The sequence below is a fragment of the Simochromis diagramma genome, unplaced genomic scaffold (genome assembly GCF_900408965.1).
Source record: "Simochromis diagramma unplaced genomic scaffold, fSimDia1.1 OVJJ01000284.1, whole genome shotgun sequence".
Taxonomy (NCBI): domain Eukaryota; kingdom Metazoa; phylum Chordata; class Actinopteri; order Cichliformes; family Cichlidae; genus Simochromis; species Simochromis diagramma.
In genome coordinates, this window is record NW_024386871.1 from 2869860 (window position 1) to 3130694 (window position 260835).

Here is a 260835-nt window from a genome sequence, read left to right on the forward strand (position 1 = left end):
ACAAAAATAATCTGCTTTTTTTAACAGGAGGTTGCAGGCATCCATGCCTCTGTCAGGCAAAACCACTTTCTAAGGAAGTATGTGGACATAATTTTGACAAAGGTAAGAAATGAAACCAAATTCCACAAACAATTTTTTCCTCATGCATATATTGTGCATTTTCAGCTTGTACACTGGGCTCATTTGAGTGTCATTTCACTTCAGTGTCCCACAAAGTACCAAGAAGAGATGGGAATAAATGTGGAAATCTCTCGCGTGGACCAGAATGCCCCTCCCACCAAAAGAGTCTTAGTTAAACTTCATGAAAAAGTAATTAATTCTTTTTAAAATTGCACTGTGAATTAAAAAAAATAAAGCAAAAAAATATGATTACACATTAAAATGCCTGTAAAAAGTGTTTGCCCATCTTTCCTGTATGTTTTGTATTTGCGTGTGTGTTTTCAGGTGGTCAGCGCAGTGCAAAGACACAATCAGACTCAGGTTCAGTGGTCTATCCTGTTAGAGCAGGCCTTTCATCTGGAAGATGTAGCAAAAAGCCGGAACAGCTCGCTCCGACACTTCACCCACAGCTTCCCTTTAGCACACCGTGGCTGGATCCGTAGGTTCATCTACACTCCAACTGTAGGTGAGTTCTTAGATTCCCACATGGAGTATTAAAAGTAAAACTTATTATGGCATTGATGATATATCTAATACAGCCTTAAAATGTTCTTGAATATCTGCCATAATAGAAAGTTGTGGTTTGTTTTCAGTTAGCAACAAGAATATTTCTCTTTTTTTGAACTGTTTGTCGTCTGGCAAACAACATGCAACTTTTAGGGACACTCGGTCTAATAATAAATTCTTCGCGGCAGTCATGTGCCTTTTTTTGTATAACATAAATGTGAGTTTGCACTTACACGCATATTTGTTTGTTTGTGTGTGTGTGTGTGTGTGTGTGTGTTTAGAGTGGTTTTGGGAGTGTGTGCTCAGACAGGGCCTCTGCAGGCTGCTGGCCGTCCTCCTGTGCTTACTCTCCGCTGCAGTAATCTGGTCTGAGTGCACCTTCTTCAGCACACACCCCGTCCTTTCTCTGTTTGCGGTCTTTATTCAGTTGGCTGAAAAATGGTACAACTATCATTGCATTGAGGTGAGTATGTATTAGTGCTGTCAGCGTTAATCCCGTTAGAATGACGTTACTACAAGGAGTAACATAGTATTTTGATTTATTTAAAAAAAAATTTTCTTTTTGCCAGAAAATTGGTGAAAGAAACAAAAGTTTGCCTTTCAAACACTTGGACTCCCACATTATTATTTTATTTAAAACCAACAGAAATCTGCTGTGAACATAAACATGTTGGTTATTTTGTTCTCTTCAGTTCAAGCCTAACCTTCAAACGTGTTTCCTTTTTCTCTCCAACAGATGGTGTGCTTTGTGGGTATCCTGTTCATGTGCGTGTGCGTCTACTCCACAGTTTTCAGGATACGATTTTTCAACTACTATTACCTGGTGCCACATCACCAGACTGATGCTTACAGCCTGCTGTTCAGTGGCATGTATGTGCAGCATATTTACACTATAAGGGATGAAGTGAGTTGAAATGGAAAGTTAGTTAGTCAAACACATCTTTGCATTTTGGTTTCAAATCAATGGAACGATAGGTTACAGGTCAGACTTTCCAAACAGGAAGCACAATTCAGTCTGGTATGCTTAATTTGTGTTGTCCTAATTTTAATATTCTCTCTCTTTTTCCCTGTATGACTCAGGTTATTTTGTCGTCTCACTCCACCTTTATGCCTCAACTTTCTGGGAATGATTCACATGGACTCTGCCATCTCACACAAGAACAGAGTACAGACATCTTACACCTCTGTGGGTTCCACAAATTCACGTATCAACACACACACACAGACATTTGTACCTGTAAATTAAATGTGTGTTTTTCTTTTCTTTATGTTTTTTTAACAGATTATGGGCTCTATGCAGCTGCTGTCATTTATATCAGATGGGTTCTACATCTATTATCCCATGCTGGTGTTGCTGCTGTGCTTTGCTACATATTACAAGTAAACCAACAATCTCTAACAACTTTTGCACATTCTTGTGTATTTTTCCCACCTAAAAATAGTCCAATGGCTGATTTAAGATGTATAAGTACAGCTATAAATATGAGAACTTAGAAGACTATATATTTAAAGAAAGCTATGGAACAAATAACAAGTTCTAATAATATTGTTAGAGTAAGTCACATTGTTACAGTTTATCTCATAATAGAGTAAAAATCTGTCTTGTCTATAATCCATGAAGCGTTGATGGTTTTGTGACTCATGATGTGAAATATTGTATAAGTGTAAAACACTTGTTATTTAAATTATGCTTAAAAATAGCAATTTAATTTTTTGTTGGACTCATTGTTTGAAGTAGAGTTGATAGGACTTTAGCTTTTCTACTGAATTCTGCTTTTGTCCAGAATCTGTAGTGCAAACACATTTCCAAACACATTATCACGCCCTTTATTTTATACTACTTGCCAATTTAATCCAGTGTGGTTAAAATCATCCCAGCTATACACTACCCACCTGTTTATCACAAATTGCATGGTAGAAATGTATTAGTTTTATACTTTTTATTACTCTGATACACTTAAGATGAAGGTTAATTATGAGCAATAAAATGGCCATTTTGCAGAAGGAATCTGCTCTGAAAAACCCATCACGTTTTTGTCTTGAGTATAAGAACTTATGTGTTACAGTATGTATGTCAATCATTTTGTTTTGTAGTCTGGGGCCTCGCTGTTTGAACCTCTTGGGCTTCCATCAGTACATCACTGATGATGATTTGATCTCTGACCTGGTGGATGAAGGCAGGGAACTCATCAAAAGAGGTAATTTGATCACAAGTTCAATTGCTTACTCTTTCTGAAGTTTCTGTGCATCAGAGCAGTTTTGGCGGCTAAACATATCCAGGTTTTTATAGTTAATGTTTTCATGCATTATTATAGTAACCTATGAAAAATGTTTTTTTGTATGTTTGCTATGTTTGTACTGTATGTTTTATAATTTGTTCTTCTGTAGAAAGAAGGAAAAGACAAAGAGCTGAAGATGGAGAGAATCGAAGATGGGTAGATATTTTCTTTCTTTAGTCGCTCAAGACAAGAAGATCTATCCAGCCTATTGGCTTGCCGGTTCTACTGGTTTGTGTGTATAGTGTGCCTACTTTGTTTTGTGCTTCAGGCGTGGAGGGAGCGGTATGGTGTCGATGGGGCCACTGGGCGGAACAGAGCTGGTTACACTGAGTTAAAGGATAACCAGAAGGAGCCTGTAACAAAGATCAAGAAAAGTGGTAGGGCTCTTTCTCATATCACTACATCTATCTAATATTTTCTTCACACTTTTTTTTTTAATCGGTATTTGTCCACCTAACTTGCTGCTCATACAAGAAACTAAAAATCTATAATTTTAGACCTAGGGCACCTCACCCACATGAGATACATATCCATACAGGCTTTACAGCTTGCCTGGTTGGGTTTCTTTGGAAGAAGCACCACCCCTGTGTTCCCACAGGAAGTTATTCTTAGGTTTCTATGAACATGACACAAGTAAAAAGAACTTATCATACAGGAATCTATGCAAAAGACTGAACAAGTATGGCTTGTTTGGAAGTGCTGCCACAAGAAGGCCTCTTTTCTCTAAAAAGAACATGGCAGCATGGCTTTGGTTTATATTTTATTATCCAAACACAGCAGGAAAACACCTCATACAAGTTATCAAGCATGGTGTGCAGGTGTAATGATTTGGGCCTCAGGACCTGGGCACCTGTTGACCACAAACTGCTCTGTACAAAAAGTATTCTAGAGTTAAATGTAGGGATGGGTACCGGTGTCCGGTGCCATGATGGCACCGGTTCTGACATAAACGGTAGTAACCAGACCGAAAAGCAGCGCACATTTCGGTGCTTTATTTCGGTGCTTTTTTTTTCCTGAGCTGTGATACACTTCTAGCCAATCATTTTACGTTTCCGAGGATAGTAGGCGGGGCCAGGTACGTACGTTCTGTTAGAGCAGAGCTACAGATTAAAAATGTCCAAGGCGAAGCGGTCAAAAGTCTGGCTGTACTTCACAGCAAAATATGCAAACTCAGCAGCCTGCAACAAGTGCTTTAAGCTGATACTGTGATACTGTCAAAGGAGGTAACACCTCAAATCCGATTAAACAGCTGACGACGCATAGCGTTTTTTTTTAAAAGCCGAGAAATGCGCCGTATTTGATAGCTTGCTGCGAGACCTCACACCGTGCACGTCGGGTGGGTTGCCAGTTATCGGACCCGGAGCAACATCCCCCAAAAACCCGAAGAATAGAGTCCTGGCCCCTAGCCCTGCCAGTGTAGCAGAAATGATGAGGATGATGATGCAGCAGCAGCCGTTCTTCTCTGCGTGAGTAGCTTAATGTTCGTGTGTAATTTACGTTGAGTAGGCTAAACACGTTATTACATTAATGCAGGTAAGGTGAACTAGCAAACATCATCATAGCTACATGCGGCTGTCTTCTTGTTTGATGGCAGATACTCCCTTCACCCTGGCCAAAAAGGCTAAAATGACCAAAGAAAAAGTGGGAAACAGTTAAACATGAGAGGTTTTTGGACAAAGTTTGTGTTTTTTCCATTGTTTAAGCACTGCTTCCAGCCAAGAGTGATACCATATATGCCCCATAGCTGCAGAAAAGGCTAACATTGTTATCTTTTTACAAAAACCAGCTGAACATGAGAGGTTTATGGACCAATTTTGTGTTCTCCATTCTTTAAGCACCGGTTCGAGCACCGTTTAAGCACCGGCACCGTTTCAAAAGTACCTATTTGGCACCGGTATCGGATAAAACCTAAACGATACCCATCCCTAGTTAAATGTGAGGCCATCTGTCTGACAGCTAAAGCCTTGTTGTAGCTTGGTAATGCAACAAGATAATGATTCTGAGCAGCAGCAACAAGTTGGAATCAAAGTGTTGTAAAATTACAGTCAAATTCAAGATCTCAATCTGATTCAAATTATATGGCAAGAACCTAATATGCTGCACATGAACAACTGCCTGCTTTACATCTATATATATTTCTACATATATAAATATCTAGCAGATGGTAGATGACGGTCATTTCTTTGCTGCAGATGATTATTACGAAGAACATTTCTAGAGTTTTTAACATGTCACCACCTTTCCCCTTTGTTTTGAATTACACCAAACATGGATTTTTGATGGATTATCATGATTTATATGGTAAATAAACTGGTTTTTATATTGTGCTTTTCTACTCTACTTAAGCACTCATTATACAACTTGTGTCATTCACCCAGTCATACAGGTACGGTTTTTCTGTGAATGCATACATCGAACTACTAACCTTCCAATTAGTAGATGACCTCTATCTCTGGAGCTATAGCCACCCCTTGTAGAAGAAGTCAACCTGCTTACTAGTGTTGTGCATCTTTTCTTCTCTGTATTCACAGTTGTCACATTTACCAGAAGAAACGAAAAGACCGACGAGCAGCAGACGGGCTTACTGCAGGAAGACTCCAGTGATGACGAGTCGTCCAACAGAAGGTATGATGTCATTCAGTACCAAGAATATAGTTGGTTAGTGTTAAAATAAATCTGAATAATATTGTGTTTTAAAAGAATGCTAACAGTCCCTCTCTGTCACACTATATCACTGTGTTTAATGCTGTAGATCCACAGCAGGAAGTTACCTCACTCTGTCACCTCCAGTGAAGGGCGTGTTTGACGACGTGTGACGCACGAAGGACCTGGAGGGAAATCAAAAAGCTAATATGTGCTGCAAATAGAATAAATGATTCAAATGGTACATTTTCTTCAAAGGGAAGTCTGAATGCAGATAATTCACTCTTAAGAAAAAAAAAAGTAAAGATGTTTAATAGATGTAAAATATAACTTTAATAAAGGGTTTTATATCACAAGCATTTTTGGTGGTATTCATAGCAATTGGTAACTGTAAGAACTTAACACATGTGTGTAAATGCATGCTTGATATTGTTATGTTTTATAATAAAATTAGCGGATAACAGAGCTCATAGTATGTGCATAGATTTTATATTTATTTAATTTGAAATTCAATTTCTGTGCCTAAAGCAAAGTGTCAAAGAGAATATATCAAAAACATAAACACGTTTAAAGTTGTGTTTTCAACTGTATCTGCTAAATAGCATCATTTTCATGTGGTGCAGTCTCCAGGCATCTATTTATACAATTTTGAACTGTTCAATTGTTATTGTATAAATAAAACATAATGTTTTTGCTTGTACTTTATCTGCTGTTGGATTTTGAGTGGCTTAAAATATATAAAACAGCATCCCAAGATGTCCTTTATAGCACTTTTTTCAAATGTCACAATGTTTATTTTATTTTATGACCTGAGGGTTGTTGTTTTTTTTCTTTTAAATAGATAATTATTGCAAGACAATTGTTTGCAAATATATGGAGAGGTTTATACTGTAACTCCATGAGTGTACAGAGTTTTAGTTTTGTTTTGTTTTTTTACATGTATTTTTTGCAGCCCTCTGCATGTCCTAATGACATAATTTGTCCAATATATCCACTATCCCTTTCAAAAAGATTGCCTCTCTAACTTTTTCTCCACACCACTCAACCTGAGCTGTTCCTCTCATCTACTCTTTTCTCATCCTGGTCCCTCCCAGTTTGAGGATCTTCAGCTCTGCCATGTCCACCTTGGGCCCCTGACTTTTGCTAGTGCAATGCATACCACCACCTCTCCAGGCATTCTTCCACCTGCTCTAACAATAGAGCACAATGTTGTCTGCAAACATAAGTCCTTCTCATCATCATTAAAAACAAGAAAGGGCTCAGAGCTGAATCTGTGAGTCAGGCCCACCCTTAGTTTGAGCCCATCTGTCACTTCTACCACACAACTCACCACTGTCTCGCTGTCTTCATACATGTCCTGCACCACATTCATATACTTTAACACTCTTGACTTCCTCATGGAGTACCAAAATTTATCTCTTGAAACCTTATCGTAAGTGCTGAGAGGGTGCAACTTCTTATCACGCTCTCTATACATCTCCATCAACACTCTTAAGGCAAACATAGCACATGAAGCACTCTGGCTTCATGCTATGGCTTTTTACCATTATTCTTCTGTAGTTAATACAGCTCTTTACATTATCCTTGTTCTTGAAGTACCGTGCAGTTCTCCATTCTTCAGGCATCCTCTGAAATTGTATTAAACAATCAAGTTAAAGTCCATTGCCCTCTCTCTCTGACTTCTCCATACCTCCACAGGTATGTCATCTGGACCTTTCCTGTTTCCATTCTCTTGATAGCTCCTCTCACTTCCTCCTTATTATTTCTCTGCACTTCCTGATCCACTAACTTAACTCCATCTGTCCCCCGTTTCATTTTTTCTTCATCAGTTTCTCAAAATACTTCTCAACACACCATCTTACATCTCTTGTTGAAATATATGCGTTGACAACATATTTATGTTATAATTAGCCATAATCATAAAGTTTGTCAACTTGAAAAATCAATTAATGCAATCTAAATAAGACAAATGTTGTTTCATTTTAAAATATTACATGTATCATTAAAAAAAAGATTCAAAAGAAGTCGAAAGACAAATGGGATAAAGAATAATTATTAGTTTGTTTCTTTTTTGTCATGAACATCTTCATTAAGTTTCAAAACCATTAAACCATAAAAAAGAAAGACAATTCACAAGAAAAAACAAAATTATACTAAAATGTAACTCAAAATAGATAGAGAAAGGTTGCAGCACTCTTCCTTGCATGACCAAAAAACAACACCAGTTCTATGAGGTTAGAATGATGCCACCTTAAAATAAAACTGGAAAAAATATTGAAAGTGAAAAATTTTACAGTTTCAATTAATCTTTTATTACTATCGTTTTTTTCCTTCACTTTCAATACAAAATGTTTCAGTACATTTATTTCATTTACAATATTTTTTTTCAGTTTCAATATTTTTTTCTGTTTTATTTTAAGGTGGCATCGTTCTAACCCCATACAATTCCCACTTAAATGATAAAACTCATACTTCAGATCAGGCCCAAGAAAGAAAGAAAGGCTGGGTAGAGAAATCCCTATCCTGCTTACATTAGTTTATCTATAAATAATATAATATTTTATTGTTTAATTTGTAATTATTTTTTATATGTATTAGTATTTTTAATATACCTACATTTATTATTTAAATTTTATTTAACATGATATGACACGTTAATCTTTCGTTAATCAACCTCTAATTCATAGGTGTCAAACTCTGGCCCGCGGGCCAAATTTGGCCCGCAGCCTAATTACATTTGGCCCGCAAAGCCATACCAAATTACTATTAGAGCTGGCCTACTGGTATTATACAGCTAATATATATATTGTTTAGTATTAAGCTTTGCTTGTTCCATATTCAGTTTTTCAGCAAAACGTGTTTGAGTCCATAAGAAAAGATTCATTCTTATATCTGGAGGAATAAATATATTTCAATAAATATTAACGTTAGCCCGCGACTTTGTTCCAGTTTTGAATTTTGGCCCACTGTGTATTTGAGTTTGACACCCCTGCTCTAATTGATAGACCGTTACCGGTGATGCCTTCCTAGGCACTTCGTAAAACACAAATTCTTAGATCTTAAAGTAGCCTAGACTACCAGTCTGTCAGTATTTATTACTTGACAGCAGTCAAAAGTAATAATTTGTGTGTTTTTAAGTTGATATTAGAAAATACTTTAAATTGGGGCTTTAGGGGGATTTGTTGTCTATTAATTTATTTATGTGAAACTAAATATGATTTGTTTTTACAGCAGTCAGGGGAGGTACTTGAACGTTTCAATCCTAGGCAGCAGGCAGAGCACACAGACTGAGCTGTCTGTGTGGCAATGATGGATACAAGCTAATCGTCCAACGTTACAAAACGTCTACAAAAGCTGTTGGAATATATTACGAGGTGTCACTCCATATATCGCCTCACAAATTTGGCTCTGATTTCTGACAGGCAGACATATCCGGTAAGTAGGTTCGGCTGCTAGTTTTAGGTAAGCGACCTAAAAACGGTAACAGCAACTGTGAAGGAGCAGCGCTGCTAACAATGTTAGCGTTAGCTTGCAACGTTGAGTTCCTTCGCTTCTTCTTTTAGCATTGGCCCGAATTTAAAAACAGATAAATGTGGCCATTTCTTTACACGTTTATGTAGCTTTGTCACACATTTAATAAACAATATACATAAAAAATTCGAAGTTAGTATTCCTGCTTTCTGTTGACCTGAATTTGTCTAATCAATTATACGAAGGACCCCTTTTTCTCGAGTTCCGTATGATCGCAACCGTCACGATACGGGTGGCTATGATTTATACTGCCAAACACAGCACAGGTATACCCTGGCTCCAGGCCTGTGCTTTGATTTAGTAGTAGCCGTCAGATTTTTCTAACGTGATGTTAAATTGAAGGTTTGCTGGTCGTTAGTTTTGTTACATGTTAAACAGTTCTTTGCGCCTTTGCAATCCTTGGGTCATTTGTTTGACGAAGGAGAAACACGGAAAGCAGGAATCCGCATATTATTTACGTCGACAGTATGTATTACAAACTAGACAATACGGCACTTCGTCGGTGATGTGTAATGCTGCTCTTTAGTGTGTAGTTGTTGCATTTTAGCTCCCGTTGGTCCTTGGGAATGTCCTTCTAGCTTGTTTTTTCCCCCCTCCCAATTAAAAACATTTTAACTGAGTCACCACTTTTGAGGACATCTTTTTGCTGTTTGTGGTGCTGGGTATGTTTCAGTGTGACACCGTACAGGTGTGTAATATTTGTAAACGTAACACCAAAGCTGTGTATGTGTTGTTTCCAATAGAATCACTAAACATACTGTTGTCTGTATGTATGTGCAAATAACATTTCCTGTGTAAGCTTTTTGTGTTTTTGCTGACAAAAAAGCTGCAACAAGCGACAGCGAGCTTTTTTTTTTTTTTTTTTTACATGTCTGCAACCAACTTGCAAAACCACCACCGTTTTGCCAGAAATGCACAGAAAATATGTATTTAAAAGATGCAGTTAGAAAATAAAGTGTGGGGAAGTGTGCTAACCGTGGCTGTGCTTTGTGTGTTTTCAGTTGGTAGACAGCAATGGGTGGGCTGGGGAACGGGCGTCGTGGAGTAAGGTCACCGCCTCTTATGATTGCCGCTCTGATCGCCTGTATCTTGGTTCTGGGCTTTAACTACTGGGTGTCCAGCTCCCGCAACCTGGAGCTTGAGGTGGGTTTAAAAAGTATTCAAACTCTTCCTCATTTCTTATTTCTTTTGCGCGCTTACATGTTTGTTTGTTTTTACATCTTTCTTTAATAGTCCTTACTTTGATGTTGTGTTACATGTGTTTTATTTTACCAATATAAATGTGCCAAGAACTGTTCTCGCTTACCGACTTAAAAGAAAATATAAATACTATCATAATTTGGAGGCCTTTGTGACCTTGTAATGATTGCACCAATTATAAATTAATTCTTTTTTCTTTCACAATCACTATTCACACATAACTTTGAACTTTGAGTGTCTCCTTTCTTGTAAAATACCTAGAAGTTAGGCAAGGTTTATACTACCTTGCCCTACCGCACCCCAAAAACGACAGATGGGGAAATATTGTTTGCTTGTTTGCGTTTCCACACAATTACCAGGAAGCTATGCAACACATGCAATTTATACAGTATATATACATTTCTTGCTGTATTTCCTTTTCGGTAAAATACCCATAATTTATGCAGTGCTTAAATTTACTTAACCTCCTAAGACCCGAACTCTTCCACAGTATGCATTTCTAATTTCTCTTTGATATTTGAGCATATCGGTCCTAGGAGGTTAAAATGTAATTATTTCGTCTTCCCTGTAAAATACCTGAAGTTAGGCAATACTAATAACTTCACTCCTGCATTATCTAAAATTACTTACAAATTGCTTAAAATTACTTACATAGTACTTAAATGTAATTAAAGTGTAATTATTTTTGTTTCCTTTGAAAACCTGACTTGTTACCCCATTATTCTAGTGTTCTTAGCTTTAAGTACTTACATACTTAAAGGTAAGTACACTAAAATAACAGGGTAACAGGTCAGGTTTGATTTAACAGGGTATTGACACCCTTAGTCACAGGTCATATTATAAAGTATTCCAGAATATTTTCCTGAAAGTCATCAAGTTGTTCTTTTGGCAAATGTAAGAAGAGCCTTTGAGTGATTTTTTTTTTTTTTTTTTTTTTTTTTCTCTTCTCACCATGTCACTCAACCATGGGTGCCATTTTTGCTCACTCTCTTTCTTACTATTGAATTATGAACTCTTAACTGAAGCAAGTGAGACCTGCAGTTCTTTAGATGTTGTTCTGGGTTCCTTTATGACCTCCTGGATGAACTTTAAGGTGCTCTTGGAGTAATGTTTACCATTTTAATGTTGGTAGGCTGGCCACTCCTGGGAAGGTTCACCGCTGTTCCAAATTTTCTTCAATTGTGGATAATGGCTCTCACTGTGTTTCACTTAGACGTGGCTTTGTAACACTTTTCAGATTGATAGATGTCAGTGACTTTGTATTTCATCCGTTAAGAGTTTTTGAGTTTTCTTTAGATTGCGACATGATGTGTTGCTTCTTGAGATATTTTAGCCTACTTCGCTTTGTCAGATAGGTTCTATTTAACTGATTTCTTAATTCAACAAGTCTGACAGTGAATAGTGAATAGTAACATCGAATCAGTTGAATCAGTATTCCAAAAAATGTGGTTAATCTCAGTTAATTGATCATTTTAAAACTGCATCTTTATCAAATTTTAATATTTGATGATCTGAAGTATGTAAGGGTGACAAATAATTAGGGTTTTTTTTTTCAGTCCAGTTTTTATTGTTGTTTAATATATTGCATTAAATGGCAAGACATTTCTGTCAAATAAGGTAAGAAAGACTCCTTTTTTAGCTTAATTGACACAGGAAATAAGGTAAAACATGCATGTATAACTATATATATCTATATGCATAGTTAACCCTTAAAGACTCATTCTGAACCAGGACGTTTCTGTCATTTTGTTCTCTTCATATGGATGTTATCATGACCCATGACAAATTCTAAATAAGTGGTCTATATAAAAAGCAGTAACGTGATACTGATCTTGCTGCATGTGACACAGACTAAACTGTATGAGCTGGAGGGCCAGGTGCGACGTGGAGCAGACGAGATGAAGAAGAAGAAGGAGTTCGAACAGGTGATCGAGAAACAAAAGGATCAGATCAGCAACATACAAAGTCTCTATAAGAGCAAGCTGGAGGGAGCTGAGATCTCCTGCAGCCAACACAAGGTGCACACAAACAAAACTGGTGACAATAAAACCTTTATGTGCACAAACGCCACCCCAGAGGCGCTGTCTATCAGCTCTTGTCACAAGGGAATCCTTGGGCCAATGAACACACTTTTCTGATTTACTCACTGTTGCGATTTACACCACATCAACATTTTATCAGGGAAAAATTTCATATGAACAATAAATAAGTGTGATAAGTGAGTATTGACATGCGTTGTGTGTTTGTGTTTAGGCCACACTGCAGCAGAACATTTCCTCCAGCGCAAAAACCATACAGGAACTCAAAGGTAACATAATGTTTAGCTTCTGCCCCTTTATTTGATTAAAGTGTTGCGTTGACTTAACAACCATCACATGGCCGCTACAAAACTGTGAAGTTAATTTCATGTATGTGTATGTGTGTCTTTGTGTGTACTGTAGGTCAGCTGAATTGGCTGAATGATGCTCTGGGGAAACTTGAGAAAGAGCTGCAGAGTTGCCAAGGCAACATCAACACACTTAATAACAAACTTATGTATGACATGTAAGAAATTGATTCATTATTATTATTATTATTATTATTATTATTTTTTTAGTACACACTTATATTTGTATGCATCTGTTTGTAAAGAAAGTATGATCACTGCACATGCCACTATAATATGCTACTGTTTACCGTCTGTGTGTTGTGTATGTAGGACCCAGTGTAACGCCCAGGTGCTGTCCCAGAAAGAGCTGTGCAATGAGAGAGTGGCTGCCGCTAAACTTGAAGCTGAGAAGAAAATGCAGAAGCTCATCCATACACCTGTCTCCTCACAGGTGGGTTTGGCTTTCCTGTTAAGCAGCGAAGCATGTGAAAGGATGCAAAGTCACTAGTCTTTCGACATGATTGAGACTTGGGCAGAGGGGTGGACCTGATTCTTTTCTCTCTTTTTATTTATTTATTTATTTATTTTTTATTTAAAGCACCATTTTTTATTATTTTTTTTGTCACCAACCCCGTTATGTTAATCAGGACAAGGTAAAATCTTAATGTCTTAAAACACTTTCCTACCATACGTGATTATCGTCACTACTGTTTTTACATGCAAATGGGGAAATTTGAGTTCCTTTTGCTCGTGTTTGTTTGCGCATCCAGGCAAAAAAATAAAAAAAACCTCTAATTCTGCATGGCAAGAGCTATGGAGCTGTGACACAGAATTTTATATTAATTTCTTAGCAGGAAAATGTTGGAGCAGTGGAAATCAACAAGTCAGTCAAGGCCCTGTCTGATGGAATTCCAGCAACTGCTTCAAGCCAAACACCAAGTCTCTCTGAACCCAAAGGCAATAAAGTCCATGAACTACTGACAAATGAAATAATGGTGGATATAAGTAAGACAAAAAACATAAATGGTCTGCTTAACTGAAATATACACTTGTACATATTGTGTGTCTAAGCATAGTTGGTGGACAACCTCACATTGCACTTGCTTTTTGTTATTTTCTTTCTAGTTCCCAGCGCTCCAGTGGAGCAGCCTACATCAAAGGATCTCTCCAAAGCAGAGTCCGTTCCCGCAACTGCTGCATTGAAACAGGAAGACAAACAGCCACAAGAAGGAGCTGACAATGCAGATGAGGTGGAAGGAGAGACTGGTAAACTTTTGGAGAATAATCTGATTGAAGACAAAGAGAATGAGGCGATGGATGCTCATGAAGAAGATCCTCAGACAGAAGGTAAATAATTTGGATAGTCACACAGATTTAATGTATTAGCAGCTGTGTTTTGCTGCCTGGCAATCACACGTCCTGTTGTTTAGTGGAAAGACTTTACCACAGGGCCCAAACCAGTACTAACTGAGCACTTCCTCTTACTATTTTTAAAATTTGAGAAAACTCTTCAGTTTAGTGAACAGAACCTCTTCGTTAAGTAAGAGCGTTTTTATTAGAGGTAATTTTCTTTAAAACTTCTTCCTACAGTGTCACAATATTGGTGCTGATCGCTCCACAAAAGCTGCTGTACATGTGCACATGTATGAAAGCAAGTGTTATATTATAGTTTTTCATTTTCTAATTATGGTTTTATTATTTCATTTTGAATTTTAATTTTAGTTAGCATCCAGAGTTGATTTTCTTATTTCAGTTTAGTTTTTAACTGTTTGAAAATGCTTAGTTTCTGTGTTAGCTTTAATCTTTTATTTATTAGTCTTTGGAGGGAATATGTTAGAGACAAGATTCAGGAAAATCAGTTCATTTAAATGTTTTTCAAACATGTGTTTTTTGTTTTTTTGTTATTTGAGTTAACTATAATGTTTTTTCACATCTAGTTTTCGTTTTTAAGATTAGTTTTAGTTAACGATAATAATTTCTTTTGCTAATATATTTATAACTTGGAGTGTGTGTGAGAAAACTCGCCAGCATGTTTTACCAACAACCTCATTGACTGAGTAGCAAGAGATTATCTATCTATAGATTTTAGGCTATTCTTATAGACTTTTCAGCAAAAACAATGCACTTGTTTTATATGGTTATATTTTGACATCTTTTATACCTTTTTTAATGTATTTCATTCTATCTGTGATTTGTTCTTTCAGAAGCAGACCCTGGAATGGAAGGGATGCTGATTGGTCGAGGAAAGGCTGATGAAACTCAAGCTGGTCAGAAACTTCAGGAACCAGAAGAGTACGATGCAGATGAACAAGTCGTGGGTGGAGAAGATTTAGAAAAACCACAGGAGAACAAACAGGATGAAAATATAGGTATGTGTTTTAAATAAGCATTTAGAGAGTGAGCGCATTCTGGTCTCGACAGGCTTTATGTCAGTAGGAAGGATGATTCTGAATGCCAGAGAATAACCACTGTCCTTCAATCAAACTTTATCGTATAGCCCTTGGCAGTCCTAGTATAAATTTTTATGCAAAGTAAAATGTCATATCGCAATATAATCACTATAGCTATATTTATGTTCTCTAGCGAGCACAACAACAGAACAAGCACAGGCAATAGCTGCAGGGTTCGTACGGGTGCTTGAAATCCTTGAAAATGCTTGAATTTTAATGTTGTCTTTTCAAGGTTTGAAAAGTGCTTGAATTTCAGATGTGGTGCTTAAAAGTGCTTGAAAGTGTAGCTGTATTTCATTCACCACAAACAACTATCTGATTGAATAGTTTTCCTATCAGATAGAGAAATAAAATGAGTCGCAAAATGTCAAAGCAAAATTTCCCCGCCTGGCTGCCTTGTGTCTGTTTCAACGTGTGACCCCGCCCCTCCCTCGGCCAGTCGGGGATGAGTGCGCTAACATACCTGTAGGTTGCTGTTGTAATGAGTGTTGTCGGAAAACGACAATGGCGGAGTTTGCGCTCTCCAGTTGCATGATAGGTGAGTGCTAGTAAATAATTTTCCAGTACGCGTACGTTACACACGCTGTTTTTTTTAAATTATGATTATTATTTTGCTATCAAACTCGCTGGAGAAATGATTGAAATGCACTGAGTGTGATGCAGTATGGCAGCGCTATTATGGAATATGCTGTGAACTTAGCTAACATTACTTAGCAGTGATATGAGTTAAATTACTCAAGTGAAAGGTTTAAACATTAGCCTGATACATAACTAGCCAACTTAGGCTTTCTGATTAACCCTCTGGGGTCGACGGACCCAGAGTCTCCATTTCAACTTGGGTTGAACGTGCGGATTTCAAACTGTATACCAGTTGTTAAATTGTGTTGATAGGCCACGTAAAACCAGTGTTTGTTTTTTTTCTGAATAAAACAGTGGCGTTTACTCCGGGAAGAAACGGTAAAAACTATTTTCTAAGGAGAGCGCTAGCAAACACGCTTTGCCTGTGAGTGAAAAAAGAAAAAACACTCCATCCCTATTGGTGGAAAAATGTACCATGTCGACCAATCAAAAAATTATATGGCAACATGTGGCATCTGGTTGTTTGGGAAGAGGGGGAAGTTTTAGGAGTGACCGGCGAGAGAGAGCGAGTGAGCGAAAGAGAGAGAGAGTTTTGACGTTTGCCGTGTTTGGAGTCTCAAGTTAGTGTGTTGTCTTGTGTAGTTAGCAGTGTTGGTCAAGTTACTTGAAAAAAGTAATCAGTAACTAATTACTGATTACTTCCCCGAAAAAGTAATCCTTTTACTTTACTGATTACTTATTTTCAAAAGTAATTAATTACTTAGTTACTTAGTTACTTTTTAAAAACACGATTTACAACCTGAATAGGTGATAAAGTGATAGATCTTTCAGCCCAATTCTACTTTTTCTGCATAATCCATCATACAAAATGTAATCAAATGGAAAAGTCTCTTTTTAAAACTTGTTTTATTAGTTTTAATCTTTTAACTTTATGCATCAAGCAAAATTTTTATTATATGCAACATTCTCTGACTGGAAGAAATTTGTTTAATATTTAAACCTATTTTCTGCACATTCCAGCACATAAAATAATTTTTTTTTGTGTTTACACTCAGTCTTTCAAATAGATGCAAGTAAAACACAGCAGAAAATAAATAAAATCAAAGACTCAGCGGTCCTTTGGCTCTATTTTCACCTGTAAAGCAGGAGTGGGGCAGGCGGAGGTTTACCCTGGTGCAGGTGTGCCACAACGGTCAGTGGAAGAATCCTCGAGTTTCTCTGTGAATTTCCCATTATGTCGTTGCGCACTCGGTGCTTGCTTGGAAGTTTAGGGGTTTTTTCGCTGTAAAAAGAAGTTTTCTTCCCACGCACAATGGATGGTTATGTTTTTGTCACTTTTTATAGAATCAAACTCAAAGTAAGGTCAGTACTTCCACGCTTTAAACGCTGCACGCTCATACTCTCTTCCGCACTGATATATGATCCATTGTTGATCTGCACACAGCTGTTGTCACGAACGTCGCACTCGCTTACGTCACTGTCATGAGACATTCTCGCAAAAAAATCATGGTTTTAGTAACGCAGCGTTCCTACGGGAAAGTAACGGTAATCTAATTACCGTTTTTGCGATAGTAATCCCTTACTTTACTCGTTACTTGAAAAAAGTAATCGGATTACAGTAACGCGTTACTGCCCATCTCTGGTAGTTAGTGTGTAGTCTAGTCGTGTTTTGTTTTGTGTGTCAGTTCTACTAGTGAATGTCACAGTTGCTGCAAAAAAGCCACCAAAGACATATTGCAGTGTAAACGCTGAGTGACACACCTGCTGTCAGACCTGCAGGGTTATCCCTGTGCTGTTCTCATCTGTGTTATAGTGGACACAAACTATTTTTTGGAGTTGCATAAATCATTTTTGTGCCTTCTTATCTTATGCAGAACAGCTGATTCTTCTGTAAAGTAGTTTTAAGTAGTTATATAAAAAACTGAGCCTTGGCTGCATTTTTAGGTAAATGGTACCATATAACTTTGTTGTTTGCAAAACTGACAATTTATTTAAAAATGTACAATTTCTATTTGCATTTGAATTTCTGAAAATTATTCGTTAAACATGTTTGTGGTTTTTATAGTCAAAAATATCGCTTTCTACTCGTATTTTAAATTTTGTCTGAATTTAGATAAATTGTGCTGATACAGTATGTTGAAATGAGAAAATAACAGATTAAAAACTCTTTATCTTGCCAAAGGTGAAATATAGTCAAAAACGGCCAATTATTCCCTGGACCCCAGAGGGTTAAAGGCTAAAAGCAAAGTTGTCACCAAGTATTGTTTATATTTGTGTGTATTGCTGCAGCTTTTTTGAGTATTAACTTGGTGCCTTTGGGTGAAATAATGGTAATATGAGGGACTGATCCATATGGTCACAAAGACTAGCCACTTGTTTCTGTGCTACCAAAGTTCCCCGGCTTTCATTCAAAATGTGTTTCTGGTCAGCACCTGCACATTAAACTACTTAAACATTATGAATGGCTTCAAGCTCACACTGAGGCCTGTGGGGCACTATCAGCCACTGAGAACAGTACACACCCATTGAATGTGTATTTGTATATGAATATTTCATACTTTAAGGCTGCCTGTTTATTTAAGGGAGATGAACAAAATTACATTGGAATTGTACGTGATAATATGACGGATGATAAATTCAATAGATTTTATGTAGATACTTGTAAATTTTCTTAAAGTCTTATATGTTGAATTGAACTATGTGATCTATTCAAAGCCTCTCCCAGTCAGTACTGTTCTCCATGCCTGTCTGACTGTACATGATGTTATTAGCACAAACACTTTAAAGGTGATCATTTAGCACTTCAGCAATAATACAGACAGCAATGTAGTTAGCAATAAAACAGTTTCCATTGGGAATTAACTTAAAAAACAAACAAACAACAAACAAACATCTCTTATTTCTTGTCACACAGGAAAGAAGCATCAATGTGCTGGAAAAGCTTGAAAAAGGACCTTGAAAGTGCTTAAGAAGTGCTTGAATTTGACCCTGAAAAAGGCGTATGAACCCTGATTTATGAGGTTTCAAGAAGAAAATAAAAGACAGATCTGAATGTTTGAAAATGTTTTGGAAAAATTCCCGCAAGATGAGATGAAAAATACTCAAAGGATAAATTCAATGGGTTTATTATTTAGATAAGTTGAAAAAAAGTTAAACAAGCAAGTAAATAAACAAACAAGGTAAAACGAAGTAATAATGAAAGAGGTTAAACAAGTAAATGAAGAAAAAAGGCAGAGGAGAGAAAACCCCAACAATCCCCTCTGAGCAAGCACTTGGCAACAGTGGGGAGGAAAAACTGCCTTTAAACGGGCAGAAACCTCCGGCAGAACCAGGCTCAGGAGGGGACAGTCAACTGCCTGGACTGGTTTGGGGGGGGTTAACAGAGGTGGAGCAAGACGAGGCTACATCAGGTGAGGAAGCAGTAGCGTCTCTCCTCCGGAACAAGTGGAACCATTTTCTTTTTTTTCATGCCCTTTTCCACGAGCGCTTTTTTTCTCCAGGGGTAATAAATAACAAAATATAATTTTATTTGTATATTGCAAAATCACAATCTTCCAATTTAGAACTAAAAGTTAAAAAAAAGAACTAACATAAATAAAATACACTTCAGCTAAATACTAATTTATTTTCCCAAACCACGCGGAGCCACACTATAAGGACTAAAGAGCCGCATGCGGCTCCGGAGCCGCAGGTTGCCGACCCCTGATCTAAAGGGTATAACAAAAAGGGGGAGCTTCCTGCTCGAAAATGAAATGTCCCCATGTCCCCACTGGGCGATCGTGGCTCAAGAGCTAGGAGTTTGTCTTGTAATCGGAAGGTTGCCGATTCGAGCCCCGGCTTGGACAGTCTCAGTTGTTGTGTCCTTGGGCAAGACACTTCACCCGTTGCCTACTGGTGGTGGTCAGAGGGCCCGGTGGCGCCAGTATCCGGCAGCCTCGCCTCTGTCAGTGCGCCCCAGGGTGGCTGTAGCTACAATGTAGCTTGCCATCACCAGTGTGTGAATGTGTGTGTGAATGGGTGGATGACTGAACGTGTAAAGCGCTTTGGGGTTCTTAGGGACTAGTAAAGCGCTATACAAAAACAGGCCATTTACCATTTTTCTGGGCGTGGGTGCTTAACTAGTTAAAAAGAACAAAAAAACAAACAAACATCTGTCTTCTATTTTTTTATGTCACACAGGAAAGAAGCTTCAATATCTGATGAGAAGACATTAATTTGTTGGTGTTTGTGGTGTTTTGTGCAGTTTTCTTGTTTTCTGGGTTGTAGTTTATTTACAGTGGAGATGAATATCTCTAACAAGTTGATTTGTTCACATTTGCACATCTTAATTTTTAAGAGGAATGTGTTTTTTGAGTTTGTACACTACAGTATATGCATGTAAGGCAACCGTTTCCTTTTTCGCTATTTTTGTGTGCTGCATTTTTCTCTTTTAACAAAAGGGGAACAAAAGACATTTAAGTCGACCTAAGATGATTTGTTAAAATTTTTACAAGGTCTTACTGAGGTGATGCAAAGTGAAACATGCTTTCTTCTTTTTTGGTAATGTGCTGGAAAAGCTTGAAAATTGACCTTGAATGTGCTTAAAAAGTGCTTGAATTTGACCCTGAAAAATGTGTATGAACCCTGTAGCTGATTGTCAGCCTTCCCTGGTGATTTAATAACTAATAAGGAAGCTACTTCAGCAACTAAAGCACACTACGTTGCCAAATATGTAAAAAAAAAAAAAAAAAAAAAAAACTGGAAACACTACACACTGTTTCTTCATTTGAGGCAAAATGCACTTTTGAGTACTACCAAGAAGGAGAAGTAGCAGCTGGTGATGTGGAAGAGCAAAGACTGGATGTGCTCATACACAGGGAAAGAAGGCCTGTAAGCAACTTGCTAAAAAAGCCTGAGTAAAGATACAACATTCCAGTTAGAAAATATTTTCCTTTTTTATACAATACTGCGCTGCTACTGAAGAGTTAAAACGCTTTAGCTATTCTCAGACAGAAGTATTATGCAGTTATTTTTTACTTTAAATTTCTGGAGAAAATACGACTTCTGAAGTGTCACTGGATATAACGCTCCATACCAAGCTGCAGGCATCAAAGCGTTGTTCAGTATTTTTATTTTATTCGTGTATTTATTTTGTCATTAGACATTTTTTTTCAATATCATGATCTAACTTTGAGGCCATATTGGCCGGTAATAGTGATCATTACAAAAATAAATGTACGTTGTCATTTTAGAAAGTTCTTGTTTCTTTTTAATAACCATGTTGTACTTGTTGGTAGACAAGGTCATGGAGGATGAACTGGCTGACTACAATGGAGATGATGAGAATGAAGGGGAGCCTGAAGCAGACAAACAAGCTGAGCTAGCTCAAATCTAAGGTATACACTCAGACTCACACACTGTTGTCTTGCTCCGTGGCATTCACATACTCTATTATTCTTCAGGTCGTGATGAAAAAAACACTGACTCAACATGATATGCAGTGTAATTGCTGAAATAATGTCCTATCAAGCACACGTTTTTGTTCAGAGAGCAATCTGAATGTGATTTTCTTCATGTTTACTTAATTTTATGAGTTTAACGACTATTTAGCATCCACCCATTCTGCATTACTCCACTGCAAATTACAAAGATGAGACATCTGGAGTTATTGATCTGGCCTTCCTTAAGGGTTTTAACTTAATGATGGACTCCTTCACTTGCTTCAGCATCTGTATGAATCTCGTATTTAGAGTTAAAGTTGAACAGTTACCATATCCAAGTTCAACACTTAGAATAAACTCATATTTGCTTAATTATTTGTGGAATAACAAGGAAACTGGCGTCACCAGGCCCTGAAGCTGTTGATCAGCCAATCATCCAGTTGCTTTTCAGCCTTTAAAAATGGGAGATGATGTATAAAAATGACTGTATGTTCTGAACAGTTCACAGTACTTTTGTTAAACTCCTTGAATTAAAGCTAAAGGTCTGCATATTAACTTCTTGGCAAAACTGTACATGTCAAAAAGTTCAGCAAGTGAGAGACTAATAATTATTTTGAAAGACAACCCCCTGCATCCCGACTGAGCTCAGCAGAATCAGGAAAGCAGCCAGCAACAAAGAAGAGAAAATATGATACAGTTCTATGTAAATATCCTGTGGTGATGAGTGTGGGAGATGGCCAGGCTGGAGCCAGGCCCAGTCATTTTACTGCAGAAACAAAACCATGAATAAACAAAAAGGAAAAGCTACACTTGGGAACTAAAGTCTGATACAGCAGCATGTAGTAATAAATCAGTAAATAAGTACCAAGATGAAAATGAAAAGCTCAGTACATCATGCATACTGAAGTACAGACAGTTAAGGAAACAGTTGGCACATTCGTTCACTGATGCATCTTTTTCTGAATGTATTTTTGTTGCAGGGCACAGCTTGAGAAGGATGCCGGATATCAGATTGGAGAAACAGGATCTGCTTTACATCCACAATGCTGTAAAGGTTCAAGCAGCTCGGGGGGAAAATAAACATCAAATAGAATTCACTGTATGAAAAACTGGTTAAAAGTAGCTTCCTGGATGACTTTCTTTAATCTTTTAATTTGATATTTTCTTATCATATACTATTTAACTCAAGTCTCAAGACTGTCGACTTGGAAAAACTGAATACCTGGAATTCAAACATTGTAATGATGTGTTGACTTTCACTGTTTGTCTAGTTTTCAGTGGTTTTAAGGTTTGAAAAGCTGCAACAAGTTTAAAGATCTGAGTAATTTCTGTCACAGAATTGCTCCATCTGGCCGCCGCTCTACAAGATTCAACAGCACGTTGAACAAAGCCTTAACTCACTCATAGAAATGATTTTGACTTTCGGGTCAGAGGTCAAGATATGCTAATAATTATGTTAGTTCTAAAGCGCCATTATCAAACTGTTCAGAGCTGCATTTTCAATCACAGCGTGTCAAACGTGTGAGTTTTAAATTATAATGAAATGGAATTGCTGGAAAATGCTGACCCGTAGTACGTTCTTTACCTGATCATAGGTTAACATTTTGTCTTTGGTCTGCGGGGCTAAATGGACTGTGCATTATGTCTGTAAGTGGAAGGGGGGGTCTGACAATTGCTGTTACATTATGAAGGGCATTTCCATGGAGCGGGGATGGCGCCTCAAGCTTTATTTCTCCTGCACTAATTTGGAAGCAGTTAGGCAAATGTCAAGTAATATTAGCTAGATGTCAGGTGTAATTATATCCAGATTATTTTCTGCCTTTTGTTGTATGCAGGTTTGTCTGCGCTCTGCTCTCTATAGAAAAATTGACTAAAGAGCTGCAATTATAGGCAGTGTTAGAAGTGTAATCACTGTAATTTTCATAACACCGTGGTTATCATTGCAAGTATCCCGATGCGTGCAGTGCAAATTTCTCTTCCTAGGCTACTTTTCATTTGCCAATTTGAATTTTTTTCTTTCTTTGGGTGGTTAAAGTACAATAGGTTTCTAACACAGTGACATTCATCTGCCTGGTGTGACGATGGGTTTGACTGCTGGTGTTATTCAGCCCACAGAAACTTCTATTTTCAATTCAAGCACCTAAAATATCCTGTACCATTGTTTTGTTCTGTTGATTTTAAAGCACACGATCTGCCTTTTGGTAGAAAGTGTGCAGCCGCCAAATTAATGTGGTCTTCACTTTACACGTAAATGCATTAGCTTCAGTGCAGAAGCACAGACAGAATATATGTGGAGGAATGTATGAGCTGTAGTTGTTTCTCAAGCTCTGAAGCACACACAGGTAAACTAAAAGCTTCTCGGATACAACATTGTTCAGGTATCATAGATGGAGTTTGTCTACTGTATAATTTTCCGTCTAAAATCAGTTACATCATTTCTTGAAATGACTGAAATATTAAAAAAAAAAAAAAGTGTCATTATGAAATTCTTGACCTAATCAGAGGTTGCAGAGCTTGGGAAGCAACTGTTCATTTCAAATTCTAGATCAAATAGCTTTGATCCTTTTAGCAACATGGACTAAGAGATGATAGTCCATAGGCAGCAGCACTATCTCATGCTTGAACATAAGTCAACATCACTCCTGCAGCAGCACTCCTCAAAACTAATCAATGCAATTTTGCTGCCTTGTTGTCTCCCTTTTGGCCCATCTGCAGGGAACTTACGTTACAGATTTTTTTTTTTTTTTTTTGATTGTGTTATTTTATTTATGTTTTTTATTGTTTGTTTCAGCGTCTAACTTTGCAATCCTTGATAACTACTGCATTGTTTTCAGGAAGTTTTGTTTACTGAACTCAAAAGTATGTGTAGCCTGAGAGAATGTTTTATGATTTTTATTAATTAGATTAACTTTTATTAAAATTTGATTTGTTGGAATTTGCATTTTATTTTATTCTGAACTGCTGAACAAATTTGTGAAAGATTTTAAAAAAATCATTGCCTTTATTGACAATAAAAATGTTTTTATTTCCTCTATCGATACATTTTCATGAGGGAGTAATTTGTCACAAAGCTCAAATCATATGAAAGTTTACAGGTGTAAATCCTTCAGTAAAAATGATCAGCTCTTTACAGGCTTCCATTTCCCCTGTTTCAGTCAAAAGTGCTCTAATCACACCACTGCTCAACAAAAAAGAACTAATTATAAACCTATTTCTAATCTTTCTTTCCTCAGCAAAATATTTGAAAAAATGTTCATAAAAAATTGAATGAATATCTTTAGATAAGTACCAGTCAGGTTTCAGAACTAATCACAGCTCTTATTTAAAGCTTGAAGATCGAGAATGACTCACTTTTAGTTACTTTTAGTTGTAACTCTTCTCAGCTTCACTGCTGCCTTTAACATTGCTCATCAAAATATTTTAAGTCAAAGGCATCATGATTGAGTTTAACAAGCCAGGTTCTCAAATTGTAAGACTGACGTTTATGTGCTTCAATTAGTAGTTTTAGACTTGCAGAAATAAAATTTTAGGCAGGGGTACCTCAAGCTGCTGTCCTCGGTCCACTGCTCTTTAGCCTTTACATAACATTTACAAAGGTTGGTGTATACATTTAGAGAAACAGCTTGCAGCACAAAAGACGAATTTGAATGCAACAAACAACCTAGCTGGAGTTGACCTCATCTTGCAGTGTGGCAAACTTGAAGAATGTGTCCCAGCTTGTGTCTCCATCAGGACAGTTGTGTCTGCAGATCTGGGTGAAGCTGCAGAAGGGCTTTGGAAAAAACTTCACTGTAAACATGCATACACATTTAGTTACAGGTTTAAGCTAGTGGAAAAAAAACACATGCAATAAGCTTATTTAAGATGAAAGTGCACACAATCAGCTACTGATTAGAAAAGTATTGATTTTGGTGCTGGTTTAGCTCAGTCGAATGAGCGGGCGACCATATGCCACATGGCTGAAAGCAGCCACAGTCTTCTTTTCTTTTTAGGTGCCAGTCTGTCATTGGTGGGTCGGAGGTGGTTACGCTGTACTGTAAAAGTGTAAGTTGAGGATAACTGGATGACGCGCTTTGAATTTGTATGGTGTATCCACAAATTTAATTATCATGCATATACCGTAATATGGTATATTTTCATTCTTGGTGGTTGGACTTTTTCTTTTAACTTAATTTGTAAACTTTTGCTGTACCTGTAGCTGAGGGCATGTACGGTTACATGAAACCCAACTGTGGGTGTGTTACGCCCTCTAGTGGTGTAATTGTGCATTGGAATGCCGTGCTGAATGCTTATAACAGGTAAGCTCTCTGACCCACGAGGTTGTGTTCTGTTAACATTTAAAGAAAGCACTCACTAAAGTCTTTTCCCATTTACTATAAACAAACAAACCAAAAAGAATTCTCAACGTCTCACAGAATTTCAACTCCTATCTTTTTCAGCTGATCTCTTTAGAGATCACCACAAGGGAATTATCTGTCTCCAGCTCATCCTATTCCTAACATCTTCTTCCTTTGCACCAATCTTCTGCATGTCCTTCTTGACTGCATCCATGAATTTTCTCTGTGGTCTTCCGTTTTTCCAAGTGCCTAGCAGCTCCATCATTAACATGATTCATCCACTATCCCTCCTCCACACATGTCCAAACCTTGCCTCTCTAACTTTGTCTCTAAAACATTTGACCCGAGCTGTTCCTCTGATGTACTTAATTAACAGAACAACATGTTAGTAATTAGGGTTGATAAACTATTATTAGCCTAAATAAATTACAGAAATAAATAATCTGATACTTTTGTCTTTGTACGTGTGACAGAGTAGGCTGTATGAGCTGACCAGTTGAGTAGTAGTAGAGTAAATGAAATATAGGAGTTTCAGCTGGAGCCTCATAGAAGGTCCCTACAAGAGACAGCTGAGGTGAGCTGAGCACACCTGCAGCCAACACAAGGTGCACACAAACACAGTGAGTGAGAAAAAACAGGTGAACAAAAACTGTGTCAGCTGCAGCCACAAGGACGATTGGAGGCACAGGACATGTCTGACTTCCTCGCTCTATTGGTTCACATTAAACAACCACATGATCAGATCAAATTTCAACATAAAGTGTAAAGTAAGTGTGAATCTTGATATTGGGTGTGTCTCTGTATCTTGGGCAGCACTGCAGCACAACGCTTTCTGTAGTTCAAACATTACACAGAACTCAACAGAAACTGTTAATGTTTAACCTCTTCATTTGTTTGAAATATTGCAGTAGTTTAACAGCTATCAGAGCTGTGTTTGTGTGTGTGTGTGTGTGTGTGTGTGTGTGTGTGTGTGTGTGTGTGTGTTCAAGTGACTCTTTCAGTCATTGATCAATGGTCTTTGATCAGTGGTTATTGATAAATGGCCATGACAATTTGCATGTCAATGATCAAGAAACTGACCTCACAGCCCATTGTTTGTCAGTGGTGCTAATTTCAGTCATTATGCAAATGTACTCTAAACCTGCAACCCTGAATAAAACAATTATATCAAAATATATGGGATGTATGGATGTTTTTAACTGTGAAGCATCAAAGTTATTCCGGTGGTCTTAAATTAAAAAGATGAAATTTGATGTGATAGCAGGTGCCCTTTAAGAAGTTTTCCAAAATTATAACTCTCCAAAATGGTCACAGGTGCAGCTGGTATGCAAAACCCCGCTACCCTGTATTTTAGTACACTCCTTCCCATTTCTCCTATCTTCTTAACTCCCACCTAACAGTACATGTAACTGCCATATTAGGCATCTCACACCACTTGGTTCATGCTATAAAAAAGACGCGGGATCAGACTTTTGGTCACCTGAAGTGATCCACATCCAGAGGGACCAGGATGATGCTTTCCTTTGTCTTTGTTTTTGTGCTCGCTGGTGGGTTGTTTTCCTTCATATTCTTGTCTACGTTCACGTTTTTAAAAGGAAGAAACTATTTAGCACGAGTGCACTTTTCACCCTTCTCTCCCTCCTCGTGTCAGGTTGTGCATCAGGAGACATTGAGAAGAGGATTGTTGGGGGAGTATCCTGTAAGGAGGACAGGCAGTATCATGTCCAGATAGACTCTGTTCAGGGGGGCATGACCTGCGGAGGCGCTCTGATTAACACCCGCTGGGTCATCACGGCTTCTCATTGTGCCGAACGGTAAGAAACTGCAGCTTTTGTTGAGTCACTTCACCAATGAGAGGGAATGGTGTTTAAAGCTAGTGTGTCATCAGGAGCACAAAGTGAAGGTGAAGTGAAAATCAAAGATAAAACAGAGTGACTAAATTTTTAAGCTGCTCAGTAATATTGTTGTTATTATATTATGTGCTCAAATAAGCTTATCTCTCCTTTTTCTATTCTTTTCTTTTTTTTTTGCAGGATGGTCAAAGTGAAGATTGGCTCAAATAACCAAGTACCATTTTGGAAACAAGTTAAAGTTTTTTTAAAACAGTTTTTTAGGATCCCCCCAAAATCTTGAACGGGACATTGATCCTAAACAACAGTTTACCTTCAAAGAAGGTGATCAACCCCATGATATTATGCTGATAAAACTGAATAGGGTTTGTGAGCACAACTCCAGATTTTAGTATGCTCTAGAATAGCCCCAACATACAAGATGATTGAGACTATGCTGTAGAATTTGGGTTTAACTGTCATTTCTTTCTGTTTTCCATAAAAAAAAGTTTCACATTTCAGCCACACTCCCACTTCATAGAGCACATAGTGTGATATCAAGCTGACCCATTGTTAAATGAGCACTGACAAATCTGTAGAACAAGGCACCTTCATTTATGTGAACTAAGTAAAACTCAAGATCATAGTATGTGCTAGAATTCTGTTTTGTCGGATCACGTTCAGTTTTGATGATACACTTGCAGATTTACACTGATTTTTCTCCCAGTTGTGTATCTCGATAGTGAGTCTGTGTGTTTTCACACAAAGCACATCCCAAGATTCTCAGTGAGGTTAACGCCTGGGTCATGTGCTACCTTAACTGCTCATTTACAATTCAGTTAAGGGCAGTCAAACACTTCACTGTTTTGTCTTCACTGCTATCATCATCTGTGTCCAGTCTTAAATAATTCTTACTATGAGCCTAAATAAAAGTGGTAAATAATCCAATACTTATGTCTTTGTACATGTCACAGAGTAGGCTGTATGAGCCGACCAGCTGCAGAGTAAAAGAGATAAAATAGTTTCAGCTGCAGCCACAAGGAAGATTGGGGGCACAGGATGTGTCTGACTTCCTAGTGTCTTACATCATAGAACCACATTATCAGGTCAAAATTTAATATAACTGTGAGGGTTAATATTGGCTGTGTTTTTTGTATCTGCAGAAAACTGACTAGATTACTGTTAACAATGTGACACTGTCAAAAGTGTTCATTAAAAACTGTTTACTACATACTCAAGTAAAGTACAGATACCTGAATGGTCTACTTAAGTACTGTAACAAAATATTTTTACTTCATTACTTCCCACCTCTTGCTGTAAAGCAAGTAAATCTGGTGATGATTTGTCGGCTAAAACACTTCAGCCATTCTAAATCTTTCTGAAAGTGACGAGGGCACAGGTGACGTGAGAGGAGGTGGAGAAGGAAAGTTAATGCTGCCACCTCTGACACACTGAGCCACAGATTCACACACTTCTCACACTCAGTCACACATCCATTAATTTTCTCATGTAGGCTGAAACAACAAACAAATTCATCACTCATAACAAAGTTATTGAGAACATCAGGGGGGCAGAGAGAAATAATTACAGCTCTGCGATGGTGTAAACATAAAGTCACACAGCTGCTCAGAGCCGACCTCATGATGCCCAGTAAAAGATCTGAGGTTATTATGTCCGTGCGATATCAAACTTTAATCTAGTAAAAGATGTGCAGTGCATATTACTGTTGTAACATTAACAATAGGTGAATTCATCATTCCATTGACAATAATGTGAGGACTGTGCTGCTAATGTTATTTCATAAATATGAACCCATCTCTTGAGTGCATTTTCTGTAATTTCTCTGGTTACAATTTGTTGCTCTTGTGCCACAATAAGAGGAAAATGGTAGAGGTTCATGTATTATGTTGTGTTTCATGTTCAATGAAATCTAGTTTACATTTGAAAACGCTACACAGAATAGTTTGTAGGAAAGAGTAAGTCAGTGTCGATGAATACAGTGAAATCCCAAAAATGGTGTAAAAGAAAAGTAATTATTAAAATACTCAAAAAACAAAGTACTGCAGAATGAAAACAGAAATTAAAAAAATAATAAATAACTTATTTTTATAAAAAGGTGCTGTTAACACTTTAAATACAAAAAAATTCAGACATCCAAGCAACGTCCCTGATATATGGTATGTACATTTATATATGAATTCCTCACTTGCCCTTTTGGTGGTCTTTATCCTTCAAGCTCGGGTCCTCAACCAGAGGCCTGGGAGTTAAAAGATCCTACACAGTATTTCAGCTGTTCCTAGGCCTGCTATTACCAGTTTTCTTTTACCTTGAATAGTGGTTCTGATGCTCACAGTCCTCAGCCTCCTTCCTTCTGCTTAGCTTACAGTCTCAGGATGCTGGATTTGGGGTGAAACCCTCCATGCAAAGTAAGGAGCTTTCTTGTCTTGATGTCAGTGGCTTCTGTCTGCTCCCAGATATTTGACAATCTTCACATCATAGGTGTTAATAAACTTAATCAACCTGTTCGTCCCTTTCAGCTGACTCCTCCGGACTTGCCTTACTCAATTCAATTCAATTCTTTATTTATTTGTCACATGTAGTTATAGCTAGTACAACATACAGTGAAATGTTTTTCCTGGCTAAAAAATACTCCCCCCGACTGTGAGAAACATACTAGAAAAACTTTTACCTAAACTAAGAGAAAGAAAAAACTATAAAAATCTGTTGCACATCTACTCACATCTACTCTCATCTGGAGGCGCACCTGCAGGTAGTTGACAAGGAGCAGAGGACTGTAGTTGCGATAGATATGGCGCTTCCAGTAGGCAGCTGGAAGCTGTGGTCCCAGTGGTAATGGGAGCATTAGGAGCGGTAACCAAATTGGAAGAGTGGCTCCAGCAGATTCCAGTTTGAACATCAGGTCCCTGTCCAGAAGAATGCAAACCTAGGAACAGCCAAGATACTGACAGGACCCCCAGGCTCTGTTAGAGCTCTAGTATCACACACATACTACTCCCCACCGGGTGAAAATAAGATATATATAAATATAATAATAAAATAATTTTGTTTATCAAATGACCATAGATAAACAGAAAGTACATAACAGTCAGTATCTTAACAGTGGTACTGGGATGTAGGGATTTCCCAGTATTATGAACCTTTATATGTTGTGTTGCACATCTATTCCTGGGTTTAAGGTTTATGCTTATTTCACATTAAGGTTTTTAATGAAGGCGAGAGCCATCAGTTGTTTCACGGTGTGGTGGCATGCAGAGAGGATAGGTTGACACCTTATCTTCCCCTTCTGTTTGTGTGTGCATGTTAAATGCTTTGCTTCGTGCTCGGGTTGTTTAAACTGATTACTGAACTATGCAATTAAATGAAATGAAATTTTCGCTCTTCATGTGCAATGACTAAAGCACCGAGTGGAGGGACTATTTGACCTGTCCACTGGGGGCGCTGTCTGCCCTTGTAATATCTATGTTGTCTGAGCAATGACGTATGATTTCTAGCGTTAACGATGGATTCAGAAATAACTGATTGGTGGAGAAATGCATACTGACTGTTTTGTTGGCTGTGTCTGCTGCAAACGCTGCTACTGAACTGCTTAATTTCCACAAAGGAAGTTTGAATGAAATAAATGTGACAATGAAAACAGAAACTAAGAATGATGAAGCTGCGGTTGCAACATGAGGCTTTAGAAAAAGAAAGTGGAAGGTTGTAAAAGGAGCTTAAAATGCAAATGAATGCAATCAAATATCTGATACCTGCAATGCTTATGCAACAAAGTGAAAAAAGTCAGTAGTTGAAAACTGTCATCCAGCTGTCTGATACTGCCTTAATAATTTTGCTGTGCAGATTCAGTCTCTGCTTTAGCGGCTCTGGAGTGTATTGTTTACATATTCACCCAGCAAGTGAAAGATCTTTTAAATGGAAAGCTTAAATGAAAATTACTTTGATAAAAGTCAACTAACAGAATAAGTAATAATATTATGGTGAATGATGAAACGTTTCTCCATCCAGATGAACAGAATCAACCTTTTGGGAATATTATGAATCGTTTGTGGCCTTTTGTTTTGTGCAGATGTTCTGCTCTGTGTAGAAACTTACTATATAACTATATTATCTCATGATGTTAGATGTGTTATCACTGTAATTTTCATAATGCTACAGTCACCATTCCAAGTATTTCTGAAACACCATGGCCTTCAGCTTCTGTGCTCCTGGCTGGTTCAAAGGTTCAGGAGTGGATTAAAGAACTGAAACATAAAACCTGGAAACTGTCATTTATTATGTATATATATATATATATATATATATATATATATATATATATATATATATATATATATATATATAATAATTCCCCACTCGCCCCTGTGGGCGGTCTATCCTTCAAGCTCGGGTCCTCGGGACCTGTTCAGTATCTTAGCTGTATACTGTATATTCAAAAGGCTACTGAGTAGTCTTCACTTTATCATCAAACGTTAAGTTCACAAGTTTTCTCGTTACAACAATTACTGTTTTTGAATAGACTGGGTTTTAAAAACATGTTTTACACATTTTAACTATAACTTTTGCACGTAGTTCAACAGAAAGTCCAATAAGAAGCAATATACAATAAAACGGAAAACTATCAGCTTGATTGCATTTGGTTACAAAGGATTTGGTTAAGCATTTGTATAAGTATCTCTTCATGATTCTGAATATGCAAAATACTATGGATATGTTGATATGGGTTCCAAAGCAACTAAAGGAATATTGTATATACATTCTCATACATTGGGCTATTAAGCTGTTTAAGCAGCTCCATTTAACTTTGACCTAAAATACAATATAAAACTATAGCAGGCAACTCCAATATAAAATAAAAGGTAAGCCTATAATTTGGGCTTACCTCTACTAAAGTAATTATACATGTGGAGGATACTATGACACATATAGTAAAATAATTGAACTAACACTAATAGAAATGAATAAATAAACAGCTAAAAGAAATACATACATGAGCAAAAGCAGTCTATAGAACATTTATAGAGCTCATGTTGGAAAACCCGAGTGTGTTTGGCACAACACTACATTCAGATCAGAATTTTGACTGTAAAAGCTGCCAGACAGTACAGCATTAAAAAATTAATTAACAAATAAATACATTTGGAGGATGACTTCAGTAGCATGTTGTCATATATACCATAATTCTAAGTGTTTTATTTTTATATAAGTGGATAGTGTTTAATTGACCCAGATCTCTAGCAGGATTTTCCAGGGAGACAGTGGGAAAATAAGTTTCTCCACCCAATGTGATATAAAGAACTAACTTTTAATTTAAGCCCAAATCAAATCATCATTCATCATATATTGCAGTAAATATACTCTAAGTTACATGGAAAAAGCACAAGGCTGCTAAACTATTTTATTTTGAAGTGTAGAGTTTAAGGTGATATAAATTTAAAAAGGCCTGTCTTAAAAGTTTGAAAAATTCTTTAAAAAATGAAACGAATCCCACAAGTTTAGTTTGAGGTAAAAAGGGGCTCCAAACTGGTTCTTCTAGTTCAGGAGGTCACAGGTGCAGCTGGTATGCAAAAACCTGTTCAGTATTTTAAATACACTCCTTCCCATTTCTCCAATCCTCTGCATGTCCCACCCTAACAGTACATGTAACTGCCATATTAGGCATCTCACACCACTTGGTTCATGCTATAAAAAAGACGCAGGATCAGACTTTTGGTCACCTGAAGTGATCCACATCCAGAGGGACCAGGATGATGCTTTCCTTTGTCTTTGTTTTTGTGCTCGCTGGTGAGTTGTTTTCCTTCATATTCTTGTCTACGTTCACGTTTTTAAAAGGAAGAAATTATTTAGCACGAGTGCACTTTTCACCCTTCTCTCCCTCCTCATGTCAGGTTGTGCATCAGGAGACATTGAGAAGAGGATTGTTGGGGGAGTATCCTGTAAGGAGGACAGGCAGTATCATGTCCAGATAGACTCTGTTCAGGGGGGCATGACCTGCGGAGGCGCTCTGATTAACACCCGCTGGGTCATCACGGCTTCTCATTGTGCCGAACGGTAAGAAACTGCAGCTTTTGTTGAGTCACTTCACCAATGAGAGGGAATGGTGTTTAAAGCTAGTGTGTCATCAGGAGCACAAAGTGAAGGTGAAGTGAAAATCAAAGATAAAACAGAGTGACTCAATTTTTAAGCTGTTCAGTAATATTGTTGTTATTATATTATGTACTGAAATAAACAAATCAATTTCTTTTTTTTTTGCAGGATGGTCAAAGTGAAGATTGGCTTAAACAACAAAGTATCATTATTGAAAAAAATGAAAGGTTTTTTTAAGAAGCTTTTTAAAGGATCCCCCCAAAATCTTGAGCAGAACATTGATCCTAAACAACAGTTTACCTTCAAAGACGGTGATCAACCCCATGATATTATGCTGATAAAACTGAATGAGGATGTGAATCCTAAACTTCCCACTATCAGGCTTCCTCCTGCTGAAGGGTGTCAAAAACCAAATATGAATGATCCTGTTCAGGTTGGAGGATGGGGTTTCAAGACAGCTGATGTGAAAAGTAAGGAAACCCTCAGACACTAGATCCAGTTTTTGGAAATAGAAATAAGTTTAATAATGCTTTATCTTATTTCCGCAGAGGCCAGCAACCCCAAGAATTTAAAGTGCGCTATGACTGAGATAGCTCAGTGTGGAGAGAATGATAAACCTGATAGTAAATACTTTAGTGATGAGTCTACCACCATGTGTGCTCATAAACCTGGCGTGGAGTCCTGTTTTGTAAGCAAACTGTTTGATATATTAACCCCGAGTTGGTTTTAATATTAAACTTTAAACACTGACATTTAAAACGATCTAACCTCTGAACTCTGTCTGAATGTCTTCCAGGGTGATGCTGGTACAGCTGTGGAGTACAACAGCATTTTACATGGAATAATTGTCAGTAACCCTGTTGATAAGTGTGCAAATCCTGTTGTAATGTTGAATATTTGTCACTACAGACAGTGGATTGCTGACACCATGCTGAACAATCCATGAGTAAACCACAGAGGAAATACGTTTCCCTTAAAAATGTCATTTCTCATTTTTCCTAATTTATTCTGAGAGTTTAAAATAAACTGGAAAAGATCAGAGACCTGAGAAGCTGAAGCCAAGTATGGTTGCAATATAAACAGCTTGGCACTGTTTTCATCTATGAATAAAAATGATGTGGTTACCTGAAGTTCATGTCTTATCTGATGTCTGTTTGAGGCATTTGAATATCAGATGTTTGTTTTCCATAAAAATGTGATCACTTTCAAATTTCATGCACCCTTTTACTTCATATGAGACGTTCTGTAATGTCAGGCTGACCCACGGTTGATTGAGTGCCGGCAGAATAAATCATCTCCTTCATTTATGTTAAATGAGCACAACTCCAGATTATAGTATGTGCCAGAATACCCCCAACATACAAGATGATTGAGACTATGCTGTAGAATTTGGGTTTAACTGTAGTTTCTATTAAAAATACACTTTCTCATTTTAGAATATAAAGTACCTGAAGTGTAACACAATAAAAATATTTCTGCACAAAACCGAACATTACAATAAAGCCTGATTCTCCGTTTGAATAAGATTTATCAATTTAAATTCAATCAATTTATTTATAAGCACATTTAAAAACACAGGTTGACCAAAGTGCTGTACACAGTAAAAAAATGTAAAAAAGTAGAACAAACACAGACAGAGAATAAAACACGAACTCAGTCGCAATTAAAAGCTAAAAAGTAAAAATGTGTTTTCAGATGTGTTTTAAAAATGTCGAGGGTCGGAGAGATCCTAATATGAAGGGGCAGACTGTTCCAAAGTTTGGCCCAACAATCACAAAGGCCCGGTCTCCTCTGTTTTTTAGCCTAGAAGCAACATCAGCTGACCTGAGGGTTTTATTTGGAGTATTTTTAGTTAAAAGGTCAGAGAGGTATGACGGAGCTAATCCATTCAGAGACTTAAACACAAGCAATAACATCTTAAAATCAATTCTACAACGTTCTGGAAGCCAGTGCCACTTAGTGGCCATCTGTCTTTGAGACATGTTTTATTTTTTCAAGGACTGGATATGCAGTCAGCTCACTCTGGATACTGATTACAAAGCTTGAGAGGAAATCATCTGTCAACAAGCTTCCTCAATTTACTGAGGATGAAACCTGAGACGGTACAATGATCATTTTTTATTTATTTTCCAAAAAATAATTAAATTACAGACAGACTGAAAGTCCATGCTGCTTAAAAATTTACAGTTCAAGGTGAACCCCACAAAGGTTCGTCTCACATCTGCTAAAAAAACATCACGATGATCCCTGAGACTTCTGGGAAACTATTCTGCGGACTGAAGAAGAAAGCTTAACTTTTTGGAAGGTTTGAGCCCTGTTAGTTAGTGTAAAACTGGCACTGCATAAAAATGAGATCATATTAACAGTCAAACGCGGTGGTGGTAGTGTGATAGTCTGGGTCTGCTTTGCTGCTTCAGGATGACCTGCTGTGATTGATGGCACCATGAATGTTGATCTCTACCAGAAAATCCTGAAGGAGAATGTCCGGCCATCAGTTTGTCCCTTGAAGCTCAAGCACTCTTAGGTTACGCAGCAAGTCCACCTCTGAATGGCTTAAAAAATAAATAAAATGAAGGTTTCAGAGTGGCCTAATCAAAGTCCGGAGTTAAATCAGATTTAGATGCTTTGGCATGATTTTAAAAGGGCCGCTCATGGTTGAAAACCCTCCAGTGTGGCTGAGGCAATTTTCCAAAGAAGAGCGGGCCACAATTCCTCCCTCTCGCCCAGAGACGAGAAAGACTCATAGTCAGTTAAACCAAATGCTTGATTGCTTTACTCAGGCAATCTTTGTCTTGTCCTGAAATTTCTTTGATGATCTAAAACATATGAGTATGACAAATATGCAAAAAAATAAAAAATAAAAATCAATCAATCGTGAAGCAGGTAAATACTTTGTTGCAGCACTGTATTAATATATTTTTGTCTTCTTGTGATGTGTGATGATGGCTGTGGTGTTCTCGTGTTAAATAAAAGGGGTAGGCCTTGATGGTTCCTGGCCTGTAAAATAGGAGTACCATTACTTTTCAAACAGAGGGATAGATCTTCAAAATATTTAAGCTTGAGAAAATTAAATTTTCTCTATATTTAGTGGCATTCAAACTATCACTTTATTACCACAGGTCTTCACTCTGCACGCATGACTCTTTGGGCTTAAATTGTAAGAAATATACGTTTAAAATGACGGAAAGCTCTGGTATCTCATTGCCCAGATTTTTCTGAAAATAGAAAAATGAAGAAAAAAAAATTAACTGACAGAATGTCTTTTGTTTTCTGTGAAAACACTGTAAAGCAAATTTAAAGGGGAGATTTGGTGGAATGTTCATTGCAGGGTGTTTAGCCAATGTAAAAATGTAGTTTGATCTCTTGGTTTGTGAGTCTTTTCCCACAGCATGTCTTCTATCCTGTCTTCCTTCTCTCACCCCAACCGGTTGCAGCAGATGGCCCCGCCCCTCCCTGAGCCTGGTTCTGCTGGAGGTTTCTTCCTGTTAAAAGGGAGTTTTTCCTTCCCACTGTTGCCAAAGTGCTTGCTCATAGGGAGTCATATGATTGTTGGGTTTTTTCTCTGTATATATTATTGTATGGTCTACCTTACAATATAGAGCGCCTTGAGGCGACTGTTGTTGTGATTTGGCGCTGGATAAATAAAATTGAACTGAATTGAGCTTCAGTTGTTTTGTGTGTGTATTGTATGAGTGTAGATGAGTGTTCATAGATAAACATTCATATTTTGGGATTATATGTTGAACTCTGAACACTGATTTACAAGTTATGGAATCTGAAATAAGGGAGTAGGAACAAGTCAGTGTAAACTTCATCCTACTCCTTTTCGAGCATAAACATTGTGTAGAGAGATACTGTGACAACTTGATGTCTATACTTTTGTCTGTTCTTTTTTCTCTTCTTTTAATTATCTTGACATCCTCAAAATAAAACTATTCTATTCGAAAAAAAAAACCCCAAAACATAAATTAAATAGTAGAGAGTAAAAAAACCCAGCAACTTTCTGTCATTAAATTGTTTATTAAATTGATATTTACGTTGGTGCAGTATGCATGGCTGTGGGGAAGATCCTTCCCAAAACTGCAAAACTTATGAAAATACAGCTAAAACACCCCAATTATTTTTTTCTTCCAGATTGTCAGATCTTGGGCCTTATGCTTCACACCTCTGTTTTACAGAGACTGCACATTGTATTGTCAAGTTTTCAATCTGACTTAGTCCAGTAATCACATAAAGTCAGGGACAATAAGCTTTAACAGGACATCATTTATAGATTCAACGCTGTTCCTCAGATAAACATGCAGACACATACAAAAAAGTTTCATATGATTTAATGATATGAACCTATTATCATTACAGCACTCTTTATAAGCATTTGCAAGACTTGTTCTTCAGGCAGCATCCATCTGCCAGGTCTTTGCACAAAAGCACATCGGCTCTTCTGTAACACACACACAGAAATACAAATGTGCATACTGTCACTCATTGAGGTCCAGTGGTGAGTTCTCTGGTTTCATCTCTCAGAAAGGTGAGAAAAGAGTCAGGTGCAGACACTCCTGTGCATGGCGTTACAGTTAAATGTGTCACACAAACTGTTGGACGAGGTCTGGGTCAGGGCCGCTGCACACCCGTTCAGGTGAGGAACGCTGTCACCCTGTGGCTCGGGGCGGGATCAAATAATCTTCACTATGGGGAAGTACTTATGAGCTGAGAAGTCAAACTCTGGGAGCACCTGAGGATAAAGAAATGTATAGCTGCATTAAGAGAAGCACAATGCAACCAATATGTACACAGTTAGTACTTTTTTAAATATCAACTACTCCTATTTAAATTATCAAATGCATTTGTTTGATTCTTTTGGTTTGTAGCTTAAAAGATCTACGTTGTATTAACTGTAAATGCAGACACAAACACAAACAATAATACAAGTAATGTGAGTAATGTGTTACCTTGGTTTCCTTCTTATGACCTCCAGCCAGTAGTTTCATAACTACAATATTAGGTTTGGCCACCTTCAGTATACGGTTCACCTGTTATCAAAGAGTGATGAGTGGTTATAGAACAAGAAAAGAAAAAGTGCAGATAAGATATCATTGTATAAAATTGAAAACCACCCCAAGATAATTACATACACCATTGCTTTTATGCATCGCAGCCACATTATAGAGCAGTGTGTTCAATCCAAGGGACAGTCACTGGAGCTAATGATGCTAACGTGTCGCTGTTCGGACACAGGCAGCTGGAGCAGATCAGTATCTTTGAGGCCTCACCGTCACTACTTTGAATCTATAAACTGGCCTTCTGCACTGTGTGTGTGCTGCTGGTGCCTTTTGGAGCATCTGTGATGAATTATGTGACTAAAATTATGGCTTACTGGGTGATAAAATCCATCTAGGAAGTTTGTGTTTCAGTTTTGTTGATTGACAGGGCAGTATTTTATCAATTTACTCATTTGTTCATATAGGCATCTATCTAGCTAGTAATAGCTAAACGTAGGGCTTCATGCATGCATCCAAATAAGGTTTGGCTCGAATGCAAGATTAGTGCTACACATCTGGGCTCAGCACTCTCTTGTAAAAGAGAGTCTTAATCTCAAGAGTTTTACTTCCTAACTAAACAAATGCTAATGAACGTAAACCGCTGTATTTATTTCACAGTATTTTGACTTTCTGACCTCCGGATCGGGACTGGGCACATTTTCAAGGATGAGCTTCGCCTGCTGAAAGTGTTTGCTAGCTGCCAGATAGAGGTCTGCAGAGCCTGGTGGAGGATTGTATTTCTTCAGATCAGACATCTCCTGAAATAGGCAAGAAGAGGAGAAACATTTTAAAAAGAAAGTGGAATATTTTAAAAAAGAAAAGATGAATTAGGCCCATAAAAAGACACAGTACCTTGAACTGGATGTAGTGCACAGGTGGAGGGGTGACCACACTGTTGAAGGGGGCGAAGCGATGCTCATAGCGAACCTGCTCGCTGTCCAGTTCAAACTGAGGCTTACGCACCTTCCCATCCATATCCAGAGCTACCATCGTCTGAAGAGAAAGGCCGGGAAGGGGCATGTTACACTTTGTTGTGCCAAAAGTGGCCTAATAAAGGCCATTATTTTTATGCCTACCTTGTACATGCCAGCACACATGTTCTGGTATGCTTGACTCATGGTAATCTCCTTGCTGAGAGGGCGAACTGAAGAAAATCAGAAACAATAACTTCAGTGCTCTTTGGAGAAATATCGACAGGATGATGCCACTTCTACAATGAAGTGGTCATTTCTGATCAGACTTCAGTTTGTATGTTGTGGTTATCCGCTTCACATAAAAGCAACACAACAAAATGTACCTTTCTTCTTCTTCTTGGTCTTTTTGCTGCTGCGCCCTTTCAGCTGCTCCTCTAGAATCCGCTCTTCTGCCATCTGAGAGGAGTCAGCTCTGCTTAGAGTGGACATCAGCCACGCATAAAGGAACTCTGACAGGTACCTACAACCAAAACAAACACATGCTCATTTACAGCAAACCTGCACCCAGGTTATGTGGGAGAGAGAGAGTTCAGCTTCTGCCAGTAATTCACAGAGGCATGCAATCTTACCAGTAAATGTAATAGTATTCATGCATGCTGTAAAGCTCCAGCTCAAAGCCACTCAGCAGGTACTGAATCATGATCCTCAGGTTATGATAGAGGATCCAGGTCCCAAGACAGGCTAGATGCTGTCGTTGAGGCTCCAGTTTCATCAGTAAGCTATGCAGAGCTGCATCCACCTTCTCAGCCTGTAGAGCACAAACAAAGAGTTCTGAGGTTGCTTGATAAATTTAGAGAAACTGCCTGTAGCGCGAACTGCAAAGACAGCTAATTTGGATGAACGTAGCTGCAGCTCACTTCATCTTGCAGTGTGGCAAACTCTTCAAGAATGTGTCCCAGCTTGTCTCTCTGTCGAGCACGGTTGTGTCCGTGGATCTGGATGAGGCTGCAGAAAGGCTATGGGGAAAACACTCAGTTCAGTTCATATTACGCCAGTTCAGTCAAAAACAGTCGCCTCAAAGCCCTTCATATTGTAAAGACTCGATAATATTAGAAAGAAACCCTAACAATCAGACGACTCGTTATGAGCAACCACTTGGCAACAGTGGGAAGGAAAAACTTCCTTTTAACAGGAAGAAACCTCCAGCAGAACCATGCTCAGGGAGAGGGCAGCCATCTCCTGCAGCAGGTTGGGGGTGAGTGGCAAGAGAAAATGAATACATGCAACAATCATAAACATAATCCATTATAGGGATGAACGTTTGTGATGTTTATATTTTATTACACATAAGTCTATGTCTACTTTCATACGATTTACCTCTAAGTCAGCTATAATAAAAGATGACTTAGATATAGAGACTTTGAGCCACAGCAATAACATACCCTGGAGCAGTGTGTAACAAAAGAGTCAATGTAGTCCTTCGCTTGGTGATTGTTGAAGAGACAACACCTGGAGAGACAGAGGCACATCAACACATGTGACAAGGTCAATCTGAGCCAAACAAAGGGACATTTGTTCTGTAGCTTAGCTCCTGAATTGTCTATTTGAGGTTTACAACCAGAACTCACACACTGCAGTGCGTTCAGAGTAAGTGTATCCAGTAGCTTAACTGCAGGCCAAGGGGTTTTAAAATTATCACTGTTGATATCTAATCACTTGTTATCATTTATTATACAATATCAGTGTGTTCAATGTTTCCACTGATGATCAGATGTTAAATACGTGGTTACGATATTTGACTAGTTTATAACGGATATTGTTATTAAGTGTTTTAAATCCGATCATATCTCATTTCTCACTGTGTTTCATTTCAGTCTACAGTAATGTCATTATTGTGTCATATATATCCTGATATTTTTCTGTTGCACCAACTATCCTCTGACAGTAGAAAGGTTAAAGTAATCAATACAGGTAAAAGCATGTTGTAAACCTCAAATCACAGCTAAGCTAGTGACAAAACAACAGACCGACTAATCTCATTTAGTATTTAAAATAAACACAACTTACTTGTATGAGAGGACTGGTGGGCTGACAAAGTACCTCAGAGCATCTTTAATCATGTCTTGCATCAGGTGGGTGCCAAACACTTTTTTATTATCTATCAGGAATGTAGTCTGGATTGATGGGAAAAAAATGAAATGTAGTTTCATTTACTTTTTTATTAAATACTCCATAGTATCTATGGAGTATTTATATCTATGCATGTATTTTTCATATTTGCAGAGGTCGTATCTACACGGATCACCAAAATAAAACCACAGGTACATTTGAAAGATTTAGGAAAGCAAGTACTCATCTACCTGAAGAAGAGATCTGGAGAGCACACAGGGAGACTGCTCACTGAATTCACAGAAGAAGTCCTGGTAAAAACATCAGCAACAACAAAACACAATCTTTAAGTTATCATAGGAGAAACTTTATAATTAGAGTACGAAACGTGCGAAGGCTGTTTGTTATTATTATTTTGTCCAATGAATTGCCTTTTTGAAAGTCTTAACATAGTCATAAATTCATGAAATTTGGCGCACGGTGAAAAATAAGATATTTTATTGGTTTGGAACAGCTGTAGACATGAAACTTGGTACACACGTGTAACATACAAAGACGGACAAAAATGTCCAGGGGCCCATCACCCCAAACCCAACAGGAAGGGGTGATGTCGTGGCGACACGCCACATTTCGATCATTCGCCACGAAACTGCTGTAACTCAAAAACGGATTGAACAAACTCTACCAGACTTGACAGGCATGATGATAGTTTGGCTCTGAACAGATTGATATACCATTTGTCAGCGATAGTTTGAGCGCTGCCTAGTTGGAACAGAAAATGCGCAGTAGCTTATAATCATTATCAAATCTAGATTAAATTTTAATAGGTGGTTCCAGTGTGACATACTGTTAACTGGGATACTTCGTCGCCACCTAGTGGGCACAGGAGGTGTTGGGCATGGCTCGATGGTGCCAGAGTGCGCGGGCTCTCTCAGTGCTGCTTGCAGCTTTAATTTCAATTCATATTTCCAACTGGACACACAAATCCCCTTTGGGGTTGTCTCAGGGTGGGCACCTGGTGCATAACTGAAACAGTCTAGTTTTTAGAAGAAACTTTCTAATGTCCTGAAAAGCTTGTTTATAATAAAACTTAATAAAAAACGAATGCATCAAGACAAACCTCAGGAAATGTATTTACCAGTATGCCATGTAGGTTGGTAGTGTTGATCACGTCACAAACAGTCTTAATGCGCTCTATAAGCTTGCTGAAATACGCCACCATGTCCTCCCTCTTAATGATTTTGGCGTAGCGAGGAAAGGTGGGTGGCAGCAATCTCTGGTTGACTAAAGGCTCAAATCCCATCATGATGGGGTGGTCTGCAGCAATCACAGGGAACAAAACTAATCACAACATAAATTAGAGACATGAACGCAGGTCACATTTGAAAAAAAAATGTAACTGAATCATCTTTAAGGACTTGCCAAACCAAAGTAAATGAAAAGAAGTTGATTTTTTCAGTTCTGTGTGAGGAAAACTGTTAGTGTAGACAAGTTACATCCAGTGTGGACTTTAGGTTGCCATTACGATGACTTAACTGGACAACTGGAGCCTCAGAATGATTATTTTATGCTCAAATTCTTTAATTACCCATTTTTAAACATATCTTTTGCAGCTGTAGCTGAGCTGTTGGCTTGCAAATTGCAAAAAAAGGCTTAACTTGTACTCCTCCACTTAACAGATTAAACGTGAATGTGCGTGCTACCTCCTTTAGTGGTGTCATTTTGTGACTGGATGCCATGCTGGATGCTGGAATGAATGGGGGATAACAGGTCAGCTGCCTGTGCCACGAGCTTCTGGGCCTCGCTCACTGAGCTGGTCTGATAAAGACACAAAACAAAACACTTACTAACAAGCCCCCTTATCAACAAAAGTATATATAGTTTGTAAATATCACAGTTATATATATAAACATCAGGGTTTTTCTAACACATCAAAATTTCATCCTCAGAAGAAAATCATCAGGATTGTTAAAAAACAAACTTCCTCCATTATTCTTTGTTTTGTTTTTAAGATATTTTGCTTCATTTACTCATATTTTTGTTCAGAAATAAAGGAAAAATGTTAGATAAGGTAACTCATTACTTCAGCTACATGTGGACTACTTGTCTTTACATGTGTAGTCACAAGAAAAACTCTGTTTACATGTAACGCATGCAGTAAACAGAATCAGTCTCTATCTGCTGCTGGGCTTTTGTCCATATGTGCATTACCTCTTTCTTGGTAAAGGCGATCAGTGCAGTCAGTAGAAGGCGTGTGAACTTTATTCTATTGAATAGTGCCAGACACTGTTGATGCTGAAAAAAACAAAGCATGGGAGAACATTGCAGAGCTATTAATACACCTGTTTTTTTTTAAAGACTGCTCAGAAAAGTCCATTTTTGGTTCTCCTTGTTTTTTTCCCTTCCTTTCTTTATATAACTATATAACTGAAAGAGCTGGAAATTCCAGAGCTGAGTCTTTAAGAGGTCATGTGAGTCCCACACTCTTTATTGACAGAGAGATATAGCCAGTAGTGAGATATGACTCAAAAGGTATAAATTACAAAGAAACAGCTAAACAGAGATAATTTGTTCCTGGAGTTAAAGAAAATGCCTCTAGAAAAAAAAACTGTTGCAAAAACTCAACACAAATGCGTGAATGATCTCACTTACCTCCAGCTCAACCTCCGGGTTTCGCTGCTCACCTTGTCGACTGCGCGTACTCTGACGGAGCACAAAATAACCCAGAAACATCGCATGTCAGAAAAGCTTTTGCATTATCAGTGCTTCATTGAAATGGCAATGGCCTTTACTTAAAGCAACAAGAATAATTACCTTAACTTTCCTCTGTAATTCATCTTCTACATCTTTCAGCATACCTGAAGGGATTAATACGTCATGAGAGATGAATGATTACAGTGTCTGCCTGTAATTGCTTTAGCTGTCTACACTGTAGTTGATGCTGCAGACTAAAGCCCAATCCCAATGTGTACACACTGCTTCATAAACTTGGATGTGTGTTTATGCTAAAACCACGAGGGGCCTACTGTCAAAGTATCAAGTGTTCTTTGGCAGAGATTTTTAAATCTTGTCGCACGTCTACATTTCTGCAGATGCTGCCTGAGGGCATTACCCACAAAAAGTCCCAAACACACAATCCTAGGCCTCAAACTGACTTACTCAACGTGTGTGCTCCTGTGCACTCGAATGGTATCATTTAGGTTGTTAAGAGTTTCATTTTTATGCTTTAGGTTGGAGATTGATATTGAGCCTTACTCAGTTATGACTGGAAGTCTTCATACCTGTCACCCGCAGATCTGTGACATTATTAGCCATCTTAAAGCCATAGGTCATGGCCTGGAAATCCTCCTGCATAAAGAAATATAAGATAAAAATCACCATTCAGACATATGACAGTTTTATAAATGGGCTACTACGAGAACAACTTTTCAAACAAATAGATTTAAACAACACACATTTGCAATCAAACTAAAGCTCTTTGGGTCCTGAAATGCTACACTGAGCTCCATCTTTCAGATATCTCAATTTTTACACACAACTTACTCACAGCTTTTTCTTTCCCACCTGGGTTTTTTTTTGTGTTGGTCCATGATTTTAACCTGCTATCTGTTCTGACTTTATGTCCACATTGAAACGTGCAGTACCACAGTAACCAAACATTTACTGACTGACAGCAGAAAACTGCTCACCTCTTCAAACACAGCAGCCTTGTTGACCTTTTCCCGGGAAATGTCACACACCTTCAGCAAGCCCAGGGCAAAAGCTTTGAGGGCTGGCTCCTCAATCAGGTCAGGGTTGTGAACATAGAGGCAGGTAAACACAGTCTGGGCCAGTGAGTGGCCCTCCAGCCATGTTATCTATATATACACACATATTAGAAAACACAAACATGCATACATAAATATATCTTGATCAGTGAGTCTGCAGTTTGAGTCATCGCTGGCTCGACCTGTATCAGTAATCTCGCCAAAGCTTATTGTGTTTCTCAAATTTTACAATCTACTAAAGACAAAAATGGCATAAAAACGTTAAAACAGCTACAAATACAGAATATAGATTAAGCTAATACTACTGCAGCAAACATTTTCCAATCCAGTCACATTTCAGAAAATCTGCAGTACAAAGGAATTACAGGGAGCAGCACATTACTTGAACATAACTTTCAAAATTTTGCCTTATAATAAGCAAAAGCTAATTCACCAAACAGCAGAAACAGGTGTCGATGATCCCGATGAGTTCAGGAAGACTGAGGTCTTTGACCTTGATGGCACCCTCCTGGAACAAAGAAAGAGCAAAATAAGGTGGTTAAATGTGTTTTATATACACAAACAAATGAAACTAAGCTCTGAAAAATTACATCTAGGATTACATTACATCTCTGTCTGTATACTGTTTTCATTCCATGAAAAAGAGATCAGTACCTTAATAGCTTGCTCAAAATTGAGCACTTTCCTGTTGACCTGGTTTCCGATCATTCCCGCGTCCATCTTAGGATCCATCATCTCTATAGCTGACATGGCTTCAAACAAGCCAAACCTGCAGCAGAAGTAAAACATTTTTGACCTCTGTAACATTTTTTCTGTGTTCACTACATAAAAACATAAAAACACTGACAATATTTATGGACCGATCCAAAAATGAATGCAAATATCAACCCAATTAAATTCAAAGTCACTTGTGGCAAAAACATTAGAAGCTTTCATTATAATTACTCCGCGCAGTCAATGTTTTGAACTATGACTTTGGGACATGAAAACTTTTTTAATTGAGGATCTGTGAAGCAGTAAGATGAAAAGGTCATTTCTAATTTGAGGGACTCAAAAAAGCACTTTGGTGTACTCACAGCTTGTCATGAAGCAACTCTCCAAGGTTCAAATCTGCATGAATAAAGGATGACAACAAGGAAGGAGAAACACGTCAGTCCCTTTTTTTTAACTGCACACACACACACACACACACACACACAGTCCTTACCTTTGCAGGCGCTTTTGAATTCATGTGTAATATCAACCCAGTTGGCGTTGTTCTTCATCTTTTCTGGGATACCCAGCCCCCAGCCAGTGTCATCATCATCAACTGCTGATTTCATCACCATGGTGACAGCTTAAGACACATAGATAAACATTACATTAAATTAACCATTACATGCCAATGTAAAGCATTTTGCTAAGTCATCCATCCAACTGCCTAGCCAACTTAAAAGTTCAGGGAGGCAGTGAGGGGGCCAGCAGCCTCTGTGTTTCTGTGTTAGCATCACAGCGCTAACACAGAGATGCAAACAACCATGAACTCTACTTGCACAACTACACTTAATGCCAATTTAGAATCGGCAATTAACATACAGTTTGTGGGAGGACACCAGAGCACCCACAGGAACCCCACAAAGACACATGGAGGATATGAAAAAAACAAACAAACACACACACATAAAGCTCCAAATCTGCAATGTCTCCACACTTTCCTTTACTGAAAAGAAAGATTTATTTTCCTATATAAAAACATTTTTTCTCATTTTTGTATTTATTTATTGTTTTAATAACAGATATAGCCATGCTTGTACCTGATGAATTCTAGCTCAAAGTTAGTACTAGGTCCTTGTTATAATTAGCTCAGCTAATGGCATAAGAGTTACACTTGATTAAGAGGTTTCTTATCTTATTAGGTTTTCCTTGCTGAAGTGAAATCATATTTTCCTCAGGCCATAGGCTAACAAAATTCTAATTCTTGAGACAATGTAACTTCAATATCCCTAGGATTAGTGGGGTTAGGTTAGCTGGTGTTTGGTGTTTAGTGTGATTGTGAGTGTGAATGGCTGTCCATCTCTCTGTGATAACCCTGCAACAGACTGGTGAGCTGTCCAGGGTGTACTCTGCCTCTTACCCTATGGTAGCTGGGATGGGTTCCAGCCCCCCACAACCATGATAAGGAGGGGAAGCAAATGGATGGATGGATCGTCAGGACGTATTTCCACTAACTACATGAGCAAACTCATCCACGTAAAGGATTCAGGTTCATGAGACACAGCCTGAGGCATGTCATTAATATAGATGGAAAAAAGTAATGAACCTAAAATAGATCCTGTTATACCATAAATAACATTTCCAAGGGGTGACCTTTAAGAATCATTATTTAATTCTACATAATATTTTCTTTCCAATAAAAGTCTTGAACCACCTCAGATATTTACATAGATTTCCTGTGTGGATTAGAGAAAATCCGAAGTAAATTAAAAATTGTTTTAAAGTCATTAAATATGTACACTGTACAATCATTCCACAGTGGAAAAAGAAGAGTTCAAAGAAGTCATCAAAAGCCCAAAATTACCATGACATTCATGCCCATAACGAATGTATGTAAACTTCTGACCAAAACTATATTGGCTCTATATTGCTTGTAGAGTAGAATAATCTACAGTTTCAAAAGACTTCTGAAGGTAGTGTATATTATACTGTATATTGAATATAATTTTATTACTGAGCTATGAAAGGTTAGTATGAGTAAAGTACCTTGGCCTAATAGTAAAAAACATAAACATTTAAAACGTCATCATGCAGTGTAACAGTTGTAACACAGCTCAAAGTTAACGTACAGTAAGAAAGTGAATGTGATCCAACGTAATAATATAATTCATTGATCAGTCATAAAGCTTGTTTTTTGCTTCTCAGCATTAAAACCGCAATGCATTATTATTTTTCAACTGGAAATGTGTCAATTTATGTATGTTCTTAAAAGCTTTCACGCATTTTTGTTTACATTAGATCTTGACTCACTGAAGTTTGACGAGGCTGATCTAAGCTAACAACAGAGGATTAACATGCGAGCTAACTTGAGAAGCTTGTTATGGCCTAAAATGGTGTAAACTGCACTCCAGAGTGCCCTGGAAAGTCTCAGCCGTCAACACTAATGAACTGATGTGGGTCAGGGAGAGTTGAAACCATTTTTAAATGATTGGTTCATTCACCTGTAACATATATAACGTTTAGAGGACATATAAGAGGCAACACTGGTAATCACTTGTATAGATGCCTGAATAAAAAGCCTATCAGAAATCGATATTACCCGATTAAATGATCAATGAGATAAGTAGTAACTGTTTGTCTCCTAACATATACCTTTTTGAAACTAATAACATGGATGTCAAAAGGTCACCTAAGTTTACACAGTCCTCAAAAGCGTACTAAAACTCTTAGGCAAGATACATAATTTTAAAAGACACGAGATGGTGTGAGTTAGCTATCACCAATCGTCACATTAGCTAGCTTTACCGTGTGCAAACAAGCTAATGTTGCCGACACTGGGTGTTCTCTGTGAACAAAAGCTGCTTATGGATGTTTTAACAGGTTAATCCATTCCACTCAGGCATATAAAACACGAAGACTGTTACTTAGAAATTATACTTTCGCTGTAAATCAGCACGTACCTTACTATATTGTATTAACCATGTAGCTAATCAAAGATCCCCCCGAAGACTGTAAAAATTGGCGCACGTGAATGACGTCATCAGCAGCAGCGATTGGAAATGTAGTCCTGTGAACGCCAAGCCTAACGGAACGCTTATGGCTTAAAACCAGACCAGTGATGATATAAAACGATTTTTGAGTTTTAAGGATTCAGTGAGCTAATTTACGATGTTCATATCGTAGCATTAAATGCCGCTTACATCACGCGCAAAGACGTAACCACTCTCGCGGTGCTCACTAGTTGTGTCTGTTCTCATCTCATCATCATCAGGGCGTTTCAACGCTCAGGAGCACAGTAGCTGTCGCCTCTTATCTCGCAACTAGTCCTCCACCCTAAACGGGACAACAGCTCCTTTTTCATACAGGTTTGTACAGCTTCTCTTTTGTGTTGCTATTCTAAAGAACCACTGCTTCAGCTAACATCTACTGTGTGCTGTTTTTGTTAGCATATTCTTCAGTTAGCTAGCCTGCTGGCGCAGACAGCCAGTCGTTAATGAGTGACTAGCCCAGCAGGTGCAGCTGCCACCAGCTTCAGCTAGGTTGTCTGACTTAGCATCTTGTAAACATGTACCGTACAGAGGCTTGCCTATCTGTTTGCCTTTTCACCAATAACCCGCTAACATGACAACCCCCCATGAGCTGGTGCAATGAGAGCAATGACCCTGGTTTCTTAAAGGATTTTGGATCGGGGATTGTGAAGTAGCTCTATAGGGTTATTTCGACTTGTTTACAGCAGTCTTGTGTAAGCTGACCTCTATAACATGTCAGATTTCATAACTGCTTGAGCAAATTTTAAACGTGTATATGGTCTGACCTCCAGTTTCATCTTTGCTCTTCTTTAGCCGGTTTGTAACAAAGGCGTGACCATAGATTGTGCTGTCACTCTTAGATAAGGCTCTATCCTTTTGGTAAAACGGGTGATGGGCATGTAAGCTTTGCAAAAGTCTCGTTAAGGAGTAAAGGTGTTTTTTACTTATTTACCTTCAATTCTAAAGTAATGAAGTGTTTTAGTGTGGACATTTCTAGCACATTATAACGTTATTACAAAACTCCCTTGTGTTTAAAAACAATGGAGTAAATGGCATTAGGCACCAGTGATGACCACGCTCTAACACATGTTTGTGACCCATCTTATCTCAGCCCATAAATGCTTCTGTTTTGAAAGTGCAGCACACTAACTCGTCCAGTCTTCTTGGATTCACCTGCTCATCCGTTTCGGTTAATGATACCGCACTAAGTTGACTTGTTTAACGTGCTTTCAAATCCTTGTGCTCACATTACCTTGACTGCGACTGTTTTGTGTGGATATCTGAGATGAGTTGAACAGCTCCTTTTGTTTTGTGTGAAATCAGTTGAGAGGTAATGTGTCCCCCAGGTGGTCCCAGCATGCACTGCTGGGCAGATACACAGAGGACAGGTTTTTAGTCTGCTGCGGAGCAGCTGCATATTTGCAGACTAATGGCTTCTCTGCTCAGTGTGTCCCCTAAGTTGACAGCTTCTTGTCTGTGGGGTGACTTCACGAGGCATGCGTACACTGTAGCCAGGGACACTTAACTTTTCTGTGAAATGGTTTGGCATAGTAGCAAGCCTGGCTGCAACAGAGGGAGTCCAGTGGGGTAAAGGTTGACATGCTTGTTTCTAGAATGGTGTTGAAAACCTCTTCCTCTTCATATCTAATCTACATGTTCTTTCACTTGCAGATGACTTGAAATGTTGATGTAGTAAAAATGAACAAGCCCAAAATGGCCACAGAGAAGGGGTGAGTTGATTTGCATTCAGAAAGCAAATAAAAATGTCATTACAGATGTGAACACAAACAGGCATGGGGTTTGTGATGTTTGTGCATGTATTTCTGATTGAAAGCTGCTCTGTCACTGCCATCTGTTCACACTCACACTCTCGTGCCCTCTCTCTCTGTCTCAGTGAGACTTTAGTGTTATGATGCACTTCCACTTTTGTTCTGTTTTACCTTGTTAAGACTCTTCGCAGAAGGGTTTGACCCTGCTTTTCTTCTTGTGCAACAGAGCAGTGACTGGTAGATAATTAGCGGACCTTGCTTGAAACAGCCATTCGATATGTCAAGACTGAAAATAACAGCTGTCCTTAATGCTGAGGCAATATACTTTGAAAAACCTTCGGTGTATTTTGGCTTTCCAAAATCTTTTTTTGTGTGTGTGTCTGTGTTCGTCATAGTGATTAATGTAGTATGTTAATTTAGGCTTTCTATTTTTTGTTCTGTGTTTTCCTTTTTCTGTTTATACACTATTCTTCCCTCACTCCTGACATTTTTTGCTATTCTGTATTTAGCATACACTTTCTGTCTCTCTCCTTTCTTCTCTCTCTGTCTTTATAAGGACATATAAGACATTTTTGCTCCCCTGGGTAGAATCAGGGTCTTGATTCTCTGTCCAGTATTTGCCGTTGCTGTACCAACAACGGACCTCTAACCTCGAGTTTCCAGCTGAGTGCTACTGCGCTAAGATTATAAGAGGAGGACGGATCAGTGCTCCAGAAATGAAGTGAAACACAAAGAGACAGCTTTGTTGAAAAGCTTTAATAAATGAATTTTAGAGTCATATAGTCATAGATTGCCAGTTTGTAATCACCGGCACTGCTAAAAGTAACATGGAAAAGGCTGTTTTTATTGGATGCTTTCTAAAAGTGGCCAAAGACACACTTGACTCAGTGTGAGTATATGAGGTCACTGCACATATTAGATCATGCTTTACATTTGTTTTCCGGTGCCAACTGCACCTTGTGATTAATAACATTAGCCTTTTCCCATAATTGAGGGCACAGTTGATCATCCTGTGTGTGTGTTTTTTGTTGTTTTTTTGTTGTTGTTGTTGTTGTATGTTTAAAAAAAATCAACATACGACTGAATTATCCTGTTGGATGCATTGTTCTAAAAGTAAAAACTGATTTTATTTGTTACAAGGGTTCCCAGTAACTCCAGGATAGTGATGCTCCTGGGCCAACTGGAAAGGATGAATGGTGAGGCCATGGTCAGGGATGTCGAAACAGCAAGACAGGTCACTACAAAGATCCTTCATCTCATACAGACACAGGGTAAGAATGTGTGTAAACATGCACAGTGATACATGTAATCTCCTGAACTCCGGTATAGTTTTGTTATCTTGAGCCAAGTGCGATCTCAGTGAGCAGTCCTGGCCTTGAATTGCATTGCTGGCAGTGGAAACAGCTGCAAAATATTCAGGCACTGTAACAAGTTATAAAACAGCATTTCCTTGCAATTTGCGAAGTGATTCGTTTGGATTGTGTAAGCAAGTATTCGACGTTATTGATCAGAGGTTTTTGATCACCTCCATATTTTTGCTACAAATGTTCCCTTGGACTCGCGATAAGATGCTTAGAATTAGGAGGTCAAAGGTTCCTGTGAAATCACTTTTTTTAAAACTCCCAGTAATTATCTGGAAGATCTTCAGTATATCTGTTGGACATGTATGAACATGTACAGACAAGTACATGTCTGTAAACTGCATCTTTAGTTGTTGGAATAGTGACGCAACCACAAAGTAGTATATTTAGTTCCAGGATGCAAGTCTTGCTAATGGGCAGTTGTTTGTGCAACTGTTTTAAAGCTCGTGTTTAAAATGAATGAGGATACAACCCTAACCTTTATTTTAATGGTCATGTATGTATAGACGCACCAGTCATAACTGATACAATCATTTCTTTCAATTCTAGAAAAAGTTTGGCCTCAAATATGAAGTTTAAACAGCATTTAAGATGTATTTAAATGTATTTATAATGTGCATGCACCCACATTTATAAGATTAACAGCTTAATTGAAGGTGCTAACACAATAAGTGTCTCTGGCTGATCCCACAAAATGAGCCCAATGCCAGAGCACAATATGACTACAGTTAGCTGAGAAATCTTTATTACAATAACCATGGATGGGAATGATAATGAGTAGATATGCCTAATGTGTCAGAGGGCACAGTTTTAGAGTGTGTTCAAACACATCTGGTCTTTGTACAGATGGAGGGTTTGCAGCAAAATGATTAAGTTATCAGCAGAAGCTGTTGGAACTGTTTGGATTTAATCTTAAGACTTAATTGGTTTCTGTTGGTTCTTGCTGTAAATCAATCAGTTTCTGAACATTTAATTTCTATTAAATGTACATCATTTTTAAGTTTGTACCATTCGAAGTCTTTTCAGTGGAACTATAATGACCAAGTGGAAGAGTTGGTTGTTATTGTTTTAAGACTTAAAGGCAAAGATCTGTGTGAAAGCTTTAAAGAACTCTTATTTGTATTTCAGTCAAATGCAGCAGAATCAGAGTTATTGTCCATTTATTAAGTACATTTCTTCCTCTCAAACCCATCTGTACATTTCACAAATGCCTTGATGCCTAGCTTCAGGTTGTGGGGAAAATTCCCAAATTCGTAGAAAACTTAAAGTGTGGTTGTTGTGTAAATTGAGATGCAGTAGTTTGTTGACAGTCAAGATGTGACCCCCATTCTCTGATTACTCCTTGAAAGGAAAACGGAGACGAAGATCTCATAACGGAAGAAGGTGGCACACCAGGTGTCGGACACACTGATACATGAGTGCGTCTCTGTTAGCAAGGAGCTAATTAAAAAAACAAAAAGCAAACAGCATTGTTCTGCTGCTGTAACAATTAAAAATTAAAGGACTTGCTTAATTAACAAACTCACAGAGGCTTTTGATCCTGTGTTTACAACATTTAGTATTTGAAAATCGTACCTCTAACCTTTACAAAGGTAAAGTTATAAACCTTTAAAAAAAACCCACAATCTTCAAATAAATGCTATCTTGCAAAAAAATCAACTTTTGCAAGATTTGTTTGTTTTTACTTATAATAACATAATAATAATAATAATAATAACAATATTAGTAGTAGTATAATTATATAATACTACTACTACTACTAATAATAATTATAATAAACTAATGTTGTCCTGTAGCACAGTTTTAAGTTACTGGTTTTCAGTGCTTGTCAGTCCCCTCCTCCTTTGAGAAATTCTGCTGAATCATGACATGATGTGATTTCCAACTACTTCTTCTCTCTTACTTTTCTTAAATTTCACCTTTTGTCTTTCCGTAACTTGTTGCTTCCTCCTTCAAAGCAAAGTCCTCGCTAATCTATCATGAATGATGGGCACAGTGGAAAGGCTTGTCTGTGACTCTATCAGTCATGCAATATCAGCTGTTCCTCTGTCACCTGTTGCTTGGCTGTCCGTGACACCATGCCTGCAGTCTCAACTTGAAATGTGTATGAGTGTGACGTCGGTTTGAGGGAAGCGCCGAGGTCTGTAACCCTGCATGCAGTAACTATACACCCCAGGATGGACTTTGCTGTACTCTTGTCTCAAGTTCAGGGTCTCAGGAGCTTAAGAGGCAGTCAAGAAATACCATGAGAAAGAACAAGGGAATGTCAGGTGCTGTAAGGGCAGACAAAATGTCATCTCTTGAAATAATTTTAAAAGGGAAAAGGAAGATAATTACTCCACATACTGTACCTTTGGACATTTGGTTTACTGCAAAATGAATGAAATTTTGAATTTTCTCCATATTGCATGGATCCTGTGGGAATTGTAGTGTCTGTTTTCATTTGGTGGTAATGTATCATCCACCCCCTCTGCATAAACAGAGTTGTCTTATGCTGATGTCTATAGGAGCTGTCTGTGGATTAGTTTCAGGTATCAAGGCAGAAGAGGGGCTGATTACCAGCTTCAGAGAGCTCTGACTCAGAGGGCAGAGTTAGAGGTACGGTTGAAAAGTAGGAGGCTTGGACTGACTAATTGAGGAGTTAGTGAAAAGCCTTGATTTTCAATCTTTGACAACACATGATTTGAGGTGTCAAAGAGTTAAGCTTTTTGAATCAGTTTTAGTACTCCTGTGGAAGCCTCAATGGGATCTTTTGGAAAATAGACACTGTTTCATGTAAAGCTTCTTAACTTTTTATCCTCAAATGGAGTACCGCTACACCAGGAGACACCATCAATCTGTGGTTTCCTTGGACACACCAGGTACAGTTCAGAACACCTTGAGTAAAATTTAAAGTATATATATATATATATATATATATATATACACACACACACACACACACACATACGTATGTATATTACTTTGAGTGGGTAGAGTGAGAGTTGCGGTATATTGCATTTCAGTTCATGTGTGATAATTTTTCACTGTCAGCTGTTACAGACTAAAAATTACAGTTGAAATGAATGGTGATTGTTCAGTCTCGAAGTTCAGTTTATTTTATAGGATTCTTATATAAACAAACTAATCATCATTATTCAAACAATACAGTTGCCCTTGTGTGACCCTTCATTACTCTTTAGTGGGGTTGGTGTTGAAGTGCTTTAAAAGGTCTGGCATAGCAGAAACAAGAGGTTACTGCTTTACTTTCCAGAGCACTTGTATATGTGAATGGGTCCTCAGATATGCAAAGTATTTGGCATGTATGTATCACATTTTGAGATACAATTTCAAGACATTTATTTCTATATTTGTAATCATCTACAATTTCTGCTGTTGGTTTACAGAGAGCATTTTGCAAAGGCGAATACTTGTACTTGATTATCCTTTTGTATTCAGGACAGGACCAATACTGTCCTTTTTAGAGGTCAGGAATCTGTCAGCTCCTAAATAACAGGACAAACATAGGGTGTGGATTTAAAGAGGTGGGAAGATGAAGAAAGAGTAGGGGTTGTTGCAAGACCTTGTCACCCCTTTCAGCTGTTCTTGAGCAGGTCAGTATATAAACAAAGACTGGTTGAGGACATGGTTGTAAAATGTGCCTTAAAGATGGAGTTTGTACTCACTGAGAGTTGCAGGAGTTTTCTAACTGAGTAAACTAGATGTTTTTACATACTCCAGTATAAATTACATTGTGATTTCCAAAAAAAATCAAAAATTGCAGTGCAAATCTGTTAGCCTTCACTTTTGTGTTCATGTTGACTTTGCTGTGCATTACAGAGAAGAGTGGAAAAGAGGTCATGTCCAAAGGCTCCAGCGGCATGGAAGTCATCCTGGCTTCACTGGAGGTCAGTTCACAAACAACACTTGAGTTCTTATGCATTTCAATTGTTACTGACTTGTTGAAGAGAGCTTTTTGTCAATCTAAGTGATCAATAATGTTTAAGAAAGTTATTCTAAAATCATTTAAAAAGATATTACTGTCATACAGTCATGTATATAATATAGTTCTAAGGATTTACATATCAGAACACATCATTAAAAAAGTTGCTTTGTTATTTTGCAAAAACAAAAAATCATAATGCAGAAGCACTGTGTGAAAAACTAAGTAAACCCCATGATTCAGGAGCTTATAGAACCACATTTAGCAGCAATAACTAAGTAATTGTTTTCTGTATGACTTTATCTGTCTCTCACGTTGTTGTGGAGGAATTTTGGTTCACTCTTCTTCACAACATTGGTTTGGGTCATTGAGGTTTGTTTGCATTCGTTTATGTCCTGCCACAGCAGTTCAGTCAAATTGAGGTCTCAACTTTGGACCATTACAGCACTTTGACTCTTTTCTTTTTCAGCTATTCTGTTGTAGATTTGCTGTTATGCTTGGGATTAATGTCCTGTTGCATGATCCAGTTTGGGCCAGCTTTAGCTGTCAGAGAGATGGCCTTACATTTGACTCTAGAATCCTTCGTACTGGTACAGAGGAGTTCATGTTCCACTGAATGATTGCAAGGTGCTTCGGTCCTGTGGTTGCAAAACAAGTCCAAATCATCACCCCCTTCATCACCATGTTTAACAGCTGGTATGACCTGTTTGTGCTCATATGCTGTGTTTAGTTTTCACCAAACATGGTGCTGCACATTACTGCCAAACATCTCTGCTTACGCCTCATCTGTCCAAAGGACGTTGTTCCAAAAGTCTTGTGGTTTGTTCAGATGCGACTTTGCTAACCTAAGAATGTTACTGTGTCCTTTTTTTAAGAGAAGCGGTTTTTCTCCTGGAAACCCTTCCAAACACGTTGCACTTGTTCAGTCTGTTTTCTAGCTGAACTGTTATGAACTTTAACATTTAACGTGCTAACGGAGGCCTGCAGAGACAGTTCAGATCACATTCAGATCAACTCAGATCATTTGAGCATTAGATGGTCTGACCTTGAGGTGAATCTCCTTGGACGTCCACTCCTGGGAAAAATGGCAGCTGCTTTGAATGCTTTTCATTTGTGAAAAATCTTTCTCACTGACGAATGAAGGACTTTAAATGACTTTTAATTATCTGGAAATGGCCACGTAACCCTTCCCAGAGTGATGGACAGCAACAATGTCGTTTCTAAGATGATTGCTGACATCTTTTTTAAACACACAGCTGGATACTCCAGACCAGCAAACTGCCAAAAATGTCTGTTTTTATAGAGATTCTGTGACCAAGCACCTGGCTGCTACTTATCCTCTTAATTCCTATAGATGCAGTAAGGGTGTGTGTAGTTTTTCACAACCTGACTTGCATTATGACTCAATTTTCTAGCACCTTGTTCCCTGAATTCAATTTGGAATTAGATTTCACACTTATGTAGAGTAACATCAAGGTAATTACACAAATTTCTCAGATTTACCGTGCAAATAATTTTTAACTAATGTATTATTTGTGACTGTTACAGAACAGCAGAGACGTTCAGACCACCCTGAACATCTTGTATATTCTTAGTGAGCTGCTGACTGTGGGTGAGTGGAGTTTTTTTTCTTCTTTTTTTTGTTCACCGAGTTTGTTCATGCTCTAACAACACAATCAATTGCTAAACATGTGAACTTTTTGATTTTTGTTACCAATAAATTGTTACGTGGTGTTAAATTACACTTTTTGATTGGATTAATAATTACAGTATCTAGTTCATGTGGTTCTCATGCTCTCAATCCTTTTCTGTCTCAGGCAGGGGTCGCAGGATGGGAGTGTTTGTGTCCAAAGGAGGAACAGGAATATTATTCCAGATCCTGACCTCTGCCAGCAAAGAGTTGCCTCCCAGTGAGGAGCTCATGCTACAGCTTCACTCGCTCTTAGCCAAGGTTGGCCCAAAAGGTAATGTCGCAGTCCAACACACGCACAGACTGGATGAGCCAGTGATTGTATTTTTGTCTTATTTTTGTTTTGCTTTGGGCATCATGCTTGTAAATGAAGAGTGTTATATTTAAATTATGAAAAGTTTTTGCTGACACCACATGTGTAATGTTTATTTAAAAAGTATGTTGAAGTTGTACACCGATGATGTCCTTGTGAGTGTTCTGTTTTCACTGCCTTTGCTATCAGTGTTCAGTGGATAAATGAAAAAACTTTAAGCCATTTGCAGAAAAACAACAACAAGCAAAACTGATAACAAGTCCTCTGTTCAGAAACAAAAATAGAGGAAAGGTACTGAAAAATCAAGTTTCTATTGTTTATTTACTGAGCTGGGACATTGGACCCTGTGTGTGTCCAGACAGAAAGTTTGGTGTGAAGGCCCGATTGAGTGGAGCTCTGAACGTCACCATCAGCCTGATCAAACAGAATCTACAGAATGCCAAACTCCTTCTGCCCTGCCTGCAGGTTCTCAGGGTTTATTCGGCCAACTGTAAGTCCCCGTAAACTCTCACAGTATATATTATAATCTCTAATGAAGTTCCAGCAAAGTAGTCCCAAAAAATACTACAGAATCCCAGACAGCAGCTGATAAAAAATAATTAAACTGAACTGGCTGTGTTTACTTCTAAGTTGTGCTTGATTTTGATTTCTACTGTAATAGCGGTGAATGCAATTTCTTTGGGCAAGAATGGAGTAGTGGAACTGATGTTCAAGATTATAGCACCATACAGCAAGAAGAACACCAGCCTGCTCAAGTGAGTGTCTAACTGTCAATGCTGGCTCCTTTGCAGCCCTGAAACAGCCACATTCATATGCCTCTGGCCATAGTTGTGTCATATTTGTTGGACACACTGCTTACCCCATCTTTTCTGTTTTTAAATCAACAGGGTAGCTCTGGATGCACTTGGAGCACTTCTCAAATCCCGTGAGTAATTTAAGTTTGTAGCATTAAACAGCTCAGTGGTCCTTAATTAGTGTTGTTTAATCCTTTGCCTGTACTTCACTTATTGTCTTTTCTGCTCTGGAGCACAAAGTGTAATAGATCATTCCACATAGACTTAAATTTTAGTGTCACGTGACTTTCTCCTATATACTGTATGCTTATTACTGCTTTTATTTTCTTCTTCTGTCCCGCCACACATTTGATATGTAGTGATATGTAGCAGTGGTTTCGCTTCTTGTTTCACTTCCCTTTTCAGAAACTAACGCTCGTCGTGCAGTGGACGGCAGTCATGTGCCCGCCTTGCTGGCTCTGTACCTGGATTGGCATCGCAATGACGCACGTCATCGTCACATGCTGATTCGCAAAGGGCTGCTGGTCTGCCTCAGGAATATTACCAACATCAAACTTGGGAGAAAGGCATTCATAGAGGCCGATGGCATGAGGATCCTCTACAACACATCTACCGTGAGTAAGAAAATTGCATGTGAATGACAAGAAGTTAAAGCATGCAAAACAGAACTACTTCACACATACACAGGTTTCGGTCTGAGCTGCTCTCTGATTTTTCTGTGGCTTTGTTTCTAGGAGTGTCTGCCGGTGCGAACTCTGGATCCACTGATCAACACTTCGAGTCTCATCATGAGGAAGTGTTTTCCTAAAAACCGTCTGCCTGTTCCTACCATTAAATCAGCTTTCCACTACCAGCTGCCTCATGTACTTCCAGTTGGACCTGTGGCACAGCTGTACAGCCAGCCTCCTGGGGGTGAGAGTTCAGGACACACACACACACACACACACACACACACACACACACACACACACACACACACACACACACACACACACACACACACACGCACAGAGTTCACAAGCGTGTGGCCCAGCTTGTCACTGTGTATGTGCACGCCTTCCATCTATGATTATACAGTACGGGCACTTTTTTAAAATTGCTGTCCTAACTGCTAGATTCAACACATTATACCATACAGACGGATAGATAATACTAAATGGCTAATGACAACATTCATGACACTGCTGCACACAATGTGCCTTACAGGAACAACAAGTCACCAGCTCAGCAACAAGCCCTTAAAGAAGGGTAAGACGTACGTAACCCTCAGATTATACAGATTCACTATTTCTTTCTCATTCAGCTCACGTCATACTTGACTAAACTAACACATGACATGTGTTGGTAATAAAGAGCACATTGCATAGTCTTGCTTTCCCACTAGTAGACATACTGTATGTTCTTGCATTTAACACAGCTAATTTGCTTCCTACATCATGTCCACAGGCTGCGCGATGAAACATTTGAGCTTCTTTTCTTTTCTCATAAGGCCCTGTCTCACAGACACGTAAAATTGTGTAAATGTTTTATGCGTTAGAAATATATTTTTTGGACCTTTTCTTAAAGCAGCCATTCAAACGGACCAAATAATTTTACTCGACGGAGTTGAAACACTTATTTCTTTGAACCAATCTCAATTTTTCCTGATGTTTCGGATCCAAATAATCAGATCTCTGGTCATTGGCAACAAGTGCATTCATAGCTCAAATCCAAAGCTGTACTGTATTCTGATGCTGATTCTGATTCTGAATATGCAACGACATTGAAATAATTTAAAAAAAATATGATTTTACCTCAGACACACAGCCGAACAGTACTCCGACTAACGTGGCTCTCTGAAATGATTTCTGTACTTCCTCATATGTGATTCCAACTCTGCTAACAAGACTTCAAACTGCCCCACTGACAAACAAACGCGGCTGTGATACCGCTTCCACTCCTGGACCAAACCATAATACTCTCCCTGCTGCTGTGTTCTCGTGAGAATCGGATGAACCAGAATCTTCCTTCTCTTCATTTGGAAGATCAGGGCCAGCTCATCATCAGCTCAACTTTTCTTTTTTTTTTCTTTTCTTGACAGTCCTTTTTTTGAGGATGAATTTTTTTTGTAAAAATGCAACACCTTCTGTGTTTATATATTTTACACATCAAATTCAGATTCATAAAATGTTGAATTTTCTTTTGTTTTTACACAACACGTTCGGTGTGTAAGGGCCTTTAGTCTCAACTAAAATTTTAAATAAAAAAAGCTCTATTACATTCTTTTTTTTTTTTCCAAGTAGCACTGTTCGTATTTGTATTTTTTAAAAAGAAGGTTACCAAATACTACCTCCGTTTTTGGTTTATTGCAGAGTGCAGAATCAAACAGGAACACTGTAAAACAGTGATATACATTAGTTATTACAGCATCGATTGGTGCTGACTCGTTTATATTCCTGAAAACATGTCGGTGAGCTCTTGAATTTGTATTTGAAGAAACGTGCTCAGAATCTCTTCTTTCTCTTGATCACCCATCTCTTGACCATGGCTGCTCACATCTTTTTGTTAACATTTCCTCTGTTCTGGGCATAGCATTACAACTCATTGACCAGAATCCTCTGGGGGGGACTGCTGTTCTGGTCATGTGCTGGCCTCTTTCACATTTTCAGAAATAATAAGCCCCCCTCCTCTCTCTCCCCCAGCGTGGGCAAAAGACAAACAGAAATGTCAGGGGAATAATTTCTGCGTATGTTTGTTGTACCCAGTGGATGATGTGGTGGATGACAGTGACGATAATGAGGAGACGGAGGCAGAAACTGATACTGACAATGAAGAGGACGAGAAAGCTCATCGCACTTTGGTAATACCAAATACTTGCATGCATATGGGACATTTCACATGACAACAGTACACTAACATGTGGTACACTTGTTCACTATGGCAAGCATATTGCCTCTATGTGATATTAGATTCACAATTAAACTTTGATAGCACTGGAAATTATAATATCATTGTTAGTTTTGTGAAACACAAAATCGTACATTTTCATGAGTCATACCTAGTCATTGATATCGGAACTTTCCTAAATTTCCAGTAGAGGGCAGTCATAATTTACCAGCCATTTTTGAATGCTGAAATCACTTTGTCACCCATATCTGGTGAACCTCATAAGAACTAGATTGGAGCTGTCTTGACAGAGCAAATACAAATGTATAACAGGCAATTTGAAGTTTTTCTTCCTTTGTTTCCTGTCAATCAGAACGATGACATAGAGACTGACCTGAACAAGCTGCATCCCACAAAGAGCCCTGGTCGTCCATTCGAGGAATTGAGGGTATATGAGAGATTCTTTCTGGAACTATCTGAAGACTTTCAGGTCAGTATTTTCTACACGCCTCCATGGTCCTCATAGTTCTTTAAGACCTTGACTCTGTGCTTGCATGGTGTTGATATTGCATGATGGGTAGGTGCCTAAAAGTTTGCATATGTGTCCGTGTGTCAGTCTGTTTATCACATTTCAAGAGTTCAACAAAATTGTGTTATTTATTATATTTGTGGTGTCGACTGAACATGTAATATTTACTAAAAATCCTACTCGCTGACAGGCAGCAGTCTGGTCTAGACATTCTTCAATGCATGAGCTGTTAACTACAATATATTGTTCCTGCAGGGGTATAACTTTGAAGGCTCAAAAGGTGCCTCTTCTACTCCTTCATCAGGACCCCTTTCTTCATCATCATCCTCAGCTCGATCCACTCGTCCAATCATAGTGCCCACAGCTCAAGCCCTGTCCCCAAAGCACATGGCGACACCAGCCTCTCAGGAGATCTGGAACTCTATCAAAGGACAACACACACAGCCACCTGCCTCTGCCACCTCTCGAACCCCCGCTGCTTCTCTAGCATCTCTAGAACTGGACACGATCCACCTCACCAAGGACCATGACAAAAAAGAGGAGACTCACATTCCTACCCCAGATGGGCATACAACCTTATCCTCCTCCATGCATTCTCCTCAAGGCCAGATGATAGAACAGGGACTACCGCATGCACTGGATTGTGTCTCTCTAGAAGACAAAGGGGCTCTGAATGTAGAGGACGGTTTAAAGGGAGTGAAACAAGAGGGATCCCCAGTCAGTGCTACAAGACACATACAGTCACCTCTGCTGTTGGGGGATATCGCTACACGTCGCGTGGGAGGAGGAGGTTCAGATTGTGGATCAGAGGGTGCTGAGGATGAGGGAGGGGAAGGAGCGGTTCTGGAGGTTCCTGACACAGCCCTCCTCCTCCCGCTGCATGACCCTGACCTATATGTGGAGATGGTGAAGGGGACACGTTCTGTCCCACAGTATGCTGAAGTGGCTTACCCAGACTACTTTGGCCATGTAGCCCCAACTTTTAAGGAGCCCCTTCTGGAAAGAGTTTATGGTGTACAGAGGTGAGAGGTCATCCTTATTAATAAGCAATTGAAGAATATTTATCCTTTTAGTCTGTTAACAGTTTCTTTTTGGGTGTTGCGCTGCAGATCTAAGATATTCCAGGACATTGAGAGGTTGATTCACCCGAATGATATCCTGGATAAAGTGGTTTATGACTTGGACATTCCCAGGTAAGCCTTAAATCTTTTTTATCAATTAGGGTTAAACTCATGTAAAATTATGAATTTTGTTTCCATTATTGAGCATTTGCAGTTAAGTGGTACTAACAAAAGCTACTTTTCTCCTTATAATTAGAGATGTGCCGTTTACTGTATATTAATTTTTATGTTTCAGTTGCCCTGTTATTGAAGACAGTGGTGAATCACTGAAGTTTAACTCTCAGTTTGAGTCTGGTAACCTCAGAAAGGCAGTTCAAGTTAGAAAGTAAGTACTTAATACTCAATGGAGTATACAGTGTTACAGACACCACTCTGTGGTAAGCCGTGTGTGACTTCACTAATGTTAAATGCCTAAAATGGTCTAGATGAGTTTTTTTTATGGTTGATGATGTTCGGGCTCATATTTAGAGTTTATTCTGTGGTATCTTTTCAGGTATGAATATGACCTTGTGCTGAATTCAGACATCAACAGTAATCACTACCACCAGTGGTTTTACTTAGAAGTGAGTGGGATGCGTGTTGGGACCACCTACCGTTTCAACATCATTAACTGTGAGAAGTCAAACAGCCAGTTCAACTACGGTGAGAAGAATAACAGTCCAAAGATTTTTATACAGCAGAAATGGAATTAGACTGTATTAAAGGCACAGCAACAAAATTTGACTGTAATTTGCTTGAGAATTTGCACAGCACAGTTTGACTTATTTTGTGTTTGGGCTTTCTCCCTGTTTGTGCGTCTTTGTTTGTGTAGGCATGCAGGTGCTGATGTACTCTGTGCAGGAGGCAATCAGTGGCAGACCTCGCTGGGTTAGAACGGGAACAGACATCTGTTACTACAAGTAGGTGCAATCATATTGTAGTGAAATGGGCAAAATTGAGCAGAAAATCAAATGCTCTAAAGCAAGAGTAGACTTGCTGCTTTTATTAGATGCACTTTTTCTTGTTATTACAGTCACATAGCACACTGCAGATTGGTGGAGTTAGGCATGTAGACGACCAAACTGAGCATCAGAATCAGGATGAAAAGTGACTCTGAACATGGCATAGTTGTTGGTACAAGACAGGCTGGTCTGAGTAGTTAAGAAACTGCTGATCTACTAGGATTTTCACACACAGCTGTCTCTAACCCAAAAAAGATGGATAGATGGATAGATAGATAGATATCTATCTATCTATCCATCTATCCATCCATCCATCCAGTGAGCAGCATTTTTCTGGGTGTAAATGCCGTGATACCACAGGTCAAAGGGCAGTGGCCACACTGCTTCAGTGTGATGGGAAGGTAAAATTACCTCAAATAGCCATTTGTTACAACCACGGTGTGCAGAAGAGTATCTGTGAAAGCACAACATGTTGAACCTTGACGCAGGTGGGCCACAGCAAGATAAGACCACATGTGGAGCCACTTGCTAAGAACAGGAAACAGAGGCTCAAATTTGTATGGTCTCGCCAAAATTAGACAATGTTAGATTGGAAAAACTTTGCCTGATCTGTTTCAGTTTCTGCTGCGACATTCGGAGGGTAGGCTCAGAATTTGGCATAACCAACATAAAAGCATGAATCTGTCTGGGCTTATATCAACTGCTCAGGCTTGTGGTTTGTGGTGTAAAGGTGTAGGAGTTGAGGATTTCTTAGGCACACTTTGGGCCCTTTGGAGAATAATTAAAGTATTGTTGTTTGTCCATAGCTTTATGATCATCTTCTGATGGCTACCTTTGAAAGGATAACGCACATAAAGCTTTAATAGTCTATAACAAGTGAACATGACAATGAGTTCACTGCCCTCAAATGACCTCAACAGTCACAGGATTTCAGTCCAATAGAGCACCTTTGAGATGTGGTGGAATAACTGATTGACGTCATGGATGTACAGCACCCGTGTGACACCATCATGTCAATATAAACCAAAATCTCCATCATGAAGAAGTAAGGGTGGTCCAACCTGATTCTCACAAGATGTACCTAATATGGTAGCCACTGAGTGCATTTGATCATATATTTTATAGCTACAGCGACAAAAGTTATAAGGTATATTTTCAGAGAAAACTAGGATTTACAGTGTAGTCATCGCCTCACCCCAGAGGAGAGACCTTGCTTTGACAGTTCTAATAAATTAACAGCAGGAGCAAACCTGTTTATGACCTTTTGTCTCATCTTAACTGTAAATTTTAGGAAAAGGGTGAAAGAAACTTAAAAGAAACTCAGGTAAATGAGAGACTAGTGTCATTCAAGAGGTGTTGGGCTAATCAAAATGAATTTAGCAGAAACTAAATGTGGACATATATCCAAGCACCAGGTGACATCCAAAGGCTTTTCTATCTCTAACAGTGTTCACAGGCCCCTGCAATGTCTTATATCCATACCATTGAATTGAAATATATGCTGAATATTCCAATATATATATTAATCCATTCTTTAAATCAAGTGAAGCATAAATAATATTTCACAGCAGGTGTCTTCACTTCATGCAACATCTGAAATAATAAAGCTATAACTTTCTCTTTTGGTTAGTTTTCCACAGCTCACATTAGGCCAGGCATATTTATTATAAAAATAACTGCAGTGCCATCCAGTGGATTCAGGTAGTCATTCCATACTACAACTTCTAGTATAGCTTCCAGTACTTGCTCAAGTGTTTTTTGACTGTGATTCCACGTTTACTAGTTTCCTATATTAGCACACAAATCAACATAACTTATGAAAAATGTAATGTATTGTCCTGCAAAGATTATGCAGAGATCTCTAATGAAGAACTAGAGTGTGTGTGTTGTTGGCGTTCAACAGATACTCACGAAGTGTTCTTGCTTCTCGTAGGAATCACTTTGCAAGGAGTTCCATCGCAGCCGGTGGTCAGAAAGGAAAATCGTATTTCACTCTGACCTTCAGCACAACCTTCAGCCATAAAGATGACGTCTGCTACTTTGCCTATCATTACCCTTATACATACTCTACGCTCAAGGTATTATTGTAGCACTAGAAGACATGTGTAACCTCAAGAATACTGAAATGAGTCTTAGCATGCGCTCGTACAGTAATTATCACTCTTCCTTTGTTGCTACATCACAAACCTGTAATCTGAACCCTGATGCAGACCACTATTAGCTCTCAGTCTACGCTCAGTCACTTATCAAGAGAATAGGTACATTACATTTTTTTTGCATATGTCTAGAGCTGCCTCACGGAATTACTTCAGCAGTTAAACCCAATCTAAATCACTTAATTGTGATCAGCTCATTAAATAGCCAGTAGAATAATACAACCATAACATGTAAAAATAGAAACATCCAAAAGCTCTGAGGGTTCAAATGGAAGCTGTGGATGGGAGTGGGTTTAAAAGCTGCAATTTGTCATTTTGCGCAGATGCACCTGGCCAAACTGGAGGCACTGAGGACCCCTCATATCTACCTGAGACAGGACGTGCTGTGCGAAACCCTAGGGGGGAACACCTGCCCCCTTCTTACCATCACTGCCATGCCCGAGTCCAACTCAAATGATCACATCTGTCAATTTAGTGAGTAAATAAATGTAGATCTATATGGAGATTTAGTTAAAGTTATTTGGTTAAAGCTATATAGCTCTCTCTAGAGTTGGCAATAAATGTCAAGGAAGCAGTGCTGTGTGGTTTTAAATGTCAGAAAAATCTGGAGTCGATAGATTTTGCAAACGGCTGGATTCATTATTTTGTTTGCACTCAGGAACTTGTGGAAAGTATTGATGTTGAAGGTTTATTCTGGTGAAACAAAGTTAGTTCAAACTTATTTGGGCTGTAGAAAGTTGAAATCATTGAGTTATCCAATTAAAATTGTCAAATGCGCAACAAAATCACAATAATGGGAATCATGTGTATGTAAAAGAAGTCCAAAGTGTTTCATTGCCAGACACTCTGATTAAAATGGTTATAAGGAAGAATTCTAGTTCGACTCACCATCGCCTAAAACAGTCTTTCAGATACACCTAATTTGTCATCCTTAGAATGAAGATTATTCCTGACTGCTGGGAGCAGTCTGTCTAACAAAGTAAACTGAGCCTGAAAGTCCAACTTACTTGCTTTTATGAATCTCCTTGAGTATCTTGTAGCCTATTTAAGCAGATAAAACTATTTCAGGGTCTGTTAATAGGTAGATTTTTGATCCACGTGAGGTTATTTTATCACAAGTAATCTGTCATTAGTTGGCGATAATTTCTTTGGGTCCTTTAATTGAAAAACCTCCCCAGTAACTGATAGAAATGACTAGTACTACAGTAAAACAGCCTTGAGGTATCAGGGCATACTCTTATTTTCCAAATAGCTTTGCACTGCACTGATCTTGTTTTTCTGTGATGAAAAAACTTTAAATTGAAGATTTTTCCTTCTCATTCCATCTCCCTGTGCTCATGTTTGTGTTGCACTTTTTTTTCTTTCTCGCTCTTCAGGGAACCGTCCATTGATCTTCCTGTCTGCCAGAGTGCACCCCGGAGAGACCAATGCCAGCTGGGTAATGAAGGGCACGCTGGAATTCTTAATGGGCACGAGCCCACTGGCAGCCAGCCTGAGGGAGGCCTACATCTTCAAGATAGTGCCCATGCTCAACCCTGATGGAGTTATAAATGGGAAGTGAGTAAAAAGAAATGGAACTAAATTAACGCACGCTCATAACTCTCAAGTATACACACCAACGACACACACTCTGCCGGGCCGGCGCCTGCACGGTGGCCACAGCTTTACGTTAACACACATCAAATGTTGTCTTGAAGGATTCTCTAGCTGTTGCTCTGTTGTGCTCCACTCTGTATCCTTCCCCTCTTCTGCCATCTCCTTTCTGCTGTAGTCATCGTTGTTCTCTGAGTGGGGAGGATTTGAATCGCCAGTGGCAGAATCCCAATCCTGAGCTCCACCCCACCATCTACCACACTAAGAGCCTGCTGCAGTACCTTGCACACATACAGAGGGCACCACTGGTATGACCTCTAATTAACTGGAATTACTCTAGGGGCGTTTTCCACTTTGCGACACAATTTTTTTTTTCTCCATCCAGCTGCACATTCTGTTTGGCTGCTTTTTCACTAGATTTCACTGAACTTAACATCTGTAAATAACTGCATTAGTTTTATTACACATATAGTTATCATAAACTAAACCCTGTGCTGGCCTCTCTGCTACATATAATTTTATTTACCGGTATATTGCAATGGGTGGCAAGTTAAAGGCACAAAGAGGGGTGAGGCTGTTATTCTTTGCAAACTGACCAGAGAAAGTCGTTATTTTATAACTCGAGTCTCAGTGTCATGGTTAAAAAAAACGATTCAATGTACTTCTTTTCCGTGTATGTGTGTGCATGTGTGTGAATGCACAGGTGTTTTGCGACTACCACGGTCATTCCAGGAAGAAGAATGTGTTCATGTACGGCTGCAGCGTAAAGGAGACAGTTTGGCAGTCCAATATCAGTGCTACATCGAGCGACTTGCACGAGGACCTTGGATACAGGGTGAATGCCAGCAGTACACACAAACTTCTCTCATACTTGCCCAGTTTCTGAAAGTACAGTTAACATATCAGTGGATATTAATTGGGCTGAATTTGAATCACCATTATTAAGTTGTGCTCGTATTACTCCAGAAAAGACATGCCATCAGTCGACTTATAATTACACCAACACATAGACAACACATTTAAGATATTGATTTTAGTAAGTACATCTTTGTAATGTTACCTGTTCTGTTTGTTGACTTTCTTTAACACTGTCACCATGTCTTAATAAACATATTCAAATGGGTTTAAACTCATTTTGCAAAGACAAAATAAGTTTTTTTTTTTTGTTTTTCCACATTTTGTGTTCAAACTGGTAACATCAAAATGTTTTTGTCTGCATTTGGGAATGAAAACCCCAAATTTGGGGGTTTGCATAACTAGCTTTTATCGATTCCTGTTTTTCTTTATTTAATCATCTGCACCCCTAACACACACACACACGCCTACACACACACGCCTACACAAAGACGTTCAGACTTCTAAAACACTTTTTATATGTTCTTCAGACCCTTCCCAAGATCCTGTCCCAAATCGCTCCAGCCTTCAGCATGGCTAGCTGCAGTTTTGTTGTGGAGCGCTCCAAAGAGGCAACCGCCCGCGTGGTTGTCTGGCGAGAGATCGGAGTGCAACGCAGCTATACAATGGAGAGCACGCTCTGCGGCTGTGATCAGGGCAAATATAAGGTCTGGGTATATTTGTTTATTCAGTATGGATTGCTACCGAACACTTGTATTAAATTGGTACCAATACTAGACAAAGAGTGCTACTGTACAGTCAGTCTTTATCTAGCATAATAACAATTTAGACTTCATTTTAACAGAGCTGTAAGAGCTCTGCTCTCATGACAACACTTCTGTGCTGTCCTGTCATGTAGATGGGACAGGCTGTTCAAAACTAACTTTTGCTACATTTAATGAAAATTCACTGATTGTGAAGAAATAGTTTCATTTGAGCAGGTGCCGCCCACCTCTGGAACGAATTTCGAACACAGTGTTCTTATAATAAGCAGAGCAGTGAGTTGCACCCATGCAGAAAAATACAGTTGTTTCCACTTCAAATTAAATCACTACTTTTAATGTTCCTATTTAATGAAAAGCTCCAGCCAACAGTTAATTTAGTGATAATTAAATAATCGCTCATAGTTATTCAAACATTTGCCTGTAGGGAGATTACTGCAGCTGTTGGCACCTGAGGCACAGTACCAAACAGCCCCACCTGCTTACTCTGGTGAGGTTGGCAATGTGTAAAACTTATGATTATATTTTACATTAACACATGTGCAATCCAGCAATAAGAGTGCAGGTAAGATCTTAACAGTACCCATCCATTGTATGGACAAATAAAAGACTTGGGCATTTTATTGTAGCTTAGAGTAATGACCCTGAAATGAAAATGTTCTTTTGAACAAGCTTGTCATTTTCTCAGAGGGAGGTGCCCCTCTGCTCCTCTGCATGCCCACCAGGTGGAGCTGCGGTGCTGTTTGTCTTTGCTTCTTCTCAGTCCTTTCTCTTTCTTCCCTTTTTGACTGTGCTGCCTCCCTTTCTTCTTTCTAACTCCATGGTGTTCCATCCCAGCTGACTTCCTTCCTATTGATCCCTGCCAATGTCAACATCTAACACTGAGTCCCACAATGCCATTTTGGCTCTGATTAAGACCCCTACTGGTTTTCATGAAAGTTTTTGTCCAGATGTGCAGGAACTAATGTCTCCTGATTTGTGGCTGCATATGTCTGTGGCCAAGTTTAGATGTTCCTCCTTCTGTTCTGCTCTGGGGGGAGGGAAAGAACATGAAGGGTTTTTTGGAGGGGTCGGGATTCAGGGTGAGGTGAAGGTTAGTGTGTCCCTGTGTGAGTTTGCATTTGCTTGTACGAATGAACTGTGCAAACTTTGTGTGGGTGTAGGAAGGGGTGCATATGCGTTTGAATGTGTGTCCCTGAAAATGAAATAAATGATCATGTCTCCACATGAAAAGTTTTCTTACCAAGTGCTTGGCCGCAGCGAGAGTTGGAGCGTTTGAAGCTGGACAATGACTCTATCCCCAGGCTCCAGAGCAGCTTTAGAAAACCCACAGCAGTCATTTTAAACTAGATTTCACTCTGACCTTTGCAGTTATTTTTGAATATGTCAGTATATTGAAAGTACTTGCGAGTATGTGTGTGAGTTTTTAGTTTGTTTTCTGGTGAACATATCGAGTTTAAAATCTTGGGCTCAGGAGGTACAGTGGGCTGTCCAGTCATCTCACGGTTGGTGCTTCAATCCCAACCCTCTCCACTTGCAAAAGTTCCCTGGTGTTAGACACCAAACCCCAAGTCGCCCGCTATCACAGCCGAGCACCTTGCACTGTAGCACTGCCGTCATTGGAGTGTGTTTGAGAATGGATAATTGAGAAACACATTTTAAAGCACTTTGTAGAACCACTAAGAACTGCGCTGTGTAAGTGCAGACCATTTACCATTTAGCGTTTTCTCCAGGGTCTTCAGATCGGCACCAGAGAGCTGGAGGAGATGGGAGCTCAGTTCTGCGTGGCACTGCTGAGGCTGAAGAGGCTGACCGGGCTCCGGAACCACCAACACCTACTGGATTTGGAGAGCGATATTATTGGGACACAGTCCAAAGTGGTCAGGTTAGTATTGTGAAAAAAAGCCATGACTCTGTGCAGTCATCTGAACAAGCCACACACAGCTGTGGAATTTGGTCTTATTGAAACAATACAGCAAACAAAAACTACTCTCCTCATTAACCTTTTTCTCCTTTTTGTTTTAAGTTTTTCAGCTTTTTGTTTCTTAGCTGTTGAGTTCTTGTCCTCTTGCAACCTTCTCAAGGTATCTGAGATATTGATAATGTTTTCCGTGACCATAAATCTACCTGGAAATGATTACAGACTGCCTTCTTTTTTTATCTGCACAAATATCCTCATTATTGCTAGACACGTTCCCCCTCGGCGCTGATTCTCAACGGTGTGACTGTCACTCTGGCTCTGAAGCACTACTCAAGAAACAAATGAAGGCCTGAATTTATGCAGGGCTGCTGTGAGCATCATTGAAATTCTACCAATGATCATGTGCGAGGAATATAATGAAAACTTTGGTCTGAGAGGGAAGTGGTCATGAATAATTGTCAGTAGCATCATTATTTCTTAAAACAGCCAGAAGATCTCTTTTGATAAAACCATTTACACCTACACAGTAGAGTTGTTAAGGGGCGCGTGAAGTAGTTGATGGTGCAGGGTAGTACATGTGCGTGGAACGTGGAGATTAGCCTCCCTCCATAGCTGGAATACATTTGCAACAAAGTGGGAAAGCAGTTTATTAAAGTCAGTATCACAGCGTGTCCTCATACAGCCTAAGTGTCAAAGGATGGTAAAGCTGAATGTCTTTATAGTTCAGCTGTTAAGATGAACTCTAATCTTATCGGCCTTTTTATTCTATAGTTATATTCTTTATAGTTCTTGTGTCAACGTGTTCAGTTTGTTGCAGTAGTGTACAGTAACTTCATTTCTTATGCTCTCATTCCCCAGTGCAGTAAAGGAAAGGATACAACTGCAGTATCAGGCATAGGATTAAAAGAAAACTTACCACGTTTGGTATTTGTTTTGATGTTTTCATATAGAGATAGATAGATGGTTCATGTATAGATTTGCTGCTGCTCTCTATTTTACTCTGTCGTAGACTATATGAGGTGCAGTCCTTGTCTTCTCGTGCACCTCCGGACCAGTTTTCAGCGCGGCTGCTATTTTAAGATTGCTCCTTGAAAGTCTCGTTCTGTCCCTCGCGCTTGTGCGTCGCCGATGCGCGCTGGATCCTCTCCAGTGTGTCAAAATGGGAGCTGTTCAATTTGATTTTTATCTCGGGCAAACTGACAGAGTCACAGGGAGCCAAGTCTGGTGAGTGGGAAGGGTGGTGAGCGATGATTATGTTGTGGTGGCAAAAAACTTGTGCCTCTTCAGTGCGGCGTACGCCGTCACACAGTTCCACGTATTACTGTTCGGATCACCGAGTGCACCTGCTCAGGCGTCTCAGGACCTTGCAGGAAAACTCAGCCTTCAGTCTCACTGTGTGGGGTGACCTTAAACTGACGTACCATCTTTAGGTTTGGAAACTGCTCGGGCATAACCGGAGACCCAGCTGTCATCACACTCCGCAATCTTTGTCGTCTCTGCACAAGTTTGAGCTCTGTGGTGAAATTCCAGATATGGAAGTATGGAAATAGAACTAGACTCCAAGCAGCAGTATTAAAAATGAAAGCCTCTCTGAAAGCGTCCCAGAGATGCGTGACAAGTTACCACATTTAAATCCTTTTCTAAAGAAAAATTATTTTTAACCTTTTAATCGGACCTCATGTTGAGCTGTCGGACTTTTCTCACCGAACCCAGCGGACCTGCTATAATTAGGAAATTATGACGTATCCGTCTGACAAACCAACATTAACTAAAGTTTAGAAAAAATCTAATCTACATCAGAGTTTTATGGGTTAGAAGAAAAATGCAGTTTTAACTCTAAATTTAGTGTCCACATCTAAATACAGACTCATTCAAAAACCATGGTTGCACTCAAGTTTTGGGCATCTTCATCCATATTTTAGCAAGTGACAGTGAGTCAGCACTGCTCTTCACCCTAAAAGAAGAAAAAAGAAATCACCCAGTAGCTTCATGCATTATCTAATCACCTCGATTGAAATGACCAGTTCAGAAATATGAGGTCGCCACAGATTAGATTGTACTTAGTTCAACACAGCCAATAAATTATTAAGCTTGGCCAAAGCCAAGCCGTGACCACCAAGGTTATCTTCATTTCTTATTTTAATACATTAGCTTCTGCTTTGTTAAAGAAGTCGAATCCAAGTGATGGCTCTATATTCCAAACCACTTAATGCTTACATCTCTTTCTCCCTGCATCTCCTTGTCTCTCTGTTACTAACCTACTCTACTCTCATATTGATATATTCATTCATCATTTATGTGTCTGATCATTAAGGGACTCCAAAAGTGTTTGTGTGGCTGTGTGTGTGTGTGTGTGTGGGCATTAGTACCCTCTGGGATTGGTCGCTCTCATCCTGGATTTATGGCTTTATTCGTGGGGCTTGGTATAGTACCACTTACCATTTAAGAGTTCATCACAACGATGATATTGTGGCCACTGGGATGTGTCTTCAAATAACTGGAGTGCTTAAATGGGTGGATACGAGCAATGGGGTCTGTTTTTTTTGTGCGCATAAGAAAGGACCAGAACGATTTAGAAGGTTCTGCAGATGTGGAGGTTTATCCTTGTGTGACTGAGGGTAATTTGGGTTTTAATGAACATATATGGATTTGTGTATTCAGACAGACGGTATATGGAGATGACTGCAATTTGGTGGATACACAAAATGTGTGTGTGTGTGTGTGTGTGTGTGTGTGTGTGTGAATTGGTTTGATATTTCTGTAATGGCCTGAAATGGTTGACACATTGCTTTCATTATCTGCTTGGACAACATGCATTACACACGCACACATTACCTCATACACATACACGTTTGCTGTACATATACTGATGCGTAATTTCTCTGTCTCTGTCTCTCTCATCCACTCATACTCTGGCGAGCTTGGTGGGAGATCATTGTCTGAGCCCCCCTGATCGACTGTCTCCCCGGGATCACATTTCAGACCATTAACACCATTAAAAACCCACTAAAGCCACTAAAACCTCAAAGAACCAGCAAGCATTTAACCATTAAGACCGACAGAAAAAACCCAACTGCCTCATTGGTCAAAGCAGACATTTAATGTGTGTTAGCGGTCTTTACGTTTTTATGATTTATAAATGTTATATTAATATGTATAATTGTTTTGCAGAGTTTGCGTTTGCTTCTTGTTCTGTGTTTAAGCAGTTACTCTTACCGGCAGGATCTGATTATTTATGTGGCATTTAACAGTAGAAATGTGAGGAAAGAGAGCATTTCCTCATATTTAAGGTCACAAACTGCAGCAGTTTTATGAATATATCGGTCTTTTAAGTCATATATCAAGCAAAAATGTTAAATCTAGATTCTCAGATCTTTTTTTGCTGCCTTTTCATTTAGAAAATATTGTTTTAATCAAACTTTGAAGAAAAAAATAAATTTGTCTTTGACTAAATTTAATAGTGAGTCCAAGATAATCACTAACTCCATCAGCAATAAAAATAATGACCTGTCTTACTGGTATATTATTTAAATTAAAAATTAAATCATGCCTCTGACTAAAAACATCACAAAATAAACATTTTATTTATTTATTTATTTTTAAATGAAAGCTCCTGTTATGTTTTGATTGTGCTTTCACAATTTGAACATTGCCATTCTTCCAGTTTAACCATCATCCATGACACGCGTGGCAGTGACTCTTTATTTTGTTACCCAGCAGCCCAACTACCTATGTGATGGAGGAGGACGAGCCGTCCTTTCTGGAGGCTATAGACTACAGCGCAGAAAGTGACAATGAAGACGCGGAGCCCGAAAACGAGCACGGCAACAACGTCCACGAGAATCCCGACCACCTCGATCAACTGTCCGACTCGTACTAATCGCAGGGATCAGCGCTGCGGGGTTAATCTCATCTGTACCTGGCAGTTTGAGCTTACAAACAGCCGGTGCCTGGGCTTTTAGATGATCTAAATTTAAAGATTTCACAGGTGACATAGCAACACTTCTCACTTTGACTGCTGGATAAATAGCATAGATTTAAACCTGACCCTGTTGTAAATACAAATCCAAATGGTACATAAGCACCACACAGGTGTTCGTCGACCTGATAGATTTACTCTTGTCTATGCGGCTGACGTGCTGCTCCTAACGGTACTCCACCTGCCTTTCACTTCAGATAGACTGATATAAGCCACAGTAATACAAAAAATTAAGCTTCTAATGAATGTTTTCACCTTTCACTACCAGAATTTAATCATCATGAACTGTAAGCCTTGACCTCAGACACCATATAGCCTCTGAGATTCACATATAGCTGCACAGGGCTGCAACCAGCAGGCACTTTTGACATTTAACTTGAACCCCGGTCCACTCGCTGCTCCTTTTTTATCACCTCCAAACTCACGCTGAAGCTTTCTGCCAAGGTTGTAGTTGTATAATAGAGCCAGTGGCTTCTGTAGGCTTTGAAAGCCCTCTCATCTGTGACGCTGTGTTTGATAGAAACACTTCTGCAGGTGATTTAGGGAAACTGGATCTCCTCCACTGGCCAGCACCGAGATCCAATCTGCCTGCCTTCTTATTTCCTCTTTCTAGCTTTCTTCATTGTTGCCCTGCACTTTAACTTTGTATTCATTTAGTTTGTTCAGGCCTTCTTTGCTTGTCTCTTTCTTTTCTTTGAGAAGCCAAGGTATCACTGTTGAAATGGGATGCACAGATGATCAAACAGCTCTCATATCTTAACATCATTTGAACAAGAACCAGCTCAGATGTAACCAGACTTGAGCCGTGACCTTACTTCCTTCCCTCTTCAGCAACGCGACACGTGGGCCGATCACCCATGTGCTCTCTGCCTTGCTTTATCCAAAACCGAAGCTATTCATATCACACACAAGCAGAATGTTCACGTCTTTATAAAGACAAACCTTGTACAGTATTTAAAACGTGGATGTAAACACTGCAAACTAACATCAGTGACACATTTAGGTGGAATGTATAGCATCCACATGTCGGTGTTTTCATTGTTTTTTATGAACCGTGTTAGTATAACAAAGTAGTGATGAACAAGAAAGCATGAGCTGCACAGAGAGCAGAAAACCCTTGTGCACTTTGGACAAACACAAATCACACAGAACAAAGACAAAGTGAATGCGAGTAGTGTGGAAACCTCATCTTTAGTCACCTCGTTTGTTTGAGCCCAGCCCAAAGCTCGACGGTAACACTTCTCTTTTGTCTATACTGGAATGTTTTTCCCGTCGTTGTTCTTTCCTCTTGTGTGTATATTTTGTAGAGTTGTGTAGGACAGACCCATGCGTAAAAACAGATGGTGCTGAGTATCAAATTGTTTTTTTTCCTGCTCATAGAGATGTGTTTCTGTTGTACAGGTTGATTTGTTTGTTTGTTTTTTGCTTGCTGTTTTTAAATTATTAAGTATTTTTTGTGTGATGCTTCCTGTACGTACATTTTTCTCATTTTTCTGTGTGGGTGCAGACTGCGTGTGCACATTTGCAGGAGTTTAAGTTATTCCATTATTCTGCTCAGCTAATGCTCTTAAAGTGTGTTTCTGCTTTCAATTTGATTATCCACTCTAACTCGGCTTCACTCCCCCAATAATTTTTTCGCTCCTCTCTTTCCTTCTAAACCCATTTCACTCCTCTGTTTTCTGTCCTTTGCTTCCTTTTAAGTTTTGTTTGGGACATCTTAGAAACACAGCATTATTGTCGTGCGTGTGCATGTGTGTGTGTGTGTTTGAGGGATATCCACGTGTAATTTCAGTATAATATGCGATATGTGTCTGTCATATTTATGTCTCTTGCAGCTTATGTGCAATGCTGGGCTGCGTTTGTTGGGATAGTTATTCGTTTTAAGTTGATTGTACTGCAGAAAATAAAAGCTAAGACTGAATACATGGGAAATAAAATGTGAATATGGTAAACTGCTGCATTTTATTTATTTCATATTTAGTTTTTTGTTCCTGAACTGTACACTTTTCACTGTGATACTGACGTGTGTTTTGTGAAACTTGAGTGAGCATGAAATTCACATAAAATCTGTCCTCATGGAAACATTTCTCTTTGAATTTAATAAAACAACTGTAATTGATCCTAAAGATATGAGAAGCAAAACACATTAAAAGAGCTTCTTTTCTTTCTTTCTTTTTTTTTTTTTTTTTTTAAAAAAAAAAGGAAAAAACGTTTTCAGGCTGTGTTGACTTTCAAGCTTGTAAACTCTGGTTTTGGTTTCAATAAATCACTGCACCCGTTTCCTGTTTTGCTAGCAAAATATAAAGAAATGAGGGGTGTCAAGTCATTTTCACGGTCCTGTATCTGACAAATGATGTGGCTTGCAGTGTGGTTAACTGTCCCAGCAGATATTCCAAGAAGTTGAAGTTGCATTATTTACTTTTTTTTTTTTTTTTAAATTGACTGTGCAGGGCATCGACAGATGCTATAGATCAGCGCTGCTAACTGAGATTACTAGGCATAGTTATAGATCAGCACCCAGCCCCATGTAAATATGTTCATTTCAGGCTTCAAAAGAGGCCAAGACTTCAGAATGTCAGTCCATTAAACTGTGGTTAAGATCCTAGTTAAGCTTTTATATACAGCGGTTTTTCACTTGATGTCTTTGACAGACACTCTTCTAAATCTCAGCATTAGAGTGATTGTATATAAACAGCCCGTCCAGCTTTGGCGCCATGCACACAAATCATTTCAGTCAGGGGGGGGAAGTTAGCTTGTTAATAATGGATTACTGGAGAGAGTTCTGGTAATATGTTTCAACTTCTGATTCAACTCCGACACAGAAGAGATGATGCTACCATGGTGTCAGCCACTGGTTTGTGAACACCTATTTTGAAGCCTCAGGTTGAGTTTTGAAGCCAGATGTGATGATCGAGGGATGGATCTTACTGTGAAACTTAATAAATCAGGAGCTGAGTTGGGACGCATTGGCTTAATCCTTTATACTGGCTGTGACTGTACTCTGGTCCCATTGGGAGTCATTGTGGGCTGACTTTGGAGATAGCCTTAAGTAGCTGCTAGAGGAAGTGCAGTCCTCGGCACTTTAGCGTTGACTCCGCTTTTCATTCCTTTTCATTTGAAATGTAAAAGAAAAGAGAGAGTTAGGAAATGATTGATGATTGAATGAGTACAGAGAGATTCTTCTCTAATATAAGAGTACAAGCCAAAACTAAAATCACACAGAGCAAATAGTCCAGCAGTGCGTTGTGTCCATGGCGACATGCATCTTAAAACAAAGGCTCTAGATACCATTGTAGCAGTATGGCAGGCATACACTTGATCATTCATCAGTAGGATTTCAGTGTAAATTGCCTGTTACATGTCCAACGCTGGCTCCAAAGAAACAGCTCTATGGGGTTCCCAGTGATGTCTGTTTTGCTCCCGTCCCTGCTCTGCTGGGTCTCTGATGCCTGCTGCGGCCGCTCTGCTGTGGCTCGCCTGCTGTGCTGACGCCCAATCCTGGCCTGGTCTCACTTTTATTTATTTATTTTAGGTCAGATGTGCCTCATTGCCTTAATTGGGAGACGTGGGTAGGAAGTATCACTAGCAACAATTTTCAAAATAAAAGCATATAAGCCAAATACAAACATGCAAAGTATAAAACCAAGTTTAGTTATAGCTACACCATAAAAAAAAAGATGGTTAAAATCTTTAAAGTACTTTACCACTGCATTACAGTAGTACTCCAGCAGAAGCTTCTGCCTGACTACTGGGTAGAGGCAGACACACCAACACCCCAGCCTGCATTTACCCTGTTCCCTGCATGCTCACGACTTTGCTATGTGTGCAGAAAATAATTTTAAAGTTCAGCCAATGTTAATATGAGGCCTTTGTAGTCTGACTTGGACAAATTAACTAGGTCGCCTTAGGAATGAAATTCCCTGCTTGTGTTGCTGCCTCTTCACTTTTTTTTTTTTTTTTTCTTTTTTTTTTTGTGTCCCGTTTGGATCTATAGCCATCAGAATTGTTGTCTTAAGGCCAAGAAAGATGCCAAGCGGATTTATTTTACCAAGTGGATCGTCATGGCCTTGCCATATTGGTCCATTTGATTGACCTTTATTATAATTATGAATTTATTTTATTTTCAGTTGCTACAAACGGGACAGACATGACTGGAGGATAGGACAGGGAGAAAGAATGAAAGAAAGAGAGGGAGAGAAAGAAAACCAAATGGGAGAAGAGACGGTGAGAAGGGGGGGAAGAAAGAAAAAAAAAAAAAAAAAAAAAAAAAGAACAAAACTCCTGGGTCACCTGTATGGAGAAAAAAAACAGAAGAGAAAGCAAACAACAAAGAGCAACATAATAAATAAAAAAAACGGCACCATCACAATAAACTAGCTAGCAGTAGATATCAGTAGATACTAAATAATAAACGATATTGTGCAGCACGCAAGATAGACAGCGCACAATGTGCTTTGAGGCAGCAGCCAAGAAAGCTGTAGTCCGCGTCTGTGAATACCCGTGTGTACACCTGTGTGCATACCTGTGTGGATCAGCATGCTTGCATTCCAAAGGTTTCTCCAGGTAACGATCTGCTAGGGAGTGTGGGGGGGCCACAGCCCCGTCCTCCAGGGCATGAAGCAGGTATGGAGGAGATCAAGACTCCAGACATCCAGAGGCCCCCAGAACACAAGAGACCAATGAAGACCAACAGAGGGGCAGCCGCGCCACTGTCCCAGTAAGAGCTGAGGAGAGTCCCAGATGAGGGCTCACTCAGCAGCCGCGGAGCAGAAGCCAGGGGGAGTTGCAGTGACGCGCCCGTGAGCTCCGCCGGCAGCCAGCTGTGCCTGAGTGACCGAGCCCCAGGCCCAGAGGCCGGGGGCACCCCACCTCCGGAGTGGCCCGAGCGAGCCCCAGGCTCCAGGCCCCGATAAGCGGCCGCCAAGGAGTGAGCCGGTGTGTACCCGGACACCCACCCCCAGACACAAAGAACCACCAACGCACCGACACCTGAGGGAGTCCGCCACTGGCAGGGGAAGTGGTGGTGGGTGGAGATAGGCCTCCAAACCTTGGAGGGCCTGAGATGTCCCCAGAGAGGTGAGCTGGCAGACACCATCTTCACATATGCTTTTAGCACCACATGGAGAGACATAAAGAGACTTAACACGTCCCGACGTATATTGAGCTAGCAGAAAATACGAATATTGAGTACAAAAAACATAAACTTTGGAAGATATCCACTTTAGTTTTTCTAACTCATGGAAATGAGCTTGTGCTGAAGGCTAGAATCCTTTTGTCCCACAGTAATTTCTTTAAAAAGAGCTTTATTCACAAACGAGGACAGGAAGAACAATGACAAGGATCTGCACTTTTAGTACTCCTGTTATCCTCAAAAAAGCAAGTTTTGTTTAATTATATGTGCTATAAGTTCATCCTTTATGCAGTCATTTATTTGTCAGAAGACTATTTTTCTTTATTCTTAGCGCCGTCATCTGTGCATTGCTCACCTCTCTGTAACGCACTGAGAAGTTTTCACATCCACAAATCCAAACAGATCAGAAAAAGGTCAGCGACTTGCTAATTCTTTAAACATCCCCTACAGGCATGCTGGAAGATATACAGCACAAAATGCTTGGTAGTGGAAAACGAACCCTGTACGCATGTCATGTTTTCCCCTAAATATAATAATAATATCATATTTATATCTGGAAAGGAAAAAAGCAGAGGACCTTGTTCCTCTTTAGGCAGATGTGCTTATGAGGATAATAAAAAAAGAGAATGTTTCTGTTCCCACACAAATTCGCCAGTCACAGTTTGGAAAGAGGAGGTTTTGAAAATCTGATGATGTAATCCTTTCTGCTCACTCAGCCTCCTGAAGCACGGCAGCCCTCAAGTCACTGCTGAGGACTAGAAAATGATCGGCAGACCCTTACAGTGGTATGTATTTGTATAGTTTCCATCAAAGCTTCAATAAAAATAAAAAAGTTTTGCAAATGAACCTGTGAAACATAGATGACAGATGTCAGGTCACAAGATCGCCATCAGGTCAAGTCAGCAAATCTCCGTCTGGGTTTGGTTCGGTGTGATTTATTTCTGTGCTAATAGAGCATAAGTAGATAATCAATCACTTCTTGTGAGATTTTTTTTTTAATCTCTTGCTTCTGAGGAGATGAACACAGGGAGAATTTGGGGGAGGGGGGCAACAAGAGCCAGTGCATGTGTTCTGAAAATCAGTAGTGTATGATACTGAATGTAAATTGGTATAACTGGACAGAAAGATGCAGGAGGGAGCAAAGTCAGAGCAAAGGGAGGGAGAGAGCGAAAAGCAGAAAGGAGGATGAGAGGAATTTGGAGAGTTGGAGGGGAATGTTAATCTGAGGAAGGCAGCATGGAGAGAAAAGCTCTTTTCCTCTCTAAGCCCCACGCCCTCACTTCCTGTCCCTGCTGTCAATCAGAGCAACTGAAGTGCATCAGACAAAAGACCCCCCTATTCCCTCCATCCAACACCAGAAAGCATCAGCACCATCCAACCAATTAATTAACTGCCCTGACCAACGGGCGCAAAGGTGTGTGTGTGTGAGCCTTACAGGGTGGAGGGTTTTGAACTGTTTCTGTAGGTTTCTCATGTACATCACAGACCCCTAATTAGTAATCTCTCTCCCCCTCTGTCTCTCTCCTCGTCTCATGCATTCATGCAGGCACCGTGCCCAACCTCCATCCTCACACTGACGAGCTTATTTCTGTAGTCTAAGTGTGGCTCTGTGAGCCTCTAATAGTGGAGCCAATTAGTGCCAGAGTCCGACTTGGCAGCATCTCTAACTCACTGGTGGTCCCACTGAGGGACAGAATGGCTCCCCTGAAAAGGTACAAGTCCACAAAGGACGTCCTGACAAAGACGTGTGTGTATAGGCTGCATGTCACAGGAGGATAACTCTGCGTGCATGTGTTTGTGTGTGCGTTTGATCTCGTTGTGATTCAGTTTTAGAATTTCACAGCAAAGAGTTAAACTGTATAAGCTGTTACAGGGATGATAGGAAGAAGTGCTTTTGAAGATGCTTGAATGGTTAAAAATGGTCCCACTCAGCAACGAAGGTATCACATTCAGGCACGTGTTCAGTGTTTTTAGCCTGACACCAACCCATCTGTACAGTAATTTAAAAAAAGAGAAGTTTAACAGATTAACAGACTGGTTCATGAACAGATGTACTCCATACTCGATAACACCACTAACACAAGTTTGGACTGAATGCTTGCATACTAATTTGTACATTACTTGCTCAACCCTATCATTGATAGAAACTGGGCTGTGGTCACTAACTCAGCAAGGATCAGGGATGTTTTATTTCTTTAAGATGAGGTCATGTTTCTAAAGTCTCTTAAAGAAACACAAAACCTCCTGTAGCTAAGTAAAGCATGATTAATTACATAGGATTTTCATCTGCTTCATTCTTTTGCTTTTGTAAGCACCTGTGGGGTTCTAATCTATGCCTATTGAGATTTCTGATGTTGGTGTTTTATAAGTGATTGTTCTTGAAAAAGTAGGGAAACAGATGGACTCGAAACGACCCCAAACAGATTGCATACTTTACCCCGCATTGGGTGAAAGGACACCAAAATATAAAATGTATACCTCAAGAAGACTGGATGGATTGTGTCTCTCACTGGGGGGGAACCGCTCGTGATGGTGTTCTTGAATTGAGCCCAGTGTGCAGCTTTTTGTTAGCAGTCGACCAACAGAACAGTACAAACACGGCGGGTTTTGTTCGCTTTTGTGTGTCTGTGTGTGTGAGTTTGTGACTGTTGATAGACTGACAGAAGACAGCTTGACACAGATCACAGATGCAAACACGTTACATTAAAATCAAATGGCCTGCAAACATTTTCACAGACCCTTGTGTGGATATGCCTTCTCTTTTGCATATCAATAGTGCTAGATAGTAGACACACACACACACACACTCACACACGTACACACTCACACAGACATAATTGGTTACGTAGGGAGCAGTGCCAACTTGCACCTCTCGTTGCCGTGGTAACCAGAGAGACTGAGTTTTCTAGAAGCACTTACTCACATCCCGTCTGTTATTCACTTGTTTGTTCATTCATTCCTCTTTTTAGTCTCCTTTATGCCGCGCTCTCTTGCCCTTTCTCTCTCTCTCTCCGGGTGCTTTTCAGCCCGTTTCCATTCCCACTTCTCCTCCAATAAGATGCCCTCTTGGCATGCATATGCAAATGAGGCAGACTTGAAACCAATTAAAAGAATTGAATAACGAACAGCGTCGTGTCCTCAGAGGTTGGACACGGAGATAGTGGCTCGGTTAGACCCGCATGACACGACGTGTAAGCGCCAATGTCTGTGTAATTTGCTTTTGATAGAGGAGCAAAGGACCTGGAAATTAGTCTGTTTCTTTTCACATGCTGGTAGATCAAGTCAGAAGGAGCCTGGTGTGTTTGTGGGGGGAAAAAGAAGAAAGAATGTAGTGAATGTTTTCATCTTTATAGGTGGACACTTTACTTAAAACCTCAAAACACCCCTACTGCCCCGTCTTATTTAACTTCTCATCCTTTGGCTCGTCTGCTCTCCCATCGCCGCCCCCGCAAAAGCTCTCAGGGGTGTATCAAGTTATCATTGGCCGACAAAGCAGGAAGCAGGAAGTATATACTGCCTCATAGGCAGAACTCTGGAGATATTAGGTGAACAAATATATGCACACTCAAGGATACCACACACACACACACACACACACACACAAATAAAGCCTGCTGTGTTATGGCTAGATGTTGTCTCTGCAAAGAGGAAAAATATGTTGTAGCTCCAGTGTTGCATATCAATTATGTACAAACTTGGAGGAAAAGAAAAAGGGGATGGGCTTTAATAAAATTCAATGCTTGTGTGAGGTTTACAACTGGGTAATTAGAGTTACATGAAAACAAACAAACAAACAAACAAACAAACAAACAAACAAACAAAACAAAACACAACACCAGCTTTCATGCATCCTTCAATAAACTAGAAAGCTGTATTTCTAAAGAGCAGCACTCACACTGCAGACCATCCTTCTAGTATTTCTGTGCCAACCTGCACATGCAGTATTTTAACCCAGAGGGATTTTTTTTGTCTGGCATTAAACAACCAAATGTATCCGATTTTTACTAAATTGATTCCAGAGCTGGCAAATGATAGTGTGGAAACAGAAATGTAACAATACAATATTAGAAATCATGGGGAAAGAAAAAATGTAGATATTTGGATGCAGCTCAACAGCAGAAAGAAAAGATGCTGAGAAAGAGCAAAGACAGGAAGGGACAGCCCTACACTCTTGTGTCAGCTTTCTGTCACAGAGCAAGAGAGAGTGTGTGCAAAAGGAAAGAAAGACAAAGTGACAGCAGACTCTTAGAGTCCTGTGTCAGCGTCCAGTCAGACCCCGGACCGAGGCGACTCGGGGAAGTCGATGGATGGACGCCAGCAAGGTCAACAGCCATAACCTTGAGCTTGGCACAAGGAACAACACTGCATACACTGTGCATATGCACACTTAAAACACACACAAAAAGCATGTTAAGTTCATGGCACGCCCGGGTGGAGACAGCTCAGTGTGCATGGTGGGAAGAGTGAATGGTGATGATAGCTCCAGAGAGAAAAACATACAGACAGACCGGCACAAAGTCTCTCAGGAGTGTCTTTAATGTGTAAGTTAGTATAGCAGCCTCCCTGCATATCTTTATACCAGTAACCAAAGGTCGCTGTGCTGCTGGTAAATATAATAATACAAGGAGACATAACAGAAAGCAATTAAGAAAACATATGACTCACAAAGCACACTGCAAATATTGAAAACACAACAATAAAGCAAATCACTGCAGATTTAAATACTGAGCAGACAAAACAATGAAGTCCTGACTTAGACAAGGTTCAGTAAAAAAAGCTAAGACTTAGCTAAGGGATTATGCTGTGCTCTCATTAACACACTGAAATGCTAAATATACATTAAAAAAAACAACCACGTAGTCTTCCTTTTTAAAGTCCTTTATGTGATTTAACTGTGGATACTTTTTAAGGAGCTCGCTTGAATTTTTTTTTATGTTTTCCTTCCCAGCAGCCATAAGGGGCAACACTGAGCTCATTTCACACTCAAAAATAAGCATTTTACCCAGAAAAGTGCCCGTAGAGCTTTTCTTTGGCAATGTGTAGCCTGTGCACCATCGTTAAATATTTAAAGTCAGTTATTCAGCAGAAATCAAGAATTTATTTGAATTTTTCAGAATGTTAAAACTGAGAAAAAGACTAAAACATACCATTAGCTAATTTTCCAGTAACTGACAGGTAATTAGTGTGTACGATACTAGTGCTGGTCTCGGTTTCTGCATATTCCTGCAGCTGGTTCTTGAGCAGGGAGATGATGAGAGAATCTTAAATATATATTTTAGCAGCACAAAGTCTAAATATTAACACAACTCACTGATAATGAGGTAAAAAAAAAAAATTGTTTAATTTCTGCCATTGCACAGGATAGCTGTCACTCAGAACATCTCTAAGCTATGAAAGGTTAAAAGATTTACCCTCCTGCGTGACCCCAGGATTATGTAACTTTGAGCCACTCCTTAATGTTATAAGCAGCTTTCAAACCCATCGGCGAAGAAGTTGTGTGACAGTCCTCCAAGATTAACTAGGTAATTTAAGGACTAAAGCAGATGGAGCACGCTGCTGCAATTGACAGAAGAGTTGCTATCAATACAAAAAAAACCAGAGGTAGGATAAAGGTTGAATTCCTGACTCAATAAAAGAGCTTGAAAGCGCTCTGGAATGTTAAGAGCAAAGACTCAGTGGAGCCAAAACATGCCATTAAACATAAAACAACCACAATACCACAATAGGATATTGTGGCTGAATCATACTGATTTAAACCAGACTACAAGAAAAAAAGTAGAAAAAGAATGAAAGGAAAAAAGAAAATCATGAATAATAATTTTCAAAATGATGTGGACAAACTATAGTTAACATACTATAGTTTAACTATCAGTTCCAGCTTTATAATGGCTATCCATATACTGTTTATATAGCTATATCCATATGTTGTTTTTTTGCTTGTTGCTGCAGTTGCTGGTTTGTTTTTAAGCCACTTAACACTGACTTATGAATTATTCAAGCTTAGCAAAAAAATAAAATTTTTAAATCGTTCCGTTTTTTAAATTCTTACACTTTAAATAGCAGCCTGTAAAAAAACAAATCTATGGAAAATGCCAAAGATAACACAGTTTGAGAGATGAATCCCAAAGTTATTTTGTGAAAACTTGGGCTATCTGAGCACAGCGTTCAGTGTGTCCTTAAAAAAATACAAATCTGAGGAAAGTAGACAAACAGGGAAGAAAAGGCCTAAAACCTTGTTTTGTTGCCATATCAAATTACAAGTTAACAAGTTTTATTCAAATCATCATCTCTATGTAGGGAGGTCAGGTGGGATGTTGAACGGTGAGTTTCTACTGTCATCTGTGAAACAAGAGGAGGCACCGTCGTGGTTAGGTGCTCCATTTCAGCCAGTGGTGTTGGAGATCATGTCACAAGTGATGGAAATATGAATGCTGAAAAATATCAACAGATCTTGATCCATCATGCAAAACCATCTAGATCTAGAAGTGTCTGTTCAACAGCCTGAAAGCAAGAAAGGTTTCCGAAGAGGCTTCAGACTGCGTCGAAGAATAAAGTCAGTCATACAAAATAAAGTGACTTTCAAAACTCTGTTTTTCCATTTATGTGGATAACATGAAACAACTAGGGAGCACTCAAGACTTTTGTACTGTACTGAATGTACACAATATCGGTTTATTATAGATTTACTATGCATTATCTAATAACTAATTACAAATTTTTATAAATGTAATGAGCAAATTTATGAAACCTTCCAGAAAATGTTCATAAATTATTTAGAATCCGACTATTAAACAAGTAAACACCATCATTCGATTACTTGTAAATAACTACCGGTACTAAACCAAATCGTCTATTAACTTAACACGTGTTCGTGATACTTAATGACAACATGTACTGAATTCTCTTTCTGAATTTTGAAAGGCTTTCGCTTTTAATGGAACAGGATCTGGAAAATGTAGTTTCCCTGGACTAATGGGGCTAGCACATTGTTTTGAAAGTAGGTCACTCTTCCGTCTGCACACTGACAGGTTAAAAGAGAACAATCTTTTTTTATAGGTTGAGATTTGAAAGGAGAGGGAAGGAAGATGCTTGCACGGGGACAGGCTGAGTGAAGCGTGCATCTGCTAAATCAAAGCTTCATCATTTAAAGGTATATGAATCAACAGTTTCCATAAAGTGGCAGAATCCTAGTGAAGTCTTGTGATGTAGCATGCAATGTGTTTGTTTACCCTTTTGCACCTGTGGCTTAGTCATTCTAATTACATGCATTGACTGCTCTCTTTTCCTGCTTCTCTAGAAATGAGAGTTAAGGGTTTAATTAGTCCGGCATGACCCTCATCAGAGCCAGCCTACCTCAATAACGCTCATCTCAATCAAAAGGAACAATAAGCACATCCAGGTGCACACAAATGCAAATGGATGTGCCTTTCCAAAGGGGCGTACGCATGCGCATTCGCTCACAAGCACACACAAAAAGTACGCGCTGGGGCAAGAGGTACCCTCGGGATTAGTCAATTATTAAGCAGTCTATCCTCCTATGAAAGAGTGTTATTGATTATTACTGCAGGTTTAATAATTTAGTTGTTTTAATAGCAGAGATATGGAAACAGAGGAGAAAATGATCAGCCAGGAAAAGGGGTGGAGCCAGAGGAGAAGTGGGAAAGGGGGGGGAAAGGAGAAGACGTCATGTAGAAGGAAGAAAAATAGTGTCCGAAAGACAGCGCCTGGTTATTGAAAGACATACTTGACAAAAACCCTTTATGTTGAGATGTTGGGTTTATGAGCTCTTCTTTATCAAGCTCTGCTGATGTTCTTTTTAACACCACAAAGTATTTCATCCTGCTCTCTCCGTCTCTCTCTCCATCAAAAAAAAGTGTGATTGTTTCTCAATTAAAAGAATCTGTGTGAATTTCTGCCCCAGCAGAAATAAATTACCAAAGACATCACTAAAGACTACATTTAAAAACAAAACTTGACTGTTTGGTGAATTTGCCATAGATGATCTATAAAATCCAGTTTATTACATATTTTGAGACAGTTTCTTTTTTGTGTTTGGTGCATTAAAAAAAATGAATTAAAGGTGCCAGGAGTCTCTTTCATCATAAAACCTAAAAATACTTATAAGCACATACTTACAAAAGCATTGCTTAATAGACAAATCACTGATTTGGACTGTTGTAAGTTAATTTCCACTCCGGACTCTAATCAGTTCAATAGTTGCAGCTTTGCATGCATCCGCTGGTGTTGCTGTGCACACTTTGAATACAAATTTAGGTCTGCTTGATTAGCGATTCAAAAAAAAAAAAAAAAAATTGAATCAAGTTGTTTAGTAATTAGAGCTATGCTTCCTAATCACACTGTCATCATGATATCATCTGCACGCAATTAGCTTCACCTACAATCAGCACCCCAGAAATTAATGTCAGCCTGGCTTACAGTTCAAGTCTGGGGAATGATGGAAATCATTGCAAACAGAGGATGTTTAAGTGTAGTTTTAACAGACCAATATGTTCTCCAATACTAATTTTGTTTATCTTTTTGTGTTACCAATGGAAAGAGGTTGCTGTGTGTAGTCACTTTCTCCCTCTCTGTGTTTGTTTCCTCTGTGCGTTTCCTCATGCTCCTCATTTTAGCTTTTCTCACGTTTAATTGCTGGGTTGTGAGTAAGGCTTCAAAAAGTATTGTGTGAATTGTAAAAAAAAAAAAAAACCAGTAAGACACTAGGTGAGCTACTCTCATGCGTGCGCTTTCAATTTGCGCTGTTTTGTCCGATTTGTTTTCTCGTGTTAAAAATGCATGAACTCACTGTACAGGAGAGGCTTTCTGGCTCAGAGAAGCATCGCTTCTCTAAAAAATTAAAGGCTTTTCATACCCCACTGTTTAGTGGAAATTGAGAGTTTGAGGAAGAGAAGATCGACGGCTGGCGTCGTTAACCTTCTCCAAAGACATGACCCAATTTGCCCTGAACAAAAACAGGCTGATACTTAAGTGTCCACACGTAACACACAGAGGCATGTAAAACCTCACATAGCCAGCCAATCAAAGGTTTTAGCCTGAAAGCCTGCAGGGGAGACTGGGCTAAGCTGACCCTATACCTGCAAAAACCTGAGAAAACATTCAGTTTTAGTCAGTTGACTGTGAATGTAGTTAGCTTTTTCATTTTGCTGTGACCCTTAGAGATAAAACAGGTTTTTCATATACACACACACCCTGCCAACGCTTTTCTTGGTAACATAGAGTTTCATCAGCTTTACTTTAAAAGCTATTTATTTAAGATTTAAAGGTACATCACATGTTGGTGAAGTGCCAGTGTTAAAAAATGTGATTACATTAGCACAAGGATAACTCTGATTTGCTAGCTTAAGTACTTTTTCCAAAATGTTCCAAAAAAAAAAAAATGCATAATTATTGTTGTTACTGCTGTTTTTAAATGTAGCATAAGAGCTGTTATTCCACATAATGACATAAAAGGAGACGGGCTCTGCCCCCCTATTATTATTTATTATTATTATTATAGCATTTGAAGCTTTTTATTACATATTGTTTCTGCTTATTAGCTAAAAAGTTAGCAAGTTTCCAAACATGTGTCAAATATGTGCAATGTATCTCTGGATGTGTCTCTGATGTCCAAAGAATAAAGGTTTCATTTAGTTTTAGTCTTCAGTCTCAATGTCTTAAAAGCCTTGGCAATGCAAAGTTATCTTTCATATTTGTAGACAAATTAGTTGTACATTTATTTCATGATTTCATCAGTAAAACAAGAACTACTCAAAATTGCTATTAGCATTATACTTTCATGCTAAATGTTTATAGTAGTTTTTTTAACCTATGTAATGATAAAAAGTCTAAACGAGTTAAGCACCTAAGATAAGATTTCAGTTCTGAAAGTTCTACTGTATCCATTAGTTCTACTCTTGTCTCCTATTCCTCAGCTTAAGTCGACTTACGTAAAATTGCTTATCTTACTCCACCCTTGTCTTCTCCTTTTCTTTTTCTTTGGATTTGGGACTTATACCTTTGTGTGTCCTGGAGGTTTTAGATGTGTCCATGATCCATCACAGCTGGTTTAAAGGGCTAAATGACTCCTCAGCATTTCTTGAAGTTCTCCAGAGGCCTGGTAATGAACTAATCATTTGATTCAGGTGTGTTAACCCAGGGTGCGATCTAAAACCTGCAGGACACTGGCACTTGAGGCCTGGAGTTGCCTACCCCTGGACAAGTTTACTGATCATAGCAAACCAAAGCACCCGTCAGCCCACAGTTCTACTGTTACCCCAAAAATACCCAAGTATAGATGTCTGTGACCTCAGAGCTGGCAACAGGCATGGGATTATCGATACTACTATTTTTGCTGTAGCAAGAGTGCTTCAACAAGGTTTCAATTGGAGAGAATTTCCAAATACATCAGAATCAGCATCCAAATAGTGAAGCTAGTAAGGTAAGCTCAAAGCACTAATCATGGCATTAGCAAAGAACAGTAATGGAGCAAAGCTAGTTATAATTCTGAATCTGTGTCTTTCACCAGGTACAATGTTAAGTCTTTTTTTTCCTTTGCTTTGGACCTGGCTGTTCAGCTAGCTGCTACTGAGGAGGCCTATGTTCCTGAAAACAGCAAAAATCATCAAAAGTCATTCTCCGTTGTGCTTAACTGAGTTTTATCGGCAAATAAATTTGTATAAATAAGGCACTAAAATAAAAATACTATCACAGCCTAGATGTGACCAAGAAAAAAAAACACCCAAAAACTGGTGGTTGACATGATTGCATTTATTTATTTTCCCCCCGCTATCTTTCATTGCTACCAACTATTAGTAAGGCAATTCCTGGTGGGAAGCAACCTGTCTCAGTCTGACCTGGACTGACTGCAGTCACTCTCAAACAGATGGGAGAAGGTTTGCAATTAATCAGCATCTAATTCATAAACTCTGACAAACTGCCAACACGTTGTAATCAGTCAGTCTGCACCAGTGATGGCAACTCATCAGCTCCAAATAATGAAACACAAACCTGAAGTACTACGTTTAGTAGCAGCAACTTACTGGAAATTGTGCTAAATTTAACACCGTAGATTCCTAAAAAATAGTCTGCTTTCAGGAAAGATTTTTTTCCCGCTATCCTGCAGAGCATCATTTAAAGCCCATCCCCATTTTTATCCCCAGATCTCCACACAGAAAAGGATTCACTTTGTTCCATTTTGGCAGTTGACTGCAAGTGGACTCATACCTGGTCCCCATGTATGAAGTGATCATTTCAAAGACAAGGGGATATCGAGTTGATTGCACATAGTTGGAATAATTTTGATCACTCTACAGTCTCCTACCACTGTTTTCCCATGTGTGCTAAAAAGGCATTTTCAGTGTTTCTGTGTATTTTAATGTCTAATAATTTTTGCATATATAAGCTGTAGAGAACAAGGTTTACAAAGAGGTTATATGTAACATAAATGATCTTTACAACTCTGCATTATTGTCTTTTTTAGCCACTTACAGAACTGTTATATTTGTTCCCATTCCTGATGGCTTGTTGGCTGGATGTCTAATGCCAATGACACTTTCTACCTGGATTAATAAAGGAAATCTAAAACCCCCATTGCACCTCCTAAGAAGAATATTTTTACTGCTCAAAATTACTTGATATCATTCATAAGAGATATGTTTTAAGAGCTAACAGCTTATAGGCCAACAAGTTATTTAATTTTTTTGGCTAATACCCGAAATTTCTGCCCTGTTCAGAGCCTTCAGTAATATTGCCACCACATGGGAATGTTTTGGCGAGTGCTATAATGTCCAGGATGACCAAACCTATACTCAAAGATACAAATTGTAATAACTTTTGTAGTATTTATAGCCCATAACACAGCCCTCATTTAAACTGTTGGTGGTTTAGCCACGGAGATGTGAACCAAATCAAATAACTGCTCCACTGAGGCTGCCGAGGTTCAAACCCCAAATATACCACCGCTGTGCTCCGACTGACCACAAGTCCCAGCTGCTCTAACACCACTCACTCAAATGAGATACATGCCCGAGTACTACAGTTCATGAAGCAGGTAACTGACTGGCCCTTAAATCTCACCACACTCGCACACGCGTCCATATAGAGGCACAAGCAAGCAAACACACAGCAGCACATCCTTCCTCCCTTGATAGCGCAGGAGAGTCACTAGTGTGATTGTGTTATTGATTGCCCTGGATATGTTTTTTTTTCTTCCTTCTTAAAAGCATTTAGCAATCTGGCAATTAGTTAGAGCTTAATGTAGGCTGTCAAAACAGTGCTATTGATCCAGCGGGGCAAGGAGGAAAGATTGATCAGTCAACTCATTACGTTGCTGGCGCTGTCTCGTCATAAACACTCCAGATGAGATTCCATCAAAAGCCCATCCCTCGTTCACTGGCTCGTTTTTGCTGCTTGCTCTACTGCTCTCCATGTATCAGGCTCCCCAGTGTTTTCTGTTGCTGGCTCCTGATGCTTGATTGCACTGTCTGCACCTGTTTTCAATGCTGTCTTGGTTTATTGCTCTCATGTTATTTGCTTTGATTCAATTGTTTTGACTTTTCTATGCTCTCGCTTCCTCCTTCTGTCGCTCTCCTTCCTTCCTCTCTTCGTCGTCACTGGATTTATTGTAGCCTATTAGAAAACAATTTATATACAGCTTTCCCTCACATTTCAACTTCACCCATGCTCACATCATTTTCGCTTTTACGGCCCACTCGACAATTCTTAACTCCACCGTGGCAGTATAGAAATTATACGGGACAAATAAGTTGATTCAGTTTACGGCATCACTTGAATCAATTCATCGGCCAATCATTTGGAAATCAGGAAATTGCAGATACCCTTGATTCAATTTGCCCAAACACAAGACTCGGCAGTCATTTCGTAGAGGGTCGTATTGTTCAATGGACAGATGCTACAGCCTAATAAAGGTGGCGCAGGCTGTGGGAGCTGACATTTATCAAGTATTTACAGTTTTCATTTTGTTTTTATCACACGATCCCTGCAGATGCGTTCGATTGGGGCTTAAAATGAGTAGATCAAGATAAAACAATAACAAACCTTTACAGTGAAGTGAGCTTACAAAGGAGATAGTGTGTTCGGTGAACAGCAAGCAAACAATTTTTAGAAGACTTGTTGAGCTAAAACAGCTCAAAGAATTGTTTTTTTATTTTCCTTATATTTGTGTGTAAATTGGGATATTTTTCTTCGTAAGTTTGTCATTTTTATAGCCAATGTCCACACGAATTAGGCTAAATGTCTCACTTTCATGCAATAAAAAATCTCATTCAGTTTTCCTCAGGAGTTTCAAATCATTTACAGCCTTGCTGATAAAAAGCACAGCTTTACTACAATGACTCTAACTGGTTGGATTTACAAGACTTAACAATAATTAGTGTAGTTTGAGTTTTCTGGCCATCCCAGCCATTTCCCCCAAATCTCACGTCTTCCTTTTCTGACTCACTGCACACGTGCATCATGGTAATGTCTCATTAGTCCAGCTTCACGTTCTTGTTGTTTGCTATCACCAGTGAACAGTCGAAACTATGTGAAACAGCTGGTAATGTGAGTTAAGATCATTCAAACTGTCCACCACCGTTTATGATTTTCATTCTTATACTACTTCCTTGAGCTGGTGAACTCTGCCATTGCTCCCTTTCCTATTCACGCAAACTTTTCACCACTGGTGACGCTTTGTTGGACTGCACACAAGTGCATCTCTGTAGCCTATTTGTGCACCGAGTTCCTGTAATCCTTCTCTCTGCATAACCAAAAAACCACAGAAATCAGGACAAATGCAGAAGCGTCAATCCAGCTTCAACCAAAAGACTCGTGACCCATAGACTAGACTATAGTCCTGGGGAGGTTTGAGACACTGCATTAAAGCTCTACATTAAAACGTTGTACTGAAGAAATTTTACTGATCTCCTACTGGGAAAATGATGCTGGGAAAGATTTTCACTGGGAGTGACCAGGATGGACAGGATTAGAAATATCACAGGGACAGCTCAGGTTGAGCAATTTGGAGTCAAAAGGCTGAGATTGATTGGACATTTAGAGAGGAGGGATTGTGAGTATATTGGCCAAAGGATATTGAAGATGGAGCTGCGAGGCAGGAGGAAAAGAGTAAGACCACCAAAGAAGGAGGGCTGGCGTGACAGAAAAGGATGCCACGGATAGGGTGAGATGGAGGAAGATGATCCACTGTGGCGACCCCTAAATGATAGATTGCTAGCCCAGGGACATTATTCATGGGCTGCCTTTACCCCCATTCTTCCTGCTTTTAGGCCTGCTGACATAACCCCGCGAGTACCCAGCACTTTGGGTTAACTCCTGTTGTTTTTTTAAATGCTCTATATAAATAAAAGTGACTTGACTCGACACAGCGCTGGCGGGATTTGTGTGCTCTTTGTGCTGGTGCTTTCTTTCTTCTTCAGCATGTTTTTGTTCTTTTTCTGATGGGGAAAAAAGAGATCTTGAGTGAGAAAATTAAGTGCACGAACAGACGTTGTCGTGTAATATAACAGATATGGCTGATGGACTTTCAGATTCACCTCATGTTCCATTTGTCTCCAGTCCATTCAGCCCTTTATCACTGCTGCACTTACGCTTGTTTTGAGAGTGTTTCACTTGATAACAGCTTTCAAATGGGATGTCAGCACATTTAGAGAGGAAAACAGCGGCATCATAAAAGATAGAACTGAAGTTGGGTTTCTGAATCAAGTCTAGACATCTGTTCTTACCAAAAGCCTTCTATCTGTGTTTGTCTTTCTTTCGTCATCGCTGTTGTTTTTCCTCTCACTCCGTATCGTCTTTCTCTTTTCCCCCCCTCATATTTTCAAACCACTGCCATCTCTTCCCCTCTCTCCACCTGCTCCCTCTCCTCTCCAATCTCCCCTTGTGCCCCAACAACTGTCTTATATTTCCAATGATGATTTGGCCCATAAATCTTGATAAAGCCACTGGCTGTTCTCTTTCGGTGGAACAGGAAACTCGTACAGGAACTGGAAGAGACAGAAGATGAGGAATGACTCCTGCTCATAAGTTTGTCCCGTTTTTCGATGTTTTATGTCCGCTGGGAGGGAGAATTCTTGTGGATTGAGAGCGCCTTTTTCATCGGGATTCACTTGAGTGATCTGCAGAGGTGTTGTTTGTAATCATAGACCTTTCTGCATTTGGGTAGCAATCCTCATAGTCCTATTTGTATCTGTATCTAATCCTTTTTGCTTTTGTTTAAAGTGATCCAGCTCTGCTCGTTGTTTTCCAGGCACCTCATTTACCATAATTAAACCATTCAGCAAGAAACCTGCGAAAAATAAAATTGCTTTTTATTATTGCCTCAGCAAAACGGCACAGGAAGAGAAATCATCAGCCTTCTTACATTTACATGTATTTACTGCTGTTGTGTTTTGCAGAAAATGGTCCTGTTTGGCTACAGCACCTTTAACTTGAGTAAATGTCTTTGTTCTGCTGTGGTTATCAGGATGGAGCATCCCTGGAGATGTTTCCAGCCGAGTCCTGTGTGTAGTTTCTTGGCAACAAAAGCAGCATTGCACAGTTTTCTTCTTGTATCATCTTGTATACTGGATGTCATCTCACTGACTTTTATTAAACAAAGGCGGGGGCCCTATAAAAGAAGTAATAGGGTCATTCTCCTGCAAATTTACAGGTTACTATTACTCATTTCCAGCTAGCTCATTTTCAGTTAACTGGTGCCCTACTCACGAAGGCAACACCTCCCTAGAGACTGGTCAGCGACCCCTGGGAAACCTTCAGTCGCTAGGGAAACATCTGTGACCTCAAGTAAAAGAAGCCCCAAATAAACAGATCATAAAGACAGTACGACATCACAAATCTTGCAGTTGCGCTGTTTGCTAGCAGTCGCTCATAGGGCCGCAGCAAACTTCAAGTGATGAGGTTTTGGGCACAGGATTGTGTACCTCTTTATGAACAATTTAATAACAGAGACTGTCACCAACCTCCAGCAACCACACGCTAACCGGGTATGGGATACACACTTTTTTTTTTCCTCACTTGGTCACTAGGACTTCATGGATGTGGTGTTAGCAGTTGACTCCACTGGAACTCTAACTGCTAAATGGTTCGTGTAAAAGGCTGTATGACTGAGAAATGCGAGCTCTTTAAATTCGGCCTCAGTCTCAGTAAGTAGAGATTCCATGTATTTTCTTTTGTCTAATGGCAATGAAGACCACTCCTTTTAATAAGCAGTCTTCAATAGGGGAAATAAATCAAAGCTTAACAGCAGCCTACTAATGGTTAGCTGGAAATGTCATGTCCTTAGCTGAATTGCTAATGACAATAGCTTTAACCTCCTGAGACTGGAGTTCTTGTTTGGGATGCATTTTTAATTTGTCCTAGCTGTTTGAAGCTAAATGTATAAGAGAGGCAGAAAAGCCTATGAGAATGTAGAGTATCGTGTTCAAAACAATTATTAGTGTCACCTCAGAGTTGCAGACGATCCCATTTTTGGCATGTGGCGTGGGGTTTTACCTTCATTCTCATGCTGAAAGAATCGCTTTATGAAGAAATGGCTGGGTCCTATCTTAATGTCACCTTTTTTCACCAACACCATAATGTAAGAAGTTAGTGAAATAGCCTAATCCTGGTTCGATAAAAAAGGCCAACAGGAATCAAGTTTGTTTGTTGCTTCCAGCCGTTTGATTCCTTCAGCTTCACACGATCTGTAGTGTCCAGCACCAAAGCAGAGAGTCGCACTTTAAACATGAGACAGCAGCAGGCACCACATTATTTATTCAATCATTCGTTCCCAACACAGCAAGACTCTGCACTGCTGTTGGACATTTTAGTAAGTCTGATGTGTTTACTGTTTTTGGATGTGTGCATTCTCAAATTCAAAGTCAGTATTTGCAGTGGTGATTACTGTTTCAATATTTGAGCATAACAACCTCTCTAATCATTAATTTTGGTGGTCTGTACTGGCAGGAAAATTAATGATAAACGTGCCATTAAGATTGTAATATATATAAATTATACGCTGTATTCCCAGTTTTGTAGCCTGTTAATGAAAATACATTTAGCTGTGTCATAAGTTAGATAAATTAATATTACACATGAGCAGGTTTTTCAGTGTTTAGGATAAACTAACAATGATATTTATGAGCAATGCACACATCATATTTGGACTGCCTTGGCTGTGCCTGCTGCATGTTTTCTGCTGTTTGTCCTTCTGTGTTACCTTGCAGGTTTCTGGTAGGCAGGGGTAGTGAGAGTAACAGGGAGCACCTGGCCAGTGTTCCTAGAGCATTTAAACTGTCTTAAGCTGTCCCTGGAGTGCTGGCTCTCTCAAGCTTTGCTGTATCTCCATCCACCCAGCACCATGCTATTTGTCTGGTTGGCTTCAGCCTTGTTATTTTAGGTTTTATGCTCTGCAGACACACCTGTTTTATGGCTTCTTGTGGTTATTAACCTGATAAATTTTGGGACTCTCCCTGTTTTTTTCATGGCTCGTGAGCTGGACATGATTTGCTGGTACTCTTATTTAACACACAGTGTGACCACTAAATTAAACCTCTGTTGCAAAGTGTTACATGTAAGTATGTACTGTGTTGTGTCTTGATGCACGCACAATCATCTAGGTAAGGAAATCCCAAAAAGTTGATTCTGTTGATCTGGACGGAGCATTTTCAGTGAGACTTAGCGTCTTAGGGAACGAAATGTAAGTAATGTAGCTGTGTAAGATATTTAGCTGTTCATGTCATGTATGCTCAAACCCTCTTTAAGCATTAAATTAGTGTTTTCTGAATTCAAAAAAAGATGATCAGTGACAACATTGTTATTTTCAACTTTACATATCTGTACACACAGATGACACTTTTTGCAATCATATATTATATACATAAACTATACTATTAGACCATAATTATTGATCAGCTGATGTGTATATCACTTGAATGTTGCAGCTGTTGATGATTTTAATTACTTATATATTGCTGGGTATCTTGATCTTATATAAATATTATTCATATAGTGCCAATTCACAACAACAGTCCCCAGAATGCAACTAAGTAACTAAATAAGAATAATAAGTAACTAAAACTTTTAAATAAATGCTATGGAGTACAAAGTAAAGTAATTATTCACAACCAAGCAAATACATTCAACCCGTGTTTCAGTAAAGTACTTGAGTAAATGTACTCAGTTACCTTGGGCACTGCAAAATTGACAAATCTGTATTTCTGTGGCACTGATGGAGGGGGCCGTCATCGTTCACTCCATCTAAGTGCTGAATCTTAACCTGTCCGTATTCAAGTGTTTTCTTAAACTTAACAATAAAGAGCGTGACTCATGCTTCAATTTCTATGAATGAATAATTTCAGGAAAACACACGAGACCACATACTGGTCAACATTCTGCACAAATCTTTTTTTTTTTGAAGTTTCTTCATGATCCCACATAGCAGACGAGTCTGACCCAGGTATGGTGTCAAACCGGCACTGCTGGCTGACTTCTGACATGGTAAATGGTATGTCATCCAGATGTGGGTCAGGCCTGGCATACAGGGAGTGCAGAATTATTAGGCAAATGAGTATTTTGTCCACATCATCCTCTTCATGCATGTTGTCTTACTCCAAGCTGTATAGGCTCGAAAGCCTACTACCAATTAAGCATATTAGGTGATGTGCATCTCTGTAATGAGAAGGGGTGTGGTCTAATGACATCAACACCCTATATCAGGTGTGCATAATTATTAGGCAACGTCCTTTCCTTTGGCAAAATGGGTCAAAAGAAGGACTTGACAGGCTCAGAAAAGTCAAAAATAGTGAGATATCTTGCAGAGGGATGCAGCAGTCTCAAAATTGCAAAGCTTCTGAAGCGTGATCATCGAACAATCAAGCGTTTCATTCAAAATAGTCAACAGGGTCGCAAGAAGCGTGTGGAAAAACCAAGGCGCAAAATAACTGCCCATGAACTGAGAAAAGTCAAGCGTGCAGCTGCCAAGATGCCACTTGCCACCAGTTTGGCCATATTTCAGAGCTGCAACATCACTGGAGTGCCCAAAAGCACAAGGTGTGCAATACTCAGAGACATGGCCAAGGTAAGAAAGGCTGAAAGACGACCACCACTGAACAAGACACACAAGCTGAAACGTCAAGACTGGGCCAAGAAATATCTCAAGACTGATTTTTCTAAGGTTTTATGGACTGATGAAGTGAGAGTGAGTCTTGATGGGCCAGATGGATGGGCCCGTGGCTGGATTGGTAAAGGGCAGAGAGCTCCAGTCCGACTCAGACGCCAGCAAGGTGGAGGTGGAGTACTGGTTTGGGCTGGTATCATCAAAGATGAGCTTGTGGGGCCTTTTCGGGTCGAGGATGGAGTCAAGCTCAACTCCCAGTCCTACTGCCAGTTTCTGGAAGACACCTTCTTCAAGCAGTGGTACAGGAAGAAGTCTGCATCCTTCAAGAAAAACATGATTTTCATGCAGGACAATGCTCCATCACACGCGTCCAAGTACTCCACAGCGTGGCTGGCAAGAAAGGGTATAAAAGAAGAAAAACTAATGACATGGCCTCCTTGTTCACCTGATCTGAACCCCATTGAGAACCTGTGGTCCATCATCAAATGTGAGATTTACAAGGAGGGAAAACAGTACACCTCTCTGAACAGTGTCTGGGAGGCTGTGGTTGCTGCTGCACGCAATGTTGATGGTGAACAGATCAAAACACTGACAGAATCCATGGATGGCAGGCTTTTGAGTGTCCTTGCAAAGAAAGGTGGCTATATTGGTCGCTGATTTGTTTTTGTTTTGTTTTTGAATGTCAGAAATGTATATTTGTGAATGTGGAGATGTTATATTGGTTTCACTGGTAAAAATAAATAATTGAAATGGGTATATATTTGTTTTTTTGTTAAGTTGCCTAATAATTATGCACAGTAATAGTCACCTGCACACAGATATCCCCCTAAAATAGCTAAAACTAAAAACAAACTAAAAACTACTTCCAAAAACATTCAGCTTTGATATTAATGAGTTTTTTGGGTTCATTGAGAACATGGTTGTTGTTCAATAATAAAATTATTCCTCAAAAATACAACTTGCCTAATAATTCTGCACTCTCTGTAGATCGTGTGATGGCATGCCACATCTGGCCCAATTGTAGTTTGGTTTATGTGGCCCAGGCCCATAGAAAACAGGTTCGACCCAGATCTGGCATCAAGCTGGCACTTCTGAATGGTGTTATGGCAGGGTATATGTCAACCAGATGTGAGCCAGGTCTGGCATAGATGGCACTGTTCATGTGATGGCATGCCACATCTGGCCTGATTGTGGTTTAGCTTATGCGTCCCAGCCTCTGTCTGCGGCCATCGAAAGGTCACTTGTAACTTTGAGGAGAGCTGTTTCTGTGGAGTCTAACTTTCTAAAACTTGATTGAAAGTTATCAAAAATAGTATGCTCCTCCAGTGCCTTCTTTACTTGTGACCAAATTACTTTTTCTAATATTTTAGAAATGAAAGGAAGTTTTGAGATGGGCTTGACTGAAGTACAAGATCCAGGTTAGGCTTTTTCAGCAGAGGTTGTTTAAAGCACAGAGACAGAGCCAGTTTATCAACATGACCACAGAGGGGCCAATGGTATAAAAAAATTTACAAAATAAAGTAGGACATCAGCTGGACTCGTTGAGGGTTTCATTTGGGTCAGTAAAGAAAACAGTAAAGAAACTGGATGAAAGAATTCCATAATTACAGAGTGTGGAAGATCATAGTTAAAGGGGTTATCTAAGGGAGTTATGTTACCTCTTAGGCCACTGATCTTATCTTGAAAAAAATCTTAAAAAGTCACTGCAATCCTCATGCTGACTGAGTTAGATTCCCCGTGTAACGCAGATGAGGCTACAGTGCATCGGGTAAAATGCTAGAGCAAGCAACCCCTGATTAGTGAGGAAAAATGATTTCTGCAGTGGGAAAAGTAACAGCCTGTAATTGGGATTTGGTTCAGGAGGAGCAGAACGGAATCACCAAGAATACCGGAGGTTGTTTCAGCAGGAATTATAATACTTCCGAATGTCTTGGTGAATGTCGTGAATGTTACCGTTGCTAGCTGATGTAACGAGCATTGTACCCACTACCCAACTCTATCAGTGTGTGGGTGTGTCGGGTAGGCGCTGATGAAGTTTTCAAAACAGTGTTTTGGAGTATTCAGTTCTTACTACTATTATAAGAATATGTTTCATGTTCAAGTTAACTGTGTGACAGTCCTGCCTGAGCCAGTGCTCTTTATTCAATTTTCTTTTCTCCCACTTACTTGCTTGATCACCCCGTGAAGGTTACTGCTGCTGCAGGCAAAGTGTAAAATGTGATTGGAGTCCCGGAGCTGGATGAAGATCAAATCGTTACCATTGTTTCCAAAGGCTGATTTAAAGGAGATGAGAAGATGGTTTTGTACAGGGAAAAATTATTTCAATGTTAAATGCTCATTAAATCTTATTGTAAGGTGAGTTCAAGTTGTTTCAGAAAAACTTGATAACTTTCTGGTTAAAGATGATCAGACTTCATAAACAGTGGTTAAAACTTAACCAATTCTTTTTTTTGGGAAGAGAAAGCTCTGCTGTTATGTTTCCCCCCCCAGTGCAGACTTGTACTGTTTTATTAGTTCAATGGTGTGTTAGCATTTTGTATAAGGATAGAAATATAGCCATATTCATATGTCAAACATACTTATTTACTGTTATACAGATGCAAGGAACCATTCTTTTTATATCCAGTTGATTCCAGAGAGTTGGGAATATTCAAAGTTTCTAACCTGTCCAAGGATGTGAAGTACTTTCAGATGGAGTAAAGTGTACAAAAGTACATCAGATTGCCATTCTATGATGACTTTGTTGTTGTGCCCCTGATACATTCAAATGAATGTCTGTACAGGAATAACTGAGTCAATTTCTGAGTTGATGAACCCCCACCTTTTCAGTTTGAATGGCACTGTGATTTTGTGAGAGTGAAGTAGCACTTTTGGCACCAAATACACCAAGTACAGTCTTCTCATATTGCTCTCATATTGTGTTCTGCAGTTCTTTTTAAATAGTAAATTATAGTAAGAAGAAAATGAACAAAATTCTTTACATTTACATTATAGGCCATTCATCACATTGTTATTTCTGAGAAAACAAATGAAGTGGAAGTGGTACCATCGGAGAACAGTGTTTGTGGCCACCAAACAAAGTGGATGTTGTTAAAGCAACAAAGAGCCAGGAAAAACCTGGAGCAGGCTGGAAAACATATTTGTTCCAAGTTATATTCACATCACGTAAGTACAATTGTGAGACTAGTCTTTGGTAAGGATGGGTACCGGTACATAAACGGTAGTAACCAGACCGAAAAGCAGCGCACATTTCGGTGCTTTATTTCGGTGCTTTTTTTTTTCCTGAGCTGTGATACACTTTAGATTCTAGCCAATCGTTTTACTTTTCCGAGGATAGTAGGCGGGTCCAGGTACGTACGTTCTTTTAGAGCAGAGCTACAGATTAAAAATGCCCAAGGCCAAGCGGTCAAAAGTCTGGCTGTACTTCACAGCAAAATATGCAAACTCAGCAGCCTGCAACAAGTGCTTTAAGCTGATACTGTGATACTGTCAAAGGAGGTAACACCTCAAATCTGATGAAACACCTGGCGACACATAGCGTTTTTTTTTAAAAGCCGAGAAATGCGCCGTATTTGATAGCTTGCTGCGAGACCTCACACCGAGCGCATCTACTGCGGGTGTGGTGCCTGTTATCGGACCCGGAGTTAGCAACATCCCCCAAAAACATGAAGAGGAGAGTCCTGGCCCCTAGCCCTGCCAGTGTAGCAGAAATGATGACGGATGATGATGCAGCAGCAGCCGTTCTTCTCTGCGTGAGTAGCTTAATGTTGTTCGTGTGTAATTTAGGTTGAGTAGGCTAACCACGTTATTACATTAATGCATGTAAGGTGAACTAGCAAACACCATCGTAGTTACATGCGGCTGTCTTCTTGTTTGATGGCAGATACTCCCTTCACCCTGGCCAAAAAGGCCAAAATGACCAAAGAAAAAGTGGAAAACAGTTAAACATGAGAGGTTTTTGGACAAAGTTTGTGTTTTTTCCATTGATTAAGCACTGCTTCCAGCGTAGAGTGATACCATAAATCCCCTATAGCTGCAGAAAAGGCTAACATTGTTATCTTTTTACAAAAAAATACAGCTGAACATGAGAGGTTTTTGGACCAATTTTGTGTTCTCCATTCTTTAAGCACCGGTTTGAGCACCGTTTAAGCACCGGCACCGTTTCAAAAGTACCGGTTTGGCACCGGTATCGGATAAAACCTAATCGATACCCATCCCTTGTCTTTGGTAACTGTGCATATAGGCAAAAGTAAACACAAACAAATGCAAATACAGTATTCCTGTGGCAAGAAAGTATCAGTCAAATTATTTAAATATAACCAGTTGTATTTTGTGTGTGTGAATATCACAAAATTAACCATTAAGTACTTGTTATTTTGTAGATGATTATAATGAGGTGAGGCTAAAGCTTCCAGAAGCTGTTGAACACACTGACCTTGGGACAGATGGGGATGATTCTCCAATTAAACCCAAAAGGAGAAGAATGTAAGTTGTTATGTTATACATATATTTTACATGCCTGAAATTATGTGCATTTTCAATTTTAATAACATCAAGTATGTAATTAGACCTAAGAGCATCCTCTTCCCTGACGAAGATGAAGATGAGATGGCACATGTCTTTCCAAAACCTAAGCCATGGAAGAAGTAAGACGTTTGAATTGTTTATTTGGGTTTAATCTTCTGCTACTGGTCTGTAAAATGTTAATCCAGTATTTGTTATATCATTGCAGACTAGCCGAACTGCGTAGTGCTCCAAATATTCTTTATTCATTTGGCCCCGACCCCCAAGCAAATGATACAAGGGAGAAAGCCGTCTTAACAGCAAAACCACGGTAACCCCTACTGTTAATTTGAATTTGATTATCTATTCATTTATCGGAATTTATTTTTGTGGCGTGGGCGTGGTCTCTGTCCCGCTGCAGAGGAGGGGCGGCACAGTGAGCTCCCCGCGCGGCGCGGAGGCGGTGTGAACAGGTGTGCTGGGGACGCCTGATTGATTGTAACTCTTTTTATGTTGCAGTGACAGTTGAGGAGGGCTGGTGAGCGGACGTGACAGCCGAGCGGGAGTGCCCGTGTCCCGAGCGTGTGGCGAAACCACAGTGAACTATTATAATAAAAATAAACGTGCTGTCACCAAACCATGTGCGCCGGGGTCCACCTTCACATTTTTGAATTGCATCGATCTGTTTCTTTGCATACAAGATGGACTGTCCACTTTAAGTTTTTATCCATTTCTTATTCCTTAAGAACTTATTACATTTGGAAAAACACCAACAAAAGAATCCAATACAAGTACACAATACAAAAGTACAAAATAAATAATATCTAATGCTAATCATGGTACTTGCAGAGTGCACCATACTCCTGAGCTGGACCAGACTGACCATACAACCCCCAGCCAGAGAGACCGTGCGTCTCTCAGCCACTGCCAGAGAATGAGAAGGAAGGATCTGTGAAAGTGAAACTGTTGTGATTTGTGTTCCAGTGGGTTTTATGTGTGTGTGTATTCAATTTGATAAAAGTTTTTTTTTAACAATATTTTAATGTTTGAACAATGTTGCTTTCCAAAATGTTTACTTTTGCACAATTTATGTTCCAGCAGCAGTATTATTTGATATATTGTTAACTATAAATTATATGAATTATTCCATTTAAAAATAAATATTTGTATAACTGAATCATCTTCGTTGAGACATTTTTAATCTGTGCTAAATATGTCACATGTTGTTATTATATGGCTTGATTAAGGTACACATTGGGCTGACATCTGGGGCAAGAGCTGAAACTGTTCTGGGCCAGCACAGGACCACCGGTGTATCTGCAACTGGCCTCGTGCTGGCCCATGTGTGGGTCACCTCTGGCAAACCAGATCTGGGCCACCAAAGGGCCGTCATTCTTTGCAGTATGTGGGCCATATGTAAGCACATTGTGTGGGCCAGATCCGGGTGATACCAATTTTGCTATGTGGGATGTTAGTAAAAATATGAGCACTCAGGGGATCGGCTCCTTTTTTCCCTCGAGCAGAAAAAAAGAAAAGAAATTTTCACTTGAAAGCAAAATAACATTTTAACATAACAATGCTTAATTAAAAAAGTTGCTCACTCTGCTTTGCAATGCTATTTACAGCAGAGAACACTTATAAATCAGTCACACAGAAACAGACGTTTGAGTGGGACCGCATGAACACTCCTCCCTGCTGTGGTGATGATGTCACCATGCAGGTGCAGCAGCGAGGGATTAACCACTAATGAGAGCTTGTCATTGCTTTAAAAATATCTAATTGGTCCACGTCATTACAAAGCAGTGTTGGCATGTCTCGTCTTTGTCGCCACTGCACTATTGTTCTGTGTGTTTTCTCTCAAAGCCCACATTTCTGCAATAATGATAGATTTCCTCCAAGCAACAGTTGCTCTTTTGTTCTGGGATGAGGCCGCTGTTAATGGCATAGTATTAAGGTACATCCTGTCTATAGTTAGTAACAGCATTACTGAGGCTTTGATGTACAGCATAAGACTAAGCCCTAGCTTGGCTAGCGTTTTATCTTTAGCTTCAAAACTGAGAAAAGAGGAAGAAGATGTTGTGTTTGTGTGGTTTCAGTCACTCAGCTCTAGTGACACATCACGTTTACATGTGTCATCACTCATTTGACACATTATGTCAGACTTTGAACTCAATGCAGATGTTTTTGGGAACAATTTTCAAGTCGTTTGTTTATGTCTTGTTTTCCCAAATTTCCTTCCCTGGGGCCTTACCGTCAAGAAGCTGTTTAACTGTCTCAGTGACCTCGCCCCCAGAGATGTGCGAGTCATCCACCTCATCCCCAGACTCTGCTTCCTGTGCAGAACACGTGTTAGTAGAATTAAGGAGATCCTCAAAGTATTCCTTCCATCACCTGGCTATATCCTCAGCTGGAGTCAGCAGCAACACACCTGTACTATACACCATGTGAGAAGAGCACCACTTTCTTCCTGCTGAGTCACCTGATGGTTAGACAGAATCACTTTGAGGCAGATCAAAAGTCTTTTTTCATGGCCTCACTGATCTCCGTCCATGCCTGAGTTTTTGCTTCAGCTACTGTCCAAGCTGCACTCTGCTTGGCCTGCTAGTGCTCATCAGTTGCCTCCGAAGTCCCACAGGCTAACCAAGCTCGATAGGACCTCTTCAGCTTGACTGCTCCCTTAACCTTCGGTATCCACCTTCTGGTTAGGGTGTTACCAACCTGGCAGGCACCAACCACCTTGCAGATGCAGGTCCATGCAGCAGCCTCAGCAATGGATGTGCAGGACATATTCCATTTGGAGTCAATCTCCCCTGTTTTATAGCAAATTTCATTATTTCTGCCATTACTGGATAAATAAATTCATGAGATTTAGACACAAACTCTGCTTTAATGTTTCCCAGTTTATCATTTTCTAATCTAATCTGATATCAGTCTTTACTGAGAAATAATGGCTCGTTTACAGCCCAGCAGAGAATTTTTAACTGAGTTACAGTTAATAGCCAAAATTCAGTAATAGTAACTGTATTGCCATAATAAGCCTTTGGTCCATAATGTTTGTTTTCCCAGAGTGCTTCAAAGCCACAGCTGTGATTCTGGAGCCTCTTGCTGCTCCTGACTGAACCACCTGCGAGCCATCAGCCTGCAGCCTAATCAACCACTGTCCAAAAGGACCAGCATCAGATTAGCTTACTCAGTATGGCAAGCAGACCAGTTTGCTTATGCTTTCTCATGCTAATCATTCTGTGTGTATTCCTGATAAGTTAATCCTTGCTCATGCATTTCTCCTGACCATAGCTTGGATATGTAGTCTTTAATTAAACATTGAAATAAAACCTATGTTTAATATGTTGAAGGGATGAAACCATGTCTCATCCCTTCAACATAGTTTTGAAGGGATGAGACATTTTAAATAAGGAATACAGGTTGCCACTATGAATAGAAACAAATTGGATCCTGATGGGATGAGCTGGGAAATGACTGGAGCTGACCTAAAGTAATTAAAGTAATTTTCAGTGGAAAACATGTCGAGGTTCAGACTTTGAATTTTCCGACAACTGTAGCTATCATTTTGATATTTGATATAACTGAATATCAATTTGAGCCCATTTCAAAATTAAATGTTTCGAACACAATTGTCTGCAGATGCATTTAAAAAGTTACTTTAAAATTCAGGGTTTTTCCTTCAGGCTCCACTGACTCTTTTAAAAACAGCTGCAGACATTTTCATACAGAAAAAAGCTTTTAATTCGTTTGTTGTTTTATGTATTATTCTGTTGCTTTACCTTGTTTTATATTATGATATTATTTCTTATTTTACTGTTAAGCACTGTAATTTTAATCTGTAGAAAGTGCTTCATGAATACATTTTACTTACTTACTGAATGATAATATCAGTATCACTGCCCCATCATTAAAACAAGAGCAGACCAGAGACTATAATTGCTATAATTGTAACCCTCGTGGCATTAAAAGTTGGGAGAGGTAAAAAAAGAAATTTAAAACATTATAAAATCGGATAACTTGCAAATCCTATAAGGTCAAAAGCCACAAAGGGGACAGAGATAAATGGCTCTGTTCACTTAGATCTATATCTCTAATATGGATGCTTGTCAGGGAAAGTTAGAGGTCTCAAAAAACTCTTCGATTCTACCTTCTTGCTGTCTGTGCACCAACTTTCATGGTGACCTCTTGGACTGGTGTTGCCACTTTTCACAGCACTAATTGGTGGTGCTTATTTTACTAGTACTGATCTGCTGTGTCGAACAAAGTTTCTGCGTTGCTCTTCATTCAGTTGACACTGTAACTGCACTTACTGTTTTGTTTATGTTTCTCATTTATTTGTTATCAATATTTATTCTTTGTTCACACATCATGTCAAGTATGTCTTGACATGCTGAAAGTGGGATCTCTGCCAGTGCAGCCTTGGCAAGATGTCTGTTCTATAATGAGATTTTGTAGGAGTACATCGGCTTTTCTAATAAGATGTGTTGCTTTTACACACAGAAGTTTTGAGTGCTTTACACTGATAAATACTACTTTACATCCAATCAAATGTAATTATGATTATGATAATGACGTCTGCTTCTTCTTTTGATTGATCCCTTTGAGGGTTGCCGTGTTCCCAGCATCCTCTGCTCAAAAATATGTGTTCATCACTCTCTTAAATTTTTCACAGTGCAGAACACGTTTATTACTGGAAAGTGAATTCTTCTGTCGAAGGTCTGAGCTTTGTCTGTAATGCTGTCATAAAGCTGTGAGGAACAAGGTACCGTAGAGGTTCATGTGAGAAATGGTTATAATTATCAATTTTCTAGTGGTGGTTAATACACATTTGTACAATAAAGACAGACATCACACAGCAGTTCTTTTGAGTTTCCCCATAATGTACCAAGATGTACAACTGTACCGCATTTTTACTTTTTTTTGTAAAACAAACTTTTAATCAAACTTTTTTCACTTGATCACTTGATCAATAAACAATAAATGCTACATATGCTATGTCCACATAAAAAAGAAAGAATAAAATATATGTAAAATATTAATTTTCAGAATTATGTCAAGTATATTGACAGGACCAATAACAAAGATCTGGTCTTTGCATTTTTTTAATTTAATTTTTATGGCACAAAGTATGTTATAAGATAAGACAAGACTTTATTGATCCCACAACGGGGAGATTTTTGCGTCACCTCAGCTCAGGTACAGATATCAGAAGGAAATACAAAAATACAAATAAGTACAATCAATGAAAAAAGTAAGATAATACACTATATACAATGGTAGCATACACAGTATGTGATTATGGATATGGTTGGAAATATGGAAGACATAAACTATATAGCTTGATATAGCTATTGTACCACTACTATTCCTATTTATAGACATGTACACACACGTGTAAAAACAAACAAATGAAGAAAACAGCATGAATACATATAAATTAAAACACTATCTCCCCTAGAAGTGATTTCAGATTTACATCTAAACCTATTTGGCTAATTAAATATCTCTGATTTAACCTGTGGAAAGGCCAGGTGAACTGGATTAGGAAAAATTAGCGATCCCAAAGGGAAAAAAAAAGTGAAGAAAAATGATGATTTGACAGGCAGTTAGCATTAGTTCAGTCCCAGCGAATGTGTCCTTGCGCTTTTGCCCCTTGTTATCTTAGCAATTTTGGAAAGTACAGTAGTAGCTGCACTGTGGTGCTCCGAGTGTCTGCCTAAGCTATTTATTTGAAATCCAAGCCATAAGATATCAACTAAATTAAAAATCTCTTAAAGCCAGACCCTTAAAGCTGTGAATCAGAGAGCTTAAAGTATCCTGGCTCTAGAGCGATCCAGCCAACAGTGGCTGCTGCTCCTGTTGCCTTGTTTGCTGATTCTGATTGTGAGGTGGTGGAGAGAGGGATTTGGCGTCTGTAGTGCTACAGGGTCATTTTAAAAATTCAGATGCATTGCAGTACTTGGATACCTTGTAACAACATTTAGATGTGAGAAAATATGAGGTGCTGGCTATTTGGAGCCATCCCGCTCTGCTAGCTGGTATCAACCCACTTACAGCAGGACGTGGATGTCGAAGGTGCTGACCCCATCAAACAGATATTTTATTCTGAGGAAAAGAAAAGGCAGTTGGAAGCTGAAGCTCGGTACATATTTAATAATGGTGCACACTGAGATGGCCCTGAACTTGTCTTTGTGTTATAAAGGTTTGAAAAGTTTGCTCAGAATCGTAGGCTGACTCGTGTTGGTTTCTTTCAATGGAAGATCGTATTGATCAGGTTAGCATGTGGGTAAATTTGATCTTTTGAAAGGTTACTGGCAAGTGCCACTCACAAAAAGGGCATAGGGGATTTGGGCATTTGGCAACACTCTCCAGTCTGTACTCATATGTAGTCAAGCCATTTGGGTTGTGGAGTGTTTGTGCCTTTTTTCCCCCCCAGTGGCTAATAATCTGGGTGGTTTCCTGTCTGGTTGATTGTTTGGCATCATGAGCTCTCACCCTTCCATTGTGAGAGGTTACCAAGACTGCAGTAACATGCTTGGGAAAGTGTTGGATCCACCGCTCCTGGTTTTGGTTTATTTATTTTTCCCTGGACGACACTAGCATACACTTCTTGTGGTTCCCAGTTTCAAAATGAAAAGTGCAAGGCAGAATGACAGATACCCTTTCTCATGTAAGATCCTGTGGTTTTCTTGCTACAGGCTCAAGCTGCTGGGGGACTTGATGATGCAGTGAAGTTTTTGTTTTCCTTTCCCCCCCCCTTCCAATGCATTAATTTGACACTAATGCATGGCCTTAACCTTTGTCCTCTCTTCTTTATTTTGCATCCTTTTTGGGGTTGTGGTCTCTTTACGCGCCCCACTTCTCTTTCATCTCCAAACCAATCAGTCGCTGACCCTCCCCACGCCTGGTTCTGCCAGAGGTCTCTTCCTGTTAAAAAGGATGCTTTTCCTCTCCACTGTCACAAAGTTCTGCCTATAGGGGATTTCCTGATGACTGGGGTTCTCTCTCTAATATTGCAGGCTATTTACTTTGAATTGAACTCAACTTATCAATTAACTGCCAATACTAATGGTTTAATTCTTCAAAAAGCACACGTATTACAGGATGAAGTTCTCATCTCGCCTACTTTTCATTGGCTATGAGCCGGCCTGTGACATCAAGAAGTAAATGTGATTCTTTTATTTTACCAAAATATTCCTCAAAACAGTGTTTTTTAATCCCAAACATCACCTTTTACTGGCATGGAGACCAGCCTATTGAACTTATGAATTGGTAGTACTTGATTTGTTTTCCCTTTTAGTGTAATTAGTTACTCAAGAAAACTACTAACCTACTGATGTGGAATCCGCTCTTGTTATCTTTGTTAAGACCATAATTATTAAGGTTATGTGTGGCAGTTGATGTAATTAGAGCTCATTAAATGCCTTTTTAAAATTTTCAATCCCCTTTCTGTGTGTTTTCAGTGTGTGTGTAGACGAGCATGTGCACTCAACTCAAAGTATTTTCCAAAATGGGCACGGGGAGCCAGCCTAACAGACGCACAGCACACACACCGCTTGTTGTTTTCTATATTTCATTGCTTCAGTTAGTCGACACTAAAGAATCAGACATCCAGCCCTCGATGCCTCATCGTTTCACACCAGAGCACAATGCAGCCAACATCAAGCGCAACACACACACGCGTTACATAAGCGTGCGTTGTCCACGATCATACAGAAGATGTCTTAAAGTCATCCTTACAACTCGACCTATGTGTGCTTTATGAGTCCATTAATTAACAGTGTTACTTATGATGTTCGGTTGCTGAACACAGAAAATCTCAACTACAAGCTGCTTTCTTTATACTCACACAAACCTACAGTGGTCCATCTCAACACCTTGATTCTTTTCTTTTTCACCCGTTAGGTTGTAGATTTGTGTTGGATTTACAGTGTCCTGCTAAACGACCTGATTAGGGGAAGTTTTATCTGCTGTCACACAAATTATTCTAGAGTCAAATGTGTTCACTCAATGACTGCAGGTCGCACAAGTCCTATGGCCCTAAATCAAGCCCAAATCATCACCTCTCCATCATCGTGCTTGACAGTTACTATGAGGTGTTTGTGTGCGCTTTTCGCCAAATATGGTGCTGTGCATTATGACCAAACATGTCCAGCTTGGTCTGAGCTGTCCAAAGAGCTGTTTTTTTTTTTTGTTTTGTTTAGATGCAATTGTGCAAACCTTAAGCATGCAAAGTTGCCATGTTCTTCTTAGAAAGAAGATGGTTTTTCCTATAATCCTTCCAAACAAGTCTTTTTTTTGTAGCATCATGAACTTTAACATTTAACATGCTAGCAGGGGCATGTATAGTCTAAGATGTAGCTTTTGGGCTTTTCTGTCGTTTCATAGTGTGGCTTTACAGCGACTGTGTTGGGAATGCCACTCCTGGGAAGATTGTTACATTGAGTACCTGAATGCTCCCGACTAGAAAAGCAGAAATACCTCTGCCTTTATAGACGTGCTCACACCTGCTGCTGATTAGTTAATCAACCTCATTTGATCAGCAGCACCTGGCTGTTGCTTACCCAGGCAGTATGCTAAGTCTAAGTATCTCCCACACACACAGTTCACACACACACTTACACTAAGGTGAATTTTTGCATTTCTTATTTCCTTCCCAACGACATTTTTATTAAGAGATAAATTGTAGACAGAGCTCTGTGTAAAAAGGAGATATTAATTCAGCTGTTGCCTAATTGCATCAGGGATTTAGGCACATGCTCCTGTCCAATTTGCTCGCACAATTCCCCGCAAAAGCCTTCGGCTTGCTTCTAATCTGCAAACCAAGCAAGTTTTTTTTTCTCCCTTAAAAGATGCTGGATTTATGTTGGGATTAACAGAACGAGAGAGATGAAGCATCACTCGGACACTCGAGCTCTATCACTCAATTCAATTGGGCATATTTTTCTGCTTTTCTTACACCGCCTTGAGCATGCCTGAGTACTTCTGAATTCATCTCTCTCGCTCTCACACACACACATATATGTATAACATGTCCGTATAATCACTTGCAGGAACTTTGATGTGACATAACACTTTTTATTAATTACACTATATCACAACAGACTGGTCCACCTTCAGAGAGAAGTCATATTATCACCATCATCACCATCATGAGTCACTATGACCATTTTCACCACGCAACTGTATGACTGTACAAGTTCCCTCTGGTATGTGTTTCTATGTGTGTTTGTGTGTGTGTATGTGTGTGTGTGTGTGTGTGTGTGTGTGTGTGTTTGAACCAGCAGGGCACAGATGTGGACATCCAGACGTTTTCTTTCCAGTACCAATAAAAAAAACCCAAAACACTGCTTGCAAAGATAAACGTTCGTGCTCTCGATCAGACAGAACATTTCCAGCTTTAATAACATTGTGTGCTTTGCAATACACGTTTCTTACATTTTGAAGAGCATCTGTAGGCAAACAAGTAACATTTTAACACATCTTCCATACACATTTTGTCCACCATCCCATTTAAAAATTCTGACAATCCAAAAAACATCCTCTCTTTCTTCCACTCCTGCCACAATAGCAGTGGTTAAACCTTCCTGAACACAAGAAACAAACGGCACAGAATCCCAAAAATTATACCAAAAAAATAAAAAATAAAAAAAAATACTGCATATAGCAAATCACAGTTTTCTTCCTCAATGCTATTTTTTTTCTATGCAGCAAAGCAGTTTTTGTGGTATTATGTTTTTCAGGGCGTACAGGCTCCAGAAGCATCCAAGCACAAAAGTAATCTCAGAGATGACCTTTAAGATGTTTTAGCTCTATTAGCTTAGACTGTGATGCTGGGGTTGTGTGAGAGAGAAGGGATTAAATGTGATACGGATCAAAGCATACTCAAAATTGCGATGTGTATCTACTGTATGAGATATATGCTTTGGTCCACTGAGTCACGTGGTTTAGCCCAAACTCAGCGCAAACTATGTAAAAGTGAGGAGAACCAATAAAGGAAAATATCAGTTACTATTGCTGATATACCTGTGTGAAAACCAGGCTTTAGTAAGTTGCGTAGAGAAGAAGGCTGATTTTGGAGTCATAAATAAAGCAATTGACTGATTCCATAAATCTTAGCTGCCATAATACACACCACAGTCCTACACGACTGGGGAAAGCCATTTATCATGAATTGGTGAACAGCGACAACAAATCAATCGGTGATTCTCGTCTTGAGTCTCATTGCATTTGAACTTGAGTCTAAAACCCAGCCTCCAGATCCCTCCTGACTCACTCTGGCATCAATCAGCCTTCTTCACACACACACAGACACAAACACACACACACAGACACGCACGCAAACACCCCCCGAGAGAATGTGCAAGCATTACTCTGAATCCCGGGGGCTGCTGTATGTCATCTTGTGTATTTGTGAGTCCAGTGCAGCTTCCCATTTCTCTGCCCTCTACTTCAAAAACAAAGGAAGAAAATAGTACAATCTAGATACCGACACAGTCTGGGACACAGTAGTTAGCGATGCTTATTTCTTTCAGCAGCTTATTCACATTTGTACATTTGTATTTTTGTTCATTCCTCTTGCTGTTATTTCATTTTACAAAAAAAAAGAAAGAAAGAACGAAAGAAAGAAAGAAAGAAAAAAAGGAAAAGTAGCACTTCTAAAGACCAAAGTTTAAGACTATCACATACAGTATAGGCAGCATAGAAGAGGAAAGTTGGTTGAATAGTCTATTTTACAGTAGGTCACTTGAATAAGAGAGAGAAAGAAGTCTGTGATTGTCAGTCCCTCCTCGTCTGAGGTGTCTGGTCATACAGCAGTTGTTGTTTTTCCCTTTATTTTTTTATCGTCTCCCCTTTGCTGAAATCTCTGTGATGTGAGGCATCAACGCGAAGACACAGAGTCGATCTTTGCTGACCAGTCTTCGTCTTAGCAAACACCTCTCTCACAGCCTCTTCCTCTCACAGCAACTATCAAAACATCACCGCTGTCCAACTTGACACAGTTCATTACTTTGTTAAAAAAAGAAAGAAAAGGAAACACAGCGGGTACGTGCACACACGGTGCAGCCAGCTGAACTTGTTTCTTCAACATACGCTACTCTTTTGACACCAGAGGCGTTCTCATACGCGCTGCATTGGTTTCTCACAGTTAGGTTTTTTTCTTATTTCCAGCTCACACACAGGCCCTCACACACCATGCCCTCTGTTATTGCACAGAGTTATTGTGTGGCAAGTTTTTGAACGTGTTTGCGAGTGTGCTCACTCAGTGCAAACTCTACTTGACTGTACAGCAGGGATGGATTCTGAGAGCCTTGTTAGTGCGTACTGTCGATGCTTCTTCCATTAAGCCTCACACTTAGCGCTGACAGGTGACAATAATTTCGCAATATGTCGAGCTAAATCTAGAAAAGTGACGGACTGACGAAACATCCATCCCTGTTGTGCAGCGGGCTGCACGAAGAGGACAGGCATAGTAACTGTTTAGAGGGAGCCTGACATAAAAAATACATATACACTCAAGATTATCTTGCTAAAATGTAATCAACTAAACCAGTGTTCAACTTCAGTCAAGTTGTAGTTGCAAAAGGCAACTTCAGTTATAGAAAGAAATGTACAAAATGCTTCTTAATTTATAAATAATAATACTAGAAATCAATAAAATCAACATTTTCAAAATCCACAAACACCAATACCATCAAGTGCTGTTGTTAATAAACAAGAAGACATCGAATTAAAAATGGCTGTAAGTGAAACCGCAGTGATTATGACTGTTTTTTTTTAGTTTTTTTTTAGTTTTTTTGTACCTCATATATCTGTAAAGGATAAATATGCCCCAGTAAAATGCAAAAAAACAAACGCAGAATGTGTCTCCTTGCATGCACGAGATGCTGTATATACAGTGCGTCTGTAAGCTTTCAGATATCTGAGCTGTACTGTAAGTGAGTGAAGTGGTTCTCAATAATTGGGATGTGTGGTACATTATTGAGTTTATTTTCGGTTTAAGCTGTTGGTGGACTGCCAGTAAAATGTGTGTGGGGAAGTTTGCATGTGTGTAAAATGTGGTTGAGGGCAGCTGTAGGAATGTGAGGAGCGCGTGAAGTTAAAGTTGTGGCTTACAGAACATCTGCAGGCTACAGTAATGAGGGATGTTCGCGCTCACCTTCTCCCCGGGGACATTTACACCTCTCTTTCCGCCACTCTCTCCCTCCGCCTTTCCGCTCAACTGTCTCCTCTTCCTCCTTCATCTTTCTCCACATGACCCATCCGTACCGTCACACTCCCATCGTCTTCTCCTTTCTACCCCATTGCTTCCGATCTGAACTCTCTCCCTTCCTCTCCATTTCTTCCCACCATGCGTTATTACCTCTCCTCCCATTTCTCCCCTCTGCTGCTCCTCATTCCGGGCCCCTTACTTTTGTTTTCTTCTCCTTCACCTCTTCTATCCTCTCCATCCTTCCACCCTTGCTTCTCGTCCATAAAACAATAAGTCTTGAATGTCTGTGAGGAGACTGTGCTAATGGAGCCCATTAGGCTGTAATGAAATATACATTACACCATTACAGAGCACGGGGCCTGGCTAAAGCACTGCACCGCTCAAATAATAAAACATGCACAATTCAATTTCCTTCTTGGACAGTTTTGAGTGACTTTCAGTGTGTCTGTGTGTGTGTGTGTGAGGATGTAGAGATGGAAGGATGACAGGATAAAGTATACACTGTGTGTGTGTTCTCGTGTGCATCCCCTGTAGCGCAGATGTGGTTTTCAAGGATGTCTAAGTGCTGAGAGCTTTGATGATTTAATATGGGTTGACCAAATGAACCACACCTTCTACAATGCCGCCACCCACACATCTGACCGTCATCTGACCACTCAAACCCCGAGCCTCCCCAGGCAACCTTTACACCTCCCTCCCCGACGCTATGATCTCGCGATTGTTGGACAGCTGTGGACAAATGAATCAATTGACCTCTGACATGAGCGCTTGACATCACAAGGTGAAGCATCTGTCACTTTAGGGGGTTGGGGGAGTAGTCCTCATGTTACCCTGTGCTGTATGACAGTGCAGTACAGGCCTGAGTAAAACAACAGAACAAGAGCGGATAATGAGCAGCTAATGTAGATCAGACACTTTTTTTTTACATTTGTATTACTCACGATTAAATATCGCACAATTCCTCCGCCATACTCCTGAATTATTCCGTCACCACAGCATTTCAGATCAGCCTCAGCTGCCGCTGTTTTGGGTGTTTTTTGCATCAGCAAAATTGGCCGACCAGAAATGATCTTTTCATCACATCTCCTAATTTTGTGTGACAGGAAAGCAGATTCTGTTTACTGTTTTTTTTCTCCAGTCATTATTTGGTCACACGCAATTTACTGTATGTGTACCAACGTGTTAATCATTGCCTGTGTAGTCTTGTTGGATGGACGCAGACATTAATACTGATATGCATTTGTGAGAGACAGACAAAAAGACAGACAAACCGACAGGGTGGGCGGGGAAAACACAGTGTCTTTATGGCTCGACATCTCTCAGAGCCATTTCCTTCGCCAGTCTCATATTTACACGCAAAAGATCGAAGCTTCCGGAAATCCTCCCCTCGCCACGTCTCCTCGAAATTTGCGGATGTTCAAACGAGTCCTGTTGTCCAACAGGCAGCAGGGAATGAGTCATTTAAAAGTCCTTTAAATTAGGTTTCATCAGTTTAGCCCCAGTCAGTTTAAAGCATTTGAAAATAAGTGAGATGCTGTTGTTTTTTTTGGGTTTTTTTGTTTTTCTTTTTACTCCAAAGTTAAATTACTCTTAAATGTCTCTTCGGTAAGGAAGGGGGATGGAAATGCATAAAGGAGAGGACATCGGCAGGGAAGAAAGAGGCGATCGGGGATCAGTTGAGGAATTTTTTGATTGCCTTTGAGAGTTTAATAATAGCTTCACATCCTGTACAGCGGCACCTTGCACACACGCACACCTGCATGAGCTTCGCACCCTGCAGCTCGCACACACATGCACGCAACCACAAATATGCATTCACGTTCACATTCAGCGACCATCCCCACATAAATGCACACATGTCGCACACACACAGCTAAAACCCTTCTTCAGCCTCCTTCTGCGTTCAGCCCAGTATATCCAGGTACACAGGCGAGGCCTTGGCCAGGTTGAGGAGCAGACTGTGGATTTCTTTAATGTTGAGACGCATGTGTGGCTCTCTCTGCCAGCAGCCCAGCATCAGGTCATACACTTCTTTAGGACAGGTCCTAGGGCGCTGCAGCACCCTGCCCTGGGTTATACACTCTATCACCTACAGAGCGAAAGAAAGACAAGCATCAAGTTAATTGTGAGAAGAAGCCCCGTCCCATTTAGTAAAGAACAAAGCAGAAAAAATAAATTCAGTGTTCAAACTCCAGTTAAGATGATGGAGCATCTGCTCTGCCAAGTGAAAATGTCACAGCGAATAAATTATTTACTGAACTCGAGAAATAATATGCCAGAGAAGTCTTCAAGACAAAGTCTGCAATTTCTCTACACCAGCGTGAGGGGAAAGTCAGATTTACAACATGCATGTGTAAACACCTACTCATTAGATGCACCTTGCTTTTACCTTCAGAACTGCTTTAATTGTTCATGGCACAGATTCAACAAGGTGCTGTAAACATTCCTCAAAGAGTTTGGTCCATTTTGACATGACAGCATCACACAGTTGCTTCAGATTTGTCAGCTGCACAATCATGAAGTGAATCCGCTGTTCTAGCGCATCTCAAAGTTGATCTATTGGATTGTGATCTGGTGACTGTGGAGGTCAGTGACACCAGGGGTACAATGAACTCACTGTCGAGTTCAAGGAAGCAGTTTGAGATGATCTGAGCTTTATGACATGATGTGTTATCTGCTGGGAGCAGCAGGCAGAAGATCGCCACATTGTGATCATAAACGGATGGACAGGGTCAGCAATGATACTCAGTGAGGCTGTGGTGTTTATACGATGTTAAGGTGCTGAAAGTGTGCCAACAAATTATCCTCCACACCCTTACCTGACAAGCAGCAGCCTAAATCATTGATACAAAGGATATGTCCATGGTTTCATGTAGTTTGCACCAAATCGAGCTTCATCAGACAAGCAGCATTTTTCCAATCTTGTATTGCCCAATTTTACTGAGTGTATGTGAATTGTAGCCTCAGTTTCCTGCTCTTAGCTGACACAGCCGGTGGGGTCTTCTACTGGTACAGCCCGTCTGTTTCACAGTTCAATGTGTTGTGTTGTGTGAGGCCTCTTCTGCATACTTTAGTTGTAATGAGCATTTACTTGAGTTGTTAGCATCCTGGCCATTCTGCTCCAACCTTTGGCATTAACGGTGCAGCTCACTTGGTTTTCTATTTGATCACTTAGAAAAATTCTAGTGGATCAGCAGTTGTGATGCTCAGTTTGAACTTCATCTTGACCATGACTACATGCCAAAATGCATTGAGCTGCAGCGGCCGACTGGCTGATTAGATATTTACATTAACAAGCCCATAAATAAGTGTACCTAACAAAGTGTCAGGTGATTGTACTGTTTGTAGTCAGCACAGGCAGTATTTCAATATCTAAAATTACAAAGGACCCAATCAAAACTTTAAATCCTGTGTAAAAGATATGTGAGCATCACATTTCATTCACGATGCGAGTGAGCTGTGATACAGCAGAGGATAGACAGACATAAAGGGTAAAAGAAGACAGTGAAAGGGCTAAAGGTTAATTTTTTGGATGTAACCAGAGTTAAGGGCTCTCCCAGGGTTCATGCTGGTAAGGCTAAGGTTAAGGCGAGGGGTTGAAGGCTGTGACACTGCTGTGTTTTCTGGAAAATTGATTCGAATTCTGGGTTAGGTTGATTTTCTTTGTGTGAGGGAGTTGCTGTTGTTTCCACAATCTGATTGAATTTGAGCAAGTAGATTGTTTAGACATTTTAAAATGAGTCATTCATACAATTCAGCCTTATTTTAATTTTCCACAGCTTTCTGATAGAGGCAGTTGTCAATTCTGGAAATTCAAAACATCTGAGTGTTTAAAACAAATTATGTTATTTAGAAAAAGTCTATATTACCATGTGTGGCTTTAAGATATTGCCATTTACTTCCAACTTCATTATACAGTAAGTAAGAGGAATCAAGAAAATACTCTTAATATCTAAAAAATATAAAAGGCGCGATGTCTAACAACTGCTACACTTCTGCTAGACTCTGAGCAAAGCAGGAAAAAGAAACTGCCCCGGCAGATTTTGCATCCGGGTTTTGTTTCTCTTTCTTTCGAGTAGCTTGCTCCATGTCATGAAGTCATTCTTGTTGAGTTTCTGTGAGCGAGGAGATGACGCAGAACAAAAGACTCACTCAGTGTATACCTATGAGAAACATGCACACAAAACGGATCAAATATTTAGCCTTACTTTTACTGAAGGGCTGTTTCATCATATCTCGGGGCTGCAACATCTTGTTCAGCATCACTTATTAAAAAGAAGGTGCTTCCAAGGCAACTTTTACAGAACTTTTGTTACTTTGACTTTAATGCTGGAATTACCAGGACTTGGTGATCACTCAACAAATTTAAAAACACTGCAAAAAGTATGTTAATTATTAAGCCAGGTCGTTTATATAATTGTGAATCACAAACGTCTTCGTGCACCTGCAGAAGAAACTATTGCACTTATAATAAAAGTTTGTATACCTCATTATTGGAGAGCTGGTACCAGGGTTGTTTTCCATAGGTGAAGATCTCCCAGAGAACAACTCCGAGGCTCCAAACATCGCTTTCTGTTGTGAACTTCCTGTACATGATGCTTTCAGGAGGCATCCAGCGGATGGGCAGCATGGTATGACCTCCAACCTTTGAAAGCACACACACAGAGACACTGTTACACACAGAAAGTATGAAGTACGGTCGGATTGTGAAAGCTGAGAAGCATCTTATATTCTGTTTCCCCGCCCTGCATCAAGGAATAAAATGTCTGCTGTTTGCCAGAAAATATCTGACATTAATTGACCTTAAATTTAAGTTCAAAAATACCAATAAATAATATTACTTAATATAGGCTGGCTTCTCTACTTGTCGATGAACAGTCCACTCCAACTGCATTGTACTCACAACCCATTGCCCCCCAAAGACCTTTACCATCAACACAAATAATGTCATCATCCATTTCAAAGAATGGAATAAAATCCTTCTTGCGATGCCTATAAAAAGAAAATTTGGTTCCTGGAGCCAGGAGGGCTTTTTCACTGAATCTAGACCCAAACAAGTCAGACGCTTCCTTTGGCAGATACAAATCTTACATTAAATCATTTAACTCTGGCTGAGATAATAAAGCGATGGATGTTCAAAGTCTTCATTACTAAAATGTCATAAATCTGGAGACGAAACATCATCAGACTCATTCATCTGAATGTGGCACATGTCTTGTCGCTTATGGCAGGTTAGTGTAACAGATAGATGATTTTATTTTTGAACTTTATCCAAAAATATCAGAGTGATTCTATGACTTCATCCGTACCACTAGAATTTAAATTTATTCAATTTAACGGCATTAGCAGGAAGTTAGCTTGCTAGTTTTGCTAGTTACCTAAACCTAAACATGATATAGCACGTTCTGACTGAGTGATTTCTGAAAAAATTAAAACATACAACTCTGATATCACTTCCAACATAAATGAAGACAGAAAACTAAACAGTAGTGACTTTTGTAGGTTACTGAAGTTAGACTAGCTGGTATATAACAATGTGCTACATGATCGCTAGCAACACAGCTATGTTAGCATAACATAAACAGTGAAGCAGGAGGATGAATGCTAACTTTTTCCACTCGATAAAAGTTAACGTGAGTGTTCAGGATGGTCTGGGACAAATGCAATCGCAAGATGCTGTAAACGGACAAAACTTCAGTCAGGAGAACAACTGAGATAATCCATCCACCATATGGTAAATGGCCTGTATTTGTATAGCGCTTTACTAGTCCCTAAGGACTCCAAAGCGTTCAGTCATCCACCCACACATTCACATACTGGTGATGGCAAGCTACATTGTAGCCACAGCAGCCCTGGGGCGCACTGAGAGAGGTGAGGCTGCCGGACACTGGCGCCACCGGGCCCTCTTACCACCACCAGTAGGCAATGGTGTGCCCAAGGGCACAATGACCAATGATCGAGCCAGGGCTCGAACCGGCAACCTTCCGATTACAAGACGAACTGCCAACTCTTGAGCCACGATCGCCCCATATGAGATTAGTCATTAATATACTGCAACAACATGGGAATAGAGCAACTGTGAGAGAATTCAACATTAACGAATCAATGGTACAGAAGTGGAGGAAGCAAGAAGAATGAGTTGAGTAAAGTTTGACTTATCTGATCTGTATGAAAAGAGATTCATCGACAGTGCGCCTTATATAAACTGCTTCATATCCCCTTAAACAACAACTGCACACATATACAGCTGAGCTCACACATGGATCACATCAGTTAAACAACCACAGCTAAATTCATTTATTTGGTGTTTATGAACAGCTGATTTTGCCATCTCATTACTTACAGTGATACAATGAAGATAAAAAGAATAACATGAAAATGTGTCATGAATACATATGTGTTTAATGAATTAAATTAATTAAATTGATTAAATTATAATGAATCTTCTTTTAATCCCTCTTCTTTTGTCTCTCTTTTTCCTTTAACGGTGCAAAAATAATCTTATGACAAAACTCATACGTAATATATTACATTTTCTTTATTAGCTCTTGGCTAAAGTTACGCACTGTGTACAGGTGAAATATTTTCACATTTTTTCCATCTAATAACAGGTTGTTTTTTTTTTATTAGATTTTTTTTCTGTTACAAAATGTTTTCACTTACGCCAACATCAAGCAAAAAGAAGTCTAAAGGTGGATCCAAAAACCCCCCAAATCTCAAAGTAACAGTTTAAATCTTCAGAGCCTCGGAAACCACATCCTAATGAAAAATGAGGAATATAAAGACACAAGCAAGCATGATGACAGACTTAATCTACTCTCTGACTGAAAAATCAGAGAGGTCAGACACAGACTTTCAGAAAAAAAATGGACAAGTGATAGCTCTGGATACTTACGAAAGGGCGATAATAGAAGACAATATATATTTAAATCTGAGTCGGCAAAAGAGAAGCGAGATCTGTGAATCGTAACTCCAAAAGTGTGTTTGACAGCAGCGATATCCAATGCTACCTAAAAGTTTGAACAACATATTTGGGCTAAACTGAGGTTTCAGGTAACTTTTTTGTTTTTACGTGTGAAATATATTCAAATTATGATTAACATTTATCACCTTTTGATAAGATTTTCCACTTATGACTGATGTCAAATCAATACCACACAGTTAAGGTTTTACTTTCTTTTGTAATAACTTGATTTTTCTTAATAACCCTGCGTTTTAGACATTCTTACACGGGTTTCCAGCCCAACTCCCTCATAAAGACAGTTTGATAGAATATGCTGCATTAGTTGCTCCTGTAGCTTAATGACCTTTATGTAACTACACTCTACAGATTGGCGCTGCAACTTTGGGAAAGCACTTATCGAACTGAGTTGCACTAGTTAAATGTGATAGATAGCATGCTATAGTAAAGCATTAAGTAATGAGTACATTGGTGACTAAGTAGCATATGCACATTCTTGAGAACAGAAAGCATTTGCACATGTGAGCAACAGCATCACGTTTCAGCAAAACCATCCAACATAATGTTTACTTTTGCTTGAGTTCCAGAAGCTATAAAAATTTACTGTCCTCTAAATCGGACGTAACTTTTGGTGACATTGCAAGTAAAAGGATGGTGATCGGCTGTAACGGCTGACTTAGATTTCAGGGTTTTAACATTGTTAAATATATTAACTTTTTCATTAACTTCTCAATGAATCAAAAGCAAGCCTAACCTGCTGACAAGATTTTTTCCTCTTACTGCACCTCCCCGCTCACTTTAGTCTCCCCTGAACATGAATCTAGCGACTGATCTGCACTCCACTGTGCTACACAGATAGCACAATCCATTTTCTAAGGTTTATGTGTGTCATTAATGGTTTGGTACCCACACTTGGCCTGGTTCTGTGTTAGTCAGGGGGTTATTTAATAGAGTAATAAAATGTGCACTGTCACACAGATAGCTATCAGGTTTAGGTTTACGTCTGGGGAAACATATCTGCCTCCATCTCTGCAGCTCGTGCGCTTCAAACCCAGGCCTTCATTTTTCTTGCAGTGATGCTTTTTCTCCCTTGTTTCTCTGTTTATCATTTACATTTCTCCATCTGCATGCAGTATGCTAAAGCAGAGTAGAAGGTCCACAATGCATAATGTGAATCATAATATAGAATATAAAATAAAAAATGCTTATATTATACACACTCCTACACAATACAGCAGGTTTGAGTCTTTTAGGTTTTTTCTTTTAACTATTATTATGAAGTGTACAACATACAGAATACAGCAGGATTTTAGTCTAAAACATTCATTGTTGTCTTATTGTGATGCTGTGTTCTCAAAGAGCTCTCCCCTATATTCCTCCCTACATAATAGATACTGCATAGTCCATTCACATTGAACTGAAGGCAGCCTCAGCACCTGTTCTTCCTAAAACGCTCCTATTATGATAATTCACAGGTTTATATTTTTATTTCAGTAGTGCTACAGTTGTGTTTCACTCTTTGTCTTAATTCCTTGGTTTAGCTCTTATTCTTTTGGAGCACGTGGCTCCGAAAGCCCAGCGTGCTCTAACAGGTCAGCTGGCCCCTCAAAAATGAGAAGCTGAGCGATGGGAACAAAAGTCTGGAGATGCAAGTATTTGAACCAGCACCAGAACACAATAGCAGATTGTCACAGTAGACACTATGCTACACAATGAATCATTTTTTTTAAACTACATGCAATGTTTCTCATTTTTTCCTCTCAGGAAATTCCTACAAAAGACCAGCTAAGTTCAGGTTACACTACACAGCAGCACAAAGCACATGAAAACACACTAATCGCCCAGTTCCTACTAACTGACAGATGTAAGTTTCCATAATCTTTGATTAACCCTCAGAATTAGTTTCGACTAACACTGTTTTCAAAGTTAATTCTAATGCTAGCTACTTTATTTACACAATGTGTTAAACGGCAAAGGGTTTTCCTTTTTTATGAGCGCACTGCTGAAAAAGAAAAATCACTGGATCTTCAGTTTCTTAGAGACTCGTCTGATTGTTTTTGCAGCCAGTGTTGCTGTCATTACTTAACAAAGAAATATCTTACACATTATTTGTTATTAGTTTTTGTTTTTTAATGATGCATTATTTTGCTTGTCTACTCTTTGTATAAAATTATTTGTCACACTATATCTTACAATACATTAGTGCAGACCTTCCCAAAGTGTGGGGCCCGCCCCCTAGGGGGGGCAGAGCCATTGCGGGGGGGGGTATGAAATGGAAAAAACAAAACAAAAAAAAACAAAGCTTGGACACTGCTAGCACGAGTGCCCACACAAACGCAAATCAGGAGATGAAGCATCGCTGAATATGTTTCCAAACCAACTTCATTCTAAACCAAAGACTAGAAAATATGGTGAAGCATATCTGCCCTTTGGCTTCACCTGCACAAGTGCTGAGGTAGGTCTCCCCTGCAGAATTGGTTTTCCCTTCGTCGGGAGCACGTGCTGGGTTCTTCAAATCGCGAACATTTTTCTTGTAAAACAAAGGGGGGCCCAGCAAAAAAAGTTTGGGAACCACTGCATTAGTGTAACTGTACTCTTATAATTTAGCAATATAAACTTAACACTGCTTGATCAAACAGGGTACCGATCCTTATCCTAATGAGGACACACACAGGGTGGACTGGTCAGTTAGCAAGGCTGGAATATTTCCTGGTGGCATGAGGGTTGTTTTGGCCTGCTGTGAAAAGTCAACTTGATCAGTAAACAGTTTACAAACCGCGACCCTCTCAGCCACACACTCTCCAATCCTCATGGCACACAGGTGTATTAGCTAATGACACATAAATGAACGCATGTAGGTCAGCAATCCCTACTCACTACAATGCAGACAACATGTTGATCGGACAATAAGGAAAAGTGGAGGAGAGAGATAGAAAATAAAAAATATATATTAAAAAAACAGATTAAATGCTGAAAAGCATATTCCATTTAGTGCCCAGATCAGGTGAAAACATGAGTTTTACATGACTGATCTCAGTGAGTGTGTGTACGAAGCAGCCTTAATATCATTGACCAAAATTTTTGAGGAAAAAATTCATGAGGAAAAAAGCTTTAATGAAATGTATCGAAACTTCCGTCAACAAATATAAACCAGATGTAAATATTCTGGAGAGACGAGATCCGATCAGAACGAATTAAGGTTTGTGAAAAGGAAGGACAAGTTGGGAAGTGATCCAATCAGGAGTATTCTCCTTGACGCGCACATTTGATCTGGAAAATGGTAAAACTAGCTCCTGTGCTCCCTGTTTCTCATGAAACCACGTCACATTTGATGCTTTGTAAACCACGTGGAGCAACTCTCACAACAAACTCTTATACTTCATACTTTAGTCCAATAAAATATACTTTTTAATGTAATCTTATGATATTTATTTGAATAAAACTAGAGTAATAAAACTATAAGATGTTTTAGTGAATGACTAAATGTATGACTAAAACTAAATTTGCTGTCAAAATGAACACTGGTGAATGGATCCATCATCCATCCATGATGGAATTTATGAAATTTATTTGAGTAATTATAATAATAATTTTCTTTTTTCCTCCCAAAACCTCTAAAAGATCTCACAATGATATAATTAAAATGAAACCTTTTGGTCATAATAATTTGATAATGAAAACTACACTACAACACTACAACTACAACAGCTGAATTATAGACAATTAGCAGTGTGATGGTTTCCATGTCCAGAGTTGTCTATATGTACTGTGTAGGTCATTATTGTCTCCAACTGACCGTGGTCTGTATTCATCAATACCAAAGTCATTTTCACAAATGCCACTCTAATCTGGGTTATGCATTCCTGCATTGTTGACTATAACCCTTTGCCACATCTAAAGAGGGGTTTCCCCTCCTCGTGTGGAAAGCGCATGGTTATTCTGCTGGTTCTGAAATTCTTTGGTAGCTCTTTGAATTCATGGCAAATCAACATACTGAATATTTTTTTTAATGGAGCTCATTAAATAAATTTAATCCACCATTCGATTGAACTCTTAATCGCTGCTTCTATAGTTCAAAACTCCAGTAAAGGTTTGAATGTGATCACCGAGTTCTTTATAAACCTTTGAAGAACAAAGAATCTGTAGTCTTTCTTCAAATTTTTCCAATGTATTATAATATTTTTGGATAGTCATCCAGCGCTCTGAAGAGTGACTTCCTGCTTAACTTCCTGTGTTAGAAAATGCATACATGTGAGTTTTAATGAGTGAAAGAATGAAATTTGGTTTGCAGGCCCCTCATGGACCTCGGTGCATTGTGCTCTTCACTGTCACGGTCTTACCCTTTAGTGCAATAAAAATGATGAAAAATCTAGAATGTTCTTGAATTCAGCCTAAAATCGATTTTTTTTTCTGAATTTTTGCCCATCGTGCCGATAACTGAGGAACTTCCAAACTTGTTTTTTTTTTTTATTCAGTTAATGTTCATCACAGGAACTCAAATGGCAAACTGAAAGGGTGTAGGCTGAGCTTATATAACACCTACCTCTGAAAGTGTATTCAAGTAACAACCAAACTGTTTGTTAGTGACTGTAATGTGTTACATGGTGATGCAGATCATTAATGGAAGAAAAGCGAGGACTGCAAGAAGGCATTTTATGAGCAGCGACAACACTAACATGATGTGTTAATAATCTGTTTAGACTAAAAAAATCTAAAACCAACAAAAAAACCGATGTCATTTCTAACCAAACACAGCTCTGTTTATTATTGCACGTGGAAGATTAACATTAGAATAAATGTACTGCAAACTAACCAACAATTACGCCCACAACATTAAACAAAATGAGAACATAATGGCTCTGTATAATTTCCTACTCATTGGAAACTGTCTGAAACTCATTTTTCTCTGTATATGTTTTATTGTTTTTTAGTTTATTTTTGTTTTTTTGTGAATAAAAATCACTCATGCGTGAATCAACAAAGGATTTGCAGTTAAGTCGAGCAGCGTTGTTATTACTTGCTTTGTCGGGGAGATTTTTCCGTTCTACTCTATTGATAGTTTTTATATATTTCATTATATCCATTAGTCTTTTTGTGTTATTCATCATGACTGATCATTTCCCCTGATGCTCTGAAATATTAATACGGGCCTCTTGAACTGCCGCGCAACATCTCTCCTTTTATGTTTGTTAACCGTACGTGTATTTGTGTGCGTTCATTGGCGAGACAATGAGGAACAAAGGGAAGGGCAGTCACTTCAAAAGGGCACCAACAGGGCTGAATTAAATAGAAAACAGGAGAGAAAACCCATGAAAGAGCAGGAAAGGAAAGCCTCAGACTGAGTCTTCCTGTCACTGGGAGGAGGGGGTCATCAAATATTAAGAAAGTCGTGTTTACAGTGGATCAGTCTGAAGACCAAACATGCTTTCTAAGTTTTTTTTTACCTACGCCTAGTTGCTGCATTTCTCTCTATCATCGGCTCATTCTGTGTTTTGTCTTTGCTGTCAGTGGCTTCGTCATCAGTCTTTGTCTTCTTTCCTGCTCCCTAATCTCTCTCCCCCTCAATCTCTCTCAATCGTTCTCACCTTCCTTCACTGTCTCTAAGTCCGCCTGCCTGTCTCCCTCAGTCTCTGTCTTATAAATATGCATTATTTCACCTCGACCACTGTCTGAGTGTTCCAGGAAAGCCTCAAAAGGACGAGGAAAAAACACAGCAGAGAGGAGGGATGTGTGTTCTTTGTGATGACCTCCCAGAGGCTGTGGTATCCATGGCAACTGCACGTTGAAAAGAAGGCATTATGGGATTTTAATGTAGGAGGAGCTTACGTGAGTAACCCCGCCCACTCACTCTTACACAGGGAACCGTATCGTTGTCTGTGCTGTCATGGAAAAAACTCAAGAACGCTTGTGTCTAAGTACATGTGATGGTTCTCTCCTGGCCAGCTCAGATACAGTAAAGCCAATGACATGTAGGTTTAAGCTAAGTATTTTTTGTGATGGTGCTCATGTCGAATAAAAACCCAGCAGGAAATACGATGGTAGTACTTCTTCAACGTTCAGTTGTCAAGTCAAAAATTCCCAATGGCCACATACTGATGTTTTGTTAGGACAACAATGAGGAAGTAAAAAAGCCTGCAAAAGTCTGTGTTAACATTCGAATAATCTCGCAAAGAAGATTTGCAAAATCCAAAGTAAAAGGCAAGACTTTTGGCATCACAGGTTAGATTCACCAGCCAGGATTGAACAGGCTTTGCTTTCACACAGGTAAGCAAACAATGTGGACAAAATCGGCACGATGATTTTGCCTTTTATTTAATTTCTCTTCACTAATATGCACTCATGCTACAGTATTGTTTGGCTTGTCCATGCTATTGCTTACTGATATATTTAATCACATTGAGAAAAGTAAAAAACGGGCAACAGATGTTGTTTAAATGTTAAAAAATGGGTCACTTTAGCCCACTGCAAGGTGGTTGCTAAGCAACATGATAGTGTTGTAGTATATCATGCATAATTTAGCCTTTGTGGATATAAATGAGATGTTATTGTCTTGAACTTAAAACAATGGGATGCTTTAATACTGCATTATAGGAGCTTAAATGCTAAAAAGTGTCACTGTTGCTAGGTCGTCGCTAGACAACACGAGGACAGCATAACATCTGATATAGATTAGAACCTTAAGGGGCCTTTGTTTCAAATTTTTTCTAGATAATGATCCAGGGAGAATTTGCAGACAAAGAAACAAACAAAAACAAATAGTTTGTGTATTACAGTAAGTTTTATAAATGGGCAATTATTGGCTGTTGTCCTCAGAGACTAAGTAGGGTGGTGTGATGATTGCGTAAACTTTCTCGTTGAGCCATTAATGACATAATCTCTTAACCAGAAGATATGAAGTCTCAGCTTATGTAAGCATGCAAACTTTAGATCATCATTTTATTTGTTTCTGCTTGCTTTTGACTTTTGACTTTTCAGTCCCTGTGATGTTGCAATCAGTTCTACACAACTATACAAATAGGACTGGGTTAGCGTGCACACTTTCACAACAAGTTCAAAGGCAAAAAACTTTGCCCCATCAACTTCTTGGTAACCAATGCAGTATGTGAATTAGGTCTCTTTCTTTGTAATAATAATATAATAATAATAATGATATAAAAGGTACAATGAGGCCATGTACATGAGAAATGAGCAGTTGAATAATTTGTGTTACATCCTCTCAGTTTTGTCTTGATGCACATTTGCTTAATCACGGATAACTGTTTCACTGTCACCTCTCCAGGTGCTTCACAAGGTCGATACTTGTCTCTGAAGAAAAAAAAAACACCCACTACCCAAAAAAATTACTCAGAGATTTGTCAGCTCCGCTTCACTGCCCGTGTTCCTCTACAGGCCGTGTCAGCAGCGTAAAACAGTCAGGCATGAAACCTTAATTTTCTTTCATCCTACACATTTGGCCATAAAATCAGTTTAGGGGAAAATGAATAAATGTGCTGTAGTGTTGGAGTCGAGCCCCACCCACGCACCCATACGCCCACACACACACGCACACCGAGCCTGTGTGGAAAGGCTCAAGGTTTGATTTGAGGCATCCTGTCTGTCTCCTGAAGCGCCTGTCAGGTTCATTGTGTAACAGGGGATTCAATGACGTCATCACAGCCCCTTCAATCCTACGCCTCTGCATCTATTTCACGCACACACACAGGCATGGGGTTGTGGGGGGGGGGCTCCAATTCCTCTATGACTCATCTTCACTTGTCTGACGCAAGAGCATGACTGGGTCCCTACACTCTACACGTCCCCCCACACTCACACACACACCTCTGTCTCTCCTGGATGCTGAAATACGGCTGAATCACTATGTTTTACCTTCCACCCTCCTGTGCCTCTATTCTGGTTTTTGTTTTTCTCCTGTCTGTCTACCTCTCTGTCCTTTTTTTTTTTTGTCATTTTACTCTGATACGCTGCTCCGTGGTCGTCTTAAGCAGTGCCGTATGCCCCTGTATCGCTTTATTACTGCCTCGTCTCTCTTTTTGGATATTTATTTGTGTCTTGTTTTCTTCTTTCCTGGCATCTCACTCCTTCTCCTCCCTCTTTCTCTTCTTCTCCTGCTACTCCCCCCCCTTCTCCCTTATTTCCAAGCCTTTCTCTCCTTTCATCGCTTTGCCACCCTCCTGCCTCCATCTCCCACACTTACATCTCACTCCTTCTCCAACTCTATTTCTCCACTACTGCCTCAGCATACTAAACAGAACTTCTCTGATTACTTTTCTTCCTGAGAAACGTTGGAGACCCAAGTAAGAGACCCACCGCCACTGCCCTCTGCCGTTACCATGACTACAGCCACAGCACTTAGCTTTATTGAGGAGGGGTGAAAGGAAGGAGGAGGAGCGGGGAGCTTGCTGTGTGTCGTCACACAGAGATAGCACAAAAAAATGCCACAGCAGCAAACCAATCTTTAATTTGATGCCAAATATAACCTGTTATTTTGATTTTATGTCAACAGTCATTATCAAAGACCTCGAAAAAATAGCATTTTTTAATGTTCTTTTAAAAAAGATTCGTTCAGGCAACGTGGCATTTATAGTTTTGTGGGGTATCAGAAGCTTTCTGTGAGGAAATCACAGACTGTATATAAAGGATGAGCACAGTCTTCAGGAAGCCTTCAGAAAAGGAAGATATTTTGAATGTAGCAAGCTTGGTTAGTAAGTTATACTCATAAAGCGTACAGCTGCAATCCACAGACACAGATATAGCAAGGCTCATAAACATTTGGATAATAATACTGCAGTTTTACCCTTAATTCAAGTGATTTACCAAAAGCATTGCACTAACTGTTTAAAAATGACCATTTTCATACTTACGCTCACATTTTTTAAGGTGTTCTCCATACATAATCAAAGAACCTGTTTATTTTATTGTGCAAAACACAATCATCATACAGATGGGAAAATAGGGAACAGACTCACTTAATGTGGGCAGCCTCAAGTGGCCACTAAAGGAACTGCAGTTTCTGGCACTTCTAACTTGACTTCATTTTTTTAGCCCCAGTAGTTGCAGACAATTTTAATATTTTTAATGAGAAACAGGAAAAAAAATATCTTGTGTTTTCTTATATCAGCATGCCAATACAGTGCATATACATTACAATTTATACCAAAGTACATATGTGTAATTATGCATGTGGAACGTGTGAAAGGAGAACAAACTGCAAAGACAACTCTGTTTCCCAGCAAGTTAGAAATATAGATTTTCATAACTACAATGAGCATTTCTGTTCAAGATAAATTATTACTGCAAAATTACCGTCACTGAATGATACATCCATCAGTTGTATATTATTATCTTTCTGAATTTTTAAACGATTGTCTAGCCATTGAATGCCTGCAGTCTTCTACCTCTTTCTCTCTCCTGCTCTGTCACTGTCAGTTGTGTCGGTTTGTCAGAGAGAATGAGAGAAAGGGCAGGAAAAACGGACAGTCCAACTACCTATCAATCAATACAACTGATTAGATTTTGGCCTTTTGGAAAAGTAACAGATTATCTGCAGAAAGAAAAACACACACTTTCAGTTTTGTTTTGTACCCCTGAGTTATCCAAGCACAGCAAGAAAAGCTGCTAAATATCCCTGCAGTACACAAAAATGCTCAAAAACACCGAACATGGATCTTTTTAAATGCATTCCTTTCACCTGTACTTTTTTAGTTACTTAAAGCAAATGTAACACCCCACGAACTCACCTAATCAAACATGCTAACCATTTCCAACTCCTTCTGTTGAGTTAACCTATCCCTGCGAGTGTCTTACTCAAACCCCCACGTCCATCAGTCATGCCCATGCAGGGGAGTAGCAGAGAGGCACCCATGCAGCAGGGAGGGAGGGGAGGCTGAAAGAAAGGCCTGAAAAGATATCGACACATACACCTACCCTGTAGTAGTCAGTGCTGTAGACATCTCTTGACATGCCAAAGTCTCCAATCTTTACCAGCAGGTTCTCACCCACCAGGCAGTTCCTTTTGGACAACAAACACAGTGAGACTCAATAAAGATGTTTCACATTGCTGAGTTAAAATGAAGGGTGTTAAACTACAACCATATGTCTTATTATATGGTTATTACCATGACTGTTTTACAGATTATCTCTAGCTGATTATTTACTGGTTCCGCTAATAGCTACAGTCCTCCTTGTTAGATGTTTTTAGGTGGTATTAGCGATTGTTCGTACTCAGTCATTATGAGTTTTAAATAAATTCCTCAAGGATCAGAATAAAAGTTCCTGTTTAATGACACATCTGGCATCTGTTAGGAACAAGCAAACACAATGTGCATTAACGAAGTATTTTACAAACCTTGTGGCCAGGTCACGGTGCACAAAGTGTTGTGATGCCAGGTAGACCATGCCAGATGCTATCTGCTGGGCAATGTGAAGCATTTGAGACTGGGTCAGCTCCACAGGTCTGGTGGTCTGGCCCTCTGCCATCAAAACTGCATCTGGACCATGAGCCCTGTGAGAAAAAAAACAAGTTAAACAATAATCATTCGTCTTTTCAGCCATGTATCAACAACGTAAGATGTTTACATGTGTCCCTCTAATAGAGAGTATGTAGAAGATTAAGCTGGATTAGCACACGCAAGCTTCCTAATCTTTAATTCTTTGATCGCTCATTTTTCATAGAAACACTTAAGAGAAAAACACATTTTAAATTTTGCCATTTTACATATTGAAGAAGAGAGTCATGCCTGAGGAACTTGTTGAGGTCACCGTGTTTCATGTACTCAAACACCATAATGAGCGGGTCGCTCTCCACGCACACTCCGTAGAAAGTGACAATATGCTCATGCTGAAGGTTCGTCAGCAGCTCAGCCTCACGATGGAAATCCTTCCTGGCATTTTCGCTGGCCTCTTTAAGTGTCTGCACACACACACACACACACACGCACACACACAAGTGACATTTTAATAAAGTGACAAATCAAAACCTCACACATTATACCACATACACTTCTGCCAATTGGTCATTTTCATAGTGGATTCATTCTCCTCCAATTTATTTGGCTGAGGTCCACTGTGTGAAAAAAACAATACAAAAGTGCGCATAAAAGTGAGTTACAGCAACACGGCACAAACAGTGTGAAATTACTGGCACCAAACAAGGACCGATATGACAGCAGAGCAGGAAAAGGATGGAGACATTTTATATTAATGCTAGCCATTACAAAGTACAGCACTGTTTACATTCATTATGTTTCCCTGTTCCCTTTGAAACTAATCTTTGTCTCCCTTCCATGAATCAGGAAATCTGTCAGCGAGCTTGTGTAATACAAGCATCCATGACAGAGAGTGTATGTGAAGTGAAAGTGAATGACTGTGTGTGTGTTCGGGGGCGAGTTACAGGAAATGAAAGTGATACGGGGTGTGTATTAATTTCACATATAAGAAGAAAAATATAGAAAAGTTTCTCTTGTCCTACATGAATAATTGATTGTCTTCCTACAGTATATGATAGAGATATACATGAGGTGTGAGCGTGTGGCGAGTGTGCCTATGCACACACATTGCAGGTAGAACCTCCGACTACAAATACAGATCTACAGGAGCGCTCACTTAGAAAAAGCAGAATGAGATGACCTCTGACCTTTCATCAAAAGCACTAAAATGGAAGAATATTAGACAGACTTCAACCTTAAGCACTTACATTCAACCAATAATGTACTGTGAAACAGAGGCATGGTCGAGTACACTGCAGACTGCAAGGTGATACTGCAAGAAGATGATTATTACAGTATAGATAGTGTATATGAATGCCTGTGCCCCTGTCTCACCATGTAACTTGAGAATATGCATAGGATATGTGAGTTGACTGACTTTCCTCAGATGTCTTTGCAGGACCTTTCACTGTTATATTTAATGTTATCAGTTTATTGTTCGTAATTAATAGAATTAATAATGGCTAAAAATGAAGACTGACGCTGTGTAGGTCAATGAAAAGCTATTAAAACCAGCTTTGAGGTTTCCAGTTATTTTTATTGGTGTGGTTTTTCATATCAGTGCAGTTCTGAATGTTTGAAAGCCACAAATAAACACAGCTGTTCCTCACTCTGAAAGAAACCAGCAGGAGGTAATAAGAGGCGATGAATATGATGCTGAAAGCCCAGACTTTGTTCTTAGCATGGTTTAGAACTTATCTGTAATGATCTATTAACTTCTAATGAAGCTTTTACAATTTCTTTGCAAAAAGTGACTTCTTAAGAGATGCTCATAAAACATGGACAATTTTCCTCATTATCCCAGTTTGACTGACGATGACTCCCTGAAGTCTAATCTATGATGTACTGTACTGTGTGCTCCTTAAAAAAAGAGAAAAGAAAAAGAAAAATGAACTTAAAGAGGAAAAAAAAATGTTATTCACTGCACCGCTGGTCTCAATCAGTATCAAATGACCACTGCGACCAGTATTAATCATTGTATTGAGCCAAACATATTAATGTTGAGTTTAGGAAAAATACTGACTTTCCTGTGAGCCTGGGAGTATTACAAATCACAGTGTGACTTTCTGTACTGAAAGCTGCATTAATTCCCATGCTAAAACTCATAACACTGCACTGTTAGTCATCCAGTCTGAGCACATTCAGGTCCTTGGACAAATAAAAAGCAATCAACAACCTCCAGCTCACAAATGTGGTGAGTCATATACATGCGTGAAGGGAACATTATTGAAAGTGCTCGGAGTTCATGACTGATGGGATGCAGGAGCGTAAATGTGTTTGCATGAGCTTGCCTGCGTGCATGTGCATATGCATATTGTTTTTATGTGCACTTGTTACAATTATCCTCTGATCGATGGCAACTCAGTGTTTAATATACAGTAACAGTAAAACTTGCTTCTGTATTATGGATGACGGATTGATTGATAGACAACCCTAAAATCCAGGCCCATTAAGCTCTATTAGTGTGTGTAGGTCATTGTAATGTGGTATACAAATGAGAACCTGTACCTGTAATGTAGCGTGACTCACAGAGAGCAATATAAGCATGGCGTGGTTTATCATAAAGGAAGTGCATTCCTCATAATCCATGTCCTTTCCCCTTTATTCTGTACAGTGGAATTACAGGACACAATAATTATAGCGGTTAAATGATGGAATCACCACATTTGCAGGATGAAATCACTGAGTGTTGAGGAAAGAAGTATTGAAACTCCTTGCAATTTGCATTTCTAAAACAAATACCTGTGCAAATTTAAATATGCGAAATAGTCTGCAGTTAAAAGAAAGAGTTTGAGGACCTTAACAAGCTGCTGCTACACCTGGCTGACTGAAAGGAAGCATGGCCCCCAACAAGAGAGGTGTCTACTCAAACAATGGAAAGGATTATACGACGCCTTGTATAAAATCTGTAGCAAATATATAGACAACATAGAATGACAGATGATTTGTTTATTTCTAAGAAAGTTTAAAGAAAAAAGCAGGAAAAAGCTGAATGAACTTCATCAAACTGTAGCGATTCCATAATTTTTGGCCAGGGATTGAATTAAATACACTGACAACTCTCACAGGCAAATCAAATTTGTTTCTAAAATCCAGTCATTACAACAGATTCTCAGCACTCTTGTTTTCAAGTGATCAGATCAGATGTGTGTATCCTCCTGAGTGTTCAAACATCTTGTGGGATTTGATTTGCCTAGAAAACCTCGAGGAATAGTCTGTATTAATTTGATGTCTCCTTCTTTTAATTAAAAGCAGCTGGTAAGAAGTGACAACATATTTATTTGCAAACAGAAACTATCTTTATTTGGATTTCTACACTCTAAGCATCTCCTTCGCGAGACTGTTTTTTTATTTTAGTTCCAAGTTATGCGATATGTATATGTACAACAATGGATGGATGGATGGATGGATGGATGGATGGATGGAGGTAGTACTGTTGAAAGTCTCTTTTCATCACCCTTCAGCACTTTGTGTTATTGCAGTGTATTGGCAGCAGGATCACTGACGCTGACGTATGCAGGTCGTCAATTAGTTAATTAAAAACAAATCTGCTGTCATTTAGAAAGAACATTCAATGGTGTAACTGGATACGTGGAAATCTGAGAATTGTTCATTTTTTCCCCTACATTTGACCAGATTTGACACGCAGCCAGCAAAATGAAGCATCGTGTTCTACAACCAAGAACTGTGCTGCTGTCCACGATTTCCAGGTCCGTGTTTTGAAGTGTGTTCAGTCTAAACCGACGCTAAGCTGGCAGCATACATCAGCAGGTGGTTCAGGGCTAAGCCGGGAGCAAACAGGAAATGTAGGAAGAGAAACGAAGGTGTAGGATTTGAGAAGAGGCAAGCGTCAGGATGACGACTGAGGAGAGAGAAAATAAAAGACTGCAGGTGAGAGCTGGAGGTGTGGAGGACAGAGGAAGTGAGGGGCAGAGGAGGACAGGGGCAGAGGGGGCTCTTTCACAGGTCATGTATAGTTAATGAGAAGTTCTTCACCGTTCAGATCCTGTTTCTCTGCAGAACAGCAGAAAAAGAATCCTAGATGGAGAGACTGATGGACACATAGATGCGATGCTCCCTAGGAAACCATTCAATTTGACCCCGGAAGTCAGCGGTTTTTGAGTGTAATTCCACCTTATTCTTGCAGAGAAACCCATGAAAAGAGGGACTTTCTAACAATAGCACAGTAAATGGAGGCCAACATGGATTCTCAATACCGTGCTGACGCCATGTGGGGGATTTTATTTCAAAATACCATGGATCTATTTCAGGAACCAGTTCAATATTTTCAATGTATTTCATGTATCAGATGTCAATTCTGATACAGTGGAATAGAAAAATAATAATTTCACCTTCAATAATGCCATTTAGGAGCTTTATTTTGACATGATCAATCGTTCTGTAGGACCAGCGGAATTTAAAAATATCTCACGTTGAAACTTGACCCATTTGTTTTACTGCACACAGGATACATTTTATTTACATTTCTGGGCTTTGGTTTATAAAAGCTGCAAAAAGAAGTTTCTGTTTTCAGAGTCAATATGAAATTAATTAGTCTAATTCTCTGATTTATAAATATGTTTCTTAGGAATTTTAGGACTTCAACATTACCTTGACGGCCACCAGTATCTTCTCCTGGTCAGGTGAAAGGTTATAACACTCAGCCAGGAAGACTTTTCCAAAGGCTCCCTCTCCCAGCTCTCTCTTCAGCACAATGTTATGTCTTTTAATATGCTGGACAACTGTAGAATGAGAAGATGAAGAGGAAAACTTTTTAAATACAAGTTACAAACATGCATATAAATTGGGGAGTGGGGTAATCTTTTTTCCTCGTTTCTTTTCTATTGCCCCAAATGCTCAGTTTTAGGGAGCTTTTCTAATCTTAGCTCACAGCCCACCAACCTGCTGCTTAAACCTTCTGTTTGTGATGGGCAGCCAATAAGAAGAAAGCTGGCATAATGGGAGGGAAAAACAAGCCAAAAGTGCTTGTTCGGCCCAGAAAAAGATCAACTGTAAATCAAGCTGAAGTACACAAATAAAAACAAGGAGCTGGAAGTGATGATGGAAAGCAGGATTGATGCTTTGATCGCACGCCATTTATACTTTAATGACTTCAGCTCATGCAGTGAGTCAGTCTGGTGTCATTTGTTTTGTGGTGTTTGATTTCACTCAAAGAAGAGAAAACTGCATCATAAGACATCTGATTTTACACAAAAAGAAGACATTTGAATGTTGACTTGATAGCATGTGGTAATATAGCATCTTTGTAGTGCATATGTGGCAAAACTGTTATTCTTGCTCTGTCCTTAAAGAAAATAAACATCTTACCAGACATAAACAATTAGCTCCATAGTTCTAGAAGTCACACGATAGCATGACTTTCAAATTCCTTTGCCACCTTGGATAACAATTGCGACCTAGCGTAGTTGTGCTTGAGAGCGGTATATTTGCAGTGTGCCCACTATGAGTTGCTGTAGTTCAAAAACTATCATCCAAACATTTTCTCCTATCACACATGAAGACACGTGGCAATAAATCCACACAGCGTCGTTGTAATAAACCTCCCTTCTTTTAAATTGTATTTTCTCCCACACGCTGCAGTAACGTCTGTTAATGAGTAAAAGTACAGAGCGCATAACACACAGCCTTGATGAGGCATGAGGTCTGTAATATAAAGTGTGGCTTTTCTTTACTTATTAGTCTGTAATTACACTGTAAGAGCAATGTTCTCGTCACCGACTTTCTTTCAGCACTATTACCCAGTAAGTAGCCAGTATTTACAGGAGCAATTGAATCTATTTTTACTCTTCTCTAAAATGCCCAGTTGCTTCTTGTTTTCTGGACCTTGTGTTTGGAGTATCACATTGGAGTATCAACTGAAACTTGTCAGTTTTCTTTTAAAATAACCTTTACTCTTATAACAATTTATCCCTGTTAATCCGAAGCTGTGGATTTTCCTCCTTTTTGAACAAAAAGCACAGCTGCAGGGCATGTTAACCCCATGGTTTTTCTAAAGGGAAAATGATGTTAAAATAAATGGTTTCTGTCACTCACAATCCACATGCAGATACATTCCTCTACTGTTCATCCCTCATCTAGTTTCATTTCGAAGCCAAAAAAAGGCTCATAACTGTATCTACTGTATATCTGGGGATCATTTTCTACTGCATACATATTTTATGTCTTGATTTATGTATCAAATAAATGCAAAAGTAAATAAGCAAATTCCTTCTTTTTTGTCTTCTACGACTTCAACACAGTTTTTACAGTAATGTAAATTTGAAAAACGTGTCTCTCTGCTTGCTTCATGCATCTAACCTCTTCCTGCCTTCTGCTCATCCACAGTTGGATCAGAGTCGACAACTCTGCTCTCTGTTGCTAAGTAACTCGCGAATCCACACCAGCTGATTTCTCAAAAAAAATAAAATAAAATAAAAAAATTGGCATCTCGCCGGTTATTGTACAAGGTTTTATCATGCAGAATGATTAACAGCCTCGTGACCTTACAATAACCTAGTTAAACCCCGTCTTTTGATCGCCAGCCAAATGTGCTCCATGTCTGTCTGCATGCAGAGAAACACGTTATCCTGTAATACCTGTGCTCGTTTAGGTCCTGAATACAAATGCATACATACACACACGCTTTTAGACACACACGCACGCACGCACACACACACACACACACACACACGCACGCACACACACACACACACACACACACACACAAGAGCTGAGATTTATGTGTGATGTGATTAAGAGGTGCATTTGAAGAAAAGCTGTCCACTCAGAATATCACATTAAAGCTCAGCTAGACTCTCTGAAGAAGCTGCATCGATCGACACTGTAAGCTACTGAGGTCCATCCTAACCCAATACTGTAACTGCAGACCTACGGAGAAAAGAGAAACACACAGCTGGTCTGCATCAGATATTCAAAAGCATCAAATATGAGGCCAAGACCATATGATATTTTTGTTTTGCTTAAGGCATTTATACACTCATAAATTCTTGTTATGATACGTGATAGGCTGCATATTGTCTCCTTCATTTGTAACCTTTGTGAATTAATGGGAAGGAAACGTCAAATAAGAAAATGAATTAAAACATTTTAATTAAAAAGACTGCAGATCGTTCAGTCCCATCTGTCCTGCGTTCAAAAAAACCCTAAAAGGAACAAAAAGAAAATGTGGGTGGTTTAAGGAGGACAGTGTGTTTTCTATACTACAACCTCTCTTTTATTTTGATAGCTTGTGTGTGGAAGATTTCTGTGAGCTTCTATCGGTCAATGAAAAAAAGAAAAAACGACATACTGGGCTTTCTGTTAGGATGGTGGAAAGTACTCCAGATGCAGATTCTATGATACACTAAATAGACGTTTTCTTGTCCCCGGGCCTCAAATACAGGTTTCTGTCAGAAACCAGTGCCTTACACAGGGATACACACTGGGTGTCCTTCCGTATTGGTGGCTTGCAGCAATCTTGGATGCCAAGAGCTAGCGATGCTGTTTGAAAGAGCAACAAAGTCCACATAAGGAAGTTCTTTCTTCCATGTGCTGTGTGGTTACCCAGCAAAAGTATCATGGTCATGTTTGGGGAAAGATTTTCATTTCAAAACAAACAAGTCATGCATTGTGCTGCAGACACAGTTAACCTTTTAATATTTACTCAGATGACAGGGGCCTAAACCCCATCAGCTTATAGTTTAGGATGGTTTGATCAAATAAGTCCTGTAAGCATCTGAATATGTGTTTACATGATGAAAAAGTGACGCTGCGGATCTTTTTCGTTTTTGCAAATCAGCAGTATGTGAATAACTTCTACCTTCTAAACCTGAATACATAATCCTGAGGTATCAGCATGAATAAAAGTCAAGAATATTTGTAAATTATTTCATCATTTACTAATTATTTTATCATCTATTTCTCCTAAAATTGAGTCTTCATCTCAAATAAAAAAACCAACATGTCGCTGATCACCACAATTCCCTTTGCAACAACGGCGCACAATAAACTCACATCCCCACAAGAAAGCTACCCACCATTTAACCAGCTAATTACCTCACCGCACTATTTTCCTACTGCAGTTGTCTAATAAGCATTCATCCATGAAAATGCCTTGCACCACTTCGCCTTAATTAACATCCTCAAATAGCAAATAAATTGATGTTTGCAGACCAGTGCTTCCCGTACCGCTTTTTTCCCCTCCTTTCTTTTCTTTAGTCTTTGGCAGGAAGATGTGGTTATTCGCACAACCTTTTCCTGCAATTTTCTTTTTTGTGTCTTTTTTGGTTAGATTTCCAGTGTCGTCGCATCTATTTTGCATGTATTCAAGCATTAGCATTTATTGTCTATCAAGAGCGTAAAAGAATAAGTCCTTTTATTTCTAATGGCCGTATTTCAGTCATGAAATAATTGTGCTTTGCAGCTGCTTTCCTTTTGCCAAGTTTACAATCTGTCTTCCACCTCACTTTCATTGTTACACTGTGTCTCCACATGCCGTGCGACATATCACACCCCTTCTCCTCAATCAGTATCCTTAATTAAGATCTACTAAAATATAATTCCTCATTTACCAGACTTAACACACTTACTCTCTGATGTTTTTCCTAATTAGTACCCGTTTTCCATGCTTATCATATTCACTCATTTTCCCTCATTTGCATTCTTCCATCTATTCTCATTATCTTACTCTCACTTTCCTTATTTAGCGTTCCTCTGTTTCGCCATTTATCTCTCCCTGTTGCTGTTCCTCTCGGCTGCTAAACCTATCAGTTTTTAATCAGCATCCTCTAAGTATTAACATCCAGGCACAGGTTCTTCCCCCGTTCTGTTGCTCCATTAGTCTTTTTCCATTAACTGTTTATGACAGGGTTTACAATATTAACATCAAGAAGAATAATATTTCCCATCGACCCCCTCATCTTCCACCTTTTTTGCCCTCCTGCCTTCATTTTTCCACCACATCATTTAGAGTCCCCTCTCACACCTATCCTTCATCAGCATCTTATGAACTCCCAAATAAATTAATGTCTCGGGACATAATTATTCTCCGTTTGCCATCTGTTTCATATTCCGTTCCTCTTCGTCTCATCTTCCCAAATTCTTTCCATTGCGTTGAATGCAGACATAAAACAGCTTGAACAGCTTGGAAAAACTGAGTTCGGTACTTTGAACTGAGCAACAGGATAAGTCAAAGACACAGTCGTGTTTGACAGATGCTTTGAGAAGAGGACAACCAGAAACGTCAAACGTTCTTCAGTAATGTCATGGCACTGATTTTTCCTGACTCTGTGCCCTCCTATCAGCAAGCGTAGCTAATTGTGACCTAAATTTTGTGCGTCAGCCTGTGTGTGCGTGCTTGCACATATGTTTTTTTGTAAACCGGTGTCTTCAAATAGAGTCAGCACGTGTTGACTTGTGAATAACATTTTCCAGAGTGAAGTTAATCCCCATTCCCTAGATACAAAAAAATACAAAGCCCAAAAGACCAACTCGTATAGAAGCAGTGGAAGAATTGAGAGGTACTGAACACAAAGCCAAGAGGATGATGTAAGAAAGATGATGAAAGAAAAATCACTTTTTCAACACTGCTACTGCAGATATTAATAACAAGTCCTCTAAAATCTCTATTTGAGCTTAAACACTACAATGAAAAGCTTAGACACTTTTGGTGTTTATGATTTTACTATTGTGACCCTACATGACCCTACATGACCCTATATGTGACCCTACACATATAGTTGGATCCAGCAAGAGCTCAGTCAGCTTAGCTTAGCTGCACAAAGGCAAAAAATGGTAAAATAACTAGCAGCCAGTCCTCTGCCTCTCATTTACAGTCATTAACATTTCAGTTTTTGTATAAATGTACATTATTGAGTTTTGCAGGTGCTGGTGGGCACATGTTTCTGCCTTGGTCCTGGGGTTTTGTGTTGTTTTGAGGTTTTATATCCTTAGCTAATATGAGGGTCCCTGCTTGGTTGTCATTTGTTGCTTTATATTCATGGTTTTTAGCTTCAGAGTTTATTATTATTATATTTTTGTATTCTGATTCTTGTTTTGATTTGTCATTCTAGTGATGATTATGTTTCTGGGATTTTGAGCCTTAACTACCGTTCCTGCCTTTATTTGTAAGTTTTTCTTAATGTCTTTTGTTAGATTCTCTGCCTTCTCTTTCCTCTGTGATTTGTCAATGTCATTATACATGGTTGCTCTCTATAGTCAGCATTTTTAATTATATAAAAATGTCAACTTAATAACTTGATATTTGAAGTTATTAACCCTAAATTTTGACATATGGAAGGCCTTTTGGTTTTTGGGTTTTTTGTCCAGTGGCAGAAACGAGTTCCCATAGTTGCCCCTGAATAAGCTAAGCTTGTTTTAATCTTGTTGTTTATTTCCTGCTTCACTTTTCTCTTGTGGCTTGATTTGTGTTTTCTTCCTGCTTGTCTAACTGTTACCACCTGTATTGATTACATACACCCAAATCATCCCTTGGTGTATAAATAGCCCTGTCATCCCCATAATCTTTGCCACAGCATTTGACCTTTTACCTCACTTAGTCTATTGCGTGTTGTCTTTAGCTTTTGCAATCAAAAAAACTGAATCAGCCACAAGTGGCTCATGAGCTCTAGCATGATTTGGTTCTTTTAGCTCTGGTATGTGTATGAGTCATCCACGAAATTCTTGAATTTATGAGCGGCCTAACATATGCTGGGACACAGTCACACACAAACCTACACTTTCTATTTTCCCATTCTCCCATCAGATCTTACGACAGCAGCTTCAAGGTCATTCACATGAGAGCAAGAAGAAATTTATTTTATAGCTTGTGATCAACTGATAAATCTTTAGTTCTACATCAGAGTTGATTGGGGTCCATGTTAAAGAGAAGTGAGATTTTTTTTTTCTCTACATACTTAGATTTCTTCCATGTTTTAGTGTCTACTTTTTTTTTTTTTTTAGTATTTTTGTTACTATCCATTACCTGCTTTACTTTTCTCTTCCTCCCTGTCTGTCCTCACCTGTATTGATTAAATGCACCCAAAGCATCCCTTAGTGTATAAATAGCCCTATCCTTCTCCTTAGTATTTGTCACAACATTTATGTTCTCCTCTATCTCAGTTGCTTTTTCTTCCTTCCTTGAATTGTGTTGATTTTTGGATTATTTATCAATTATTAAAGCTCACCATAAATCCCATAAATTATATGTATTTTATATACTGTGACAATTTTTTTTTTTTTGGGGGGGTGCAGCCAGTCTAGCTGTTTCCTATTTTTTATGCTAATGCAAGCTAACAGTCAACTCACACCACCTTCATATTTGTCATCAATCTTTAATATGCGGCAGCATGACTCTGTTCTTGGATTCCCTGCCTTGCCATGTGTATACTTTCAGGGAAACCACTACAAGTACTAGCAATCAGTTGATTTGGCTGATTTACTGGGTTTTGCAGACTGAGTTTTGGCTCCTGGCCTGCCTGAATCAGTGTTCAATTATTCCTGAAATTTCAAACAATCTTTGCTGCCATGGTCTAGAGTGTACCTCTCTCTCATTCTTTGTGTATCTTGTAGTCTCCCCTGTTTGTTCTCTCTCTTTGTCTTGGCATGGCTCAGCATCCTGTTCACACTTCTTTCCTCAGTTGCACCTGTGATCCACTCTCCTATGAAGCCCTTCAGCCCATATGACTGACTCTATGCTCCAGTCCCTGCCAGAGTTTTTCCAACCTGGTAGCAACACATGTCTAGTTTTGTATTCTCTTGATCTTGTTTGAAACCATGTTTAACTGTATGCCCCCTGTGTCTCAGGTTCACTGCCAGTTTGCCTTAGTCTCCTCAGTCTGCCACAACGTGTCAGTCTGCCACTTTTCAGTGAAGCCAACTCAACAGATCGTTGCCACCTTCGAGAAACTCCAGCCTGGGTCTCAACCATTCACAATTGGTCTTTAATAAAACAAGGTTGTGCATGGTTATCTGAATGGCGCAATTTCTGTCTTAGTGGTCCAAAAAAAATGAATGACACATTGACAGTGTTTTCCTGAAATTTGAATCTTCAAATTGAATCTCCAGAGAAGTTTAGTGGAAAGAAATGTGTGATATGATAGTCAATGTAGTGGGAGAATATGCTCATATACTCTTATACCTATTTTAGTTGTAAACCCAAATTTATGTATATGTGAGTGATTAGCAAAACATAAACACAACAGCTTTACTGAAGCTTCTTCGTAATGTTTGTGACCTGCTTTCCAACAATGCTAACTCTGCTAATATCATTATTTTTAATGAGGTGCTCACTTAAAAAGACAGTTGCACAACCGAAGCTTTGCAGCACACTAACATTTCCCATAATTACACGTGGATCCATCATCTCAGCAGAGTAATTGTTGTTTTATTGCTGCGCGAAAGAGGCCTGCGCGATCATTTAAGCAGAGACGTGTACCTGCTACTGATTCCTCCTGCATTCAATATTACAGGATGGTTAAGACCTCTCTTTAAAAAGAGTTCAGTTCCTGGCATTCAACCATGTGCCACTTTGCCAAACTGTCTCCATCAAAGGCTATTGTACCGGTCTGAAAAGGCGGAGTGCCAAATAATCGGTCAGATACTTTCAGTATTTATGCAGCCTGTCTGTGAGTCAAAGGCACACACTGTGTAATAGTTGTAATGGCTGTAATATATTAAAAATGCACATGCAGGCACATGCACATACACCACAGTGTGTTATTGACTTTCATTGATCCTAAGCGCTTTCATTCTTCGTCATTTGGCTGTAAATCCCAGTCAGTCTTTTAATGCAGGACTGAAGAGGTCGACCTCCAGTCCCCCATTATTATACAACCTAAACCTTGCTCTCAACAGAATGAGCACACATGAACACACACACACACACACATACACAAATGCGTGGGTCCATAATTTACTGCAACACAAGGCCAAATCCTGGAGAAGCTTTTATAACTTGCCAATAATCATAATGTCATGTTGATGGACCAGGTCAATATCCTTGTGCATTTTCTGTCTGTCTATTTGTCTGTGGCTCTCTTTCTCTCTCCCTCTGCTCTTCTTCTAGCTTCTACTTTGGGTTTGTCACTTTCTCATTTTCACTTGGTTTAAAAAATTTAAACCACTGGCTAATAAGGTCTAGCATCATTTGGTTTCTTTAGCTCTGGTATTTATATGAGTCATCCATGGAAGTCTTGATGAATGTGTCCCTAACGTATGCTGGGGCACAGCCACACACAAACATGCATATAATTAGACTTTCTATTTCCCATTCTTCCCTCAGATTTTATCAGCAGTAGCTCCAAGGTCACTGACATGACAGCGAGGAAGGATGTATATAGTAGCTTGTAATCAACTGATAAAAGTTCGATTCTAGATCAGAGTTAATCCGGGTCCACGTTAAAGATATGTCAGATTTTTCTTTTACTTACATGTGTCAGTCTTGAGCAGGCTGTTTGTGCTTCTGAAGTATTGAGGGTTTTCGATCACTGGGATCTTGGTCATGCCGATGATTACTGCGTCAGGGCCCATCTCCGATGACGAAGGAGTGTTGCTGCCATTGGAGACGTGGTGAAGAGGAGAAGCAGAGTCATCGTCATTGCTGATCACTGAAGATGGTCCTAAGTAGGAGAGAAATGGGGATAAGCGGTGTTTGAAAAGCATTTCAGCTATGTGATCAGTATGAGGACGCAAGAGGAGTAATTAAAGCTGTTACTGGCAGGCAGCGAGGAGATAAAATCCCACAGACCCCCAAACCTTCCTAACATTAGAACTCTAGCAAGCTCTCTTTTTCTGTTTTTCATACAGCTATTTCTTGGTGAACAAGCAACATGAGTGCCTTCAAGAAAAGATTGCCTCAAAGTGTGCACTATTATCCCCATTTGAACCATTATCAAGTCTCAGCCCTTACTTTAGGCAAAGCTGTATTTTTCCTTGTGTCTGACTATTCTGGCTGCTCAGAACAACAGTAAAGAAGCTTGTGTTTACACGACACATCATTGCAGCTCCTTTGTTTCATGCGTAGCTCTGTCCGTCATTACAGCATTATTCACAACTGTAGTTCAAGCTGACTTCAGCACAAATTAAACGGTAGCTGCACTGATATGAACACAAGGCTCCAGAAACAAAGTGAATCAGAATCAACACTTGTAACCAACAAGTGCTGACCTGTGTTAGATGGTCGCCTTACTGCATATGTAAACTTTGTACATTTCTTTTTAATGTGAAAAAAATGCATTTTTAAAATTATATTTCATGTCTCACTGACACCCAAAACAAGCACCCGACCACAGTAAGTTGTATTCTTAAATGCAGGGGTTATTTCCAGTCCGAGTCTCCACTGATTTTGAATTTCATACAGCCTTTTTTTCTGAAACAGAGCTCCTCAGGGGGGGGGAAAAAAATCCTGTTTACTACATCTCCTGCTAGGACACTGATGCAAGTCAGGAGTAACTTGCCACGCCCAACAGTATTTATCCAGGTAGAAAGAGGGTGGAGGTACAAATGGCAGACCACATGACTCCCCTCTGTCAGTAACAGATGTTTTAATCCTAATGTGCAACAGAGCTCTATGAGGTTAATTGACAAGAGCAAAGATACTAGGAAATATGAGGGGCAGAAGTAGCAGCTCCTGTAGTAACTTGGGTCATTTTGACTGGATGAAAACAAATTTGCAAATTTCTGCATGAAGAAAATGAGTGACTAAGCCGGTAAGTGCCCCATTAAGGGGGCCAAAATGGGAGAATACCATTAGGTACTTTATCAGCAGTAGCTGTTTTCTTTTTGTCAGTTTGAAAGCTTTTTTAGGTACGCTTCTGCAGCATTTAATGATGAAGTCAAGAAAAGAAGGCTAATATGAAGTGTATTCCTCCAGAGCAGGAAGGTAACAGAGGGAATTCATGTATGCAATAAAAAGCAGCAATCTAGGAGCTTGGTGGAAAAAAACAAAGCGACACAAAAAGTGGAAAATGCAGACGCAGAGATGGCTCTATTATCTCGTTAAAATAAAAGTCTCAGGAGAATACGCTTCCTCTTTCACACAACTCAAATTTCTGAAAAGCACAAGATGCAGCATTAACATGAATTAACGGAAAACAAAGCAGAGGTGGGGTAGCTTGAGTCAGACACGGAGCCCATCCCTTTCACAGCAAAAGGGTTTGTTTTGGCAGCAGAATGGAGGCGTTATTAGTTTCTAATTAGGCCCGTGAAAATAGTCCACGAGGTTTGTCTGTGACAGTAAACCCTCATCACATTGCTGCTAATTTTCTGTACCCATACTGAGTGCCAAAGCAAACAATATCTTCTTTTTATTTTTCTTCTCACATAGATTGTAGCAGTAAATAGCAGCTGCATTTGCAAGAGCCTACAGGTACAGACTGATATTCACTCTGGGTTTCTTTTTCGCCTCACCTTTGACTCCTGCATATGCACCCTTATCTCTCACTGGAGCGTTTAATACTTACTATCAATATATCTGCATACAACCATGCACTAGTGTAGTGGCCACTTTATTAAGCACAACTGTGAAATCGAATTCAATCCTACACAATAATAATTGTTTTTACAATCAACACAGAAAATTGGCTATTAAAGTACAGCTCACACCTTTAACATACAGTACATTTAAATCTCATACGCTTTCAATTCCATCTGAAATACCTAAAAATGTATTGTGAAAGTCGAATTTAGGACAAAGTATGACAAGCAATTTAGCTCTAATTCAACTAAACAGGAGTATCACCTCAAGTCTTTATGCTGTGTTAATATTTGCTCTGAAGTTTATCTGACGACTCTGCGATTCTAGCAGAGTTACAAAATTCGTCCCTTTGTACCGCTACTGTTCTACTGCAGCTCAGCCAGCGGTGAAAACAGTCTCCACATTTTTGTGCTAAAACAACGGTAATTTGGTAAGAAACCATCTGATGTGTCTAAGGCAGAGTGCCATAGCCTCTTTGTAGTTCAGTTTTTTTGACACAAATCTCATACAGTACCAAAACTGCTTTCTAAGCAATTTCTTCTTTATGGCCAGTATAGAAGAAACATGTATAGCAACCAGTAAAATACATACAAGATCATATAATTATATATCCACTCAACAGCTACTTTATTGATACACTTCTTGTTAATGCAATGATCTAATCAGACAATCACATGGCAGCAACTCAACCCATTCAGGCATGTAGACATGGTCATGGTTGTTGGTACCAGATGGGCTAGGCTGAGTACTTAAGAAATAGATCTTCTGAGATGTTTCCACACAACCATCTTTCGTGTTTACGGAGAATTGTCTTAAAAAAGAGAAAATATGCAGTAATTAGATCTCTGGGTGAAAATGCCCCGTTGATGCCAGAGGTCAGAGAAGAATGGCCAGACTGCTTCAAGCTGATAACAAGGCAACAGTAACTTAAATAATTGCAATAACTGCAGACTGTTACAGAGTTATGCGGAAGAGCATCTCTGAAGGCACAGTAAATCTGTCCCTGAAGCAAATCTGTAAGAGCACACAGTGCCATTTCGGTCAGCCGATGATCTGACGAGTCTAAATATCTGCTGCAACAACGATCTACCAACCTAGCATATTTTTAAGTCTACCTGAGTTTTGTTACCGAGCATGTCCACGACCACAGTGTACCCATCTTCTACAGGCTGCTTCCAGCAGGATAACACACCGTGTCACAAAGCTCAAATCATCTAAAACTGGTTTCTTGAACATGACAGCGAGTTCCCTGTACTCAAATGGCCTCCACAGTCACCAGATCTTAATCCAATAGAGCACCTTAGGGATGTGGTGTAATGGGAGAGTCTCATCATGGAAGTGCAGCTGACAACTCTGCAGCTACTGTGTGATGCTATCATGTCAATATGGACCAAAATCTCTGAGGAATGTTTCCAGCACCTTGCTGAATCTGTGCCATGAACAATTAAAGCAGCTCTAAAGGCAAAAAGGGGTCCAGCTCAATACTACAGTCTACCTAACACAGTGGCCAGTGAGTGCACATATGTTTTAGGACCAGCTTGTCTTTCTCAGTCTTTATAATGTATAATTATAAAAAAGTGCTGCTTAAATCACTGAAACAATGACTTCCTGTTATGTCAGCAGCAAGCCCACTGAGAGCACTTTACTGCAGTTCATTCCAGCTTCAAGAGCGTTCTGCTTTTTGTTTTGGGTAGTTGATTCTTCTGGGATAGTGCCAAAAGTTTTCGCAAATCTTAAATACTGTGGAGCCAATCATGAGCTGAAAAAACTTAAAGTTGCAAAATTTGCCCCAGTGGTGACATTTTTCACATTTTAAATGGCTGCATGGAAACAACCCCCACACCCTTTTTCATTCCTTTAATGTCTTCTTCTTTCTTTTTTTTTTTTATTAATCACGCTCAGTTAATTGCAGACGCTATCATCTTAGCATATAACAAAGGTGGTTAAGAGGCAATGATGCAAATGATTCCAATCACTCAGGTACATGAAGCGGATAGTAAATTAGTGCTTTTTAGTGCATTGTCCTGAAAATGCAGAAATAAAGGCTGGTGAGAGATCAGAGTCATGCTTCTAGCTGTGCAATATCATCTTATGCATGCCTTTTCGCTGAATAACAGGTGAGAACAATACGGACTGTGTATGCATAAGACTGTCTTAAGCAGGATAATTGGATGCTTCCATGCAGTCTCGGTCTTTCATCAGCTCGTCAACCTTGTGTCAGTAGAAGGAAAATAACCCTACAGACAAGTCAGAGAATGGGTTTCATCATAGACGTGGTAGGATTATAGGTACATGCGCACATGCACACGTACACACACAGGTAATTCTTCTCTAGGCCTCTTTGAGACATGAGCACAAGCCTGAAAACATCGTATTAAGAGTTGAGATTGATTTCCCACGAGCACAAAACACAGTAGATGTTTTCCCCTCTCATGTGGTCGGCTCTGCTGCATTATAATACTGGTTGACATCGCTCATTTCCTCTGTCCCTGGACGCATATCAGGCTCTAGTGCTGTTGACAGGGCTAGATTGAGAGGAAGAAGCTGAGAGAGTTTGTTTGTGTGTGTGTATGTGTGAGTCTTAACCAGCGTATGTGTGTGTTGGTGACTCGTGAAGAATGAAAAGGCCTTGAGAGAGAAAAAGAATGAGAGCAAGAGTGCAATAGTTTGTTTTTCTGTGTGTGGAGAGTTTATATGTGCTGTAAATGTGTGTGTCTTGGCTGCGATGTCTGACAGCATCTTTTTTTGTCAAGATCCAGACTTGTAAGCTAATGTGTCACTTTCAGTAAGCAGACCTCAAAGATTGATTGGGGGACAGTGAAAATGGTGAAAATGGATGCTGTGCATTATTTGGAGTGTATTAAGAAGTATTACTGAACACTGTGTGCTCGGATTAAATGGTTTTTCTTTTGCACAAATCAGTGCTGCCGTGCAAAATATCTTCAAAGGTCAACTAATTATGCTTTTAATTTAATTGTATTGTTATCAGCAGAAGGGTATACTGAATTCTCTTTAAATATTTTTTTATTTTGAAAATTTCTTTAAAGGCTTTCTAATCTAAGTTGTGCAAAACAGGTATGATGTTAACCAATTAAGATTAATTTTAATTTAATTTAATTCTGCATTATTGAAAACTTACCAGAACACTCAAAGGGCAATAAAACTATCAGAAAACAGAGTCAAAACTCTCAAAACAGTAACTCTGAATCTACTTTTAATAGGAATCGTGTACTGTGCACTTAACTATCATTCAGTGTGAAACAATGCAGCATTTGACCTTGATTGTCAAGCTACCTATCTAACTAGACAGTGAATAGTATATTAAATACCACACTGAGTTTAAATGCGCAGATCCAGACAACACCATTACCCTTCTAACAATGATACCTTATAGTTTTTCTTTATCCATGTAAAAGTCACTTTGAGATTAAATTCCTTTTCCAAGAGCGACCTGGCCAAGAGGGTAGCAGATGTTACAATGAATACAAGACATAACAATATAACAAGTAAGGAAACAAATACAGTATTCTGTACAGACGACTTAACACAAACATGCTATTTTAAGCTTTCCCCCCACTCCTTTAGAGTGGACTTAAATTTCACCATTCCCATTTCTGACAGTTATTCCAGGAAATACTCTACAGCAACTAACAAGCTAGTTTGCTAGTTAGCTAACAAATATTGGCTAACCACCAAACTAGCACTCTGCTTAATGACTGAAGACTGGGTTGTTGGTCTCCTACCTTAAAGGCTACCGTGACAAGATTCGCTATATGGACAAAAGTACCAGACCACCCACTCTGTATAACTACAGGAGCTGCTTAGCCACAGAAACCCATTCCATGAAGCTCCAAGTTATATGTTAGCTTAATGCCAGAGGAACTTTGAAACTCCATAACTGCACAAACTTGAGGGAACTTAATGGTCTTTTTTTTTTTTTAAGAGACTGTAATTCAGCACCTTTTTGAAATGTCTCAATATGTGACTGATTTACACATTTGGAAAAAATTTCTGGCAACCTGAAAATTACAAAAAATGATAGCTTCAGTAACATGTATCTATCTTCAAAAACACTGCATTAACAACTTTCAGCTGTTCATTTTATTTTCCAAGTGATCACCACAGCGGATGTATCTGCATATTTGGTTTGGCACACGTTTTTACACCAGATGCCCATCCTGACTCAAAGAGGTTGGGAAAGTGTTTTCTTCTGGCAGTAAACTATGGCAGGGTAGCGTAGCACCTCGGGTGACCCCAAGCCTGGATGAATGGGAGGCTTGCAATAGTAAGGGAATCTGGTGTAAAAATCTGTGCTAAATCAAATATGCAGATCCATCTGCTTTTAAAAATACATGCCACAGAAGCAAGAATTTTATTATTTAGCCCTTTAAAGCCTAAACTGGGAACCGTGAAATAATTGCAAGAAAATTGTAATCTCTTGAAGATTAATTAAATATTCATTTCATTTATATAAATTATCATTTTTGCTACATCTGGCATTTTTCTTCATATTTATTGCTTATAAATACATTGTGCAAATTATTTAGGTGTTTCAGACCAAAGAAATCAAACTCAATGTATCCAATACATTATACTGTGCATTAAGGGGTTAACCCCACGGGAATATGTAACTAAGTGAAAAAGACCATTGCCAGGAATTCTGTTAACAAAAGCAACAAAAGCAGATGCAATTTGAGATGTTTTGGATCACATCATTTTGATATTTTGAATTTTCTCAACTTTGAATTTATTAATTAATTTATTTTAAGTAGCTGAGTTGCTGTGGTTACCAAACCTAGAAGAGGATGGATAGATGTATGGATGGAATTACAATCAAAACTTATTTAATAACACCTGAATTCAAAGATTGCATCTACAGAGGGCACCAGTTTTTGAGGTTGAGAAACATAGAGTACTGCACATGTAAGTGGAAATCCAAGTATCTAATTTACCATCACAATATAATGCCCACAGTAACTGTAATCCAGCGATCCCGTGAAATTACAAGACAATAATCTAAAATGTATCAGAGTATCTGTGTCAGTGGAGCAGAAAAAAATCCCTCTAATGACACAAAAGCAGGAATTATTTATTTACTGCATACTGTCCATCTTGTTTTGCGTATTATCATGAATATTCGTTTTTAATGCTATGTCCATTTAGTTAATTAGCTCTCCGATTAGCTTTCCCCCTTCTGGCCGCCAATTTCCTCTTGCAAAATTCTTCTTCTTCACTGCAAGTTAATTACATTTCTCCGATAAGTGCATTGATAATTTTATCACCCAGGAGAGATATAACATTTGTGTGTTATAGAGATTTTAGACCCTAATTTTAGGGACATTGTTCTGGTAAATGTAGTGTACTGCATGTAGCCGCACCTCTTCAGTGCTAATGTACTTATGCATTCAAAGGAAGAGCAAGTACCAAAGCGTACAATATGAGTGAGTGCATGTTTGAGACGCAGCATCTGAGTGAACTCTTCAGAACAAGGTAACATTAATAGATCTGTTTTCATTAAAAACTCCAAGGACACAGCTGCAAAATGAAATCTTTGATTTCCATTTGAAGCTCGAGACATATAGTAGATTGTCGCTATTCATTACAGAAGAAAATTCTATTTATTTCATTAAATGAAGGCAGGTGCTACTATTTTCTTCTTTTTCCTCTCAAACCGAGTCTGCAATTGTAGCAGCATTATTAAATGTAGAGCAGCCATTTCATCACAGCAGTGAGTCCAAACCACGGGCTGTCAAAAAATGAATAAATAAAGAGCTTTCAATTATGTCCCTTCTGAAAAATTCTCATATTCAAGAAATGAAACTGTTAGTTGGGGGCTTTTTGAATTGTATAATTACCTTTAGTGTTTACTGCTCTGACGTTATCTCAGCATAACAAAAAGGACAATACCAGGACGCACACACACAGGCGCAGGTTTCCGTCTGTCAGTGTGTGTATGTGTTTGTGTTGGGGAGGGGCTGTAGATCATTAACAGAGAGAAAGGTCCCAGGGTCAGATCGTTATAAAAACCGTTAAGCTGAGGGCCAGCAGTAGCCTGTGTGTGAGACAAGGAGAGAGGGAGGGTCCACTGGGAGTGACTGGGTAAAAAGGGGAATAAAAAGATGTAGAGATGTGAGGCGGAGGAAGAGAGAGGGAGAGATGGACATCAGAGGTGAAGGTATAAGTGGGGTCAGGTCAAGACCCAACAGTGTTAATGGACATGGAACTGGTGTTTAAACCGATGGAGACTCGATCTACTTGTAGTGTGTTGGGGGAAAACCTGGGTTAACAGTCAATAAATTACAATACCTTGCTTTCAAAGCTGAGGTCACAACTGAGAGGTGGATGGCAGGGTGCATTAAAGCTACAGGTCGCTGTATGTCACTGTTTTCCAGTCTTCGCAGCAACACAGTAAAGTCTGTGTCTTGTTAGTGTTTAGGTTATTGAGAAGCCAGTGAAATGAGTGTGGTTAAGTTCAAGATAACTGACAAAAGTCTTGGTTTATAGCAACTCGAGTCTCATTGTAGGGAGTCGTATTGGCTGTGACTCGAAGTGTTACAATTGTTAAACTAACTGCAAGACTCGCCTGGATCTGGGTATGCAGCAACAACAACAGAAAGAAAAAAGAAAGAATCACGCGATCATACAAGCAGCAATCAAGTCGCCAGTTTTCTTATGTTATCTCACCCATGAAAAACTAACAGCAGAACAAAACTAGCGCTAGCGCTGTACTGTGGGTATATGTTGAACTCCAAATTCAATCTGTGAACGGTCATATATGTTAAGCTTCCCAACAATTCTAGACGATATATTTCAGTATCTGCCTTTGCCTTCTTTTGGAAATGATTTTAGGCATAACAGAATATTTTTTGTTTGGTGATCAGAGCTGTCGCCTCGCAGCAAAAAGGTCCTGACTTCAAATTTACTGTCCAAAGAGAAACTGGCCACCAGTGTGATGTCAGTTTGAATTTCTGTCTGTGTCACAGCTCAGTTATGGACTGGCGACCTGTTCAGGGCGTGCTCTGGTTCTCACCCTATGACAGCTGGGATCAACTCCCTTCACCCTGAATTGGATAAGTAGTTAGGCAAATGAATGGATGGGAATTGGTTATCATTATCAAGTCTCTTGCATTCTAAGCATAAAGCCGATATTAGCTATTTCTTATGTAGGTGATGCTGTGTGGGGCACTTTAAGTCATCAGTGGCAACACTGATTGTGCTTCAGCTCATGGGCCGAACTGTAGGACTGTCTGCGTAGGACGATCAATTTTTGCACTCAAAATTCCTGTTTTGTTTTGTTTTTTAAAAAATGTTTTCAGTTTGTGCTGCAACCAAATAGTTCGGAAAGGCAAGAAATCCCACTGCTTGTAAGGCAGAGTGAGTGGAGACTTGTAGCTCCGTTCACCATAGATATATCTCATAAGTGACCTCTAGGTCAACTGCAACCAATTTTGGAACAATTACAAAGTCAACAAACTCTCTCTATGTGGATTCTGGACTTTAGCATTAAACTGACCTTTAAAATTCACAAGGAACGTTACTGCTTTCTTTTCTTGGTTTCAGCATCTTCGTTTTTTTGTTGGTTTGTTTTGTGCTCCTTTTCATACATTCGCAAGTCTTTAGAGGGAAGAGTGTACTTTTACAGCTTCCACTCACACAACACTCCCTCAAATTGATCCACTCAAGGTGAATTTGTGCCCAAGTGCGTCTTCGCATTAGCCTTGACTGACTTGGTGTACAGTCTTAAACACACCTTTCACACGTGATTAACTCAATGAGTGCAATGTTACTGTTACCAACGGTGAGAGATACCAAACTGGTGCGCATTGCTATTTGATGCTGAAAACAATAAGGTTTTAAAAAGCCTCCAAGTGTGATTCAGAGTTGTTGTTCATCTAATTCCTGATCAAACTTGCTACAAATGGCCCTGCATCTGTTTAAACAGCTGTTTCTGTCAAGGGACGTTAGACATTTTTGTCGTCCAATCAGAATACAGCTCATGAATAATGACAGTGTTAAATTAATGATCTCAAGTCCTGACAGCCTGCTTCATTAGAGGTTTATGTTGAGTGCTGGAAATCAGATGCTCGGTGAAACTGAGCAGATGTGTTCTGTCATCACACCTCAGCTACAAGAACTTCAGGTGAAAGTAAAAAAAAACAAACAAATCTCTCCACTTTAGGTATGAGGGGGATATTAGAAACTTAAGTGCTGCATAGAATATAAAAGGCAGGGGGCTGGATTTTTCCACTCCCATCTTATTGCTACAGTTTTCTAATTTCTGGAGGAGAAATGCAGCTGATACTCATTCCTTCTTTGCAGGCAGGATTTAGTGCAGCGGGAAAATGGTGCCATAAATTAAATCAACTGTAATTCAGCCAAAATGCAGCCCTGAAGCGTTCAGCAGAAATTCAGTTACTGCAGTTACTGCAAGAGAAATGGTGATGGTAGTGCTGCAGATGCTTCACACCAGCGATTGTGAGGCAGATGTAACGTTACACAGCCGTGTGGACAGCACACGTTCTTTAGTTCTTCACATTGCTGCAGCGACACCAGCCTCGCCGTGGGAGCCTGAGAATTTGGGAACTTGAGTGGAGAAGGAGTCTTATGACAAGTCTAGACTGTAGTTGAGTTAAAACGATGACAGTGAGTGACTGTATTGATCTCTCCTGGGCTCTCTGGGTACACCTCAGACAAACTGAAGCCATTTACTGCTGCATGCTGCCCAGGGCGATAGATGTAGAGAGACTGTTATAGGATTTAAGGACATCAGGGCCTGTCAGTCTGTCTGTTAAAACAGCCTGGTTGTTGTATGCCTTGAGAGGAACAGCGGGAAGAGTTGTTTGCGGATAACAGTGGATCTCATGATTTGAAATGACTGGCAGCAGTCAGTGAGGTCAGCGTGTAACTCTGGCTGAAGGATAGGGTTCAGACAAACGTCAGAGGTGATGATGGACGTTTCAGATACGAGGTGAAAGTTGGCAGCAAGTTCAGCTTGGGTTGGGTCTCTACACGTAGAGCCATTTGACGTATTTACTCTTTTTAATCTTTTGATCATGCACCAAAAGCAAAAGCAGCTCTGCTTTTTTTTAATATTCTCCAGTTTAATAGCACAAACTGTTGACTACATTATTACAATTTGCATGTTGGTCAAAAATATCTAATCAACTAGAGAAAAAGTCCACAAAATATCACACGCAACCCCCCTTTCTCTCTCTCTCTCCCTCTCATCACTCTCTCTCGAATGTTTTACACAAGCAGTCAGTGCATCAGTCATTCAGGCTTCAGAGTGACTGATAGGACTGTTGATACCAAAGGCCTCTGTGACCCCTTAAACCTTTCACAATACGTGCAAACACACCAACACACACACACACACACAGATGATTGGTAACATGAACCCCATGGTCTCTAAACTGTGCTGTCACCCTGCTGAACACAGGAAGTAATCTATCGATCCAAGAGGAAGAGGGATGAAGCGATGAGGCGGAGAGAGACAGACAGAGGACATAAGGGAGGAAGTTTAATGGGTAAGGAAAGAGGAGCTGCAGATTCACAGAGTGGTTAGTGGAAAGATGGAAAAAAAGGATGGCAGAAAATGTGTTTTTTCTCAGCTGTCTTTTTTTTTCCTGAGCAGCGACGTTCGCCGTAAAAACAAGGTTATTTCACGTAGAGTTTTCCTCTTAAAGTAGGGGAGATATCATCTGGAAAAGATATCACTTATTCTTGTGCAGGTTTAGGGTTCAGCAACTGTTCACTTACAAGGGACATTTGAGGGATCGGTCTCATCAAAATACACCTCCAAGCACTGATAATAAGTGAGGACTGTCTTTTTTAATGGCTATGCCTAAATCTGATTATCGCTCATTTAATCTAAGCTGATGTCTTTACACTTAAATACAATTATTCATATCCCCTCCTTGTCTTGTGAAGCAAAACCTTCATCCTAGCCTAATTTCTCTGCCAAAGAACTCAAAAGTGTTAATAATCAGGCATTCAAGCATAGACCTCAGATTTCAACCCCCTGCACAAATCTCCAGACTTTGAGATGATCATTCAAGAATCATCACATGATTACTGGCATGTCAGATTTGACTTTGTGTTTGGGATTGTTTTAGATTTTCATCAAGGATTTTGATGTCGTCCTCACATTTTATGATCCTATCGAATTTGAACAAGCTGCCAGTACCAAATGAAGCGAAAAACACCCCCGCTGCATGATGCTCCCACCACCACATTTCACAGTGGGTACAGCCTCTCTTTTTCTCCTCCGTACAACATTTTCCTTCATCAGACTACAAAACGGATAACCAGAACGCTTCTAACATTTCCAAATGCTGCTTTGCAAATACCAAACATGTCTTCAGGTGCATTGGCTTGAACACCAGAGTCTTCCTGGCCACCAATATTAAGAATTTGTTAAGGTGTAGTTCATGAAATCTGTATCCCAGAGTTCTTGAAGATGACCTCAGAGGTGGTTATTGGATTACTGCTGACTTCTTGGACAACCTTCCGGATCAAGGCTTGGGACACTTTGGGCTTCTGACCTTGACCTTTCAAACTGATCACAGTTTGAGAGTTCTTTAACTTCTTTAAGATGGACTCAACGGTGACCTTGTGAACTTTCAGGGCAACTATAAGGCGATAAGATGGCCTAGTGGTCTTTGGCCTCCTTGGGGACAGTAACAATGCCTGAAATCATCACTGAGCTCCTTCACCTTCATCATGATTAATGTCTGACTGATATGAAGGTGGCTTGTCCTGCCTCTATAGTCCCACATATAAATTAAAAAAGTTAGAAAAGAAGTTTCTGGGAAACTGTGTATTTCCCAAAATAAAAAGAAAGTTAAATGGTCTAAAAAATGTGCCAGTACTTATTATTCTGGTATTACTTATTCATTTGTAACATATTTAAGAACTACGGAAGAAAGTTTTAGCTAAGGTTGAAGCTTTGCTTCACAAAACATACGAATAATTGTGGACTTGACTGTATGAAAAGAAAATCTGTCACTCTGCCACATTTACTGCTGCTTTTGTATATTTATTTTTGACATTTCTGTCATTTTTTTTATCTAATTGATTTTTTCATTTTGGTTAAAATCATTGGCAGTCATGTAGGTCTTTGCCAAATAAACAGACTGATTATTTACGGTGGCCCTGAAATGCAACAGTATATCAGTGCATCTCAATAATATTATTTTAATGATCATTATCATGAAGTTCTCATGCACTTTAAAGGTTTTCGTGATGGCGATAACAACAGAAGGACCAACAGCACTCAAACCACTGAGGTTAAACAAACTACAGTATTTTTTTAACCCTCTCCAGGCAGACGTTGCAGATTTGCAACAGTTAAGACCTAACAACCTGATTACCCCACATACATATTTTATGAGTTTTCTTTTACTCAGAAGTACCACTGCAGGACTTGGTTGTGCATTAGCAACACAAAACTTAAATTGGGCCTGAGAGGGTTAAAAAAAAAAGGGTATAGAAAAAAAATAGTGCATATTATGAGATAGAGGGAGTACAGCAAATAAACTAAAGAGAAACAGGGCGATGGATACATTAGCTAAAATTCCCTCTATGCTGCAGTCAGATAAACATCCATATGAATCTGCCTGAGCCAAAATCCTCCTCCTCTTCGGCCTAATGCAGAGGCATATCACATTCCCTCTTCCTCTGTAATAACCACTGGTAAAAATAGACATTTCCTCTTCTCTCTCCTTCTTTGTGCATCTGTGTCACGTTGTGTATCTCCTTTCTCATCTCCATGTATGTGTCTTCCACCTCGCTTTCTTTCGTCATCCTCTTCTTTGTTTCCCACATCCTCCTCTCTTCCTCTCCATTTTTTCCCTTCCTTCTAGCCCCCTTAGTCTGATCTTTTCTATTTATAATATTCAACCCACATTCACCTTCCCATATGACACATTAGAAGGCCAGTTCCTCCTACTGAAAACAGTCTGCGTTGGTCAAAGATGTGAAAATTAAGAAGCGAGGAGGGAACTGATAGCGAAAGAAATTAAAAGTGATAAAGCGTGGTGTTTTGGGTTCAGGAGCAGAAAATCTATTACCAAGCATCTGTTACATAAGCAAAAAATGATTGTGAGGAACCCAAATGAACATAATTAAAAAAAAAAGAACAGAACATATTAAACCTTCAAATCCATTACAAGAGCAAATGCTTTATTCACATGTGCGTTTATGAAATTTTAAATGAATAATTTATAACAAATGAAGGAATCTCTGTATGTGTGTGTGTGTGTGTGTATCTACACCTACAATGCTACCCATTCACCTTAAAGTGTTCAAACCTGGCTTGTAGATCACTGCGTACGTGGAGTGCTGGGTATGAAGTCCTTGGAGTGAAGAGAGGTCTTATTATCATCACCCATGAGGTCACAGCGGATGTGACACAACTCTGGGACCCTATAATATAAATCTACCGATTTTGGCGTTTACCTTTGGTCATGCTAACGTGCCTATAACAACAGGAACTTCACTAATTATAATAAATCAATCTTTAAGCACATTGTGATTCAGTGGCTTTATCTATTGACCTCACTGCGTTGGATGTTGCTCAAGTACAGCCCAAGTATTTCAATAAGTGTCTGACTATTAAGACAATTACAGTTTCTGTACAAAATGCTGAATTTTACCTGCTTATTCAAACACTTATAAGAATATTAGAAAAATGTAACGTATCGTTAAACTACATTGCTCTATTTGACCCACTAAAACTGTAAAATAATATTAATTTTAATCATTCAGTAATAATGCTCAATAAAATAACATTTACAGTGGTGTAAGAAGGGTTCAATCCACAAAAGTAAAAGTCCGTTACAATCACAAATACAGTTAATAACAGAAAAATTTAAATTAAAATATCACAGCTTTTTAAAACAAAGCCACATTGCCTGTTACATTTCTATATATTTACATTAGTGTATTGCATTTAAAACCCTTTTAATATAAAAATAATTGCATTTCTCTCATTAAACCCATCAGACTCCACTGACAGCAAAATACTTATTTAACCTTGGAGGACACGAGGCCACCGTGTGCTGTAACACATCATCCTGATTAAGAATTAATATTTTAAAAAGTCACTGACAAAAACAAACTAGCCAGTCGAACGAACAACAGATTTTGTGTGCTCTGCAAAGTGAAGTCATTTAAACAGCACAGTCTACCTGAGTATTGCTGCTGGCAGTACTGACCATAGTTTATCCATTTTCTCATGGATACATGGTGTCACAAACCTCAGACCATCTCAAACTTGGTTCTTGACCCATGACGTTCTCTATCATATCGAGACTATCTCTCTACTCCATTGCGGCTCGCACTCAGAGAACCAAGGTTACAATGTAACCGTACGTTACGTTTGCTGTACTTAGATTGCCTCCCAGTCACCAGATCTCAATCTAATAGCGCACCGTCGGGATGTGGTAGAACCGAAGACTCGTGAAAGTGCTGTTGAAATATCTGCTGTAAATATGTGCTGTTATCATGACTACATCGACCAAAATCTCTGAGCAATGTTTCAAACATTTTATTGAATCTGCGGCATAAAAAATTAAAGTTCTAAAGGAAAAACGGGGGTCTAACTCAATACAAGCAAGGTGTAACTAATGAAGTGGCCAGTGAGTGGTTATAACACTCTTGCTCAGGCGTTTAGCTTTGATGATAAAGAAGACCAGAGCATGATTAATAGCCTATGAATCATGTTGATTTTAAATACCTTAGCTGCTGCATTAATAAATGTGCCCTTCTTGAAATGAAGCATGCATGAGATGCAATACCGCAGGCAAACATTCACAAAGGTTTTCAGATGATTTTATTTTTCACACATATTGTAAAGTGTCTTTTCCTTCAGTGGGACTTTCCTTCAGTTTGGTATTGCTACTTGTACTTGAGTAAAGGATCTGAATACTTCCTTCACCACTGCCCTAAACCTGTCAAAGCTTAGTGTTCATGCATAACCCATCGTAATGAATTAAAACTCTTAAATTCCATAAGTACAAAAAGAAAAAAAAAGGGTTTGCACTATAATTAAGAAAGGACCGGTGGGAGCTCGTCACTGACAGTGACACTCTTAAAAATCCGTACAGTCCGACAGTAAGAACGGGAAAAGCCTTGATGACTTGAAACATTATTGCTGCCAACAGTCAAAGAGAAGTGAGGAAAACATGACCAACAGAAAGAGGAAGCGCCGTTGATTTCACAGAATGGTCTCAGATATTTTCCCTTCTATTTACTGTGTTTGACTTGGCTTCTTTTACTGACTTGGCTTCTTTTACGGATAAATAAAGGAAAAGTCTGTACAAAACATTCCCTGACGTCCAAGCACACACTTAAAAGCTGTTTAACTTTGAAATGAAATAGAAACAATTACACACGTGGGACACCAATAAATGAGTTTGTTTATTGAAAAGTAAAACCCAAGCTTTCTTCTGGGGGAAATATCGTTTTCAAATGACACTTTTAAACAGCTTTACAGAAACTTTCTCAAACACATCTCTAATACTACAAAACGTGTAGTTTATGGAAGAAGCTTATGGCTAAAAAGTCTTTGCAACTCCACATGGAGCATTTTTTTCCCTTTTCAGATTCGCCTTGATGCTGATAAAAGAAATGAAGAAGTGGCATCCTAATAGCTCAGAGGTATGGAGGTCATCACTGTGCACTGCCTGCCTTTAATGTATTTATTTTTCTCCTTCTTTTTAAATTGAACTATACAGCTGCTAGTGGGCATAATATTGTAGATGGAAATGCATGAAAAATGAGGTATCGTAATGTATGACTGTCTGCCACAAACGCTTGAGAACAATTGAGTTACAAAACAACAGTTTTATGTATCACAGAATCCACCAAGGAAATAAAAAGGACAAATAAAATAACAATAAAATCTGAAACAACATTCACTTCCAGTTCAAAAGCCTATTCTACTGTCATATTTCCCAGTGTTAGCGTGTTTTTTTTTCTTCCCATTGTTAGCTAAAATATCTTTCCAACAACCACACACTTTTTACAAATTTCAAACGAAAGAAAAAAATATATGTGCAACGTGCAAAAAATAAAAGAAATTCAACCCTAAGGTGATCCTAACAAGTCAATTGAAGTTTAAGGATTTATGACAACATTTCCGTAACAAAGTTAAGTTTCCTGACAAACTCGAAGCAAAACTTAAAACAAGGGGAAATGCCACAGCAAGATAAGACTATAAGAGCGATTTTATTTTATGTGTTTTACACATAAATTAAAATATTAAGCAGCAGCTCAGCACAAATCCTGCTAACAGGGAAAAGAGCTGACCGAGCTCTGTTGAAATGGCAGCAAAATCCAAACACAGAATGACATTCAAAGGTATATTAGGGCCACGTTAAGAAAAAAATATATATAATTGTTCTTTTTCACAATAATGAAATATAAAGATTAAACTCATAAAATAGTATTTTGAGATAAAAGTCAAAAGATTATTTATATAAAGTCCAAATGTGGAGATTAAAGTTGTTGTTCCAAGTCAAATAACTCCTTTGGTCATGTGACCCCCTACAAAATCCGTTGTGTACATGAGCTACCGAACTTGATCAGCTATCTTATAATGTCTTGTGATACATCATACCCCCTCTTTACTGCACGAGGGTGTAAGATTGATATTCTTGAATCTGTCCTTTGCCAGTTATTTCATTTTGCACAATGAAATTTTGTGCAAAATGAAATAAAATTTGCACCAGATGCAGCTTTCTGCACAATCTCTTCAACATCCTTATACTGATCACCACACTGTGTTTATGTGCTACAAGATAAATATTTCCTTGTTACCAAAACTGAGTCTGAAGTATGATTTCAGAAACTCTTTAAAACGAGGCATTTTGTAGAGGGTGTGGCAGCCATTGCAGTGCTTTAACTCGAAATGACGACTTTATTCTCAGAATCAACGCTAATATTTTTCTCTCAATATGGCCCTCGCACTCTGTCGTCTTCCTGCCTTGTTTTCTTTTAATCAACAGGAAAATCTTGATTTTTAGTAGTAAAGTTCAAATGCTGCTCATGACCCGTTTGGTAGTTGCTTTTATTCACGTAGCTGCTCTACTGATATGGGTGTCTAATGATTAAAAACTCAAATTTTTATAAAACCTGTACTAAAGAGCAATGAATACATGACTATGTTACTGTAATACTGTTACTGTAAATTATCAGGCGGTTATATACATATATATGCACTGCACTGTTATATACCTGGTTAAAGAGCAAGTTTCACATTTATAGCAACAGATACACATCTAAAAAAGGTACATTCATATCGCTGATGAAGCTGCAATTTTTTGATTATTTGATGTCGCACTTCCTTTCCTTTTCCCTTTCTTTCTCACAAAGACATACACATCCCACTCTCCCACCTTCTGTCACACCGATTTTTATTGATTACCGCCGCGCTTTGTGAAATGACTGCATTTACCATTTATTTTGATTCAGCGTGTTGCCTTTTAAAACATTCATCCCTCTGAAATTTCACTTATTTGTGACACCTAATTAGCGCATTGACAATTTGATTATGCTCCTATTTCACTACAGCCCAAAGGGAATGGTAATGTTGGGCTTTCTTCTAATAATTAATCCCGTTTTGTGTGTAAATACACGAGTGAACAAACAATCTAATATTCCCTTTGGCTGACAAATTCTAATCCTCATATTTAATTCAGCCTCACACTGTAAAGGATTCAGAAATCTTTAGGAGTCTGTGGCGTGTAACACTAGTTTAACTTCCCTTTTAAAAGCCGCTGCCATTGTGGGAGTAGCATAAACACTGTTTGCAATTTCAGTTTGGTCATTGGACCCCACTTGAAATGCAGACTTTTGTCTTTTTTTTTACATCAGGGAAAGTGCACCCCCCCTCCCTTTCTTCCCCTTATTAATGGATGTAGTGGCTACTCAAGTGCACCCTCTTAAGATGATGCAATTTAAAAACATGATCCAATTGAAAACATATGATTTTGTTTTTTGTTTTTGCTTTAGATTAAATTTGCTGACTAGTTTAGCTGTCTGGGGTTTAGGTAAACAGAGCTGTACTCTATTAAACTTCAAAAATTGTCTTCCACACCAGAATAAGTGTCTGTGTTTTAACCCTTAATCAAATATTCCCCAAACGTCTGCCCTGACCTCAATCTCAGCCAACACTGCCGCTGTCTTCCCCTCTGTCTCGCTATGGTGTGTGTGTCCATGTGTGTGTGTTACAGAGAGACATCCCACATGCTGGCCTGACATGTGCACACATGATGAACTACGCTGTGATGCACATATGATTTTTGACATGTGCGTGATGATTCATTTATGAGTACATCTTTCCCCATAGTCTATCTGAGGTGTATGCAACCAGCACGTTTGTACAGGGAAAACTAAGATATGTTAAATATTTGCATTAAAGTCCAACGCAGCCCAAACTGGAAAGGTTTTTCTATGCACATAGATGTTCTTGGGTCTTTAATTTAGCTGTGCAACAGCCTGATTGTGTATTATATTACTGAACGTGCATGCACGAGTGTGTCTGTCTTGCAGAGAGGAAAGGTTTATTTAACCCAGACTTTAATTTATGATCTTGTATGTGTCAGTGCTGACAAGGTGCAAGTTCTCTAATGAGCCAGAGATGAGACATATAACATCTCTCAGTGTGAAAAACCCTAAATACACACTGAAAACATGAAGAAAAAAATCGCACCAATCAACATGTTTTGATTTATACAGCTACCAATTTACTTAACGGGGCTTGGCAGGGGCGGCGAGAGGACAGGAAATGTATTTTGTGGCGGATGTGCTGAATGTTTTGACAGGTATGCCAAATACCTGCAAAACTAATTTGATGGTTACACGGCACAGTCGGGTTACGCATGTACTCCGACACTCCTGATGTTAACAGGCTGTAATAAAGACTTTCAGTAGCCTGCCCGACTCATCGCGTAGTTATCCTTCTTAGCATTTGTTGCGTGCAAGAGCGAGGCAATTGGAAGAGAAGCCATTTTCTCTCAAACGCACTCCCATATCTCTGATCACTTTTATTACTTGTTCTAACTGTGACTTGCGGCAGTGCAGTCTCCACTAACAGGGAGCTGCTGCCAAATTCAAATAAAATCACTTTTTGCCTTCAAAGCCAAATTTTTCTCCCCAGCCTCGACACTTTTTCAAACTGTTCTTCTCTGTTCTTTCATTTCAGGAGCATCTCTGAGTGCGGGCAGTGTGCTGGCTGAATATCTGAGGGGTTGAATTCTGTGTTAAAATACAATTTCGAAGCATGGAAAATAGTCTGAATTAGACAGAGCCCTGAACACAGGGTTGTTTACAAAGTACAGCTTGTGTGGGCGCAGGAAGGCCTTGTACATAGTGTGCATGAGAAGAAATAGCTCAGCGAACTTGTCTAGAGCTGCACCAATGGGCTGCGAGGTAACCTATCAGGGGCCGCGGTGCCTAAATCTGCCGTGTGCGTGCGTGTCTGTAGAGAGCGTGGAGATGTGAGTGTGTTTGGTGAAGATGTAGGTTAATGGTTGTCTCTGTCCCTCTTTTGTGAATAATTCATCCAAGGAGAGGCTTTTATGTGTCTCCGAAGTCTCTGTGTGATTGGCTGATTGGGCTGCCGCATCCCAGAGCTCTACCTGCTTCTTCTACTTTTAGAGAACACAACAGACACCTCCCACCTCACCATCGGTGTTGTATGTGTGTGTGCGTCTGTGTTCGTTTGTTGCACAACTCTATAACCCCTACAGGGTTTACTCCCTTCAATTTTTATATATACTATTGTTTTCTTGTGTTAGTTGGATATGAGAATGCACCGCTCCTTTATCTTCCTTCCCCCATTTTCCATTTTCATTCTCTTGCTTTCTCTCTCTCTCTCTCTCTCTCTCTCACACACACACACACACACACACACACACACACACACACACACACACACACACACACACACACACACACACACACACACAAAATGACAAACAATCGTTCTCTTTTTCTCTCAGTCTCTTGTGTGTCCATCTCTTTTAGTGTGAGACCACCTCCACTGGGATGTTGTGAAATAACACACAGCCTGAAGGGAAACACAAAAATCATAAGCAACAACAACAAAAGCAAAACAACAACAACAACAACAAAAACAATAATAATAATAATAATAACAATAATAATAATAATAATAAAGCAATACAAGAGAGGTGGTCTAGTTGCTGATGGTGTCAGTACCACAGAGACTTTTGTTGCTTAGTACTTGTTATAAAAGTTATTTTTGTGATGCTTCACTGTAGAATGGAGAAAGTTCACAAGGCTTTTTTTGTCTGTGCTTACTCTTACTTGTTAATTTAAATACTAAGACCCCAGTAACACACAACTACAGACTGGTTACCAGTTAACGGCCAGCGATAACCGCATATTCTCTAACCAGTTGCAGGTGGTTGCTAGCAGTCACACCGGCCTAGAGACCAGTCAGTGACCCCCTGGTAACCACAGGTCACTAGAGAAAAATGTTACTTCTCACCTGGTTGGCGAGCAGTTACAGGAGGTTGCATGCCGTTGCTAGGTGAAACTGATTGCAGAGAAGTTGCAGCAATAAGCCACAAATTTTACAATTTCACTCAATTTTACTCCAGTGCGTAGTTAGCAAGTGTTTGCAGACAGGTTAAGGTCTTCCATGCAAACTATGGGCACAGCAATCTGATAGCAACCAAAGTAACACAAGAAACTTTTTGGTGCAAGCAACCTCCAGGAAGCACTCGGCAACCAATCAGGGAATCCAGTCTCGCAAACAGAGGCTACCAGGTGCTCAATGAATGGTCTCTAGGTTTGTGTATCCAAGGCTTAAGGAAACTAGTGTGCTCTTTGCAGCTATTACAGCTGCATTTATTACCTTGTGTTGTTTCTCCACACTTCATATAGCAAAAATGCATTGTGAGTAAAATTAACTCCAGGTTAGAAAAGTCTGGTGTTAGAACAGAGAAGTTCAGTGAGTTTGTTATTCAAAGTTACTCATAACAAAGCAGCAGTAGACTTTCTGTAGTCATTATGTTTTGTAATAGGACATCTACAATTTACAGAACAATAAAGACCCAGAAACTCTGACTAAATATTCACACAAGATACAATTTAAAACAGGCTTTCATGGTGACTTAAACCCTTCTAGGGCAGCAGTGCTAAACTGTGTTGATGGTGAGCACAACGGTGGAGCCACCATCCAGTAATGAGCTGCGTATTGTTATAGTCGAGAAAGTTTATGGATTATGGATTAACAATAAGAGCATCTTAATTCTCTTTTAAATAGAAAATACATACATACAAAAAAAACACTAACACAGGAGCAGTTTAGCTCATAAGTTAAGGAGGCAAAAAGCTGAAATTAGCAGCCTGGGTTTGATTCTGACCCTCTGCTGTGTGTCTCGCCTGCATTCCCGTCTCTCTTCACAGTGATATCTAATACAGGCCCAAAATATTCATTAAAAAAACACACTAACACTACTCAAGTCCAAGGTGGGTATCAAGTAGATAGTTAACAAGAGGGCGCGCCTGTGCAGCCCCCTCATCGAGGGTCAGAGTGATTCATTATTTCTAATTGTCCATTATCAACAAACTGTTTCAGACCTGCCACTCCCACCTGCCCTGCTCTCCTGCCAGTAAGATCACCGCATCTTCCCCACCTCGTTAGCTGCTTACATACCAGCAGTTCAGCATCTCATCATCTGCCAGCCTGCATCACTGCGTTGCCCCATATTTTATGTTCTTTTCCAGTTTTTTTTTTACTTCTTTTTCATGTCGCGCTATTGGGTCTATTTCCCGAGCCGGGACAATTAAGCAGTTGTCAGCGTTAATCAGCGTTAACATGAGTTTAACGCCATAACTGCATTAACGCTGCAAATCTCCGTTAGCAAGTTAGCGCGGATCGCCCCGTGCGTGGGGCTGCACGGCGTGAATCATTAGCATGGTTAGCTCGTTAACGAGCTGGTGAAGAGGGTGCAAGAGTGCTCTTGCACCCTCTTCACCATCTATTTGCACATGTGTGTGATAAAGTTGACCATATTTATTCATCAGCACGCAGAAAAGGTCATGGTCACCGATATTTTATACAGAAAAACAGCAGAGAGGTTTCCTAGCAAAGTGCTAAGTGTTTATTTGTTTAAAAAATATTTACTCACAGTAGGGGTGAAGTGACCTTTTTCCAAACATGAACAATAAATTCATTGATCCTAAACACATCTGAACTTTGCTTTGGAGTGCTCAACTGCAACCCAATCAATGGAGACACACACACACACACACCAGATACTGTAATGGGCTTTTCCACATTTCCAACTGTTTACGCTTTCTGCCAAAGACATGTGCACACGCGCGCACAATTCATTAAAGATAATCAGCTGCATGTTTCTTTGTAAAATTACAGACTGATACCAACACCTGGCATGTCACTGGGGGAGTCTGTTCCAGCACAACAGAACAGCCGTATCTGTGGTAGAGGATTATGTGTATATTACCAACCTGTCAGTTTATGACAGAGGCTGAGCCAACCAAAACAAATGAAACTTCTCTGCTGGATGTGGCATTAAGGTTCAAATGCATGCCAAATGGACGAAATAAGAAATGTCACGGAAAAAAAAAAAAACGTGGCCTAAGCTGATATGTGAGAGAGGCATGTCTTAGAAAACATCAAACAGATGAGAGGAGGGATATAGAGATGAGGGAGGGGAAAAAGAGATGGAAAGTCACGTTTCAGGAGTGTCACAGCAGTGATTTCAATACAAATTCAGCTGCATTTCAGCTGATTTTCTGCTGCGCTGCTTCAAATGTCCAACTAGCACAATACAAAACGTGCCTCGAATCATTTGGACTTCACATACTGTTTGGCTTTGCATCTCCCGCTGAGTTTTAGAGGGAAATTTTGCCAACTCCTGCAGCTATGAAGGAAAATTAGTCCAAAAAAGCTTGTAGCTTTTACTGCTGGCTCAAACAGAGGTAGTATGTCACGAGGTCAACAGTGCTCAAATGCATACAAATCCGGAATAAAAAACATCAACGCCACATCTGATCAGTGTCATTTTATGGCTATGGAAAATAATTCATTTAATATATGGAGCCCAATCAATTACCTAGTTACAGAAAATAATTAGCAAACTACATTTTTTGTTTAGTTCTGCAGCTAGGGTTGTAATTCTGCACGAACTGAGGACAAAGTCTGTAAACTGACAAATAATTAACATGAAGCTACAATCCAAAAACTAATGAGAGCCAGGGGTTAGGGGAGTTTTGGATGGTAATGATAAACGTCCCCCATTAGCATCTCCGCTTATTGAAAGTGAAAAACAGCACTAACGAGTAAACTTATAATAGCGAGGCGTACATCCAGATTGTGTGTAATCATCCTGTAACTGCAAACATGCTTGTTATGCCTTGTCCCTAGAACAATGTGTCTTGGTCCAAGTAAGAAGGATGTGTAATTAGGTAGCCCGAGCACTGGGAATAAAGTCAGCCCAGGCAGCAGCAGCAGCAGCAGCAAAGTGATGGCTGAGGCATCTGACAGGGCAGGAAAGTAAAGGAGAAAACCATTCCAGACAGCTGACACTTTATGATAAAGGAAACAGTGAGGTGAGCCAAAAACAACATTCGGCTCCCCTCCTTAAGCTGTGTTTGTCATTTCTTTTTTGCAAAAACTGAAAGAAAATTTTCCAGATTGGCAGTGGACTAAAAGTAAACATGCCAGAAAACAACAGACTCTCACTTTACTACCAGCAGGCAGTGACAGCGGAGACAGTAAACCCAGTTAGCCCCCCGCGAGGGAAGTGTCTTGAGCTTCCTTGTTGCGGTGATGTTACAAATAAAAGCGACACTTTTAAAGCTGTGATTTGTTACTAAGATGTAAGAAATATTAATCCAGCTGAGGATCATTATTGGATGTTTAGTACGCTGGCACCCCAGCACACAGCAGAGGAATGTAACATGGGAGGTGCGGTGGGTGGTGTTTACTGGTTTCCATGAGATGGTTTATGTATTTTAGCAAAGCCAGGACTGTGTCACGATCCAGGCTGTCAACTGAAAAAGTCCTGAAACGTAAGAAGGTCTGGGCTTCTTTAAAAATTTGATGTGTTTTTTAAAGATCCGTTGTGTTGATTTCAGATAGAGGCTGATTTTCAGATTTTTCTACTCGCTGAGAGTGGCAACCTTACCACTGATTTAAATGGTGTGAGAAAAAGGAAATCCTATGCTCTTCTGTCTACGTCTATTTACGGACGGGCACTCATAAATAGGTTTGCAGCTGCCTGTTGTTTGTCTTGCTCTTCAATATATTTAAAACAAATACAGTTCGCTACTTGATGTGCCAAACTTTCTTTACTCTGCGTCTCAAATCAGCACACCAGCCAGATTTAAAGGTGTAATTTCAACCTTCAAAATCCAGATCAGTCTCATGTTTTGCTGCCAATCATCGCCGGTCCGTGTAGGAAGAGGGAAAAATGTTGTTCTTGCCATGACTCACTTCATAAACAAAGCCAGTAAATGGAGCAAAAGATCTCTCTGCTTGAGGCACCATGCTGCAGTAATGAACTTGGGATTTACAAATTGACGTCTTTTGTCTGCTCTCATTTCAGCTTCAACTGACTTTAGTCGGTACCAGGTGTCGGTTCATGAGTCCTCATTTATATATATGTATGTGTGTGTGTGTGTGTGTGTGCGCAAGAGGAGTGAATCACTACCTTCATACTCAGCAAGTGATAATGATTTAGTTTTGGAGCGGCGCGGGTTGGCAATGACGCAGGTTGCCACGGCAACAGTATGCAATGGGCAACGGAAGTTGACCATGTCACACTGCAGACCTTCTGACAACTATACACACGAACACACATACAAACACTGGTCCATGCATTAGAAAAACTACACTATATGTCAAAGCCAGGAGCTGAACAGCATCAATGTTTCCATTTTATTCACATTAAAAATGAGCTGCACTGAAAATCTCCCTGCACGATTATTTACTGCCTTTTCACCGCCACTTCCCCTGAATGTCAATCCTGTATTGCACTAAATGAGACAAAGAGAAAAACTTCAAAACTGGCTCAAGGAGACAGCTGTGAGACATCTGTCACTGCCTCAGTTTGGTAGTTTGTCTGTGTCGAGACGCCGCTGTAGTTAAAAATGTTTCGAACTGTAAAAATGTTTTTTTTTTAAAAAAAGACCTCTCGTCTTATTAGATACTATACAGAGTAACGCTCTCAGCAGCTTGGTCATTACAATGATACATTAGTTTTCCTTAGAGCCCAGAACATTTTTTTTTAACTTTAATATTTATATTACACTCCCCTGTGTCTATCTCCTTGTTAGTGACAAAAACAGTCACACTAAGTAAGGAAAAACAAATAAATACAATAGCGCCTTGTTTCCCCCCCCACAAGTATTTACAGCATTTAACCGTTATCACAAAGAGCTGTACATTACTGTGAATCATAGCTGCTCGTTACAGTGAAATTCTGATATTTAATAAGTCATTCTCAGGCTTCAGAACCTCGACTATGAATATTTGCAGACGTCTTTCAGTTTTGGAAGGTGTAATAACATAACTACCACTAGTTTTTATATTTTACTTGCATTCCTCTTAAAGATCAAAGCTCCTACTCTGTAGAGTTATTATGTCACCAGTAAAGTATTTGTTTAACAGGGAGTATCAAACAGTTGTGTTTGATATACAAAGCCCTGTTGGGACACGATACTTTCTAGGGTGAAATGTGAGTCCATCGGTCTGACAGCTAAAGTTTGGCCCAAGCTGGATCATGCAAAATGACAATGTTTCCAAGCACAGCAACAAGTCGACAACAGACCAGCTGGGAAAAACAAATTGCATCCCAGATCATCTTCTTGGTCATTTACACTGGGTGTGCCATCCACACCAGATCTGATTGTCCTAAAAGCATTTTAAAAACAGTGTCAGGCGTACCGAATTCACATAAATGATGTTTTCCTCATAACTTTGAGAGCACTCTGACTACCACTCAGTGTAATCAGTTTTTTAGGAAAGACGTTTGCTTTTCTGTGTCGGCTTCAAGCTGCCTCTTCCAGATACGCAAGGTCATAAAACAGAATCCACAAAAACAGAGCTGCTGACCTTAGCATTAGGCCGCTATATGAAAACAGAGCCAAGAAGACAGAAGCATCCTGGCTCAACGATCAATTGATCCATCAATAAACCTCTATCTGTTATAGTGCTGTTCCCAACTGCTCTGCACTGATGCTCTCTTTCTCTCTCTCACCACTTTTTTGGCCCCCGCTGTGCAGAAAATGCTACACAAATGCACAAATATGAAACGCAAAAGCAGCCAGACACCGTAAACGATACTGGCATGCCCTTTTGCCAACTCTCATACATATTCAAGAAAACTTTGCACTTCCATGTGTGTTTCTCTCTGTGTCTCTTGGCCTCTTGAGTAGCTGCCTTAGTCCAGCAGGACTAGGGGTTGATTGATAGCTAAAACCTCATTAACATAGAGGCTATAATACGGCTATCCAACCTGCTGCCAAGAAAAAGCCAAACCGTGATTCAACGTACACACTCTTTGGCAGCAATGACGTGTCCTAAGCAACCAGCAAGACCTTGAACAGCAAGACACTGTCATACTGTCTGAGCAACAACATCACGCTGACATGGTGTACCTGTTGACACATGAAATCCTTCTGCATAGGCAAGCACCCATGGTGTGAACTCAAATTCTGATGACTAAATTAAAAACCTAATAAAAGAAAAAATTCCAACTGCTAATTTCCTGAGAATAAATACAACGTGAATCACTCTGGCACAAGCCAGGAAAATGCTCAAATTATATTTGAAGTACAAACCACTTAAAAGCTTATTTCCTATCCTTGGATCATTCAGTCATTTCAGGTAACCATTACGTGTTGTGTTTGGTGCTTATATAGTGCTTTTCTGCTCAATTTTAGGTCTGTGTCATTACAAGCCTCATTCACCCATTTACACACACATTCATGAAATGGCTGTTTTCTATACATTTGTGTTTTATGAGCACTTTTAACCTAACATTCACACAGTCGCACTTCCATCCATTGAAGGCAACTTGGTGTTCAGTATCTTGTCCAAGGAGCCACAGATTGAGCAACTGACCTCTGTTTAGTAGACCACCTCTGAGTCCCAAACCAGTCAGGGTCACTTTGACTCTAAAAACATTTAAATAAACATGCAATCAGTCAGCCACAAGGAGTTCATCTTTCCAGTATGTCTTGCTCTGCCTCAGGGACATCTGCCAGTTCAAGATGCCAGAAACACTTCACCTAGGAGGCGTCTAGGAGGTATCCTGATGCGATGTCCAAAATACCTCACAGCTGGTTCTTTTCTACTGAAGTAGTGGCTCTACACTTGAGTCCTAAATGACCCTGTCACTTGTATCCACAAGCTCATTCTACTAGTCATTATCCAGCGCTCATGACCAAAAGTAGGTACGAACACAGAGCTCTACTGTAAATTGTCAACTTTGCTTTGACAGCCAGCTCACTCTTTATTGCAGCACACAGATCTCTGCAGACACCAAACTGATCTTTATGTTAATCTCCCGCTCCACCCTCCCCTTATTTTGAACCTGTAGTGAGCAAATGACCCTTTTTTAGTTGGGAACCATGGCCTCAGACCTGGATGTTCTAACTCTCACCCCGGCTGTTTCACACTATTCTACAAAGCAAACCAATGGACATTCACCACCCGATATCGCCAATAGAACAATATCATCTGCAAATAGCAAAGACGAGATTCTGGAATCAAACAGGGAACCCTCGACATCTTGGCTGTGCCTATAACCTCCTACTGTAAAAGTTCTGAACAGAGTTTTTGACATAGGGCAGCCCAGCAGGGACCCGCCGACGATGAGTTTGACTTTTTGCTGGCATTGAAAACAAGCTCTTACTACAGTTATATACAGGGACCAGAAACCGGACAAACCAAGCTAAACACAGCACAGTTAAAGCACACGATTTCAGAGTAGCTGATACCTTCCTCTCTGTGTTTCAGGACAAAGGTAACACTTTTTTCCAAGCAGATTTTCCAGACAAGCATTTGACAGTCACTAGCTTCTTGGATTACAGCATGCAAGGTTTCAGCTCTATTTTTCATGTGTGGTGTGACCAGGGCATGCCACAGCTGTCATAGGTACAGGAGATCTGGCAAGGTCTCCAAAGTTCTGATAATTTCCAGATGATCAATGCAGTAACAGTCTTTCTTCCTAAAAGTAATTGAAAGAGCACACCTAACTTGATACTGTGTTTACTTTAAGACCAAATAAATACTTCTGTTTATTAAAACTGCTTAGGCAGAATTGGGTGCTTTTGATTCGAGTCCCTATGGGATGCCAGAACATTTCAGATTTTTAAAAAGAACTGATATGACACGATTATGAATACAGAGACTGATGAAAGTCATACAAAACTGGATTGATAGAGAAAAATATCAGTGAGAACAAAAAATATACATACAGTGTATAACTAAGTACCTGTAACTTTTATTATTTTAAATATTATTATAAAAGTTTTACAAATCTAAGAAAGCAATCAACCTGCCTGGTGTTGGTATGACACACTAGCTCCAACGTCTGTTTCTGAAATTGAACTTTACTTCTTAAAAAATATAACACAAAAATTTCACAAGTTGCCACTACACATTTATACAAATATACAAGCAAGTAATATGGATGATGAATTCATTTATTAAAGGGAAAAAAAGCTACGCAAACTGACATGCCCCTGTACAAAAAAGTAATTGCCCCCTTGTTAAATCATGAAGTGATTGTGGTTAACCACAGTTACTTCATGCTCTATGTCACAATCCACACCCAGACTGATTCCTGCCAGACCAGTTGAATTAAAAAAAAATCACTTGAATAGAAGCTAAAAGTTTTCATAAAGCAGCACATCATGCCACCTTCAAATGACTTTTGAAATTTCAAAAAAATGAAGAATTTGGATTGCTTCAAGGTGGTTTCAGCTGCTTTGGCGTCACCTTAAACAGGCTGTTCATGTTGGAAAAAACTCAAATGTGGTTGAATTTAAACAATTTTGCAAAGCAGGGTGGGCCAAAATTGCTCCACAGTGATGTGAAAGACTCATTAGCAGTTATTGCAAACACTTAAATGCAGGTCTTGCTGCCAAGATTTGCATAACCGGTTATTAGGTTTAGGGGTTAATTACTTTTTCACATAGGGTCGGGTAGGTTTGCTTGGCTTTTTTTTCTTAATAAATTAATCAATATTTAAAAATGGCATTTTATATTTAATCTTAATCTGACACTAAAATGTGTTTGATCTGAAACATGTGTGACCACTATGAAAATCCCCCCAAAGAAATCAGAAAAGGACAAATACTTCTGTTTTGTTTATTTATTTGTTTGCTTGTTTAGTTCCTGGTTTCATTTATCATAACCAGTAAAAGACTACCTCTGTTGTGTATGTGGTAAACAAACCGCTGTCTAGCCTTTGTTAGATGTTATATAAAACTGTTGGCCTTCAAGTAAACAGAGTAAGAACCTTTCTGTGTTTTTGATGAAACTGAATTCTACGATTTCCCTTCATGCTTTTTCATTTTTCTTCTCACAGATGATTTTTTTTTTGTGGTACAGTGGAACAATGAGTTCAGTTCAGCAAAAAGAGAGTCTAATTATATTTGCTGTGTTGCCAAGTGAATATCAGAATATTCTCGAGCAACAGCTGCACTCTGAGGAAAATAATGCTCATGTTTATGTAGTGATTACTTGACGGTCAAGTTATTATTTCCAGCCTGATCTATCCTAAGGGGCAGATATCCATCTGAAGATAACATTACTGAAAATTATTTGCATTAATATATTTCAACTGCCGCCAGAGAACCTCATGTCCCAGACTATAGTGTTGTTAATGTCTTAAAAATGCAGATAAATATATCCTTTGTAAGCATTGCGAGGCCATGGTTTTACTTGAGCGATCATTTATGTTTTTTGATGTGTGTAGCCATCAGTGGAAAGACTAAAATGAGGTCACGCTGAGCATTTCAGAGTGACTGATCGAATTTAAAAAGCCTCCATATTTCAAAGTGGAAGAACATTTTAAAGGCTCAGCTGCTCCGTAATAATTTCATCTGTTCTTGCTTAAATAGTATGTGTACACACTGTTCTCACAGTCACAGTTTGAGCTATCTAATTTTTCACAGCTCCGACTCTTAGCGAAGGTCAGGCCGACCAATATAAGACAGCAAAAAGATATACAGCTGCGTAACCAGAGATGAGGAGAGAAACACCAAATGATGGTAGTCATCTTTGAATCTGACCAGAAACATTTTTCCTTTTTCAAAACAGGCCTTCTCAAGGCTTCTGATTGCTTGCTTTGTCTGATTTCACAGAAGAGAGCTTTCAAATCCTGCACAAAATAACAGAAAATGAAACCACAGGAGGCACTTTAGGTAATGAGTAAACATTGCCGATGCCTACTTCACTTCCTGTCTTCAGCCAATTCCGAAATCTTCCGCAAAAATGAGACATTTTGAAAACAGCTTCTGAAAATGATGGCATTTTACAGTATCACGCCACGTTTCTGTGGTGTCTGTTAAACTTTGCAGCATTTCAACAACTGATCAAAGAACAACACAAATTCAAATATGTCAGTCTGCAGAGGTGAACTCGCAAGAAATGAATGTGGAAAAGACTGCAAAGATGTTCACTTATATAGCGCCGTGAACAAAAAGAAAAAGCTGCAGTCAGGAAAGTGCACAGACACGTTCTTCAGGCAACGTTTCACTTTGGAAAAGAGCAGTTTCCATTTTCAGAGCACTTCAAGCAATCGCTGCCCTTAGGATCTGCCGTAGGCATTTTGAATTTTCTTTCTCCAGCTCTCAACATTAAAATCTTCAATCAAACCAAACTGTTCCTTGAAAAACTTCCACGACTAAAAGTTCATAATAAACAAAAACAACCAAGATGGGTGGCTTCTGTTCTAGCCATCCATCAGTGCTTTATGTCAAGGGGTCACATGGGGCTAAAGCCATTTCCTGCAGAAGGCATTGCAGAAGGGTTCGCTTAGCGTTGTTAATATAGTTTGTATTTTTTGTTTAAAAGGTATAAAAATATCAACTTTCACTAAAATAAATTTTACATTGAAGAGGATTAAAACCATTTATTGCAAACTGTTTTATTGTTAAAGCTTCAGCAATCGGGGCTATAAGTTATGATGCTTTTTTAAGGAGGAGATCTGGGGCCACACTGACGTCCCTGAGCACATAAACAACAGACGTGAGCAGACTGACAATCTCACAGACAAAAATTAAAACCCAAATTTAAATAAACAGCCAGTTCCTTTGAGAATATGTCACAGTCATCTTTCTCCAACAAACTTATTTGTGCAGTTCTGTTTCTGTGTTCACTGAACTGCCCAGACTCGACCCTCTTTAACTGAAATAAACACGACAAAGTTAAACGTCAGTTTCTCTGAATAAGAACCTGCTGTAAAACAATTTAAAGCATTTTTTATTACATCTGCATTTTTTTCAAGGCTCATTTTGCACAAAGTTTGTCAGGTGGAAAATAATTGTGTGCAATTTTGCATGGCAGTTCAAGTATCTATAATTTCAGAATAGCAGAGCTTTAGGCCATTTAGCACAAATAACCCGTTGACTTGCAAACAAGTTTTAAAGTTGCTAATAAAAGTCCAGCTTCACTCTGGAAGGCACCACAAAAACTCTTAACCAGCTGACCTTTACATGAGCCCTTCTTATTTATGAATACATTGACATAGAGTCTAAAGGCTCAGGCTAGAAAGATTTTACTCCGTTTGTTTTGGAAAATATCTGTTCCATATGTCCCTATCCCATATGAAAAAAACACCCCTCAAGAACACAGAACAGAACTGAAGCATCAGGCAGTGATATAACCCTAACCATTCAGAAATGCAGTACTGTGTATAAAATTAAGCATTACTATTTAAATTATTGTTATTCCAAACTAATTCATACAAGGTTTTTTTTAATACAAAAATAAGAAAATTCTTTCTTAGAGATGCAAATCGTACCTACAGGTCTAAGCACAGTCATGACTCGAGGAGTGGTGTCACTTTGGCCCAGATTTAATTTGTTCAAAGAATCACTGCTAAAAATTGTGTTTGCTTCTTTAATGGCTAAACGTATCCCACACAAACCTGCTATCCACTAGCTTACTGCTAATATACAAATAATATACAAATATGCTAACATGGTAAATGTTACATTACCACAAGAACATTTTAGCATGCACTGTTGTGCTTATGTTGTGCCTTTGCCACAAGCATGGCTATAGATTATTTGCTTTGTTCATAAAAAATGACCCTCTGATCTGGCACCCGATTCCTGTATTTGGTTTTTAACAATCTCTTGGTGCTGACGCCTTTCAGTCAGTGCTGCAAAGGTATTGAAGGTTACTCTGCCGTACACTGACTGTTTTCAGAGTCTTGACTTTGTAGTTCAGCTCATTCAGATTTTGCTTTGGTTTCTTAAAACGCTGAACAACTGAAGGCAGTACTGCTTTTCTACAGGAAGTTAAGGGAAAGGAGGAGGAGGCAGTGGTGGGTACCCTGAGCATGCTCAGTAATGACTTGGGCCTAGAATGAAGCCCTGCTGACCTTGAGGGTGTCATATCGATCGATCGACAGTGAGGCGCTGTGTGCGCATGTGAGAGAAAGAGGGAGAGGGAGAGAAAGATGGAGGCGTGCAACTCCACCAAACAAGGAGAAAATTGAAACCTGCACTAACGATGAATCATTGATAAGTGGACAAGAGAAGACTTTTCTTTTCATCTCTTTCTTTCTGCCAATTTTTCCTATTTCTCTTTGTCCTGCTCTGGGCTAGATTTTAATGTCTCTCCCTCTTTCTCACCTCCTTGCTGACTCTCTGTTTTTCTCAGTCTGTTTTAACATTCACTCTCTCTCTGCTTCCCCACCTGTCTCACACTTTCCACATGTCATATTTACTTTTTTTTAAAAAAAAACTTTTAATCAATCATTTTCCTCCCCAGTCTTGACATTTCTGCCTCGCTCTTACCACATAACAGTCGTTTGTGTTGTACTTTTCTCCCTACATGCCCACTTACACGTAACTAGGTTCGTTCCTCTTTCAGAGCTCTGCGTTTAGTTTTGGGTGCTTGTTATGTGTAATTTGGTGAAAACTGTTAGGCTTTCAATTGGCCTATTTAAGCCAGTGTGTTCCTGTTCTACCTCTAATTTTCAGGGTCTGAATCTTGTGATAAAGTAGGACTCATCCACAATACAGCTCTAAATTTTATTCCAAGAGATGCAGCCTTGGTATTGTGGAACCAGACACAGACGAGGTGGCAGACCACACAATTAGTCTCCAAAAACCTTGTTTGCTTTCTCTCTGGGGCTGTATCGATCAGGCAGGTTTAGTCTTATTTGGGAACAGGTTAGATCCTAAATGATACTGACAAGTACCATGGAAACGCAAATGGTGGGAGAAATTCCACAGTTTAGTGTCTCTGTCTTAAATCCAAAGAGCTAACTGATCGTATAACTCTTAACAGGCTAATCAGTTGTGTTGTCTCTGATCTTACTGACTCTGTGGACATGCTTTCATCCATAAACAATGTCATTGTTACTCTGAATAGCATACCCTTAATGTTGTTATTGTTTAATTTAAAGTTATGGAGGTAAGATTAAATGGGACACACAGTAATTTCCATGTAGACTCTTTTTTGGTGGGGATTTTTTTTTCTTCACGTTTACGAAGAGATTAAACTGGACTAAACTCAACATATTTTCAACCTTAATAATTTAAACAATAAGCAAAATATGCTTTTACTCGTACTGTGTCTTTAGAGGAGTTTTTAAAAAGTATTTATACTCATATACTAATTGATAATAAAAATTATAATTGCTCATTTCTATACTCATTTGTAACAGAATGAGTACAAAACTACCGTCTTCGCCTCTTCCGATGACACATAGCTTCATACAGCATTGCTGCAGACAGAGAGGCACACTCAGCTCGCTAGCAGCTGAAGTAGCTGACCTTCACAACACTGAAAAAACAGGTCAGTAAATCTTCCATTTCAACAACATTTAACTGTTGAACAGCTATCAGAAATATTAGCATGGCTGGCATTAGGGCTGCACGATTAATTGTTAGAAAATCGCGATCTCGATTCATACTTATGTGCGATCTCATTTCCAAATGACAACGATTTAAAAAAAAAAAAAAAAAGAGACGACGATTGTATCGCATTTTGATTCGGGACGTAATCTGCATGAAAACAAGCGCTCACTCTTCCTGCTCAACAAATGACAAGGGCAGAGCCTTATACCACGTGATACAGAAGCTGGCTGCTAAAATTGGCAGGGAAAAAACAACGGAGAGCACGTCAGGGATGACAAGAAAGTGACAGGAGAAAATTCGTCCCGGTCAACCACCCAAACATCAATAACGTTAACCTTATACAGCGCTTCCCTATACACGTCGAACTCCCGCAGGCACAAAGAAATTATGGAAGCTATTACTTATCACCTGACCAAAGATATGGCTCCCATCAACACTGTGCAAAACGAGGGATTTAGGAAAATGATCGACACCCTAGACAAACGCTACACAGTGCTGTCCCGCAACTATTTTTCTATTGTTGCACTACCTGCTCTAAACACGCAGTGTCGAGCAACGGTGGAGACGGAATTTCAAGCAGTACAACATTTTGCGGCAACGACAAAATGTGAGACACTTGTTGTTTTTATGTTTATTTATTGTTTTTATGTTCAGTCTCAACTGTTACAAAGTTGATGTGCAGTTAATAAGTGCAATAAATATTTATACTGGAAAAGAAAATCGTGAGAGAATCGTGATCTCAATTCTAAGCCAAAAAATCGTGATTCTCATTTTATGCAAAATTGTGCAGCCCTAGCTGGCATACATGCTAACACCAACAGTTGCCCGACAGCTAGCAGCTATGGCTAGTAATAAAACAATAACATTATTGGTGGAGCTATGCAGCAAATGTCAGTAACATTAAGAAACTGTTCATTTAAAAAAGTAAAACATTTATTTGTATCTGAAAAGCATTTTGTCTCTCTTCAAGTGCCAGACTGAAGCAAGGAAAAGTCCGCAACTAGACAGAAACAGTGGCAGGCTACTTTAACGGCTCTATTTATTGAGCAAGAAAAATGTGATGCCAAGTAGTGATGTGCGATACCAATGATTTCCCTTCCGATCCAATGGCAAGTAAAATTTGAAGATACTGATCCGTTTTATTGTATTTCAAATTATAGCTTTATAATGATTACAAGACATCAGACTACTTGTTCTTATTGTTTAATAATGCAGAATTATCACCTACAAATAAAAAACCTTAAGTTGTGTGCTATGTGAACACGTAATTTAACATGTCATTTAATGTTTAACGTGCCTGGACATTTCAACAAAAACATTTGACAGTAACACTTTCCCTTATTCAAGGGTTTTTGTTTAGGAACAACAGCATATTTACAGTTTTCCCTTCAAGTCTGCTCCGTTTTTTGCTCACTGCAAGTCTGCTTAGGGATGGGAAGGTTTGTTCATGCTCTTGCCACCAAACCAGTGGATCCTTATCTCGGGGAATGAGTTTTCCTCTGAGTACTGGCGTAATTCAATGGGTACATCACTGGAAGCTGACCGGTGATGTTGGCCATGTCAAAATCTGTCCATATCCCTCCTTTTGTTGCAGCTGGACCTGCGGGTGCAGGACACTGTCTAGACTCTGAAGTAGAAGGCCCTGAGGCAGAGCTAACAGTAGGTGTTGAGCTTACAGTTAGAGTGGGAGCAGACTATCCTGTCTGATACACTTCCTGCATTTCAGTGTGGAGACGTTTTTTTAATATGTCAACATTGTCTTTGTCTCGGAAACCAAGGTGTTTAAACCTAACATCCAGAAATGTACTTGCCACTAGACAGTGAATGCTCTCAATACCACTGAATCTGTGCTGACATTGCTGTGCCAGCTGTGTGGCAAGGGAGCTGCCCTGACGTTCACAGGCTGCTACAGCTCTGTGAATGAGTGACACAAGTGGAATCACTTTGGAGACTGAAACGTGTTTTTCAGATAAAACTTCCTGTGTTGCTTCTTCAAATGGCCGAAGTGCATCAACTGTTTGCTTGATGAGGGATAATTCTCCCACATTTAAGCACAATGCATTCTTCCCTAAAAGGCAGAGGGCTGTGGTCACGGCTTCATTTTGCTAACAGAGCCTCTCCACCATGTGAAAGACAGAGTTCCAGCAGGTATCTACTGACTGAATTAGCTTGTGTTCTGCCATTTTCAACTGTTGCTGAATATCCCTGAGCTTTTCTGTAGCGTTTGTGCTGTGGTGAAACAATCACACTGCATTTTTCCAGCACTTGCACCACTTCCGGGACAGATTTTACACTGTCCTTTACAACTAAATTCAGTGTGTGTGCAAAACAGGGATGATGCCAGCTTTGTGCACTGCAGCAACCATATTTGCACCATTATCTGTCACAACTGCAACCACCTTCTCAGTTATGCACCATTCTTCTGTGATGCGCTTAAGCGCTGAGCTGATATCATCTGCTGCCCATGGAAAGAGTGGGTTTCTAGGACAAATTCTCTCATTTGACAGTTTTCAATGAAATGACATGTTACAGTCAAATATGCCTCTGTGGACAGTGAGGTCCACATATCAGTACAACACTAGAAGCATTTTGCAAAGATGCTCTTACTTTGCCTTTGCATTCATCAAACAAATTTACAAGATGAGTCTCTGTCAGTGTTTTTGTTCCTGGGAGTTCATATTTTGAGTCAAGAGCTCTCACAAATCCCTGGAAACTTTGGTCTTCCACTATGGACAGAGGCTGGAGGTACTTCACAATCATCTCTACAAGGCATCTTGTGAGTGTTGCTGCTCTTGGGCAATCATCTACAAATAAAATAAAATACACAGGGCATGCACACTCAAAACAATGGCTGAGCATAAATGGAGTCATGTGTGGACGTATTTTACCTCCACAAACAGCCAAGACGTGGTTTGCAATACATGTGGCAAGAGTGATGTGTTTTGGCAACGCCACTAACCTCGTCAAACACCTCAGAGTAAATCATATCACAGAATATGATGAGTTTATCTTGAGGCGAAGTGAAGACAGGTGCTGCTAGGGCGAGACAGACGTCTCTCGCGGAGTCCTTTAGTGCTGCAGGCAGGCAAGGTGTTCAAATAGCGCACAACCTCAAGTTTTTTTTAATTTCTATATGATTATTCTGCATTATTGAGCAATAAGAACAAGTAGTCTGATGTACTGAAATCATTATGAAGCTATATCCTTATATTATTACTACAATTACATAATGAAATTATATATTGTATTATGAAATACAATGAAACATTAAGTTTTTGTACAGAGTATTGGTATCGGATCAGTATCGTCAATACTACCCTGAATTTTACTTGGTATCGGATCGGAAAGGAAATCAGTGGTATTGCACATCACTACCGAAGGCTACTCGTCATACCAATACCAACTAGATTTTTAAATCTTAATATAAAATGAGTAACAGTAGAGTGGACACTAGGTAAGGCTGCACTTTTTGCAGCGATCTCGTATAGAAAACTATTCTGTGTGTATATAACAGAACAGGTCTGCGGCTCCGAACCATAGTAAAGGGACCTCTGGCTAATACCTTGGGTTATGTGTCGGGCTCGTAGCCGAGAACTAGCTTAACTGTCTGGGTCAACTTTGCTAGCGAGAGACAGAAGCTGTGTCCCAGGCTGCATCCTTCGGAGGCACTCTGGTGGAGTTACTTTGTGTGTGTGTGTTTTTATAAGTAGTTTTAAACCTTGTGATCCACAAAACAGCATAACAGTAAAAGAAGAACTGACTGCGTTACAGTCAGTGCGGGAGCAGCGGCTTCGCTCATGCGCGATTCATTTGCAGTTTGGACGCGTAGGTGTGAACATCTCCTGCCCTGATAGCAGCTGGGGGAGGACTATCCTCTGCCTGTGAGCGCTTTGGCACGGGTGAGGTGCCCACGGCAGCACCCGCTTCTTGTTGAGAGTACGAGCGATACGCGTTTTCACATCAAAAAATCGTCATAAATAAGTCTCCAGTAATACCAGAAAAAGTCGCCAGATTTGTCGCTAAGTTGGCAACACTGGCTCGATAGCTAGCTGGGGGGTTCAATGGTCACTCGAGCCGGTGAGAACAGCGAACCCCCGGCTTCATCGTTTTCAGACCCGCGCGGTCTTTCGCTACTCAGGCTAAACATGATATATAAGTCACTCGGATACCTTAAAAATGTAATTGTTTGGCTTTTTTCAGTGTTTTATTTGTTTGTAAGTAAATTGGTTTGGCTGAGATTAAAGTTATTAGATTAGATTAGATTAAATGAAACTTTATTAATCCCTTGGGAGGATTCCTCCAGGGTCTTCATACAACTGAATAAACGTCAAACAGAAAACTGATTAAACAGACATGTGAGATGGTCGAGAATTTACGCCAGCGTCCGGTTATATTTTAGATAGCAAGGAGCAGACGGCAGAGTTTCACTCCACCGAGAGCTCGTGACGTAATTCTGACCGTCCAATGTAACAGTCGCTCACTTCTGGCCTACCTGGCTTTCGGAGGACCCGGCCCACTTAGGCCACGAAGGCCGGGTCTTCAGGTGGATGCAGCCTCTGAATTTGGACACCCCCGCTGTTTCCGGCCGGGCAATAATAATGGTGACATTTAACTTATTTTATCCGATAAATAAACATTGTAATATTCAAGTTTTTTGTATATATATCTATATACAGTATATATAGATATATATATACTCCAAGTATGCTCCTATTGCGTGTTTTGTTTGGGTTTCCAACGACACGGAAATACCAAAGATAGAGAGGGCATAGCCTAACGTATGAAACAGGAAAAGACCACCGTGTAATCCATTCATTTCAACAAAGTAACTGTATTCTGATTACCACCTTTTTAAATGGTAACTGTAACGGAATACAGTACTCATATTTTGTACTTTAAATACATAACTCCGGTACATGTATTCCATTACTCCCCAAGACTGTTAATGAGACCTAGCCTATGTACCCAGCATTTTCCTCCTCTGTACCTGGATAGTGCCTGCCTGCAACACTAAAGGACTCTGCGAGAGACGTCTGTCTCGCCCTAGCAGCGCCTGTCCCACTCCTCTCCTCCTCTTTGGTTCGCCTCAACATAAACTCATCATATTCTGTGATATGATTTACTCTGAGGTGTTTGACGAGGTTAGTGGTCTTGCAACATGTATCGCAAACTGCGTCTTGGCTGTTTGTGGAGGTAAAATACGTCCACATATGACTCGGTTTATGCTCAGCCATTATTGTGAGTGTGCACGCCAAAGGGCTGCGACACATTTATACAGCCGTATTTCACATATGACTATGAAAGGCGGAAGAGGAAGTAGTTCCAATTTAGACGATCTCAATGATATAGTTTCTTTCCACTGTGTTCCTGTTAATGATAAACTACAAATTTACCCCAAATTACTAAAATATCGATATTTTAATATGAGAATCTATTCTAGAACATAAATAACTGGTATTGGAGGAATGGATACATTTCAATATCAATCCGCACACCACTAGTGTAAACAGAGGTACAGCGCTAAAATCATAAAGCCTTAAATGCAGCCTGTTTTTTAATAAAACATTATGAGGACAAAGCTAAGTCTGATGCTTTCAGATTATTACATATAGCTTTCATACAGCAGCAGGCTCCACATGAGTGTCTCCAAAGCTGAAACAAGCAAATTACCATTGGATAATAAATTATCCCCAACACGAAGACGGGCTCGATCAGATTACAACAGTAAACACTGCAACATGTCACCGCTGCTGATGCATGCACACATGTGAACCTACTGCAGACTTAAATATTGCCTGCTCCTTTGTGCCAACACGAGAAAACAAACTACTATACACACTAAATGAAATCATCCTTCTAGTGTCAAGAAGCAGCGAAGAGATCATGCAAGGAAACCTGTACCAAACGTTGTCCATGTGTTATTGATGAGAGAGGAGCAGAATAATGCAGTCGGCATAAATAATGTAAACCAGCCACAGCTTTTTACTCAGCTATCAAAAAGAGGCGGTCAGCAAATCATCCTCAGCTCAGTGAGGCGAGTGACGATTTTTCACTGCACACCTGCTCAATATGGTACAAGGCCTGACACGCACGCTTTACACTTTCTGATCACAAGTTTGCCATCATCATGTGGGGGTGATTTAGTTATTTTGCAATGACAAAATCGTTTTTGTTTTAGATTAGGACTGGTGAGGAGCTGCCATCAGCAGTTGTGTTTCTCTTGTTGAGATTAATTTCAGTGGGCTCAGTGCTGCTGTGGATTACTCGCAGCTGTTGAACCCCCTGTCTAGATCTGTTGTTCATACTGATGCAGGCCTCTCCAAATTTCTCTCTCCATAAACTTACTGCAGCGTAAACTTGCTGCCGGGCACATGCATCTGTATTTCTACATGTGTGGGGAATGTGAACAGAAAGAGGAAGGTGGAAGGGTTGAAAGGAAGGAAGATGAAGAGTCAAGGGAAGCAATCAGAGGGCAAAACTGTAATGTGACCTAACCTCCTGCACAGAATGCAAAAATGCTTAGATGTTCACACACACACACAAATATATACTGTATATATGATACTAAGACATCTAAGAAATCACACACACACAAACACAATGTGTATCCTTTTGCTCCTTCTGTCCCACATCCTTCCTTCTCCGGGGGCCCATAAATCAATCACTGTCAAAATACTGCACTTCTACAGTGTAACTGAGAGTCACACACATAAAGGCGCACACACTTGGCAACGCACATCGAGTAACTCTGTGACTACATTTGCATTCACTTTTTGGTTCGCTAATTTGAATGTGAAATATAAACCTACGCTGCATCAAACGGTGATGGCTCAAGCGGTGCCAAGAAACGTTTTATTCCTAAAAACAAAAATCTTTAAAAAGCAAAAAACGACTTCCTCAAGACGAGGAGTTCATGGTCTGTCTGCCCTGAATGTAAATTTTGCGTATTTATTTTCTCAACTAAACTGAATGAAACACTGAAAGGTCTCATTTCAAAATTAAAGATTAATGTGTTCACCTGTAGTTCTATAGCTACACACGGAATATGTGAGCATTAAAATGAAGCATGACCATTTTTGTATGTACGATGTGAAAAATGGAAGGACCGTGGTTCAGTGATTATTGTTAGTTTACAAGAAGGAGGACAAAATCTGAGCCAAGCATAAAAATGAGAAAAGACAAATCTGCTGTAGTAAGTCAGAATAGTAAATACCAGATGAGGGAAACAGATTAGTGACACTTGTAGCCAATGCAGAAGCAGTTGTTTCAAACAAGAGGAAAACTATGTGGCATAAAAGATAGACGGCGTGTGTGCAAGCATGTGTGTGTGGAGGCTTCAACAGTGGCTACAGTACCAAAGCAATTTCACATCAACATGACAAAGACTACAGTTCATTTTAGTCCACATGCATGTTATGCACCAGCAGAACTGAGACTCAGAGAAACTTAATCACAACAGCAGCCGCTTCCATCCGAACCGGGTGAATTCGTGGATACATGAGGGCCTGCATATTAAATTAGGATCATGATGATCAAAGACTTTCAGGTTCTGATTGCTTTAATTTTCCATCATCCTGCCTTTAACTCAGATTTCTGTATATTTTGCCTCCTCAAAAGTGGAACCACAAATCAAGGCTTTAGTGGTCAGTGACGAACACTGTTTGGCCCATATGCTTTTGATGTTGGCATATTAATGTTCGATACATCCACATATTACAAGGTTACAAGGAATCTGGAGTCTTACTCAGCTGTGACAGAGCAAAAGGTTGGGTAAGCTTTGAAGAAATCACCAGTCAGCCAAACGGCCAACATATAGCATAGTTTAGCTGTGCAGTCACCCACTATGGCAAATTTAGGCTCACCAGTTAACATGCATGTCTTTGGACTGTGGGAGGAAACTGTAGTACCCCACAGGCATTGGGAGAACACTGAAACTTTTGGCCTACTTTTAGTATTAAGGCTTGGTGTTCCTGACCCTATCCTATCCTATCATATATATATATATATATATATATATATATATATATATATATATATATATATATATATATACACACATGTAAACCAAAGAACAGCAACATATACTGTTGTTGTTCTTTGGTTAATTCATACAGTGAAATATCTTTGACCACATAACATAGTTTCTCTCCCTCTAATTAATAACAGGCTTTAATGTTTTCATGTATCCATGAAGCCGTCCATGTCAAACTAAAATCACCAGTTCATTCTCCCACAGACCACAACTCAAGATTAGAGCAAGAAGTCTTACCTTTGATGCCAAACTTGGAGTTTCCTCCAAACTTGAGAATAATCAACATTACAAGGAAACCAGTGAAGGCTACAGCAGCGATGCCCACCACCACGTACACCTGTACAATGAGAAATCGGGGTTATAAATCTCCCGAGAGGTGAGCAAACACACTGACAGCTACACAAAGCCAAATGCCAAACCCACCACAACAAAAGGTATAGGCCACAGGCTGTGTTTATATCACTGCTCAAGAAAGGCAGATTTTCTTAAGGACTGCTTTATCTTCAATGTGTTGGGTTTATTCAATTACGCATTACATAAAAATAGAGCCAGCTCAGGTGTTTCTAGACAGAAAACACAAATAAATGAAAGAGAAACAGGCACAAACCATAAATAACTTGCAGTGGCAAACAGCAAAACCGTAGAGCTGCAGGAAAATAGAATTGACTTACAGCGACTCTGTCCTCGCGTTGATTCGGAGGAGGGGTGTCTTTTGATTCAAGAGAGAGACAGAAATCAGAGAGGAAGAGAAACTCAAGATGTGATTTAAGGACAAGTAAAGGTGTGATTTTTACTCACTGTCAAACAAAGATATGGTTTCAACTGATACAATAAGATTTACTGTTCATCTGAAGCATAAAATTGTTTATCTGTTTCTAACAAAATAAGCTAAAATATTACATTTTCTTCTTTTTTTCGGCTTCTCACTTTAGAGGTTGCTACACCAGATGATCTGCCTCCATCTCATCCTAGCCCTTGCCATCCTCTTCTGTCACACCAACCCTCCACATGTGCTTCTTCATTACATCCACGGACCTCGTCTGAGGTCTTCCTCCTTCCTGGGGGCTCCATCTTCAACATCTTTTGTCCAATATAGCCTCTATACCTCCTCTGCACATGTCTAAACCATTTATTCTCATGTCTATTCTGGTCACTCCCCATGAAAATCTTAACATCTTTAACTTTGGCACCTCCAGGTCGGCCTTCTGTCTTTTTTGTCAGTGCCAGAGTCTCCAATCCGTACATCACAGAAGGTCTCACTAACATCTTGTGAAACTTCCCATTCACTCTTTCTGCTATCCTTCTGTCAGGAATCATCCCTGACATTATTCTCCACCGACTGGAGGGTTGATGGTTGACCTCAGGTATGTAAACTCATCTATGCTTTTCAAAAAGCACACCAAGAGTATCATTATACAGAAGTATCCCACCATGTGGAAGCTGCTCCAACAAGAGGTCAGATTTTCATGAGATTAGATTAAGAGAACTTCACAGCCTCATCATCCAAGGTGGTTTACACCGGTCATATTGATCTGACCTCTTCCTCAAAGCCTTTTTTTTTGTTGAAATAGAGAAAATTACCTTAACATTACAAACAATTAAGCTCAAATTGCTTGTCCAAGTAACAAAAGCATCTGGCGTTTTACTTAATTACTGACTTTATACAAACTCAACAACTTGTAGACGTAAAGTTAGCATAATCAACATGCTACCTGAGCGTATATCACAAACTGATGGGTGCTTTTTTTTTGTTTTTGCAGTTTTTTTCTGTCTTTCAAATCTAGTGGCAGATGTGCAAAAATACAAAACAAAACTACCGTAAATAATTCATTGTCTGTGTTACTTGTGGATAAGAGTGAGCAACTAAAAGATATGGCTGTACCTGTGGTTTGATCTGCTGGTTGGAGGGCGTATTGGAGAAAGACACAGACAGAAACAAATTAGTTCTCAAACATATTTCAACTGTAAGACAAGCACTCTGTTTTCTGAGCTTCTTTCAAAAACATAGTCATTACACAAACACGACGTGCAAACAGCACATGCTAAAGATGCACACGTTCTAGCTGCAGGGTCGTACGCGTACGTAACCTCTCAACATCTTAAGAAAAACAAAAGAGTTCGTGAGAGTAAGATTGCTGAAATGTAATTTGTGTTTGTTGACGACACCAGTTGTAAAAGTGAGCCTGAACTTTCCGGCACTTTCAGTTAATGAGTAATTAAATCAGGTTGGCAGTTTAATACACAATATTTTTAAGTGATTTCAGTCTTTATGGGCTGCAGAGACAGTTAAGTCACTACAGTTCAGATGCAAAGCTGTGTTTGAGATGCTTCATCTAGCTAGTGCTACAGAAGTGCGGTGAGCGTAATCGGAGTAACTTTTTTGAAGTGGAGAGTACTTGAAAATTCAGCATTTCAAACAGCTCAATGTGTATGACACGAAAACAGTTTCTTTGCAGTTTGACACATAATTTGTCTGCTAGCTGAGGGCAGAGTGACTGTGTTTCCCAGGGAAGAAAAAATGCTAATGCATGATCATTTTACTCTGTGAGATGGAGAACAGAGGGAAGACTTGAGAAAAATGCTCTAATAAAGGTAGAAATTTCAAGCTTACACGTGATGTTCTAGTTCAGTTTACAGCTTGGTAATCAGATTGGATCACTATATAACAAGTTTCTAAAGTTGTCTTGATGTTTCACATCATAAAATGTTTTTGAAAGCAAATTAACCGGTAATTGATATTAATTCATGTTATCCAAAGTCTATACACGTGCAGTCTGTATTGTGGGTCAGTGATGAACTATGTTGGAGTTGTAAAGTGCAGACTGTGGTGTCCTGGCTCAATGCTCGATGGGTCCTCGTATCTCCAGAAACATTATAAAAGAGAGATAAGCCCTTTAATTCTGAATTGAAATTTAAAAGATATTTAGATAGTGGTCGAATTAGAACTGCATGCAAAGTTTGAACAGATCTGTATCAGATTTTACTAAATATTTTGTACATGCCTGTAAGTTTTTGTCCTGTTGATGTTTGAAATGACAGATAATTTAGATAATGCTTCAAAATAACAGTAAATCTATGCGCAGCTGCTAAGTAGACAGTGTCACTGATTTTAATTTAAGCTTATTTAAGCTTTTCGTGTTCATTAGTAACAGTTGCCAAATTGCAGCTTTCTACTGGCTGGGGGTTGGAAAGCAGCCATAGTGGCAAATATAATGTGGGCCTACATATTGTAGAATATAGTTGTTCCCTCACTGCCCTGCTACACTTGAACCTTGAGTACCCCCACCTGCCAAATCCCACTTTAACCCCTGCACGATGCTGATGTTAAACATCTAAAAACAGTGCCTGTAAACGGAAACTAGATGTGCCTCTTTTAAGAATTTTGCACTTAAAAAAGACAAAACATACTCACTTACCATAATAGTAAGGCTCCGGATCTGTTGCTGCAAAAAAAAAAAAAGAGCATTTACATTGATGACATTTGTTTCACAAAGCCAACTTTGTGCGTCAACACAAACTATTTCACTGTATGTAGCTATACCTGTACATATATAGTCTAGTATAACATAAAAGCATCAGCAAGATTTTTTTTCTTTCAGCAGCTCCACCTTTGCTATCAATAAAGGCAGATTTAAAACAGAACACTGCCAGTTTGCCATTCCTTTATCTGATTTCATGCCAGCAACTACCCCTCATTATAAATCGATGAGCATAACCCAGATGGCAAAATATACACAGTCTGCAGCAATATTTAAAGTGTGAAACAGAGTCATGATGAATCAGGATGGTGACTGAGAAGTATATGAAAGAGTCTATTTGTGGTAATGCATTTTCTATATACTAAACAGAAATATTTGATTGTAATTGTACAAAGATAGGAAAGAATTAAAAAGTATCTGTAACGGCAAAAATAACTGTAAAAAGGGCGATTTCTTAGGTTTTGCCTTGAGATTAAAGGACTATAAAATGATCAAATTAAAAATATTCAGTACGGGCTAAACAGACTAGAAAGTTTGGACGTTGCTTCAAATACAGTACTTAAAAATGCCAAAATGCAGTATTTGGTGGGATTGTCGTAAAGGAAAAAATCCCATTTATGGTGCAAAGGGACAAAAAAGTTTTGCACCCAACTAGTCCTGCACCATTTGTCACAGAATTATAGTTCAAAGACCAAAATAAGCAGCTCATTTATCCACTCTTCTCATTGATGTTCTTCCAAACTATTACAATTAATGCACAAAAAACACATTAATCTCAGTGGGTGGAATGTGTCGTACTAGAGTACAGGGTGGGCCATTTATATGGATACACCGTAATAAAATGGGAATGGTTGGTGATATTAAAGTCCTGTTTGTGGCACATTAGTATATGTGAGGGGGCAAACTCCTCAAGATGGGTGGTGACCATGGTGGCCATTTAGAAGTCGGCCATCTTGGATACAACTTTTGTTTTTTCAATAGGAAGAGGGCCATGTGACACGTCAAACTTATTGGTAATGTCACAAGAAAAACAATGATGTGCTTGGTTTCAACTTAACTTTATTCTTTCATGAGTTATTTACAAGTTTCTGACCACTTATAAAATGTGTTCAATGTTCTGCCCATTGTGTTGGATTGTCAATGCAACCCTCTTCTCCCACTCTTCACACACTGATAGCAACACCGCAGGAGAAATGCCAGCACAGGCATCCAGTATCAGTAGTTTCAGGTGCTGCACATCTCGTATCTTCACACCATAGACAATTGCCTTCAGATGACCCCAAAGATAAAAGTCTAAGGGGGTCAGATCGGGAGACCTTGGGGGCCATTCAATTGGCCCACGACGACCAATCCACTTTCCAGGAAATTGTTCATCTAGGAATGCTCGGACCTGGCACCCATAATGTGGTGGTGCACCATCTTGCTGGAAAAACTCAGGGAACGTGCCAGCTTCAGTGCATAAAGAGGGAAACACATCATCATGTAGCAATTTCAAATATCCAGTGGCCTTGAGGTTTCCGTTGATGAAGAATGGACCCACTATCGTTGTACCCCATATACCACACCAAACCATCACTTTTATTGTTCCAACAGTCTTGGAGGGATCCATCCAATGTGGGTTAGTGTCAGACCAATAGCGGTGGTTTTGTGTCAATGGAAAATTGTACTTAGTAGTCAGTATAATCTTTTAACCCTTTAAGACCTACCATAGAACCAAGTCCGCCAGAGCTTATATTATATTTTTACATGCTGTGGAGCCATTTTTGGGAGCATTTCAAGTTGCTATACATCAATACAACCATTATAGCCCAGATTTTAATAATATGTATTCATTAAGTGCATAGTAATTACATAAATTGCAAAAAAAGTGCAATAAACTACAAAAAAATTGAAAATCGTTTTTGCTTTTTTAACATATATTTCTAGTTAGAGAAATTTAAGAGGCTTATCCCTCAAAACTGTAAATACAAAAAAGTTGCACAAAATAGTTTCCCACCACAGGAAATTTATTTTGAGTGTCTTCATAGTTTTATTTTTGAAATACACCAATTTTTATACACTGCAGGAAAAACGAAAATAAATATTATACTGCAAATTTGCAAAAAAGCAGCATATGCATCAAAATAAACTATTTCAATGCAATATGAGTCCTAAGCATCCCAGAAACGACACAGAAAGTCATAAAGTCAAAGATAACTTTTAAAAAGAGGAGTATAGGCCCTGAGGCCCTGATGGTAAAAAAGACTACATTTCTGCGAAAATGACGTCACTTCCGGTTTCAGGCAGGTAATGGCGGAAATGCAAAAGTTCGCGCTGACGTCTATTCCAACGTAGGAAGTGTTATGAACAGCTGATCGGACCGGCAAAGAGTGTTTCTGGAATATTATGTTTTTGTTCCTGCAAGCGCTTTTTATGCAGTTTTTGCAAAGCTTTATGTGGAAGGAAACCGTGACCTAGGACAAGCTGATGGCATAAGATGTAAGTACAACTCCTCCGGTTTCATATGCAAAAAAAATTTTTGCGCTACCTTACGTGGTTGCAGTGCTACCGGGATTTAAAAATAGTTAAGCAAAATGGAGCGTGTCCGCTCCGATCGGCTCTAAAGGGTTAATGATATAAGTTTGCATATGGTAGAATACTGCATGTAATCATTTGTGTTTAGAAGTATATAGTTGGTGGCATATTGAAAGAATGTCTCATCCTAGGAGGTCTGTAACATTCCAGGGTGTTCTGGCGTTCACCCCCACATCCTAGGAGTATGGGAGAGGTCGTACCTTGTCTTATTGTTTTACGGTAGGATTAACGTAGCTATATCTGTTTTAGTCTAAGTGCCTTTTGTTTAGATGAACTGCTGGACTTCCAGTCCAGCAGGTTTAGGGAAGTCCTTTATGGGGTCACACTCTGACACACACACACACACACACGTACACCTCCACATATCAATGTATGGAACAAACGCTCACTGAAGTGTATAAATAAAAGACCAGGGCAGTCCTCAGTGCTTAGTCTCTGAGGCTCACTCTTGGTGTGTGAGCTCAGGAGGCTGCCCTTGCTAGCAAGAAAATCTGTGTGTTTCTCCTCTCTGATTCTCTGCTGAAGAAGTGTTTTAGAATATATCTCTTAACATTTTGTTTGTTAACTTCACCATTCACATAAAAGTTTGCCTCATCACTGAACAAAATCTTCTGCGTGAACTGAGGGTCCTGTTCCAATTTTTGTTTTGCCCATTCTGCAAATTCTGTGCGCCGATCTGGGTCATCCTCGTTGAGATGCTGCAGTAGCTGGAGTTTGTAAGGGTGCCATTTGTGAGTAGCTAATATCCAGTGACATGCGGCGAGTGCTACGCTGTGGGCTCTTGCTGAATGAAGCTAGGACAGCCACTGATGTTTCTTCATTAGTGACAGTTTTCTTGCGTCCACATTTTGGCAAATAAAACACTGAACCAGTTTCACGAAACTTAGCAAGCAGTTTGCTAACTGTAGCATGGGAGATGGGTGGTCTCGTAGGGTGTCTTGCATTGAAATCTGCTGCAATGACCCGGTTACTGCGTTCACCAGATATCAACACAATTTCGATCCGCTCCTCACGTGTTAACCTCTTCGACATTTCAATGGCTGTGAACAAAGAGAAACTTGTAAATAACTCATGAAAGAATAAAGTTACGTTGAAACCAAGCACACCATTGGTTTTCTTGTGACATTACCAATAAGTTTGACGTGTCACATGGCCCTCTTCCTATTGAAAAAACAAAAGTTGTATCCAAGATGGCCGACTTCTAAATGGCCACCATGGTCACCACCCATCTTGAGGAGTTTGCCCCCTCACATATACTAATGTTCCACAAACAGGACTTTAATATCACCAACCATTAACATTTTATTACGGTGTATCCATATAAATGGCCCACCCTGTACATTAATTAACTGTCAGACAGGGAAAGGAAAAATATTCTTCTGAAATTTTTAACTCTAACCTGTTGCTAGGCTCATGGTTTTCAATTTACAGACATCATTGCATGACTACAAAGTAGGAACATTTCTCCTTTTTCAAACAGTGTTTTTCTCAATGCCAGTTGATCTGCACTCTTTGACCTGGAGGCATCTTAATGAGAACAGTGTCATCTTTCTGGCGAAAACAGATCCATTATATTTTGATCTAGGACTTTTTGAGAAAAGCTGAAAATACGTCTTTTTCTGGGTCTACACAAGTAAAACAAAAAGAAAAAAATATATATATAACTTTTGGGGCCGCTCAATAAATTTACATACAATTTGTTTATTTGTCTGTCAGTGTTCCTGACTGTTTGTCTCCATAGCCATACAGATACGGAGTCATGGCTTTACATATGTTACGGTGTTACTCAGAGTCAAAGCTTCTCCTGTCTGCCTCTTTTTCATATGCACACATGAAAAACACAAAATAGTCCAAAAACCCCACCAGCAGCTAACAACAGCGACTGTGTTGCTGTAAGATTTTCAAAACAAAATCCTCCAGCTTGTTAATGGAAGACCAGTAAGCTTTAAAACATGTAGATCTTTCAACATAAAAGCCATTAATTAAATACAGAAAGCATTCGGTTGACCAAAGCTGTCTGATTTTCAAAAGAATTCATCAGAGTTCATCGAAATCAGAGCCTCCAATTGTGTATTGGACATTGTCAAGATGCTTTAATAATGTGAGATTTTCAAAGTAAAATTACAAAATTAACAGGATGTTTATAAATAAATAATATATTTCAAATAAAACTTAGCTAGACATGAATTTATCAGAATGGTTTCAGGTGCCAGAGTTTAAAGTATCAAAAGTATTTTGGGGCAGTCTACTTAGCTTCAACTTCTTAACAACATAGCGAGTCCAGCAGTAGCATTAATCACTCTACTGTTTCTCCAGAAATTGCATAGTCTAGTTCTTGTGATTATTAATTATGAAGAATATTTTTCCTCAATTAATAATTTAGTTAAAAAAGAAGTGGTATATCATATGTTCTTGAAAAAAATAGTAAAAATGAACTTGCTGATCATTTTTTAATAACCAGATCAGACATCATGATGATAGTGGTGTAGAAACAGAAAATAAAACATCTAATAATGTTGTATCTTACCATCGGAAGGCATGTGCATGAAATGAGCATCAACTTCTTTTTCGTCCGTGCCATAGGGGTTTGCAACCTCTAGTTTGTAACGCCCATTGTTGATGTGTGTAGGGCTGTCCAGCTGCAAGCAGCCATGGTACTCTCTCTCAGCGTAGTCATGGATCCTGGTGAAGATGTACTGCCCCTCCTTCACTGGCTTACCATTCTGTGACCACTTGAAAGTTGGCTTAGGGTTTCCTAAAGAGAGGTAGTGAAAACAATACAAAAGAACCAGTAACGTTAACTAGTTTTCATTATTTAAAAAGATGTCATTACCCTATTTACGCAGGTACTGGTGGGACTTAGGGAAAGTCTTTTGTGTTGGGACCTTGTGAAATCACAAAAATCAAACATCAGAATATGACTAAATACAATCATGTGGACATCTCTTGTACCTGTCACGCTGAAGGGAATACACCAATGATGATCTGGAATTGCGTCACTCAGCTTTGTGATTTTGGGAGGAACTGATGCAGCGGAGAGAAAAGAGAGTTTAAGAGCAACAGTGTGAAATTCAAACAGAAGACAGAACTAAGATAAGGCAAAGGTAAAAACTAGTGAAGCGTGCAAGAACACAGATTAAAAGATGAGAAGAACCGTTGTCTTCTCAAGCTTTTAATTCTCTGATTTAAAGACTACGCTGCATCGAGGGATGCTTTGACAAATTAATCTTCACTAAATTGGGGCAGTTTGCTAGAGGATAAACTTACATAGTATATTCAGCACCACGGAGGACTCTTTGTCTCCTACAATGTTTTCAGCTGTGCAGCTGATCTTGCTGTTGTGATCCGTGGAAGACAGGTTAAACAGTTGCAGCTTGGAAGTCTGGCCCGATGTCGCTATCTGCATGAGAAAAGAGCAGCCGCACAAACAAAAACTGATTGCTTAGTAGAAGACAATGTCTTCAACGTCAGATCGTGATGTTAAGAGGTCCAAGAGCCACATTAAGTAAAAATTGACTTTTAAATCAGAGTGGACCTCGATAACGCTCAAGCTGTTAAATGTTCATGATATGTGCATAAAACACTAGAAACGCTGGGTTATGTCATTCATAGCACTTTAAACAAGAGGGAAAAGTATGTGTTGACAGTAATATACTCTAAATTGCTAATTGTTTTTATGATGACACAGCCGGTCTGTGGTAGCCAAACCCTTCTTCTGGTGTTGTGGGGAAATCAAATACTTATTTCCCTCATGGACATGCAAATCGTGTCAAACTTTTTTAGTAATTTGTTTTGTTTTGATATTCTGTCTCTCTCCATTAAAATGAAACTAACAGAAAGATTAGAGACTGTTCATTTCTTTGTAAGTGAGCAAGCTTACAAATTCAGCAGGGGATCAATCAGTGTACATGCTTTTGTCTTTGGGGGAAGAAATTCTAACGGCAAGCTACTACAATCTTTTACATGTAAGACTTTGATTGTTGTAGACTTGTGAGGTAGCTAGTAATGGGCAGCCATGTGGGCAAAAATGCCTGGCTGGAGTCTGTCTTTACATTTTCGCGGAACCTGTTCCCTGACTTTGGGGGATTGCAAGAGACGAAGTCTTCAACACACGCAAGCAACCAAAATGCAGTTATAATTAATGGTAATAAGCCATTTATTGGAAATCAGAGTAGGAACATTAAAATAACAGTATCATAGGAACAAATGGTCTGAATACTGAAATGCTGAAATGTAAAGCTCATAGAGCACAATATCATAATTTCTGTAACAGTAGGACAGCAGTGCTGGTACACTGTGTGTCTGTGTCTGTGTGTGTGTGTGTCTGTGTGTGTGTGTGTCTGTGTGTGTGTGTGTGTGTGTCTCCTAACCTCATAGTAGGCGACACGTATCATATCCCAGAACAGCTCAGGAGATGGGACACCAGAGGTCGTACACAACAGCTCCATATTCTCTCCCTCCATTTTGGTCAAATTGGATGGGGTTAACGTTGCCGTGGGAACCTCTGCATACAGCAAGGGGGCAGAAAGGAGGAAAGAAAAGTGAGGAGAACATAAAGTTTAGAGATGGCAAGAGGACAGGACTGGAAGTGGTAGGAAAGGAAGCAAAGTTAGGATTTAAGGCCTGTTTAAGGCCGCTGTTTTTTTCTTCTCAGTTGAAATACAAATCACGTAAGAACCTCGACAACAAGAGAAGAGCAGGCAAACACACACACGCAACCACAGGGACACACAAAGAAAGAGCTCGAATTCAATCTCCCGCTCTCTTTCTCTCGCTTTCATTTAAGCACACTCACCCCAATCAAACAGTCAGACAAAGAGACAGAGTTCAAACACAGTGATGGTTACACTGATTACTAGTGCATGTCTTCAGCAGCCCAACTACTAAATTGATTGGACACAGTCTAAAGCCCCTGTCAAAGCAAAGACACTGGTGACTGTGTGTGTGTGCATATATGTTTGTGTGTGTGTGTCTACATAGCTGACCAGGATGTGACCTGAGCATGACCAATCAGACTCAATCAGAGTCTTGCCACTTTTGTCCCCTGTCCAATAACATCATTGAAGAGAAGAGAACAGAAGAGAAGAGTGTCGACAGCTACTGCAGATAAAAACTGGACAGATTTCTTATCAAACCCCATCCTCTCCCCACCCGTTTCCAACCTCTTCTGTCCGTCGGCAGAATGCTTATCACCAGGGCAACCCACTTATCACTACGGCAACCCACTCAATCACTGTGAGACGCCGTAAAAACCAGTCATTTCACTGGTGGCAGCCCAGCTACTATATCAGAACGACATATCTTAACAGGCTCTCAGTAAATCAGCTTTCTACTGCCACTACAGCCATCTGCAGGCTGCACATTACACACACACACTCACACACACATGTCCCACTGAAGCCAACAAATTAGCATAAAACCTCTGCAAACCACGGTGATTTTGATGTAAGTGCAGCAGGATCGTTATGACCTCATGTTCAATTATGGTAGTTAAATCATCCATGCCAGTGTGTGATCCTGAATCTTTAGCTGCTTAGATGTTTTCAGAATCAACAAGTGGGATTGAAAAGGGTTTTATTGTAATTATGGACGGTAGATCGCCCTGCAATTGTGACAACACCAGCAATTATACAGAACTGTGTCGTGTATCAGCGCTGAGCCCGCGCTATAGTTCACCTGCAGCCACTTGTGAGGAAATTCTGGCAGTCGGGTGTCTGCAAGGGATGCACGACATTTATATTCATGCAAGAGAGTTAGACACTAGCTAAATGGATTTTCATTCAGTCTTTTGACTAAAAAATCCCGGCTATGTTTCTGTTAGTAGTGTTGAGCCATATCTTTTGTGAAGGCATGGCTGAACTTTGCGGTGGTTATTGATGTAGGTCTGTTTTCTTGTGAGAGATGTAGACATTTACATTGTGACAGTCTGTGACACAAAGACAGAAAACCATTCACACTCACACTCAAATCACTCAAACCATGGCCAATTTAGAGTCACCGTTTAAGCTAATGTTTTCCAAAACATACGTTTAAACAAATAAAGACGACATGCAATAAGAGCGAAGGAAGAATAAAGGTTAAAGAGCACAAAAATCTGAGTGGTCGAACTGCTTGTTTTCTTCTTATTTTTAAGGTTATTTCCTGTCATGCATTGCAGAATTTCAAGTATTCTTCTATTATGAGTAGAAATATAAATAGATTACTGTACTTATATTGCCTCAATTTGTGATTTGATGATATTTTTCAAATAAATACAGTGCAGTGCTGAAACATGATATCCCACGGATCCTTAGCTGGGCTCAAAACTGATGCTGGTGTCCATGGGATTTGATTCACATCATCTTGGACTCATGAAACCCCTTGACCTCTCAACAGAAGCATCTGGAACTGCGATGGTTTTCCGTGTTCCACATTCAGGTGCTGCTTTTAATTTCTCACTTGTCTGTACTTGAAGTTCACACGCTCACTGTAACAACAGGGTTTAGATTTGTACTGAAAGGTCAGCTGAATATTTTTTTCTTTTGTCTTTTCCACACTGCTGTAGCCTTCACACTTGTATAGAGGTGTTTTATTTGGAAAGCAGCTCATTATTCACTCATCCACTCAGGCTGTCGGAGTTATTCCGTCTCCGACATGCATCCAAGTGGTAGCGTCTATGTCCTTGTGTCCTTGTTTTATATTAATCTTATATTGACACATAAAACCCTGGAAATAACTTGGTTGTACCATCACGATTGGTCTTTTGGAAATTACTGAATATTAATTATGTCTAAAGATTCCACAACAAAAAATAATTTTCTAATCTTGGAGCTCTGTATGGAGATATGCATGGGATTAGGTTAATTAGATCAATCTAGATTGACTGTAGGTGTGAGTGTGAATGGCTGTCTGTCTCTCTGTGTTAACCCTGCAACAGATTACATCTGTCCAGGGTGTAACCTGGATCTTACCCTGTGACAGCTGGGACTGTCTCCAACCTTTCCATGACTCTGAATTGAATAACTGGATCGCACATCTGACTTTTAAGCCAAGGGTCACAAAGCCCACGTCAGACGGGTCAGATAAAAAGAAAATGCATCGCTTTACCACTAATTCAGACTGAATCTCGTAAAAGTTAAGAGGCAAAATTCAGTGCATCTGATACTGTGCATCGTCATTTGACTACTAGGTTGCACTGGAATAAGCAAGAATGATCGATTTAAGCAACTGTGATATTGCTCTGGTAAACGTTGCTTAAAGACTATATTTTAGTGTCACAAAAGAGCTTTCTTTTCTGTAAACGACAACCTCTCAGGTAGAGAAGTGGGGAAAACTTCACAAATGACCCCTGGATGCATGACATTACCTATGCATATACTAGCTCTTGACACTCCTTGACACCTGGAATCCATATTGCATTCATTTTCCAGGATTATGCTCAATGAATGGGTGATGAATTACAAGTACGGCATCAGCGACAGCATTACTCAGTGTCATTGTTGCTAGCTTTTGCTACAGGCCACAATAGGCACGTTTGTATTGATGTTTAGAGAAATGTTAGCATTTATTATGTAACCTTCCTTCTGCTCCATCATAATGATGTGTTTTTTGAGGCGATGCAGAGGCAGAAAGAGAGTTTTCTGACAAAATGTATAGCAGAGAGAGGTGAGGAAAGCACTGGAGAGGCACGCAACACAAAGTCTGTCCATAAGTTTGCCTGTGAATGTTCCGCTGTTCATGCACTGTGAAGGATTCACAAATGATGCAGAGACAAAGGGAGGAGGATGATGTGTTAATGATTGCTGATCTCTTGTCTGAGATTACAGTCAATCAGGCTGACACTTAACTCCAGCATCAGATCATTCGAAAGTTTTGAATCTCTCTACACTTTTTTAATATTTTAATTAGGCCACATTTAAATTATTGTACCGAGTTCCTCAGTGTTCTTGGCCAAATGGGTCCAAGGAAGGACGACTGGTGAACTGGCAGCAAAGACATGGTCACAACGTCATTATGCTTGGCCTGTGTGTGGCTAAAAACCTTAATGCTGCCTTTGATATAAAGGTGTCAGAACACAGTGCATCACAGCTTGCTGCAGAACGCTGAGAGTAGACATGCTGACCCATATATCCACTACTGAATACATCTACATCGAGCATCCGAGCATCTGAGTCGACAAATCACATTTTCTTTTATTTTCACATGGACATCGGGTTGTGTGCACATCATCTTCCTGGAGGAGAGATGACAGCAGGATACGCTATCGAAAGAACTCAAGCCAACAGAGGCAGTGCTATGCTCTTGGCGATGTTCTGCTGGGAAACCACAGGTCCTGTATTTCACGTGGATGCTACTTAGACACGTACCAACTGCTAACATAGTCTGCTTCCTCTGTGATGGTAAAAGCTCTCTCTGCCAGGAAGGAAGAAAATTGCAGTAGTGTAAAGAATAAAATATCTAACTGAGAATGAAAACACAACTTTAAACCAGGAGAATCAGATTTATGTTCTATATGTCTCAGTTTTCAGTGTTTAAAGTTGTTGTTCCCGTTTTGAGCACTGTTTGATTAGGTTCAGACTTTTAGGGGTCCTACTGTCTTTTTGAAAGGTTTAAAGCTTTTATATGCATTTTTTCACACCATAAATGCTGTGCATTAAAATACAAAGCAGTCACTATTCTTAGGGAAATATTTTTATGGCAATTAAATTAAGGCTAAGTTGCGGTTTGGGTTAAATAGCGTTGAAAAGTCATCTTAGCTTTGAGAAAGATTCTCTCTACACAGTCTTCTGTTTGGGAACGAGACACAATCACTGAAACGTAAATGGCCGCAATTCCTTTCCAGATTAAAAGGGTTAAGCTATGTAAAAAGACATCCTTCTGGCTCATTTCAAAATCTTAGAACTTACTTTCTTCCATTTCTAATAAAGATTGTTTATTGAATTGTTTTGACCGCCTGTCCTCTTTCCCACAAACTGTCCTTCTTAATCTCTCTTGAATCCTCCAGTTATGAAAACTTCAAAATGACAGCAGCATGTCCTTAGACGGAAAGCAGGAGATGTCTTAAGACATTAAGGCCTGGATGACCTCTATGTTCCTGCTTCTTAACTAAGATAAAGCTGCATTTATAGTGCTTGACCCTTAAAAATGTTAGAAACATGATGTCTAACCAGATGCTTACTCTGGATGGCATTACCTTGGCCTCCAGTAACTCTGTGAGGACTCTTGCAGTCGTTTTAGACCAGGACATATATGTAGGACTGCTTTCTTGCATATGCTCAATATCTCTAAAATTAGAAATATCCTGTCTCAGAGTAATGCTGAAAATGTAATTCATGCATTATTAATTCTTGGCTGGACTACTGTAATTCATTATTATCAGGATGTCCTGAAAACTCCTTGAAAAGATCTCAGTTGATCCAAAATGCTGCAGCAAGAGTCCTGACAGGGACTAAAAGAGAGCACATTACTCCTATATTTGTATCTCTTCATTGCCTCCCTGTTAAATCCAGAATCAAACTTAAAATTCGTCTCCTCACATACAAGGTCTTGAATAATCAGGCTGCATCTTATCTTAAAGGCCTCATAGTACCACATCACCCCATTAGAGCTCTTTGCTCTCAGACTGCAGGTTTACTTGTGGTTCCTGTTTAAAGTAGGATGGGAGGCAGAGCCTTCAGCTTTCAGGCCCGTCTTCTGTGGAACCAGATTCCAGTTTGGATTTGGGAGACAGACACCATCTCTACTTTTAAAATTAGGCTTAAAATTTGAGTATTTAGTTAGGGCTGAATCAGGTGACCCTGAGCCCTCTCTACGTTACGATACAATAGGCCTAGACAGCAGAGGGCTTCCCACAATGCACTGAGTGGTTCTTGTTTCCCTCTGTTTTCTTTTTTTTCCCTTCACCCCAAGTGGTCGTGGCAGATGGTTGCCCCTAGCTTGGTTCTGCTGAAGATTTCTTCCTGTTAAAAGGAAGTTTTTCCTTGCCACTTTTGCCAAGTGCCAAGTTTGCTCACAAGCGGTTGTTGATTGTTGTGGTTTTCTCTGTTTTATTGTAGTCTTTATCTTACATTATAAAGATAAATACAATTTAACTGAATTAAGCTGAACTTCACAGGCCTGTTACTTTAACTTCAGCTACCTCATAAAACAAGGTTACAAGCTACAAATACAACAATCTGCCTCATCTGTCATGTGTGTTTGTGTTGTGCCTCCCAACTGCTTTACTGACATAATTTACTTACTAAATCTTTTGTGTCTTGCTTTATTCCTCGCTATTTAACATGTAAGAAAGTTCACATATGTAATTAGCATTTCCTGTCCACAAACTCTTACAGAAGCCATCTGGTCTGTTTTGAGTTTGCCTGTGCTGCTGAATTTTAGTTTTATCTACTATACAACTATTCAAAAGCCTATTCACAGATTGGATGGTAAAGCCAATTAAGTCAGAAAGGAAATGACGGGGACAGAGGCAAAAATTCTTTGAACAGCAATCAAAAAAAAATAGATGATTCAGGGCAACGACTGACTGTCATTTTGCGTGTTTGACTGGAATGACTAACTGAGAGAGACACAGATGAAGGCAGAGTGCACCTGTGCTGTGATGTGCCCAGCGGGAATCTGGTAATACATCTGCTATAATTTCTACAGCGCCGGGAAAAAGCACCCTTTGCTCAGGACAGCTGGTTTCAGTTATTCACTTTAATGGAATTTGATTCATTTAGCAGAAGCTAAAGGTGTTATAAGAGCGATGGTGGAAAAAGCTTAAACTTGCCCTTCTTACCATTAACAAGCGTGGCATTAAAGGGAGAAGGAACTGAGAGAAGGACACAAAATGAAAGACTTTATAAAGAGTTAAATATGGCTCTTTTGTTTTGTTTTAATTACCCCGTTATTAAGAAACAGCGGGACTGTTAAACACCTGCCGTTGCCAACATTTTTGCTGAGTGACACAGCTGATGTTTTTATTTTGCACATTGAACAGGCTCTGTGTTTGTAATCCTTTCGGGGCGGAGCTCCAACCATAAACAGTCCATGGGGAAACACAGACGGAGAATCGTATGAGGCTCGCCTGTGAGATCAGTGTCGGCCCGAGGGCATCGATGGGCATTTCCTCTTTGTGCCTTCTTCATAATGTCGCTCAGAAATGTTCAGGCCCACAGACAGAAAGGTTTTACATAAAGCAGACAGGCAGATGGAAAATGCCAAATAAAGAGGAAGAACTATGAGCATGGAGCGCGAGGCCAGCAGTTTGGCCAGACTGAAAGGTCTTTTTTGGTGTATCACTGTTAGCCCTGGGGCATTATTTGGCACCCCTGCCCCACCATGTCCTCCTACTCATATGTCACTCTGCCAGGGGGTCCCCCGCCCACCTCTCCAGAGGCCCTGCTGTAACTGTGCTAATGCCAAAAATATCCTCTGCTAATGGAGGGAAGGTAGAGGGGACAGATCAATAGGAGTTATCAATGACATTGTTAGCTTCCTGCAAGCTAACTTATTGTTTGTGCCCTGAGTGTCCTGATTGCCCAGAGCTATTTTTCACCAGATTGATTCCTCTGTGAACAACAAAGATGCTAAAACAAAACCCCAAAACATGATTAGGCTCATAAAGTGGATTTGACTGATGATTTTTTTCTTATAAATTTAAGTCTGACATGAAAATTCCTTTATAATGCCACGTTACTAAAATAAACTGGGGTGCACTCGCCATCCGAAAGGCGAAAAACAAGTTTTATTTGCTTACTCTGGTCAAACTCAAGCTCTAAATGCCAGATTGAGACAGACACAGTGCACACGATTGGAAAAAAAATCAACAAATCCAGAGAATGAGAGCAGGTCAGACTCTGAGACAGGTCAAGCTGTAATTTGACACATCTTATGAACAGAAGAGTGTCCAAAATAGAATGATTCATGAAAAATTCATACAGATGATATAAAGAAGGGAAGAATAAAGTGTCAAATAACTGCTGACATTTATACATTCATGCTTCATAAACACTCCCATAAGCATAAAAGCCTTGTGGTTTGTAGAAGCCTGTCCTGGAAGTGTACTTAAACTGACATTACACTTATGTGGTAAGTAATTGTATGTGGAGGATTGTAAAGACATAATTCTTTATTATAATATTAACTGTGTTTCTTGGCAGGTCAAAGAAACGTTTCTTGATTAAATCTGTGGAAAGCGTCTTTTCTTGCTTTTAAAATGTGATCATCTTTGTGGGGTTTGCTTATAATATTGCAGCTTTCCATAAATCTAGAAAAGTTGGGTTTCTTCTTTTTATTCCTAGAGAACAAAACATGATGATTCAGTGGAAAAGGAAATGAAATCTGCTGCGTGACAGCAGGTCACCGGTGCTATGGGACACAGTGCAGATGGTCTTTATAACACTTCATTTTACTGCAGTACATACAGTCAGCAACTTTCAGAGTCAATGATGTCATCTATGTGCTGAATTACACAAAGCATCATATAGTCCTAGCATGCTGCTGTTGCAGGTGAGCAGCAAGAAGGAATAGATGAGCAACTTAGGCAAGGCGATGCACAAATTTGGCAGGTTTTGTATGATCTCTGAAAACGATACGCGCAATAAACTAAATCCTGACTAAACTAACGTTTCTTTGTTTTCTGCGTGTGGCGAGGAAAAGAACAGGGAAGGAACACAAAACAAAATCTCTAAGTAAGCTCTACGTACGACTGACATACGTAGCAGACATATGATGGTTTCTACAGGCAACGATCAAGATCTGTGCGTTTATTCTCTAAAATAGCAGCACAGCTAATACACATACGCACACATCGTCAGGCTCTCTGCAAACCTCCAGAATAAAAGCAGGACAGATTGTTTTGTGGATACGTGTGTGTGAAAATACTTAGGACGAATACTTCTACAATCGATACCCTCGTAGTTTCTGTAGTAAAAGCAAAAGGGAAAATAATCAATAGGGACGGCTCACTGAGACATAATGTAATAGCTTCATTAGACATCTCCTCCCCCAGGTTACACATGTACATATAAATATAATAATAAATATAAAAGCCTTGTTTTCATGTTGTTCAACTGCTCGTTCAATACAATGATTCCCCACAAGTACACAAGAATATTAAACATTGCACACATCTAATTGGTAAATGGACCTTTTTACTACAAGCATACAAGCATGTACCGTACAATACATCATGATGCTCTCTCTCTCTCTCTCTCGCTCTCTCTCCTTTGGTTAATCTAGCACATTCAATGTAATGACAGAGCTTTCAGTGATACACCATACAAGCATGTACCTACACAGAAGTACACAAGAATACTGGAAATAACACGCATCTAATTGGTAAATGGACTGGTACTTATAGACCTTTTTACTACAGGGATACACCGATCAGGCATAACGTTTTGACCACTGACAGGTGAAGCAAATAACACTGATTACCTCTTCATTGTGGCGCCTGGATTTGAGCGAGTTTAATAAGGGCCAAATTATGGTTAGACAACTGGGTCGTGCAAAACTGCAGCTCTTGTGCAATATTCCCAGCATGCAGTGGTATGTATCTATCAAAAGGAACTGATGCTCGTGGGATCATTAATTGATACAATATACAAGCATGTACTTTTATAACCCATCTAACGCACATCTAATTGGTAGATGGACTGGTACTTGAAGAGCTTTTTGCTACAAGCCAAGGGGTTTCTATCATGGATGCACTCACCCTACGGTGGATACATCAGGACCAATTTGGGGGTTGGTTTATTGCTCAAGAATACTTGGACTTGCAGGCTGAAGGACCTGGACCTCTACCTCCTGAGTCAGAGCCTCCCCAAATTAAAATTTTAATACATGAACACAGTGGTGGCCCCTCTCCCATTTCCCTTCTGATTAGAGGAAATCTCTGATAGGTTTGACAGAACTTGCAGCCATTTTTTAAAACCTATCATCACATTAAACATGCTGGGTTAACCAGAGGAGTGAAATAGAGCGCTATGACACATCATAAGTGTATGAAATTTAGAGCAAACAGGAAGATGAACACTCGTAACTTTTGATCGGATGGCTGGACACCTGTCCAGAAAGGCTAAGACTACCCCGCCTAGTATTATAGGACAACACAACCCTCACACACTCACAAACGGCACACACATGCATAACCTGTGTGTCGGTCATTTCACTTTACTCCATCTAGCAGCTAATCTGTGCATCGCATGAGGAAAAATCCCAACTGGACAAAGATAAATCAGTCTGTGCAGCGCTGATGGCGTTTTGGTGACACACAACAGAGAGCAAACAACATGTTCAAGCCCTGTGAAAGTGAGGCTCTAAGTGTGCGTGCGTGCTTTTATTTGGTCATTTGTTTGCTTGCTCATGCATAAGACATTGTAGCTTTCTGCACTTCACAGTGTCTTGGGAAATTACAATATACAGGCTAAGCGACACTCCATGTAAGTGCAATGCTGTCCGTGCAGCACCCACTCACATACCAGTAGGTATATATTACTGATTACTGCAGAGGCTGTAGTCAGTGCATGAATTGTACTCTTTGTACAGTTATCCTCTTAGGTGTTAACAGCAAACTTCAGTGTCTCTATTCATTCAACCCCCACACCTCCTGAGAATTGCCAAAACACTTAGCACATTTGTCTTCAAATATCAAGTTTCATACCGCACACGTGTACATACACATTTATACAAACTGTGCACATAAAAACAGATGTGCCAGACATATGAAAAATACATAAGAACACGACAAAATCTAAGCAAGCCCTTGGAAAAATATTTGCACAGGAAACTATTAGGATTGATTCTTTTTTCCTCCAGGTGCTTCAACGCTTTACACTCTGCTACAGCTTGTGAATGTTTTTTCCAGGTCCTTACCCTATGTGTGTGTGTGTGTGTGTGTGTGTGTGTGTGTGTGTGTGTGTGTGTGTGTGTGTGTGTGTGTGTGTGTGTGTGTGTGTGTGCACGCCCTTACCACAGTTAGGTAATGTCAGTCTGGACAGCAGTTTGCGTGCTCCTCCATCCTCAATGCAGCGTAGCTCCTGAATGTCTGCTTCCTCTCCTAACCACAGTTTGATCCACATGTTCTCACAGGAGCAGTGGAGAGGGTTTCCAGACAGGATCCTAGAAGCACACACACACACATTGAAGATCTGTGAGAAGCAGAGCATAGCAAAGCATGAAAGAGTAACAGACATTTTGGAAGATTTAAGAAAGAGAGGAATTGTAACTGTTCGACACCACTAGTGTTAAGTGTTTCTGGGATTTGTTTTTTTTCTTTTTTTGTCACATTACAAGGCTTTGCTACTAACATCTCTGCATGCTCTCTGTGCTGTTATTTAGCACAAAATAGAAACGGGGAAAAAAATCTAAGAATAAAATACAACCTCAACCTCCTGGGTGAACACTTTTGATTGCAAAGGGATTGGACAGGTTGCCTGGTGGGGGCCAACTTGTCTCCAAACAATCACAGTCTGACTCAGACTCACTGCAGTCACTCTCAGACAGATTGCCAAAGGGTTAAAGATAACTTCCATGTAATTTATAAACACAGACAGACAGACTGCTCTGCGACATGTTTCTTTGCAACAGGCAACTCAGTTATTGTAGGGTTTTGTCTTACTATACAACCAACCGGTTGCGTTCCAATATAAACCCAAGTTTGTAGTTGAATTACTATCCCGCAACAACTATGTCACTATTTCTGACTCTCTGTTTCAAATTAGGATCTGACTGGACTCTGAATGCAACTAAAAAGTCAGCTCCTCTTTAATCAAGAACTTCTAAAAAAAAAACATTTTCTTGCTTGAGGAAAATTACGGACTAAATAGAACTATGAACCGATGAGATTAAAAACCTAAGATGCTATTACAGATGCTACTGTGTGTATTTGTGTTTATCTAAAGACTCTCATAGTAACTAGGAGGTAAACCAACAGACACACACACGGATAGAAAGACTGATAGCAAAGGTTCCTCTGAACTCACAGATAAGAGATGTTGAGGTGTTTGAATATCCTCCAGGACAGGGATGACAGGTTGTTATCTTTCAGATTCCTAGAAATTAAATCAAACATTAGGGAAGAAGACTGTGTTTGTAGCACCAAAGCAAAGTAGTGGATTGTTGTTAGGACTAATAGCACATGTCTGCTTCTATCTACACTAATAAGCCTGTATTATATTTCTCATTTAAGGTTTTCCCCACACATTGTCACAGACTGTCACAATTAACCTTAAGTGTCGCATTAATTAAATATAATAAGTATCAAACTAAACTTTAATTATATTGACTCTGCATCACGGTTTGACTATCAATTATAAATCTTGTTAACCTGTAGCGGACTTTTTCATCAATCTCACTGCCTTCACTGGCTTTTCTTCTTACTTATTAATTTTCTCTTCACAGTGTGACTTGTTCACATTGCGTTGCAAAGGTACACATTTTCAATCAAAGGGAAGGAATAAACAGCATGACTTTTTACTCACAAGTACTGCAGTTTAAAGTTGTTCTGAAAGGCCAGCTTTGATACATATGTTAGCCTGCTGTTGGTCACCGTTCTGGCACAAAACAAAAGCAAGAACATCATCAGTATCTTCATGAACATATGTCTCACATCACAAGCCAGGCAAGACGAGGATATGTGCCAGCAATAAGAACCTGGTAACCCATATTCTGCTCTCCTTATTGTCTTATATGACCTACAAACCACAACCAGGATATATATATATTAACACAACACTTTTTTTAGAAAGTAGAACAATTTAAGTCCAAAGAACTAATCAAATGATGAACATTTAGGGCTTTAAAAGAGGACACGCTTTCTGTTATTGGCTGTCCAATATAGGGATGTCTGTGATGCAAACTGACAGAGACAAACAAAGGTTGTTTTTCATATTAAAATGATATATCAGTCTCCCTTTCTGTTAAAATGACGTTTATATAAACAACGCCAATAAAAACTGCATCCATCAGAGCTAATCGAAGCTAATACACTGGATCCGCTGGGCATAGTGTAAATGGTACCCCAATAGAAATGCTTTTATGTACATAAAAAATTAATATTAATACACAACAGGCATTACACAACGATGCTATAATGTGATGCATAAAGTCTTTGCCCTTTATCAGTTAAGGTGAGGCTGTAAGACAATATTGCCGTTTGGTGCGATGTTATCTCCTGCAGCTGATGGTGTGGCATCACTTGGGCTGAGCATTTAGTCATTAAAAGTGTGAATCATAACAAAATATTGTTGTATGACTAGTCAGATCACACACTATTACATTAACACAGCACAGAGTGTAAGTGTTTGTGCAGCGTGTCTTAGATACACGGGACATTTGTTTCAGATAGAAGCTTAAACACAGCATTTAAGACTTCCTGCATTTATAGCTGTTTTCCCATGAGTCCAGCCACAATGAAAACCATACAGCACACTCACTGTGGATATGTGCTTTGTGCTAATTTGCTTGGCAAATGGGATACTGGTTGAGAAATTAGGTAGCGTTTTCCTAACAGATTTTATCTTCAGGGTACAAGAAAGTGGTTGCTAGTGGTTATAGTTTTTTTTTTTTCTTTTAAAGAGGCAAATTAAGATAAAGAAGTGCAGAACTGGACAAAACACTGTGTGATGCAGTGATAAACACAACAAGGCTGAAATAAATGAATAAGACTAGTAAAAAAGAGGAGAGAATGTACATAGAAATGCTGCCTATTGTTTGGGTCCAACATTGGACAAGAACACTTTAAAATAATGCAGACAGACCTCAAAGGGTACACGGGTAATATAAGCCATTAAAGACTCACAGGTTCCTGAGATTCTTGTAGTAGTGCAGGTCTTTGTCGCTGATGGAGGAGAAGCTGCTCTGGTTTGCGATGTAACTGTCAAGAGAACCAAGCGTTGGTGAGATGGCTCATTTGTTAACAGGTGGAAGCATAAACAGAAGCATTTCAAAAAGTCAGAGGGACCAAAATAAAATAATAATGAAAAAAAAGGACTCTGGAAAGCGTGCAGGTGGTACGTAGGAGATGGGGGGGCAGTGAAAAAGGAACAGTTCTCGCCTCTTTTCCTCAGCAGCACTTGTGCATGGCACTTGATTCTAGAGCCAGCAGGAGATGATTGTGGGCAACTCCCTTGGGTGAATGAATTTAGCTGTGTGAATGTGTGCTGGAAAGCAGTATATGCGATCTTTGAATATCACAGCTTCGGGATCGGATTTCTGAGAACATTTAGAGCTAAACAAAAGCTCTGGACAGTCTTTCCCATCATGGGAACACAGTATAACAGTCACAGCACCGCCCTTTGTCCTGCACAAACCTCCACACTTATTGCACATACTCCCTTGCTAAATCACAAGGTCAGTAAATAATGTGTTTTTTTCCAAGGGGGTAGACAAGCAGTGAGTGAGAAAAACCATCTCTATTGATTGATTTGTTGAAGGCTGTAGAAATGAAGGAGCAATTCTTTTGGGAAATATTGCAAATTCATCAGGTGTAACTTTTAGTTCATGTTTCTCAATGTATGCCATAATAATTACATTTTAGTTGATGCAAGTGAAAAAATAAATGAGTTAGGACTGAAGTGACAGCACATGGCCTGTTTAGCAGGGGGGTCCTGGTGAATTTAGGGGGTTACTACCATAGTAGCACTGGTCAGTGTGATTGCTCTAAATTGCAATGCAGTTGGTTTGGCTTGCATATAAAGTGGATGTTGTGTTTACTTCCGATTACTTAGTGTTTTGCTGCCTGTTTTCTGCCCCTTTGAAAAAAAAAGAGGGGGGGGGGGGTAAGTAACATAGATACAGGTGGTTAAATAAGAATATAATTCCTTAAAAAAGTACACCATGCAATCTGCATGTCTGGGGTGTTGCAGAAAACCTTTTGTGCACAACACCTATCCTTTCCTTCCCCTCATTTCCCATCACAATCCACTAGAAAAAAAACGTAGGGAAAAAAAATCTGGTGATAATGAAATGTATCTCTCAATAAGGAGCACACTGTACTACTAAAGCCTGACGGCAGTGATGCATGGACAATGTGACAAAATGATTTTAGTGGAACGAACTCGTTTGCGATCGGAAATAAATCACCAATTAGTCACTCGGTGTCTGCGCTTAAAAAAAAATAAAATAAAACAAAATAAAATAAAATAAACACCTGCAAAAGAGTCTAAAGGGCAACAGCAGACAGTCTTGATGAATAATAACGCTGCTGTCAAATAACACAAGTGTGCACATGTTTGACGAAGCCGTCGCTGAATGTCTGTTTTAGTGAGCTGGCAGGAATTTAACTGAGCTTTTAAATAACCATTATTATACCCACATATGTGCTTTAGCCTCCTTTGTCTGTCGGTGTAGGGGTACAAGCGTCAATATACAAACTCTGGGAAATTTCTGTACGCGTGGTTATGTTTTCAGTATTTAAGCAGGAGGGCATTTTCTGTGCGTAACAAAACATATTGCCATTTATGATCGTCTGTATTATCCAGTCATTAGCACAGCCACCTCCCTGAATCCCCTCTAAAGGATATTTTCTTAACAGATGGTGACTAAGTATGATTTGTTTGGAATTCTGAGCATATACATACCGCAGGCTACACATTAGGGCACAAAAGAGACATCACCGCAGACTGTGTGAGCTGTTACACCCATAGAGCACATCGATTTCTGACCAGTTGTTGAGGATTCAGATCAACTGTCATAAACTAAGTCCAACCAAAAACGGCACATACGACAGGGCGCACGATGACCTACACTATCTCCCCCGCGTAGGGGTTTTTTTTTTGGCAAGGTCGTTCGGAATTAGCAGTTCCACGGTCATCAGTAATTTCTCTGTTTACATTAGCCAAGCACTCAGTCAGTGCTTTTCACCACACTGGCTCATTCAAAGAGCTTCCAAGGCTTCTCCAAGGCCGCCGATAAAAACTGTTTATCTCCGACATAAGTCATTACCAACAAGGCCGTTTATCTTTGCCAAGAAATATGCTGGCGCAATTAAAAACCTTAATCTCCCGTTTAATTTGTCTCGGCTGCAGAGGTGCCTCAGCTCATTTTCAGGCCAAGTGACGTTTCATTAAATGTGAGTGGAAAAAGCTCAAATACAGCCCGGAGAGGAGATGATACAGTACATCTAAACACACACTGAGATTTATGGCATCTTGCGCCCGACCAACCTTAAAGAGACTGCCAGCAAAATGTTGAGTCTGACAAGAAAAATGTCACTTTTTTTTTTCCTTCTTTCTTCAGCATCGATTCTCTCCGCCTGTGTGGTTCATTTAGATAGCCTACACTCATATAAGCCATCTTGGGAAGTGTCTGTGCTAATATTTGGACTGTAGTGTCTGGCGTCTCCACACAAACACGAGCACGTACGCGCGCAGACTAAGCTGTCTATTTGTCAGAATAAAGCCCATCGGCTTCAGCTGCATTTCATTTCTAAACGAGCTTGTTTCCTCGCTGGTGCCGAAAGACTGATGTGCCCCTTGATGCCAAAGAGTCTGTTATGCAATGTGGGTTGCACTTGATGCCTTTCTGAGGCAAACCCTTGCCAACGAGGAAAGAAGTGTAGGCTGTCGGTTACTTAAAATCCTACCTGAAGTGATATGGATTTACGAATTCGCTTTAAAATTCATTCATCACGTTAAAATTCAGAGCAGAAATAAACAACATTTGGGCCGCTTTCTTTGCTGACTGTGTATCTGTCAGCTCCCGATACAATTGGCTGAATAGGGGTGAAGGATGCCGTTTCTTTATTTGGGAAGTTCTGGGAAATGTGGGCCGCTGGAAAAGGATAAAGTCGGGAAAAATATGCTGATTTGCCCCTGACGCATTAGCTTCACATCTCTCCGTGAACCGGTGCTTATGAGGGAAACTCACATGTCGGTGATGTTCTCCATCTCTGCCTCGGTTTGCAGGACAGGGAAGGCATTGATACCCCGCTCCGGGTCCACGCAAGAGATCCTGGTGCTGCTGCAGGAACAAGAAGAGGGGCATGCCTCGGCGGACATCCACGGATCACCCGAACCTACCGCCACCCCGACTACCAACACCCACCACCACCAGCAGCAGCACCGCCACGACCCAAACCGTCTCCCCGGCGAGGAGAGAGCCCCGCTCCCGGGTCTCAAGGCGCTCATCTCGGGTGCCGCCAACTTCAGCTATAAGGCTCGCTGAATAGCTCCACGGCCCGGCCCAGGTTGGCTGGGATCAGCCCCGGTTCGGCCAATAGAGGAGAGGAGAAATAAAACAAAATCCGCCGCTGAGATGGATGCAGGCTACAAAACCATCGACCTCTCCGGCGATGACAGACTAGAAGGAGAGAAAGGGGTGGGAAAAAGAGAAAACCGGAGAGCGTGTAGTCCCTTCCCCGTGTGATTCCTCCAGAATCCCCCAGTCAGTCAGCCAGTTAGTCAAAATCTCACTGCCACACTGGCAATGTGTGCCAAGGAGGATCGCTCTCGCTCTCTCTCCCCCCCCTCTCTCTCTCAGCTGACAAGCACCGGAACCTCCTCCCGACAGAGTTGTCGTGTGTGGAGGGTAATTTTCGGTTGTTGTTAGTGGTGGTGGTGATGTAGGTGTACAAAATGACAGTCAGAAGGTGAGCACCGCACCTCACCTTCGCCGGGATGAAGAGGATGAAGGAGCATCAATGCACGCCGTGAATAAACATCACCGATGCCCTCTTAGAGAACCGGTTCTCGTACCCTGCTCTCAGGAAGGTCCGGTCAGGGGAAGAGCACAACTGTTTCTTGCTCAAGGGGCACATCACCAAAGCCTGTGCTCGCTCTCCACGCGTGTTTTCTGGTTAATAATTTATCCTCATTTGGTTTAGTTAAGTTTCCTTGTAGCAAGATGTGAGCGTCTTTATCTGACATAAAGAGAAAGACAGAGGCGTGGAAAGACCTGTGCTCTGAACAGCTTACTTAATTTCAGATCCTAGTTTCAGATCGTTGACTAAATGAGATACAAGGGGCTATCAATTTAGAGGCTCTAATTGTCGTAATCATTCTCATCAACACTGTTGCCATCGTTTTTATGATTATCATCTGGCTGTAATACTTCTGGAACTGTACACAGCTAATCAATGAAAAACAAAGCTGTTTTTCGCAGTCGCTTCCTATTTAATCCTCATTCGACATGTTAGAGTAGCCGACTGTGTTTAAATATCCTGGAGCTTTATTTCTAACTGAGCTGAGAGATGCTTAAAGATGCAGGCTGGATGTAATATGTACAGAGAAAGAGTGAGCAATCACTGATCATCAGGTCTTTAGCTGGCATGTACTTCACCTGGCGTCACCATATTAAATCATTAGGCCATATTTCATAATGATCAGAGGCTCTCAGCCAAACCAGACCTGAATCAATAACATGTCATCTTAGAGTGCAAGTTATAGGGCTGTATGCCAGTCACCCTGTTGCTATAGGCCAGATCTCCTTCAGCTGGATGAATTGCTAACATAAGAGTTGGTCTCTCCCTGCTCTCTACAACTGGAGAACAGAGCTACTCCTCCACAGTCGTTCACCTTATAAGTGAGAGACAGAGGATGACAGAACATCTGCCTGCAAGCAGCAGAAGCCCCAGCACGCCACATCTGCGAGGCTCCCTCTCCTCTCCTCTCCTCTCCTCTCCTCTCCTCTCCTCTCCTCTCCAATGTTCCGTCCCCCATGTGCAGCTCTAATATGACGTTTGTGCTGACGCACAGGCAGTACTGCTGAATAGAGGAGCGTAATTATGGAGCCCTGTTTGTGTGCAGACCAATCTGGTGGGTGTCTGCCTCACAAACTGGGGTGTACGCACTCTGCACAGAGCAGCGTGGGTGTACCAATTAAAAAAAATTGTGTCTGACAAAAACAGAATATTCAGATTCCTCTCTGCTCCTTTACAGGATGCAACCTGTGTTACAGGTCTGTGATATATTAATAACACCAGGCGAACCGTCTGTCATCCTCAGAATGGGTTTTCCATACAGCACTGTGCGCCTACCACAGCACACAATACATTTGGCTTCTTGTGAATCAGCATGTTTCATGGTTTAAATCACCACTTTCAATGTATTTAAACTGTACGCGCATAAATTGACATTCAAATATGTTAAAGGTGTCTCTTTGGACGTTTCATTTGGCAGCCATACCCCTCTGGCAGTTAGTATAGGGTTTAATCCATGTCATATCTTGATAACCCTTTGCCAAAAATGAGCTTCTTTGAATAAAATAAGCAGCTTATCAAGAGTCAGACTTTAATTATTGAAATTAGATGGGACATTCCTTTAAAGTACTTTCTTTTGGATGAGTTCTGCCTCACAAAAAAGAAAAGAAAAACACATCCATTTGCAAAATGTTAGTGGGTGAGTCATAAATGAATCAGCTCTAGAAATAAAAATCAGAGATGGTATTTAAATATATAAATCTGTTTATTAATAAACGATGAACTCTGTTTGAGGCTGATGCATGTGCGCATTCTCATGATGTCATCCAGCTCCCCCCATAACAGCATGGCATCATGATGTAAAGATCTTTGCCTCTGGCTGTGTGGAGACTGGTGAATTGCATCGGTTTTCATTCATTATGCTCACAACTATTTTGTATCTTTACAAGTATTTGCAAATAACCATCAAACTGGGGCTACAAATAATATTCAATTAATCTCTTGATGGGTCCATTTAGATACAGGATTAGATTGCTCCCGGAAATATCCATCAAATGCTGTAAAACTTCGAGGTGATGACAGTCGAGTATACAATCATCACAGTCTCCCCTGTGTTCCTTTCAGATCAGATGTTGATGAATCCCAATCGCCTATTTTATCGTCACAGTCATTCGTTGTTGAGTCATAATTGCTTTGGCCGCTGCTTCGCAATCATGTCGCTCCATTAAAGCCACCTGTGCTGCTTCCTGTTGTTGCATCATATTCTGTTCTTGGGTTTTCTTTGACTGAGAACATAATATGTGTACTTACGGCTGTTACCTCAGGTTTGCACAAGATGAGGAAGAATGTCTTGTCATTTTCAAGTCCAAACCTTTACCAGAACTTGTTACGGTTTATTTATTTGGGACCAGAAAGGGGCTGATATGCTGCTTTAGCCCAAAGCTGAGAGTAACAGAATCCGGGTCATGACTGGAACAGCAGACCAGTGAGTAGATGGGAGTATGTAATGAAAACATCGCTGAGCTGAATGTGTTTCTTCTTTCAGTAAATGTGGGGTGGTTTGGCACACAACACACAACCCGTGGAGAGACAAACCTCAGTCGGTCCGGACTATTTCCCTCCTCTCTTCTCTTTCTAATGTGCTTTCTGGCTACATCAAAGTATGAGGAGATAGTAGTCTTCAGTGGAACCCACAAGTCTAAAAATTGTCTGAATGTCACTTTCTGAACAGAATTATTACTGCAGAGCTGTGATTAAAAGGAACAAATGCATGACATGATGAGCAATTTTCATATGAAAGGAAGTAAAATTTTGAAATTATTCTTAATTTTCTTTTAACTTTAAGAAAGTCAAGTTAAAAGTTTTCTTTATTTTTCTTTTTTTTTGTCAGTGGTTCAACATGCCTCCAGTTATGCACCGCTGTTATCGATTTTCCTACATATAAATGTTTTGTTTTGATGTTTCTTTACTACTGTGGTTTTGTACAGCATGTCACTGGGGTTCGTGAACTTATTTCAACCTCTACAAGTCATTTGAATTGTGGTTCTACTGACAGATTATACACCAGTGCTCTCTAGTGGCAGACGGGATACTTAAAAAGCCAATTTTCAGAAGGTACAACACAATGTTTCCAGTGAGCTGGGAGTTTAATCTAATAAGTGATGAACTTCTGCTTTGTTTCATTTTAGAAAGTCTGCACATATACAGAGTGTCCTCTCAGGCTGCTAAAGGACCAAAGGAAATGACTGAAGCTTTTAGAAAGTAATGCACCAATAACCATCCCTGTCAGCAAAAGAACAATGAAGTATCCAATCTGTGACTTTTTAACTACATAATCTGATCATCCAAGCAGACAGCAGTCCAAAAAAAGAAGAAGCCATTTAGTAGCCATGCATTAGTAACAAATAGTGGAAACTATTCGAGAGGGGAGTGAAGTCAGTTGAAAGGAGGAAGGGAGGGGAAAAGGTTGGGACAGGTGGGGTTAAAGTCTTCCAGTGAGTGCCTGACATACAGTCAATGAAGAGCAAGGAAATGGAGCTGGATATAATAGAAAATAAGGATGGAAAACAAGGAAATGACAATGAGGCCTTTGAATCAGAGGTAAGTAAGGCATAAAACAATCATAAAAGAACTGGAACCTTTTCGATCATTTCGATTACAAGATGGTTTGAGCTACGTTTGTTTGTTTGTTTTATATTTAATAATTAAAATAACATCTATCTTCTGACTTTTACTGAAGTTGACAATAAACTTTGAGGCTTCTGAGGACGATTAAACCAACTCAAATGTTTTTTGAGCTAGAGTGGCATATTTACACCTGCAGCCAACACGTGGAGATTCACCCTTGGCACGGTGATTACAGTTAACTAAAAACCTAAATAAAACAAATTAAATATACAGGAATGTCTTCATTTTCAGTCATTAAAATCAACCAAATTTCTCAAAAAAACAAACACTGAGGTGGCACTGGTTTGTTTGTGTTGGGCAAACAAATAGGAAGTTCACTCTGTTTTGAACTTCTTAAATCTTATAACTGGAAAAATGCACCATCTAAATACATTTTTAAAACTAAAACGAAGAAACTAATAATATCGAAATCCTTTTAATCAGTAATAAAAACAAACTAAAATGACCTGACAAATAATACAGAAAGAATGAAAAAAAAATTAATTGCCATTGTGCAAAAGGAAAAATAAATCTTTGTCTAGGGTTTGAAGAAGAATGTCATTGTGCAAGAGCTGTGTATACAATCCCATTCAAGAACTTCAGTCACCGCAGTCTCAAAGTGGGCTTTCCACTTCTCTGACTGACTGCCTCTACCCCCCCCCACACACACACACACGCACATCCTTTTCTTGATCTTTTTTTGCCTCACTGACCAAACATCCATGTAAGACAAGTTTGTTGACTGCTTCTGGGTCCTCTCTGCCAAATTTCTAATATGAATGATCCTCAATACATGTGTGACAGGAACAGCAGCACATATGCACTGATGTGGAAATCTCATCCGAAGGTATAGACGATGCATCGGCAAAGACGGGACAACACCACAAGAGGTTTGTCCTTTCTCATTTTAACCAAAAACACAGTGTTTCTTCATTTCTTCTGAATCACCAGCTTTTCTTTTGTGAGCCTTTTGATCTAACATTTATGACCTCTCTCCTTACTCCTCTTATCTGTGTGTCAACAGCTTGCTGGAAAAGAAAGTGGAGGCACTCCAGGGCTATATGGCAAAGCACAAAGACCAGATTCACCTGATTATCCAGCTAGTTTTAGCTGCTGGTAAATTCTCTGTGTTTGTATCTGAAAAAGTGTAACTCAGGTCCCTAAGTAGGTTATAGTTGTATAGGGCTAAAATACAAAGGCATAAAAGGAGAATCTATTTCTAATTTTGTACAGAGTTGTAAAGGGCTGTTAAATTTACAAATTAGCCTGACAGGTGAGTGGACCTGCATGTTCTTTGCCTTTAGAGCAGATTGATGTGAGCATGTTTTTGTGGAACAGACTGAAAAAATAAAAGTTTAATTTACTATAAATCACTTTCATTGTCAGTGGAAAAATCAAGACTTGGTTTATCAGAGTATGTGCGGTGTGTACTAAAAGGACTCGTCAAGGTCTGTCCAGGCAGACACAAAATGACATTTCGCATCCCACGAATGGTACCGTGACACCTTATTGATTCAATGATAACAACACACCAAAATTTAGGCAATTGTTTATTCCATTATCTGAGTCCCTTTGTAGGATATCTGATTTTCAAAACACCTGCCGTGTTAATCTTTGACTGTATCAAAGGTTAAAAGTTTAGTTAATGTTTTAGCACTGATGATGACCCCAAACCTGCTTTTCTGGCAGGTGGTGAGTACTGAATACATCTAGTGGTGAGTGCCATCATTCAAAAATTCAGGATAAGAGTGTGTGGAGTACATGTAGATAATATGAGATTTAATAAAACACGTTTTTTCATCTCAATTCATCTTTAGTAGATAAGAGATTCTAGCTCAAAACACCTTGTCATGAGTCCATAATACAAAAATAACCAGAGAAGGGAATTGAAATGTAAAATGATCTTTTTAGCGTGCACAGGCTTTAAAGTACATTCTATGGTTTCCAGCCTTTTTCACGTGCACCCCCACAGCCGTGACAGACGGACTCAAAAGCCCGTTCTCAACTATTTTCAAGTTCAAATGTCTTCAACTAAACACATGTTAAAATGCATTTTTTACAATTATATTTAGCTCACAGTCTTGCTTCTAGCCTCAGCTAACGTTTACTATTAGCTAACTGCTTGCTAGCTAAAAGTTAAACTGCTCCTATACCTGATTAAAAATTAGTGGGCGGTAACAAAATACAAACACTATGCTATTATACTTTGCAGTAATTTACTTTGCAATTTTTCTGACATCCTTTTACTTTCACTGTCTACATCTTAAAAACAAATATCTTTACTTAATGCTCTGTTCTTCCACTTTAGAACAGGCTTGCTACTGATTACTTCACACACATTCTTGATATCAAACTGATTTGAATATAAATGGAGGGACCAATAACATATAAAAGATGATCTTACGGTGTTTCAATCTGTTGTGGTTATTACACTTGATTGAAGTAAATTGATGTAGATCTAAAAGGGAAAAAAAAACACATACCATCATGTTAAAAAAAAGTTTTTTTTTAGAGTGGTGCTGAAAATTTATTATACCCTTGATGCTTCTATAGCAAGGGTCTGTAGCATTCAGGCGTGTGTTAACACAAAGGCACAATCTTCCCAGGAATGGACATCCCCATCAGTTCACCCCAAGGTCAAACCAGACAATACTCAGAAAAAACGTTTATTGAAAAAAAAAAAAGTAAAGTGTTAAAATTCATGACATTACAATTAGAGGAAAAAACTGAACAAGTGACTTGTTTAGAAGGGCTGCCAGGAGAGAGCTTTTTCCCTCGACAAAGAACACTGCAGCACAGCTTAGGTTTCTAAAGCTGCATCTGAATAAACCAAAAAACCTCTTGAACGCTGTCCTTTGGTAGATGAGACCAAAGTGGAAATGTCTAACCATAATGCACAGCATCACATCAGGCAAAAACCAAGCACAACATATCAACGCAAACACCTCACACCAGCTTTCAAGCATGGTGGTGGAGTCATGACATGGGCTTGTTCTGACACCACAGAACCGGTGAACATTGCTAAGTGGCGCTGTTTGTAAACTGAATATATATATTTAAAATACAATTTTTAAATATAAAAAAAATCTCTCCCCAGATGGTCACATCTCACTGCCATGAGCCATTTTGTCGGCCATCCAAAGGTTCAGCAGTAGCGCACCCTCAGCAGCTAAATCGCTGGACATCACTGACATAGTGTCAGGGGAGAGCAGACACACAACCTGATCACTATCGGCACACCTTAGCGCTGGAGTTTTTAGCAAAGCTTTTATTTTGGTTGACCCATACAATAAATTTGCATGTTAGCTAAATATTTAGTTTCCCGTAACATTTAGATTTAACATTTAGATTTAAATATAATACTAAGATTTAACTTTTAACATTTAGTTTTAAATATAATATTTAGATTTAACATTTAAAATTGTATTTTAGATATAAAAAGTTACAAATATTTTAGTAAATGTTGTAAAAAATGACTCGAAAAAACATGTTTTTGTAAGCTTTTGAGATAAACGTGGAAAAATGTTGCTGTTAATTGCAGCATGTTTCAGTTTACAAAAGGTGCCCCATACCTTGCAGCTGAACATAAACTCCTCTGTATATCAAGTATTATACAACCAAATGTGAGGTCATCTATCCAACACTTAAAGCTTGGCCCAAATTGTATCAAACAGCAAATATACAAAAGTCTGGCTGAAAAAGAAAAGAATTAATGTGTTGGTGGCAGTGGCCAGACCTATGGCTTGACCTTTAAAAAGCTGTGCATAAATAAATAGCTGTAAGTACTTTTAGCAGCATCATAACAGGAAATGAAAACGTTTGTCTGTTAGCTTAACACATAAATAGCTGCCTTAAAAGTCCTTCAAAGGATTACATTTAAATACTGAATACATTTGAGAACATGTACTTTTTTACTTTTATTTGAGTAAAAAAGTTTAATCATGAATTCCATTTGTAAACAGTTATCATACTCTGAGCGAAAAAAAATCTTACACCACCTTTGATAAAATACATTAATTCATTCTTCTTTACTTATACATTTTAGCTATTTATAGTATAGTTTGCATTTTAATGTTCAGGTAACAATTGAATTTGTTTAATCATTTTACTAGCTAAGCTAATTAGCAAAGCTAGCTAACAGTGAGCTAGCTATTTCAGCTGTTTCTTCTGTTTTTTTTTTTCCACCACTAATTCTATATATTGCTTTTGTGTGCTAGATTTTCTACTGCTACTAGACTACTTTTAGTTAACCTCTCAGCTCAGACCTGTTCAGTCGAGGAATGTAGTAAGACTTTGAGTCCTGAATCATACATATGAACCTTTAAGTAGCGTTTGCCTGCTGGAAGATGTGTCATCTTTGCACTCCATTTTCACACCAACTACACTCCTTCATGTCTCGCTGGTAGATACAAAACAGATAATGCAGTAGTCTAAATAAAAACATTTCATTAACATGTCAGTAGTCTGAGGGTCATGCGAGGATGTAACTCACATTGATTCTATATTTGTTTCAGGCTTTGTTGCCATGGTGATAGCGGCATGTGTTGTGAACTTCCATCGGGCTGTTGGGCTGCTGGTCATCTCCTTGGTAACCATTTTTTTCCTGGTCTGGGATTGGATGATGGAACGATATGGTGAGCAAGTGTGGGAGGCTCTTGCTCCTATCAGAGACCTTCTCAGCAGGAACCGGTGTGGGATCAGATGGTGAGAAATGAGGCAAATCATATTTCAGCCTTTCTGCTCCCATGTGCACTTTTTGAAACAAAGGAACTGGGCACCTAGGGGTTGGCCAGGTGGGCTGAGAGAACTGATCTTTTCACCATAATGACACAGGAAGAAAAAATGTGAGGGACTGTAAAGATAGCATATCAAAAATCCCTCGTTGATGTGAATGATGTGCGAGACAGTTCAGCATGTGGAGGGTTTCTTAGTTTTCTAAAAATCACAGCATCCTCAGACTGATAAAATTTCTGATTAGTGAGACTGACATGAGTATTGCATTAAACACAATAAAATGATTTGCTGAAATGCACCCCACCTGGATAATTTTAATTTTCTTTATCTTGTAGATGGTAAGCGATGATTTAAATATATATATACTGCTTTATTATTCATAACATCAATGCTTGACCTACAGTACAGCCTTTGGCTCATGTCTACAAACCATATTACATTCTTTTAAAATCCTGTTCTGTCTAGCAGCTTTTGCGATCAGAATTATGATCTGAATGCACTGTCATGTTAAAAACATAAATTCTCTGCACACTCCTCTAGTTCAGGGTTTATCTCTTTATGTCTTCATTTCTATTTGTGTCATTTCAAATATTACATTATATGTGGTATACTGTATGACAATGACTAAGGCAGGACAAGCAGAAAAAAGGGGGGCGGGTGAAATAAAGAAATGTACAACGTATTGCCAACTGCCACTCCTGTAAGAAAAACAAACATACAACACCAGGTGTGTGAGTGTGAGGGAGAGAAAGAGAGTGTGTTTTTGTCACGAAATGTACTTGATAATGAAGGTGAGAAGCTTCAATAATGCCCCCCAGGAGCCAGAGGCAGACAGAGATGGATCCAGGAAAAACCGGGCCATCTGCAGCCCCAAGAACGCTGAAGACCTGGGGCCAAACTTGTCAGCTATATCTGAGCACCCATCTCAGCAAGAGTAGGAGGGAGACCCGATGGTGCACCAATGGCCAATGGCTGGGAGTCCCAGGGGTGATGGGTAGCCAATGCCGCTAGAGGCCGGCCAACCCGGTGCAAGTCAAGATCAGGGTACCCCCACCACCACCCACCAACCCACCCCCGCTTTTCTTTATTAAACCATGTAACACTGACCTATGAATCTTTTAAGCACCTAAAAAAAAACAAAACCCACTTAACTTCAACGTAGATTGTAAGTTGCATCTAAACTGTATGCTTTCTTACTAGCAGCTTGTCACAAGAACACATCATTTGTTCTCAATGTAAATATGTGCGGAAGAGTTTAGAAGAGAGATACAACTGTGAGTGTCTACAGCCATCTGTAAAATATGGGTTTGGGCCACATTTCAGCTGGTGGTGTTGGGGATCCTGTCAAAATAACATTATGAAGTCAGAAAAGTATGATCAGATTCTGATCAACAAATCAACACCATGTGGAAAGTATCTGATTGGCAACAGCTTCATTTTTCAGCATGATAATGATCACAAACACACTGCTGATGCAGTAAAAGCATACCTGGATAGAAAAACACACAGTGGAACATAATCAGCTAAGGATTAGCATCCCTAGAGCCTGGACATTAACATTATTGAAGCAGTGTGGGATCATCTTGACAGAGAACAGAACAAAAGGCAGCCAACATCCAAAGATTAGCTTTGAACGTCCTTCGGGAAGCCTGGAGAACTATTCCTTAAGAGTACTTAAAAGAAATGACAAGAAGGCCTGCCAAAGAGTTCAGGTGGAAGAATACAGGTGGTCAGACCAGATATTGACCATTAACTCTGGTTTTGCCTTATGTACAGTATTTTTATTTATGTTTGCACATTCTAGTAAATCACTGCACCCATTTCCAGATTTCCTAGAAAAACGTAAAGAAATGAGAGTTGGTTCAAGATTTTGCACAATAGTGTATTTGTTCTGTTTCTAAGCTGACACAAATTTAGGTATATAACAGTATTATACACATAACGTGGAATACACACTGCATACTATAGTGTTTGTACAGAGTCTGTGTGTTCTTCTCTCTGAATTCCTCCACTTCCCCTCTTTCTTTCTCTTTCAGGATAATATATATGTCAGTGCTCGTAGCCGTGGTGTTCTGGCTTGCTCTGGACACGGCCCAGCGGGGGACTAGACAGCTGGTATCTTTCTTCGGCTTGCTGCTGTTCGTCTTCTTAACACTCCTGTTCTCCAAACACCCCTTCAGGGTAAAAGACGGACATACATGCTTACAAATGCATAAATGCACAAATTCACACACGTATTTTTGCACATAGACAAATGTATTTTTCATGTGTGTTGCAGTGGTCTTGGCAAACGCTGGTTTTTGGGACTGGGCTGCAGTTTATCTTTGGTCTTCTCATTCTCAGGACCACTTTTGGTTTAGGTGCACTGCGGTGGCTTGGAAACAAAGCAGAGGTGTACACACAAATATATTTAAACACACACACATCCTTTTTTTAGTGGCTTGTATGGTTGCTTTTGGTAAATTTGCAGATGTAGCAATCACTGCTTTTCTAAAACAAATGTTCCTCCTGCATATATTTGACATTTAATCTTAAGATGATGGAAACACTACATTTAAAATGTAAAAAAAAAAATCATCTGTTACAATTTTCTTTTTTCTGTTGCTGAAAACTGAACATCTCTATGCAGGCGTTTATGTCCTTCACAGATACCGGATCAAAGTTTGTGTTTGGTGAAAGTTACACGGACCACTTCCTTGCCTTTAAGGTATGACGATCCAGTGAAACCGCACATGTGACTAAATGTGTTTAAAGGACAATCTAGTTTTTAATATCAAGGTATAAACATAACTAGAAGCATTACAAATATTTTGCTGATTGTGGACTCTCTGCAGGTGATGCCAATACTTGTATTTTTAAGCTCTGTCATCTCCATGCTCTACTACATTGGCTTCATGGCCTGGCTCATTTCTAAGGTGAGAATGGAGGAGAGCACAGACACAAAAAGACATGCTGTATAAGGAGTCAGATGAATTGTTTCAAAGCACTATTTTAGAAATAAGACTGTTGACTGTTATAGTAACAGACAGCACGGAATGAGAATGTATATTAATAATAATAATAATAATGATAATGATAGTGTTATATTTATCACATTATTATTATTATTATTATCATTATTATTATTATTACAGTTTTCCCCTGTTTTACATTCCATCACTGATTTTTCCCCAGATTGGATTCATAATGCAGGTTACCATGGGAACATCTCCAGCAGAATCAATGGCTGCAGCTGGAAATATATTCCTTGGACTCGTAAGCAACTGTAACCATTTACAATAGTACACTAATGTCAACTGTATTGATCAACTAATCTCAGTCGACTCCATTGTCTGTCCTCATCGTCATCTCTCTCATCAGGCCAACTCACCTCTCCTGATTCGTCCATATATCAGTGAGCTAACTCTCTCAGAGATCCATGCTGTGATGACAGGAGGTTTTGCTAGCATCTCTGGTACCATTTTGGGAGCCTACATCTCCTTTGGGGTGAGGAAGAGGATGTGCTGAAAGAATGGGATGTGGATTTGAAGAAGTGTTGAGATTGTCAGAGTTAGGCATATTTGGAAAGTGTTTAGGCACCCAAACTTGTCCTGTGTGCGTTTGATTAAAATTTTATTCTCGTGAATAAACTAACAAAAACAAATAAAAATACAAATAAAGGGAATAAGGGCAGACACAAGGCAAATTCATGTCAAGTCTGAATAATTAAATGGGAATTGGGAAAGTGCTAAACTAAAAGCAATGAAAAGTATACACAGGGAACGCAGCGGGAAAATACAAGAGTGATTGACAAGATTTAAAAAAAAAAATTGGCTATAAGAAGTTCAAAGACAACCTCACATGTGATAACTGGACAGCAGTTTAACAAGAAGTTTAACGAACTGGAAAGTAATACGTGAGTATTTTCAGAAATAAAACAGAAAACTCAAATCAAGACACAATTTCTATCTTCTCAACCTTTTCTATTGACCTGGGCAGCTTAAATTTCGCAATACAGTGGGCAGAGTCTACCCCAACATCAAAAAAACCATCCAAAGTTATGCTCTCTATCTCGACCAGGTCTCTCTCTCAAAAGAGATTCATCTTCATGGCTGAATAAAGGTCACGTTTATTGTAATTATTAATGCTCAATTTCAAAGAGCAGGATGCAAAAGATAGCATGTATCGGAGTAATTTCTAATTTCATTTAAGGCTTGTGACTGAATTTGACAATTTGATAAAAAGAAAATGAAAAATTAATCTGTGCCATTTGTTGCCTTTCCTTTGAGGTTGATGCAACGCACTTGTTGACAGCAACAATAATGTCTGCCCCAGCTTCCCTGGCCATTGCCAAGATGTTCTGGCCTGAAACTATAGTTTCAAGGTCCAATCGACCAGTCAAAATGGACAAGGGGTGGGTAAGAGTGATCACAGTAAACACACAGATAACTACACCATACAACATCTATTGTCTACTTGATTCAAATGGTTACAATGGTTTTCTACAGTTCAATCTTTAAATTCACTCTGTTTACATTATTTCGCTGTTGCTTCATCCTGTCACTTCTTTCTGACTTCTTCGTCAGTGAAAGCAAGAATTTGTTGGAGGCGGCATCCCTTGGTGCATCTCGTGCAATCGCACTAGTGGCCAGCGTTTTAGCCAACATCATTGCCTTCATGGCCCTGCTGTCCTTTTTTGATGCTGTCCTCTCCTGGCTGGGAGGGATGTTCGACTGTCCACAGCTCAGCTTCTCAGTGAATATACACAAACACATACACCAACCCTCCAAAATAAACTTTATATAAATATAATAAAACACAGCTTGATGTGACTATTTTTCTATTGTTTCTGCTTCTTTGTGTCCCTTGTTTAGCTCATCTGCTCCTACGTGTTCATGCCTCTCTCCTTCATGATGGGTGTTTCCTTTGAGGACAGTTTCATTGTTGCTGAACTGATGGGCATTAAGACATTCCTTAGTGAGTTTGTGGCCTTTCAGAAGCTGTCAGAGTTGATAAACCGGAGGAAGGCAGGGGGGCCAGAATATGTGAACAATGTGAAGCAATACATTTCTGTAAGTTTTATTCATGTTCTCACTATTTCTCTTCTAATTTTTAGTTCTTTCCCTATCTGGTTTGCTCAGTATGATTAGTCACTGTTCACAAAACAGTGAATCAGTCATCTGTCATCACGATACCACACAAAGTCAGCAGAACTTCACAGATATCAGTCTATCCAGTTAGGAAGGATAAACAACTGTGGATTCCATTAAAAAAACATTTTAAAAAAACAGGAAGTGAGAGCTATAACTAAACAGGGAAATAAAAAAATACAAGAAAAACTGTTTTGTCCTTGTCCTCGAGGACAAAGACAACATCGCATTGAGACCAAAAATAATGCTCCATGTCTCCCAGTCACGGCCCGTGCGCCATCAGTGCAGATGCCAACATATCTGTCCCACACGAGTCCATGAATGTGTCCAGCTTTGAAATATATCTACTGCAGTTGTCCTTCTGTTTACAGAACAGTATCAGACCATTCATCACTTTCCATATGACTGTCTCCAGCTATGCTAGTCACTTGGCCAGTATCCACAGATACACGTTGTTGTTGAACAATCACCTGTGCAGTCACTGGCAAATGCAGATATGAGCTGATTGGTGGTATTCGATGCGTTTCGATGCTGCACTGAATGCTTGGAGACAACTTCGACAGTCAGGTGTCAGTCAATTGGGCAAGTGACGCCTGTGAATTTTCCCAGCGCAATTTTTTTGCTGAACACCAGAGGGTGGTATATACACATTTATTTACATCAAACTGTATTAGTGCAAATGTAGGCTTTTGGAATTCATGACACCCCCCCGCATACCTACAACTTCATGCGTTTTCTTTACTAGATTTATTTGCTCTGTTCCAGGTCCATTCTGAAGCCATTGCAACATACGCTTTGTGTGGATTTTCCAACGTTGCTTCACTGGGGATGTCGATTGGAGCGCTGTGTGAGTGACACCTGTTAAGAAAGCTGAGGAGAAAAAAAAATAGAAAAACATTCAACTTCATGATGTTGGAAAAATTCTGAACTATATTGTAGCACACAATTTTTTGATAGTATCTCCACCACATGAACAGACTGGGGGGTGGGATGGAGGGGGTGTCCTTGATGTTTTTGGTTAGCACAACAAGGAGCCCATCTGTCACATTTAAGGCAAGTTACAGTGTGTGGGCTGAATGGGCTTGTAGCTGCCAAATTCCCCTAACTCTCAAATAGACAGAAAATTATCAAAAGTTTAAACAAACGCATTTATAACTATTATTATATAAAGTAATGGGATAAGTCTAATTTGTGTGCTTGTTTTCAGTCAAAGAACAGATCGTGACTATGAAAAAATGATTACTTTAAATTAAGAAAAAACTCCACACTCATCATTTTGATGAAGTGTAGCGAAGAAGTTACAAAGATGAACAATCATGCATTTCAACGGTCCTGACATTTCCAATGACAAGGCCAAACCTGATAAATGCACTTTTAAAAACATCTTCACAATTTCTTCTCCAGACACAGCTCAGGGATCCTTCAAGTATTAAAGGACTGAAAATAAGCAAAAAGTCTTGATTATAGAAGGGTAAGAAGAAAAAAACTGTCAATTTTAACTTTTCATGTCATTCTGCTGTTGTGCTCAAATGTAACAGGACAGTCTAATATAATGGATGATCTGATATCCTCGTGTTGGTGTTGTTCCCAGACCATCATGAAAATGTTGTTCCAGGTTCAACATTGCAAGTGACCAATCACATTGTTGTGACGTTATTCCTTTGCGCGCCAAGCCATTCGTGCATTTATGAAATTCCAATGTTGCAAGGACAATATCAATTCTGCTTACTGTTTATTAAAGGGTTACGGTTAGGGTTAGGGTTAGGGTCAGGGTCCGTTGATCGGCGGACAGAGGCGGTTTCAAGCAGCTTAAGTACGGTTTTTTGTTTTACGCCGGTTTTTCCCGAAGTCGCAAAGGTATGACGTCACAACATTCTGATTGGTCACTTGCAATGTTGATCCTGGAACAACATTTAGTATGATGATCTGGGAACAACACCAACACGAGGATATCAGATCAACCCTAATATAATAGTAACTTGTCCTTGGTCTACAAAGGACAAGTCTGAGGTTTGGAAGCCATGGGCATCACCAGAGAATAGATTTTCTGATGCTTTGGTGGTCCTGTCTTCAGCTGTTTGTTTGTGGGTCTTCCAGTCTGTAGTTTGATCAGGTGACTGTCTCGGTGCCTGTAGCACTCCTGAAGCTCCTGGTTTGCTTTCACAGTATGTCTGGACTACTTGAACAGTCAATTTTACTATATTCATCTGAATCTGACCGCTGAGTTTAGCTCTATACGTGGGGCGATCATGGCTCAAGAGTTGGGAGTTTGCCCTGCAATCGGAAGGTTGTCGGTTCGAACCCTGGCTCGGACAGTCTCAGTCGTTGTGTCCTTGGGCAAGACACTTCACCCGTTGCCTACTGGTGGTGGTCAGAGGGCCCGGTGGCGCCAGTGTCCGGCAGCCTCGGCTCTGTCAGTGCGCCCCAGGGTGGCTGTGGCTACAATGTAGCTTGCCATCACCAGTGTGTGAATGACCGAATGTGTAAAGCGCTTTGGGGTCCTTAGGGACTAGTAAAGTGCTATACAAATACAGGCCATTTACCAGGCCATTTTTATATGTGTCAGAATTGCTTCTTTCTCCTATCAAATCCTCAATAAGCACTGGTGAAACTCAGCTGCTGGGGAAATATGTATACCTGTGCATCAATCTGCTACCATTTGCTTCTCAATAACCTCCCACCGCCATCCTTCAGGTAAAAGTTGCCCACCACCTGTAAGGTTGGCTGAGTGATGTTGAGGGTTTTTCTTTACAATAGGATCGTGTGATTCACCACTGTTGTCTTACCTGAATGTCCTTATCTTTTTATGTTGCACAGCTCACCTGTGTGATCCTTTTCCCAGAATGCTCCCACTATCTGTCTTATGGAAATAGCTGTTTTGTTGCCTATTTCACCCCCACTGAGAGCTCCTTCCCTCACACCTGTCCATGAAACAGCTTTTTAGGGAATAGTCCAATTACATTTGCACCTTGTATAAAACTACCTTTAATTCCTCTAATCATTTTAACCTGCTGAACTACAGCTGAAGGTCTGAATTTCCATTTCACACTGATTGCTGGTTCAAACATACTGTAGGAGCACAGAGCCAAAGTTATAAACAAAATGTCCCTATGAAATTTAAACACCTAACTGTACGGCATAATTGTTCTTTCCCCAGCTGCCATGGCTCCAGACAGACGATCTGATTTCTCCAGCTGTGGCCTCAGAGCTCTGATTGCAGGCAGCATCTCTTGTTTCATGACAGCTTGTATCGCAGGTAACATCTGTTCTTCAGCCAGGCTTGATGTTCTTGGTAATAAAGTATTATGTTTGATATATTTCCTCATCAAGGACAAATATCTTTATTGGATCAAACAACCACTTCTACAGAAAGTGTGCATTAAATTTTCAGCAACTATATATTAACCTTGTATACTGACATTGTTCTTAGTTCAAAAACATTTATTTTAGCTTTTACAACTGCAGAGTTTTAAGCACATTTTTAAATTTACTATTTAAAAATCAGTTCAAATCCAGCTTTTTAGTAAGTACCTGAGAGTTTGAGGGTTAAATAATACAATTAAGCATTATACTAACACTATATTTACTTACTTGGCATGTAATAATTTATCTTTATCTGTAAAATATTGCTTAATTAAGATTTAGTCATTATTCATTGTTAACTATTCAGGAATCAGTCACCTTAGTGTCGAATGTTTCTTTATATCCTACATGAAAATAGGCTATAGTTCAATGGGTGAAATATGTCATTACATACTACATAATACTGACAATACACAACAAGAAACGTTTATTGATAGTACACTAAAATATACACTTTGCAAAAATGTACATTTTAAAGTACTTTTGATCAATCTTCAACATTTCTGCGTACAATTTAATAAGTACTTTCAATTTATCTTCATCTGCATCTTTATGTGCATTTTTATACAGTGATCTGGTATAACAGAATTATTTTTAAAATGTAACATTTTGAGCTACATTGAATTGATTCCTAAATCTTTAAATCTTCCAAATGTATCTGTTTGGCATATTTTATAAAAACAAATAATAAACCTACATACATAACATCAGTGTTGGGGAGTAACGGAATACATGCACCGCCGTTAGGTGTTTAAAATACAAAATATGAGTAACTGTATTCCGTTACAGTTACCGTTTAAAAAGGTGGTATTTAGAATAAAGTTACTTTGTTGAAATAAATGGATTACACGGCGGTACTTTCCTGTTTCATATTGTGGCGGGTCAGGACTGTTTGGGTTTTGTTTGACAGTAGTTCCAGGCGGCAGCGTTGCGGTTGCCATGGTTACAGGGTGACTCTCTCTCTGCGTGTTTCCTGGGTGAGAGAGAGCGCCTTTTGTTGTTGTTGTTGGCAGAATGCAGAATGTAGGTTCATGGGCAGTGTAGTCCGTGCTGCAGGGAAAATGGACTTCCATACTCATTATGTGTCTGTGAGCGCGAGGTGAGAGAAAAAGGCGAGTGGAAAAGTACGAGCTGTCATCGAGCAAAAACAGGAGCTGGAAGCATGTAAAAATAATAATAACCACTGCAGCCAAGAAGAGTGCCTGACGAGCCCAGTTGTAAGTAAGCTATTAAGACTCGACTGTACACTTTGTTCGTGTTTTCCTCCGAAAACAATAAGTTCCGTTGGAGCAGCCTTTCAACGCCTCTCTCTGTCTCTCGCAAGCAAAGTTGACCCAGACAACAAAGTAAAGCTATTTTTTGGCTACGAGCCGACAGGGACCCCGCCGTATTAGTCAGAGGTCCCTTTATTACGGTTCGGAGCCGCGGACCTTCAGTAATAGTAATAAATCACACAGCAATAGTACATTCACGTTGTTGTAAAATGCATGATAATATGTTAAGTAATCCAAAGTATTCAGAATACGGAATACGTTACAGAATACATTTTAGGGCGTGTATTCTGTATTCTGTAATGGAATACATTTTAAAAGTAACCTTCCCAACACTGCATAACATTTAAAACCAGAACTCGGATTTTTGTTGTTTTGTTTTAGGTATGTTGTACATCCCTGATTCTGAGTGCCCACATTTGCTGAGTGTAGAGTTCAACAACACCAGCATGACCAACAGCTCACAGATGCACGCCTGCTGCACAGAGCTGTATAACAGGTGTGTGTGTGTTTATTACTGTTTATTACTGTTGCCCAGTTAAAACGATATTACAACTCACTCATCTGACGAGGTGGACATTTTCTCGTGCGTGTGTGTGTGTTTTATTTGCAGTGTGACAGTGTATGAGCCATGGAACGTGACAACAGGGGACGGATTCAGTCAGAGCAGTCTGCTGGGCTGCTGCACGCTCACGCCGTCTGAACATTTCAACTGCAGCCTTATGCTGTAAATCACACACTCCAGTGCTACAGAGATGTGCTGTTTACAGGTTAAATCCTTTTTAGGGTGTTTTCCTTTTTTTAAGTTAAGTTTTCTTTCACAAAAAAAAACTTAAAAATGAAACATGCCAAAAACGTCCTTTTACCCGCACTTTTTGCATTGTTTTATAATGATAGTTTAAAATATAGTGGCTTTTTTGTCATATATCCTTTTCTTACTTCTATTACTATATAGTTTGAAAATAATACATTTGCACTTTAATATTTCTTTTTTTTTTTACTTTTATTTTGTTTCTACGTTGTAGCAATCATTATGTAAACAATCATTTCAAACTGCTATGATGTGATTGATATTTTCTATGTCTAATGTGTCGTACATGTGTTTCTAAAGCTTGTCAGTTTCTAAATAGTGCAAAAATCTCATGGTACAAAAAACTATATCAGAGTCATTTCCAGCACAAAAATGAGAAAAACTTGCAAAACCTGCTTAATTACACGCTTGACAGAGAGGATCTAACCTCTAACAACTTGATCCCGCCTTGCCTGGAATGGTGAACTTTTCAGTAATGGCACACTGATTAGCCACTAGATGTCACTGGTGTCTTTTGGTTCCTGTTTAGCAACCTAAACGCTGGATATATCAGGTCATTATGTAGGCACACTGGTTTGACTGGCAGATTGTCCAAGAATCTGGCTCATTACAGCTTTACTGAATTGCTAAAGCACTAAATCCCACTCTGAGAGGCACATGGTCATATTTATTTTTGTAATGCTCTCTTAATAATACCTATTTTCACAGTGAGAGACTTCCAATGCCTTCCAATTAAACACAAGTAAAACAACCATCTCAGTACTTACACTCAGTTCCTCAAAACTGTTAAAACCAATACAATACAATACATATATGCACCCATTTTCAGCAGATTCTCTATGGCTTCTATAACCAGGACATTGAGACCAGGAGACTCTTCTGTTCTCCCAACAACAACAGGTTCTCATTATTGACAAAGTCCTTTAAAAACACATTTCTTGAACACATAAACATAGATGCAAAATTTGAAGGAATCAGCGGGAATTGGCATGTTCCCAAGCAACACTTTGTCTTATTTGAGCAGGAAACACGTCAAAGCCTGGTGTCTGGTCTCAAGGTGCACAAAGACTTGTAACTTTGGCTAACCAGGAATGTTTAAAGTTACTGGATTTTCATTAATTAACTCTGGATCTTTTTTGCTGTAATGTATTTTTTCACTCCGTGCGTTCAAGATTGCCTCTGGCATTTGCATACTGTAAACACGTTTGCCTATATCTTTGTAATAAAATGCTTTTTATTCATTCATTCACAGTTAGCTGGAAAATCTGTACGTCAAATCTGTTTTTGATCTAGCTGGTAGTCATATCCCAGTAGAGTTTTTACCCTCTCTGTCTGTATGATCAGAAAACAACGTTGGATTTTTTTAGCAAAGATAAAAAATGTTGAGTTGAATATGGTCTTGCCAGAAGTCGCATTCGAAGTGAGTGTAATCTGAAAATGTGATTCTGAACTTTACGGTTTTGAGAAAAACGATGGGGGATTTCAGGAAATGTGAAACAGAACAAAGAGGAAGGTATCATGGCTGTACATTTACAACATCTGCATGTGTGAGATGAGCATGCAATCATGGAGATCACAAATGACAGTCTCTTCATTAATTCCAGCACAAGCAAAAGGTCAGATGGCTCCCTTCTCGGTGGGCAGGAGGTGTGTTCACATGTGCGAATTTCACACACCCACAAAGAGGGAACGTTGAACTCAGCCATGAGACACTGACACATAGGGCATGTTTAGGCTCCATCTTACCATATGCGCCTCTAAAAAAAAAAGAAAACATGCATCGTTCATTTTGTCTTCATTTTCAGGGAAATCGGTGTGTTTAAAACAACGAGCCGTTTAGTTTAGACGACTTCTCTGCATCTGTAATATATAACAAAAGGAGACAATTTACATTTTTCCTTGTTAACTAATTATAGGAATAATCTCACCAATTTAATAACATTTTTCTTTGGCACACCATGACCAGCTATGTTTAGCTGAGTTTACTGTCACTGGTCAAAGAAATGCATGTTAAAAAAAATATTCTGGTTTTATCCAGGTAGTGAAAAACAGCTTTGTGACTAATACTGGCACATTAAAAAAAATATTATGGCACTTTTTTTTTTTTTATGAGCTAGTTTAAAGATATTCAAATAGAAGGGAAATTAGTAAATATCTTTGGCTGATCTAAAAGATGCACACACACACCCACACACACACACAAACAAACCATCAAATGGAGAGAATAAACTCACCCTACAAGTTTCTTCTCCTTGAATCCTCTGAGATTTAAATCATTTTCATTTTCAAAACACGTTAATCAAACTTATCGTACAATAAAGTAAGAAAGATCTGATCTAAAAATGAGGCTGGTGTATATTTACTGTATATAGCAGACATTCAGCAGCCCTCTTTGTACAGCCAAGTTCTCCCTCTAACTTAATCAGTTCTTAAAAATTGTTTTGTAACACTATGCATGGTTTGCTGGAAAGCTGTGTGGAAATTATATCATATATATCCAATTGTACAGATATATATTTAACAACCTAACTATGGGTTTTTAATCTGACTTACTTACCGAACTTACTTTGTGTTTGAGAGCTTTATCATCAAATCTGTAACAAATTTCACTCTTTAACTTGTATGTTTAGTTGATTTGAGTGTGAGGTTTTTCTCAATGTATTTTTTTATTATTATTATTTCTTTTATAAAATGTAATAATTAAAACAGAATCAGAGATATATTCTACTCTTAAATCAGGATTGGCATCAAAGCATATCAACTGAACAGGAAACCAACTTTGACCAGGGGGGCAAATTTAGCTTATTATTTCATTAAGAAACATTTTTTTAAAAAGTGAAAATTTATTTGCAGTCGCACAAAATGTGCAGAGGCACAAAAGGTAAATGTACATTTAAACCAGTGCCATAAAAGTTAATCCCACATAATCATACACTGGGCCACCTTTACAGACGTGTGGTGTGCTCACAGAGAAACAAAGAGCCATAGTTATGAAAGCTATAAAAGTGCAAACGTATGTGTCGTTGACTGCATAGCGTGCAAAGCAGGAGAGACATTTTCTCTAGGTGCAGATTTGGATTGATGATCTCACCACACACTGAGATGGTTGGGGTCGCTAACTGTAAGTTCAGAACATCCTCAACACGTTTCCATTTATTTAACAATTTTCATGTGAGACCGTGCATGAATTGATGAATGACCTCCTCTGAGTTTCAAAGAAACTTGAGTACTAACAAGAGTCTCACTTTCAAACATTCACGAAGCTACTATTAACTGAATAGTAAACTTGAGCTGTTAATTGTTAAAAATCTTAGATTTTACTTTGGGTTAGGGTTCTTTTAGCACTATGAATCTAGCACTTAAGTTAGCTATTGGAAACCTAATGCTAGCTATCCGTTATCAAGCTACAGTTAGCTAAAACGTTTCCAAACACAGCACTACTTTTAACTTTAAATATTATAACAGCCTAAAATTTATGTTTAGATATTTGACTTATTAGTGAACATCTACTCCGTGTAAATGTAACCATAGTGAACATAAGGATCCCACAGCTTACCTGTTCTTACTGCTGCATGTCTTATCATTAGCTTTCACTTTTGAATCTTGCCAGGCTCAATTTCACACTTTGGCAGCTTATAGAAAATATTTTTGTCCTTTACTTTGATTTTTTTTGTTAAAGTCAGAGCCACAAATAGTTTTCCCCTCTTTGGGACGCTTAGAACTACTGTAACTGTATTTTGCCTCTATGGTGGACATTGATGTCACACAATGCTTTAAGATCAGCTTGGTCACAGAAATCCAACAGCACCATGTTGTTTAAAAACCAGAAACATGTTTTTATCATTTCAAGTTACTTCAATAGATGACCTCCAATATTTGCCATACTGGTGAAACTGAATTGAAGATAAGGCGACTGTCCTATGATTTAAGGAGCGACCACAGCCTCCAAAAGCAGAAGAAGAAGAGGAAGAAGAAAAAGAAGATGATGATAAATGGGAGAAGGTAGAAAAACTATGGGTGTCTAGAAAGCTTTGCAGTCTGGCCCCCAAATGGTTTCACTAAAATGTTTTTGATGCAATGTGCATTTTACAGTGTAACCTTGTGGGAAGTAACAGCTGGTCAATTTCGAAAACCAAAAGAGAAGGGAAAGCAAATTCTACCGAGAACATTTCTGTAAGTACGAGGTACGTCCAATCTCAAAAAAAAAGAAAGAAAAGAAAAGATATTTCCTGCAGCAGCAGAGAGGACATTCAAGGATTAATGGAAAGATAAAGATGGATAGATGAAAAGGCCGAGTATTTAGGAGACTAAGGTTGGTAGATATTGGATTGTCATGTAGCACCACTCAAGAAGAAGAGGGAAGTGAAAGGGACCAGAGATGCACCGAATAATGGAGATGAAGCTGCATCAGCCAGTACTCTAAAAAAGCATACAAAGGAAGAGGAACAGACTGAGGAAGGCTGCTGGGATGACAGAAGCGGGTGGAGTTGGACTCAGGGTCGGCAGAAAACAGAAAATAAAGTTTGGCATGATTCACAGAGGCACTTAAAAGCAAGATAGGAAAAGAGAGAAATAGTAAAAGCTAAGTAAAAGATAGATAGATAGATAGATAGATAGATAGATAGATAGATAGATAGATAGATAGATAGATAGATAGGTACTAATCACTGTTCCTGGTGATATGCTCTCAGCCTAATAAACCTTAATTGATGCTTAATTGCTCATTGACACATAATTACACGGATGTGTCTTGGCACAGAATGAGAAATTAAACAGGAGAATCCCTGACAAACGTGTGCAGACAAGCAGTTGATCTGGTGCATTAATTATAGTAGAAAGTGGAGAAGCATGTTTCTCGTTAGAATATTACACACAACAGCAGTAATCGTGTTAGTATGGCCCGAGCATCATTTATATCCAAACAAGCGTAGAGGTGTTTTGGTTTATTTTTTTTGTTATGGGAAATCTCCAGCATCATATCATTTTAAATGGGGTATTGTTATTTGCGATACATGTAGATAGTATATGTGTAAGTGCAGTAAATAGTATCCCACTTTTTTAGTAATTAATAAGGCAAGAAATACATTTTTAAAACTGTTACTTATTTGTATCTTTATTAACACTATGACATCACAGTCCCCCTTTAGAGAGAGGAGTTACAGGGGACTATTTCTAGACCAGGACTGACGGTTGGGTCTAATATAGGTGGACAAGCTCAAGGTCACAACAGTCACACTATCAGAATTTTGTCCCAGGGTATTCTGGGTTGTGAAGTACTTACAATAGACAACCTTCAGCTTATTTGACTTTGTGGGAGCAGTGTGGAGCGACCACGAAAGATATCATCCTAATTCTTTCACAGTGGTCATCTTTTGTCGCACCGGGCTTGCACAAAGAACACAAATGTGTTTGACAGTTCAGGAGTTGACGGAAGCGCAATCCATCTTTTTGCAAACTTACATGTTTTTCTGACAAAAAGTAGAGTCTGTGAAACACTATCTCAGCGTGGCCCCATGAAACTTTCGTTTTTCTGTGTATCAGCAAAAACTTTGGAGGGGAACTTTTCAAGCTTGGGTGAGGAGTGAAAATGGTGCCCATTAAACCGTTCACATCAAGCCGGATTCAGCAGCAAACACTGTTTCCCATTTCCATTTGTTCTCAGAAATGATGTCTGTCTCTCTTTTTCTCTCCCCTTCAACAACACATAGGCTGTTTGAGGCAGGTTCTGGGAAAAACCTCTCTCCGACGAGCGACTGTTTTATGACTAAACTCGTGTTTAGCCGCATGTGCCCTTCATCCCATGTGCTTTCGCTCCTGCTGGGAGAGCTCACACAGACGCACAATTGCACGGAAGCGTAAACACATCAACGCGTGTGCGTGTGGTTGTTGACCAATGCACGCGCTCATTTTCTGTCAGTCTCTTTCTCGCACACACACACACACTCCCTGTAGGCCAGGCGGGTGGTCTGGCTAGGACAGGGATGGACACATGCTGGGATCAGAGCAGCAGCATGTGATTCACATTTCTCTCTCTCTCGCCCTCTCTTTCTGTCTCTGTCTTCCTTCCAATCTCTTGCTTCCTTCTTTCTCTTATTGCTGGAGCCTCTCTCCCAGCTCTCCCAGCTCTCCCAGCTCTCTGTGCCCCCCGGTGCCTTTGAAAACCTGAGTGTTTCAAATGTATTCTGCACACAAACTCATCAGTGAACTGCTCCAGAACCTATAGGGCCAATTAGATACTTGTGATTGAAATGTGGTGATTTTTGCCCTCTCTCACTTTCTCCCCTTCCCCCCAAAAAATCATGTGTTTTCTGTCTTAATCCTACACTCCCTCCTTTCTCCTGCCTGTTTTTCATGTAGCTAGCTGGGTACCAAACTCCTCATTACTCTAATAACTAATTACTCTAATTTGGAGAGAACGGCATTCTCCTAATGGGCTCAGAGGCCCAAAGAATATCAAGTGCTGTTTAATTCTTTGATTCTATTCAGGCTTTACATTTGTGCCTTCCCTCCAGCAGCTCTTCTGCCCATCTTTCCATCAATTTGGATCCCATTTAGGGTCCCTCCACAAACAGCTAAAGATGGCTCCATGGTGGGGGGAGACAGATGTGAGTTCTAAAAGCATATCAAAGCATCGCATCGAGTCCCTCCATTCAATGCTGCCCGTTGTTCCGGGCATGCAACAAGTGTTTACATGTTGTTGCTGCTACTCGTGCTTCACTGAACGCGTACTTATTTAACCCTATCGTTTGCTGAAATACACAAATCTCCATGGTGACCAGAGCAGCAGAGCACATAGAGGGCTCTTGAGGATGCATTAGGACCTTCTTGCGACGAAGGGGATCTTCACTGTAAGCTAAACTGAGAATTGAGCCTGCTTCAAGGGCCCAAACACGGGTCATTGTCTCTACCTGGAAATCCTAACTATGAGCTGCACTCAGCGCAGCCTGAATGGGCAGGTAATTATGCATGTGGAAACTTAGATGGAAAAATTGGAAACAAAAATAATTCCACGACCTAGAACGCTAGTTTGAAAAATTGGAGAATTTTAAATTGGTAACAAGATATAAAGGAAGACATCAAATTCCATATAATATATAAATGTCAGTAAAATATAAAAAATATACCACTCACCAATCAACCAGTTAAAGCCAAATACTGTGTAAGTGCTGCCCTGACTGGCTGAGGTCCTGGCAGGCAATTTCTGAGATTTGCAGGATATCTATAAGAACTTCACAGATGCTCGATCTATGGAGTTTCAATGAAAAGTGACATTTATAGGTCTCTCTGCAATTCTAATGCATGTCTTTCAAGTGTATGTTCAGGTAGGTGTCCAAATATTTTTCACCAGAATATTTCATTATAACAAAATGATCAATGTTATTCTTCCGTATCTGTTATTGGACTGAATTCTGCGTCTGATTGGTGGAAGTCGAATGCATGAAAACTATGGTGGTTACTTAAGATAAAGAACAAGAGAAAATCAGAACAAGAGGAATTTCAGCTGCGATAACAACAAAGAAAATCAGGACAATCAGTAGCTTGTTGAAAAGAAAAAGAAAGAATAAATGCATAATTGCTGCTTTTATTTTTCTATAGGTGGAAATGCATTAAATCAAGCACTTTCTATCGTTTCAGAGGAGTAATCATTTGCAGCCCTGATCATTAACAGCAGTGAAATAACCTGTTTTTTCCCAGATAGTTTCTCTGAAACTACTGTCTATGCATATTTCAGGAAAAACATCTTGTGTTTTTCAGCAACCTTTGAAAAAGTATTGAAAAAGACAGAACAGGCAAAACAAACTAAATAAGAAACAACCAAAAAAAGACTTTAAAAACAAGATTAGCTTTAGACAAGATGTAGCACGGCAACAAAAACAAAAAGCAAAGCTCAGAGAATAAGATAAGCTCAATTAAATGAAACAGCCTGACTGATATCAGTAAATTACAGCCTGCTGAGGTGTGTGTCTGTGTGTGTGTATAGGTGTGTATAGGTGTGTGTGTATTAGGATATAAAATCTGCACACTGTGATATTTATAGATACATTTTAACTAGGTTTTAAAGGTATTCATTAGAAAATAGCACAAATAACAACATTACGAAGTAAACTGTTGCATTCCTAGTTGTTGTTGACTGTGGAGGACCACAAGAGCCACGCGCATCGAAATAAAGAATTCTGTGCTTAAATAATCTGACTGTAAATATAAACCTACAGAATAAATGCATAAGCTAAAGCAAAATTAACTGAATTAACTGAAATTAACTGGGGAAAAAATGCTTGTGAAAGTAGAAAGATAAGTTAATCACATGGTCAGAACATGGACTTCTTATACAAGTAAGGCAGGCAGACAATAACTCTCTTTAAAAGGATATTTTTAGCGGTCATTCAAAAGGCGCATTAGCAATAACCTAAAAAAAATAAAAGTGTACGTCCCTGAATATGACAAACAGAAATACTATTTGGTAACTAGTGCCACCATAAAGCTCAAGTATAACAGGAATTGTTTCTGTTTGCTAATAAAGCAACAAACCACATTTTAGTTATAACACTGCCAATTAAAATTTTATATTTATTTATTTATTTAGTTCAGTAAACTGAGGAGTACAATGAGGTTTGACCCAACTACTGCTAAACTAATAATATAATATATTATAATAATATAAAAATTGTTATTAAAATTATTATATAAAAATTGAATAACTTTTATACATGTTTAAATTGAATTAATAATATTATTTTTAAATAGGGGCACTTATTTGCTTAAACAGCCTTTTTTAGTTTGTTGTCTCAAATTAACATTGTGGTGTTCATTTATCTGAGGACTGCTTGTTTTAGGTTTTTAGACACTTTCCTACTCCAAACACTTATTTCAAATCAACTTATTATCATTTGAATCAGGTATGTTGAAGTTAATGCTTTGGTGGGATGTATAAGCTATCTAACCATGCATTAACAGAAATCTGTACCAACCTACAGTGAATGGGCACAAGATGTTTTCCTGGAAGAAAGAGTGTGATTGGACTGTTAGGGTCGTTCCCACAGAACTGGAGAAGAGTGAGCGCAAGTAAGAGTAGCACGCAGAGTCAGGTCTGAGGAGCAGGAAGTCAGGATTCAGTTAAGAGCCATATGTGATGTGTGAGTGTGTGTTTCTGTGTGTCTGAGAGAGATCTAAGGATGCAATGGTATTACTGAAAAGTGATATTAACCTTTGTTTTATGAAGTTCCACACAGAATAATTCAGACATACAGTAGCACAAATGCTGGCAAACGCACAGAGTAACCAATACATGCATGAGAACAGACATAAACAAACAGTAAGCTCTTATATGAAAATTAACTTGATATTTGTTCAAATAACAAAAAGATGTTTGAATAACTTGCCTGTTTTCTCTTAAATCTATGAGATGAGTATATGAAGACAACTGTGACATTAGTACTGTTATAGCACACTGTTGCCATGACAGGGTTTTGGGGTTTTTTTTCGCTTTAAAATAAAATTCATGGCATAGAAGATGAAGTTCATAAAGACTACAGTAAGATGTTGCAAAAATAGACAGTGTATGCCTGAGGAGGATTATCTTTTTAAAAAAAGGAAGTGCTAATATAAAAGTGATTCCTTGACACAGACAGGAAAATACATTTAGACAAAAATAAATAAATAAATAATATAAATGTGGACACCCTGCCTAAAAATGTCCTGAGTTGACACTGAAAGCCAGAAGTATCTCAGTGTGTCTCCAGATCTAAAGCTGGATTTTGTCCTGGGAGTCTACATTTAATAAAAAATCATGACAAATCAGTCCTGCTTCAAAAACCAAGTGCTAGACAGCTTACTGCAATTTAAATATGCATCTATCTAACAGCGTTAAATTCTCCACAAGCTGATGAAACTGCTAATTAAATGAAGAGAAACCGACAACAGTGTCATCATCTGCTAGATGCATTTACATGAATTCACTCAGATGCTTTCCCTCAATGTCTCCATAAATGCAATTCAAACCCATTCTTCTCTTTGCCTTCCTGTTGCTTTGTCACGAGCCCTCACTCCCTATTCATCTACACCAAACACCTCTCCCTCAGTCTCTTCTCAGCTTTTTCTACTTCCTCTTTCCATCCTTATTATAGTTCCTTCAAACTTCTTGCCCCCCCTCATTCTCCTCGACACTGCCTCTAGGCTCATCAAATCAGATTTCAGAGTGAGAGGCATCTGAGTTTTCTTAACAGATGATTGAATTGAATAGATGGAAGCAGGATGGAAGGCTGTAGGAATATAAAAGACTACAAATAAATATGGGGACTACATGGTTACATCTTTTTTGAATAGCCAGCTGTAAGTTATAGAGTTTTGAAGCCGTTTCACTTTTGTTCCAACTTGGGCAAACTAAGAATGAGCACGTCCTCAAAATCTGGAGAAAATCCCTTATCAACCACCCCCCAAAAATAAATATTTACCTGTGGCCTGTGTTAAAATGCTGAAAAACACAAGCAGAAAATAATACCTAATAACTACTACTAATGGTAAAATAAATGATCCATTAGATGGTAGATTTAAATTTTAGGCAGCACTGCAGTCAATAGAAAAACTAACATGATGATGGGGCAAGACATTTGCAAGAGTGTGATAATGCATGATAATGGGTGAGCAATACATAGCGGCCAGCTGGGTCATTTCCGATCGGCTCCATTAATAAGACTTGAAAATGTCCCCGTCCAAATCCAAGACTTGTCTCTAATGTGTGTGAATGTGCATAAATTAATTACTATTTTTCACTGTTGGAATAATTTTTCCCTGAGCAGCAACATAAACCTGCTGGTCCCTACTTGCAGTAGTTTAGTGCAGATGTGTGTGTGAGTGAGAGTAACTTCCACATGCAGTCTAGCTGAACACAAACATTATATATCCAACAACATGCAAGTTTGTTAAAACTTAAGCAGAAACTAGAAGGAATAAACTGAAAGGAATATGCATTAGTTAAAAGGTTAGTGAGCTACGCAGATTATTTTTTCTTGTGTAAAGTCGTGATGTAGCTATGGCAACTGTTGACTACTAATAGAAGATATTACAATTAAAGACAGACCTCGAACAACAAGGTGACTGACACAGCCATCAGCGCCATCCTCCATGATCTCCAAGCGTAGGTAGTCCCTGCTTCTTTCAATCTGTCATTCATCGCTCTTTCGTGGTAACAACTCACCATGAAAGTTGTGACTCACCATAGAAACACATACTAAAAAAATCCCAACAGGGGACGCTGATCATTGGTACCTTACAGGTGCTGAAGCATGAGCCTGCAGTCTGAGACAAACATGCGACAGCAAAGTAGAAGCCGGTTTTTAAATCATTTAAATAAAAGGAAACATTTTGAATTAAAACACTGAAAATAACAACGACTGTATGTTTCAGTATCTTACTGTGAGAAAAGGTGGCATTGCACGGAAAACTGCTTGAGGCTGTAACACTGAGCATAGAGTCGGGGAAATAATTATTTATTACAAAGAAATGCACAGAATTTTATTTTAATGGACAGAGACAAAATATCAACCAAAAAGCTAGAAAACAGACATGAGGTTAAAGTTATGAAATGATTTGCATGCCACAGAGTGAAATAAGTACTTAATCCTAAAGGAAAACAAGACTGAGTGTTAGGTGGGCAAACCCGTAGTTGGTCACCAGGTTTGCACACATCTCAGGAGGGTTTTGGCCCACTCCTCTTTACAGAAACTCCACTTGCTACTTGGCAACTCAAAGCCTTTGCTCCTTCCACAGATTTTGTACAGGACTGCGATGTTAGTAAGTGTTAGTTATTTGTTACCTTGTGGATATGTTCTGGGTCATTATCATTCAGTGTTCTCGCTGAGAGAAGAAGGTTTTTGTCCAAGATTTTACAGTGCATGACCTAAACGTGATGGAGTTGACCTGTACCCTTAACAGAAAACAACCTTTAATTGCAATGTGTTTCCCCATCTGTGCTTGACTGCCAGGATGGTGTTCTTTGGGTCATACTCAGCATTTCTCTTCCTCCAAACACGGCAGGTCCAGTTGATGCCAAAGACCTCGATTTTCCACTTTCGTGTGTGAATGTTGGTTAGTTTGCACTTGAGTTTAGAAGTGCTTGTATGAGTGGGTGTGAATGAGGCATGTGGTATACAGCGCTTTGGGTACTCCGGGAGAGTAGAAAAGCACTATATAAGAATCAGTCCATTTACCAATGTAAAACTTTAATGCTGTGTTTTTGTCGATATTCTGTCTCTCTCCAATAAAATGAAACTGCCATAAAAATCAGAGACTGCTTGTTTCATTATCAGTGAGCAAACTTACAAATTCAGCAGTGGAGGATCAAATAATCATTTTCTCCCACTGCAGTGAACAAAGGCGTGAGACTAAATTATTGCACAAATTGAGTTCTTTACTTGACGATGGGCATTAGATAAAATTTTAAGGAATCAGCAAAGTTGAACACTGTAAATGTTTTAGATTTTATTTGAAGGAGATTTACTCCCATAGTTGTTTAGCTGTGGGAGGAAGTCTCATGTTTAAAACAACACACAAACTATCAATATATATACCTGTAATGTAGGCATTCTGTCTGTCTGTCCTGGAAAAAGGATCCTTCGGCTGCTGAGGTTCCTTCTGTTTCTTTCCTATTTAAAAAGTTCTGCTTTATCTACAGCAACGGCCTCATTTTTTAAAATGCATACATCACACAGAAAAAAGCTGCATGTCAGCATGTCAGAGCAACATTCTCATTCCTGTAGAGTTGTGGTGCTGTTCCACTGAGATCACAGCAATAACTAAGAAATAATAAGAACAAAAAAAAACCCAGTATAATCAACTTTAGAGGTTTTGGCTTTGCAATTTTTGCAACACTTAATAGGTCAACGATTGCAGCTTAATCAGAGTTTTTAATTCACTTTTCCAGGCTTTCCGAGGAAACATTAAATCAATATGAAGCCAATAAACAACATTACAGAAAGAAGCAGGGGGAAAAACGCACTGAAAATATGATATTTTTGTTTGATAACATCAGAATGTATGAATATGAATCAGTCACTCCTTGAATAGATAATAATGGCAAGGTGCAATTTTTTTTCAGAATATTCGATCGTTTATAACAATTTTGTTGCAGTTACAGTACAAAGTCTCTATTTTATTATTGAAACTTTTGTATTATAGTTGCAATACAAAAGGCTACTTTTTGGAAAGAAAAAGGAATGCAGCGTTGCCTAAAGCAAGCTTTAAATTGTGCTGCAGTGTGGTCCAAAAACATAATAAGCTGTTGCTAAATTATTCCCTGTCACTGAAAATTGCCCAGAATACACACAGCACCAGTTTTAATAGTCTGAGAGGGGAATGTAATGGCAAGAAAGAAAAAGGAGCAGAAAGAAGAAAAAGAAGAAAGGGGAAGAACAAGCTGGATAAAGAGATGATGGAGGATGAAGAGAATATAAAAGCACAAAATAACACGTCAATAATATAAAGTAAAGGCTGGGTGGTGGGTTGCAGTTGCAGCTAACCACAACAACATCTTCTCACTCTCACTCCTGTGGTTTGTTGTTTTGAAATGAAAATTAATGTAAATTTAAGTAAAAACCCAGCAGCTTTAATATGCATTGGCAGTGATTCAGAATATTATTAGTTTTAGGCCAGGGTTTGGATAAGGAAGGGTTAGTCATTTATGTCTAAGGCTGATAGATAGCAAAACCAGGCTCACATAAAAGATTTTAGCAGTTATGTTATCAGCAGCAGAAAACATATTCATTTCCCTGTAAAGGTTTTAAAAAACAGACATTTCTTTGAGTTTTCTTCTTTCCCGTTTGGCTGCATTAACATCAAATGAATGTCATGTTCAAGTTCTTGTGAATCACAACACTGAAAACTACAGTTTCGATCCCAAGTGGGAGCTTTGTTTGTTTTAGCTGTTTTTGGTTTGGTTTGGGTTAAAGCACATGGTTAGTTTTAAAAAACAAAACTTTAAAAATATGTATTGACAAGATTAATGCTCCACTGTATAAAACAGCACTAAATGGTATTCAGTGCTTGACAGTGGACTGCTGAGAGGTTTTAACTAAATTGTGACAGCTTGAGACTGAGGCATGTCAGTGAGCATCTACACAGGCACATATAAAGGCTACCTTTTTACCTATGGATACTCTTTGGAGGTATGTGGTTTTGAAGACTTTGTAATTTGAACTAAAATGTTTGTGTGCTTGTATTACACAAACATTGTGTGCCCATGTCAGATTGCATGGGCACGCCACTCTGTTTGGGAGAAGATGTAAGTCATCATTGTATAAATTTAAGGCATAAAATCTTGATTTAAGGGTACAGTTAGTCTCTAGAAAATTAATGTAAGTCAGAGTAATGTGTGTCTGTGTGTGTGTGGATCTGTGTGTGTTTTGGATTCACACTCACAAAAGGTCTTTTGTGTTGAGCTCTAATTCTCTTCCAGCCTTGTCTGAAAACATCCACAAAATATACAAAAATATCCTCTAAGATGAGAGCTACATTAACCATTTCCTGTTTTTTTTTCCTGTATTTTCTTTCTGTCTGTCTCTATGCAATCTCCATACCATGTAATTCTCCTGTGATGGACTTCATTTCCTCTTATTTCCTTCTCGTCCCAGTGGTTTCCTGATGGTGACCTTTCATTTCGTACTCTGCCTCATGAATTAAAGCCATTAAGTCAGCCAATAAACACACTCACGCACACACATAAAGGCATGCGCAAACAGGTGTTCGTACCTACAAATTAACATCCCGATGACATGCATGACTCCACTGTTTTCACCTGAAAATGCAACCAAATCACATCAAGATCAAGTGCAGTAATCTCCTTCATGAATAAACCATAACACTAACTCAGTGGCAGTGCACAAGCCCTCAACAGCTGGCTGACAACTGACTGACTCACTGGCGTGAGAGTCACTGATTTCAAAGATCTGTGTTGATCTGAGCAGGACATATGCTTGATACATTGGCTGTCATTTGTCATCATCTGTAGTCTTTTCCAGGATGTGTATTTTCTTAATATTATCTGGGGGTACAGAAAAAGGCTTGATGATGTTCAAGAGGTGTAAGGGAGCCGCAAAAGCACTCTACTCAGCTTGTTAAATTACCTTCCTAATGGCCAGCTTGTCAGACCGACTCGTTTCTGAGGACAAGTGGGGGGAGAGAACAATTCTCTTTCTTGTCACAGCAAAATCATTCATTCAGCTCTTTATATGGTACCCTTGCTTTCTTTTTTTTTAAGTCCTGCTTCTCAAGTACATCCAGCTCTATTTAAATGTTAGTAATGGCTTGGTAGTAGAGGACAGGATGTAGAGAAAGGCCAGCCGTATTGTAGGCCTGTCAATCGTTTGTCTGCACTCTTTCAGACTTACCTCTTAAGTACGCTCCCCCATTAAGTCTGGTTAACCATCATTTACCTAAGTCATCAGAATGAGGTCAAAGACTGGGTTCATTGTTTCTGCTTAATTGCAACATCTCCAGAATTAGTACAGTCTTTTCACACCGTTTTATAACTTCGCTGTGAGATATAATGTAGAAATTGTGTGAAATTAACTACTATGCGCTCATCAAATTAACATAAATATTTATGTTGCATTAATTATTATCTAGTTTAATTGCATAGCTTATTTTAAAACCACTACACACATGCTGGACTTTTTATATTATTATCAGCAGAGATGGGCAGTAACGCATTACTTGTAACGCGTTACTGTAATCTGATTACTTTTTTCAAGTAACGAGTAAAGTAAGGGATTACTATTGCAAAAACGGTAATTAGATTACCGTTACTTTCCCGTAGGAACGCTGCGTTACTGCGTTACTAAAACCGTGATGTTTTTGCGAGAATGTCTCATGACAGTGACGTAAGCGAGTGCGACGTTCGTGACAACAGCTGTGTGCAGATCAACAATGGATCATATGAGTGCGGGAGAGAGTATGAGCGTGCAGCGTTTAAAGCGTGGAAGTACTGACCTTACTTTGAGTTTGATTCCATAAAAAGTGACAAAAACATAACCATCCATTGTGCGTGGGAAGAAAACTTCTTTTTACACCGAAAAAAACCCTAAACAAGCTCCGAGTGCGCAACGACGTAATGAGAAATTCACAGAGAAACTCGTGGATTCTTCCACTGACCGCTGCAGCACATCTGCACCAGAGCACACCTCCGCCTACCCCACTCCTGCTTTTACAGGTGAAAATAGAGCAACAGGACCGCTGAGTCATTGACTTTATTTATTTTCTGCTGTGTTTTACGTGCATCTATTTGAAAGACTGAGTGTAAACACACAAAAATATTTTATTTTATGTGCTGGAATGTGCAGAAAATAGGTTTAAATGATAAACTAATTTCTTCAAGTCAGAGAATGTTGCATATAATTTAATTTTTGCTTGATGCATAAAGTTAAAAGATTAAAACTGATAAAACAAGTTTTAAAAAGAGACTTTTTCATTTGATTACATTCTGTATGATGGATTATGTAGAAAAAGTAGAATTGGGCTGAAAGATCTATCGCTTTATCACCTATTCAGGTTGTAAATCGGGTTTTTAAAAAGTAACTAAGTAACTAAGTAATTAATTACTTTTGAAAATAAGTAATCAGTAATTAGTTACTGATTACTTTTTTCAAGTAACTTGACCAACACTCATTATCAGTAACGTCTATTATCTTTTCAAAAACTAATTTTTGTGCATGCGGCAACTTTCAGTTAAATACAATCACAAAAAATCTTACATCACATTTACAGACATTATATGTATTAACAAGGCTCGAAGCATCACAACATATAAGATAGATTTGGTTAAATTAGTTATAAAAGTAGGTACAAAAGATGTCAGAGCAATCAGAAATTTGCAAAGGTGGTAGCCTGCGTCCTGATGGTAGTAACTCGTATTCAGAATAGACAGGGTGCTGCTGGAGATGCTCACAATAAATCAACTGAATTCATTCTTAATAACTACAAACAAAGACACATACCAGCCCATGAAAAAGAACCAAAAATGGTCTCTAGAAGTGAACAATAGGAAATAACTATTGTGTGTAAAACTGTCTCAGGTTCTGCATGAAATATAGTGATTGTAATACTTTTCACTTAATTTTAATCCCATGACATTTTTCATCAATTTATTTACAAGCTCAACCAGTGTTGAGGTTGTAAATAAACATTTACAACATTACTAGCTACTTATTAATTTGTCTCCCTGCTCAAAAAACGAAAGACAGAAAGAAACTCTAAAGATGGACTAAAACTGTGATGGAATAAACAAAAAGTGAACTGTTGAAAATCCAGAGGACAAGATAACAAAGTCCTAAAGAACAGACGAAAACACCACAGGAACATAGACTGAGAGCAAACAATACACAAACTGAGGCTTTAAATACACACAGGAGGCAATCAGAGAGATGGGAAATATGAGGGTAACAAGAGACAAGGAAATTAAACTATAGCAAAAGCACAAGAGACAAACAATTCAAAAAATAAAACAGGAAGTAAATAACTAGACAGAGATGAGACGCTAGCACTCAGCTAAACACAGAAAAACACAATGGATGCTACAGTAAACTACAAAGAATCAGAGAGTCAAACTCAGAGACTGCATAACCAATAATTATAATACTAAAACAGAAAAGTGAAAAAATGAAAACAAAATAATGAAACTATGAATCAACTTATAATCAAAACTACTGCTCAAGAAATAAAAAGAAAAATAAACTTAAAAACTTAAAAGTAATAATATTACTAATGATATGAGAAAAGCCCAGAATTATCCCATCAAAACGTATTAACAATAACATATACTGACAATTATTGTTCCAACTAATGTCTTGTACATTGTTAGGAAATAAAAAAAAAATAGATAAATTATTTACATAATTTAATTAAAACCTAATCCCCAGAGTTTGTAGTCGATGACACTGCAGCGTTTACTCTAATGCGCTACAATTTCCTCTTCTTTGTGAGTTTTTACTTCCATAGTAATAATAATAATAATAATAATAATAATAATAATAGTAATAATAATAATAATAATGCATTTTATTTGGGGGCGCCTTTCAGAAACCCAAGGTCACCTTACAAAAAACAAAATTAATAAAAGGAACAGTAGTCATAAAATACATAAAATAAGTTAAAATTACAAGCTGTGTCTTAAAAACGGAAAGGGAGCCAATATTTCTTAGTGCAGGAGGAAGAGAGTTCCAGAGCCGAGGAGCAGAGCGACTGAAAGCTCTGTTCCCCATAGTGATAACGTGTGAGGACGGAACAGTAAGATGAATAGCAGATGATGATCTGAGAAGGCGGGAAACAGTGGTGATATGGAGCAGGTCACACAAATATGAAGGAGCAGATTTATGGATACACTTGTATGTAAGAAGTACGATTTTAAATTATTTAATTTATCCTGGCTTCTACGGGCAACCAGTGAAGCTGCTGAAGAACTGGGGTAATATGAGCTCTTAACAGAATGCAAGTTATGACCCGAGCTGCAGAATTTTGAAGAAGTTGGAGTTTATGAAGGGACCTTTTAGGGACACCAAATAGGAGGGAATTACAGTAATCAGTACGGGACGTAATAAGACTATGGACAAGGATGGCAGCAGCATGGGGAGTAAGGAAGGGACGGAGTCGGTTAATATTACGTAAATGGAAGTAAGCAGACCGGGTTATGTAATTAATGTGAGACTGGAATGAAAGAGTATTATCAAGTATGACACCCAAACTCTTAACCTGAGGGGAGGGAAGGGTGGGAGAACTTTCAGTGTTAATGGAAAAACTGTGGGATTTGGTTAAGATAGATGGTGTACCAACAAGTAAAACTTCAGTTACTGTTAAGTTTGAGAAAACTGGAGGAGAACCAGGATCTAATCTCAATAAGACAGTTTGAGAGGGAAGTAGGTGGGAGGAATGAATTGGGTTTAGAAGAAAGGTAGAGCTGGGTGTCATCAGCATAACAGTGAAAATTTATATTATATTTTTGGAATATAGGCCCTAATACTGAACCCTGGGGCACACCAGCAGAAACAGGATAGAGAGTTGAAGAATGGGATTTAAATTGGAGTGCGGTCTGAGAGATAGGAGGTAAACCAGGCAAGGGGGGTGTGACTAATACCAATGGAAGCTAACCGGTTCAGGAGAATAAGGTCAGAAATGGTATCAAACGACGCACTAAGATCAAGAAGGATGAGGATGGATAGGAGACCAGAATCAGCTGCCATCAGAAGGTCATTGGTAATTATTAACAGAGCAGTTTCTGTGGTATGATTGGGGCGGAAACCAGATTGAAATTGTTCATAAAGATTATGGTCATTGAGATGTAAATGAAGCTGGGCGGCGACAACTTTTTCAAGAATTTTTGAAATAAAGGGGAGATTTGATATAGGGCGAAGATTTTTGAGAATTGGGATAACAGAAGCCTTTTTCAGTGCTTCAGGAACAATTCCAGTGTTCAGGGAGGAATGAATAATATTGGTTATGAGAGGTGCTAACGAGGGAAGACAGGCTTTAACTAACACAGCAGGGAGAGAGTCAAGTTGACAGGTAGATGACTTAGATTTTTTAATGAGATTAGGTACATCAGTTATTGTTACTTCAATAATTATCTTTCCATAAAAAATAAAGAGTTTAACATTTTATACACTGTATAAGAAGTCCCTTTACCATTTTTGACATAAATTATAAAAGTTTTTATGCAGTAAATAGTGAATTTATAACATTCAGCTGCAAATATTTCTACACTGCTGCACTTTGAGTGTCTGGTTTTACTTTCTTGTGAACAATAAAAAAAATCCTCATTAAAGATGTGTGATTTTTCCTTTCTTTAAATTTCATGTGTGTATTGGAGACAAATTTAGAGTGGCATGGTTTGAGCATGTGCAGAGGAGGGACAGTAGATATGCTGCACAAAAAGATGTTGAAGATGGAGCTGCCAGGCAGGAGGAAAGTGAAGGAGGACATGCAGAGGGTTGGTGTGACAGAGCAGGGCGGTAGGGAGATGGGTGGTACGAAGGCAGGTGAGGCAGACAATGAAGAAGAAAAGATGTGCATATGGGATGTATCACTGTAATCATTGTTGGAAAATAAATGTCTGACATTCTCTTATTTAACAGATTCAAAATACAATATTTTTTATTGTGTATTACAAATCGTATAATACAGTATAAAACTCCTTGATATAACTACGAATGCAAACTTGTGCTATACAAATAAGGCAGAACTGAATTGAAAAATACAATACATTTCATCACAGCTAAGTGCATATACATAGTACATGGAAAACTTTTATACATGAACCTAAAGCCCTTGAAAACTTTGATTTGAGCATGAAATGGGTCTTTTCTTGGTTCTTTTTAAAAGCACAATAATCATCTTCTCCATCCACCCAGATGAGGCAAATCAAAGTGGAAAGGTACTTTATTGTTTCCCATGTCCAATTTCCTCATAATTTTCTATTCCTTTAATGATTCACATTCTCAAGTCACAGCAAGCACGCGCACACACACACACACACACACACACACACACACACACACACACACACGCACACACACACACACACACACACACACATAGGCATTTAGAGGTATGTTTTTGCCATAAAGAGAAACCATTTGCTCATTTTGATGGAGGCCTAAAAGAGAGGTTGAGCTGTCTAAGTGGATTTTTCATTACTGACTGTAATAGGGCAAAGAAAATTACAGCTGCTACAGCAGGAGGGGCATTAGAATTGTTCATGTACTTTTTACACGGATAATTGTAATGACCGGAAAGGTTCAGTGCAGCTGTACATGAACATTAGAAAATTAACACGGTGCTCTCTCTGTCGCCTGCGTGTGCTCCATCCCTTCATGACTGGCCCGCTATTTGCAATTTGGAAAGGTACATCCAAACTCGCAGGGGAATGAAAAAGCTTATTTTGTCCCCCTGCTACTGCTCTGGACTGAGACAAAAGTGGAAAACCAACATAATCAAGGAAATCATTTTCAAAATGAAAGGCTAGGGCATTCGAGTACTTTCTCATGCTGCTTCTAAATGTATTTCTTATCACGTGCTACTGAAAAACCTTTAAAAGGTAAAAAGAATACATACATACATATATATATATATATATATATATATATATATTATTTCCCCACAAAACTTTCAGCCTGCTTTCAAAAGAACCCCCGACCCATAGTGCATGAGCCATATGTTTTAGAGGAATTAGTCATAAGGTCATAGTAATGGCAAAAATGCTGAAATGTTTGGCTTGTCTCCTCTTTATTTGTTCCCTGACCTCGTACATTGTAGTAATTGACTGTCTGCACTAAAATGCTTCATATACAGCAGTGGGGGAAGGAGTACTCAAACCCTTCACTTCAGTAAAATGTTTTCAACAACAAAAAAGAGGAAAATAAATTAATAAATAAATAATATAGCGAGCCACACATTCCTGTCACAACTGCTCCAGATGTCCTGCCTTTCCCTCTGGGTTCATACTTTATCGCTCCAATTTCAAACCATCGCTGAATACAGTTTGGAAGAAGATTACTTTGTGTGTTGTACATTATCACTGCAGTGTTGAATAATCCATTGGCTATGATTTTTCACAGCTTTATTCTGTAGGATATAAACTGGGTTAGTGTCTGTTTTGAATGTGTTTCCTCCACACAGATGGTCAAGTATGGAGCTAGTATCTATAAGGATTTCTGAATTAAGATATGTTTGGTTTTATAGGATATTGAAACAGTTTTGCGCTTTTTAAAATTGTTTATGAGCCTCCCAACATAAATGATGGTTAGTTATCAAATTTGATTTCACACTTCCACTTTTGGCTGGTCACCACAGTCCATAGCATCCTTCTCTGTCACACTCCTCCTTCACTATATCCACAAATCTTCTCTTGCTCCCAGGCAAGAGTACAAGAGGTTGTACTCTTGCCTGGGAGCTCCAGATCTAAGATCTTTTGCCCTGTGTATATACAACGTCCGTCCTCTGCACATGCCCAAACCACCTTGCCTCTCTAACTTAGTCTTTGAACCGCTCAACCTGAAGCATCCTGCCAATGACCACACCGCTGTGCTACATCTTACTGTCATCTTTTTGTCAAAAATCTAGTTTCATACAATCTTCCCATTTCAACATTTCATCATAAACCTGACTTTATTTTGCATTCCTCCAACCCAAGATTGAAAAACCCGGGAAAAAAAGGGCGTTGGAATTTTTATTATCCCTGCTACTAAACATCATACATGTTTTGCTAGAATTTAATAACCTCAGTTTCTTCCAAGTTTTCAGTTTCTTTTTCACTACATTCAGAGGCTCTTCTCAACTTTTTTCCAGAGCATTATATATATATATATATATATATATATATATATATGTATGTATGTGTGTGTGTTTGTGTGTGTATGTATGTATGTATGTATATGTATATATATAATAGTTTCATTAGAAAATAAAGTGAGTTTTAATCATTTACTTACAATATAAACAGTAGGGCTGAAGTCCACATGTAACCTTTATTAAATTGGAGTGAAATTTATTTTATTCGTACATACTGATATCTATCATCAAGGTAACTGTGTACAATCTCTCCACAGTAATCTGTGACTCTCTAGGGTCAGTGAAGTCAATAAATGAGATGGACCTATTTGCTCTACACTCATATGAAATAAACTTGTATCTTTCATTTAGTAAATAAATCAAAACCTTAAAATTTTGTGTTTAAAACTGAACCTTTTTTTTTTAATTGATTGTTCTCTTTAGACTCTTATAGCTCTGGGTAATTAATAGCTATGAGTGAACAACCATTGTGTGACGGAGCTAAATCAGAGACAGCTCTTTAAACTTGATGGTACTTCTAAATTGCACTCATGGTTTCTGTAGCATGACTGCATATAAACAGGAAATAAATGTATTGGGTACTCCTTGTTACTCACCATACAGCCACCCAATAATATGGGGAGCAGACTGCTGGTTTGCTTTCATACCCGGTGAACAAGCACTCCCCTCTCAGTTCATTTACTCTATCACCCAATAGTTATTCCACTTGTATCTCCCTATGGGTTGCTGCTTTCCCCCTTCCTCACTCAGCCCTCCACCAAATTCAGTTTCATTAGCACATAACAGGCTATCAACATGCATAGCAGGGTCCTGATTTAGATGTTCAAGCTGATTAGCTCTTAATGAACCAAGACCGGCTACCTGAATGGAAGTGCACACAGTGGCATAAGACTACAATATACATGCAGGTGCGCTCCCACCACAGAAACACAATTCTAAGCATATAACATATACATTTTAATAACCCGTGTTTTGCTCATTATCACACCTAAGAGAAGACGTAGACAAGGCAGAAGAGACACTGAGTAATTTATGTAGCAGAAATTCTTAAAATGTTTCATCTGAAAGTGAGATCTCTGACTCCTCTAAAGAAGCCCAGGTAGTAATTAGAGATACTTTTAAACACTGTGTGCTTAAACAGTGCATATCCAACAGCTGCGTTTGATACAGACCAAATGAAACACGGTGTATCTGTGAGGCAGTCTGCTTTATAACGTTATTCAGCTAAACTGGAAAAAACACAACGCTCAGAAAGGAAAGATAAGCATAGCAACAAGGACGTGCACATTTTTATTAGTCACAGAGCGCAAGACAAAAAAAAAATGTATATA

At 39.3% G+C, this 260835-nt stretch overlaps 8 protein-coding genes and 2 long non-coding RNA genes across 25 annotated transcripts in view; 8 read left to right on the forward strand and 2 right to left on the reverse strand.

The window, feature by feature from the left end:
- lmbrd2a (LMBR1 domain containing 2a) overlaps positions 1-6336 on the forward strand; it is a 10190-nt gene extending 3854 nt beyond the window's left edge. For both annotated transcript variants that reach the window (XM_040031641.1, XM_040031642.1), the window contains exons 7-18: positions 28-102; positions 205-309; positions 445-625; positions 948-1129; positions 1403-1536; positions 1747-1852; positions 1949-2046; positions 2761-2864; positions 3055-3101; positions 3214-3322; positions 5477-5570; positions 5698-6336. In XM_040031641.1, the coding sequence (XP_039887575.1) occupies positions 28-102; positions 205-309; positions 445-625; positions 948-1129; positions 1403-1536; positions 1747-1852; positions 1949-2046; positions 2761-2864; positions 3055-3101; positions 3214-3322; positions 5477-5570; positions 5698-5761 (1299 nt within the window). In that variant the 3' untranslated portion in view covers positions 5762-6336. The remainder of the gene's footprint in view (positions 1-27; positions 103-204; positions 310-444; positions 626-947; positions 1130-1402; positions 1537-1746; positions 1853-1948; positions 2047-2760; positions 2865-3054; positions 3102-3213; positions 3323-5476; positions 5571-5697) is intronic.
- A 2506-nt stretch (positions 6337-8842) lies between these two features.
- On the forward strand, positions 8843-24071 carry golm1 (golgi membrane protein 1). Of its 5 annotated transcripts, none has more exons than XM_040031645.1 (11): positions 8843-9023; positions 10121-10262; positions 12170-12337; positions 12573-12627; positions 12761-12854; positions 13018-13138; positions 13539-13692; positions 13813-14034; positions 14892-15056; positions 20993-21091; positions 22117-24071. In XM_040031645.1, the coding sequence occupies exons 2-10, from the start codon at positions 10134-10136 to the stop codon at positions 21088-21090; spliced, it is 1206 nt and encodes a 401-aa protein (XP_039887579.1). In that variant the 5' UTR covers positions 8843-9023; positions 10121-10133; the 3' UTR covers position 21091; positions 22117-24071. The 5 variants fall into 5 exon arrangements, with proteins under 5 accessions (XP_039887579.1, XP_039887578.1, XP_039887580.1 ...); XM_040031644.1 differs by having other exon boundaries at positions 8844-9023; positions 12761-12863; positions 13542-13692; XM_040031646.1 differs by having other exon boundaries at positions 8844-9023; positions 12170-12244; positions 12761-12863.
- Positions 24072-26892: 2821 nt separating this feature from the next.
- LOC120733441 (trypsin-1-like) lies at positions 26893-28297 on the forward strand. Its single transcript, XM_040031648.1, has 3 exons — positions 26893-27020; positions 27125-27287; positions 27507-28297. The coding sequence occupies exons 1-3, from the start codon at positions 26984-26986 to the stop codon at positions 27604-27606; spliced, it is 300 nt and encodes a 99-aa protein (XP_039887582.1). The 5' UTR covers positions 26893-26983; the 3' UTR covers positions 27607-28297.
- A 4668-nt stretch (positions 28298-32965) lies between these two features.
- LOC120733442 (kallikrein-15-like) lies at positions 32966-34534 on the forward strand. Its single transcript, XM_040031649.1, has 5 exons — positions 32966-33101; positions 33206-33368; positions 33573-33874; positions 33953-34092; positions 34201-34534. Exons 1-5 carry the CDS (start codon positions 33065-33067, stop codon positions 34348-34350), a joined length of 792 nt encoding a protein of 263 aa, XP_039887583.1. The 5' UTR covers positions 32966-33064; the 3' UTR covers positions 34351-34534.
- A 3121-nt stretch (positions 34535-37655) lies between these two features.
- Positions 37656-49011, reverse strand: naa35 (N-alpha-acetyltransferase 35, NatC auxiliary subunit). The gene is made up of 23 exons (XM_040031659.1): positions 48887-49011; positions 46441-46569; positions 46310-46343; positions 45888-46002; positions 45667-45741; positions 45156-45323; positions 44748-44814; positions 44281-44324; positions 44119-44169; positions 43678-43761; positions 43170-43284; positions 42605-42783; positions 41718-41777; positions 41425-41531; positions 40800-40866; positions 40275-40373; positions 39987-40165; positions 39741-39877; positions 39520-39587; positions 39296-39436; positions 39079-39201; positions 38354-38434; positions 37656-38136 (listed from the first exon to the last, which is right to left on the reverse strand). The coding sequence occupies exons 2-23, from the start codon at positions 46559-46561 to the stop codon at positions 38077-38079; spliced, it is 2175 nt and encodes a 724-aa protein (XP_039887593.1). The 5' UTR covers positions 46562-46569; positions 48887-49011; the 3' UTR covers positions 37656-38076.
- Positions 49012-49020: 9 nt separating this feature from the next.
- agtpbp1 (ATP/GTP binding carboxypeptidase 1) lies at positions 49021-81430 on the forward strand. 8 transcript variants are annotated; one of them, XM_040031656.1, is made up of 28 exons: positions 49021-49291; positions 50627-50685; positions 51865-51995; positions 55524-55678; positions 55905-55972; positions 57556-57619; positions 57825-57971; positions 58369-58500; positions 58672-58765; positions 58898-58935; positions 59210-59418; positions 59539-59716; positions 60011-60052; positions 61549-61643; positions 62043-62159; positions 62454-63220; positions 63308-63391; positions 63555-63644; positions 63813-63961; positions 64131-64218; positions 66194-66338; positions 66740-66890; positions 67793-67973; positions 68188-68317; positions 68713-68844; positions 69395-69571; positions 71359-71510; positions 75264-77607. In XM_040031656.1, exons 5-28 carry the CDS (start codon positions 55925-55927, stop codon positions 75424-75426), a joined length of 3573 nt encoding a protein of 1190 aa, XP_039887590.1. In that variant the 5' UTR covers positions 49021-49291; positions 50627-50685; positions 51865-51995; positions 55524-55678; positions 55905-55924; the 3' UTR covers positions 75427-77607. The 8 variants fall into 8 exon arrangements, with proteins under 8 accessions (XP_039887590.1, XP_039887588.1, XP_039887584.1 ...); XM_040031654.1 differs by lacking the exons at positions 55524-55678; positions 75264-77607 and adding an exon at positions 81373-81430; XM_040031650.1 differs by lacking the exon at positions 55524-55678.
- A 22445-nt stretch (positions 81431-103875) lies between these two features.
- Positions 103876-105698, forward strand: LOC120733484. Its single transcript, XR_005695837.1, has 4 exons — positions 103876-104252; positions 104336-104413; positions 104500-104601; positions 104790-105698. It is a non-coding gene; the product is annotated as an uncharacterized LOC120733484 (long non-coding RNA).
- A 5328-nt stretch (positions 105699-111026) lies between these two features.
- ntrk2a (neurotrophic tyrosine kinase, receptor, type 2a) lies at positions 111027-218032 on the reverse strand. Of its 3 annotated transcripts, none has more exons than XM_040031661.1 (20): positions 217433-218032; positions 214365-214439; positions 213046-213117; positions 212548-212616; positions 211536-211684; positions 200971-201104; positions 199868-200000; positions 199553-199624; positions 199128-199355; positions 193964-193990; positions 192430-192441; positions 191219-191256; positions 190785-190884; positions 147360-147548; positions 138544-138674; positions 134185-134357; positions 133794-133949; positions 133367-133457; positions 120974-121132; positions 111027-118576 (listed from the first exon to the last, which is right to left on the reverse strand). In XM_040031661.1, the coding sequence occupies exons 1-20, from the start codon at positions 217690-217692 to the stop codon at positions 118391-118393; spliced, it is 2454 nt and encodes an 817-aa protein (XP_039887595.1). In that variant the 5' UTR covers positions 217693-218032; the 3' UTR covers positions 111027-118390. The 3 variants fall into 3 exon arrangements, with proteins under 3 accessions (XP_039887595.1, XP_039887594.1, XP_039887596.1); XM_040031660.1 differs by having other exon boundaries at positions 192430-192444; XM_040031662.1 differs by having other exon boundaries at positions 133373-133457; positions 192430-192444; positions 217433-218031.
- LOC120733447 lies at positions 183663-187541 on the forward strand. Its single transcript, XR_005695827.1, has 3 exons — positions 183663-183779; positions 184384-184385; positions 187511-187541. It is a non-coding gene; the product is annotated as an uncharacterized LOC120733447 (long non-coding RNA).
- Positions 218033-221668: 3636 nt separating the features above from the next.
- Positions 221669-239254, forward strand: LOC120733448 (solute carrier family 28 member 3-like). 2 transcript variants are annotated; one of them, XM_040031663.1, is made up of 17 exons: positions 221669-221801; positions 222672-222757; positions 222892-222983; positions 226382-226571; positions 228638-228782; positions 228880-228993; positions 229231-229308; positions 229436-229516; positions 229776-229856; positions 229962-230087; positions 230870-230994; positions 231167-231335; positions 231455-231652; positions 232496-232577; positions 234888-234986; positions 236749-236863; positions 236978-239254. In XM_040031663.1, exons 1-17 carry the CDS (start codon positions 221718-221720, stop codon positions 237093-237095), a joined length of 1983 nt encoding a protein of 660 aa, XP_039887597.1. In that variant the 5' UTR covers positions 221669-221717; the 3' UTR covers positions 237096-239254. The 2 variants fall into 2 exon arrangements, with proteins under 2 accessions (XP_039887597.1, XP_039887598.1); XM_040031664.1 differs by lacking the exons at positions 236749-236863; positions 236978-239254 and adding an exon at positions 233135-233201 and having other exon boundaries at positions 234888-234962.
- The last annotated feature ends 21581 nt before the right edge of the window (positions 239255-260835 follow it).

Excerpts from the sequence above, each read along its gene's own strand:
- golm1 (XM_040031643.1), top strand. The coding sequence starts at position 10,134 with ATGGGTGGGCTGGGGAACGGGCGTCGTGGAGTAAGGTCACCGCCTCTT. Across the intron at positions 12,338-12,572 it reads TCTCCTGCAGCCAACACAAG|GCCACACTGCAGCAGAACAT; the intron begins GTGCACACAAAC and ends GTTTGTGTTTAG. Across the intron at positions 13,693-13,812 it reads TGAAATAATGGTGGATATAA|TTCCCAGCGCTCCAGTGGAG; the intron begins GTAAGACAAAAA and ends TTTTCTTTCTAG.
- LOC120733441 (XM_040031648.1), top strand. The coding sequence starts at position 26,984 with ATGATGCTTTCCTTTGTCTTTGTTTTTGTGCTCGCTG. Across the intron at positions 27,021-27,124 it reads CTTTGTTTTTGTGCTCGCTG|GTTGTGCATCAGGAGACATT; the intron begins GTGGGTTGTTTT and ends TCCTCGTGTCAG. Across the intron at positions 27,288-27,506 it reads GCTTCTCATTGTGCCGAACG|GATGGTCAAAGTGAAGATTG; the intron begins GTAAGAAACTGC and ends TTTTTTTTGCAG.
- LOC120733442 (XM_040031649.1), top strand. The coding sequence starts at position 33,065 with ATGATGCTTTCCTTTGTCTTTGTTTTTGTGCTCGCTG. Across the intron at positions 33,102-33,205 it reads CTTTGTTTTTGTGCTCGCTG|GTTGTGCATCAGGAGACATT; the intron begins GTGAGTTGTTTT and ends TCCTCATGTCAG. Across the intron at positions 33,875-33,952 it reads CAAGACAGCTGATGTGAAAA|AGGCCAGCAACCCCAAGAAT; the intron begins GTAAGGAAACCC and ends TTATTTCCGCAG.
- naa35 (XM_040031659.1), bottom strand. The coding sequence starts at position 46,561 with ATGGTGATGAAATCAGCAGTTGATGATGATGACACTGGCTGGGGGCTG. Across the intron at positions 46,344-46,440 it reads ATTCAAAAGCGCCTGCAAAG|ATTTGAACCTTGGAGAGTTG; the intron begins GTAAGGACTGTG and ends TTATTCATGCAG. Across the intron at positions 42,784-43,169 it reads AAATGACACCACTAAAGGAG|ACCACCCCATCATGATGGGA; the intron begins GTAGCACGCACA and ends TGATTGCTGCAG.
- agtpbp1 (XM_040031650.1), top strand. The coding sequence starts at position 50,654 with ATGAACAAGCCCAAAATGGCCACAGAGAAGGG. Across the intron at positions 63,221-63,307 it reads AGAGTTTATGGTGTACAGAG|ATCTAAGATATTCCAGGACA; the intron begins GTGAGAGGTCAT and ends GTTGCGCTGCAG. Across the intron at positions 63,645-63,812 it reads AAGGCAGTTCAAGTTAGAAA|GTATGAATATGACCTTGTGC; the intron begins GTAAGTACTTAA and ends GTATCTTTTCAG.
- ntrk2a (XM_040031660.1), bottom strand. The coding sequence starts at position 217,692 with ATGAGCGCCTTGAGACCCGGGAGCGGGGCTCTCTCCTCGCCGGGGAGA. Across the intron at positions 211,685-212,547 it reads CACCTCAACATCTCTTATCT|GATCCTGTCTGGAAACCCTC; the intron begins GTGAGTTCAGAG and ends GTGTGCTTCTAG. Across the intron at positions 121,133-133,366 it reads CTGACTACTACAGGGTAGGT|GTTGGAGGTCATACCATGCT; the intron begins GTATGTGTCGAT and ends GTGCTTTCAAAG.
- LOC120733448 (XM_040031663.1), top strand. The coding sequence starts at position 221,718 with ATGAAGAGCAAGGAAATGGAGCTGGATATAATAGAAAATAAGGATGGA. Across the intron at positions 222,984-226,381 it reads CCAGCTAGTTTTAGCTGCTG|GCTTTGTTGCCATGGTGATA; the intron begins GTAAATTCTCTG and ends TATTTGTTTCAG. Across the intron at positions 229,309-229,435 it reads ACCACTTCCTTGCCTTTAAG|GTGATGCCAATACTTGTATT; the intron begins GTATGACGATCC and ends GACTCTCTGCAG.